This window comes from Vanellus vanellus, assembly GCF_965231255.1.
Source record: "Vanellus vanellus genome assembly, chromosome: 2".
NCBI classification, from domain to species: Eukaryota; Metazoa; Chordata; class Aves; order Charadriiformes; family Charadriidae; genus Vanellus; species Vanellus vanellus.
Genome location: NC_138906.1, coordinates 88,116,259 through 88,404,616, shown reverse-complemented (window position 1 = coordinate 88,404,616; position 288,358 = coordinate 88,116,259). Strand labels below are relative to the sequence as shown.

At 41.2% G+C, this 288,358-nt stretch overlaps 1 protein-coding gene across 1 annotated transcript; it reads left to right on the top strand.

Moving 5' to 3' along the window:
- Positions 1-81,856: 81,856 nt before the first annotated feature.
- On the top strand, positions 81,857-277,800 carry FBXL7 (F-box and leucine rich repeat protein 7; the record flags this gene model as incomplete). Its single annotated transcript, XM_082479834.1, has 4 exons — positions 81,857-81,893; positions 130,721-130,810; positions 270,011-270,622; positions 277,064-277,800. 4 exons carry the CDS (start codon positions 81,857-81,859, stop codon positions 277,798-277,800), a joined length of 1,476 nt encoding a protein of 491 aa, XP_082335960.1.
- Positions 277,801-288,358: the final 10,558 nt, after the last annotated feature.

Here is a 288,358-nt window from a genome sequence, read left to right as displayed (position 1 = left end):
GAAGAAAAAAATGATCTTGATCCTTGAGCCAGTGCTGAGACATGCTAAGCCTTTTGCATGTGCACTCTTCTCCTAAAGTTCACCTTTAGAGCACTCTTCTTCAAGGCTTCGGTTCATTGGGAACTTCTGTGAAAGGCTACGTAAGAAGCGCAAGCTCTGTGTGATGGCCAACAGGCTTTGGAAATACACTTGTCATGCTGATGGATAAAGGAATGCTTGTTTTTGCTGTTTTGAATACACGTTTGCTGTCCTTTAAACATAATTTTTCTAATGATAGACCTTTGAGTGGCATAAGTTAAGTTACAATTTTTGTCCTCCAAAGTGTGTCAGTCGTGACAGACACACCTTGTGTTTAATTCTTGAAGCTGCAAAATAACTTCATCATCAAAACATGCGATGAAATGTCTGTTACCAAAACTGGAGACCTTATATAGATTACCATCTTCCTGAGAGGCAGTAGCAGAAGATGCCTATTCCATTTTAGGTCCCTGCTTTTTCACTGTAAACCTGTGGGTGAGGAAATTGGTTTGAGTGTGAAGTTTTGAGGAAGGATGTTCTTTCTTAAGCATCCTGTTTCTTTAATCTTTTAAGTCTAAGAAAATAATTATTTATCTGTTCAGTGTGTCTAGTTAAACTGTTCAGATTCTGTTCAGATGCAATGTCCATTCTAATGTCTTAACTTTGTTGGCAAAATGCTTCTAAAATACCAGTAAATGTCCATGTTTCTTTTGTTTAGTCCTTGCTAGGGAGCATGTTTACTATGAGCTATGAATCTGGGAAAGATGCAATAAGTAAGTAATTGTGAGCAAGTAGTGCACAGACTTAGTTGATGAATCATTTTGTCCTCCTAAGGCAGTTGGTGTACATTGGCATAGCTCTGACTTCAGCGGAGCTATGGATGTTGATTTATATTATCTGAAGTTCTCATGTCCAGGTTGGTGCTCCATTAATTATAAAGGGACCTAGGAGACAAATCTAGTTGACTGCTTCACATGACTAACTGAACACTTGTTTTTGGGTTTGCCTCATCAATTCTTTTATTCTTGGAATTTAAAACTGTAGCAAAAGTTACATAAAACAACCCAATACATTTCCACACTGCTTTAAAGTGAAGGATGACCTTAAAGCGGGAAGAGTTATAACATTCTAAGCCTTTACAAACCCTCAGCATTTCTTCCTCAGAAGGCACAAAATTCAGTGCAAATCTATGCTCTTCTTTACTTTTTCTGTCTTCTCTTTAATAAAAGCTGCATCCATTGGCTCCTATTTCTCAGATACATGTGTGTGGGGTTTTTTTAGGAACAATAGACAATGGACTGTCTTTTTTTCTTTCCCTACATCAATTTAATTACATATGTTTTCCAGACAGTACCCCTGCTAATTCAGCAAGGCACATGTGCATGTTGCAAAAGCTCTTGTAAAAGAAGAATGATTGAGATTTCACATTTCTGCAGAAGGCAAACACAATAAAATCCCTGCAATTGGCCCATGTTTGCTGTTCTAAAACTATAAATGTTTTATGGAAACACTGGGATTTATATGTACATTCATCCTTTAAGGAGAAGAATAGGTCTTAATCCACCGGGGACTTGGCTTACTAGAGATGTGAATCCTCTGGCCTTTCCGCTCCTGCTGCGTATAGCTTTCTGGAATATGGGACAACACTCACACCAGAGCTCCACTGAACTCCAAGGCAGATGGGCAACTGATGGGTGCTGGCTTTGTCACTAAGTAGACTTCTTAAAAATACCAAACAGTAATGGAGTTACTGCAGTATGTTTCTGATTAAAAAAATGTCCATTTTGCATTCCTCATCCCAAAACCACATTCAGTAATGCCAAAAGAAGCAATGAAATTATCTTCCTTACATAGCAAAAACATAAGAAAACCTACTAGTGTTGAGAGGTTAACGTCCAAACTTTGATACATAACCACTATTACCAGTCACCTCATTACTGAAAGATTGACCGAGCTTTGAAGGTCAAAGGATCCACTGGTAAGAGTGAAATCCGTGCCATCATTTAATTGGCCTAATCAGTTTGTGCCTTCTGGCTTGGAAACAGGGCAGTGGTTTGCTTTTTGGGGAGGTTTCTCTCTTTTTTGTTTTTTTTTTTTTTGTTTTTTTTTTTTTTTTCTGAAAAGGTCTTGAAACATCTATTAAATAAAGGCAAACAGCTGACAGCCCTTTTCTTCCACAAAGCATGGAAAAATGTAGCCATCTGCCTTTCAGTGAATTGTAAGGAAAGGAGGGGAAAGCTATGCTAAATATCTGAGGAATGATGAAGTAAGGCAAGCTGTGCACTCTGATGTTCTATATCAGCTGCATAACTCATCCATCACTATTACAGTTTGCAGCTGGGGATATTGCAGGGCTCTGACATGAACTGCAGTGGGAGATGAAAACATCCTGGTGAGCTGTCTGGCTAGTGTAGTTACGAGGCCTCTGCTGTTACTTTATGTTGCAAATGCTTCTCTGTTGCTGTAAGAAAACTCGTATAGTTTTAAACAGAAGGCTTGAGTGACTTCTGACACTTGGAAAGCTCTAGACTGATGACCTACCATTCCAATTTTGATTAGGTTTGGGTTTTAAAACTTCTCGGGAGTGGCCCATACACTTCTCTGCGTTTTCCTAACCATGTTCTTCAGCCCACACACAGAGGAGAATGTGTAAGCAGAATCTGAATTTCAGAAGAAAGGGATGATGCATTATTACCCCCACCCCTCAAAATGGTCACCAGTAATTCAAATATTCCAGCATTTTCACTCCTTCCTTGCTCTTCCCCTGTACCTGCTGCTTTGATTGTTTTTCTTCCTGCCTTCTTTTCTTCCACAAACCCTACCTCTTTGCTTGGTCTCCTGCCCTGCCTGAACATTTAACTTTCAGTTTTGAACTCCAGCCTCTTGTGGTTTTTGTCCTGGCGGTTGTCCCTACCATCAGCCTTCTGGATACTGTCAGAAGAAGAGTCCAGGTGCTGTTAGCTCCGGGGTCTAGGAAGTGGTGTGACCATAATAGAGGTAAGTGAGCCCTGTCCCTCCTGGGAAAAGTAGAATGACTGAGGTGTGGCAACCTCCTTCCAAGCCACTAGCGTGCAGCAGCTTCCTTGCAATGCAATAGCAGTGTTTAGAATACATGATGTATAGTTGTAGTAGAGAGAGATAGCCTAAACGGAAAGAGTTCTTGGAAACCTTTCAAGCTAAGTTTTGAATTTCAGGGCTTTAGAAAAGTTTATAAATTCCTTCCCTAAAATTCAGAGATTTAACATTTTAGTTACAGTTTGTATAGTGTATATTAAGTTTTGGTAGCTGTGTTGTACTGAGAAATCTGCTGTGCTGCTTTTTCAGGGAATCTTTCTATCCCTACGCTACTGTAAACAATTGCTGTCTGTACCAGATTCCTCTGTTGGGTTTTCTCATGACTTTCGAAGGATTCTGAGTAGGCTTCAGTGCAGTAACTTTATGATCTGTGGGAGAAGCTATTAATGCTGTTTCCAGCATAATAGGATCCTACTTTAATTGTAGGACTGACACACCTTTAACACTCCTTTTTTCTTAACCTTTTGAATACTAGAAAAGATAGTTGACAGACCTTTTGTCAGTTTGGATATAAGCATTTATTGGGATGGTCTCACTGTACTGGCTAGTGGAAAAGGAAGAGAATTTTCTTTCTGTCTTCAACATAAGGTACGTGCTGTACTAAATTACCTGTATGTGTACTGAGTGGTTTGTTATCTTTCAACCAAGCCTCCTGTTCAGTCTAGCACTTGTGTTACCAAGAGTATCCACTTTCCCTTTTCCCAAGACTTGCAGCTTAACCACAGAACAGGCTGTTTTCCAAGCCTGTCAGTTCTTGAATTTTTTGTAGCTTCTAGTGATAAATTATCTTTCCCATAAAGACAGAGGGGGAAGGAGGTCAGGGTAATTACTTGGGTCCCATGGTTAGTATCCTTAGAGCAGGCTATTCTGAAGGGATATGCTTAGAAACCTCACAGGATGTCAGGTGGTAAACTTGACTACGAACCACATTTTCTCTTTGCATGACACTACTTACCCTTCACCAGGAAAGGCCATTTCATTTTAGACATTTTATTTTTCTATCTGTTCTGTCGATGTAAGAACAATGTTCCTTTTTTAGAAAGCTTTTAGTTTTATTTTTCTTGGCTTAGATTTGAGGTTAGGTTTACAAAAACAATAAGCTGCTCAGTTTTTACGATAGTTATAAATATAGAATTGACTATTCATAAATCTAAATAAGACTGTAAAATACAACCTGATTGTAAAATAAAGAATGGAAGGGATTTTTTAGTTTAAGCATATGGTCTTCGTTTTATGTGTGCTTACATCCCCTACTCCATAAAGAAGCTCAGCTGAACCATTGTAAATGATTCAGGTCAACAATTCCACCCTTTTGCATGAGATACCCTCAGTGTGACACACTGTGAAAAGCTACCTACTTGGCAGTTACTGGGCAGTGGTATGCTCATGAGGATTTTGATTCAATGACTGTTAACAGAAGGCATTATTAATACTTTTCAAAGTTTGCTGGTAGTTGGTTAACGCATGACAGCAGGTTATGATGCCTACATCCTGATGCAGCCACAATATGGAACGTTAGAGAACTCCTCACTGCTCTGTGGTGACACCCTATTGTGTGATTCCAAGGGTAGGGGCTGTGTCAGCAATACCAAACGTTTGTGTGTTCACTGTTAATGTTCTGAATATTGAGTCTGGTAACATAATTCATTGGTAATGAAGTTTAAAGTTAGGGTTTCATAATTCCCCCCTGGGCCGGAGATGGGGGTTCTGTTGCATTCTACTGAACCTAAAACACTGATTTCTCTAGCAAAAATGTGAAATACTGGACTTTATTTCCTCCAACAGAATTTGACTTGTGTCATCTTATATGTAGTGGCTTGTCACCTCTCAAATGCCAGATTTAATGCATTGCAATGTTTTCTAATTATTTTAGAGTATGTCATATCATGCAGATTGGTAGCCAGTCTAGACTTAAAGTTGCAAATTGCTTTTATTGATTATAAAGTTCCATTTTGTTGCTTTGTGCTCCTGTGCTGAAACACTAGTATGCTTTTAAAAATAGTCTGAACTGCGCCCTGATTATCCCAGTAGCTGCATAAAGCAGCTTCAGAGCCAGGGTGAGAAGAATCTTTCAAGCCTGCAGCAGGTCTCAGTAAATCTACCTACCTACAAAAGAAACCTGAGATTGTGAGCTGCATACCTGGTTGTATCTGTGTTTTGAGAAGATATTACCCCAACAGTGTAAAGGTCAGATCAATCAAGTTTCCATTTGTCATCTTTTTACTGTTTCTGTTTTGTTCCTGTTAAAGCTCTCTTGTGATTCTGTAACAACCCATCCTTGGCAGAGGCCAGCGTGGTGAGTTTGCGCTTCTTGGTGGATAGGCTGTGTTTCGTTCCCATCTTAACACAGAGGGATATACACAACAATGGTCTTATCCAAGAGCAGTGACAGCTTTTGTCTCAAGCTTTAAAACCACCTACATCCCAAAAGAAGATAGGGTGTGGACCGGGTGCAACCTCCTTTGGGTAAGCATAAGACAGTGAGGATGTTCACCCTCTCCAGAGAGGCCTAAGTTATACCTCTTGCCAGCTATAGCCTCAACCTATACCCCAGCACTGAGTTTTTGGATTTGGACCTGTTGGAGCAGGTCCAGGGGAGGCCCATGAAGATGACCCGAGGCTGGAGCACCTCTCCTATGAGGACAGGCTGAAAGAGTTGGGGCTGTTCAGCCTGGAGAAGAGAAGGCTCCAGAGAGACCTTACAGCGGCCTTCCAGTACCTAAAGGGGTCCTACAGGAGAGCCGGGGAAGGAATTTTTACTAGGGAATGTAGTGATAGGACAAGGGGGAATGGCTTTAAACTGGAAGAGGGGAGATTTAGATTAGATATTAGGAAGAAACTTTTCACCTTGAGGGTAGTAAGACACTGGAACTGGTTGCCCAGAGAAGTCATGGATGCCTCATCCCTGGAGGTGTTCAAGGCCAGGCTGGGTGGGGCTTTGAGCAACCTGGTCTAGTGGAAGGTGTCCCTGCCCGTGGCAGGGGGGTTGGAACTAGATGATCTTCAAGGTCCTTTCTAACCTAAACCATTCTATGATTCTACGATTCAGGGTCCCTCTCGCTTGCAGTCACCCTGATTCTGAGTGTCATGTGTTTTCTAACATATGGTGGCACAGTCACAAGAGGATATATGAAGTTTTAGCTGTGGCCCAGTGGTCTGAGCCTTCTTTTTGCGAAAATGGGTGTTGAATTTCCCTATTTTGAAGGAACTGAGCTCAAGTTCTCCATCAGTTGGTGAGGTGCCCTATGCCCCCCCCCATCATTTTTATGAAGTGTCTGCCTTTGGGACCATATTGCAAGGGAAGGGAGTTAACCTGTTGCTGCAGGTCTTGGACACAGAAAGGGTTTTGGGCATGTGAACATACATGGCATACATGAGCACATGGCTTGGGGTTACAAGAGATTTTGCATGTAAAGCAGCCAATTACAAATGTGAAGCAGGCTGAGCAATCCCCTGAACTTCCCTTGCCACGTGCTTTTTGCTGTGAATTTCTTTCCAAGGCACGTGAGGCGTGACTGTTTTTCTGCTCTGGGATTCAGCTGCTTCAAAGGCATGATGATACTTAGTATAGCTGATGCTAAGTCCCTCATCTTTCTCTATTTTATATCTTTGAACTGACAATACTGGCACACTTTTCCAATGCATAGCTTTCCTCATGTCCAGAAAATGTGTTTTTCTCTTTCACAGAAATGTGTTGTCCTTCTAGGAGATATTCTGCATATATTCCCAATCATGCCATGAGAGACTAAAGCAAATATCTCTCAGCTGGAAACTCACTAAACTTGGGCGGTTTCTTTTTGTCTGGAAAGCACCTGCTATTTTATGTACATATCATAAAAATGATTTTACTAACCATTAATTTACTGCTGCTATAAAACATTTAAACTTAATCCCTTTCACATAGATGTGTAGCACCAGCCCTTAGTTACAGGTAAACAGCAGGTAATACCTACAGTAATTATAAATTGTCTCTAAGCCATGAAACTGATTCTTTTCCCTTCCCCTGCAAAGTTTCCTCCTGCTCTGCAATGCCCACCCACACATTCATATACGCATTTGGGGAAATCAGCTGTAGGATCAGGGATAGTCTCCGTTTTGTTTTATATGCACATATACACACACACAGAATAATGAATATCTTGGTGAATAAATACTTAACAGTTAAAAATGTGGTTGAAATCACGTAGCTTTCTCTTTCATATGAGTATGTATCATCCCCATCAGAATGGGCAAAATTTTCAGGTGAATTTGGAATTTATAGCAACTGAATTATTTTAAACAGAAATACTGTTGTATGGTAATGAAAAAAGATGCCACAAATTTTCAATGATCTAAAAAGGTTGTGGTGTTGGACGCAAATGGCTGAAGGTGAAGATGGTGAGAATCCCTGACCCGTCCCCAAAACTGGATCTCATCAGTACTGCTGAAACAATTTGGCAGCAGCCTCCTGCTTTCAGGTCACTTTCCAGCCTTTTGACAGCTGTGTGTTCTCTTCATCCAAACCCATAAAAAAGACCTATAATTCATTGGCAAGCTTGTTAAATTATTTACATGTGTAACTTGGAGTATTTGAAAGGTAATATTATAGACATGCTATTAGCCTACGCGATAACATAATCCACAATGCTCAGTATTTTCCACTGTAAAATTTTTCTCTCTGTTTTCTGTAATTTTTTGCTAAGCTTTAACAGTTTGAACTGAAATTTTCCATTTTGGGTATCTGTCTCAAGTGGACCTGGGGGTAGGGAAATGAGCTAAAACTTCTTTGATGAAGACTAAACAATGTCCAAGAACAAAGGAAATGGTATCTTCTCCTTTCTTAAAGTTTAGCAGCCTTGTCCTTTGAAGAAATGACTTGATATTTAATAGGAAGTTAACTTTGTACTAAGTATTCTGCTCATCTAGGGAGGGTAAAAAATCCCTACTTGGTTTAGATAGAAGAACTTTAAAAATATTATGAAAATCGCAACTGGATCGCAACTGTTTTTTGCATATGCGTATACATATACTGCAGAAATGTGGGCACATATTGTTTCAAAGAGAAAAATTCCAAAGAGAAAGTAGAATACCTTTTTAGTTTAAAGCCATGTTAATGCTGTTTAAATTTGTCTCTAAAATTACTAACCATGTTAAACTTAGAACAAAATTCAACTGCAGGTTTATTTTCTTGTGGAAATAACATACGAACAAATTGTATAACTGTTGGTAGGGTCTGAATTTTAATCAATTGCCAAATGATCCAAGGACAGATGCTTCTAGTAATGATGAAATGCGTGCTCCATTAATTAAAATACACACTTGTGCCCTCAGTAGACAAGCAGTGTTCAAAGTATTCCCACTGCCTTACATTGTCGTGCATGCATGCTGACCATTAATGTTTATTAGCAATCTGTGTTATAAGCAGGGTTCTGCTTTGGCTATAAGAGATCACAGAATCACAGAATTATCAGAGTTGGAAGGGACCTCTAGAGATCATCTAGTCCAACTCCCCTGCTAAAGCAGGATTGCCCAGAGCACATTACTCAGGACTGCATCCAGGCGGGTCTTGAAAATCTCCAGAGAAGGGGACTCCACAACCCCCCTGGGCAGCCTGTGCCAGTGCTCTGTCACCTGAACCGTAAAGACGTTTTTCCGTGTATTTGAACGGAACTTCCTGTGTTCTAACTTGTGCCCATTACCCCCCGTCCTGTCACTTGGAACCATTGAAAAGAGCCTGGCTCCATCCTCCTTCAACCCACCCTTTAGATACTTGTACGCCATAATACTTGTACGCCCCTCAGCCTTCTCTTCTCCAGGCTAAAGAGTCCCAGCTCTCTCAGCCTTTCCTCATAAGGCAGATGCTCCAAGCCCTTAATCATCTTAGTTGCCCTTCGCTGGACTCGCTCCAGCAGTTTCCTGTCCCTCTTGAACTGGGGAACCCAAAACTGGACACAGTATTCCAGTTGTGGCCTCACCAGTGCAGAGTAGAGGGGGAGAATGACCTCCCTCGACCTACTGGCCACACTCTTCCCTATGCAGCCCAGGATTCCATTGGCCTTTTTGGCAACAAGGGCACATTGCTGGGCCATGGATAATTTACTGTCTACCACAACCCCCAGATCCTTCTCCTCCGAGCTACTTCCCAGCAGGTCCGCCCCTAACCTATACTGGTGCCTAGCATTCTTCCTTCCCAGGTGGAGGACCTTGCACTTGCTTTTGTTGAACCTCATTAGGTTCTTCTCTGCCCAGCTCTCCAGCCTGTCCAGGTCACGCTGGATGGCAGCACGGCCCTCTGGGGTGTCAGCCACCCCACCCAGTTTGGTATCCTCAGCAAACTTGCTGAGGATACACTCTGTCCCCTCATCCAGGTTATTAATGAATATATTAAACAAAATTGGACCGAGTATTGACCCCTGAGGGACACCACTGGTTACAGGCCTCCAACTAGACTCTGTGCCGCTGATCACAACCCTCTGAGTTCTGTCCCACAGCCAACTCTCAATCCACCTCACTGTCACCTCATCTAGCCCATACTTCCTCAGCTTCCTAATGAGGATGTCATGGGAGACAGTGTCAAAAGCCTTGCTGAAGTCAAGGTAGATGACATCCACGACTCTCCCCTCATCCAGCCAACCAGTTATAACATCATAGAAAGCTATCAGATTGGTCAAGCATGATTTACCCTTGGTAAATCCATGTTGACCACTTCCAATAACTTCCTGTTCCTCAACGTGTTTGGAGATGACATCCAGATCTGGGCTGCTATTCCTGGAATTTCTCTGCTGCTTGAAATTTATTCTAAGCCTCAATTTAATGTTTTTAGGGGTGAAAATTAATTTTAGTGTAACATCCAAACTGATAACAGTACCCAAGAATGTGTCTGCTTTTAGAGCTGCAGTTTTGACAATGTTTGTGCTGGAAGCAAGCTTCTATTACTCTGGTTTATGTGTGACTGATCTTTGTTTTTCTTTTGTGGCTGGAACATAAAGTTCATGAATTGGTAAGGTTTGGGAACACCTGAGTCTTTTCAAATTTTGAGAGAGAAACATTTTTAGATCAAAAAGCTTTTTTATTTCTACTGCTAATAACTCATCTAGACATTTTAGTTTTATCTTGTAGTTTCAGGTTAAATTAATAAAGCTTTCTTAATGTTGCTTTGATCTCTTGGGGGAGTTATTTTTAGCAAGTAAAAGAAATTGTAAAATGTTATTATCATCTTAGATGCAACAGTGCATGTTGTCTTAATGAATATTTATTTTCTTTAGTATTTTGGGTGTCTTGTAACATTGCTCAACATTCAGTGTTTCAGTAATACAGTATAACATCAGACACAGCTGGAACAGGACTGATAAAAGCTCTAATGTATTGATTTTCTTGTTTACCTACCTAAGTATGCCTACCAAATATAGAAAACCTTTTATTTATATTTTTGTACAAACTTGAAAATAGGAGTTCTCAACAGGCAGCCAAAGATTCCTGGTAACACATGATAAAGCACAGAATGTACCAGTGGGGATCTAAGTCTAGGATGGGGAGAAGCTGTATGTCTCACTATATCAACCTTTCCTGTAGTGGAAAAACTTACAATTTGTGGTCCTAGTTCTGTCATCAGAGTGGAGAGAACTCTTCAAAATGTTTAAATGTTTCTCCACTTTGTAAATCAGACTTTTCAACCAAAACTTAGACAGCATATTAAGCTTTATGTACCTTGTCTCCCACCTGGGCATATTTGAAACACCCGTGTGTCTGATAAGGTTTCAGATAACATGTCAAGGTTATACAATTTCTACACAAAGAAGAGTTAAAGGATAGAAGAAGGAACTATGCTGCAACTTGGAAACTAAGCAGATAGTAAAATGTTTCCGTTACAAGTATTTTGCCATGTCAAAATATTTTACAGGATAATTGCACTCCAGACAAGTAATTTGAATCTGGCTTTGTTTGAGAAGAATAAGAAATAACAATACCAAAAATCTCAAATGAACCTTTCCTGTTGTGCCTGCAGCTACTGGTTCTTTTACCTGCTCATGGCTCTGGAATAACGCATGAATGGAGTATAAAACCCCATATAGAATAAGAGACAGGGTTTGCATTATTTAGTTTCAAAATATTTCTTTAATTGTATTTTTTCTTAACCCAGTTCCAACTGCATATTGTTTTTTTTATACAAACTGCTCTTCCAAAACCTGTTTTCTGTTTATCTTTACCTCCCTGCTCTCCCCCTCTCACTTGCTTCTTCCTCTTGCTTCACCTTTGGTTTTTATAGCCCCTTGCTTAAGTCTTCATCATATCTTTCTTTCTCTAATGCAGAATGTGCTCATATAGTCTCTTCAATAAGAACCAAAAATTGAACGGTTATGAAGTGTAATCTATAGGATCTGTTTTTTTTTTTCTAAGTGAAGGAGTTACACATATAAATCTGTAATTTATATGAATACCTGCTGTCATGCAACTGTGAGTACCTTACAGAGAGCACCAGTTTTCCAGCCGGGTTGTCCTTTACAACTCTTATTTGGATGACTCCTGATATGCACAGTAAGATACTGCTCTGGTGCTTTTCTTGGCCTAAGTAAATACAGTTGTATGAAATACAAAGCAGTAGTCCTTTTCAGGGCCTGTGATGAGTGAGGAAGCATGAATTTTACTGCTTACTTAAATTTTGAAGCCTTGTCAGTAAGTCCCTGGTCTGCTTTGATTTGTATGATAAAATGGAAGGATACTAAGCATGCTTCCTGGTTTATTGTTTGAACAGCCAGTGCTTTTTTGTAAAGACATGGCAAAAATAGCTTGTCTAATGCTATCCTCTCAATACAAAAAAAATGAATGGCACCTTTGTCTGTTCTGCAGCTCCTGCTCAGAGTTAAGTTTCTGTTGTAATTTCCTGGTTCCTGAATTCAGTTTTAGGTGGAGCTCTCAATATTTATCTTTGAAGGTACCAGGACGTGGTGTATCCAAAACTAATGAAGAGCTGCCATCAACAGCAGTACTGCAGATACCTTGGGAGACAGGTGTTACAGGTCAGTGTGAAATGTGGGGTGTTTCAAAGGTAACAGAACATCGCCAATTAACTGGGTAAGAACATGGAATTTTGCATTAGGTTAATGCATGCTGGGCCTTGCTGGGGTTGGCTGGAAAAGGGAGATTTGGGAAAACGCATCTGCAAGATTCTGGCAAGAGCCACATGGCATTGGTTAATGGGAGCATGCCGAACCTTACCTTAGGCAGTGATGATCAGTGAAAAGGACGTGTATTCGGTATGTGGGCGCTCACAGCTGGCAACAGGACGTGCGTAGCATACAAATGTTTTTTCAAAACTAGATGCAAAACGTAGAGAGCGATTAGAGCAGCACATTAAAAAAAGAGGCTTATCTTGTTCTTGGTCTGAGCTTCACTCAGTGGTCCCTCAAGACTGTTAGGGCTTTATCTCAGTACCTCTTTTCAGCAGGAGAGATCAGGTCTTTGAACAAAGCTGGTGTTTGATCTCCAGTGTCATTGCTGGAGGCCAATGCCCTCATTGCAATGTCCTTGATATTATGCCTATTGGTTTTTCTGCTATTAGACTGACATCCCTTCATCTCCCCCCAGTTTGTTGGAATGTTCCTGATCTATGCTAATTTTTGCTTTGCTGCTGCTGCCACTAATGTCTCTTTGGTCTAGTTCCATGACAGCTAACCAGCTGTAACCACGTAGTCATGCACCCTGTAATCACAAAAGGGATGTTTTAGTCTCCACAGCAGCTGGCTGGAATTGGGGTGTCTCTATTTCTTAGCTAGCAAGACATTTTTTTCTCTTCCATTTTATTGTTGAGGATATTGTTGATTCTGTGATTCTGTGATCTGAGATTCCCACACTGTACTATAATCCTGTCATGAAATACTGCAACTGAGTAGTTTCTGGTTCAAGATGCTCGTAGACCTTCACTGCGCTGAAAGTTCACAAAAGATTAGGTTGAGTTATAAAACTGTACATCACAGACATGAGTCTGCATTAGACTTAGTTTAGCCTCATCCCATCCTCACCTTTTGCTTCTGATTTTCTAACACTCCAGGAAGAATGACGTGATAAGAGCTTAAAGTTCACTAGGTTGTCAATGCCTAGCTTCCCCTTACTTAGCTGAGGCTTTTCTTTTTTAAATGATGTAGTTTTAATTTACTTCGACAGATCTCTTTCAAAACTTCTTACAAACCTCATAAACAGTGATGAGAGATGAATATTGTTTGGTGTCTTCTGGGAATACAGTTGGTGTCTGAATTAGGCAGGATTGAGAAAAGTTTCAAGTAGGAGACTATTACCTGCTTTGAATACAGTCTTCTGCCACTGCTCTGTAATACATAATGCAATATTAAAAAGTCAAATACTAGACACGCACTAAAGAACAAAGAATTAGCTGAGGATATAGTAAATACTTGACTTTGACAGGTTTCATGCTTTTGTTAAGTATTTGATTTTTTATTTTCTGAGGTCAGTTATGACTGAACTGCACCTACTATATTTAGATCAAGTGTTAATTCCTTGTGTGTAGCAAAACACACAGTCAATACACAGTGTGTACTAACACAGACCTGTCCCACACTGTCTTAAGGGAGGAAAGGACAGGTGTTTCTGAAAACAGCAGATAAGGATTAAGAACCTAGTACATGCTTCTTTAGGGAAAATACCCTTCAATTTGCTATTACTTATGTTTAATATATATGTTGGCTTTTTCACTTTCTTTAACATAAGTAATGAGTGACAGGATCTGTCTTCTTTGCTTAGTGTTCACTTTCTAGTCACTTGAGCAGCACTTGAGGCAGGCTGATAGACCACGATAGTCACTTTTGGCTGATAAACTCAATTAGAATGATGTTTACAAAACAAACAAAAAAACCCCCAAATTCTCAAATCCTAAATATTCATAGGGATGTTTGGAAAAGTAAAAATTTGGGAAAGAGGAGGTAGGTCTAAATGAATTTGAAAGTGTCCAAGGAATCATATGCTTAATAGCATTTGTTTATAAACTCTCTTCTTTCGGTTTTCCTACAGTAACAACATGTTTTTATACAAGGAAATAAATTGCTGGGAGTGGGGCAGGAAGAGATGATACCCTAGTAAAAGCATCCATAAAATTCAGTTCCTGTTGTTTGGAGGGAGTGAATCAGTGAAACATCTTAGTGTATACTATGCAATTTGCTGTCTGTGATGACTGAACTTTCACATTAAAAAAAAAAAAGAGAACTATTTTTTCGTAGTATCCATTCATGTTATTCCGAGAAGTAGTAAACCTCGTGGCTGGACAGGTTTATCTGGTTGGCTGAAGCTGAGAGAAGACTGATGGTCACCTCTGATGAGCCTGTCCAGGGTGCAATTGGAGGGATTAGCAGCATGCCAGCCGAAGCTTCTGAGGAAGGAAACACTTAACATATCCAAGATGGGATTTTATTACAATTCTATAGCACTGTTGAATGGCATCTTGCATGCCATGACACAGCTGTAAAAAGTACAACATGGCGCCAGTACTGCTGCAGGAAAGGGCAGCTACTGGCTTCTGGCAGGGATCACTGACTTTGGCTGTGCTCCACACAGCCCTTCATCCATCTGAATTGACCGGCTTGTGGAAGGGGATTTAAAGTACACGTTTCCCAATTGTATGTCCTCTGAGAACCCATGCGAAGGAGAAAGTTATTCAGAGGCACTCAAATAGTGGCAAGATCATTATAATTTTCTTTATTCTGCGTTCTGCAGTTCCCCACGGACATCAAAGACAGGCGCAAGAATCAGCGCAAGGGTTCAGTGGGTTGTCAACAAATGAGTTTTGGTTCTTGTCTTAAATGATGCTGATCTCGGTATATTAAAAAAGAAACCAACCCTGCTGCTTCCTTCCAATAAAAGGAAGAATGTAGGGGGCATGCACATTCTGTGCAGTTCTTCTGCTAATTAGCGGTTTGAAGGAGCCGTACATGAAAAGCTCCCCACTGAGCCTACTGAATTTTCTGTAACAGCCTTATTATCTGGTATTAGTGTTAAATGTCCATTTTCTCTCATGTCCCCATACTGGCAGATGAAAACTTACTGTTTGGGCTTCTTATGTTGTTGGCTTGATTGTATGCAGTGCTAAGGGAAGACAAAAATCCTTTTAAAATGAGCTCAGAGCAAGAAAAATCTGTTCCAGTTGGAAAAGTTCTTGTGACTATTTTGGAGTGTGTTGTTGTGGCTTTAGCAATAGTTAATAAAACTACCGTGTAATATTTTAGCTGCCTATGGGACTCTTCAAAAAGCAAAACCTATGATGTCATTTCTCCCATGTTTCCTGCTGTTTTGGGGAAGAGAGGAAGGAGGTAGGGGGTGGAATTATGAGAACAGCCTCCGAGATACACTTTTGTTAGGGTTACAGCTTAAGAATACTTGAGAGTTTTTTCGCTTTGATAAATAAGCCTATTACTTTGTCAGCAACTTTTCACATGCTTTATGTTCCCTGTATATTTACATAGCTTTTGATGTTTATATGCATGGGGGCTGGCTGCTTGAAATATTTAAATTGTTATGAAGCAGATAAGTTTCTTGAGTTGTGATTTGCTAATTGAATTGTATGGCCAGAATATTTAGTGTGAGATAATGTAAAGAGTCATTGCAAGACACGTATAACAATATGGTAGAAAGCCTGAAAAAGCTGATACGTGCCCTTGTTTACTTCCTTTGGATTCTTGTGGCATTTTTGGTATAAGCATTTTGGTGTAACAAACTACAGTTTGGTGTACAAATTACAGTTGATAAATCTACTGCAGCAAGCTAACACTGATATCCTGCTGTGCTACTGTGTTGTTGCTAAATTTATAATATAAAAATTCAATATTCAGACACTACTTTTAAAGGAGAACCTGAGGAAAAGATAACTTGTGCTTATTCTGAGCGCTTGTTTTGTTTTGCTAGTACTTGCAAGAGAGATGAGGGGTTTCCTACTATGGGAAAGTCAGGAGCATTTTGCACTGTTGAGCACCTACTACCTTTATGCCCAAATATAATTACAGATTTTTGATTTACACTTAGGAGTTGCCAACCTGGTTTGTTTGGGTACCACTGGCCATGAGAGCCCGGCCTCATTTATTCTCTTAGCAGACACTATGATTCATCCTAACATTTTAATTGATTCAGGGTGTGAGTATGAGGCAGTACTTCATCACACCCTGAATCAGTTCAAATCTGTTTCTTAGCTCATCTATTGACAACCTGTGTCTTGTCAACACCCATTGGCTGATGGCTTGTGACTACCTTTGTGGCCTATGAAGCCAATGTTTCACACAGGCAACTCAGAGTGATATGCCAGTGTTTCACAGGCCTTTTCAGTTACATCTGCTGCTAAGTATATTTTATGGGGGAAATCTTGAGCTCTGTCGGGCTTGAAAAATAACTTTAATTTCACTTCTAATCACTAGGAAGATTTAAATCCATTTTCAGAAGGGTCTTCTCATGGGGGACTTCAACCACCCTGATATTTGCTGGGAAGGCAACACAGCCAGGCACACACAGTCCAGGAGGTTTCTGCAGAGCATTGATGATAAATTTTTGACACAGGTGGTGGAGGAGACAATGAGGAGAGGTATGCTGCTGGACCTTGTGCTGACAAACAAAGAAGGACTAGTCGGGGATGTGAAGGCTGGGGGCAGCCTTGGCTGCAGGGACCATGAGACGGTGGAGTTCAGGATCCTGTGTGGCAGAAGCAGGGCAATAAGTAGGATTACAATTCTGGACTTCAGGACAGCTAACTTTGGCCTCTTCAATGACCTACTCGGAGGAATCCCATGGGTTAGGGCTCTAGAAGGTAGGGTGCATGTCAAGAGGATGGGGTCAGACCCTTTTCAGTCGTGCCCAGCGACAGGACAAGGGGCAACAGCCAGAAACTGGAACACAGGAAATTCCATCTCAACATGAGGAAAAACTTCTTTACTTTGAGAGTGACAGAGCCCTGGCACAGGCTGCCCAGAGAGGGTGTGGAGTCTCCTTCTCTGGAGATATTCAAAACCCACCTGGATGCATTCCTGTCCAACCTGCTCTAGGTGAATGTGCTTTGGGCAGGGGAGTTGGACTAGATGATCTCCAGAGGTCCTTCAAACCCTTATCATTCTGTGATTCTGTGATTCCAATTCTGAAATATTTTGTCCCTGTGTCCTATGTGATGCCTATATTGCCATAAATTGGCAGTGTGTGCCCTCTGTTTCTGTTGCAGTGTGCACATTGCCTCTAGGTAAAGGAGTTGGGGCTATTCTTGACAATTTTCACTATTTACAGAAGCTGTTCAGTGTTACCACAGCATAAATGTACATATTGTCAAGAATTAGAACAAGAAAATTTCCTTGTGAATAACCACATTCTTGGGAAATGCTTTCTCTCTGTATGTTTGCAATATGCCCTTTTACTTCTTCTCTTCAATCTCTAAAACCTCTGGGAATGGGCTACTGAGCAAAATGATGGGATATAAGGACTACCCTAAAGGGTATTTGTACATTAAAAAGTCCCATTTTTAAGTTTTGGTGCAAAAGTAAGCTCATGCAATGAATTTAAGAACATAGTATTTTGTACAATAGTTCAGGTCTTGGAAAACAACTTCCATTTTTGGTGACGCAGTTATGAGTTCTGAAAGCAACCACGTATTGTCCTCTGGGCCTGAGATGAGTTTGCACTGCTGGTGTTTGAGAAGAAAAAATTCCCTAGATAACTCCATCAGTGAGTTTCAAGTTAGTCCCTTAACTTAGTTAATTACTTCTCAAAGCTGAACCACACTTAGTCCTATCATCAAAGCATAATGTATTTGGCTTCATAAAGTCAGGAAAGCCAACTTGAATCTTACAACTAAGATACTGAAATTACTTGCCGTCTGCATTTTATTTTAAAAATGACGTTTCTTTTCAATGTGAACTTTCCGTTTCCTTTAACAGTGGAAACAACAGCATCTCATAAAGGTTAATACTTGTCAGTCTGTAAATGAAATCAGACTCCATTATTATATTGTCTATACCTCTGAAAGGGGAAATAATTCATGGTGATTGGTTCTCTCATACGTTACCATTACTGTGAATACAGTCCATAAATAGTCTCCATATGGCATCAGATATTTTCACCAATGTCCTGCAATCTGTAAATCATTTTTCCAGGTGATGTCTATTTTAAAATGATATATAATTTTACTTATTACATCCACAGTATAAGTACTTCTTTAAATGAACATTTTAAAAGTAAATGGACTATAACCAATTTTACAGGTCCTTTTTTATGGCATGTGTGTTCCCATTTGGACACTACATAATAGTTTCTCAGACTGAAGAACGCCTTGACATTGTAAAATAAATAGAGATACAGAGTTATGATACAAAATGTTGGGACACTAACCCAAAACAGTAGGCTTAAAGTTAAGGGAGAAATGAGCTTGTAGATGCAAAGAGGTTTTTCTTCAGCTGTGACTAATATGAGTTCCTTTGGGCAGAGATGTCTTAGGCTCAAAATGAACACAGTGCTCCCCAGTCGTCTTCACTATAGAATTTTGCACCCAAGCAAAGCTAACCTTCAGAACTCCCTTTTTCTCAAGTTTTTAAAAAATTATTATTTTCTGATGTTTGCCTCAATGAAAGTTGTATTTTTTTCACCTTTAAAAATCACACAAGGCTGTTCAATGTGAAAAGCTTGCTCCCTTATCCTTGAAGCTTGCCAGGCTTCCCCATAATCTGTTGTAATTTAATACCATCAAAATGCAGATTTTAAGAGGCTCTTTCTCTTTTTAACTATTTAACTATTTCTGTTCATCCTACCTGAATTCGAAATCAATTAAGATAAATTCCTGAGAGTGTTTTCAGAAATTCTCATGTCGGAAGATGGAGGCTAATCTGTATACAAAAAGCTAATGCACGCTGTGAGCTGCTGTTCGCTCACTTATCTCCCTTCTGCCTTCTCCCCCTCACAGCAGCCTCTCCAGTGCTCCTGGCAAGCTGGAGACAAGTGGCTTAAGATGCTGGATTTCTTGAGCATGCTTAATTTTTCTTCCTTGTCTGGTGAATTGCTTCACGTGTAGGATATTTGCTTGTACAAATAATTTTGCAAGATCATTCAGAGAAAGGAAAAAAAATAATCAGTTAAACTGATGCAGTGAGGTTGGTCAGAGCAATAGCTCTGAAGACAAACAGTGGAAAAGGATTGCCTTTTCCAGGTTATCCTCAATGCTGAAAGAGGGCTGTACTGCTGTTGCCAAGCTTTTGACATCTTTCAGAATTGTAATGATAACTCTAAACCCCTACTGGTATCCTTTTGGGGAAAAGCTGACAATGAAATGTAAGCTACCAACCCAAAATAATGGTATATTTTGAACCTGGGAGTCGAGTTAAATTAATGTCATGAGGAAAAGACAAAAATGATAATCTTTTCTGTTGATCATTTTTTCAGTTGAGGCATTTGTTGCTTAATTACATTTGACTTGTATGCATAAATAACTTCGCAAGGTTAATATATTATTTTCTAATAAGTATCTGGACACTTTCCCATTTAAAACTAGTCTGTGCTCTCATGATGCCCCGTTCCTCCCCCTTCTCCCTCTTCACCTTCAACTCCCCCCTGCTGTGCAAAGTGCCCTGGGCTGCTGTTGAGAGGGCAGAGGAATTGGTCCATCCACAGGCATCAAGATTAAGCAAATAGCTTCCAGATTTTATGCCCTGCAAAGCTGGTGGTGCTCAGCTGACAAATACAAAGCTTCCAGTTCAGCATGTCAGCCCAGATGCAGAAGACGTGGCCATTTTATTGTGAATTTTAACAGCAGTGATGGAGGATTCCTTATTTAAAGATGACCCATTTTAAAGGCTGAGGCACTTGAGTCGTCTTAATCTAGAGAAAAGATAACTAAGGGGGGATCTTATTAATGCCTATAAATACTTGAAGGGAGGGTGCCAGGTAGATGGGAACAGTCTTTTTTCAGTGGTGCCCAGTGATAGGACAAGAGGTAACGAGCACAAACTTGAATGTAGGGAATTCCATCTGAACATGAGGAAAAACTGCTTTACTTTGAGGGTGGTGGAGCACTGGCACAGGCTGCCCAGAGAGGTTGTGGAGTTTCCCACTCTGGAGACATTCAAAACCCGCCTGGACGCCGTCCTGTGCAACCTGCTGTAGGTGACCCTGCTCTGTCAGGGGTGTTGGACTAGATGATCTCCAGAGGTCCCTTCCAACCCTGACCATTCTGTGATTCTGCGGTTCTGTGACCAGTCTTTGCCATAAAATCACAGAATAGTTGAGGTTGAGAGGGACTGACCAGATCAACTGGCCCACCACCCCTGCTCAGAGCAGTCCCAACGAGGCCTCTCAGGACTGTGTCCAGTCCAGATTGGAGTATCTCCAAGGATGGAGACTCCTACAGCAAAGCGACCTCATACAAACAAGTGTGCTGGGTTTATGGTGAGGTTTTGGTGTGTGGAGGGGGAGCAGCAGCAGCATGGTGGGCTGCCGGGCAGTCCCTGTGTGTGGGGGCCGGGGCCGCCCCGTGCCGGACACAGCCGGTTCCCGCCGGCTCCAACGGCCCCACCGCAGGGCACAGCTGAGCCCCTCAGCCACAGGTGGGTGCCACAGGGAAAGCCTGTGTCAGAGAGGGCAAAACGCTGCCCGGCAGCCAGGGCTGAGGGAAACCGGGGGAGAAACAGCCCTGTGAGACCCGAGAGGAGAGCAGGAGGAGGACAGGAGGTGCCCCAGGCACCCTCAGCAGGGATGCCCCGGTGGCCCCAGCAGAGATTTCCACTCCCCACCATGTGTTACAATCTAAATTTGGTAGAATATAGTGAAATGATTAATTTTTTTTCAGGTGTATATAAAGCCTAGGTTTTCCTTAGACATGAACGCTACAGATCCGTATATTGTCTCTTCAGTAGATGCGCTGTTAAGAAAACTGAGTATTTGCCCTAAATCACAGAATCATAGAACTATAGAATGGTTTAGGTTGGAAGGGACCTTGAAGACCATCTAGTTCCACCCCCCCTGCCATGGGCAGGGACACCTTCCACTAGACCAGGTTGCTCAAAGCCCCATCCAGCCTGGCCTTGAACACCTTCAGGGATGAGACATCTATGACTTCTCTGGGCAACCTGTTCCTGTGCCTCACCACCCTCAAAGTGAAAAATTTCTTCCTAATAACTAGTCTAAATCTACCTTCTTCCAGTTTGAAGCCATTCCCCCTCATCCTATCAATAAACAGCCAAGGAGTAAACTATGTTCCTTGAAAGGCTGGGGACAGGATTTCCCAGTCTTAGTTTGTAGCCGGCATTCCTGTGCCGAAACGCAGAGGTACCAGCTTCAGCGATTTTTGTGCTGCATCAGGCCAACCACACCTTTTCTCGCTCTCTTTTTAAATAATGGCTGTTTACATCTATATCATGCTGTCTAACTTTTTGCCTCTTCTGAGAAATAATTTGAAGGCTGAAAACAATGGTAACAGGTAACCCGCAGAGGAGAGAGGGCTTTCCGTTTAAAAACAGAGAACATGAATGCCAATTTTGACCCTGAGGTAGGTTTCTGGCAAAGAAAGTTAGCTCACAGGCTGTTTTGCTTTCTTTTGTGGGAGTACCTGGACATCTTAATCCTGTCCTTCATACTGTCAAACAATATCTGGAAGAAGCCTAATAAACATGGAAATACTTCAAACATTTTATTTTTTGAAATAACAGTGTTAAGTTTAGAAAAGTTTTGGAGCCAACTCTGGAGCAGGCACTATTGTGAAGAAATCATCAGTATAAGTTGTGTTCTGCAAGACGAAGAGAGACATAAACATAACTTCTTTTTTTTCAATATGTGCTGTATCTGTGTCGTTCTCACGTCACCTTTAACTATTGGAGGTTTGAGAAAGAAGATAGCTGATTACTGCCGAAGTTCTGTGAGGAAAGTTGCCAGTTTCACAGGACTGCATTTCTATGATTTATGTTGGCATTTTACACTGTCTTCGTGACAACTATGCTTTCCTCACCAGCCCATCTTCTGAACCTTGAGCAACTGGAAGCCCCATGCAAACTGAGATGAGGCTGCCCAGCTGTGCAGGCGTGACTGTGTCCTGTGGTGTGGGAGCAGCTCCCCTTCTCCAGCCGGTCGTGGTATGGAGCCTCAGTGGAGAGAAGCACGTCCTGGCTGGCTCCGGAGCAATGGGCCTTCTTTTCTCCTGCTCCCAGGCTCACAGATGTAATTGGCTGGTGGCCTGATCAGCTGCATCCAGCCCGTGTCTTCGAGGAGCTGAAGAGAATGTATGCACCATATTTTTTGTGATGAAATATAGCAGGTGAAGAATGACTAATTGTATTTTTACACTGTCAGTTACTGTGATAAGAAAGTATTTTTGTGAACCTTTCAAGCATGCTCTCATCTGTGCAGGTGTGGGGTTTTAGTTTCTTCTTCTGATTTGGGGTATTTGCCTGCAGCACAAGGAATTCTATGTGGCTTTTGCATCAGGTGGTTGGGGGTCCTAGTCACCTCAGTCCTGGCACAATATGAACCTGCTTGAATGAACAAACCCCTCCTAGCTTGACATCAGCTTAGTATAGTTCCTGCAGGTGCAGCCAGCTCTCTCTGTGCACCAGTGCAGGATTTATGACCAGAAGTCTGTTTAAAGCCTCACAGGACTTCTACCCTGCATTGTGAACTGCAATTGCCACACCTGCTTCCCACCACTACAGACTTAGTGAACTTGGAGGTAGAGCTGAGAGAAAATGGTTAGTTTCACAAATATAAATCTGCATGCAATACTGAATGCAATAAAAGCTTTCAAACCAAGATGTATTTCCAACCTCCTTTGCTTGGAGTGAAGTGGATGTGTGAAGCACTTGGCACAGGGTTGGTATTTTTATCAGTGATGTCTCACACAACTTGATAGCCTCACTCAGGCAGTCAGTTAGGGGAGATCTAGTACTAGAGGCTGATTTCACTCCACGCACACTTGTGCCACTGACTTGAAGTCAGAAAACGTGCTTCCCACTCATGAGCTAAAATGCATGTCCGGCGTCGTTTGTCGCTCAAGAGAAGGAACCTTTGCAGCCTTCCAGTTGGTTGTGTCCAAGTCCAATCCAGCTGCTACAGTCAAACAGGATCAGTATCTGGGTAAAGTAAAGGTAAGTGTGTTTCACAGTGAAAGTCAAAGAAAATGAAATAAAATGTTACTCACCACTATTGGTTTTTTCCTCTCTTAGTAAAAGATATATTCTTTACTTTCCCCTAGGAAATTTCTTTGTAGGTTGCTTCTTCTCATCTTTAGTTTTGTGATCTTGGTTACACGAGAGCTGCAATTTTATGCTTGTGTCACTATCACTAATTTTTGCTGACAGTTATGTTTATTCAAATGTAATAGTGTGTGGTTGCAAACAACGCAATATCTTTCCAGTACCTGCTCTCAATCTTGTGAAATCTAGGGACACGCATATGTAAGCTGTTCTGCCTTTAATTCAGATGTCTCACTTCTACTGTTTTAGGGACAAGGCACCGATCCTGCTGCTCTGACAGCAGTATTTTGCAACTACATAACCTGACTTTGTGGTTCTGCTGAATCCTTTGTATCAGGCAGGTTGAACTTGTTTTGCCTTTTCTTTCACTCCATTATAATATTGATGCTTTTGCCTGTGCTTCCACCTTCTCGCCTCTTTCTTCCTGCCCATTCATTTTGGTCCTGTTGTTCCATTGTTCAGACTTGTGTATTGTCCTTCTCCATAGCCCTAACTCCGATGACAGAACTCCCTCCAGTTCCCTTTAAACTCCTGACCATGAACCTCACATATGTAAAATGGATTGTCTCATCCTTTTTAGAAAAAATAAAGGCATATTTCTTTTTTTATTAAAATAACAAAAAAGGCAGAAAAACCTCCTGTTCTCAGATGAGACTGCTTCTTTCTGTTGCTGTTTCCATTACTTCCATTGCTCTCCCACCACAAAGATACTGCTGTTTCTACTTTCTTCTTCCCCCCTTTTTCCTGTGCAGGATGCCAAGCACACAGGAAGGAAGGAGATGGAGAAATAGTAATAGTAATAACTAGGATCAGAACAGAATAAATTTCTCAGTACTGCTGATACCTCCCTTTCAGTATGCTTGAGTGAGTGGGGCAAATGCTTTGCAGAAGTGATCAAAAAAAATTCAGAGAGACTTATATACAGACAGATCTGAGTTAACAAAATGTTCTATCATGTCTCAACTTAAACCTGTAATACGTTACACTAAAGTTACAGGAACCGTTCATATGCATAAAGCTTGGGTAAAGTTTACTTGCTGAACAAGGGTCCAAGTTCTCTTCCCTATTGTATTCTTTTTGAAGTAAAACAATACTCTTTGTAAATGATAAAATGAAAGAACCCAAGAAAGAAACATAGCAGGAACAATGAGTACTTTATATCTTCCCCCCCTTCTTCCTACCCTTAGATTTGGCAGGATCCTTCAGGAATGGAAAACATACCTTAACATTAACCAGCATACACAGAGAGATTTCTCAAAATTTCTGCTGTTAGTAATCTTAGAGCCAAACTTTAAAAGGGCCTTAAACTCATGCATACATACAATGTTTGCGTTCACCTTCCTGATGTTTGTCTTTAAGTGTTTTAATGAGCTCACAGTTCAGACAAGATGCTGCTAGGAAAAAAAAATGGTTGTACATATAAATGACTTGGATAACTATGCAGTTGTGAAGATTATTCTTTCTTATGTGCCTTTGCTCATGTGAAACTGAAGAACTTCAGAAATGTGGCCTTGAAGGGTATTTTTAAAGCAGCTATTCAACTTGGATCCAGTTTTCTATGCATAATTATATACATACATGGCCTGCTAGTTATCTGACAAAGGTTTTATTGCCAGGGGACACGTTCCATTATTCATAATGCACACTAGTGCAAGTCCTGTTGCTGCAGTGCCAGAGAGCCCTTGTCATGGATGAGGAGTTTGTTGTGTTAGGCTCTGCACAAATGGAGGACAAGTAGATGTTCCCTGCTCCGGAGAGCAAGCCACCACAACCTATTTGGATGCCTGATAGGATTTTGTTTTTTCTTTTTTCTTTTTTTTTTCCCCTCATCTGCACCTCAGACTTGGGAGGTTTTTCTTAAGCATCAGCTAAGTATAATGCTTTCGGTTTACATTGATGACAATACAGTGTTTAAGAGGGTTTTTTATATTGTAAACCAAAGCCTTGATCTTAGTAATAAAAGTCTTTCATAATATTTTAATCTCTGACCTCAAGAAAACTTGCAGGAAAATTCCATGAATGCAAAATGGTTAAGTAGTATTGTTCTGTCTGTTAGTATGTGCAATAGTGGTGAATGAAGCATGGAGCGAGTTTCTTTTCCTTTTGTGATTCGATTGTTGGAGCTTAAACTTGGTGTGTTCATCAGACTTAAAACTGTCACAGGTGAGCATATGGATAGCTAAAAGCTGTCAGTGATCGTATCTACTATACAATAAAAATGAAGAGCAAAGAGGCACTAATGACAATCTATAGCGTACAAGTATCTAAAGGGTGGGTAGAAGGAGGATGGAGCCAGGCTCTTTTCAATGGTTCCAAGTAACAGGACGAGGGGCAATGGGCACAAGTTAGAACACAGGAAGTTCCGTTCAAATACACGGAAAAACTTCTTTACGGTGAGGGTGACAGAGCACTGGCACAGGCTGCCCAGGGAGGTTGTGGAGTCCCCTTCCCTGGAGATTTTCAAGACCCGCCTGGATGCAGTCCTGAGTAATGTGCTCTGGGCAATCCTGCTTTAGCAGGAGAGTTGGACTAGATGATCTCCAGAGGTCCCTTCCAACTCTGATAATTCTGTGATTCTGTGATTCTGTGATATAGAGTACTCAAGTTAAGGAAAGAAAGAAGGTGCATATAGGGACAGTAACTTATTGCTCAATAGCAGTGAGGTTGGTGACTTCACAACCGCTACGGGCAATCTGTTCCACTCCTTCACTGGTGTCATATGCACTTTGCAGTTTTCTTGTTTTGGTTTACGCTCATTGCTTCCCATCTTCCCACTGTGCACCACTGTGAAGTGCCTGACTCCATCTTCCCCATGACCTCCTTGTACATATTGGAGAACTGCTACTAGGTCCCTCCGATGCCTTCTGTTCTCCAGGCTGAAAAAAAACCTGGTCCCTCAGCCCTCCTTGCAGGACAATCTTCCAGCCCCAAACATGGAACTTGCTTCAGTTGATCGATGTCCATCCTATATCCGGGGCCCAAAACCAAACACAGCTTTCTAAACGAAATCTCACAAGTGCTGAGCAGAGGGAAACAATCCCTCCCCTTGATGTCCTGGCTGTGCCTCTGTGAATATGTCCCAGGAAGCTGTTGGCCGTCCCTGCAGCCGGGGCACACTGCTGGCTCCTGCCCAGCTTGTGCCTGCCGAGGCCCCCAGATCCCCTCCCGCAGAGCTGCTCCCAGACAGGCAGGCTCCAGCTTGTGTCCTTGCACCTATGCTTCCTGCCCACGGGCAGCACTTGATATCTGTCCTTGTTTTAGTAACTTAACAGATAGATAAATCAAATTTACATAGTCTCTCAGTGCAATTTGCATGCAATTGCTGTATCCTTCCTGTAATGTTTGCTAGTCACACCATCGTGACTGTATGTGTATTAAAAAGCTATATATGAAACTACAGAGATTTTACAGCGTCATCCAAGCTATGTTGTGCTACTTATTTAACAGTGATCAAACCTTAAAATCCAGATCCCAAAGCTAAAAAATACTAAGTAGAAGTCAGGAACGCGAGGTAGTGAGGTGACATTGGATGTTGAAATGCAGATTCAGATTTGCAGCTGACAGTACCCAAGGTCCAGACAAATGCAAGCGATATATCTGGAAATGCAAAAGGTGGTGGGATTGCGTTCTTGGCCCAGGTTCCCTTTTTGCTGATGCGTTTTCAGCTGTTTGATTGAAGAGGATGTCTTGTGAACACCATATATCAGTATGCATCAGTTTATTACTGTAGCCTAAGGTGTGTCAAGCCACAGAAAAGCAATGAGCAAAGATGGTGAAGTTCCATAGAACCTGCTGTAGACACGAATCTAGCTTTATCTCCTTCAAAACCTCTTCTAGGACTTTTTGTTTTTTTTTTCTTTAATCAGTCTCCAGATCCTATTAAACAGGAACAAAAAGAGGAAGAGGAAGTACACGGTATCTGCTTTCTACAAAGCAGACTGTATTTATTTTTTTAAGCGAGACAGAATCTCAATGTCTTCAGTCTTTCTTAAAAGCAGATTTAAGCAAATCATCCAGGCAGCCAGCCAGGCAGAGTGTGCATTTTTAGGCACTGACTCAAAGACAGTGTCAAGACATATTAAGCTGGGTGCCTAGAAATAATATATATGTGATTAAAAAAAGAATACTCAGAGATCATCTTGCCACAGTTGTGGCTGATTATTTGATACAGGACAAAGAGAAATTGCATTGTAAGCCATAAAAGGGCGACGAAAAATGCTTTGAAATATTAAGTTAATACAGTATCTAGGGCTGAATACCATCTGATTGCTATTTCTCAGACACTACGCTATTGTGCATCACCTGAATCTAGTCTACAAGGAAGCTGATTCAAACCACCACCTTCCCAGAAGAAGTATGGTTTCTTAATTATTTACTTGCTTAAATGATTGTATGTCTCAGTAGGAGATGGCTTTATGTGCTACCATGATGGAACAACTATGTTGATTCCCCCTTTATTTTAATATGTGTGTGGAGCAGTACAAATTAAGCATCTCACCCACAGAATATCATCTATGTGACGAAAACCATGATTTTGTTCTTAAACTTGAGCGCTGAGGTGGAAGCAGTGTTTTCCTCAGCTTTGAGAAAAGCAACAATCCTAGGTAAAGTTTAACAGTTTTCATGGCAAGATGAAGTAAGTTTCCTTTTCCTTTTTAGTCAGCACTTTGTCACTAATAATAATACTTATACCAGCTGAATATACCTTTTATCTAACATACTTTGCAAGGCATACTAGGATTCACAGAGGTTGGTCTCGGTAGATGGTGCTGTTGTGTCTTAAACTACTTCTAGGACGAGATGCGAACACTGCGCTGGGCTGTAGAGGCACAGTAAAGGTTCTGCCTCCGGGGCGATTACAGATAACCTTGAAGACGTTGGTCTTTAAGGCTGTCTATACGTTTAAGACTTTTTTTTTTTTAAATTAAAAATGGGCAGGAACGATTTGGTGAGTTTTATGTGGCTGTAAAACCGGTACCAAAAGAAAAAAAGGCTATGAAGTAGGTCATACGGTTTAAGGGTGAAACGGACTCTGTGCAGGATGAATCAACCACACTACCAAGTTAGGAAAGAAAACTTTAGATGTCTACTGAATTATTAGTGCTTATGGCCTTTAATTGCCTGTAAAAGGATACAACCGTGCCTTATCTGATGTTGCGCTTTTCCTCAGTCTATTTGAATGACAACCCTTGCACAGGTTGCATTAAAAAGGAAGTTGCACAGAAGTGTTCTGCTAGTAAGCACATGAAAAGAGCACTCTGCTGCACTGGAGTACTCCATTGTTACTTCAGTACCTGACATGCAGAAATCAAAACAGCAGATTTTCTTTCAGGCCTTACCAAAAAGAAGCCTGAAGTCATGTGTATCTACAAACATATGGTGCTCAGGGATATGGTTCAGTGGTGGACTTGGCAGTGCTAGGTTAACGATTGGACTCAAATGATCTTAAAGGTCTTTTCCAACCTAAATGATTCTATGATTCTGTGTGATTTTTTTTCCCCCTTAGCCTTTCTTAGAAGCGTTGCCTTACTAGGTTCTCTGGATTTCAGTAGTGCAACAGACCAGTGGTGCAGTCTGAAAGCAGCTCTGGTCACTTCTGTTATGTTCCCCAAAGCTATTTTTGGCTTTTGCATAGTAGATAGCAATTCCTGGATCCCAGTTCTGCTGAGCCAGCTGGGCTGTTACAGCCTGTTTACAGTTGGGAACTGTGCTGCTGAGAGACTGAAGACAGTAAGAAATACAGGCTCTCTCGGGGTAGTGGGAGGTAAGGCAGCCCTAAGACAGTGGAAAATTAGGGCAGCATTAACTTACAGTCCAGGTCTGGGCCAGTCTTAGCCATCTAAGTAGCCTACATGACAGATAAACTGAAGGGATTTGATCTGTTTAATGAGCAGTGTCATCTTTTTCAAACAAATAGATGTAATTAGAGTAGCAGACTGCTGCCCCACAGCATGCTCCCAGATGGCAGCACAATCTTTAGGCCAGAATTTCCTTCTGTTTTTTGTAGGCAATCCCTGGAGCAAAAGAAGCCGAGTTACTGTGGTGACTTAATGCAGAACGGGTGGAGGTCACAAACACAAAATCATCTCTCTTGTCGAGTCCCTCCTGGACACATCTTTTTCATCCTGAGGAGCTGATAAAGTCTAGCTAAGCCGAGCTTTCTTAGATATTTGGTTTATTCCTCAAGAGCATAGAATAGTTATTTTTATATCACATCTGCCTGGCTACCGCCCTCTGTCATGAAATCCTCTTTGTGATGTGCTATTAAGCACGTTGAATCTCTTAAACATTTTTTAAGGCTGGAGAAGATGGTTGTGATTCAGGGGGAACACTTCACTGAAAACTGTGGACCTAGCTGGTACCCTCAAACTGTAAGCAGAATTTCCTGTTGTGATGCATAAAAATTTGCAGTGGAGAAGTGATGACATGAAATGATGTTTTGCTCTTATTACATATTTAACATATCATTGACTCTTATAAAACCACAAACAAATGTATAGATTGTGGCAGGAGAAGTATGTGGACATGCAGACATGGTATTAATCTGAACACTTTATTTCTTTAGTAGCTTACATTTTTATGGCGAAAAGCTGCTTTACAACCCATTTAGATGAAGATTAACTTGTTTAATGTTTAGCTTCATTCCCAGTAGAGCAGTGACTGAAATCTATTTAGTCTGAGAGAAATGCAAGAGCATTGTAAGTGTTTTGACTTAATTTGAGTATTGCTAATGATAAGGGACAGAGACTCTTGAAAATGAGTCCAAACAGTCAGCTGTTTACATAATACTTGACTCACTTGGTTGGACTGCCATCTCGTTATCTTTGCATGCGCAAGACTATTCCAGCTTTCTCAAAAGTGGTCTTAGGAGGCTGGATCCTAGCCTCTAAGCTCTATAAAAGACTTATTTAAGTGCTTAATTAAGTGGCTGCTGAAACGAGACTAGCCACAAACATTACAGAATTTATAAATAGCTGAGTCTGGGTGTAGCAAATCTCAAAGCCTCAAAGTAGACTGTGGGCTGTATTACATCCACAAGTCTTATAGGAAGCCTGGTGACATAAAGCACAGTTTGAAAGCAAACCAAGTTTGCAGAGTCTTAGAGCTCATTTTTCTGGTCAATATATTGCCCTCCGTAAGACTCAATGCATCTCCCAAATATCTATGACTGATCACCTCAGATAGGGAACCAGACTGCTCCACCTTTAAAGAATTATTCTTTGTGGCCAAGAGTGGCTTTCTAGAGGGATGCTTTGCTCCTTGGGCCCTTCTGTGCTGTTCAAGCTCATGCCTATGCTTGTTGATTGCTCTGGTTGCCCCCCTCAGCCACAGACATAAGTTGAGTAGGACAGATGAAATCACTTGAACAAAAGTAACTTTCATTTTTGTTGGCTGAATGTAGGATGGACTACTTCATTCATTTAAATCTCTGCAATTCTAGAGTATTTCTGCAGAGTGCTGTTTTTTTTTTCATAGAAACTGCTAAGTCTCATGTTGGGACCTACTCTTAAGGACCAACCCCTTAAAATGTCTGGTGAAGGCAATCTCATCCACAGCAGTTACTCTGCCTGGAGGTTGTGACCTCCAAGAGGAAATCAGGAAGAAGCAGGTATCTGCCTGCAGGAGGTTATGCCGCTGTTAGAAGCCACCAGCTCCTAGAATAGCAGTGACAATCTGAGCTCCGCTCTGAGACTTCCCACAGGATGCTTCTGTCTAATAACCCAACCCAGTTGAACTATTTCTGAGGACTCCCAATGACTGTATGACAGTTCTTGTTTCCTACATAAGGAGAAAAAACCCCAAGGCTGGAATACTTTACGAATTTCTGCTGAGTCAGTTGATAACCTAGGAAGTGTTTCCTTGGGATGTCACGTTTGTTTGTCAGTTGTGTTCAGCATCTCTGAGCTGTTGCTACCATGATGGCTGTGGTGAGAAGGTGAACGTCAGTGTTCCCTCCATTAGTGTCCTTCGTGATCACTGTGGACAACACTGGAATGAGCAACCGGACCTGTGCTTTGAGTCACCTAGCAAGATTTGTGGTATATATGATTATTTAAATGCCTAAGGAATTCTCACATAAGTCAAGCAGCAGCACTGAGGTATTTTAAACTTAATTTACTTCTAAACCATTTCAGGGAATCTGGCACCCTGTCTTCTTTTTGTTTTATTGCTCGGGAGTGTTAGAGAGCACATATGTTTGGTGTCCCACACAAATGAATGGAGCCCCATAAACAGTTGAAGGCAATCCTCATTTGTGCTTCTACAATGTATTCATACAAAGATGATCAGTGTCATCTCATTCAATGAAAAGCCACAGATTTTCACCCCTGATCAAAACATTCTTTTGTCCCTGTACTGGTGTTCCTCTTGGGTCCCAGATCTGCAGTTTGGTACTTGCAACTGCTCCTTTCTGCCTCTTTTCCCAAAGAAGAGATGAGTAAAAGGAGGGAAAAGAGAGGAAAAGGTATGGTTGTACGCAAGAGGTGACTGTAATAATGCAGGCTGAGAATCTTCAATTGCATGAGACACACATATTCATGCAGTTCCCTCAGGAATCACAGACGTTTATAAACCTAAATAACTGTTCACTTCCTCTTTATCCTGTTCATTTTTCAAGGCTAATCTGCTGTGCTGTCCATTTGTAAGAGGAGCAGCCTGGCCACTACTTTATTTTGGTAGCCAATCTTCCAAAAGAAGTATTTTGAACTCAAAAAACCCCATAGAAAGTGGGGGGAAGAAAGGCTAGGTGTCTTTCTTGAGCAAGTTGAATCTTTTGGGGCAGTGGATAAAGTCATCGTTTAACTTCTGTCTTCTTTATGTGCTTACCACAGGGAGGCAGCTGTTGAGCCCGCTTTGGCCCTGCCATCCCTATGGCGTAGGCTGGCACGCTCAGGTGAGATCTCCGTTAGTCCCCAGCAGGTGATTTATTCTGGTGGCTGATCCATGACAGGCTGCTGGGCAGGCGAGATGATTTAAATCCTGCATCGAAGGGAAGGTATAATTCAGGCCATATGTCAGGGCTGCGTGTGTAGAATTGTTTGGGTGAGGTACCACGGTGGAAGTGGAGAAATAAGCACTGAGTCAGCAGCAGAGATGATTGAAATTTATCCAAAACATATTGCCAAAGATTTTGGTAGCACCTCCAATATTGCTAATGACGAGGCTGGGAGGCTTGGAGTCCCGATGATTGGCAGCTGCACCTTCAGAAAGGGGCACAGGGAAACTTTCTCATCTGTCAGGATCTCATTATTTGCAATGGAGCCTGACAGCTCTAAGGTTACATGTGTATAAATCAGTCAGGCAGAAGAGGAAGCGGACAGTAATTTTATTTTGCAGTGGCACAGGGGGAGAATTGTCATCCTGGAGTCTGAGCAGCATGACCACTGCCGCTGCCGTGTGCTCAGCAAGCATATGCCATTCCCGAGTCCCTTCTGTCCCTGCTCCCACTCCCTGCTGCCAGCACTGGAGTCTTCATCCTCAGAGCTGCCCTTCTCCTCCTTCCTCCGATTCCTGAGAGAGGCCGAGGCAGCCAGCAGCGCTTACCTGTCCCCTTTCTGAGCTGCGCGGAGTTGAGACCATGGCCTCATTAATTTCCTACGCCATCAGGTCATTGCTTCCTCTCCTCCCAGTCCCAGGAAAGGCTGAGGGGGGAGGAATCCCACTGGCCTCTAAAGTGGGGGTCTTGATGCAAGAACAAGAAAACTTTTTTAGGAAAAATGAATCTCAGAAAACTAGCCCTGGCAGTGCTGGGAGTTAGAGCTGGGGTTACCAGGATCCCGTGACAGGCTTTCCTGCCAACGTCTTCACTTGGGTGTCAGCTGGACCTGAAAGCAGACTCAGTTTGTTTTGTATTTGTTCAATCAGACCTGGAAGAAATAATCCAGATATGTATCAACTTCTAAATGTTTTTTTTTCTCATTCTCAGCTTGTGAGTGATGTGGATTCAGGTTTCTTGTTCGGGTTCAGATACTGTAGTGAGTTACATGCCATAAACTGTGGAGAGTTTCTGAGATGACTGATTCAGTTTACTTATCTGGTAATGTATGGTACTTCTGCAGGGTCTTTAACCTAGGTTTCAAAGCGTCAGGTTCTAGCTACGCAGAGAGGATCCATAATACCTTCTCAGAAATTTAGGCAGGATCTGAGATTCTCTTTTAAGGGATTAAAGTGATGCAGGGAAGCAGAAGAGATGGCAAAGGAAAACTATTTTGGTATCTACTATTACCAAGCTGGGAATAGCTTCTCCAAAGAGATACTAAACCTGCACTCATTTAGAAAGTTTTTAAATGAAGCACTGCAGATGTTGGGGGGAGGAGAAATAGTCTTGATTTCTTAGCCTTTCTGTAGTACAGACTTGTTGATTCCCCCTGCAGGTTGGCCTAAGGTGAGGCACAGAGCAGTGTGTCAGTTCACCTGAAATCGTAAATCCACTTAGGAAGTTTAAGGTTGTGATCTGTGGACAGGGCACATGACTCTCCCATGTGGGTAAATAAAAAAAAAGCTAGAAAAATTAGGTGCTATCTTCAGCAATAATGCTGTAAAACATAACCTCTAGCACACACTGTGGATAGGCCTCTTAAGAAGAAAACAACTCCTCTGCTTGAGCATCTGAGAAGCTCTGGAGGTGCAGAAAGTATTCTAATTTTGCATAAATTTACCCAGGAAGAGAGAGCTTGCCATTGTTAGGTACTCCCTCTCTCTCTCCCCTTATCTCCCTCCTTTTCCCTTCCTCCTCCTCCTCCTTCCCCGACTCCCTCTTAGCAGTAATAAATCTAGGTACCTTACTCATTGGGATGGTGGTCTGTTTTTTCCTGCTTAGAAGCCAAAAGCACCTAACACTTGTCTTTGCCAGCCCTGGGGTTCGTAAAGTGCCAGAGAAAATACGGAGTTTAGTACCTTCTCTCCTTTTTTAATGCACAGAGTGAGAACTTTTGTGTCTGTGCACACCCATGTAGCCCCATCCTATTGCTTCAGTTGACAACTACTGTCTCCTCGGGACATCAGGGACTTAGCGAATGGAGCCGCGACCAACAGACCTGGCATCACCTGCCCCCCACCCTCGTCTCTTCCCTGACATTTCTGTGCTTGCAGTGCTTTTCCTTCCAAATGAGAAACCATGGATCTGTTCAGCATCACCTCCTTTATTACCCTTTACAAAAGAGGTTGAGAAGATTTCATTACAAGCAGGAGGGAGGGGCACTGGGGGAAGGAATGGTGAAGAGGTCTAGGCAGGAGAAGTGGAGCAGGGATGGCAGGAGCTCAGGCCCTATGTGTTGGTTTGGGCTGGGGTTGGGATGGTGACTCTTCAGCTGCTGACATGGGGCTGTTCTGGCTAGTTCCCCCAAGCAGGTACCGCGCTCTTTGATGCCCACACTGAGGGCAGTCATGCAAGAATCACACGCAATGTGAATGTATCGCTTTTCTGGGAGAAACAGCCAAGTGCTCAGTTCTTCCCAGTCCTTAGTATGGCTTTGAGTCCTTCCACCCCATCACCCAAATTTTTTCTATCCTTCTTGGTACTGTGTTGTGACAGGGCTTCCTCAGCACTTGGCTTGACTGGGCATTACTTCCTTTTCTCAGCACCAGACAATGTCCACATTCTTCTCTCACCATTTCTAGTGCCCAGCCTCCTGCCGCCTGAAGTCACGCACATTATGTATCTCACCTTCTGTCCTGTTTTCTCTTGTAGCTGTGGTCAAAGACCCAGATCTGTTCATACCCCTCTCTCCTCTGCTGTGAGGGGCATTTTCCATCTTTTCTCAGGTTCTTGGGCAGAGCAGTCAAGAGCACTGCTGTGGAGGACCTGAATGACTGCAGAAAATGTCATTTACGTCAGCTTATTCTCACTGGGGAAACCTGCAAGTTGTAAAATATATATATAAGCCTGTTGGCTGAGGCCTAAAGTTAAAGTTAACCCATTGCATTGCACTTTGCCACTTTGCCCAAATACCAGAAGGCAGAGAAACCTAAAAAAAGGGAGCATTCTGGCTCCATCTCAGGGAGTGAGGGGGAGACAAGGGGGACAAATGGCAACCCTAAAATATATTGGGGTTGCATACATTACTAAGTTTGAGAGGGTTTTTTGCTGAAAAGGGAGGAGAGAAAAGCTGTAGCAGTATGCAGAAGTCCAGGTCAATTAACCCTAACTGTGCCTGAGATGAGCCTGTCCCCTGGCATGCAGGAGTTGCTTCCAGTGTTGGAGTGCGGACAGAGAAGAGAAGAGAAGAGAAGAGAAGAGAAGAGAAGAGAAGAGAAGAGAAGAGAACGGAACAGAACATGAGATGTCTTTCTGTAAGTGTTTGGCAAGCTCTGGCACAGGAAAAGCTTCTTACGAGTTTCCACGGAGCTGAGAAACAAAAGCAGCTGCTGAAGAATCACCTTAAGGGAGATTCCTGACGGACCGTACTTAGCCCTCTGTGTTATCTGCACTTTCTAAAGAACTGAAATAACAAACTATATGCAGAGCAGCAGGGAGGTTATCACCGTTGTTGGAAAGAGGGGTGGATTGCGTGACTGGCAGAGGGAGGAACAGTTCATGGCAGATAGCAGGACCCGCTACAGGAAAATATCATGGCTACTGGTGCTCTGAACTGACACTGGACTTTGCTGCTTATCCGGGATGGCAACTAGGTGGCTTTAGCAATTTTCTTCAACAGCAAAAAAAAAAAAAAAAAAAAAAAGGAAATTGTCATTACATTTACACTTCAGGCATATTCCCCCTTCCCCAGAGGAGGATCAAGCCAGTATTATTTTAAAAACTGCATCAAATGTAAACTGTATCCTTTTTGCAGCCAGTTGCATTCTGGCAGGAGGGTCACACACACGTGTAACTTTGCAATAGTGTGCAAAGGTTTCACATGTTAAAACTCTCTCGCTGCATCAGTGAAAGGGAGACGCTTTCACTGCACATTAAGTCCATAATGAGAGGTGTCTGTGTGCAGGGAGGGGGCCATATTTGAGGGAATTACAAAATATTTCTTGAGTTAAGTATGTTTATGAAACATTTCAGTCAGGACCAGTTATACACCAGTGATTCCTAACCACATTCGGCCCTTTTCATAGGGCTGTGTGCTGCTTTCTTCTGCCTCCCATCTTGACAGCAAACCCCAGAATATTGTGGCTGCCTCTGCCTTCTTCCACTGCTGTCAGTTTGAGAAAGTGCCAGTGGAAAGACTTAGATAACCAGCCAAGCAAAGCATATTAGTTTGGTCTCTCATCTCTAATGTTGGCATTCAAGCCAGAGAGGTTATTTTAATTGGGACCCAGTATTTGAGATAAAATTATTTTTTCCTGGAAAGTGATTGTGTTAAATTTGAGATTAACACTAAGATTGATTAAATTTAATCTGGACCCAAATTTAACTTTCTGTCACTCAACGGTGGCTTCCACAACACAGAAGAAAAAAATTAAAGCAGCCAATGTTGCGGCCAGGTAGAGGGGAGCAAGCACACCGATACGATGTATGTTAGCGTCAGTCTCCGCTAAGCTCTGTTTATTGTTAACACTCGGGTTACATATATAGTCATTCATATCTTGTACACGCGATCACGCATTGTTTGATTGGCTGTCTCGCTTTGTGCATGCGGCGAGCACGCAGGGTTATTTCACCCATGATTGGTTAACATTAGCATATTGTTTAATCTTGCTCAAGCGTTATTTTTCTTGCGGACACCTGTTCTTGTTTTACTCTTTCTGCCAACTTTCCTGTTATCTAGTCTCAAGGTTAAGGCGTCCTTCACAATTTGCTATACACACGGTCTATTTTCCAAGAACTAGCTCCCACATCTCCCCCTCTTTTTTCAATTAGGGCATCTGATATTTGTTCCAGACGTTGCATCAGACATCGAATCAAACAGGGTCCAAACATACAAATGATTAACAAAATCAATAGGGGTCCAGTAAACATCATGATAAGACTTTTGATCCATCCCTCAAGTCCCAGTGATTGCAACCATCCATCTATTCCTAGTCCAGATTGAATCTTCAAATTTCCGGTCAGTCTGTGTAGTTCTTCTAACTGGGCATGAATAGAGTGTGAATGATCAGAAAGATTCATACAACACATTCCTTCAAATTCATCACAACCATGTCCTTGAGCGAGTAAGAGAAAATCAATAGCAGCTCTATTCTGCAGCGTAGCGTGACGAATAGAATCAACGTCTAATAAAAGACCAGAAAGTGCCAGTGAAGTGGCATTTGTTTGCTTGGCTAACCAACACCCTAGTTTGTTTAGTATAGCATGAGCTCTTGCAGCCACTGCGCCGGGGACAAAAAGGGATGCTGCTATGATTTTCTCAGGGGACCAAAACTGTACATTATCTCTACAGCCGCTATTAAATGCATGCACAAATCTTTTACTTCGGTGATAGTGACGACTCATGTTCAAGATCATCGAGGTATTAGGGGTGAGTAATGAGAGTCGTCCTAAGGTACATGGACCTCCTTTTAACCTGGATGGTATACCAGACCAAGCTCGGTCCCCACAGATCAACAAGTATCCTGCCGGCAGTATGAGAGGGTTGTTTGTAGATACTGAAATGTTTGGTGATGTATAATTGCACCAGAAGGTGCTATTTCGATATATAGGTAAACTGGAGTTTACTACAGTGATGTGGTTCATTGGCCCTGATTGTTTACTAGAATGATTAAACATTACGCATGCATCAACTTTCACAGAGCCTAACAATTCCAATTCTTGAGGTTCTTGGGGTGCTAGGGGCAGGCGTGGGACCCAACTATCCCAGTTATCTACTGCGCTCTTTGGCTCGGTGGAATTACAAACTGGTAGCTTAGGGCATGGCCAATTATCTGCCGGCAGACCCACCAGGCATGTAGAAAATGGGTTTCCAGGCGAGGATAGTGACAGACAAATCGCATCCTGTTTGGTCAGGTTCGCCATGGTTACCCAAATGTTAGTCTTAGGCTGTGGTGGAATCCATAAGGCATCTTCCTGCTGGATTCCCCAAAGGGTAATCAATAGCATAATCAAAACTTTCATTTTCTTTTCTTATTTAACACCACAATAATTCTATGAAGCAATTAGGATTATTACAAGCACACTTAGTATATAGTGATTATTGCAAGCACACCTAGTACTAAAGGGTAATCAATAGCATAATCAAAACTTTCATTTTCTTTTCTTATTTAACACCACAATAATTCTATGAAGCAATTAGGATTATTACAAGCACACTTAGTATATAGTGATTATTGCAAGCGCACCTAGTACTAAAGGGTAATCAATAGCATAATCAAAACTTTCATTTTCTTATTTAACACCACAATAATTCTATGAAGCAATTAGGATTATTACAAGCACACTTAGTATATAGTGATTATTGCAAGCGCACCTAGTACTAGTTTTATCAAAACGAAACCAAAACTCCCTAAGGATTTCGCCTCAACAAAACCAGCACCAAGCGTCTATGTTATCTAATTTACAGGTGGGTCGGTTAATGCCTTCTTATCTTCCTCAGCGATGGTTCTCTGCGCTGCCGTTCCTCACTCTGCGTTATTTCTTCTGCGTAAGTTCATAGAGAATGAAAAACAGTCTACTTATCCATCGTGGCTAGGTCGGGTCGCACCCATTTCGCAGGTACCCAATGGGGTTGCTCGTCACCTGTAGAGACACAAGTATATCCCCGTCCCCACGTAAGTAGAGTGTATTGATCTTTTTCCCACTTTCCGGCCTTAGGGTCCCATACCTGGACTGGCACCTTACTTAGCGTTATAGACTGTTTTGAAAAATGAATGTTAATTGGTAATTCTAGATCTTTTTCATTGAGTGCTACTGGATTTTTCCAATTTATTACATAACAAGCCTTTGCTACGATCTCATGTGTGTTGAGGGGCATCTCCCCCTCTTTTTTCAAAGAATTAATTAGTCTTTTAATGTCTTGGTGCCGTCTTTCTATAATAGCTTGGCCAGTGTTATTGTGTGGGATTCCGGTGATATGTTGAATGGACCATCGCGTCAAAAAGTCGTTGCAGTTTTTACTGGTGTAGCTCGGCCCATTATCAGTTTTTATAGTTTGTGGAACCCCTAAGACTGCAAATGCTTGCAGCCAATGTTGTCGCACGCATCGGAATGCAGACGAAGAGAGTGCCGTTGCCCAAACAGCGTGGCTCTGTGTGTCCACAGAAACATGTAGGTATCTCAACCGTCCAAACGACGGATACTCCGTGATGTCCGTTTGCCATACAGCTCGTGAGTCGAGTCCTCTTGGGTTAACTCCTTGCTGCTGCAGGGGGGGAAGTCGAGCACAGTCTGGACAGGCAGCTACAATGCTTCGAGCTTGTGTTCGTGAGATACCATATTCTCTCCGTAAGCCTCGCGCTGATTGATGGAAAAATTCATGGGCCTTTTTAGCTGCGTCAAAACCCTGCAAAGAGAGTGCTCCGGAAACAGCTTTGTCAATGACAGCATTGCCTTCCACAAATATACCTGGAATATTTGTATGACTTTTCATATGGGTACACCAAACTAGGTGAATTCTAGATGCTAACAAACTAAACAGCTGTATTGTTAATTCTGCTATATAAGGGGTGGTTATTTTCCCTATCTTAGCGTTTTCTATCCTATTTAGTAAACTTACAGCATACTGTGAATCAGATACGACATTAATGTGCTCTGAGCCCTGGTAGCTTAATGTCATAACTAAGGCTTTCAGTTCTAATACTTGGACAGAAGGGCCTCTTTCTGCCCATGTTTTGGTTTTCCACTCTCCATGTTCCTTCCAAGCAAACCCATATTTTCCTGAGCGACCGCTTGCATCAGTAAAGATTGTTTTTGCTCCGGGGATAGGCTTTTGGCTAACAACGGGACCTCTTTCTATTACTGAGGTGGTTTTAAATAAAGGATGAGATGGGTGGTGGACAGATAGCTCCACTCCGTGGGTAGCGATTGCAAAAGCAACCGAACTTTCGGCCCATGAGTGGATCAGATCAGTCGTCTTCCAGGGTAATATAAAACAGATTGGCTCTGTCCCAAATACTAACCTGACTCTTTCCCTGGCTCGCAATAGTAAGCTTCCAATGTACTCGGGCAATGGCGTGATTGATGCTCCTGGGAGATGAGCAAGGAATACCCATTCTAAAATGGTAATTTTTTTGTTGTCTTGTTGCATAATTATAGTGGATCAGTTCTGTTCTGTTCCATAGACTGCAACCTTTATAGGGGAAGAAGGGTCATAGCGGTATACCTGTTGATTGCCAATTTTTTGTTCAATCTTTATCAATGCTTCAGTAACTTCTGTAGTTAATTTCCTTGGTTCTGTTGGGTCAGAGGAACCTTGTAACAACTTAAATAAGGGTTCCAGGTCTTCATTGGTAATTCCGCACCATGTGCGGACCCACTGTATGTCTCCCACTAGTTTTTGTAGGTCATTAACTGTTCTAACTTCTGTGTGAAGTCTCAGCTTTCCTGGCCTAATGCGTGTTTCTGTGATAGTCATTCCTAAATATAACCAAGGGCTATTTTTCTGTATCTTCTCATGAGCTATCTGTAGGCCATATTCAGCTAGACATTTCAGTAAATGACTCTTCAGAGGATATCCTCTGAAATTTCCTGTTCTCTGGCTAACAGGATATCATCCATATAGTGATATACTATTACGTCACAATACTTGGACTTCCACTTGGTTATGGCTAGATTTACATACCATTGGCATATTGTAGGGCTGTTGCACATACCTTGTGGAAGTACGGTCCATTCATACCTGAGTGTAGGGCGACAGGTGTTTTTCTGTGGCACACTAAAAGCAAAGCGTTCAGTATCTAAGGGATGCAGGGGAATAGAGAAAAAACAATCTTTCAAGTCTACAATCAGTAAGTGCCAATGTTTTGGTAATGCGACTGGAGAAGGCAGGCCTGGTTGTAACGCCCCCATAGGTTTCATTATTGCGTTTACCGCTCTGAGGTCATGCAAGAGCCTCCATTTTCCTGATTTCTTTTTTATAACAAAAATAGGGGTATTCCACTCACTGAATGATGGCTTAATATGTCCTAATTTCAATTGGTTCTCGACTAATTGCTGCAGAGGCTCTAACTTGTCTTCAGTCAGCGGCCACTGAGATACCCACACCGGTACATCTGATTCCCATTGCAGTTTTACCGTGGGCAGCCTCTGTCCCTCAATGGCCGCTATCAGAAACCCGAAGTTTGCAACGTAATCCCCCATTGGGACATCACATCACGACCTAAAATCCACAGGGGTGTGTGCATGACATAGGGCTTTACCCAGGCTTGCCTCCTTTCTTGTTTATCTTCAGTACAACAAAAAAGGGTACTTTGCATTGTAATTGATGCTCCTCCTATACCACTAACCACGGTAGCAGACTTGGTCAGGGGCCAATGCTCTGGCCATGCTGAAGCAGGGACAATTGTAACATCGGATCCTGTGTCTAACATCATTTTGATTTCTGTTCTTGTCATTGGTTCACCCTCAAGGGTTATTCTCACCTGTCGCTGAGGTCTTTCTACCCCAATTTTGGTGGTAAAGAGGACCAAAGGTCCTGCAGTTTGTCCTGAACTACCAAAGGCGTCCGCCCCTCGAATTGCCTGTTTTGCGACGGGCACTCTTGATTTAAACGGGACAAGCTGCGCTATTCTGCTTCCTTGGGTAATGGTTGCAGGAGGAGCAAATACTTTAACCATTATCTTAATTATTCCCGTATAATTGGCATCAATAAGACCTGGTAACACAAAAATTCCCGCTCTACTCGCTGACGAACGTCCTAAAAGCAAGGCACTTAACCCCATCCCCAATGGTCCTGTTGCCGTGGAGTCTATTAGGGTTACCTCTCCTGTAGTAATAGTTACGGTTCTTGCCACGGCCAAATCGACTCCTGCGCTCCCGGCGGTGGCTGCAGCAAGCTCGTTGAGGCAACCGTGGCGTGTCTTCTGTTTGTCGGGTATTTCTGAGCCGCGCCCGACCCGCGGCTGTTCTGGTTTCCCGGCAACGGAGTACCATCCTTTTTAAACCGCGAGCGACACTCAGCGGCCCGATGGCCGAATTTTTCACAGCGATTGCATATTCCCGAGAACACAGAAGAAGACGAATTGTTAGAGGGGCGTATTGGGCAAAAACGTTTCAGATGATCCATTTTCCCACATCGAAAGCACACTCCTGGTCCACGGTCTCCCCTTCCCAACCCCGCTTGCTTTAGTGCAGCGGCTAAGGCGGTGGCATGGATGCTCGCCTTTTGCTTCTCCTCTTCCCAGGGAGCTCGAGAACAAATTTCTACCATTTGTATGAGGGAGGACCCTGGATGCAGCGTAGCGAGCAAACGTTTACAAGTGCCATTCGCATTCTGAGCTGCTATTTCCTTTACCCGCGTTGTTTTTAGCTCAAAATCCATATCAGGGGCCTGATCAACGGCCTCTCTTATTCTATCAACAAAGGTAAGAAATGGTTCATTTTCCCCTTGCTTTATATGTATATATGGAGGGCTGGGCTTCCCCATCTGCGGCAACATGGAAAAAGCTTCAAGGGCGGCAGCCTTACTTTGAGCTAACACCCTCGGGGCTAGTGCTGCTTGCCTTTGGGGATCTCTATATGGGCCAGATCCCATCAGTTGTTGTAGAGTAGCAAATCGTAGCGGGTCCCCATCCGGTAAGTTAACATTATCTAATTGTTTTTCTTCTAATTTTTCTTGCCATTTTGCAAGAAATAATGTAAAGGCGGTCGGTCCTAACAAAGTCTCCATAAGCACTCTGATGTCTGCTGGAACTACATCCTGATACTTCAGGAAGGCAGTCATTTGTCTCCGCACAACTGAGTTATTTGCTCCATAAGCCATAATATTCTGCTGGAGATTGGAGACCAACTGCCAATCTAACGGTCTCCACTCAGGGCCATTTGCCGTAGTTATCACGGGGGCAGACACAAAGGGCTCAAGGGTGAACTCCCCGGATAAATTAGCCTGTGTTATAATACCCCTCCAACGTTTACTCATATCAAAATTAGAATCTCTTGGGATATATCCCTTATCTTGTTCCTCCCGGGATATCTTCTCCTCTAACTCTCGTTTCTCTTCCTCAGTCAGGCCGTTTGCTGCTCCAAAAATCCTTTTGAGCTCTTTATGACCTTCTGCTATCGACATTCTGCCTGCTTTAATTGCTCGTTTTATTCCTTCCCGACCCCCCCATACCTGCTGATCTCTTTTATCAACTTGTTTCTCTATATTTTCCAGGCCCCCTTTTATAGCCTCCATTGCCCGCTTATACAGTTCCTCCCTCCTTCCCTCATGTCCTTTTTTGTCTAACTTCCGTATTTCTTGCAAAAGCTTAGTCAAGAGATCTTTCTGTTCTCCTAACTGTTCCGCCAGATCCCAGTCATCTTTGGGTAACGGTACTAGTGGTGGTTCTATTGGCACCTCGGGCAACTGAAGTTCCATTGGTGTCGGCTCTTCCGGAGGTGCAGAAGCCCCCTCGGTATTAGGATACGGTGGCACCTTTTCCTTAGGGTTCCAGGGCGGAATTAGATCGTCGAACTCGCCCTTTTTGGTTACAGGGGCGGCAATATTGTGAAAGGGTTTCACTGGGGGAGCAGGGTCAGAGAGAGGCCCCCAATCTGTAGGATTATCCGCCTCCTCCTTCTCTGCCTGCTCCCTCCCTTTACTCAGTGCGTCTCGTAAAGCAGCTGCAACCTCGGCGTCAGCATGTACTTGTTCTATCATGAGACGCACTTGCCGATAAGTCTGCGCTAACTGCTTACTCCCTTTTTGTCCACTTTGTACACTTTGCCATAATTCCTCACCTATGTGCCTCCACTGGTCTTGATCGAGTAACTGTCCAGTGGCTTGTAATAGTCCCCGTCGCCGGCACCAAAACAAGAAGTCTGTAAGCTCCTGCCGGGGTATTTGGTGCCCTGTTTTCTTTGCTACGCTTAACAACCCGTCTATCGTAGCTTTTTCTATCGCTGATACAGCGGATCCCATCCCGAACCAGACCGCAGTCTGCCTGACTCACCGGTCAGCCGTGGCCACGTTTCTCTTCTTTTTTCCTGCCTCTCGAGCAGCCGGGATCTCTACCTTCTCTTGTCCGCTTAGCCGTCCTGGTCTCTCTCAGTTGCAGCACAGCTTCTGTTTCACGTCTTCTGTATCTCGTCTTCTGCGCGTCGGGGTCACCAGAATGTTGCGGCCAGGTAGAGGGGAGCAAGCACACCGATACAATGTATGTTAGCGTCAATCTCCGCTAAGCTCCATTTATTGTTAACACTCGGGTTACATATATAGTCATTCATATCTTGTACACGCTATCACGCATTGTTTGATTGGCTGTCTCGCTTTGTGCATGCGGCGAGCACGCAGGGTTATTTCACCCATGATTGGTTGACATTAGCATATTGTTTAATCTTGCTCAAGCGTTATTTTTCTTGCGGACACCTGTTCTTGTTTTACTCTTTCTGCCAACTTTCCTGTTATCTAGTCTCAAGGTTAAGGCGTCCTTCACAATTTGCTATACACACGGTCTATTTTCCAAGAACTAGCTCCCACAAGCCAGAGCACGGGATATGTCTATCTCAGCTGTTCATTTTTAGGGTATTACAGGAGGCCAGTGTGTTTGGACAGTGAAAAGAGAGAAACAGCCTGGTTTTAGAAGTGCTAAGTTTCCCAGAGAATTCCTGGTACACTTAAATTTTGGACGCTAAAGCTTCCTGAACATCAGACCCATAGAGTATAGAGTATGTCTACATTTCTTGCAGTATCAAATGAAAAAATCTAGAGTTCCTATACTCTTGCTGTTTTTTTTTCCTATTACTTCATTGTAGATGATTAAAACCTACTGACAGTATCTCCTCTCCCCCCTTTTTTATTAATTCATGATGAATTCTGTTTTCTGGCTGACATCAGTACCCTGTCATGGTTCAAAACTCTTCCAGTGCTTGGTTGGCTTGTTGCTTGCTTGATGAAAAAAGTGTTTATATCAGGATTTTTGGAAAGCAACAAAATGTGATGTTATGGAGTGGGGGGAGTTGTTTTGTTTTGTTTCTACAGAACCTGAACTCTGAGGTATTTATGTTGTCTAATATGTGACTTATTAGGAAAAAATAGTACGATTTTTTCAGGTCTGCTTTTTCTATTCATTCTTTTGTTATACCTTTGACAGTGTAGTAATCTCACTAGGATGAGTTATTCTGTGCACACTCTGGGGTCAGATGTCTGGCAGACATGCCAGAGGGTACAGTATCTTTGAGAAAACTCTCAGATATTCCCATGTTCCATTTTTGTTTCCCCACTTGAGTTTCATGCACATCTCACAGTCACCTGCTGCTGTATGCAAGTCCTCTCTAATTATTAAGTTTGACCTTAAAGATGCCTCTTCTTAAAGTCTCTGTAACTCAAATAGAGTCAGAGTTTGGTCCCATAAGCATCCCACATAAGGAGTGAGTTCTCACCCCAGTGCACAAAGTTTGAGAATTCAAGCCTTTTGTAAAAAAATCTTTCTACTGGAAAAAGAATGACCTCTCTATTTTGTGAACACCATGAAAGCATTAAAAAACTAAGAACTCAGCTACCTACAAAACCGGAGACCATTCTAAATCTCACCTTTGCTTACAATCGCATATGTTTTTTTAAAGATATCAAATGTCAAATGGTAATGGTTTTGCATGCAGAGCAAGGGTATATGGTTATTGTCAGAGACAGGTGCAGTTTTAAGATGTGAAATGATAATTTTCACTTACATACTGCTCCCAATCCCAAAGACGAGATTATTCTCTACCAAAAAAAAATTGAAGAAACAGCTGATTGGCAGTTCCATCTGTTAAAAGATGTTCCCTCTACAGTTTGTTTATACTAAAAAAATGGCTATCATTAACTTACACTAATCATGTGCAGTCTAAGAAAATTTCCAGAAAGCCAACAAAAACTGTGGTTATGACGATCCATGACTTGCTGCACTGATTTACATTTTGGTCTGTTGCACATAGTGCCTAACAAGGGATCACTTGGAGAAATTATGTTCTGAATAACACTGTTAGTAAATCAGGATCTTTTGCTTCATGTGTCGTATAAGAGTTTGGTTCCTAAAATGAAAAAACAACAAGATAATGCAGAGTCCTGCCTAGTTTGTAACACCATTCTCCTTTCTGAGTGTGTTTTCAAAATGCCTGAGCATCCCAACTCCCTATGAATTTGATATTGTTCAGCAGCTAACTAAAAGCAACTTGCTCAGTGGATAGCCAACTTCATTTAGAACGCATTACCTGCAGTCAAATTATCTGCCACATGTTGAGATTGGTAGTTGGCTGTATGGGCAACCAGAAAATTTGACTTTTGGGTCTTTGGAGTATTCTCTTTCTGAGGTGTTCCTGTAAACAGCTACTTTCATCTTTGGGTTTTCAAACTGAGGTTCACATGTACTTCATTGAACATCTATCTTTCTTTTTCTTTCTTTGCTTAACAGAACGCTATTCCTGTTTTACCGTGTCCAGCTGGCACATCCTCAGCATGCTGATTTCATTTAAAAAATCACTACCCATTGTAGAAGCCAGATGTAGCTGGATAGCAGTGTTTTGCTCATTGTATCACTCTGCTGGCTGAACTAGTCAAAGGGCCATTCCTGCAAACAGTGCAGTGAGTACTTCTAGAGTAATGAAAGATGTTATGAAGTGCTGCATCTGTGATGTGCCTGAGAGGGGGATTGTGCTTTGACAGAGTGTCTGCCATCCCATGGCTCTAGGATTTGAGATGGTTCTTCAAACATACTGTCACTGGGGTTCACTTAAACTGTCGCAAATTCCAAGCCATTAGCAAATCCAACAGGCTTGCAAGCAGCCCCCCTGCCCAGCCTCAGACTTGCAGGTACAAATTTGTACCTAAGGAGCAGCGTTTCTTCCTTCAAGGCTATGGACAGCTTCCTTTCAAAAAGCATGAAGCGGCCATCAATATTTGTGAAGATCCCCATAAACTCATTTTATAGTTTCAAACTGCAATGCTAGCAACTCAGACCTGATAGCAAAAATACAGTGAGAAAAGAACCACTTGCATTAGATACACCACTGTGATTTACGAACATTGTTCGTGTTGTCCTAGGAAATGAAAGCTAGAAGGGAAGGATGATTGTCACCAGATTACAGGAAACCTGACTCCGAGGTTGTTCCATTTATCCCTTGCCTACTTTGCCTTTCGCAAGTAGTCTTTCTGGCTGTTCTTCATACCGTTGCTTTATTGGGAAAGAAATGAGATTATATAGACAGCTGGATGCACATAATCTAAACGAGAATAAGAATAGTTGGAAAGAAAACAACTGGTAAGTATAAAGGTAAAACAGTCTCAGGTAAGACTTCCACAGGAGAAACTTTGCTTTGTGTATAAAATGACAGTCATTCATTATCTCCCATTCAGAAAGAGCCTGTCACCGAAACAGCAGAGAGGAAATAATGGCTACAAGCAAAAGCATGAAATCATGAAAAGGCTTGAATTTTGTTCTTGGCTTTTCTGAGCTGCTTTGGACAAGTCACCCCCTCACTTTTTCAATCCCTTCTCTGCATTTTGGTCATATGTAAGCATTCAAGATTGCTGCCTGTCTTGGTTAAACTTGTCCTTTCCATTTTGAAGATGGTCATGTCTCTTCCCTGTCTAAACAGCCTCATGCATTTGATCTTTCCTCATAGGTCCTATTTTTTAACTGTTTGATCATCCTTATTGCCTTTCTCTGGACTCCATAAAGATCTGTAACTGCAGTGACTCTAACTGGGCACCTTGCTCCGGCTCAGGCCGTCTCCCTCTGAAGATGACAGAACACTTTCTAAGGATGCCGAAGTGCACCAACTAGGAAAAAAGGAGAGACCGTATGAAGGTACTTTAAGACCTGACTATTTTCAATACCTCCTATGAAAGTCTTGGTGACCAGATGCTAATGTTAAATCATCAGTTGTAAGCATCACTATCACCTCGTTCAAACCTTATTCTGATAGCTACAAGCACCTTTCATGAGCTTCCTTTTGCCTTGCTGTTATCTTGATGTGATGTTCTCTATGTGCCTTTTTTTGGAAACACACACAAAAACTAAATTTATAAAACTCTTTAGGCTATATTAGGATCTAATGAGATTGTATTACTTTATCATGTACAGAAACAGTCCAGAGATGGACTACTTCATCTTGTAGTGTCCTCCCATGTGACAGGAGTCTCCTGGAACTGTAAGGGAACAGATACCAGTGGAAATGCTAATCAACTGCAGTGCCCGTAGCAGTGCTTGGCTGCTTAAGATGCCCCATGCACTCTGTTTCCCTCAACACTATGAGTTTCACCATTCATTCTAAAATTTATTGATGACTCTCTTTTACCAGGTTATCCTTTCTCTTGTATCCTCTGTACCGTGTTAAGCAGGTCAGGCGTTACAGGGTGTTCGCTTGAGTTTCGTCTTTGAGATGCTACATATAGTTTTACCCCCACCAAAAAAAGAAAAAGTGATCTGAAATTTTCTGTCTTGGTGCTTTGTGCTGCTGCATTGTTTCAGGATTAGCCAAAACTTTAATCGTATGTAAAAATAGAACTTAGAATAGAATAGAATAATAGAATAGAAGAATAAACAAGTTGTGAAGAATAAACACTGTAGTACATTAAAATTATGGTGAGGTTGGTTCTGTGGGGTTTTTTGGTTTTGTTTTGGGGTTTTGTTGTGGTTTTTATTTTTCAGGTGGGTTCTACCATCTCTGGAAAAGCGTGCACCAGGCTTGAGACTTGGAGAAAATTGTTTGCTTGCTCTTGGTGGAGGCTGGAGTTGTTCTGCACTGACTTTTTGGACTGGGTGAAGCTGGGAAGCTGGGTGGCAAATGGTAACCTTTTCCTCTGGTCTTGGTGAGCATCCAAGCAGTGTTGCCTTGAATGCTGCCAGTGAGGAGAGATGAGGACTGGTGCTGGAGAATGGAGGAGGTCTGGGTCAGCAAGCAGATGGGGAGCCAGGCCTGTGGAGGGGGTCCGTTAGAAACATGGGCTACAGCTGGTCTGTGGGGGCAGGATGGGAGCTGGTGAAGAAAAGGATAGGGGCTGGAGAATGGGGAGCTCTGAGAAGGGAGAAGGAACTGAAGAAGGTTTCATGGCTGCAGTAGGGACATAGCATGAGAAAAGAGAGTATAGTGTCGAGGTGTTCTTTCCTGCTCTCCTTCCTCCCTTTCCCATTTTCTTGAATTGATACCTGAAAACTGAATTCAGCATCAGCTGGTGTGAGGTCTGGGTAAGTGGCATCCCTGCCTTTCCCTAAACTGTTTGGGTGGATGTCCATAACTACATCTGTACCCTAGTGGGACAAATACGAAGGTTCCACTCAGCGTAAGCATCTTTATAAGCAATAACAAAACTTTTCATTGCTTTAGCAGGTTTAACACTTATAAAGTATTTGAGTGCAGAGTATGATACATCTCGTATCATACTCTATTTTCACACTGTGAGTACTTATTTTTTTCACTTGGGATACTTTTTATATCTATCATTTGAATAAGATCTTCTAGTCTTCAGTTTCTACTGAGAGAGTCCAGAATTTCACAGTGTAAATAGGCGTCACTAACTTAATGTTTGCATTTCAAGGTTTAGCTTTACCGCAAAACACTGTATATTCTTCTTTTGGGAATCTACATTCTTGTTCATACATACAATATGTAGCCTCTCTTCCTTAAAAATAATTCTTAACCAGTTGTGATCATGAGATAAACCCTAACACTTGAATCACCTGACTTTGAAGATGACTGGTAGCGCATTTTATACTTGAGTACCTAGGTGGGAAACTGGACCATTTGGAATAATGAAGAAGTTAAACAATGGCGCAACTGAAAAATCGTCATCTGTTATTCGGATGGATTATCATCTGTTGGGTGAATGATAAGTGAATGGAAGGCAAGGAAGATGGCAAAGGTCAAAATAAGTGATTTATCCTAGTGTTCTTAGTTTTACTACCTTTTACATAAGAGTGCTATACGTATTCATGTATTGATGAGATGGAAGAACTTCCTTCATCAGTGATTAATACAGTCCAATACATCCACAGCTAGACAGGGACAATACTAGGGATGCCAATTCTGCTGCCTGGGGGGAGTGGGAATGTGATTTCGGAGAGAGCAGGGCAGGAGGACACCAGCATGTAGCTACCTTGGCAGAAAATCGATACGTTTCTGAGCACAAAGTCACTTGTACTTTTAATATTGAGGCCACCAAATACAGTGGGAAGTTAGCTGCTTTTGATGCAGCAGTCAAAGGGTCAAATTCTTTCCCCTGCTGCTTGAGCGTAGCTCTGTGGCAGTCTGCTGGGCTGCGCCAGTGAAACTGAAGAGGAGGATTTGGCTCGCAGCCTGGTTTTAATCTGCACGTATGGTATCAATTTTGGAAGCATTTTCTGGTTGTCCTCACAGTTATAAAAGGGTAGAAAAATATATTTATTCTCTTCCCCAGTTAAAAAACAGACTTTTGTTAACTCATTTGTGTTAATTCTCTACCTGAAATGTGCAAAACTTGGCTTCATCTTCAGTTTTGCCATAGGATTGGCCTTTCTATTAATAAGTACCTCTGCTGTCTATCCTAAAGGAAAGACTGCTCTGGAAAAACCAGCTTGCCCCAGCAGATCCCAGTTCTGTCCTGCCTGCGTAGCTGGTACTGAGTCTACTGGGACACTAACCTACAGGTCCCCATTCTGACCACAGGCACTGGAGCCTCCTGCCCGTCAGCCACTTTCCTCCTTTTTCTTAGCATGTTCATCCAGTTGTTTTCTGGGGGATGAGGGTTGTCATGGAGCATGGGATGTTGGCAGCAATTGCATACACTTCCAACCAGCTGTTGAAGAAGGAGTATGTCCTCATGCTCACTGAAATCTTCCGCTTATGTGATGAGCAGAGTAGCCATCAGCCATTGATAAGTGTCTGGTCCCATTAAGGAGCTCTAGCCCTCTCAGAGTTCCATCTCGAGCACTGTCATACCTTTCCTAATTCTTGGTTTACTCTAAGGTTTTCCTGAGGTGGTCTCGGGACACATTCCTTGCTTTTGGCCCCTTCTGCAATGTTTTATGTCAACCCTTTCTTTGGGGTAGAAACCTCCTTTCTCAGAACCTCCTGGTTCTGAGAAAGACCAGCAGGTCCTGGCTCTCCCCAGGGCACAGGACTGCGGGGAAGCTGCCTGTAGCAAGGATCTCCATTTGCCTGTGTAATAGCAGATAGCATTCATATTTTCTTGAGAATCTGAGGAAATTTACATATGAGAGGCAATTAAGCCCTTCCAGTATTTTTTTTCTTTTTTTTTGCGGCTTTCTCATTTAATTTCTAATTTTAATTCCCTCCCAATTGCTTCTTCCTTTGTCTGTCTTTCTGCCCTCTTTTTGCACTCTCCTCTTTTTTTTACTCCTTATATCTACCTTGACACTCAGCACCCAAGATCAAAATTCCCATGTGGCTGTACAGACCTATTACTTCTTGACTCTTTCAATAGGCCTAAAAATCTTCTTTAGCGTAAAATAGTTCAATAAATAGCATAAAATAACCATTTAAGAAGCAACTGAACAACAGTGGCAGGCTGTGTGTGATAAACTTAGCTTTACTTATGCTACTAGGAAATAAAATGACTGGAAAACATAGTAGGTGAGAAAATTCTGAAGTAGCAGATGAGCCAAGGTTGTTGAGCGCAGAGTCATAAGGGCAGCCAGTAGATAACATTTGCCACCTTGAATTTCTGCTGACAGCTGTCCATGTGTGCTGATGCTATTATTGTGGGATAACAAATTATTGGAAGTTCTCATTATTTCCAGCAAACTGGCACTGTAATTGCTTCCAGCAATTTCCTTAGACTCCTTGACCATAATATCAGTAGTTCATAATGATTAAAATAGGAAGCAAAGCGGGAAGTTCTTGATGCTTTCTAGACCACAGTGCTACTCTGGTGCTTTATATGGAATATGTATCAGTTGTGTTGTGCTGGTTTAGATTTTTCTCTTATGAAAGACAGATCACTAACTACTGAACTAACTGAAATTACCTTCTAACATACTTAGCGTGAAAACAAGCTTTAACACCTGCAGACCACTATGGCTGTGTCTGTATTTCAAGAACTGGGAATACCTGAAACAGGTTCTCTTTTAATAAGAGGAAAATTTTTGACTATTCAAAATGATCAGGTGATTATGATCATCATGGCCTTATCTTCATTCGGCTGTTTTGCATGTTGAAAATGAGAGATGTCCTATTTTGGAAATACACTCCCAATATTCACAGACTATGACACTAACTTAGGTTCTTTATTTTTAGCTGCAACACTCAGGTACCTGGTAGAATACAGGTTTCTTTATCCATCAAACTTATTCTGTTTATCTACTACCAATGACTGACAGTTCCAGTTCACTTAAGTCTTTGGCTTTGTGCAGTAGTTTGGTCACGACTGTAAGTATGGAGCTATTTCCGTAGTTTTCTTGTTTAAATTCGGATAGTGGTAGCAACAGTGAGAGATCTTAGCTACTCAGGCTGTTGAACACGAGCATGCCAGATGCCTTGTGTGTCTGGATTTTATCATTGCGGTGTGAGACAAGCTCTGGCCATTGGGTGCATCACCAAGTTAGATCTGCATGACCCAACTGACAATACTTTCTCAGTAACACTGGGAGGGTAGGTTTATGGTACGTCCAGAACCTCGGGCTGTGTTGTGCTGCACAAGACACTGACAGTCTTTAAACACTGATTTGCAAAGTCTCTGCATAACTCTTCCACTGATAGTGGGCTAAACAAGGCTATTGAGAAGTTTTCCTGAGGTCTAAGGATTTTTATGCAAGGGAAACTATGACAGCATACTTAAAATTTTATCCTGCAAAAGACTGAGTTACAGGGCCAATCAAAATGTAAAGAAACCCATAGAAAATAAACTTAGGTGATGCCTTTACACATTCAAGATTACATTAATCAGGCAAAAATTATTTGAATGGATTTGTCCAATGAAAATGACATTTCTGTACACAGTATGATTTGACCTCTTTTTCTCTTGCACCATCAAATAGATTACAAGAAAGCCCACAACTGTGCTAAACAAACACGGTTGTTTAAGCGTACCAAGCTTTTGTTCCAGCAGTGGAATTCATTAAAACAGCATGTTTTGTATATTGCCAGCAGGTCATCAGTGCTTGCTTGAATCAGGTTCCTGACCTTTATTTTCTCTCGCCAAGTCTGCTAGATTGCCTCATTTTAGGGGCTGTTAAAATATTTAGCAGTAGTAATATATCTAACATTTCATAAATATCTAGCATTGTTTTTCTCATAGCTGACAATACTATACCTTCACAGAAATGCTCATTGGTCTTCTTTGGTAATTATCAACTGCTCTATTTTATATACCATCAGTTGCTTAATTGTAAATATCTGCTGAACAGTATGAAAGGAAAATATTTTTCCCTTGCTTAAAGAAAATTTAAATACATTTCAAAACCTCTTTGGGATTTGAGGGAAGCTTTTTTCCTTTGGTGGGATGGTTGGGGGGGTCATCTCAAGTAGCTATTCAACTGTGTATGTTCCCGGTGCATTACGTGGACTTGTAAGTCTCTAGTCTGATGTTCTGGATGCTTTTGTAGGTGTAACTGAGGTGGCATTCTTCTACAGTGTTACCCCACCAACATCTCCAGTAAAATGTGCCCATACACTCTACTCAAGTTGGAAAATGCTAATCAATCTGCAGAGGACCAGCTCAGCATGACCCTAACCTCTATGCTTAAGCACTGTATTTCACCCCCTGTTTTGGTTTTGGCACCTCAGTCTGTACAAGCCAAAGTGTCAGGCCAACTCCTATGTTAGTGTCACTATCCAGGATCGAGAAATTATACCTTCTTCACCTGCCTCCCTAATTTTGTAGATGTTCTCAACAGACCTAACCCACAAGAGTCTACAAATGCAACAGTGGTTGCCGTTCTGTGCTGAGCCAGAGAGGGAAGTGAGATAGTGACTACAACATTTCTTCTCTCAGGAAGTGAAAAACTGTGATTCAACTCTTCTTGCCCCTAGGGGGTCCAAAACCTACGTTTCCTAAGTAATCTGCCAACTGTTTTGGCAGTCAGGTGTGCTGTAGAGTGACACTTCTGAAGTCTTAAGTCAACACTGAAGAACGCAAAATAATGTGAGCTGCTGTGTGAGAGGCAGGCATGGCTGTCTGTGGATGAGATGGACATTCACCTGGGTGAGAGGAGTTGAGTGTTTGACTTCCTACTCCTGGAACCACTTGGTATTTTGTTTAGTGTGCCACCTCTGCCATTCTTCTCCTGCTAGGCATCTTCCTCAGGAGAGACCTGTGGTCAGTTCACTGGAAGAGGCAGCCATCTGCTTCTAATGCCAAGCTATCTGCTTGAGCAGGAGAGAGCAGCCAATTTGACCTCCTACTCCCCCTCTTCATTTGTTCCTTTTATGAGTACTTCTTTTATCAGGTAGTTTTAAGTGACCTCAACTCAATGTCTGATTTCAGGCAGCTTCTGACTTAGAAGCTGACTAGTTTGGGTTCCTTTGTCAAAACTTTAACTCTTGCAGTGCACTGTAAAAAAAGCCTTAACCTGCGAGTTAGATTTTGGATCCCTCCTTGGAAACCAGGCACCCACAAGTTAGGGACTGTTATGGTCAACTCTGTCATTTACATCATTTTGGGTTTCACCTTTCATGCCTATGCCTAACTTGTGGATAGTCTTGAATGCTGGGCTGTCCTACGGAAGCAAGAGCCTGTGCTGAAAGCAAATGCACTCATTCCAGGACATAAATTTAACAACCTGCCTTTCCCACCACCAGTACTCTGAAAGATTTGAGGCCCTGGAAGCATAAAAGGATGTCTTCTATTATGAATATGTGCTAACTCCATGGAAGTCAGACAACTTACAACAAAAAGATTTGCTCCTTGAGCTTACTGTTAATAATAATAATAATGGACTTAATCATATATTCTCAATTGATCGCCACAGACTGCAGAGAGATGAAACAAATGTGACCAAAGCTTTTGCCTGTTTGTGCATTGTTGACCAAACAAAAATCTTGCATGCAAATCCATCCCCCAAATATGGGTCATTTAACCTGAACTTTTTAATGAGTCCTGTCTCTTGTCGCTCAGACTTTTTTTTTTTTTTTGTGGCTTTTCCACAGTAGACGACTACATAAATGTTCTTTATATCCCGGATGCACCAAAACAGGTTTGCTGCAATAAATAATTTTACTCAAATGAGCAACAGGGGTGTGAAGAAGAAAATACGGAGAATTTTATATGAATAAGTGAAGAAGGAGGTGCTTTCTTCTTACTTTTCACCAATACCATTCTCATAATTTCAGTAGGTTTAAGGCAGGTTTATTTCTTTCAGTGATTAAAAAAATGACACGTACAAATTTTGTCACGGTTATTGAAATAAGTGAGAGCATATGTATGTGTAACAAGATCTGATAGATAATTTGCAGTGTGCATGGTATGTGGCATGTGTGTTTGGAATTCACCTAGGAAGAAAGAGCTGCTCAAATGAAAAAATTGTTCATGGGGAAAAATAGTAACTTGTTTTTTAAACATACATTACACTTTACTGATCTCATTGTGCTTGGATGAAAATTTCTTCAAGCTGGAAAACTTGGTACAGCAGTTGACTTACCTCAGACCTATCATCCTGATAACAAAGAAGGGTTTTTTCTGTTTCCAAGTTGCAAACATTTTGCAATTGATTACAGTCAGTGAGGAGGCTACAAGAACCTCATCAACAGAAAGGTCTTTCAGCTATTCTTCCCTTTCCTGTTCATAGGGAAAGGTGATCCTGTCAGCATGGTAATGAAAGAGAGACAAACTTCATGCAAAGGAATTTTGCACAGGAAGAGTGAATATATGCGAGGGCCCAACGGTGAAATGCCAAGATTTGTATCAGTGTGCTAACTCCACTGTTATTACGGTAAGCATGCTTTTACAGCATCTAGATCCATAGCATTGTAAATACACACCAGACTCCCCTGAACGAAAGTGTGGTATTGATTTTGTTGTGCTCTGCTGCACTGTTAGGGTCCTTAACGACATGCTGTTATTTCAAACAGCATGACAAAAACTTACTAAAAGAATCTATTTTTCCTCAGTAATTAGAGGCCAAACAAAAGTTAGATGATCCCAAACAGTCTCTGATGAGAATTTCTCTTAATACTTCTTTTGATCTCTAATGCTCCACAGCTCCTGCTCTGAAGTAAAACATCTAGGTAAAAATAAACTATGAAAAAATGAATAGGATTTTTTCTCGTATAGACAAATTTTAAACATTTTTTTCTCATCATTAAAAAGGACTTTGCCACTGACCATACTGAGTTAGGGTTTCATAGTAACACTTAGTGGCCTCTGGAACACTGGGTCAAGGTAAAAACCCAATTTTGGGTTTCAAAAAATTAAGGTAAAGTACCACAGCAATGATGTGGCTTCATATTTCTTTTCTCCATTCTCTTCCATCCTGCCCATTTGAGCTGGCAACAAAAGGAATATAAAGTCTGCCTGCACCGGGTGATGCAAAGATGAAGTTGAACACCTTGGACCTGTCCTGAGGTTGTTATAAAGTTGTTACGTGTCCACTATCCCTTTCTTCAGGGAGACCTTTCCGTCCAGCTCCTATGTGCATCAAAGAAGAGAGCTGCGTGTTGCTTCTTGAGATCATCTGCTTTACAATGCCAGTAGTATTGCATGAGGTTATTTTTCTGCGGAGATTGTGAGTGGTGAAATGAGTTTGGGAGTTTAATATTAGGTAAGGGAATACAGGATGTTAATAGCAACATGTGCCTAAAAATGAAGCTATACAATTTAGACGATCTGCCTTTTCAGGCATTTGTTATAGCGCAGTGAATGTAGCTCATTTCAATGTGATTTCAAAAGCAGATAAGCAGGTATGTGCATTACAGGAACTACTCAATGAAGATGGTTTGAGTTTTGAGACCATTCACCTCAGCAATGCTTCAAGAGAGCAGAATACCACTTAGTAATTTAAACTTTGCCTTGATAAGGATCTATGACATTGGTGTTTCTTAGAGACATTTTTTTTTCTTTTCATGGAAGAGAAACACAATACAGCTAGAAGTCTCAGATTTATCCATTACTGAAATCATGCTGTGTCCTTGAGACCTGTGATAGTATCATAGAATCATAGATTGGTTTGGGTTGGAAAGGACCTTTAAAGGCTATCTAGAACAATCCCCCGAGAATCAGCAAGGGCATCTTCAACTAGACCAGATTGCCGAAGGTCCCATCCAACCTGACTTTGAACGTTCCCAGGGTGATACAAGTTGTGATACACTTCAGCAGTGCTTCTTCACTCTCCTGTGCCTTCTGCTGTGTGCATCTGTAAGCCCATGAGAGGAGTCAGGCATAGTCTACAGCTTGTAGACTTAAATTTCATAATGATTAGAGTAACTTTACTTTGAATGAAGATTATGACTGGTGCCTTCCCTTTTCCCATGTCCTTTTGTTATTTTCGCTTTGCCCAGTAACACTTTCCAAGGAAATCTTTTGCCTTTCTTTGCATCAATCATTATGTAAAACGTTATTCTTCCCTCCCTGAGTATATGTATGAGTATATGTGTATGATTATCCGATGTTAATCATATACAAACCATTTCACACAGCCATATTGTAAAGCAACAAACTAGTATGCATGTCAGGAAGTGACAGACAGTATAAGCATTCAGTTACTTGCCTATACAAGGGTAATGAATTAAGTTAGATGTGATTAGTTGTACTAGTTACCTCATTAAAAGTAAATGAGGGAGAATCTGGTGTTTCAGCATTAAAGATCTACAGAAATACAGTTTTAATAAAAACAATTGCAACTGCAAGTAACTTTCAAATAAAAAAAAAATGATGAAAGGTATGCAGAATTATTTGTATGCAGAATTATTTGGTTAAATTTCTTTACCAACTAAGTAATCCATCCTGCAGGTCTTTGAAAGGAAATTAAGGGAACAACTTCACAAATGTTTTCGGAGTGCAGTAACTACATTTCAGTTCTGGGCTCAAGATGTTTGTGGATTCTCCATAAGGAACTGCCCACACTGACCCTTCAGAACGGCAAACGTGGGACCTGTGGCCAACTGACCCAAGGAGAGTTGCGTGCTCTGCTCTGCTGGCGTTGCTACAGTCCTCTGGTGTAGCACGTCTGTGCACATGCTCTTGCTCTGCAGATTGAAATGTGCCATGAAAAAGACTCTATCAGTCTGCTAAGACTTGTGTTCCTCATATGTTCTCGCTGATGAGCCATAAATATCCTCCCAGCTAGTTGTACGGTATAAGTACTATCGTTATGGTGGTCAGGTTTCTGTTAAAAGTACCGTGTAAAAGAGCCGAGAAATGTGAAACAGATGAAAAAGTTGTAAAACAAAGATGAGATATAATGGCTGATCTCATGATAACTTCAGAAATTGTCAGTGCCATAAAGTGATGTTAGACTATGGCTTTAGGAGAAAACATAAATGCAAAACAGGTTTTCTATTTTTCTCTATTCAGCTAATGAGAATTTGACCAGGGTATAAGCATTTCTTCTTATACTGACCTGCTATTTTCACTCATTTTGGAAAGCAATTGAGACTTGGTTATTTTGTGTATTGGCTTTTGTAACCCAACACGTATAACTAATTCAGCAACTTGCTGGATCGTTGCATCCCTTATGGCAACGTAGACCCTGCCACTCACTGAAGCAGGCCCCTGCTCTGTCTTGTCTTGATCTGGGTTTCCTGCTTTGGCCACATCTCCTCTCTGCCCGTGGGTCAACATTTTCTGTGCGGCGTTCCCTCCGGCGCACTGGCTGACAGTGTAATTTTGTACTGCAGCTCATCCGAGATCAGCCAGGCTCTCCCTCCTCCTAAGGGTAGGGCCAATGGTTGCTCTACCTAGGAGGGTGAGAGGAACAGAGGGCGGCTTCAGCCTCCTTTTCTTCCCTTGTGTAGCCACAGGGCAGAAAGAGGACTCTAAATCATTCAGGGGATTATGGGGGAGCTGTATGTCTCAAATATTTCCCTGTGCATGCAAGAAGAGAAAAGGCAGCTAAAATGTGTGATGGCAAACCCCTTAATTCACCATGTTAATGCCATTTATTCCTAGCATTGTAATTTTCTAAATTTTCCTTTATCATTTTACCTTCTTCCTATCCCTCCCCCTGCTAGCTGCGAACCTTACCGGCAACCGACTTCAGAAGTTTGACTTTGTCATATTATGGAGCGTGTGCTGCAGCTGAAAATGCAGCTTCTCCCAAAATATCATTGCCTCAGGTCCTGTGGCAAAGTGACTGCAGCCTCATTAGGTCAAATGATCCATTCAGGGTATCTGGGTGCTATTTTCAGTTCTGAATGTGCCAAGACCAGTTGTCACAAAATACTCTGCAGTGGGGACTTTGATTTGCTTAGAAGTGGCACAGGAGTATCCAAACCAACAAGAGGGGTTGCCATGAGGGCCATTTTAAAATGGGTGGACCACTAATCAAAAGATAATTTAAACGATTAGCAAAATACGGTTTTGAAAGCGTATCACTTTCAGTAGTGCTTTTTCCCAGCTATTTTCTTGTACTATAAGGCGTAACGAGAAATAAATATCCTAAAACACAGGCCCATCTGCAGCCTCAAAAAAAGCAACTAATGTGAAAGAACAGTAACCCCAGCTCTGGGGTTTTTTTTGTGTTGTTTAAAGCCCTACATAAATCAAGAGGAGGCCCACAAAGGGAAGACTGTTTGGTTTCAGGGACTGGTCTTGATTTTCTGCTTAGGATAATCAAGATCAGGAATCCATCTCTAATTAAAGGCAAACAGAAAATATGCAGGATTTTCACATACATTCTTTTCATACTCATAGTTTAACATGTTATGTATACAGTATTCTTTTCCTTTAATTCAACTTTCTCAAATTATCTGCAGACAGCTTCAGCTGCAGGGAAAGGTGGGAGTATATAGGATAACTAGCATTTAACTGTTTCACTCCTACTACAGAAAGACCTGTATCTTTATCAGAGGTATTCAGTAGAAATGTGGTTTCTATTTTCAACAGAAAACCTCAGTGACTCGGTGTGATTTTGTTGTGTGGGGGTTTTCGGGGGGGGGGGGGTGTTGGTTTTGTTCTTGTTTTTTGAATGAGTAGATCCTAGTGAAGATGCTGATCTGGCTTCTTTGAAGAAAGACATGCTTTTAGTTTTAATAAACATAATGCTTTTTCCTTGTCTGCTTCTGTTGTAGTTCTGATTCTTTTTGCAGTGATTTTCCATGGAAATGTCATTCAAGTGAATAAAATTTAAGCAGGATGTGGGTTTTGTCACTTTGATGGTGATGTAGTTTCCCAGATGTAAGTTTTTCATTAAGAAATTAATATTGGCAGATTGGGTATTACAGTAAACTAAACAAGCTTGAGTATGCGGTAGGACCACAGCATTTTGCATGGTGATGTTCAAGTTCCCCTCTCGTCCCGCACAGTGAAGTCTGGGGTTGATTTACATAAATTCTTAGATTTCTAACAGCAGCACCCCGTAAGTTGAACTATTCCTCATGCTTTTGGCTCCCTTTCTGAGACATATTGCTGACACTTCCATCACTGAGTCAGTGTAGCCCAATGAATCAATGTCTGATGTCTAGTTTTTAATAGAGGGAAAGGTTTCTGATGATATATGTGGTTGCATTTAATTCTGTGGCAATAAGATGGATGAAGATTAAAGTTTGGCTGAGGTAGTTCTACCCTGAGATCCTCTTCACCTAACGCTTGGAGAACACTTACTCATACAACTTGACTTTGCCCATTAAATGTGCTTTCCATAATTAAAGAAGCTCTGTGTGTTGAACTGGATGGCGAGAGGCAGCACAGTCTTCTGCTAGGCCAGTTGTCCACAGTGGTTTAAACCGTAAGCTCTTAGGAGAGGAAATACTGAGGTAATTCCCAATCAAGCAAAAGATTCAGCATCTCCAGCAAAACACTTTTCTCAGGGACAAAAAAAAAAAAAAAAAAAGGCATTAAGAGCCAATTTTCTTGAATAAAAGAGTGAATGCCCTTCTTCCCTGATGTAGGAATAGTAATAGCTGTGCAAGGAACACTGGAAGATTTTTTTGTAATGACTATTTATTTCTGTGGGCTGTTGGTCCGGTAGTTAGAGGCTTCCTGTAAATCATTTATCTTAAAGTGGGTATTTTTGGGGTATGTATTTTTAACAAGTTTATTGAAAATAATAAAAGCAAACATGCACTGCTCACTTGGTTAGTCACCAGTGCATCCTTGGGTTTGCCTTTTTCCTTCTCTTCTGGTCTATGGACTCCACCATTTACTCCTTTGAAAGAAAGTGAATGGTAAGAGAAGGCTGAAAACAGAGAGCTGGCACCTATCGAATTGCATCTCCTCCACAAGATCAAGTAGCTTTTGCTTTCTGAGTGTTCTCAGTCCTGCTCTCACCTATTCTGACTCAGATTTGCTGAGTTCCTGTGACTCACCATGGTGGGCTTTCTCTGCTGCACCGACAGCCTCTGGGTCTTCCCTGTAGCCAGGGCCTCGCTGCAACTCCTTCTCTCGTTTTGCTACACCAGTCTGCTTTCTTCTGGGCACGATGGACTCCCTGCAGGCTGAGGTTAGCGGCACCAAATCATGAACAAGGATGACTTCAGCTGAAGTCCGATGCTGTTCCTGCTCTGTTGCCTGTCTAACCCCACTGTATGGATGGTTTACCATTTTGTAAAACAGTTCCTGCATCGCCACAGGTCAGAGCAGAGGAATATTTTAGTGGTATGAGAATGACCTCATGAGTAACTCAGGGTGGTGAGTGTCAGCAACTTCATTTGCAGGGCTAGCCTAAGCTGTGCTTGCTTGCAGGCCAAAAACTTCATGGCTATTCAGGCCAATGAGGGTGACTAAATGTGACACTAGCTTTAGTTAGAACAAATTAGAATTTTATTTGGCTTTTTTAGAGGTCCATATTATAGCTCGTTTTTTTTTACTACAGTACTCATCAATAAGAAATTAAATTGGCAAGTGGGTAGAATTGAGCCTCTTGGGGATTTTTACTTCTTAAAATCAACTCTAAGCAAGTTTCTGATTTATGTATTTGGAAAAAAAAAAGCGCCTTCTAACAATGAACATGTTACTTTTTTTCTTATAAGGAATCCTATTAATGTCTCACTCTTTTTACCATAGTAGAAAAGTTTAATCCAAAAATATGTAAAAATCCTTTTTTTAATGTAACTTTAAGATTGGCAGTGAACAGCCACAGTAATTTTAAAATAGTTATTTTGTATTTTGGTAAATATTGTTGTAGCTTTTCTCTTCTAGATTAAGAATATTTTTACTTTTTCATTTTCCTGTTTTCAAAGAGTATAGAATATTGTGAACAGTTCAATTTTTTTTTCTTTTTATGTATTATGAGAAATATTATCTTTATTTTTAAAGAATTATTTTAAAAACAGGCCTCATTTTTACATCTCTGTTTTCAGATATCCTTATTTGTATTTTCTCTTCCATCTCTTCTTTCTTCTCTTTTCCTTTGTCTTTTCCTTTGTCTTGTCTTTTCCTTTGTCTTGTCTTTTTTCTTTTCTGTAGTTTTTGACTCCAAGAGTGTTTTCTCAGTTTCTTAAAAGCGTTTCCCCCATGCTTGTTTCTACCATCCAGAGAATTGACAAATTTCCTAGAAACATTGTCATCCCAGTGCCTTCGTTGTGCTAATTGCTGGATTTGGGAATTTAAGCTTCAAGCATGCTAATCTAAAGTCACTTAAGGTGAGTTAAGTCTCATGACTTAACTTTCTTTCCATTCTCGAGTCTCCTTCTACTCCATATTGCTTGATGCGTCCGATCTGCTTCCGTAACTGGGATCACTTGAGTAGCTAAACCCTTCAAGAAATCTAAGACTGCTGAGTGTTTCCAAAGAAGAAAGAAGTAGTTCCGTAAGAACTGTATACTCTTGAGTTCATGCAAACTGGTTTTTTGACAACATGTAGGGATAAGCATTGTCCTGTACGAGGGACCCCCGCTGTGCCTGACCTGCACTTTTACTGAAGTCCAAGAAGGAGAGAAAAGCTTGTGGAATTTACAAACCCTGTGGAGTTTCAGTCTGTTGATAAAGCAAAGAAGAAATAAAAGCGAACTCTGTGCAATTTTGAGTCATCTGCTAACTGACTATAAATCTACAACAGTCTATTTATCACTTCCAGCAAGGCTACAGCAATTCAAACAGGCAAGAGAGCGCAGCTGCCTGTGCCTGTACGCGTTGCCTATAGACAGGTCAAAAGCTGAACATAAATCAGCAATATTGAGCTGCTGCATAAAAGGCAGAGCCCGCAAGTCCGAGGCAGAAACGGAGCGTTTGGCTGCATGTGAAGTAGCCCCCAGCGCTGCGCAGGATGGTCAGGTTTTGGTAAGGTTTTAACACGGATATTGTGCCTAGTTCTGGGTGCTGCGCTGAGAGACGCTTACAGACTAAGGACTGAAAATCCAAGACTACTTGTGAGGATGATCGGGGCTCTTAGCAACATTTCTCTCAAGGAAGGACATAACAAAGTGGGTTTTTTTCATCTCGGAGACGGGAAGACTGAGCGGGAGGAGTGATAACTGTGCTCACATATGTGAGCACTTCATGTCCACGGCGGATGGAGCAAAATCTGATGAGGTGCAGCAAGGAAGATTCAAGTTTGATATTAGGAAAAAGTTTCTCATGGCTAGCATATTGAAGTACTGGAGAAGTTGTCTTCATCACCAAAAGTCTTTGCAACTGGATTAGATAAGCACGGGCCAGGAACAGCTTACGTAATCCCTGTCTTTCCCAGGTGACTTTCTGAGAATCTTACCAGTCTTGAGATTTCTGTTGGAAGATGACTTAAGTTTCTCCTTTCCTGTACCTGAATAATATAGCATGGGTTTTTTTTTTCAAACCTTGCAGTGACACAGCCCAAAAGCAATGGTGTCTACTTAAGCAGCCAGTCCTACTGTAATGTGTTAACTGTGCCAGTTTTTTTTTTCTGTGAGAACTTCTGAATTTTACAATAATTTTATAAATGTCTTATCTAAAGGTATAGAATTACCAAGGTTTTAGCAACATCTTCACAAAGGCTTGGAGCAGGGACAGCCATCCTGAATAAGAAGAAACTTGTCCCTAGGTGTAGGTGTAGCTTTTCAGGGCATGGCAGTCCTGAGATAGTTTGTGATGCCAGTCACTCCACCTCCACCAACCCATCTGAAATAATGAGGCATTCAGAGAGAGCCCTTGACAGTTAAGCTTGATCTTTTATATTCCCTTGCACTTTTCTAACTCTTTGAATTCGACTTGTTCTTTTATTTTTCAAGGCAAAAGAGCACACATACTTCAAATTAATAATGATGCAATAATAAAGCTGAGTTGCGGTGCTCTGACAAACGTGGGGTGCAAGCGTGCAGGGTTAGGAGTCCTGGGGTATTTGGAGAGCACTGTTTTACTGAACTGCAGGGGCCTCACTGTAGGCTGATAACTCAGGGTGCCAGGTCAGTGGTGAGATATCTTCTTTAAGTGTTAGCCAGAATTTGTTGGCAGGCAGCAGGGATGTGGATAGAGGACTTGAAGGTCAGATGTTGTTCCAAGTTTGTCACAAGTATGCACTAGGGAACAGCGATGTGGGGGTGGACAGGGCTGAGACGCTAGATTTGAGCAGGAGACTGGTGCCTGACACCACCATCATTGCAGACAGGAGCATGGATAAAAGGACACAAAACTACAATACTGCTTTTCTTCAGACTTCTGAAATAATGAAGTAACCGTAGGGCTGCCCATAATATATCAGTGCTAACCCAGCTCCATCCAGTACAGAAAACATGATCGCGTGCTTCAATAGTTTTGAGGCTTTTGAGGCGTGTCTGCTGAACGTCATGCAGATTTCTGACGGTGCAGTTGCAAGCAGGACAGAATGTAACTGCCTGAGCAAAAGGACATAAATACACTAAATGCTCTACAAAATCAGACCAGTGGGCTGTCTCATCCAGTACGCTTTCTCTTCAGCAGCACGAATAACTGCAGTTGCTGTTCAGTGAGAGCAAGCAAGCTTAGTTATTTCCTCAGGTGCGTTCCCCTTGCATTGCCCCAGGTCCACCGCTGTTGGATGAGGGATGTTGCAGGGTGCATTCCCTCCCAGTCCCTTTCTGTTCATGGACCTGTTGTCCATAAATTTGTGCGATCCTTTCTGAATCCGCAAATGCTGTCTGTCTCTGTGATCTCCTGTGGCAGCAAGTTCCACAAAAATGACATAAAGTATAGTTTAATTTTTCATTAAAGGGGCCCCTGAAACTGCCTTTCTGATTCTTTTTTTTCAAGAAAGTTTTGGTTCCCACACCTTGATCACTTCAAAATAATAGCTTTGAAATGTGTGGAGCTGAGGTTGGAGTGTTCTTTCTGCCCCTCCAATTGCACATATTTGTAGACTTTCTGCTGGCTACTGGTGGGACTGCATGGAGACGAAAGCATCCTCCATAGCCTTTTGTCCACTTTCTTCCATGTGATGTATCCTTAAGATGGTGTCCGTATTTCACTAACTAGTAACAAAACCAGTCAAGATTTAGACTAAGACTGATGCACTCCCACCTTGAACTCTTTAGATGCTTGCGGTTTAGTACTCAAGCAAGAGATGTGGCCCGTGTCGCTATAGATATCTCAGGTCAGGATGACATCCTTCTGCAGGAAGATGTGTTGTAGAGGCAGCTATATGATAGGAAAGAAACTGTGAAGAGTACTCCTCCCAGTATATTTAAACTTTTCAATGGGGAAGTGTTTGATCCAGTTCTCACAATGTGAGTTGAGGATTACCCTCCATGCAGGCATACCTTTGGTCTCTCTCCTACGAGGGAAGTCAGTCCTATGGAAACCCCGCTCCTGCCACTGCCCTGAGTGTGCTCAGTCTGTGGCAGGAGAAGCTGCTGGTGGAGCAGCGCGCTGGAGCTTCCTGTGGCTCTCCCGGGTCCTCCTTGCAGAAGGATTTGAGCACACTGAGGTTTCTGCTGATAAAGGCCAGTATAGCCCAAGGCTTCCCGAGTTTTACAGGCAGCTCTTAAATGTTCACAGGATAACTTTACATAACAAAATGTTAAGTCAATCTTTCTTCCCCTGTAGTGCCTACTGACACAGAAATGCCCTCTGCAGCCCATCAGCCACGCTGAATTTTGTGGCGTAGGAGTAAAAGAGAAGGAAAAAGCCTTTGACCTTGTTAATTGGGGAACTTGAATTTTCTGTGGCTGAAAATATTATGTCATCTTCATATCATTTTTACTGTACTTTTCTGACTCTAACCATACTGTAATCTGTAGACAGAGGTGCATTTTCAAAGGTCAGATCTGGGGCTTCTAAACAATTACTTTATTGAATTTGAGAGTGATGATGGTAGCTCACTGGGTATAACTGCAGCCAGAAAATGAGGTTAAATCCAGAAGGAAACAGAAAAAAAATCAACATTTGTATATTTTCTGTAATAGCTTCTATTTGACTAATCTGAACAGGTTTGTACTTGGGATCGGGAGGGAAGGCTATTTTTCTTTTCCCCAATTATTGACAGCTCTTTGCCTATTTTCAAGAAGCAGTCAAAAAAAGAAAAGTATTAGAAATGTTGATTTTTTACAAAAAGTATCCCTGATCTTTTGCTATGGTTTTATCCTTTCTCCCTACAGGCAAAAAGCTCTCAGAAACCTGAAGGGTAACAGAAGCTGAGACGGAACATCTTAACTTGATTCCTTCAGGTGCAATACCATATATTTGGAGAAAAAAATTTAAAGTATTTTTTACAGTTTTGAAAGTTGGGTTGTTTTCTTTTTTAAGTATTCAGAGGAACACACATACCTTTAAGCAGATACATAAGAATTCTAAAAGGAGTGGTTTTGTGTGCGTTTGTCACATGCGTGCAGGCATACACTAAACCACGTTTCATTTAACCTTCTCGTCGATAATTGCTGAAGGCCGAAAGCGTAAAATCTTTATTTGCTGCACCTCCGAAAGCAACCTCCTTCTTACATATGCCTTTGGCAGGAGAGAGCGCAGTTAGTGAAACAGAGCACTGCTGGGTTGAAAATGCTGCCGATAGAGATGACAACAGCACTTTCCCTCAGTGGAAATGCTTTGTAGCTTGAGTCATGCCTTGCGCCTTCAGACATGCTCAGTACAGCTGCCCCCGTCCCCCACCTCCTTCTCACAGCCTTTCTAAAATGCCTTTCCCTCAACAGGGAGGGATCCTATGTTAAGGGTAAACACATAACTCCACCTATTTCCCTTTTTGTTTTACTCCGTTTCAGCTTTTCAATATTGTTTAAGCATGAGATAAAACGTATTGCAGAAATGGCAATTCATCCAACACTTCTTTAAAAGTTCAGGTATTCAGAAGCAAACGTAATGCTTTCTTTTGCCCATATTCCCACTGGACAAGTCCACACAGGATGCAGTAAGTTATAGTTGTTGGCATATTGAATTATTTTAATAAGATCATTCCAGAGGATTCCTTCTCCACACTTCTCAAATTCTTCAATCTTATCAGGAGCGTCAGAGAAAAGAAGGAAGTGTGTGATACCAGTTGCATTGCTTATTTATGGACTCACTGTTGTTTTTTTTTTTTAATTTATTTTTATTTTTACTTGCTCTCTTCTAGTTCCTTGCTGAAATAGCAGAAACATCTGTCTCCCTTCATTGAGGAGAATCATTTATGAGTCCCAGATTTACCAACAGTATCAGTTACATCCAGCAAACCTCACTCTTGGTCTTATTAATTACTTTCCATCTGCTTTTCCCTCAGGCATCTTGGTTAGCAGAAAAATGCTGACAATCAACAGTAATGGCTTCTTAAGTTAGTTATTTATTAAGTCAAGCCTTTTGCATATACAGTTTCAATAAATATGTGTTTTGGGGGGTTTTAGAAGGTGTCATCTTTGAATTGGACCTGGTTGAAAAAAAAAAATGCAACAATTCCAGAAGCTGGGGACAGTATGGGAGCGGGGAGTAGTTTGCTTTTTTATTATTTTTTATTTTATTTTAAACTGACTGATGGTTTTAGCCTCTGCTTTGAACTTTAAGCTCAAAGAAGCCCCATTTGGATTCAGTAGTTTTATGCTCAATTCATGGAAAAAGCAGAGCTCCAGAAGTTGTTGTTGGAAGCAGTTACTGTGGGCAGAAGGGGATGGTCCTATTAGGGTTTGGGGGTTTTGCTCTTTTTTTTTTTTTTTTTTGTTTAAGTGAACATTTATATTCTTCTTTTCCCATGACTTTTCCCTCTTTTGGCTAGGTTGCTCCCTTGGTCTCCTACTGGGAAAGCAGCATTGAACTTGCAGTGCTGAAAAGATGATTAATGATAGGCAAAACTGTATACAACATGCAGTTTATTTGGGGGGGGAGGAGCGCGCAGTGAAATGCTGCATTGGAGAATTCTAGGCAAATGGTGTGTGAAATTGTTGACAAATTGCCCTCATTAAGCTCACTAAATGAATGCTTTCATGAGAACATTGGCTTGATATCACCATGTATAATGTAACTTCTACTTGAAATTGCATGTGCTGCTATTCTTATCTTTTAAACCCTTGTAACAGCTTTAACGTCCTGATAAAGCCAACCATTGTAGCTGTCTTCGCTGTTTAGTACATGGGATGTGAAGGAAAATTGCTGAGGGTGACTTCCATGAGTGGTTATGAATTATTCATTAATTTATTCATTATAATGAACCATTCTGAGCCTGGTCATCAGAGTTCATAAATGCCAAGAAACGGATTTAGAAATGCCTTAAGTTCCTCACAGTCTTTGACTCGATCCCTTGTCAATGAAAGGGGCAGTAAAAGGACAACAGTCACAGAAACCTCTGTTTCAGAAAACGCAGCTCTGGATACTGTGTAGCCTTGTTGATGGTAGAAAACTTTCAGGAAAAGTACGTCTTAAAGGTGATGGTGGTTGATGATCCAGCACATTCACTGGCATTCGAGTAAGGTCAACGTGCACTGCGCACTTGCCCTACCAAGCTGAATTCTGGCCATCAGCCTAAATATGCCCCACTGGGCAAACAAAGAAGTGTGAGGCTATCACAAGGAGAACTGCATAGACCACTGACACCTTCAAAGATGAAGGTCAGGCTGTGGCCTAGCGTCCAGGCTTGTGCCACACACAGTGTGTGTTTGTTACCAGGATTTACTATAGTAAGAGGGAAAGCATCTATGCAAAAAGCTACCAGTGTGAACTATTTACATTTGATTAAGGAGTTGTTTTAGATGCTGCAAAGGAATAGGACACGGCAGTCAGCCATATTGAAAGATGATCTATACAATGAAAAATTGAAAAATCCCCGTCCTAAACCAAATGTATACCATGCAGAAAATGATATGAGTACACATATAAGGCTGCTTTTGGGTTGAAGACTGCTGGTAATTTTGAACAGGAATCATAGTACAGGAAGAAAAATGTGGCATGAGTACATTGTCAACTGTTGATCCACTTGGGGTAAAATCAGATGTGGCTGATCCTTCTTAGAGCTTTTACTGCAAGGAGAGCCTGGCTGGAAAAAGCTGTCATACAGGAAGAAGAGGAAAAGCACACCATGTAAACAAGAGAATGGGAGACTGTTTTTTCCTCATCTTTCTTCTCTATCACACCATGTGACTTCTCAACTCATACTCTCACATGGCTCTGGTAGCCCTCCCCCCCGCCCCCCTTTCCTTTCATTACAGGTAGGAAAGCATGGGTACAGGAACGTCTGGAAACTTTGGGAGAGATTTCTCATTTGTAATTTGGCTTTTCAGTATGAGAAAGATTGGGGATGATTGAATTATTGATTTCTTCACTAGAAAACTGCATAAGCAGCTGCAGGCAGGGGAGGGTTTGTGTGGGTGCTCTGTGGTTGGCCTCAGACAAAGCCTGGGGTGTACCTTAGGGTACCTTTGTGGGCTATTAAGCTCCCTTTGCTGAATTTAAAGTAAAGTCCCTTGAGGAGCCAGCTATGATCCTCTTCAACAGTAACACTGATGTGTGAGTACACCTATGGTAGGTGACTGGCACAAGCACTTGGTAACATAGATATCTGTCTACATTTTAGTTCAAATAAATACAATGAAGCCAATTAGATCTCTCAAGCTGTTCTAAGGCAGGTTATTTGGTTTATTTTCTTACTTGGAGATGACTCTGAACACATCTTCCCCACTACCACAAACTATGCGCTCCAGTTTCCCACATTTAGGGAAATCTCAGGTGTTTCATCACCTTGGTAAACTGTTTCCCTGAATGTGGTGACTCCCCTGCTGTAAAAATCTAGATATTCTGTGACTGTGATGAGCTCAGGCTAAAGCTTAGATGGGAGGTACCTCTGGGATTTGAACTTGACTTCTCCTGTTTACTAGGCAAAAACTTGAACCACCTAAGCTATTCTTGCAAACAGCCATGTAAACTACATCCTCAGTGGTCACCCTGCCGTCCAGAATCATCTGGAATGACATCTCTATTGGTCAGTAGTGTCATTGACTATAGAGTGCATTGGCTTGGAAGTGAGTTTTTGAGTCCTTTAGAGAGGCAGCATATGAATTGTTATCAACTCTGAGCACCCTGGTACCTCATAAATGGAATACATCAACTGTGTATCTCACATCAACCATATTTAAAGCTGGTCATATAAAGTAATTTTTCTAAGACTGTTTAAGTCCAAGCTTCCTGTCTTTTAGCAGTCATATTAGAAAAAAGTAACTTAAAAGAACTGTTGATATGTCCTCCTCAGCAAATCTGCTAGTGATTGTAGCCTAATGCAACATCTGAGAAATTTTAGAATTAGCAGGTTACAAAATCAAGGAGTTATAATACTGACTACACTAACCCACTATGTTTAATCTGGCAGTTAAGACTTGTTGGGAAAGAGGGCATGAAGGAAGAAACAGGAATTGTGAAGAACACGGAGAAAATAATAATATCCTGCTTGGGCAGGACCAGTATCTCTATTGAACGTGTGAGACGGATACTCCACAATCAGTACAAGCAGCCTGTCTTCATAAGCAGCCTCTCCTGGGAGGTGTCCCTTGAAAACACCAAGGGTTGTGGTGCCAACTGTCTAGGTGTTCATGAATATGGCTAACAATCAGGCTAGTAGGAGTGGGTTTTTTTGTAGGCACACCCTGTTAACCTTTGTTGACAGAGACAGTTTGAGACTGGAAGGGATGTAAGGAAAATCCACGACTTCCACAAGGAGGTGCTCCCAAAGATGTGGCAGTCCTGCAACTGACCTTGTAACATCTTCTTGCAGCTTCATGGAACAACAGACTGAGCTGGCCAGGCTGTCTGGTATATCTCTGAGCCTTGACTGACCGATGGCTCAGTCTCAAGTGCTCCCTATTGGAGTAGACCATATTTAGCTGCTAATGTCTTGATGGTCCACCGGTTTTGGTGAGAATAACTACTTAAAGGGCCTCATAAGCTTGCATTTTTGGACTTGCTCTTGTGATGTATATCTTAAGTATCTTGTAGTATTATGACCTGAAGGAGAAAGCTGAAATTCGCAATTTCCCCTAGAAACTGCTTTATATTAAGACTCTGGCTCATGTTCCTTCAACAAAGGGCTATGGGAATTTAATATCCCACTGTCCTTCACCATGTCCTTCACACATGTAATGTCCATCCATTGCCCATGAACCTGGTGAAGCAGAAGGTTATTTTTTTTTGCCTGGATGCCTATCATTCCAGTGTGCTAACAGAAATCTGCATTTATTGACGGTTTAAGTGAATACCTGGCACCTTGACCACATGTGGCTGAGGAAGTAGCATTCAGGTTTTAAGCTATTTTGGCTACAAAGCAGTGACTTCTGACATAGGAGAACACACAACTCAGGACGGTAAAAACTAAGCACTGACAGCAAAATCTGCCAGAAGAAATCTGTTGAAGGCTTTTAAACTGTTCATGGCAGTTTCTATGGTGGTTGGAAGATGCCAGCTTTGAAAGCAAAGAGTCTTAATTTAAGATATTAACTTTGATATTCATTTAAGCAGTAAAATATTAGATTTTGAAATACAAAGAGAAGGCAGTGGGGTGGAAAAAACATCTAAAAAGAAAATATCCAGAACCTTAGTAATAGACAATATTTCAACATGGGATCTAAAGTTTCATGTCCCCCACTTCTCTGCTGATTGCTATCACCATCTGCTTGATCTATTTGATCTTCCATCCAAGGGAAAGGGGTGGGTTTGGTACTTGATCCCAGCTCCTGTAATCTGCCAGTTGATACGAAGGCCGCTTCTTCATTTCTTTCCCTCAGATCCTGAAGAAAGGATCTGCCCTTGTCTGTTGCACTCTTTGCACTGTCATCACACGTCTCTTTAAGCCAAGTTTTGTGGAAATGAAATGGGCAGACTCCTCCTGGAGCCATCAGTGAGGGGCTCGTTGTGTGGTGAAGGGCAGTCTCACAAAACAGGAGTATCAACGAAAATCAAATTGAAAAGCAATGCTTCAGCTGTTGGCTCACTTTGTAATAAGATCCCTATAATATTTCTCTTAACTATGAAGGACATGTGCAAGTGATTTAATATGTATGAGCGAAAATATTTAGAATAATAGATATGAATGTTAGAAATTAAGCAATGACACTTTGTGTCCCAGAAGCAAATGACTGACTTAATTAAGACAGAAATTAGCCTCTCAGATGATGGCTCATAAAATTTCTGGAAATATCAAATGCATGCTAATTGTGCTGGCTTTACATGTGGACACTGTCCTTATGGCAAATTTCCAAATTAGTCATGGACATATGGGACAAGGCAAGCTGCCTGCGGGGGGACGAAAACTGGAGGAGGCTGAGGGCCTTTTCACTGAACCTGATGCACTGTGCTCTCGAGTCACTCTGCTGGAACATTTGCCATGGGCAGAGAAAACGTGCTCTGTTATTACATGAAGAACCTCCCAGCAGAGCACACAAACAAGACTGTCCTATTGTGCAAGGGGAAGTATACGTGGTCTTCGTGGGCTGATGCTTGAACTGTTCCTTTGCATTGGGACAGTTGTCGTCAGTGTCCTCTGTGGGTTCATGCCTGGTGTTCACCCCTTAGCTTTGTTTCAACGGGAAAATGCTGGTGTGTACATAGACATGCGCTTCTCCTGCACTGTAGCACAGTAGTCCACCTTACAGTATTGAAAGAGCTTCTTGTTCGTGCTTCTTCAAGCACCCATTTTTCTCAGAGTACCACACTGCTGTTTACAAACCAAGTTCTGGTTCTTGGTTAAGAGTGCAGGACAGGGTGGTGGACTGGCATTAGTGTTACTGACAGCAGGGGCACCATTTGTTGGCTTTACTTTTGGGAGAAGGCACACAGCTTGCTCTCAGTGGGTGCAGGCTGCCTCAAAGGAAACCTAGTCCAGCTCCACCTGTGAGCTGGGTGACCCAGTGACTGGGCAAGATATGATTCTGCCAGGCCTGTGAGGAGATCTAGGGGCATCAGAGACCTTTTTTTTTCCCCACAGTAAGCCTCGTGCAGAGCTAGCTGTGAATTCTTCACTGAAAACTGGGGCAAGTCAAGCCAGGATCTGAAGGAAGTCCAGGCTGGCTGCGCAGGGAGTGACACCACCAAGGGAAAACGAGGCATTTTGGCTGCAGGCTGGACAACTCAGGTGTGATGTCTTAGAAAGCTCTGAAATACAAGAAAACTTTCTGATAGAAACTTGGTGAAACTCCTCTTCATGTGGCTAAATTGTGCTGCCTCTCCTTATGAAAGGAAGAAAGAACTGAGAGGGAGCCCGTCAGGGCTGAACAATTCAAGAGCCACTGCCTGCAAATTTTCTTAGGATGTTTTGCATTAACATCAGTCTGAGGCAGAAGAATGGAACTGGCAGCGGCGAGAGACCAGAAGAAAGCAGTTGGTTCAGGAACCACCGACGAGGGAAGTTAGAGGAGATTAGTGCTGAGGAAAAAAATTCTGTGGAAATGTGAGAGGTTACTGGTTGCCGCCTTGGGAGGGAATACAGTAGAGGAAGGAAGCAGGAAGGGAAGACCAGAAGGGTGGAAGGGAGCTTTGTTGAGTGAGGTATCTGGGATAAATCGGGCCTGAGAAGCTGAGACTACAGCTAGCCAGATGAGAAGAAAGGATGTGAAATGAGGCGTTAGTGTGCATGTGGTGTGACACTGTTTGTATGGGTAGTGGACCAAGGTCAAAGGAGAAGAAACAGTGCTTATACAGATGCAATGGTCAGAAGAAGCTCCGTCTAATGCAGTGTCCTTGGTCCAGCACCCCATGATCCAGCAGCACCTGCTGTTACTTTGGAGAAGATACACATCGCTGAAAAAACGCTTTATTTTTCCCCAGTGTTCATTCCTGCAGGCTGTTTCTAGACAGGGTTTTCCAGAGTTTGTCCACAACCCTGTTCAGGGAGTGTCCACAGTGCAAGTGTCTGTTATGTGCAACCCAGGCACAAATCTCACCCTGCTCTGTTTTTCACAGAAAGGAATCCTGGCCACACCAACTGCATGGTGTGCTGCAGCCAGGGTCCGGAGAAGAAGGACAGCATAGACACAACCACGATGCTTGGAAAACCTTCCGTTGCCATCAGTGCTTCTCTTAGTCCAACTAACAGCGGTGTGTTTAGCAGAGCTTAGGCTTCCAACCTTGCAAATGATCGCTGTAGATGTCAATGAGATGAGGCAATGGATCTTCTTAAGTTCATTCTTTGCTTAGTTCTTGGAGAACGCAGCAGCCAACCCTGTGTTTTAAATCCAATGAAAAAACCCTACATTACAATCGCAAGGTCAGACATAAGCTATGAAATGCCAGAATTAATTTTGCTTCTACAGTCCTACTATGTCTCCATTGTGCTTATGCATTATAATGCCATAATTTACATAATCGCAAACGGCTTCTGGGAACGAAGTGGTTTTGCAGCCCTGGCTGCGGGCCCCAGCCCTGTTTGTTGTGGAAGGTGTATTGTGGACAAGGCAGGGGAATTCAGGATGGTGGTTCTGGAGTTGCACACAGTCTTCATTCCTGTGTTTTCTAACACTTGAGACTTAAGAGCTTGACTTTGCAAACTCACTGTTCCTTTCAACAGATTTTACATGTAATGTAAAACATGTTTCAGCACAGTCTGAACTTTATTTAATGCTTTTGTTGTTGGAAGAAGGGAAAAATCAGGTCCGAGTGAGGATTTTCTCCTGTAAAAATGAAAAAAATCTGCAAAAATATCTTAAAATCTCAGGTTGCTTAAAACCTTTTTATTTAGGATTTCAATTAGTTGAACCTCAAAAAGAAGTTTAAAATAAAACTGGATCTTTATTTGATAGAACTGCCTGTACTTCATCTGTTCCCTGGTCCCATCAGCACCTATCATAAGACAAACTCGATAAAGTCCAAAGTGTCCTAGTACTTGAGCATCACCTTGATTTAATGCATTTTAATGAGACCCATTGAAGTCATTGTGGGACCAGAGCCTTTGCTTGGCTGGAGCAGCCTGACCTCATGTGAGGGGATGCTATGAGAGTTCTCAGCCAGCAGAACAGACTCTACTAAAAGCTACCCCTTAAAATACAATCAGAGCTATCCTTAGACCCTGCAGCTTTTACCCATGTAGATCAAGTCACTCATAATTATACTAAGGCTACTAACGATAAAATGGCACATACTCACAGGGCATATGGTGATGAGGCCGTAACTTTAATCTATAATGATGAATATAATCCAGATTTTATTTTTCCTTTTGGAGGTAGGTAGTATTAATGGTTCATTTTGTAGTTAATAAAACAATATGCTTTTTACAATTGCTTTAAGTTGCCAGCAACATATTAGTCAAATTTCTTTTGGATTCTTTTTCACTTTAGAATGCCCAAAAGCAGTCAACACAGATATTATCATGGAGCTTTCGCGAAATATATGCAGCCATATGAACGTGGTGATGTAAAAGTAGAATTAATTAGAAAAATATTACTTGGCTCCTGCTGTCTTTAAAAGGATACTTATTTTTTTCATCATTTTGTTTAAATACAAAGTGTGAAAACAAATGCTTAAAATGTCTCAAGTATGAAAAATCAAAGCTTCCTACACCAAATAGGAAACTAGTCTCGGGTTTGTTGCTGGAATTTGAAAGCCTGGGATACACATGGCTTTTAAACTGAAGTTCGACATAAATCTACTTGGAAGTAACTGGAAGTTTTTGATTTTTTGTTTATTGTTATTTCAAAGAGGAAAGCTTAGACTAGAATTGAAGAGGAAAACCCACCAAAAACCACTGTGGCAAAAATTCCAGAGCCAAAATATTTGGTCTTGGGATTGCTGCGATGATGCTTTATGGAAATAGTTCAGTTGCTTTCAATTTTTTTTTTTTTTTTTTTCATTATCCAAAACCCTTTGTTTGGCTACTTCTTCCAAAATTGCTGTGGTTTTATTCATGGAATAGAAAAATGGTGCATCATGAGACATGTAATGCACCACAGAGGGAGGCCCATAATGAACAGAGATGTAATACAAACACTCCCAGGAACGATTGTAGCAACACATCCAAATAGAAACATTTTGGCCCGTAGCTTTCTTGTTCTTCCTCAGCCCTAATAATTTCTCAGTTCCTCTCACTGGAACAGGATACAAGTCGTAAGAAAAATGCATTGATGTCTCCTCATGAAGAAGGAAAGTGGCAGTACAGGAAGGCACGTCTCATGTAACAGTGAACCTTTCCCAGTCTTGCAAAACCAGTAGTTGATAGTATTCCATCTCCTCCCCTCTTAGGTGGGCTCATACTGCTTACATTAACAGGCAATAAACCCAAAAGTTGGTTTTGTCCTTACAGAAAGCACTTTATCTCCTTTGGATCATCGAAATTATGGCAGAACTGATGTGCTTTCAGATTCTTGGGACGGTTTTGAAGGCTAGGGTATCTTATATTGTAAGAGTTTCACAAAGGAATTATATGATGTGGTTCAGGCAGCTTAACTCAATCACAGCCAAGAGACTTCTCCCAGTCCTTTGTATTTATGTATAAATATACCATGGTTGTCGTTCAAGCTGAATAGTCTCAACGTATAAGGTACCGACCAACTGGAAGACAAAGAGAAGAAAAAAAAGAAAAAGACTACGACATAACTTTGCCAAGAGTAAGTGAAACATCTCTGAAACTGTTAAAATATCTTCTTAGGTCTCGTCCACTGGCACCATAATGGTACTAAGTCCAACCATATGGCTAGGCATAACACCTCCCAGACTCCCACAGCGCATCCCACAATGAACCAAGCATTTGGTAAATACTGAAAGGCTGTAAGATGACTCAGTCCTAGTTGAGACTTGTAGGTCCTCTTTGAACTAATGTTTCCCAACTTCTCTGTTTGTCTTGATGCTTTTGGACTTATGAAGATCCAAGGCTGACTCTCCTAAATGCTTTGCACAAAATGGTTACCCATTGTCAGTAGAATCATCTGTGATGAATACATTTCTGCTGAGAGTTTTATGTCTTTGTACGAAAATGAGTTTTGTACTTTATTGCTTCTCCATGTGCCTTCCATCTCATTCTCTTCTAGAAAGAGTATAACAGGATGAGCAGCAGAAATATTCAGTGCTTCATCTGAAAGCTGAATTCAGATCTCCTAGACCAAGATGTTCTTTTCTCTCTAGGCTCTCGGTTTTTTTTTTTGGGGGGTTTTTTGGGGTTGTGGTTTTTCTTTTTGTGGGTAGTTTTTTTTTTTTTTCTGGTTTGGTGGTTTTTTTTTTTTTTTCCCTTTCCTTTTGGTTCTGGTCATGTCAGAATATTCCTGGGATTTATGCCATAAACTTGACAGAGTGGTAACTTGTTTGTCTAATGTCTTTATTCTTTACAGGGCTCTCTCGCCAGCTGAACTTCCTGTCTCACAAAGCACCAGTCTATGCTGTTCTTAATGAGCAAAAATACTCCTTGGCAAATGGATTAATTTTAGTTGTGGTGCATCAAATTTCGAGTTTGGAGGGAAACTGCTATACTCCTTCTCACGGAGGGTCTGTTCTTTCTGAATCCCGTAAAATATTTATGTACAGCTATGCACTTGAATCTATGGGAGGTTATGTTTCCAATCGGTCTAAGAAATTTCTCTCTTATATGCAAGAAAGGTTGCTGCAAGAAATACACAGCCTTCTAGGAGTTAGAAGTGGGATTGTCGGCCTTCCCGGCCCTATGACCCCCCCAGGAAAACTTTCAGGTTGTTGACCGCCGCGGGGTGCACAGCACACGACGTGACGTGAGGAGCTGAGAAGTTGCCCAGGCAGCGGTTTGCAGTGGCTACTCCCGTCACTGTATTTCAGGCTCAGACGAAGCGCAGCTGGGCTGCACATGGAGCAGGGACACGTGTGAGTTTCAACCTGCCTGTGCTGTCCCACAGCTGGGGACTAGCATCATCCCGCGGTAGCGCTGGGGGGAGGACGGTATGACTGGGCACGCTAGCCACCGCTGCCCATCGCCGAGTCAGAGGTCAGGGCTTCAGCGACAGAGGTCGGCTGCTGCGCCATAGGAAGCCTGTCATGGTTTGGGCGAATTGGTTCTGTTTTACCTCAAACCCAGACAGAGCCCTAGGTTTTTTTCTTTAGCGTCCTACTCTCCCTAGGTGAGCTCCTAGGAAGTGTTTGGGGTGGGTTTCTCAAACCCTGCAAGCCATAGGGCAGGAAAAAAAGTACTTGGTTCTATGTCTTCATTGGCAGTCTGTGGGCCCGTATGGGAGGCAAACATTAACCTCGCACCATAATCTTTTACCATTTTTCAGAAGGAAGATTGCTTCTCCCCCACCCCCTGAACAGGTAGCTCGCAAAAAGAAAACAGAGGATGTTAAAAGCAGACGCTTGTGTCAAAGCCTGCCCACCTTGGCACAGTACAAAGTTTGTTTCATATCAGTGGTTAGAAATTCGCCTTTGATTACAGAAAACTGTATTTCTACACCAATTCACATTTTCTTTCAAAAAACCTAGGATGGTCATTTGATGAGTCTGACCCCAGAAGGCAATATTTTCTCAGACCAGCGCTGAAGGGTGTGTATGGTCATCTTGAATGAGGACCAAAACTTTTTCACAAGGAGAAGCATAAATGACCAGTATCTGATGGAACTAGAGCCTAATAAATGTTGCCTGGTGACTTGTCAGTAATTTGTGCTGCTGGTACTCATTTCAGCTTCAGATATTTAGCCCACCTCTTAATGAAAATGCACATTTTTTCTTTTTAAGTTAACCTCCTGTCCCCAAAACTTCAGGTTTTAGAAACTTTCCCTCTAGTGCTGCCAGTCCCAATGCTTTTGCCTCTGCAGTTTCATATGCCATTTGCATATGTTGACAAAGATGTAATTTGCTCAGAATTATCTGTGCATGCAGTAATTGGTGTGTTTTGTGATATATTTAGGAAGACAGACTTTTCCGTGCATAAGATCATAGTGTGGTGCAGGGAAAATTGCTCAACTCATGGTTTAAATCAAATCAGGATTAAAGCAGTTTTTGTCTTTTTAATAAGGACATGTAATGACCTGGCAATCAGTGAGCTGTGTGCTGAGGATCAGTATCAACAAAACGACACATAAACCACAATAGTAGATACTTGCAAAATGTTAGTGAACAGCTACGAACTTCTAAAGGTCCTTCTATAACTAATCCTAACGAGTCCTAGTCTCGCACACGCACAGCTGTGAGCACACTGCTCCCCAGGCAGCATGGGTTACAAGCACACCCCCCTCTTGTCGGGGTCTGGGTCCCCCTCTTTGCACACACCTCCTGCAGGTACCTGCGTAACCCACATTTTAGGTGTATTTATGCGTACCTGTGCTGCTCCTTACGACTGGCTAAGGCACGTGCCACAAGTACCCCCACACACCTGGGGTGTGGGTCCCCGCTGGTCGCACCCCAAACTGCCACCAGGCAGAGAGCCGGTGCCATCAGGCTGAGGCAGAAGCGAGATGCTGGAGGGGTGACTTTTGGCAGTGTCAAACCAGGTTGGACTGCTGCTCTGTGCCTGCTCCAAGGTGTCTCCACCTACCACAAACTTTCATCCTTCTTTTTTACTTCTTTTCAATCTGACTCTTTTCCAAAAATTCTTTGGTAACCCCTGATTGCCACTAAATCTGTGTAGTAGTTGTCTCAAGCAAACTTCATTGTTGTTATTTTTGTTGTTTTAGTGTTAGCCCTTTGGGGGCAAGCATCCTCTCAGGGCTGGTGGTTTCGGGTATTAACGTGTCCACACACACCGTTTACCCTGACATGCATTCGAGAGCACCTCTTGTCATCCAACCCCTTTTGTGGGACAGTGGCATTGCAGATTCCCCCTGTGGTGGTGAAAACCGTGATTCCCAAATCTGTTGTTAGGGTGGGCTGCCCTGGGGAAAGGCCCTAATCCCATCAGTGCTGTCCCTTACGCCATTGAGCATACTCCACCATTTCAGATATGCAATGTCCTGTTAGATGATGTCGCTAATGGCAGGTGAGTTTGCAATGACAGCCCTAACATTTGCGCTGAATGGGTGTATATTGCTTCTGATTACCTGGCAACCCTCGTGGTCCTGAGGGTTAAAGAGTCTGTCTTTTGGGGTGAAAGAAGCAGCTGCTTTTTAAGAAAGCTGAATTAAAGAGAAACATCTCATCTTCAAGCCCCAGACCTATAGGACACCTGAAGTTTGGGGATGTTAAGCAGTTGGTTTTTTTTTCTTCGATGTGGTGGCAAAGGCCAGGAGCGATTCACTGGAGTGTCTATGGGAACCCTGTTCGCAAAGGAAAAAACAGCTCGAACTCGGGAGAAGCCGGGAAGGGCCGGCGAACAGCCCGCCTGTGCGCCTTCCTTGTACACGCCGTGACTTTCTGACAACTTCGGAGAGCTGCAGAGGGTCGGAGGACGCCACGACGGTGCCCGACCGGCAGCGTGTAAGGATGGGCAGGACAGCCGGACAGACGCCTTCCAGTCCCGCCCCGGACGGGTCCCTGCGAGCTGTGCCGCGCAGCCCCCTCCGCCCTCAGGGTGGGCTGCGGGGCAGCCCGGGGAGGGCCCGCCAGACCCTGCTGTGTCTTTAAAGGCCGGGGCCGGCTCTGGGCTCCATCCTCCGTCCGTCCCTCCCTCCATCCTTCCCTCCCTCCCTCCCTCCCTCCCTCCCGCCTCCCCCCGGCCCGGCGGTGTCGGGCGCCGGGAGGAGGCGCCTGCCGCTAACAAAAGTCTGCGGCGGCGGCTCTCCCCTTCCTCCCTCCCCGGGCAACAAGTGGTTGGAGGTGGCTTCCCGGGGGAGGCGGGCAGCGGCGGGGTTGCGAGGAGGAGGAGGAGGAGAAGAAGGAAGGCGGAGCGGAGCTGAAGCATCGGAGGAGCCCCAGAGCCGGCCGTGGGGTGGTGGAGCCTGCGCCCGGCGGCCGTCCGTCCCGCCCGTGGATTATAACTGGAGCCGCCTCCCCTGCCCTGACACCCCGGCTGGAAAACGGGGCGGGGAAGGCGCCCCGATATATCGCATTTTTTATTCTTTCCCTCTTTTTTTTTTTAAGTTTTTTCTTTTTTTTGGACAGGGGAGAGGGAAAGGGAGGGTTTCGGCCACCCGAGAAGAAGCGGAGGAAATCGCAGGGCTTCTTTGGGCACGTCGCGGTGAAAACTCCCTGGGTTCCTCCCCCCTCACCTTCCTCCTCTTCCACCACCACCAGCACACTCCGGTTCCGCTCCATCACCCGCGGCCGCTCGGCGCCCCGCGGTAGAGATGCTGCGCGGCGGCGTGGGGAGGCGGCGGCGAGCATGAAGCCGGCAGGATGGGCGCGAACAATGGCAAGCAGTACGGCAGCGAGGGTGAGTTTTGCGGGGGGGTGGAGGGGGGAGGAGGGGTGCTGGGGTAGCAGAGGGGTCGCCCAGACCCGGGGGAGGGCGAGGGTTGCCCGGGCGAGAGGTCCCCCCGCCGCGGCGCCTCTCGCCCGGGCAGCCCCCCCTCCCCCCCCTTCCCCCGGGTCTGGGCGACCCCCGCTGGGAACCAGGACACGACCCGCTCCGCTGAGACCCTTAAAACACTCTTTATTATTATTATTATTTAATAGGTGGGAGGTAACCACTGTCTCAGTTCACGAGCGGTGTGGCTTAAAATGTGGATGCAGCTCAAGGGGTTACGGCAGCGTAACTTTGCTAAAAAAAAAAAAACTCTTAGAGCGCTCTTTGTAATCCTTTTCTACTTGTCTTTATATCCCAGGATCCTTATATTATGCAGTATGGTATATGACTGCTTCCTGTCTGAACAGAAAAAAAAAAAAATTAACCCCAGGAAAGAAGGGGGGGTGGGAGAGTTAATGTTCTCCAGCTGTTATCCATAGATTGTACTCCTGCAATTTCGCTTCAGTGAAACTTTAGTGGGTTTGGTTTTAGATACGCAGGGCCTGATTCAGTCTTGTGGAAACCTATTAGTCTCGCTGGAGTTGCATCAGGGATGAATTTCAGCTGCTTTGCTGCTGGTGTGAAGGGCTACTGGAACAGTCAGCTGGTGTCGGGCAAACCAATGGCGAGTACAGAAAGTTTGTCTTCCTGCCAGCTAAGTTTTAAGCTTTCTTTAACTTTTAGCTGTCTTGTGTACGTGTTGCCCTCATAGTATTTAGGCTACTATATAGGATGTATGTCTTCCCCTCATAGTATGGGGGCAACTATAAAGGACCTTTACGTCCCCCTCCCCCCCTCCTTTTTTTTTGTTGTTGAGAATTTGTGGGTGGAGCGAGGGAGATGGTCCTATGGTCTGCTCGATTCTTTGGGAGTCCAGAAAGCAACTGCCAAAGAATACACCTCTCTCACATCCAAAATATGCATGAAGATTGTGAAAAGGAAAGGGGGAAAAACACCACTTCTCGAACAGATTCTGTAGGTCCTTTCATTTATTGCCAAATGAGCTCTGCTTTCGGAAGAGTTGAAGAAGTCAAAAGCTTTATGCTGAAGATATTCTCACTGCTGTGGGGTTTTGCTCACTTGATACCATCATTAGAATAACTTCTGCATAAATTGGATGTGCCTGCAAGCTGTGATCAAAGCCTCTTTGGATTCCTCCTAAAAGGGGAAATCCTAGTTTGTCCCCAGAGTTGAAAGGGTCAGTGATTATAGTTCTGGTCACTTGCAAAATTCATGTTGCCGAGGGGTGTTTAACATGATGATAGGAAAGCACGGCTGCATCCATCAGCTTTCCTGTGAGCTCAGGGGAATGCTTGCTTCAATTAACATACAATTTTGGTGGAAAAATGTGGTGGACACAGACTTCTGCAGCCCTCAGTGAAGTGGAGGAGAGCTTTACAGTTCCAGAACTACCTGATGGGAGCTGTGAGGAAGAGGAGGACCAGTGCAACTAAGATATTCATAATTAATTCACCTCTTACCTCCATTCAGAGGGAAGGCTGGATCCTGGGAATGCAGACTACGTGTGGCAAAATTATTCTCTGCAGTACAGACCATTACCTGGGTTGAGAAATAGAAAGAACACTGCTTTAAAAATAAAGAAAAAAAATACCCTAACTCCATGGGCAAAACTTTAATTTTTCAATTTAGGTAACGTGCATCATTAGTGTGTTTTTTAGATCTGGGTTTCCTGGCAGCTTCTGTGCACCATCAATTACTGTGAAACTTAGAGAAGCTTGTTTGCCACTTTCTTTCTGTATGATGCAGAGAACAAATCTAAATCTGACAAAGGGAGGCCTTTTTTTCATAAGTTGCTCATGCTTTTGGTGCCTTTGACAACCGAACTGTTTAATTGCCATAAAAAGTTGCTTTTTACCAGGATTGTGATTGCGATCCTGGGTAGAGGGAGAGCACTCCAAGGAAACATCCAATTGCCCTGGGCTCTAAGAGCAGCCCGGATATCTGGGTTGAAGTTCATAGAGTGGCATCTGTGGTTAGATTTGTGGTACATCATTTTCAGCATAGTGGGCTTTGTAGGCTAAAGTACTGCAGTATGCTGTTTTAGGGATGGAGAAAAGTACCTCTGTTTAGCTGAACTTCTTGAAGGCTGTTTTCATATATGCTGCTTGCTAATATCTTAGGTGAGATTTCAGAAAGATGACTGCAAGTGGCTTTTAAAATGGCTGTTGTTTTTCATGCAGCCTTCCCATCCGCTGTGAAACTGGAACATCAAGAGTTTGCCCTAATTGCTTCTCATCTCAAAGGGCAAGGCTAACTCTGGCTCAAGATACCACTTGTAAAACACTAGATAACCTTTATTACTCGGAAATCACAGTTTGCATAGATTGTTACATTGTTACACTTATCAGTATTAAACAATTTTTCAAATTCACATATACACTGTGTGTGCAATAATCTCAGGCAGCTGTCCTAAATGTTTGTGATTAATCACATAAACTACACTCTACTGCCCTTTTTATTTATTTTTTTACTTGTCCAAGTCTTTATTGAATAGAATTTTATTGGAAGCGACAATTGCATGTTAAGATAGACAGAAGAGTTGGAGGTTTGGGGAGTCTAAATTTGTTTGTTTACAGCATCTGGTGAATAATTCCCGGCACCTTTGAGTCTATCTGTTTTCCATAAATTTAATTTTCTAAGACAGACTAAAATCTGCTCTGAATGAAGCTTAAATGTGACTAAAACCTCTTCTCTGAAAAATCATGTCATGCTGATGGGATATGAACTCAATACCAATTAAAAAACCAAAAAAAAAAACCCCAAAACACCACCACCACCTCCCAAAATTCTAACATGCCAATTTTTGTCTACAGGAGTTTACCTTTTTTAAAACTTAATTATTAAATACAAGTTTATTTTCCCAGTTTTCATCTGGTCTTTTATAATGTTTCTGTAGAGGGAGATAATTCCCCAAAGCTTCTTTATCTGGAAAAATATGGAGCTTGAAACTGCAGGCTTGCCATGGTGTGCGGTAGATCCTGACTGAAGTGTTAAAGCTTGAGGTTAGTCTTTCTGAATGTGCTCCAGCAGTTATGTTTGAATAGCATGACTGAAGGTGATAGATCACTGGAGCAAGAAATCCATTTGATCATGGAGCAGTTCCTGCAAGCCTTGCACCTATGCAGTGGAAATGTATCATCAGTTACCTTAGCAAAAGTGCATGTTGTTGTCCTTCACTTTCTTGTCTTAGGGATAAATCATTCACCTTTCTGTCGTGGGTTTAGTTCTTTGCTTGATGGCTTACCTCCTGCCTGATAGCAGAAGGAGCAGCCTGTTGTAGAAGCTATCAAAAAATCAAAGATTTTTATTCAAGGATCTTTGTTAAAATGTATTGCCTAAGAGAATTGCAGCTGACCAAATAAGACGTGACTCATCACCGCAGATGAGGAGCCTGAATTGATGCATATCGCCCTTTAGCTATTGCTGTGCTGGTTAGACACCTAGGCGGTTGCTGTTCCTAACTTGCTGCGCACCGCTTCTGTAACAGTCCTGTGCAGAATAACCTCAGGTGCGCTGGGCAGGGGCTGGCTATAGAGCCTGCTGTTGGACTGGAGAGCAGCTGACATCTCCCTGCTTACCCTGGGAAAAGGTGACTGACCGCTGTCCCTCTTACCACCTGAGACAATTTTGCGTCCACGAGGGGAGGACTTGACAATTGCAGCCTTCTGTTTTATCAGGAAATTGGCTTTGTGATGTGAACCGGCAGGGCAATCTGTGTTCTTACGTACGAAAGGAAGCTGTGGCGTTGAGGCGGAACGGCTGCTTTGCAAAATAACCATAACTTTTCTTCCCGAGTGACTTCATTAAATTATGAGACCTGAGAACCAGTCAAATTGGAGCAGCTAAATAATGGTACGACGTTTTGCAATTCCAATGTTCAGACCTTAGGAAGGCATGTCTTTTTAATGAGTCAACTGTCCAGATTGCCTCGGTTGCTGATAAAACTTCCTTTCAGTATCTCTTGCCCCTTCTCTTTCCAGAAACTGATCTAGAGAGGGTTGGGGACAGGGTGCAGCAGCTCTGCTTGATCAGCTAAAACGTATCACGAAAGGCCTGCTATGACACAGGAGCCTGGTGCTGTGGAGAGCAGAGGATGGCAAAGGGGAAATAGATGAAATGGCAGCTTAGGCAAGGAAATTCACATAATTGCAGAATCACAAGCCTTGCTGACAAGCTGATGGGTTGTTTTGTTTTAAATCTAAATATTTAATTTGGGAATATTCAAACGGAAACTCTTTGGTAATAATTTTAACTCAGTTCTGGTTTTGAAAACATACTTTCCCCAAGCTTTTATTTGTGGCATTTTCTATTCACAAAGCACTTGGAGGGAGAATGCCTGCCTGTGTAGATCCCTGTGTCCTGCTAGTGTCAGTGCCAGTGCAGAAACCTGCTTATGTCACAGGGTATGGTTGCCACAAAGCACAGGCAACATGGTTCATGAAGGTGACTTTAACTATGACGATGGGTGAGCAGCCAAAGCTTTCTAGGGATTGCCGGCATGTAACGCTGTGGTGAAATAGGTCAGTCTGTCTTCATTTTAGAGTAGGCTACTCTCTTAAATCCCTCCCTTCAGCAGGGGGAGATGCTTTACAGACTTCATACTTGTGTCCTCTTTCTTGAAGGCGCTGTTGGACACAGTAACTCCTTGCAAATACTGCCTTTGATTAGATGTCTGCTAATTCAGTGATGGCAAATGTTCTGATGCATCAGATGTTGTGTGTGGAAATCTTTTAAACCCCAAAGTTCTGTTATTCAGGACCTATAGACTTTTGCATATGTTAGGATTTGTTTTCCCACAAATTACTGGTGGATTAACTTCACGTGCAGTGTTTACATCGGGTCTGAAGACCAGTATAACGTGGTGATCTTGTACTAGAAAAACAGTATTAGTGATGGGTAAGCTATTTTGTTTAAGAGTCGTATCAGAATAGTTTATCGATGGTGTGTACTGTCTGTTAGAATCTGTGGAGCCTCACAGGATATTTTAATGAGTGTAATGGAATGGAAAAGACAGTAAATTAGGTTTTATTGAATTACAAAATTATTATATCCCCCTCCCTCCCTTGGAGGTACCTTCTCTGTGCACTATGTCTTCAGCAGCCAGGGCAGTTTTTGATTTTGGTATTATTCTTTTTTTCCCCTCACCCTATGAAATTCCCAGAATCAAGTGAAAAGTCTCACTAAGTTAGGTGCTAAAAGGCTCCTAGGCTGTGCAGTTTATTCTCACTTTGTTTTGATGCCTGAGTTGCATTTATGCATTACTATCTGACGTGTTAAACATGAAGTTTAGCACATAGCTTTTACCAGTGTCTTGCTTATGGTTCTGATCCTTTCCCAGGTGATCTGTTGAGATGATGTACCTTGCTGTTCTTGGAGAAGTGTTTTTGTCCTGTTTTGGCTGGTCCCCTCTCATACACCTCCCCAGTGCGTAATAGCTGCAATTGGACCTTAACAGCCTCCATAGGACTACCATAAATATTATGGTGCTGCTCAATGGCACTTTTTGTGTTGCACTTACTTATGCAATCGTGTTCTTCATCCTGGTGCTCGGGCAGGGTTGGTTCTTGCTTTTTACCTGTAGCTGGGTTTCACTCTGCTGCATTCAGGGAGTTGAGACCCGCCTCTTAACAGCCAGATTTGGACAGGAAAGATAGCAACATTCAAAATGTCAATCCTTCAAGCAATGTTGATTTTTAAAAGTGGATTTGCACTGACAATGGCCAACTGCTGCTAACCAAAAGTAACTTTCATAAACGCTGCTTTATGATATTCTTTTTTTTTTTTTTAATGTAAATTTCAGCTGAGTGATGCAAGAGGATTTTGTGTGTGTGTTTATTCCGTTTGTCTCCGAAAAGTAAATTTACTCTAAGCTCAGTGCTTATGTTGCTCGTTGTTCAGATCACATGGCAGGGGCAGGAGGAGGGTCAGCTGCTGCATTTAACTGAGCTGCTGTGCTGCTTTCGGTTTCTCACAATACAGTATTTTCTTTCTTAAAAAAACAAACAAACAAACAAAAAAAAACCAAACAAACAAAAAACCAAACCTGTCTGTGTGTGTAAGCAGGGATGTGTGTTTATATACCCACACAAAGGAACAGATCTGTGAGGGATTAGATTTACAAAGTTGCCAATGTTATCTGTAGCTTTCTAGAAAGTAATTTAGTGGCTCATGCATGTTATTCCATGAAGTGTTACTCGTTTCATAAAATGCTTCTGGGGCAGGTAGGGTCTTTTTTATTATTATATTATTAATAGATATAAGCTAATTAACTGTACTCTAGGGAGTTATCTTTGGCTTGGATGGTTGCTTCAGCAAAGTGCAAAAGTAACAGGATGATCTTTCTTTTGTACCTCTTTTTTTTTTTTTTTTTTTTTTTTTTTTTAAATCAACTTTTAAAAAGGGTGCCAGTCAGAGACCTGAATAAACTTTGGTGCTGGTGATGCAGGACATGGAAAGCTTCCAGCAGAGCCCTCCTAGCTAAGGTAGTAGGAGTCTAGGACTTGCACATCCTAGTCTGTCTTTTGCCCATTCCTCGCAGGCAGGAAAGGAAATGAGGTTGCTTTGGTAACTTTCCTAACCTGAAACTGTATTTTTGTTTTCTTGAAAGAAAATTCTGTTACTAAACTTCCAAGCTGAAGTTGATACTGTATTGATATCTGTGGAGAAACATCTACGCGTATGCAAAATTGGCTACATGATTTTAAGTCTAAATTGCTACCCCAAAAATCTCCTCAGAGAAATTTGTTCTCTGGCATTTTCAGTCCTTTGGCTACTTCTGGATTCCTCACTTCTGCAAACAATTCCTAACTAGGAATTGGTTTGCGTCTTTGTGGGTCTTGTTTGTGTTAGGAAAGTGATTGGCAGAAGGCAGTGGATGACATTTGAAGGCTGAAATGCACAAGTGGTTTATTTCTGCTCTTTGTTTTGTAGTCAGCTATGCCTGTATTCTTTAGCACAGGACATGTGCTTTGCTAAATCAGGGCAACTATTTCATTAAGGAGTAAAAACCTTCGAAACTCAAAACATGGGTGATGGGCTGTTGGTAGAATCTGGTTTTTGTTCATAAAGGAAAGAAATATGTAACCTTTTCTGGGAATATGGATGAACAAGTTGTGACTGGATAGACATGCCGCTGGGCTCTGGTACTCAAGAAGTGTTTATGTGAGTACTAGTAGTGGTGTAGCTGACCTTGGGGTGGGGGAAAGCTATTAAATCTGTCTGATCATATCCCTCACTTAATTCCAAGCCTACCTGCGTGCCTTCTAGCATAGACATCCCATTAAGGACAGTCTTATGTGAGACCTCCTCGGAGGATTTGAAACATAGAAGAGGTGCTATCATCTTGATGTTATGCTGTAGGTCATTAAAGAAGTCTTCATTATCCAAGATCACACCTCTTACATGCTTGCCACTGTGGTGTCTGTATCTGTAGATGTCTCCACACAGAACAAGAATTCAGCAGGGACCACGGCCATTCTTCTCAAGAAATCGGTAAGGCCTGCATATTGACCAAAGTATGTGTCTTTACTCCAAGAAGCTCCAAAGCAAAAAGAAACAGGATTAATCTGTGCTGATCAGAGAAACGCTCTCATGTGTATTCTATAGGGAGGTGTGAAGAAGTGCTGTTGTGATTGTGTTATGTAGACTGAACTGTAGGAAAGCCTGGAATAGACACAGTTTCAAGTACTGCCTTAAAGGAAAGGCTTGAGTTGGCTGTATTCGAACAGTTATTTAAGGAAAAGGCTCCAACTGTCTGCCAGTATCCAAACTCAACAAAAGTCATTTCTTGGCAAAGTAGGTCTCTTCACCCTACACGCTTTTGTGACCTCTGCTTAAACAAGTAAATGGGGAAAAAAATTACTGTGTGATTTTTCTTTCTTTCTTTTTTTCCTAGATGCATTTCCCCCAGCCCACCAACTTGAAACCCTTGTTGTAAGACTACCTGTTCATGCAAATTGATGTTTTACACACGTCTGTATTTATTTGAACTGGGTAATTACTGTAGGCATCCGCATGGCATTGGGAATATTTTTCTTTCCTGTGCTCAACAGCACTGTTTGCTGAAAATGCAACCCCAGGTTTCATTTATATGCATGGGCTTTTAAAGAGCAGAATCTATAGTGACATATCACAGAATGGTAGGGGTTGGAAGGGACTTCTGGAGATCTAGTCCAATGCCTCACCCAAAACAGGTTCACCTAGAGCAAGTTGTGCAAGAATGCATCCAGGCGGGTTTTGAGTATCTCCAGAGGAGGAGACTCCACAACCTCTCTGGGCAGCCTGTTCCAGAGCTCTGTCACCCTCAAAGTAAACAAGTTTTTCCTCATATTGATATGGAATTTTATGTGTTCCAGTTTGAGCCTGTGCCCCTTGTCCTGTCCCTGGGCATGACTGAAAAGAGTCTGGCCCCATCCTCTTGACACCCACCCTTTAGATATTTATAAGCATTGTTGAGATCCCCTCTCAGTCTTCTCTTCTCCAGGCTAAACAGACCAGGTCTCTCAGCCTTTTGTCATAAGAGAGGTCCTCCATTCCCTTGCTCATCTTTGTAACGCTCTGCTGGACTCTCTCTGGTAGTTCTCTGTCTTTCTTGAACTGGGGACCCCACAACTGGACACAGTACTCCAGATGTGGCCTCACCAGGGCAGAGTAGAGGTGGAGGATGACCTCCCTTGACCTGCTGGCCATGCTTTTTTTTTTTTATTTTTTTATTTTTTTTAATGCACCCCAGGATACTATCAGCCCTCTTACCCACAAGTGCACATTGCTGGCTCATGGTCAACTTGTGCACTAGGACTCCCAGGTCCCTCTCTGCAGAGTTGCTTTCCATCAGGTCAACCCCTAACCTGTACCGGTGCACGGGGTTATTCCTCCTTAAGTGCAGGACCCTATACTTGCCCTTGTTGAACTTCATTAGGTTCCTCTCCACCCAACTCTCCATCTTGTCCAGGTCTCACTGAAGTGCGGCACAGCCTTCTGGTGTGCCAGCTACCCCTCCCAGTTTTGTGTCATCAGCAAATTTGCTGATGGTACACTCTGTCCCATCATCCAGGTCGTTGATGAATATGTTGAACATGACTGGGCCCAGTATTGACCCCTGAGGAACACTGATAGTTACAGGTGTCCAACTAGACACTGCACCACTGATCCCAACCCTCTGAGCTCTGCCAGTTCTCTGAGTCAGTTCTCAATCCACCTCACTGTCCACTCATATAACCCACACTTCCTAAGCTTACCTATGAGGATGTTATGGGAGACTGTGTCAAAAGCCTTGCTGAAGTCAAGGTAGACAATGTCCACTGCTTTCATTCACCCAGCCAGTCATTCCATCACAGAAGGCTATCAGACTGGTCACACGTGATTTCCCCTTGGTGAATCCATGTTGACCACTCCCAATAACCTTCTTTTCCTCTACCCTCCTTGAGGGTGCTGATTTTGCCTAAAATGATCTCTAACCTAATCATCTTCAATCAAGGGAAAATCTTCCTTTCTCCAGACTTTTTCTCTTACCTCCATCGTCTGGGGTTCCTGAGGGCCGTCCTTAGCAGTAAAGACTGAAGCAAAGAAGGCGTTCAGTAACTCCGCCTTCTCTGCATCCTCTGTCACCAGGGCTTCCGCCCCATTCAGCAGCGGGAATATCTGTTATTGCTGTGACTTTAGCAGATCTTTGCTCAGTGTGAAGGGTCTGTTCTAACACATCTGTTTTCAGAACTGAGAGATGAAAATGCATAGCATACAGCAACTTGCATTCAGAAATAGGTGACGTAGTGACTCTCCTGAGCTGAAGAGTCATGTAGTTGGACATATGTTGCCATCATGCCCTTGCTGTAGTAGTGTGCATTATAGTCCAGTATTTAACCTGGAGCTCTGTATTCCATGCAGGCTGTGCTAGTGAACCCTTCCAAAGACCCCTCTTGGAGTAGAGAGAAACAGGAAGCTCTCTTTCATGCCCGTGTTTTGAATCAGGAAATTCCTGTCTACAATACATAAATTTGTCATATCAACATCTTAAATCATGTGACGCTTTCTTTCTTGAGGATTTGTGTACAAATGTGTATAATAGCTGCAGGAATACTATACTGAAGTCTTTTCAAACAGCATACTAACTTAGAGGAATGTGGTTTAATACTTTATTTCAGTGAATCTATTAAAAAAAAAAAAAATCTTCCTCAATTTCCTTTTTTGTTCCTGTAAAAGCACTAATGAAATTTGCAGATGATAATATAAAAGGAGCAGTTATGAGGTCAGACAAGAAAAAGGAGAAGCCAGAAGCACTAGCATAATATCAATGATAGCTAACCAGGAAGAACCCCTTTTGATTGAGTCGCACAGGCTTGTTTGACGGTGAAAGGAGAATTTGCATCGAGTCTAGTTGTCACATTGCATGTGTAGTCTTCTCGATTTGTGGGGATCTCAGGCTTTTATTGCCTGTATGACTTGCATGCGTTGTGGAGAAGTAGGCCGTCTATTTAAGGCTCTGATATCACTTTGTTGCCAGATTGCACACGATCCTCTGTCTGTGTAAGTGTGACTGCGTGGGATAGAGAAACTTGCAGTCTTTTTTCCTTAAATTGTTTAATAATTACTTGGAGAACAGGTAGTTCATTTAAATCCTATCCTTGAGAGATAGTAAAGCCATTGTGGGAACTGATGAATAGAAAGTGCATGTATCTGAGAGTTTTGTATGGTGCTCATGAGCTCTTATCGTGAAATGTCATTGTTTTGTCACTGGGGCAATTATGGTAGTACTTAATCTAGCTCACTACAGGAGTGCAAGACAACAGGCAACAGCTGGTTACCAACAGAAATACTGAACAGATCATCTTTTCTGTAGTAACTAGTAAAACATATTTCTATTCTCTGTATTCTATTTGCCTTTTCTCTGACAGTTTATAAGGAAGTTGCTTGTGACATCAACATAATTTTTTTTTTTTTTAAACTAAGATGATGGAAAAAATAAGCTATTGCTGAAATATGTGGTGAAAATTGTTGATATTATACTACTACGACTCATGCTTTTAGAATTTTTGGAACTTCAGGATTTACTAAAAGAGGTATAAATAAAAGCCTCAGAACAGAAGGACTTCAATTCCAGTTAGCCATGATAGCAATAAGTTGAAACTAACAATATGCTCTTGTATGTCAAGAAGATCTAGTAGCTGACCTTCCTCCTTGAGTTCATGTTTGATTGTACTCTTTTGTGGCCAACAAGCTTGAAGGTCCTCATCTGTTTTTATCAGCATTTGAGAATATAGGTGCTCTTACTGAAGAGCCTTTTGCTGAGGAATTCCTCTCTTGTTCTGGAATACTAGACTGCCAGTGGAGAACGGTGCAGGCAGTAAACTATGACATTTTCCAATTAACTCCTGGCCATATCTTGATGTCTACTTTAGAGCCTGAAGTATACAAACACAGGTTGGAAGTGACATCTCTGGAGATCTCTAATACAACCCACTGCTCAAAACAGAGTCAACTAGAGCAAGTTGCCCAGAACTGTGTGCAGTCAGGTTTTGGAGTGTCTCCAAAGATGAAGACATTACAACATCCCTGCAAAACCTGTTCCAGTGCTCAGTTACCTGTAGATCAAAAAAACCCCCAAAACCCCCAAAACAAGCCATGAAGAAAAAAACATCACCAATTCTGTCGTCCCCCCCCCCCCCCATCCCCATCCCCCCCCCCCAACCCCAAACCAACCAAGCTTTGTTATGTTTGAATGTAAGAGCTTACATTTCAATTTGTGCCCATTCCTTCTGGTCTGTTCACTGGCTGTCACTGAGAAGAGTCTGGCTCTGTCTTCTTTACTCCATTGTCTCTCCTCTCCCTATTTTTTTTACACATTGCTAAGGTTGCCCCTGAGCTCTCTCTTCTCTAGGGTAAACTGTCCTAGCTCTCTGACTCTCTCCTCGTGTGTTAAATACTGCAATCCCTTAATTATATTTGTGGGTCTTTGCTGGAGATTCTCCAGTATGTCCATGTCTCTCTTTTACTGAGGGTCCCAGAACTGGACCCAGCATGCCAGATGTAACCTTACCAGTGCTGAGAAAAAGGGGAGGGTCCTCTCTCTCTATCTGCTACCAATGCTTCCTGCCAGTGATGCGGGCTGGGATACAGTTGGCAGCCTTTGTTGCAAGGACACATTGCTGGCTCATGTTCCATTTGATGTCCACCAGAACCCCCATATACTTTTCTGCCAAGCTGCTTTTCAGCAGGTTATACCGCTGCAGGTGCAAGACTCTGTATTTCCTTTTGTTGAACTATCTTCCTGAGGCTCTTGTTGGCCTATTTGTCATCCTGTTGAGGTCCATCTGAATGGCAGCAAGCGTTTGGTGTATCAGCCACTCCTCCCAGTTCTGTATGATCTGTGAACATGTTGAGGGTGCACTCTGTCCCATTGTGTAGGTCACTGCTACTGACAGGGCTCCAGCTGCATTTCATGCTGCTGAACACAATAATTTGAGCGGGGCAAGCTAGTCGGTTTTCAGTTTGTATCACTGTCCATTTTGCCGGTCTGTACTTTGTCAGTTTGGCTATGAAGGTGCTATGGGAAACAGAGTTGGAAAGTCCTACTGAAGTCAGGATAAACCACATCTGCTGTACTCCCCTCATCCACTGAGCAAGTCATTTCATTATTGATGTCTGTGTTATGGTTTGAGAATCCCACAACAATTTATTGTCCTTTAGACAATTATTCTATCACTGGATGACCCCTCCCCGCCTGGGAAGGGGAATCAGGGTTAAAAAAAAAAAGAAACCTGAAAACTGACATAGAAACAGATTTAATAGAATAAAACTAAATAATTAACATTAATAGTATGAAAGAATGAATATTCATCCCAATACCAATATAAAATATACAAGGATTATACTCAGCCAATTCTATCAGTAGGAAGCTGTGCACTCCCAGCAGGGGACAGCAAACATCGGACACCACGAGTGCTACAGCTTTGGGAGGAAGGGAAGGGCTCAGGGGTCCAGCACTGGGGCAAGAAGTTCTCAGGATGGCAGCCATCAAGGGAGAGAGACAATGCCTCAGCAAACTTTCTAATTTATATTGAATGTGACGTTCATGGAATGAAATAATCCTGTTGGCCAGCTTGGGTCAAGTGCTCAGGTCTCGCTCCTCCTCATCCCTGCGTGTGGCAAGCTCAAAAACACTGAGACCTTGAAACGAACGCACCATAGCTGGCTACAAAGTAAATATTTTCACCAATTTAGACACTAGAACCTTCTAAAAGTGCAGTTTCCCCAAGCATTAGAAGAGAAATTAGTCCTGTGTTGCTCAAACCAGGTCTGTCAGATTGGTCAGGCATGATTTCCACTTATAAATCCACACTAATGACTCCTAATCACCTTCTTGGCTTGGAAATGTTTTCCAGGAAGCTCTGTCACTTTTCCTGGATTGAGGTGAGGCTGACCAGCCTGTGGCTCCCTAGGTTGTCTTCCCTGGCCTTCTTGGAGATGGATGTGATTTTTGCTTTCGTCTAGTCCTCAAGAACCTCTCCTGATTGCCATAACTTTTCTAAGATGATTGGGAGTGACCTTGCCATGGCTTTGGCTAGATCACTCAGCCCTCAGAAGTGCATCCCATCAGGTCTCATGGATTTGTGTCTGTCCATTTTTTTTTTAAATGTTCCCTAACTTGATCCTGCTGTACTTCTACTGGTTACTTATGTTTACAAAGGTACTACCAGGCTTTCAGAAGCAATAGAGTTCAACTGTAGCAAGCTCTGGCAAGCATTAAGGGTGTCTTACAGTAGTTGAGTATCTCTAAACAGTACTCTGTAAACTTGCGTCTACAGCTGGTTTGCAGTTTTTAAGCTGTAATTTATTTTTACCTTATATTATTAAGGTTAAAAACAAGTCTTCATTTCCACTGTATAAAGAAACTCACTCTTTCTCAATGACTATGCTTTCTCTTGGCAGAGAACAGATAAAATAGAAGAATCCTCTTAAGAGTTGTGGTGGTAGAATCTGGCTCTGGTTTTTTCTGTTGCTGTTTCTGGCAGCATAAATGGTCTGTGCTTTTATGAAAAGCTTCTTCAGTGGAGTTTTGCTTGTTTCAGAAGGAACAGCTAGCTCAGGATCACTTTTTTTTTTTCTCTCAGGAAGTGAAGATTGTTGCTTTAATTAATTATTATATTTCTGTTAATCATAGTAGGAAATAATTTCTGCAGTTTACAAGTTGATGTAGCTGCGACTGGTAAAAATACTTGACAGTCATCCATATTCTGCTGGTGTAAAGATTTCCTTCCTTCTATATATTCTAGAATTGGATCAAAAAGGACTTAAATCCCCCATTTAAATTATGGTGCAAGGGGTAGGTTAATATTCAAGTTTAGAAGAAACAGCTTATTTTTCACGAGTGAAATAATGAAATATAATTGTCTTAATATAATTGTCTTAATTTTTCTTCTGAAAACCAAAAAAACCCCAATTATTACCAGATGGCACAGTCAATTTTTAAAGCTCTAAAGTGCTAGTAGATCCCTCTCAGTTTAGAATCTCCTATTTAAAATTAAAGCCATGTAGAACACAAGGTGTTTTGGGTATTGCTACATCTTATGCTACTTGGCAATGGAATTAATATTTTGGGTTTAGTACCAAAAAGCTACCTTTAGGTTAATTCACCTGTTAACATTATCTATTCCTTGAACATTTCTTCTGTGTGGGAGACGGGTAACTTTCTAGAAAGATGGAAGGTTAAATGCCCTGTGACATACTCAGGTCTATGAAAGACACCAGGATCAGAACTATACCTACAGTGCCTGGATTAAAACGTTCAAACATAAAAGATTTTAGGGGTGACTTTTTAAAAACAGTTTTTCTTTCCATTTGTATGCATAGACTATACAGCATAGTCGAGTATGAGGTTTTCTTTGGCACTCATCAAGCATGAACAGAATATTTTGCTTATGTCTTCATTTCTCTTGGGAAATTATTGCTCTTTATTCCCCTGTGGGTGTACCTTTTGTTGCACTGCCTGGTTGTCTTTATGGAGAAACATGAATGCTTTTTGTGGGTATATATTTCTCTTGCCAGGAACTGCTGGAACAAAGGTGAATGTGAGACTTCCTCTCCCTCGAACAATTACTAATTTTTCCTGCTTTGACTTTGGTTTCAAGAGGCTTTATGCAAAAGTGCTTTTCTCATATCTGAGAAATTACCCGACTGTAAATGGACTTACAGTTTATCAAGAGGTAGCATGGGAATTGTGAATTAGGGGAAGGGTCAGTTTCTGTTTGGTTGCCCAGGAATTTATTGACTGAAGTATTGTGTTTTGACTTAGGCCTTTGGTAATGTCATTTGCTTCTCACCATGAAAGTACATAGTATGTCAAGCTGTATTTCTGCCTCCGAGAGATGAACCGGAATGACTGTCCAGCATCTTAAAAATGGTACGTTTCTCTCGTTGTGGGTCAGGTAACGATGCAGAATTGAACCACCTTATCTCTTACCAGTTTTGAGCACAGGAAAAGTGTCGGCAGCAGAAGTTGGACACAAGTGAATGTTGCAGACCTGTTCCTTTCTGGGTTTCGTGCTTTCATTTTGCCAGGCCTCATTTTCTATAGAAAATAAATTCATGCCCTTCTGTGAATCAGATCTCCTCCTGCCCTTCCCCTGGCTGTGTCTTTCACTGAAGTGTAGGGTTTCTTCATTAAGTCCCTACATGAGCAAAAACATTCCTAGAAAGTGAAGTTTGGCTTCCACGGGATTAGAATCTAAACCTGAACAAGTCTAGTCAGACACAGGAGCCTTTCACACAGCAGAGTGGGCTGTTAGTGGTTGTGTGGTTTGTCTGTTTGTACCTTTTAAGCACCAATTAATCCTACCCATGTTTTCCTCAATTTTCTTCCTAATTGAGGTATTGGCACTTGGCTGAAAGGAATGTGGTAGGCAGGACACAGAGCCTGGTCATTTTGTGAACTGAGCCATACTGATAACTGCCCTGTTTCTAACGCTAGCCATCCATGGGTTTGAGGAAACGCAAGACAAATCGTGAAGGGTTCTGAAAATTTAGGAGGTATTTTCGAGCCAAGGCCGGGTCTCTAACTATGCACTTGAGAGAAGAAGAATCCTCACACAGTCTTGCTTTAACCCTGTAGATGCTGGCTTATGGGTAGCAAGTGGAGCGTGGATGAAATCCCTGTATAATCAGTAGAACTCATTCTTCTAAGTTTTCTTTGTTAGTTGAACAAGCCCTGTATTTACCAAGAGCTGAAAGCGGTGGTATTTGGCTATTGGGCAGCCCTGTGAGGAGAGCCCTCAAGTCTGCTTGCTCATACCCAAAAGCAACTCTTTTATGCAAGATGAGTCCTTTACCTCACGTGGTAAAGTCTTCCAGTAGGTAGTGTTCTCCAGAAATAATGGAAGGAGTCTAGTACAAAAACTCTCTGTAACAAATAGGCTAGACCAAGCTCGCCTATGTGTATGCAGTCACCTAGCCCTGTAGTCCTACATGGCCGATGAGGAAGCCTGTTCTATGTACCCAGGTAGGGAAAGGGGTGGTGCCTCTGGAGTTCCTCAGTCTTTCACACAAATCCTTGACTCGTAGGCAGCATGACTGCACTTAAACAAGTGTGCTGTGTTTTATTTTCGGTTGTACATGATGACAAATCTGCTTTTCATCTTTGTGTATGTAATTTGTAGCAGCGTTGGAGGTGCAGGATGAGCAACGTGAGAGCTAAAGGACAAATGCAAAGAATTCTCAGGGTTTTCAGTGATTTCTGATGTGCTTTGTTTTAGCACATTCTCTAGAAACTGTATAACAATACAATGCTGCCCTGTGATACCTTTGTACTCAGCTTTTTCCAACTGTCCATTAAGCCCTCTGCAGTTCCTTCCGTCTCTCTAGAGCTTTGCTTCTCTACAGGAGGAAAAAGTATGCATAGTTTCTTCTTCAGAGTTCTTGCACATGCCACAGTTCACCTGGTTGGGAGTTGATGTGTTTGAAGTTCAGTGGTGTCCAATGAAAAAATCTTTTTTTTATGAGGGCAGACTGCTCATCCATCCTTATAGGTGTGGATGCATGTTGCCAATGCAGATTATTGCTATTTAAATCAAGTAGGGTTGTAGAAGAGTTGGGGACTCCTCTTTAGTTGGTAGTAGAAGATGTCAGAACTAAGACTAACAAAACATTCAATGTAATCTCAACTACTTATTCTTGAGTCTTACATCTGAAAGCACAAAGAGGTGGAGTTGCAGTGGAAAGGTGTGTGTACGTAGATTAAGAGAAAAATCTTTCCTAGACCATACGAGATGTTTAGCAGGTACCCAGTAGAAACTTCTCTTGAATTAATAAAAAAATCCTTTGAATGAATGCCTTATAGACAGCAGGTCAACCTGTTTCACCGGTGAATCATCTAGTGAACTAAGATGTTCCTGGTTTTAACTATGTATGTGTTTGGATGACAGAAAATGGTGGAAGATTAGCAAACCACGTGAAGTGTTCTCTGCTAGTCTCCTCTACAGTATCAAAATTGAGTTTGCTTCAATTCTGAGAAAGGGACCTTGTCTCATGGTATGGCTGAACCTATTGCCTCTGGAACAAGAGCTACTGATTTTTCAAAATGTTTTTGTTTGTTTGTTTTTTGAATCTTCCTCATGATGGAGTCATCAAAAGTAAAAAACAAACAACAACAAAAAAAAACCCCAAACAACTGCCACCTTCCCCCCCCCCCCCCAAAAAAAAACAAACCCAAAAACAACCAAACCCACCCAACCAACCAAAAAGGACTTAAAATGCTAATTCTTGCATTTAGGTTTTGAGTTTGCCTACCAAATAACTGAAGTCCTGTGTTAGTGATACCAGGACTGCAACCCAAGTAATATGTCTGGGACTTCTGCAAAGCTGTATAAGGAGAATAGGAATACCTGAACAATAAAATTCTTTAGGAAACTGGCTTTACAATTTTAAATTCTATAAGGTCAATGTATATAATGGAGGTGTGTATGCGCACTATGCAGTGTTGTTGGTATTCTGGCCTTTTAGGTCAACAGTGTAGTATATTTTAAAAAAAATGCATTCACAGCTTGCTTCAAGTCCCTATTTCTTCTTATTATATGTGTTAAGTTAACAGAACTTCTAAAATTTTAAGCTCTAGAATTCCAGTAAGAATCATCAAAGTAGCTTTCAATTTGGATCCAGTAGAATAGCTTTGAAAGGTTAAGGCTGAGAATATGATTTTCAGTGTTCTGTGATCATTGTTGACTTTTGTGATCTAAAATGGATGGCTTATTTCTCAAATACTTCATTTGAGTAATGGAACTGTATTGTTATTACTTTTTTTTTTTTAATTAAAATGCAATATTCTGATGGGGACAGTGAAATGTACTAAATTGTGCCTTAAGAAAAAACGCAAACAACCCAGTACAAGTGATGCCAGAATGAAAAGTGTTAAAGAGACTGGAAACCATACTCAATGTACTTCCCTTGAGACTGTCTAGCCCCCATCAGTTGCACGGGAAAGTCATTAAATCCTGGCTATCTTTTCAAATGCATCGACTGAGTCCTGATAATTCTAGTTGCTAGCAGACCAGAAACCAACTAATTGCATTTTTCATAAACAGTTTACCATAATGTTTTCGTAGCTTCAGCCGAGAAGGAAAGGAAAAGATATGCCCTCTGACTTTTTTATGTGAGACTAAGAAATAAAGAAACTGTGGCAAAATCTGTGCTCTTCAACAGATGCATGTATCTTCAGCTCTGGTGGGTTTTATGTAGGTGGTGCTCTTTTCAAAAGTGTTGTCTGCTTTTTTAAACAAATTTATATCCACAGACACCCTTCCCCAGTATTAAAAGCTTTAGCACTATCTTTATTAAAAGCAGAATGTAATTTGTATTTCAATGTATTCAATATATACAAATAATGCTACTACTAATGTTTTGTGTTAATATAGATCCATGTAATGCATTGAACTGACCCAGTGAAATGTGACAGCCCTAGTCTTTTTTTGTACGGCTATACCCTTTGGAAAGTTGGGGAATTAAAATTCATTTCAGTGTTCCTAGTTTGCTGCTCTTCTGGTAGAGATGAGATGAGGCACCAGATGCAATAAACTGGGTATTCCCCTGGGACTCTTTGGTGTTCTGGGATAGAGGAGACATGGCCGCTGCATCTGAGCACTGCCAGAGTAACTCCTATAAAGTGGAGTTGTGCAATCATAACTTTCGTGAACTTAAGCAAATTTGTTGCTCTCTTCCATTTGCTAAAGGACTGACTTTTATCTCTCTTTCCCAATAGCTAAAAAGAATTAGAGTAGCTTAATACTATCTTTCCTGTTTGGTCATAGTCCAAGACACCTCAAGGATCTGGCACGTCAGGCAGTCCTTCACTGCTTTCTAACTAAGTTGGGAAGAGTATCATTGGTTTGATTTTTCTTGAAGATTGGCTTTTTATAGTAGACGTAAGAACATTTCTCTAAAGAGACTGCATCAGTTGTGAGTGGTAAACGGAGAACTCTTCCTATCTTCTGTTTTGTAGTTGCTTTGCCATTTACGTGAAGATTTATTCTGAAGTGTAATGGATTTATGATTAGATAACACCATTTATGTAAGTGACACAAAGGCTTTCAAAAGTACTTTTAAAAAAAGCTTGCCCCTTCAATTTCTTCCTGTGCCATCTTGCAGTGTGAACTGCTACAGAGCTCTGCAACGGTGTTGGAATAGCTAAGATTAGGTAAGAAAGTTGTTCTTGTTTTTCCAGGTAGAGCTTTGAATGATTGTATGACTTTGAAAACAGAACAGGTGAGAAATCCATCCAGAAGTTGCCAGAGGAATTTAAGCTTGTGATTTTGGGTCAAATTTGGTATTGTTCCATCAAGAGCTGTTTCTCAAATTGTCTCTCTGCAGCTGAAAGCAAACACCAATCTAAGATATGTCTGTATTCACTTTATTTTATTCTGAGAGACAAACATCACTGGTTGTCTCTGATTTTCTGATCCTTGGACTTCCCGTTAATCCAATTGCCTGCTGCCCTCTTGTAAAGGGGGGCAATGTCTGTCTTCAAAGTCAATAAAACCTTAGGTATGCTCCCATGTGGAGATGGTTGGCTGGCTGCAACTGCGGCTTGACTTTTTGCAGCTCAGGTGGTTTTTTTTTTTTTTCCTGTACTGGTGTAGTTCAGACTGTCCAGAAGTGTTTAACATCCTGAAGAATTTTTCCTTCTATCTCCTGATCCCTTTTGAGCAAATTGGGAAGCGGCTAAGAAGCTATTCTTTCCTTGCTTAATGGCACAGTTGTCTCCTCAGAGGAGGATTTCTCATCTGTTGTGTAGTTTGAGGAGGAGTGTGGGAGAGTGGGCACTGCAAGTGCTTGTGTTGTTTTGAAAATGCTTCTTGGGATCCAGACAAAAAGTCATGTCTGGAATATTTCTGTTTATTGTCTGCGAGAGGCACAGGAAATAAGAAAGGCCAACTAAATTATAGCAGCCAGCAAATTGCTCTGAAGCAAAGGAAAATTTAGGAGCGACAGAACTGGGCCTTGCTGCCCACTGGGTCTCTGTTGCACATTTCTCATAAATCTAGTGAAAGAACTGGATCAAGGCTCCTTCATTCCAGAAAAGCAGAGGGGGAAATGAAGCCAGAGGTTCAGCGCCAGATTATCAAGTAGAAAAGGGAGAAACCTCTCCTTGTCTCTCCCAAAATCTAACTCTGTAGGTGCGTTCTCAAGTAGGTACCAGAGCTGCAGGCAAGTTTGTAGGCAGGATTTTTTTCCCCGCTTTCACTTGGTGGCATAAATGGTCTTGATTTCCTCTTGCTAGTTAGAGTTGCAAATGGTAGTGGAGGATGTTAAGGACAGATATTCTGTCTAAGTGTGAGGAAATTGATGTAAAATACTGGATGATCCTGTACTGCCCCAACTAATTGGGAATCTCCAGTCTGGCAAAACTTCATCTATGTTCCTGTAAAGATAAATGACCTGCCAGGTTTGCAAGTCCCCTTGCCTCAAGGCAAAGTTGTTCCCATTTTCTGCCTTCTGTTTTCTTGCAGCCTAAACTGTCCAATCTTTAGGTTAAACAGATGCATGAAAAAAAAAAAATTAAATCTGGGCATTTGGCCATAGTAAACAGACAAGAGTTGCTGCTTCTTTGAATGTTTAATGACAATAAAATAAATTGTTGCAAAGTACTTTATGCCTCATTTGTAGCAAAGTACCACTTTTATCTTAAAATGTTGTTTGCACATGTGTGATGTAAAAATGCTGTTTAGACTTGAACACCTTTATTTTTGGTTGATGCTAACCTCAAATGGTGATTGATTGCTTGAGATTCATTGGCGTGCTTTCTGCTAACCCAAACCGTGTACTTGAGCTGTGAGAGCGTGCTGCCTTGGGACTGCTTCCCTTCCCCCATAACATGTGGGTACCTGAGTATTTGTCCTTCAGAGCGGTACTTTTTTGTACAGGTTTCCATCGGGAGAGACTCTGCGTGTCGTGCTGTTATTTCTGTCATGGGTTTAATATTAATTCTTTGCTCTTATCCTAGGAGATGTTGTGTATTGACTGTGCAGGTGATGCTCATCTCTCAAGGTTGAGAGCTCAGGGTTTGTGTAGTGACTGTGTGTGTGTCCAACGATTCATGATTTAAATTAAAATCTTAATGGCAATTATTAACAGCGGCAGACGTAGAAATTGGAAGAAAAGGGCTGTATGGGCAAGATTGCTCTCTCTAAAGACATTCCTGGAAGTACCTTTGCACAGAGCCTGAAATATATGTGCTGGCTGAAACAAGAGATCCCTGTAGCCTGGTGTTCTATCCTCCACAGTAACCTTTAGTGAATCCCGAAAAAAAGAATAGTTTAATGGAATCACATGAAGAGTTATTTAACAGAACCTGTAAGATGTATTATTTTTTTAGGGGTATGAGTGATACCTGAAGCAGGAAAGAGAGATATATGGCTGTGCCTTTCTTGTTGTCTTCGCTGCTCCTTATTTGAAATACCACAATTCTACTGACTACAGTAGTCAGTAGAAGTGAAAAGCTGCAGTCATATTTTTCTGTTTAAAGATTAAATCCTGCAAATCATGATCATGCATCACTACAGTTATCTGAAAATGTTTGTTCCTGACACCTTGTGGTCGAGCCCCAGAGTAGCAGCAATGTGAGAAATTTCATTAGAGAGGCTGAGTCTGTTTTTTCCTTCCTGTATGCTGCTTTTCTAGCTCTACTCCAAAAGTGCAGTCTTGTGTGACAATGTATTAACCTAGTTGTGTAAACTATTCCTCTCAAGATGAGAAAATTAATTGAAGCTCCATGAATTTGCATTCAGCGATGAACGACCCTTTTAGGGTTCTGGAAATTCAGTTTTGTCACATGTATAGTACATCCCTGACTATTGGATTTATGGACCATAAGAAATAAAGCTGCCTTTTTCCAAGCTTTTTATTTTTCCTGCACAAGCATTTTTATTGTTCATCTGTTTTCAATAGTTCTCAATAAGGGATGGGTTTTATAAAACGTTTTTACAGTAAAAGCTTTGAACCGTATCGTTGCTTGGGTTCATCTTACCGTGAAATAGCTTTTTCTCCAGTGCTTTGCTCGTGTCACATGGGACTGCTGTAGCTCCAAGCCCTGGCTTGGATTTGATGGGTCTGACTGGGACAACTTTCACTGATAGCAACTCTCTGCAAGTCTAAGCCTATGTTTGCACGCAGAAGGCCTGCTTGTTCTTCTGAAAATCTCTACCTCAGAACAATAATACTACCTTTAAAACCGAGGGTGAATGTATAGTCAGAGCTAATCTACCAGCTAGGTGTAAGCCCTCTTAATTTTAGTTTGGCTTATGCTGGGAGAAAGGTTTTTTCAAATGCAGGCAATGATGGTTTCCTCAAATCAGGTAAAGTACCGTTGGAGAATCCATTTATTGCTCGTATAATTGATTAAACTGAGATCCTCATCCATGTAGAAGCTTTGCATGGCAAGAAATACTGTTGCTAATGAACATTGCTTCTTCAGCAAAAGTTTCTAAAGTTATCTGGCCTATGAATTTCAAATAACTTGTGCAGAATTCCTTTATGGACTTGAAACCATTCCAGGGGTTTAAGAAGAATAGTATTGCGGGGTCTATGTTTCTGCCTTGGTAAGGATAGAAGACAGGCAAATGGACACATTTACTATCTGTGATTATTGGCCGAATCCTGCAAAAAGCAGATTTTGTAGCTTGATAACAGCTTTGACTCAAAACTGCGTAACTTGCATGTCTCTCTGTTTGTAATTATCTAATCCTGCTTAGGCTTGCTTTTCCTGAATACTGTTTTATGTATGGTGAGCATTTCCTGCAATACGGGAGTAATACAGGACGGAGGTTCTTTCCCATCACAAGGTGGGATGCTCCATGTCTAAAGAAATGTCTGGTACTAATGGCTTATTTTTTTCTGATGTTCTGTAGGTCATACTGCTCTTTAGACCTGATGAGGACCGTTGCTCTCTCATGGGCTATACTCTTAAAAGAAAAACGCGAAGTACTCTAAATATCTTAGGTATTTTACTAAAAGCATCTGCTGCTCTTCTCCAAGGGGGATTCTTGTTACTGTTATCGTTTATTCATGTTTTGTGTCTACTGGCAGTAATAGCTCCTGGTAGCTGGATGTCAGATACCCGCAGGCATGTCAACATGGCTCTGCTTCCTGCCTTGGGGAATCTGTGTTAATGCTCTGGATTAAACAGAGTAACTGGGACCTGGAAACACTGACTGTTCTGCATGCCCTGGCCCTCCCCATCTCAAATCAGCAAACAGCTGTAATAGGTAGTTCCAACTGGGGGAAACTCACGTCAAGGAAACTTGTTCTGTGGAAGTGTAAGCAGAGCGGAAACTTATGCCTGAGGAGTTTTTTTGATCTACATGTATTGGTTGAAATTTAGGTATACTGTTGATCGAATTTTAGATATACTGTTGATCATGTAATTCTGGAAATACAGAAGCAATCCAACTACTTCTTAGTTAAATGTCAGGTCTTTATTAAAAGCTAAAGTATCTGCATGATTTACCAGTCATTGATTGATTAAATAAAATAAAAAAAAGTACTAATAAGAACCACTATGGGAATTGTCAAGGTAAGTTCCAAAAACATAGTAGATGTGGTTCTCGCTTCATACACAAATCAAAAAAAGTGAAGAAACGTATGGAAAATGACAGCGTAAGTAGGTATAGCAGTGTGCTCCCAGTGTGACTGCGTCTTCAGAAATTTTTCCAAGCAGGCATCCAGACTTCCTGCCATGAGGAAATCAAGCTAAATATTTTGCTTTTTTTTAAACAGCAAATCGTGTAAATTATTTTTGGGTTTTTTCGCTTACTTATACCTTCTGTTAAAGGGTCCGTGTCTTGAGGGCCGCTTTTATAATGAGTTTTCTGTTTCTGTTCATATTCTTGTCCAAATCGCCTGTAGCAGGCGCAGGACCCAGAAGCTTAAGCAGTCTGTCTAGGCTGTTTAAGACCTCTACTACTTGAGCTAACAGCAGTCCGTGCTAAGACCTGATAATAAGTTGTTGCTGTTCCCAACAATTTGCTTATCCAGTTGCACGATTGACCAACACGCCAGATATTTACTAATAATCGTGGTTGCCCCTCTTTTTTAATATGCTTTTACCTGAAGGTCAGGATGGTAGGATAAGTAACTGCGTGGACCTCAGGTCTTAAAATATGACAGAGAGCTCTAGCTTATTAGTACATTTTTTCTGCTAGGCAGTCAGAATAGTTGCAGGGAACATTTAGCAGTCATTGCAACAGATTTCACTTCTACACAGGTGTCCTTGGATAGTTTTTAATGTGGTTGGTTTTGCAGAGCTGCTAAAGGATGTGTAGACTGTGAAGTGTTTGTAATACTAATTCTCACAATAATTGGATTATAATAACCCAGTTAGGGTTTAGAAAGGTCTGGTTAAAAGTTGCTATCCTTTAATGAAACCATTGGAACCTTTGACACGAAAGAAAAATAAGCATACGGGTTCTTTATGTTAAAAATAAAACTTGACAATGGAGTGCAAAGAGCCATTGTGACTGCTTCTGAGTGAGTTTGGAAACCGGGTGGGGAATGCCTGACATCAAGCATATACTGTAACCCATTATGAAGTCAGATCGTAGTTAGAACTTTCAATGCTTCTTTAAGAATTCCGGCTCAGATGTAAGTAGTAGTTGAAAGAATATAGTCATTTTGTAAGGTACCCAACCAATGTACATCATTTTACCGGTACATATGCAGTTACATAATTTTTTGATGAAAAGAGATTGAGAGGAGAACTTTCTGAGATGAGATCTGACACGTCTACCTGGCTGGCCCTAAGCGGCATAAGGTTTTTGTATAAGCAAATGTGTTTCTCTGTTTTAATTCAGCTCTGTTCTGTCTTGCCTGTCTGCCACAGTACTTGTCTCTACTCCAGACATAGCAAGTTAATAGTGGTCTTTGGTGGAAACACATTCCAGAAGCCTCATCTAAAATGTGGGTGTACAGAAACAGGTGTTTGCTCAAGATCATCAGGACTCCCATTGCCTCTTCCTTAGGTAGAATGGAAATTACTAGCCTAGTCATAGCCACGACCCAGGAAATACAGGTAGTATTGGTTTCAAATAGATGGAGAAAAATAATCTGCTGTTATCAATCTTGACAGTAGAAATTGTGTTCACAATGCGTACCAGCTTTCAAGGCATCTTTAATCGTGCTTTGAAATTACTGCAGTCATATGAATTTTGACAGTCTTTAGGTAGTTGGATTTTTGTGGAGAATTTTAGCCTCCATCTTTTAAAAATGTCTGTCTCTTCAGAGTTAAAATGACTATACCTACAAGAATTTAAAATCTGATATGTCATATGGGATTAAATTTGAAATTTAGTGTTTGCTACTGTGTCCTATAGAAATCCAATCTCGGCATAAGAACAACTTATAATACCATACTGCAGCTATTGTATACAGCAGAGAAATCTTTAAAAAGTTCCCAATTCCCATAAATTTTCGTTTGAACATGCAATGTGCTTGTAAAGACAGTCCAACTTCACATCTTCCCTGTAAGCTACTTTGTCTGGAAACTGCTCAATTTAATGGGTTCTCATGGCCAAACAAAGTTTTTCATACATTTGGAGCACTACAGCGTTTGTTTACCAAGATCAGGTATTCTAGAAAACATGGATTAGACTTAAAGCAAGTAGCTTGACTTTCATAATGTTTCAATTATTTCAGCTGCAGGTATTATTGCTGTTATTGGTTTGTTTGTGGGGGGTTTTGTTTGTTTTTGTGGGGGCTTACCTTTCAATTTTTACATGTCTGAATATGAATCTTAGTTGACTAACTTAGGAGTTAAAGTTTATTTTATGACCATAATTCAGCCTTATGAATCTTCACTTTTCCTTGTGTTCTTGGTAGCAAATGTTACATTTTTTAGTTTGGGGTTTTTTGTTTTGCTTTTTAAATTGGATTGAAATGTTTGGTAAAGGGAGAGGAGACCTTTGAATGAATCTGTCACATACTCGATGTCTTACTCATCATTTCCTCTCCAAATGCCATCAAAGGAAGTTTAATGATTGACAGTTCAGCTAGGAAGCTGTAAGGTTTTCGTAATGCTTGTGGTAATGGTTTTCATTATGTTGAACATGTTGCTGCTGGGTTATATTTTCAAACTTTTCTTTTTGTCAAGCTGAATTTTAGTGTAAAATGATATCAAAACCAAACCTACATCACTTTTAGTTCCTTAATGAAAGGAAGCTCTGCCTTAGTTGTTTGTTTAATGCTTACTTCAGAAAGAGAGTGTATCTTCCAAAGCACAGTGTCTTTTCTACTAGCCAGTACCTACAGGGTCACCACAGCTCTTTGCTGCCTCGTCTCCTTCTCCCTACCACCAGTAATCTTTGCAAACCTGTCTCCTGGGACGAGGCATTAGCCTCTGAGCGTGCAAGTGCTACTGCCATTGTAGTCCCAATTTTCTCACATAGTGAGGCCAGCCTGGGCACCTCCTGCTTGTCACAGGCCTTTCAAGGGCTTAAGGAAATAAAATTCACACGCACGTTGTCTGTGTAACCCTTCAGCCCTCTTTCAGAATCCCTTTCCTGTCTGAGGTTGTAATCCTCTGTTGTAGAGGCCATAAGATCTCTTTACTATAGGGTAACAACTGCAAAGAAAACAAAACTGTACAACAACAATTTTCTGGTAGCGCCTCCCATTAGGGAGTGGATGGTGGTGATTTGTGTAGAGAAAGGAGAAATTAAATATTCAATGTGAAATAATGGATTCAGGTAGTTGGGCAGGTTTTTCATCTTCTCCAATTCTGTGCATTTTTAAAAGTGAGAGATCAGGCACAAGAGTTAAATGTGAACTCAGACAAGAGATGCGATCTTGGCAAATATGGGTTGTTTCTAGTTGAAATGTAAGATGATTGATTGCATCTACTGCATTAGCCTTCCCTCTGTGGACTTAATTAATCCTCTGATACAGCTTCCTGTTGGGGGAAAAAAATGGGGTTTGAAATGAGACTTGTCTTTGAGTGAACAAAAGCGTGGCTAATGTGAAGAGTATAATAAATTGTTTTCAAGAGGGAGTTATCACAATGGAGATGTTTCCGATGCTGTTCCCTTGGACACCTGTCTTTAACATTTTTATTGTTGACTTTGAACTACATGAGCTTCTGCAATTTGTGAATAATGTTGGGAAATCATGATGATCTCCGCTATACCATACTACAGTAAAAGAACTTTGTGGAGTGGAAAAGTAGATGTGGCATGAACGCAGTGGTGCAAAATGCTGAGTAGTGCAGGGAAACCATTACAGTAAAATTTCTAGTGGGTGTCTCATCGATTGGAGGCAGCTAAGAGGAGGACCAAGACTGTATTGTTCGAGTCTAAACTGAGCATGGATTGTCAGCATGGCATGGCATATAGCTGAAGGCAGGGGAAAGGCTGCTGTACATCAGAGAAAGTATTTTCGATAAGAAAATGCTAGAACCTGTGTAGAAGATCCTATTTAGAGGGCCAGAATGGCAATGTTGATTTAAACCAGAACATCTGTAGGAAATTGCTGTTAGAGTGTTTGGAGAAAGTGGGAACTCTACCTTCCATGTAGACTTCCTTTAAGACTGTTTTATTCAGGACTGTGAAACTAGAAACGGGTCTTGTCTCCCAGAGGTAGAACAGATGTTCTGGGCAGATGTGCTTACTCTGTGTGTGCTTCTGGAGAGTCATCCTTGGTTCCTCTGCAAATATTCAGAGGGATATAAATCAGTCATGGGAAAAAAAAAAGGCTGAAACTAGAAGTTGTAATGCTAGACCACAGGACTGAAGTTTTAAAATTATCTTCCAGACCTGGCAGCGGGGGTAGGTATTCTATATTAAATCAAGAGGTCTTTAAGCTGTTTACAATGGTGCTGGCCTTTCTCTGTAACATGGGCAAAAAGTCACTTTCTAGGTAAAAATGCCTAAAAAAATTCTGACTCTCATGCTTGCTACTCTGTTATCTCCCTGTTGGGCCTTGCATTTGTAGGTGTCTAGGGGAATGTGGTGATGTGGCTGCTCTGTGGACCTTTTCTCACAGGAGAAGGCAATTTGGAGGGACCCAGACCATCTTTTTCCTAATACTGGCTGTACAGCTTTCACTTGTCTGAAGTCAGTCAACTAATGGTTTCAGTGTTCTTGGAAAATGTTTGTGACTTTCGTACTCCTGGGTATAGAGTACCCCCTTTAGAATGATAGAATCATAGAATGGTTTAAGTTGGAAGGGACCTTGAAGATCATGAGTTCCAACCCCCCTGCCATGGGCAGGGACACCCTCCACTAGACCAGATTGCTCAGAGCCTCATCCAGTCTGGCCTTGAACACCTTCAGGGATGGAGCTTCCACAACTACTCTGGGCAACCTGTTCCAGTGCCTTGCCACCCTCAGAGTGAAAAAAATTCTTCCTAATATCTATTTTAAATCTACCCTCTTCTAGTTTGAAGCCATTGCCCCTCGTCCTATCACTACATGCCCTTGTAAAAAGTCCTTCCCCAGCTTTCCTGTAGGCCCCCTTTTGGCACCGGAAAGCATATAAGGTTTCCCCAGAGCCTTCTCTTCTCCAGACTGAGCAACCCCAACTCTTTCAGCCTGTCCTCACAGGAGAGGTGCTCCAGCCCTCTGATCATCTTTGTGGCCCTCCTCTGAACCAGCTCCAACAGGTCCATGTCTTTCCTGTGCTGAGGACTCCAGAGCTGCACATTGCACTCCAGGTGGAGTCTCACCAGAGCAGAGTAAAGGGCCTGATTTTGGCACCCAATGATCTGAAATGTTGCATTCCTGGTAGAACAGCACTGCTCACAAAGTCAGTACTGGGCCATAGGGAAAAAGCTATTATGAGGCACATCATCAGGCCTCTGTGTCTCTTGGTCTGCCCTACTGTGGGCTTTGCTTCAAAAAACGACTGTTTAATTAGATGTCAGGAGTGTTGCCAAATTCTAGCGTGATGTAACTAAAACATTCTCCATAGGCAAACTCTGACCAAGCAGTCAGTGTTGATGAGAAACCTGATGCACCCTGGGGATCGTGCTCTCCGGAGTGTGTTCTTTCCAGTTTGAACAGAGACCGAAAGGGGATGAACAGATGGGGAGCAAACAAGCTCGTGTGCAGTCCTGTAAAGTCAACTGAATCTTTTGCTCCTGCCTGTGCAGGAGAAGTAGTAAGTAGCCGTTTGCAAGCACACAGGTCAGTCATCTGTCAGTTACTGATACTTTTGTGGCTTTTAACAATGCTGTCATGAAAGTCAGTCTAGTTCAGTGCTCTGTATCAGTGCAGAATTGTTAGATGAAGAGAGTGACATGACCACCTACGTTATCCCCTGATTTTTACAACTTTTTTAAAGGAATAAATCATTGTGGAAGATAGCGTGTATCGTGACCCTGCATTCCTTTGCAGGGATCCTGTTATATGTCACTTGGCAGTTTGTTTTACCCACTGTGGTGGGTACTTGATCAGCTTGCAGAGAGGTTCTTATTCTCTGCTGCTCTTTTCGGTGAAAATTAGAAGATTAAGTGCTTTCTCTTGCCAGCAAAAGGAGAAAAAGCTTTCCCTGGGCTCTTCCAGAATTTAAACATTCATTGGGTTGGTTGGTTCCTGCTGCTGGACTGCAGCAATAGAATAAAATTCCAGTCTTCCAGAGCTTGTTGTCTTGTGTGTTGAATGAGTCAGATATAGAAAGACACATTTAAGCAAACAAACAGTATTTAATACCAGTTGGCTTGATAGATATTCACCTATCTACTGGCAGACTCGACAACATTAGATGAGAGACACAAAAGGGTGAGATAGCTTTAAAGAGCTTTCGGTAGCTTGGAGAGCACCTTAGGAAAGTGCCCGTGGATGTCACTAGGGAGCAGCTGGAATTCAAGGCTGTGAAGAAAGAGCCATTTGCTTGGTTTGTTTCAGTGGAGCAACAGGCAGGATGGGTACAGCAAACCATGAATGAGTCTGAATCAACCAGTGGTACCTCCTTTGTGTGAGGTAGCGCCTGGGGATAGTTTTCATTGTGTTGATTTTTAAAATGAACAGTGCAAGCAACGTGAGTTCTTGCTGTAAGGTGTTTTTTCTCAGTGGTGCTTGTTTTGGAAAGGGAGACGGCCAAAATGCTTAAGGAAGGTTAGTCTCCACTATTGTAAGCCAGTAGAGTGGGGTTATGAAAACTGAAGCTGAGATTTATCCCTCTGAAATCGGGATATTTTACATAGTGAAAGGTCACCCTGGTGACAGATGGAGTTTTACATAATGGATTCCTCAAAAAAAGGTTTCTTTTCAAACAGTTATTTACTAATAGTTGTTACGTGCCTTTAAGGTAAGAGAAAATTACAAGGGTGTGATAGTAGTCCTTTCTGAGAGAGGTGTGCTTTTCTTCAGAGTCAGATATGGTAACTGTGCCAAAAAGGCGTCTGCTGTCTGCTATTGTCAGCCAGAGCTTGGAGATGGATTGACCTTTCTGTCTGACCCAGTCTAGTGGACGTATGCTCAGTATCCATCTCTTCATTTGTGTGCCAAAACCACTTTGGCAAAGGATCTTCAATGGCTGTGTATGTTTTAAAATGCTTTAGATATTAGATTAAAGATGTAGTCAGTCATTTGTGAGTAGACTTATTTACCAGAGATGTTTGTCGTTAATAAAGCTTGTCTCTACAGCTTCGGGTTTTATGAAGTGTTGCTTTCTGAAGCTGGATTTTACTCCTGTGGCTCAAATTAGACTGTTTTTCACTTTAACAAAAAGTGTGCAGTATAACAAAGGAAAAGAACAAGGAGCTTCGCACCTTAAGAAGTAACCAGTGAGAAAGCTTGCTGTGAGGCGTTCAGTGTCATCTGAAATAAGAATAATGAATTTCAAAGAAGTAATAGTGGTGCAGTTGTGGCATTGTATTATGTCCATTTCAGAAGTGATCTTAAAAATGGAAATGCTATTACATTTCTTCTTGATTGTATGCATATGCGTCTGTGCATTTATGTGCAGAAATAAAGTCCCTCGTTGAGTTTTCAAGTCAGCATGGGTATATTCAAATAGCATTTATTTTTTGGTTTAACTATGAATTACTAGATGTGCCATGCTGATATCTTGTGTGCTGTAGCTAGTAAAACGGTTGCAGAGGGAACCTTTCTAGAAAAGAAACAGTAGTGTTACTGTCTAAAACTCTTCTCTGTTATTTTCCTATGGTGACTTCCTTTCTGGTAGATTTTTATTTATTTCAGAGGTGTAGTATGATCATTCCAGTAGTACAAACATCCGTTCTACACTGTTGGACGCAGAGGTGGTGTGGGTTTTTTTTTTTTTATTAGAAGATATTGTTTATATCGCCTCACCTCTGCTACCCAACTTGTTACATGCATTCCTACTTGTTTTCTGACATAGGCATCGTATAAGTGTCTCTTGTATTCTTCACGTCCCCTTCCTTCCTCTACAGATGGTCACTGCTTATGTTTTGAGCAAGTCTAATAAAACTTGTCATCACCTTTAGTCAAAAGAAGCAGCAGCCAATGAAAAAACAGGTATGGATGATTTTAAGTATTCTTGCCTTCTCTCAGGTCCTCTGGTATCACTTTTAAGATGAAGATGCAATTATTTGGTTTAAAACGCTGCTGGAGCTGGCTTGAGCTAACGTAGCAGATTTTTGCACCGAGGCACATACTGTGTGAGAATGTGATCTGCTGCATTTGGATTTGCAAATATTGCTTACAGCCGGTGCGGGTGAGGCAATAGCTGAAAAGAGGGTAATAGTAACAGGAGCGGCTGCTGCTGTACTGGGACCTGGTCCGGGTACTCAGTGTGCTCCCTGGACAGACTTAGCGGGCGTGATTGTTCCAGGCTGGTGTAGGACCGTTGATGGTCTTCCTGCTGCTGTAGGGCTTGTACCTATGTTTAGAAAAATGTTAGCCTTAGATTTCCTTTAATGAAGGTAAGGAGTACCTGAGGAAATATTGGGGTAATGTTTAAGTTTGAAACTGCTGCTTCAGCATGTTGTATAGTTTTGGAGAAATCAGCTTTAGTAAATGGGTGCTTGTGTTTCAGTACTAATATATGTCCCATTGGTAATTAGTCCCTGATACATGGAATTATTTTTAGCATTTCAATTCAATTATATTTTGCACTACGTAGTAATGAACTAGTAGAAGAGTATCTTGAAACCTTCTGAAGGCTCTTTCTGTGTTAGAGCAGTGGTTTTCACTGAACGTAGCACTGAATAGCATGGTGGAGAATGAGATAAATCAGCAAAACTTTTAACTGGGTTGGACAAGCAGTATTGCTCCTTGTTGTCACAGTACAGATGGTTTCTGAAGACTAAATTTTAAGAGGAGTAAGTCATGTCCTTGGCATGGCACACAGCATTTCTCAAACTGTAATTTTATAGTGGCATTTAGTTAAAACATATGTTAGGAAAAAAAAAATCATATGAACAGTTAGCAGCTCTCCTAAGTGTAGTCAGCAAAGGATAAGCTGTCCCTTTAAAAGGATATTGTGGAAATGAACACTGGAGCAAGCTTCCTGCACCTGTGTCTCTTTGACATCAGCTATGTTTTGATCTGATATGCAGCCATGCGCATACTAAGACCAGAGAAATGCAGGTGTTTCCCTCTGGCTCGTGTAAACGATATGCTTCCCTGGAAATTAAAAGCGGCTTGTACAACTACAAAAGTAGATGCTTGCTAGCCAAGGAAGTGCTTAGGTACGAAAGGTGCCAAATGGCACTAGACAAGATTTTTCAAAAAGGAGGGAGTGGGAGGGAAGTGCACAACTGTCATCAATTCCCAGGACGTAACTTATCTGCTCTGTGCTCTACTTTTTGCATACAAATGTCCAGACTTGCTCTGTCTGCTAGCAAAACCTTACTAACATGACTGCAAATTTTATTAAACTTAGTTGCTAGAAATCATCAGACAGGTTGGAGCAAATGCAGGAAGATGCAAAATACATCCCAAATGGCTAAATTGTCAGACCTCTCTACTCCTCACTTGAAAGTTGCATTGAGAGTGTTTCTTGTCAGACTGATTGTGGTCAAGGAGTTGGAGTAGTTAATACTCACAGAGGTGAGTGAGCGGTGACGACTGCTTTCAGCAAATTGAAGCTAATCAGAGAGATGGAAAGAACTTGAAAAAGTTGAGTTGTATTTTGTTCAATGACAAAAGTATTCACTCGTGCTTGGATATTCCGGCCTAACAGATCTGCCATAAAGGCTGCTGTTCTGGAGCCTGTTTAATTTCATTCGGTTCTTCAGGTCACATCTTTCAACGTCACAAGAAATAAGGTGCTAACCCTTGAATAGAGCCAGCTGGGCCATCTCCCTCCATTGCACTACATAGGTAGTGCAGTCAGTTTCCGAATGATGCAAAACCCATTAAAATGAATAATTGAGTGGAAGTTTATGCAAAGAGAGAACCAGAAGGAGCTTGCAGATAGTGATTTTGGACCTTAGCCTGTTGACCACAGAGTCTGGTCTGTGTTTTCCATTAGCCTCAGACCAGTTGATGGCCCCATTTGGATTTCTAGTTTCATTCCCATGTTACCAACCCTTTGATTCTTGACAGCATTCTTTTGAGATAATGAACTGTTTTTTCTGTAATTGTTGCTGTTACATTGCCACAGGCAATTGTACCACTTTATATGCCCTCTCTGAACTTTTAACAACTCCCTCAGTTTTTACAAAGCTTAACAATGTTTTTTGTTGAACCGTTTTAGAGAATATTTTTTTCATATTTCTTCGGTGTGGCTTTTGTTAGTTTTTACCAGCACTGCTTAATTAAAACGTGTGTTAAAGTGGGATCAAGAAGCAGGGATCATTTACGGAGGTTATGCTAAGCGTTTCGGGGTGCTTGCTTGACATTGCAGTAAGTGTGGTGAAGATCTGGTGTCAAATGACAGGATATCGATGCAAGCATCGTGTCCTTCTCTGTGCCCCCTTCCGTACAGGTGACAAGTTGAGTCAGAGGAAGAAACTTAGCATTAATAAATGAACATTGCAAGAACCAGCGTGGCACAGAGCAGGGCAGTAGGGAACTGAAGACTGGCCCTGCTGTGGTGTTGCTGGGGCAGGGACTGATGGCCCTGGGGGGTTGAAATGGGGTCCTGGGCTGTAGGCAGGCGTCCTGGTTTGAGGTAAAACACATTTGGCTTACACTGTGATAACAGGTGAGGGGAAGCCCAAGGGGAGAGGGGTGAGCACAGATAGACTGGGCTAACAGTGCCTTCCAGGCCCTAACAGTAGTAACTTTGTCCTGGTATGCTTTTTGGTTCCCAGAAACCATCCAGACAAGAACATCCTGAACTAGAGATTGTTTGGATTGTGGTGTGTCATGGTCGCAAACACGCCCACTCTGTATAAATCTGGCTAACCCCTTTGGCTTCCAGTGTCCTGGAGATTCTATACCTTTGCCAAAGGCTCTTGTGACTTTACAGACCTAGACTACTTCTTATTATCTTTTCTGGTTTTGTCTTAAATGCGAGAAGTCTAGGCTGGTTGAAGTTGAACTGTGGGAGCTGCTCTGGCTGGGCTAAACTAAGGTGAAACAGTTGCTGCCCTTACCCTTCTTCCAGCTGCTTGTCTTGGCTCTGGCTGTTAGTGGCTGCCCAATTGTTTCTGCTCACTATACTTCTGCTGCAGATGTACCTAGATTCAATGTTGTTGGTTTGTTGTTTTTTTTTTCCCTAATGAAATGCTCATACTGAATACTACAAGTATGATTTATCACACCTAAGAACAGAATTATCACTTGTCTGTACTGCAGGTAAGAAAGAGGACTGAAGCGCGTCTTTTCACAAAGATTGGATAAAACAATTTTGAAAGCAGCGTCATTCTGAAATTCTTACAAAATTACTCAGTTCAATCTGAGCTTCACAGATATACTTTAGAAGGGATTTTTTTAATCCTTAAACTATAACCAAACAATCTTTAGGCCAGTGGCACACATACTACTGAACGGTGAGAATGAAGAAAATTTCAAAACTAATTACTGATTAATCAATGGGGTAGATATTAGCTATCTTCATTTTTGCCTTAATTTGTCCTTCCCTGACTGAATACCTGTATGGGTTACAAATAACAGTGTCCCAGTGAAGGTTGTAGGGCAGCCTAAAAAGTGTCCTTTGTCTTTTTGTTGATAGTCCATTGGGATACCTTGGAGTATGCTATGCTTAAAATAGATGAAGGCATTCTAATGTCTTGTGGTTGATGCATTTATACTTACCTCTTCTGAGAATTTCCATGCCATGTTTCCATGCTCTCTGAAAGGAAAGCTTATGTGGAAGACAGCTGAAATAAACATAATGCTGCAGAAGAAACAAAAATGCTGAATTGGCACTGAAAACCACATTATTTTATGGACAATTACTATCCCGCTCGTATTCCAGGGATAGATGAACCTCTCTGTTGTTTTGGATAAGCATCTATTTCCAGCATTCAGGCAGTGACTGCAGCAGCAAATTGTAGTGTGCAGTCTCTGTACAGGGTTAAGACCAGAAGATGATTAAGTTATGCAACTGAAACTACGGAGTTTTCAATATGAATAATGGAATTATTTCTATTATAATAAAATTACATGTTAAAACTGTGTTAAAAAAATCAGGCTGGTACTGGGGTTTGAGGTGTTTTTGTTTGTTTTTGGTTCTTTTTTTTGTTGTTTGCTAACATCCTCAGACATTCTGTGGTTAGAGCTTCTTTAGATTTCTTCCTCCTTTTTCTCTGAATTCTGTTAAGTTCAAAGTTGATTGTTAAATGTACAGTGTGAAGCCTTAGTTTGATTCAGTTTTCTCTTGTAACCACAGCTTCTTTCATACTCTTATTTGTTTTTAATTTGGTTGTGTGTGCTGATGAGTTTGGCTTTTGAACCTGCTAGCACGTGGCTCATAACTTTGCCAAACTTGATAGTCGATAGAAAAAAAAATACAGGCATGTTTCTCAAGTGTGCAGATTTTCTCCTTTTAATTGCCTTTAAGGTACCACTTTGTATCACTGTATGCCTCTTCCACAAATCTCTTTCATTCAATTTTTGTAATCCCAGAATTTTTCAGTCTCCTTTTACTTGCATCCTTGAGTCAGCCACTTCCCTTTCCCTCTCTCTCCCTCCCTGTATCCATCAGTGAAGAAAAGCTGGAAGTGACTGTGCTTATCTAAAAGAGTAAAGTGATCCTTGTCTGTTTTTTCTTAGCCGTCAGATTCCTTTGTTCTTTACTTTAAGAAGTCGTCTTAGGCTTTCAGATATGTATTGTCACGTGAAAGATTTTTGCATCGCTCTTCACAGCGTACATAGATACCAGAGTACTTCGTTTCTACGCTGTCTTGATGAGGGTATTTCACTTCCTCACCTCCTTACTGTTGATGCTGACTTAACCAGCTGTCAACATTCAAACTGAAAATTTGGCAGCTATTGTGAGGTTGGTTACTGTGGGGTTACTATGTACTATGCTAAAAGAGCTGCTCCCCCAGCACTGCTGCAGCAGCCACCTCCAGCTGTGGGTTCCTTCTGTTCCCATTGTACCTGACTTAGTAGTCATGCAGTTACAGGAAGAATCTGTTTAGTTTGCTGATCCATCTCAGGACTAAGATAGAGGAAAAAAGAATTAATTTTTTAATCAGACTGAGAAATCTATGTTATACCTAGTTGTGCCAATTTAATATCAGGCCAGGAAAGTAGAGCAACTTTAGTAGAAACTTCCGTGGGAATATTTTCAGCACGAGATCCAAACTTTGTTAGATTTCAGATAATAGTATCAAAAGTAGGCTGTGGGGATACTGATACAATGGGAGAAGTTTTTGGAGAACTATTACCTGACTTAAGCACATGCAGAAGTTCCTATTTGGGTGGAAAGACGTCTATAAAAATCTAGGCTTCAGTCGTCTTGACAGGTGTCATACCAATTGCCTTCACGCTCTGTGCTGCTGCTGTGCTTGTTTTGGTAAGTTGGAGAATATGCCTTCACAAGTCAACCTTTCCCAAGTGGTGCTCTGCAAACTAGTCTTTGCTAAGAGCCAAGTCCACAAGGGAGGCTAAGAGCAGGGACCAGTGAAAGCTTAACCAGCCAGGGAAAGGCCTGGCTAAGTTAATGAATAGTAGTGTGCAGTAATATTTTAGTAGAAGAGATAAAAGTCAGCTATTGAAAATGGTTTGAGAGCTAGGAAGTAGATTGGGACCCAGACTTGCTTTGGATCCTCCTCAAGGATGAGCAAGTGGAGTTGTGCAGCCAGACTGACTGGGTAACTGTGCTTTTAGACTTCCTTTTGGATGGAGAGGCGAGGCATGACTGGGCACTAAACACTGTATCCAAGAAAAGGTTCTGCATGCCCTCTAGTTGCATCTTTTAAGTGATGACTTAAAACTCCATCTGTGAGATTGATGATGTCTTATCAGCTGTAGGCCTTGGTGTCAGAACATTCACAGCTACTTCTGACTGTGAACATAGTGCGTCTGTTCATGCAGCAGTAACAGGCACTTTGCGTTTTAGTGTATGCCTGGGATGCAGTTCTAATAAATGGATGGAAATGATCATTGACAATATCACAACTTCTGTGCTTTAAGTGAAATGAGCATTAAAATTGATAGTGCGAGTTTAATATTAAACCTTTTGTGTTCAAATGCTGGGACTAGTTGTTTGTGAAAATATAAATACAAATTTTAACTTAATAGTATTATCGTGGAAGACAAACATGTATTTTGTGGTTTTGATTTTGGACATCTGAACAGTATGTTGCTATTTAATAAAACTCAGACCCATACCAAATGCCTGATGCGTTTCAGTGCAGTGGTAGGTTCTGCATTCACTTCAGAATTCATACTGGAGTTTATCCACTCAGGCTACCTCCACCCACTGGCACGTCTTGTGTGGTGATGTGCAAATGAAGTCTCTACCAATCTGGTATTGAATGGAATAGCCATCTCCTTTTCTGAATATAAAGGATTAGAATTTTGTTTAAATTTCAGTGAAGTTTGGGGAAAAACAAATTTGAAGCAGCTATCAGTGGAGAACTTGGCAATGAAGTGACATTCTCAAAGACAGTATAAAGCCAAAAAAAAGGATTCTGTTTTTTTCTGACTCAATTGTGTTTATTAATTTCCTGTGTTGGTTTAATAATTATTTTCGGCTGTTGGATTAAAATAGTAGATTTAAGGTTAGGTAGTATATACTAAGGAAGCGTTGTTTCTAACTAAATTTTAGAACAGCATATTTTGAGTAAATGCCCTTCTTAAAACATTGGTGATTGGAAGACAATGTGTAATGGAAAGCCCAATAGTTAATGAATATAACAGTTTCTAAGAAAATTCTGCAACTGGTAGGAAGCCCAAAGTTTTATTTCCCTGTTTATGCAGCGAAGTAGAAGGCTACCGAGTAGGAACCACTTTTGGAGTACAGGTTAAACCATTTCAGTAAAAGTGGTATTTTAAGGCTCGGTTGTAAAACGTGCTAGTCCTGTTAAGTAATAAAAAGAGGCTGTCACAGATTTCTCATCTTGTTTTCTCACTTTGAGTTCGAGAAAGAAACATACTTGCGTTCTTTCCTTCTCAGGCAGCATTACGTAAATAATATTTACCTCCTAGACCAAATTGTTCACGGGCTTTTACCAGTGTTTGAAATGTAGAGCTTAACGCTTGGAGTGGGTGCAAAGTTTGGCTGCAAATTAGTGTGGCCTTCTGGCACGTGGCCTGCTTGGTAGGCTTCAGAGAGGCCTTGTACCAGAGTAGGTTATGACACATTCTTACTTCTTTATAAACTCAGCAGTGGTATGTGCTGTTCATCGCTCTGTACTGTGAAGCAGAGATGCACTATCTTCAAAAATGATGGTGACTTTAGTAGTCCCATTTTGCAGCTCTTGGTTAACAAGCCTCATCAGTGAGTGTTGGAATTCTCTGGAAAAGGGATCAATATCTTCAACTGTTACATGGGGGAGGCAAAAGGTACATGAGTGAGACAGGTTACTTGTAAGTTTTTCGAGTATTTCGCCGTATAGTGGATAAACCATTGCATCATGCTAGCTCCAGAACTATTTACATCATATTTACGTCAGAATGAAACCAATCCTTATTGCCTTTGGCATTACAGCTTGGCTTGGCAAGTGGTTGGTTGAGTCTTGTTGTGACACTGATGGGGGGAAAAAAAGGTGACAAAAAGAGGCTGTGTCTCAGGGCATTTGTCCACAGGGACCCACCTCACTGCCAGCACCTGGGCACCCTCACCCTGTACAAATTCCTAAGAGACATTAAAAATGAGTAAGGTGACCGACTCCCTAGAAGAGACACTTTAGTATGCCAGTTATGTTCTGTAGACATTTGCAGGAAAGTTTGTTAAGCATGCGGTGACACTTGGAAAGGGGAGGGAGGCAGTAACTGGAAGAACAATAACGAAGGCCAAACTGGTCTATGTGGCCTGAGTTGAAATTCAGCTTCGAACCTTCAGAAGTGCTGCAGCACTAAGTATACTATTTCATAGCTAAGTTATGCCAAATTTCACTGGCAAATTAAGCGATCCTGGAAGTTGGAGTTACTATTTAAAAATAAAAAATAATGTAAAATTTCTTGTAGAGAATGCGTTCTGAAAATTTTTAAGAAATATTGTCCTGAAGTGTCAGTGCTACCACATATCTAGAAACTCTTCAATCTTCACTATGTTTCCTGTGAAACACTCAGTTTATTTCCTTTCCTCAGGGTTGGAGTTTGTGCAGATAACTGTTAGTTTTATCACATCCTGACAAATGTTGGGTGGAATGAAACTTGTAGCCTGTGTGTGTCATGTTGGCATGTGTTTTAATTTGACTCAGAAAAAAAAAAAAAGTCACTTGACAACCCTCCTCACAAGATTCTAGGGCAAAAGTACAATGTGGATTTGTAAATTAGCATATAACCTATTGTCGTGGTTTAGGCCAAATCGGCTACTGGGGACCTGGGGGACCCCAGATGGGACCGACAGATGCTCCCCTCTTCAAAGAGAGAGGCAGGGGAGGAAAAAGAGACTTATGAGTTTAGAAGGAACTAAACTACTTTAATGAAATATTAATAATAAAATAAAAAGAAATAATGAAATATATACAAAACCGTATCAAGCTCCTGAGATGACAATCATGACACTGGCTGGCACTGGGGCAGTCCCAGGCTGGACTCAGTGATGGACAGGAACTGGATTCAGGATCGGGATCACAGGCAGACAAACAGACTCCTCCTCATACATCAGCCATTGAAGGAAGAGCCCGTGACCCTTTGATCTCTCAGTTTTATACTGAGCATGAGGCAGATGGGATGGAATACCCTGTTGGTCAGTTTTGCGTCACCTGTCCTGTCCGCTCCTCCCTGCAGGTGGGACCCCACTATGCTTTTCCACTTCCGACCCTCCAACGGGGCAAATAGCCAAGTTGGTTGCCCTTGGCTGTTATAGCAGTAAGTATAAGCAAGAGCCTCTCTGCATACCGTGCCTGGGCATCAGCTATAAACAATTGGTCTTATCACTCTGAGAGTGTGAACATTGTCTGCACAATATGCAGTTAGTTTCAGTAGTTAGGCCTAGCTAAGAAGCGAGGTTACTGAACAAAATTGGTTCTGTGTTACCTCAAACCAGGACACCCATCCTGAAAGCAGTTCAATGAGAGACAGCACTTGTAGGTAGGTAACTAAAATGTTAAATCAGTGGTAGTTGCACAGCAGTTAAGAGATAATAAATGGAAAGCATTTTTATGACATATAATTTCCATTGGTAGAAATGTGGAGTCCAGGGAGAATGATAGTCCAAAGCATGTAGTCCAACTTTGCTTTTACTTTAGGTAAATGAATTGATGTATTGCATCTTTAAAGGATGCCAGATATCCTCAAAGGCTAAGTATCGCAGCGGGCTGCTGATTTCCATGGGGATACTTAGAAACATACTAGGAGCCTGCGGTCTCCGGGGGTGCAGATTGTAAAGAGATACATTTGAGGTTTTGAAGACTTGGACCAGCATAATGTGTGTCGTGGAAACAGTAGAAGGAAAAGAGATTTTTCTTTCCTCTTGCATGATGTCTGATGCTTTGAGGTTTGGATTGTTTTTTTTTTTCTGGATCTCTTCTTGATGTAGTTGGCATATATTTGATTAAAAAAAACTTGTCTGAAGATTTAAAAAAGAAAGTAATGATCATCTGGTAGAAAAGCCGTATGTTTATGCCCTTTCACCTTGAGAAGTTGAATTTAACTAGCGTCATTTGTAGAAGAATTGATGGCTGAAGTAAAGAAATTTTTTCACTTCTTTACATCAAAGTCATGGCAATACAATGCTTTTGGACAATTAAAAAGATTTATGTCTCTTATTATTCTGGACTTTACTGCTTTTTGCTCCTTTTTCCTGAATTGTTATGTTATGGTTCTCTGTTTTGGCATTTTGTCTAATGTTTCACTTCAGTATGGCAAACAGTGGATATGGCCTTACTGTCCATTTCACTCCTGAGGTAACTGTCACTGCCTGCTAAAGGCAGGTGTCATTGAATTAAAACTTGATGTCAAGAGTAATACTGCTGTTATTTTCTGGGGTGACATATAAGAATTCAGCCTGTTTGTGCAGGAGCTTAGAAGGGCATGTAAAATACAGCAGAAAAATGCCTATACATCAGAATCCAAGAGCAAATGTGCTGAAAAAAAAAAAAAAAAAAAACAAACCAAAACAAAATAATAAAAAAAAAACAAACAAACAAAAAAAAAAAACAAACCAAACCCTAGTAAAACTATTCCAAAGCAGAGTGAAAGGCACTCACTGCCAGGACACACCTTCATCTGTCACATAGGTCACTGTGTATTGTATCGTGTATCTTAGGACTTGCATCACGTAATTCAAGCAGTCTCTGCTTATGCAGGCTGGGTGTGCACTAACAATAAGGAAAATAACAAAGTGCACCTGAAGAGGTGACAGTCATACAGTCAGAAACAATGTCCGTAACAGGGCAGCTTTGCATGCGTGCTTCTGAAAATGGTTTTTCAGCCTTGGACAGTTATAGACTGTACTTTCCTGGGTAAGTTTAAATTGCATTGCTTCTGTCCTGACTGACTTGTGAAGGCTTTCGCACTTTTCAGCAGCGAGTGTGACTGGCAGAATCCAAAGTTTGCTTTTTACGAGTTCATGCTGTTTCCTTTCCAGTGTTTATCAAATGCTTCCATTTGGCTAAGATGACTTGCGTGTGTTTACTCTCACTGCTGTCCTGTAACTTTTTAACAGCCTGAAATACACTGATATAGGTGTTTGGACAAACACTGCTCTAATCAGTATGCTTTTGAAATAAAGATTGTAACTAGCTATACTAGCAGCTGGGAAAAGCTATTGCTTTTTTTCAGCAATATTGAAACATGGAGTAAGACCACCCAGTTCCACGCACAACCTTCTAATACTGTTTCACTGGATAGTCTGTAGCATCTCTTTATTAAAATAGGTATTTATTCTGTTCTGATAGCAAGCTGAAGATGCAAACAGTTTTATAAAACAGACGAATCTGTTTTAGTCAGTATCTGCGATAAAAAGAAAATGGAACACATTATTTTAATAATCGTGACTCAAAAAGAGACCAGGTAGATTTAATATGGCTGTAGGGCTGTTGAGTACAAAGACATCTATGACTAAAAGAACTCCTTGGGATACAAAGAGCTGGAGGCAGAGACTGTGTTCAGGGGAAGTATCTGTTACATGCTTGCCTTATTCTAATTTTCTTTCCAGCAGGATCAAAATAAAACATGTAGGAAATAGCTTACTAGGTTAGATGGCTGGAATGTTGTTCCTATGACTATTGTAAGGCTTTGGCACTAGTATATGGAAAAAAATATCCATGCTCTTGCTTCTTCAGAAGCAGGTCAGAGACATGATTTGAATTGCAACTGTGTAGCTGTGTGATTCTTTGCAGGCGTGGTGAAGTCCATACCACCTTCACTCCTGGTGTGAATTATGTTGTAGTGTAGGAAAATTTCTTTCTTCCACTGTATATACCTACTACCATAGTGCAGTTCGTTTTCTTTTGAATTGCAACTTCTGGCTTCGAAATAAAAAACTGTTGAATGTATGGAGGAAACCCCAGACAATAGCAAGTCATGCTAGGGAAACATTTGGCAGGCCTGTAATTTGTTTAAGCAGAGGATCAAATGCAGTCATTACTTCTGTAGTCTTTGCAATATTGCTCTTTCTTTGATCCTTCTTCTTGTCATTGTGTAAGAATCCCTGTGAGGTTCTATTTAATTGCTATGACTTTCTCAGCGTACTTTTTAAATTGGAGAGACGAACTGATCTCTGAAGACCAGTGTTATGCTACACATCAAGCTTTCCTATGGCATTAGGGAAATCGTCAGTCTTTGCCTAATATGCCATGTAAACCCACATAATGCTCTGAAAAGAAGCTCTGCAGAAGAACCCTGCCTCAGGTAAGTGTGAGACACCTGTGGATTCGTGCTACTTGCTGAATGTTTGCCAGCACCAGCCCCATATAGTAAATCATAATTTGCCTCTCTTTTGCCTTGCAACACGCTTCTTTAAAGTAGTATGTGGGCACCAAATCTACAGCACGGCAAAAGGCTTCTCTGTCAAGTCAGGTGTTTCCTGGCTTGAGGACTAGGTGGTGTCTCCTCTAACGTGGAACTTCTGCTTAAAACATTTTTATTGAAATGTTTCCTCTTGTTTCAGACCCTTCTTGGTGTGTTTTTCAGAGAATGAACCCTGGATGATAGGCCTGCTTTCTTTCATGTCTTTTTAGTTTTGGGTGTTTAACTTAATGTATGTTAAGGATCGTAGAAGGTGGCTGCTACTTTTGCTGTTATTCATTACTAGTGCAGCAGTGTGCAGATCTTTCTTAAAGAGCTTGATTAAGATAAGCTGTCTAAGAGAAAAAAGGCAACATCTTTGGGAGCTATTTTTGCAGCTATTTTTGGTATGTATTTGTTGCATATATAAGTCTGTAGTAAGTTGTGTAGTAAGATCTAGTACTTTACTATTTAGTTCCTTCTGTTAAAGGTAAAAATGAAGGTATGGTAAAAAGTGGTGTAGTCAGTTGGAAAGGCATTTGTGTAATGAATTTTCATAGAAGCGCTGAAATCGCAGGATGATTAAGACAGCTTACTGGTCTGCAAAACACTGTCCTCACAGAGGTACCTGAATTATAAAATTGCAGAGTTGTTGAAGTGGGAAGGGACCTCTGGATCCTCTGGTCCAACCTCAGTGCTCAAAGCAGGGTCTACTAAAGCAGGCTGCTCATGGGAGTGTCTCCAAGGAGGGAGACTCCACAGCCTTTCTGGGCAACCTGTTCCAGTGAGTTGACTATCATCACAGTAAAATAGTAAATAAGTAAATATATTTTAGGTTTAAATATAATTTCTTATATTTTGATTTGTGCCCATTACCTCTTGTCTTGTTGCTGGGCACCACTGGAAAGAGCGTCTCCCTTTTCTTCTTTCTCTTCTTCCTCTTCTTCCCTTCCTTCAGGTATTTATATACATTGGTAAGATCTCTCCAAGCCTTTTCTTCTTCAGGCTGAACAGTCCCCTAACTTCCTGAGGTTCCTGTCAGTCCATTTTTCTCAGCTTAATGAGGTCCCTGTGAATGGCAGCAACCTCTTGGTGAATCAACCATTCCTCCATGTTTTGTATTATCTAGGAACTTGCTGAGGCTGCACTCTCTCCCATTACCAAACCCAAGTTGTTTGGAGAATGCTTATATACTCTTATGTCTTAGCTCTTGCATGCGTACATGAGCCAAATCTCACCTATTAGAAGTGAATGGCTTTGTTTTGCACTAAAGGAAGAGATGTAGAGTCTGCTAGCCTATTTAAAACACATTGAAAATTTACTGGAAAGTATCTCCTGCTTCTCCCCACCTGAATGGAGAGTTCCAGAGTGGACAGTGAGGAAGAAGGCTTGTTTTGGGGCTGTACACAATAAGAGAAGACTTTAACTCATGAAATGAGTCGAGTGCACCCTCAGCAAGTTTGCTGATGATACCAAGCTGTTTGGCGAGGTAGACACGCTGGAGGGGAGGGATGCCATCCAGAGGGACCTGGATAGGCTGGAGAGGTGGGCCCAAGCCAACCTCATGCAGTTCAACAAGGCCAAGTGCAAGGTCCTACATCTGGGTCGGGGCAATCCCAAGCACAAATACAGGCTCGGTGGGTAATGGCTGGAAAGCAGCCCTGAGGAGAAGGACCTGGGGGTGCTGATTGACGAGAAGCGCAACATGAGCTCAACATGAGCCAGCAATGTACGATCGCATCCCAGAAGGCCAACTGTATCCTGAGCTGCATCAGAAGTGTGGCCAGCAGGTCAAAGGAGGGGATTCTGCCCCTCTACTCCACTCTTGTGAGACCCCACCTGGAGTACTGCATCCAGCTCTGGAGTCCCACACATAAGGACATGGACCTGCTGGAGCATGTCCAGAGGAGAGCCACAAGGATGATCCAAGGGCTGGAGCACCTTTCCTATGAGGAGAGGCTGAAAGAGTTGGAGCTGTTCAGCCTGAAGAAGAGAAGGCTCCGGGGAGACCTTATAGCGGCCTTCCAGTACCTAAAGGGGGCCTACAGGAGAGCTGGGGAAGGACTTTTTACTAGGGCATGTAGTGATAGGACGAGGGCAATGGCTTTAAACTGGAAGAGGGCAGGTTTAGATTAAACATTAGGAAGAAATTTTTCACTTTGAGGGTGGTAAGGCACTGGACCAGGTTGCCCAGAGAGGTTGTTGAGGCCCCATCCCTGGAGGTGTTCAAGGCCAGGCTGGACGTGGCCTTGGGCAACCTGGTCTAGTGGGAGGTGTCCCTGCCTGTGGCAGGGGAGTTGGAACTCAATGATCTTCAAGGTCCTTTCCAACCTAAACCATTCTACGATTCTATGATAAATATTAAAAGTATAATTGCAGGAAGAATTGTTATAAAACCAAAGCAGTAACCCCTATGGATTCTTTCTTCTTAATTTCTAGTTTCAATTGCTCAGAAGGAGTTAAGATGTTTTAAAGTTTGAGTAGATTTAAATGGTGAATATCTAGACTTATATCTGGCATTTCACAGTTTGTATAGAAATGTACAATTGTAAATAACATGTTGCTATTGGTTGTACTGGAAATCAGCACCCTACAGCAAATAAAATATTTCTTTGGCGCTCTTGGAGGCTTGCTTGTATGTGATGTAAATAGAAATATTATTGATGTTAATGGGGGAGGTATGTAGCCACAGAAAGCATTCACTTTGTGAAAATAACCTATGCCACAGATGACCAGCTAGCAGCTCTGCTGTTGTTTGGTATCACTGACTTCCTTTTCCCCAAAAAAGATTATTTTATTTTTTAGAGGAAATCCTGTTTATTTGCTTTGAGGAAATATTTTTTTTCCAGTTGGTCTTTTTTTGGTTTGGTTGTTTTTTTCTTTCTATTAATCTGTTATGGAGTGCTGATACTCCTTGGAAGTTTGTTTTCTGCCTCTGCAGTTGCAGTGCTTGGTACATGAGGCGTTGCTGGTAGTGGCGATACCATCTAAATACCTTTCTTGTAATTAACGATTTGATTATCAGCTATTGCAGGTGTTCCAAGTTGTCTGGACTCTTCTGGGAAAGAGTATTTTACATTTATCCTTCTCTTTTCTCATCTGCCTTTCTTCTACCACAATGCTAGTTGCCTTAGCTGGAGAGCTATTTTGGGACAGCCATTTCTATAAAGACCACAGTCCATTACTCCAGCTCATGTCACAGCTTGAGAGCAATTGAAGTGATACTCCAGAGGTGCTGCTTCTTGGGTTTGCTTAACTTTTTAAAGGAATGTAAAAAACAGTTAGTGAATCACTGAAAATATACTTTTGTTCTCTTCACCCCACCCAACTACTAGCCTTAGCCATCTATTTTTTTTTATTTCCTTCTGGCCTTTTTAATATCCTTTCACTCCACAATCATCTCTCAAATCTAAGCATGTTAACTTAAGCAACTTTACGTGGAGAATTATTCTCTAGGGCTGTCTGACGGATTAAGTGGCAGTACCTTAGTTGTGAAGCAACCTACGTTTGCACATTCTCCAGTCATTTCCCATTAAAACTTAAATCCTTGTTCTGTTGTGGCACCTTTAAAAATCAGACCTCCTCCTTACATCTAACTGTTATGAAAACCAGGCATACTGTAACCCAGACCCCCAAGGAATGCTTGATTGAAATAACAGATCAGAAAAGTCTCTTACTAACATTCCTGTGATTATAGGTTTACTCAAGTGACAGAAACATGGTGTCAGCTAGCTTTCTGCATACTGCCTAATTTTGCTCCAAAAACTAACATAGCTCTTAAAGGCTTCACCGATGCAGTGTTTGTGGGGATAGATAACTTCTTAAAATGTAACAGTATTCATTACCTTTCCTGTCTCCAGAATTATCTCACTTATTGCTGATTGGGTGGTTGATCTGGTTCCTGCTGCAGAGCACAGTGTATTTATTCCCTGTTAGTAGTTACTGAGATTGAGTAGAGTGAGTGAAGGGAAAGCGAAATAACTCCTTCTTAGATCCTCATAGGTAAACAACTTTGTTTTAGCCCCCTCTTCTCTTCTGCGGTATCTATTCGAGTCGATTTTTTCTTTGTTTTTGGTTTTCTTCTGTTGGTAATTTGTACCTGCTTTAACATCCCAAAAATGGGTCTGGTGGCACTAATGTAGTAACTGCAGAAAAAAAATCTTAAGAAAGAAACTAAGAGAAGAAACATGCATTGGTTCTGATTTAAAGTTAAAAAATGAAAGGTGAAGAACAAGTGTAGAAGTTAGTTTTAAAATGGTGTATTTCATCAAGCAGTGAGCATGGTGTAGGAGGAAACAGCAGATAAATCACTTTCATTTTTAAGTGATTAAGTGACTTGAATGCATGATGTGAACACATAAAAAGAGAACTCTAAACTCATTTAACACATTCTAAATTTAGCCCTTCATGCTGATGAGGGTCAGTATCTGTTTGTCCTGATCTGTGTTAGGTCTGTGTTAGAGGTATTTGAATGAGAAAACTAATCATGAAAGTTCTCCTAATGTTGTTAATCACAAACTTTTCATTTAGGATGGGGCTTAGCAAATACGTAATGAGAGCCCCTGTGACACAGGAGGCTGATTGCAGCCTTAGTACAAGTGAAGGTGCACGTGCTATAAGTTATAATGCAGTTAACTCCTACCCCAATGTGTTTAAAAAAAAAAAAAAAAAAAAAAAAATTAACATCAACTGCTTTAAACTTAGTTTAAAGCTTCTTGGAGTTGTTCCAGGTCCTGGTATGGAAGGTCCTTCTACTTCACTGTTGATACTTATGTTTGCTCTCTCTCTCCCTCCCACCCTCTCTACCTCTTTCTCCCTTTGCAGGCAAAGGCAGCTCAAGCATCTCATCCGACGTGAGTTCAAGTACAGATCACACGCCCACCAAAGCCCAGAAGAATGCAGCTACCAGTGAAGGTAGGCAGCTGGTACTCATTACCCAGGTCAGGCCCCCCGATATAATCCTAGCTATTTTCAGAAAAGGAACCCCTCCTCCTCATTCCTTCTGTATACAGTACCGTGGGTGTACTAGAAATAAAAAAAACAGTTTGACTCCCTGTATGCAGTTTCCACTCCTACCTGCTGTAGTTTCTGACTTAAGCTTGTGACAAAGGATTTGAGATTCTTCTGCAGAACAGAAATGTAGAGGGTTTTGAGTAATTTTGCATGTTGGTTTTTCAGCAAAGGCTTTTATACTTAAGATTTGATGCGATCAAATTTTGAGCTTGTTTTTGAAGAATATATTAATGGAAGCTTTTTGGTATATGTTCTAGATTAGTTCTCAGCCTCTTATTTTCATACTACAAATACCATGAAAATGTGAGTTGTTTGTGCCAAGTTTTCAAAATTGTAGCTATGGACACAAAGAGCTGACAAGACTTAATTAGATCAATGCATCTCACCTGCAGTTACTGGAGTATGGGATCATCTGGGACAAGATTTTTAATGTTAGGGGAAGGAGATGTTTTATGTGTCAGTATTAATACAATGTTGCACAAAGTGGCCTACGAACAGAGAAATGCTGATCCTTTCCTGCTGCCTCCTAATATATGAGTAGGTGTGTTCTGTTAAATGAAAGTATATTGGCCCTATATTTTACAAGGGTGTCTTTGAGGGCTGAGAGCAAATCATTAAACCTGTATGTAGTTTAATGATGTAAGCTGAAAGCATTTTTTTTTTTTTAGATGATAAAATTATGTGCCTTAACTAGCATTTCTGCTCAGCTCTGTCATAATAATTTGGTTGTAATCAGTAATTATCAAATAATAATTCCGATTTCTTAAACTTCTGTCATCAAAAATTAGGTTTCAAGCTCTGATTGCTCACAGTCTGGCTTTATTTCTTATGGTTAAAAGAAATTATAGACTTTGAATAGTTCTAGTTTGGCAAGTCTGACTGTAGGATCTGTAGAGTAAAAGCAGTTCATGTAAGTAATAAATGAGTATATAAATCATGAGAGTTTATTGTTAGGCATGCATAGTCCTGTATCAAGAATGAAGATCTGCACTTGTGACTCATGAGATATACTGGTTTAGAATCTCTGCTTTTTAGTCTGGGCAATAATTTTAACAATAAATGAATACATGGTAAATAAAGTTAAGTTGAATAGTAGACTTCATGTTTCTCTAAGCCTTAGATTCAAAAGTTTTGAAGTACCTGAAGGAGGTGAATTGCCAAGACAGAAAATACATTTAGGAAATGTATAAAAGCTTTTTAACTATTCTGTATGACAGCTGGGGCCGGGGAGAGGGAAATAAACCACAAAGGAAAAGTGGAAACTGTGAAGTCAGTACTTAGCAATTGCTTGAAATTTCTGTTTTACTTCGGTCAGTAAAGCAGGTTTTTTTTTTTCCACTGATTTTCAAATCAGATAATGCAAAATAATCTTTTACTAATGTCTAAGATTCATGTTCTTAATCTAGCCCGTTGTATAGCCAGTGCATGCCAATGTTGACCCTGAAATCTTCACCACTGGTTTGTAGCTGATTAATTCATTAGTGAGGGAGGCTTAAATGCAGGCCAGCAGATGCTGTATTAAAGATATGTTTTTATGAGTTCTTGTGCAGATTCAGAAAGAGCAATAGAGTTGTATATTCTATACTTGGAGGCATTTTCATATGTGAGCCTAATTTTTCTGTCCCCCTATAAGACTGTAATTTGACAAACACTTTGACAGCGGCAAAAGTAGTTTCTTCCTCAGCCTGTGCTACTACTACTTTCCTACCAAGTTTTTCTGCTGAAGAGTTACTAATGTGGATCAGTTTAATATAAATTGCCTTAATGTGGATTGCTGTGTAATCTGACAGATATTTTCAATGTCATAACAAGTGAGGCAAAAGGGTTCCAGGAAGGAAAGTGAGAGCAGAGACATGGAAGAGGTGGTGGGGAAAAACAGGGATTGCTGAAACAAGTGCTGTTACTAGAAGGCGTGTTTATCAATGGGTGCCTGTCTGGATATTTTTACTAATGCTGCTTCTTCTTCCCATGTACAGTAGACTTGTGCAGTAGGAGGATTCAGCTGAACAGAAAGACTCATACCTTTACTCATGAGTAAAGTTCTGTACTTGCAAGACTGAATGCTGTTCAATTACTGTTCAATTACTGTAGTGTCTAGGGACCAGCTAAGAATAGGAGCCTGATTTTGTTAGATGCTGTACAAGCAGTGGCAGTTATGTCTTTTCATTGGGGTGTTTACATAACATTTTATAACTGTTAGTTAAATTTACCTTTATAGCACTCCATGCTCTAGTATTTGCTTGCCATAATACGGTAGAACTTGCCCACCCCAAAGACTGGTAAGTGTATCTTGCTCTTCGCCATGAGACTATTATTGTTGTTGTTATTATTATTATTCTACAGGGACAGAAAGCTCCAATTCTGCCCTTTGCTTTAGCCCTGTATTGTAAATTCATAGCACTGTATGCTGTCCTATGAATGAGCCATGTGTTGTGTGGTGAGATGTATGCATCCTAGGTATGGAGTTGGAAGGACTATGGAAGACTGCAGGTGAACTTTTCTTCACGTTCATTGATGTGAACTAATCATAATTGAACAAGTTGCAGACAGCTTCTTTGCATCCCTTGAATTTCTATTGGCAGCTGAATTCCTGAGTGCCCAGCTCTGTGAAGAGTGTATAATTTGTGTTTGAGGCTGAAGGCCTTTCACGGCTCCTGCTTTCCACCTTTGCAAACAGACCTAATTCTTTCCAGTTCTGCACAGCATGTCTTCTCTTCTGTTTCTGTAAGACAGTTGACACAACACTTGTTTAAGCTGAATCAATGAAATGCCTTGAAACAACCAGAAAGGAAATCTGTGAGGCTGATTCTTTCAAAATCTGTGGTGCTCTACAGCAGAGATGAGTCATTTAAAGTACTTCTTAGGCAGGTATGGATTCCAAAGGATGGCAAAAAGGTGTCAAGGAGGACTTTCACTTGAAAGTGCAAACCATCTCAGGAAGTATCTGACAGCAGCTGTTATCTCGCAGTCAGTTTGAACAAACAAATGAACCACACTCTTCATCTTGTCTACTGCAACCATTATATTTGTCAAGTTTCAGTGCCGTGATGGTTCTCTATAGGATGGGTGCAAGAAGTGGGTAACAAACTGCTTGAAATGGCTTCTGTGGTGTTCCAGTCCAGATATGCTGTTAAGGCAACATCAATTAAATCTCTTGATGGGAATGGAAGATGTACTTATGGCCAAAATGCGGTACCCTCTCTCACATTGTAAATTATGAGCATCTGCAGAGCTGTGGAAGGAGATTTTATGTTTCAAAGCGACAAAATGATTGTCATGCTAGTAAATGTGCCTGGGTGAACTGCACATCCTCTACTAGTGAAGAACAGACAGTATGAGTTAGTATCCTTAAGCAAAACAGCTTCACTCAGTGATGCATTGGAGATCTAGCTACTGCCCTGTTTCTGTCGTGTAGAGGAATGCAGACATTAGCTGGCAGACCACACATCTTCCTGAGTTCAATCTTGAGATACCAGTGATGCACACGAGAGGGATGCGAAGATGAGGCTGCGCTGGTGCAGCAACTGAAGTCCAGTTTGCAGTTAGGTCACTGGCATTGTTGCCACCTGCCCTTCACTGAAGTACAGCAAGTGAAAGGCACAAAAAAATATAAATGTCTGTCTCTAAATCACAGAGTATGCTGTAGGGACTCTTTGGCTACAGCTTGGCTCAGAAGGAAGCGTGGTAGGCTGTGGGTGTGCATGCACACTGATGCCTTCACACTGTCTCCTCTTCTGAGGATATAGTTTTCTTTAACTTTAAATATACACTGCCTTTTACGTCTTTTCCAGTCTCAGACATTGTCTGCAATTCTTTACCCCATCAATCAATTACAGTTAGAAACTTGAGAACGCATGAGTTTTTGCTACCCCCCATTGCTCTTCTGGCAAGTGAAAGACTAAATGGATTTTTGTGGGCCATTTAAATGCAATTTGCTAGACACAGTCTCAGCTGGAATATTATTGCTTAAAACTTGATTTAGAAGATTAGACCAAATGTTTTTGCATGTGCTTACCTTGATTGGGGAGCTTTCTTATAACACTTACCTGCAGAGGGTGGAACGTTATGTCCAGGCTGGATGCTCCGTATTAACTTGACTGTTTTTCAAATAAAAAATCAATACTGTTTTCACTTCACGTGTATGGCAGTTAAATGGAAATTCAGAGGCAGCTTTAAATTGAGAGCTCATGTATGAGCTCCATGTATGAGTTCTAATTTATTTCTCAGTTTCTATAAAATCCAGTTGAAGGATTAGGCCTGAAGCAAAACACTGTTTTAGCAGAGGGGCTCAGTGCTGAAATACCTCTGAATATATCCTGTTAAATGTTTATATTTTGATTTTTGCAGAAATGCAGTAAAGTCAGCTGCTGTATTCTGCAGAAGTTAAAATTGTATCTGCTTTTAGTCATGTTGACTTTTAGGGACCTTCAAAAAGTAAAAAGTTAACTTTTTTGTTTGTTTGTTTTGTCTTTCTGCAGTACTATGATAATTCTAGAGTCTAGCTTCCTCATATGATGTTTGTGTACCTTAAATATGCTTTAAAAAGGCTATGTTTGGAAAACTAATGAATTAAGAGAACACAGCTTTTCACCCATTAGTGCTGTGGTATGTGTTTAGTGTGGAGATCAAATGCATTTGTTTTGGCAGTACTTGTTTGTATGCAGCTCAACAGAAGAGGTATTTCTTCTGAAGTTTAGGCGTTTACTGGAAAAGTCCCGTATTCTTATAGTTGTATTCTTCTTTCTCTTTTATTTGGGTTTTTTAGTGGTTCTGGTGGACTTGGTAGGTTAACAGTTGGACTTGATCTTGAGGGTCTTTTCCAACCGAAATGATTCTATGATTCTGGGAGAAGCAGGTCCCATAGCCTGGCTGAATAATTACATTCATTACGAACCATTCCCTGAATTAAATCATGTTTGGGGGCAACTGTGTGAAACTGTAGCATTTTGCAAATATGTACGCTTTAATTACTCATGTGAGTGTTACTTTATACCCTGTGCAAGATGATACCTGGCTAAGGCTGATCAGGCTCTGTTGCTGTGATCCTCAGCATCCTTTTATGGTGGGTCCCTGCCACTGAATCTTCTTGAAGCGGATGGTATATTAGTGAGTGCTGGTCTATGCTGTGGAATTTCTGCTCTCTGTCATCCCCAGGCCCGTGATATGAGGCCGTGAATAAGGAACTAACCTTCCCTTAATACTGGTTTTCATTCTGCTGAAGTCCTTGGGAGGAAGAAAACAAACAAACAAACAAAAAAAACCTTAGCCAAAACAACAGCAAAAAACCCCAAAGCACAAAACACCAAAACCAAAAAACAAGCCAGCACAACAACAAAAAAAAACCACCCAAAACCACCAAACAAACCAACCCACCCAAAACTGGACACCCCCCACGCCTCCCAAACAACACCCTCCAAAACTCCCCCAAAACCAAACACACTCCCCCCAAAAAAAACAAAACAAAACCAACACCAAAAAACGCAGGAAAGCTGAAAAAAAATGGAACTAAGGGTTCCAGCTGGTGGGAAATTTTATGAATTTAGGAGCCTCTCAGTAGTACCTGTACTTCTACTATTTGGAATATAGAAGTATTCACTCAAGTTTTCTTTAATTATACAAATACCAGCTACTCAAGTAGCTGAAACTGAATTTATACCCAGTTTTACATGAAAAAAGCATAGTTGGATAAGCTGTTCTAAGAGAAGTTAGCCTCTATTTGTGTAATAATATCAGAAGTCCTTCATGCATTTGCTGTAGTCTTCTAATAATCTCTTAAGTAAATAACATTCAAGTGATTTTCAAAACCACTGGAATTTGACTACTACTGCATCACTTTATTCTACAAATTGTAAGTGAATTAATGTGTAATTAATATCTAATCGTGGAAAGTAGGAATAGAGAGTGTTCAGCCTCTTTCTTACTTTGACACTTAAGATATTAAAGTCATTTTAGAGTGAATAATGGAACAAGCAGCTACTTCTGAAATATTTTTTTATGAACTGTAGAAAGACAGCTTGATCAATATGTAAAATCTCTCAAAGCAGTCATTTTGCACTCATTTTCTGTGTCTAAGAGTGATAGATGCTTTTGTGCCTCGCTTTGATACTCAGAGGTATAGCAAATTAGTGAGATCTTAGCTCTCTATATAGAAAAACTTATTTTCCAGAAAAATTTGAGCTCTGTATCAGAAAATGTTTATCACTGCTCTACACAGGAATATATTAAGTGCCATATCTTGAACACAGAAAGATATATTTGGGTTGTGTGCCTTTCATTTCACTTCACAAGTGAGGGAACAAAGTACACACCACAGGATATTTTCAGGGAGGATGTCATGCTATTGATTTCTCTTGACTTTGTGATCACATTCTCTCAAAAGGCTGGATGTCTTTTGGATCTTTAAGTAATTCTTAAGTTATCCACTGAATTTAAGATAAGGAGTCCTTACATTGTGCCGAATGATGGACACTATGAAAAATTTGGAAAGGTGGAATGGTTCCTTTGCTACTGAATGCTTTTGGCATTTAAAATGGTTCCTGACAGAGAATCAGTTCAGACTGAGATTCAGGTGAGTGCAGTCCTCGTCTTACTTCAGAGGGAGATAAAACTCTCAGAGAACCAGTTTACAAATAGGTGACCATAATAAGGCAGGTAACTGCGTTGAATATATTGGAGTTTTTGAGTGGTTCGTGTATTCTCTCAGGGCATTGAGATAATTAAGTGTTGTGGTAAAAGACAGTTGCTAAAGAGACGCTGTTTTCCACCCAGTTTTTCTTGACGATCCTTTTGGCAGAGAGACCTCTTCTGAACCCTTCCTATGTCTGACACCGGTTAAGAAATCTTTTCCCACGTTAGTTCTTTGATATTTTTCCTTTCATTTTCTTCATAACATTAGAAGCTTACTAACCCAGTATCAGAAATGAAGACTTATATATGTTCTTTCCGGATGCATGCAAGCATGTGCATAATTCCTAACCCTTTTGATGGCAGTTCTCTCCCTGTTTATCTCTGTCTTCGTGTCTTTGCAGCATCTCTTGCTGGGAATTTGGACTCTGGGTTCTACTGTTGAAGTACTGTCTAAGCAGGCTTTCTGTGCACCAAACCATGTCTGAATTTGATATGAATGCCTGAATTTGCCCCTGCTTACTTGGAACTCGGCTGAGATTCAGTTGGCTTTGAGAGAACTGTGGCTGTTTTGAGTTGGTAGTGAAACTGGAGAGCAGGTAGGTTTCCGAGGGTTTTGTGTTACTTCTCTAGCAGTGGAGTTTTCTAGAAAAGTGAAACGTTGCATTACTGAATGTGCCAAAGCAGAGTCATCTGAAGCCAAAAAATTGGGGAAGAATAAGAGGGGGGTAGGAGGCGTGACAGTCAATAAATCCAAAACTATAAACACTTTGGCAGAATAAACAGAGCTCACTATTTAAATTCCTTTAACCAGCATATCTGAATGCATACGCAAATATGATCACCTCAAGCAGGATGTGGAGGTACAAAGTAGTACAGACGTTGTTCTTAGGCGCTATTTTTTTCCTGTTTAACCACATCTCGTTATGCTTTTGCTATCTAATAGGCAGCGTTCCTGCAAAGCAGTTCTGCTAATTATAACAATACCATTGCAATCAGCATTTAAAGCAGAGTTCAAATGCAAGGCAAAAGTACTTGGGACATTGGCAAGGTTAAAGCTGCAAATTGAAACCTTACGTTATTCTGGCTAATTTGTACAGAAATGCTATAGCCAAATGTTTAAAACTTGCCCAAACAATACTAGGAACAAATTGGAAAGGTACATAAAACTGCAGTCTTACTTGATCTGCTGCCTGAAATGTGAGACCTACCAGAGCAAATTCACTTACAGTATAGCTAAAGAGAAATGATCCCAATTTAAAAACCTGGCATTAACTTTTCCAAAGTAAGGTCTGATGCTTGGGAGGAGTGATTACGGTTTATTCAATTACCTGTAAATCTGATTTTAAGGAATCCAAGATCCCAAATGTAATTCTTTCTGTAAAATGCTGCACCAAACTACTTAAATACTGTTATCACAGGGAGGTTCTGACACAAGGCTGTTCTTTGTCTGTTATTGCCCATGTGAGCTATTTAAAGTAGTTTCCTTCTCTGAAAAGTGAAGTGTCATCTTGAAGTATCTGATGATTGCCCAATATTTGCTAGTCTAAAAACCATCTTTCTTGAATGCTAGACTGCCTCCTAAGACTGCTTGAAGAATATATACAACCTGATAATGTGCATTTAAATATGTCGGGCTTATCCATTTTCCAGAATTTATGAACTGACACTAGCAAGTTCCTCCAGATTAATTCAAGTACTTGATCGAAATAATGAAATAAAATCGGAACAGCAAGTTTTTGCCTTTAACTTGGCAATCCCTGTTAAGATGCTGTAGTTTTAAATTTATTGCACAAAATATCCTGCCTTACTTTCCTGTATCTTATCTTTTTATGTCATCTTGTCAAATTACTGTATAATTTTTAAGGCTGATAACTGCCAACAGTGCCAGAACTAGCAGCATTCTTGAAAAATATCCATTTAGAGTTGCTGACTTATTCTGTTCTTCTCTTCTGGCTATTGTACCATAGTGCCTGCTACTGAGTTTTTCTCAAGTTACTGAAGTTTGGCATCTCCTTGTTTCTGCCAGCATTCCTCAGATTTCTCTTGAGAAGTATGTACTGAGATTGGCTAATGAAAATGGCAGCTCAAGAATGGCTAATGGTAATTCTTACGTTCTTGTTAATTCTGACTGCTGAATCATCAGTGCTTTTAGGCAGTTCCAGTATATTAGGCTGGAAGTATAAGCAGCAGTTATGAGCATGGGTATAATCTGGTGATTAGCCGTCTACATATTCCTTTAGCTTTAATTAACAACACTTCAATGTATAACTTGAGGTATGGTGTTGTGCCTGCTGCATGTTCAGCGGCTGTCCGTTGTGAGATTTCCTTTCATATTTAAGGCTAGTTTTCATCTTGAACTGTGATGGATCCGGAGTTTGTATTTTTGAACCTCAAAGTACAAATACTGTTTTAATGGCTTAAAGAAAAGATGCTGTTTTTTTTTTTGTGTGTGTGGGGGTTTTGGTTGGTTGTTTGTTTTTTTTTTTTTTTTTTTTTTTTTTCCTGATACAGGAAAACAAGAGACCATAGCAGCCTATCAGCTATACCGAGCTAGCAGATTTCTGCTTGCATACTATGGCCTCTTGTGTGTGCATAGGCTTGCTAGAAGGTAGGCAGGATTTCTTTAGAGATGCATGGTAAATGCTTGTTTGTAAGATTTGGTAGTGAATTCAGATCAGCTAGTTTGAGCTACCCTCCAACAAAGTGAAGTACGGAGACTTTTCATAAGCATGTAACCTAACTGTGATGTGTTTATGCTGCTTTACAGAAGTGAATGTGTGAGTGGGAAGACGCTTGATGGCTTTACTGGATGACCGTAACCTGTCATGCTGCTTGCAATGACTTGGATATATCATAAATCTCCATTGTAAATTATTATCAGACTCATGATAGAGAAAATTTATTTTGTACCGGTAGCTAATCTAATCTATACTGCTTTTGTTTTTCCCTAACGTGAAGTCCATTTCCATCTTGTGTATCCAAAGGAGTGAAATTTTACAGCACTATCAGGTATTATTTGTTTGTGGGAAGTCTTTTACTTGTTCAATATATGTAAATAGTGCTAGGTGGGAATCTCTCAAAGACAAACATTAGTGTTAAGAGGTCTTAAAGATGTGGGCAGTAGAAACAAATTCTTTGTTCCAGCTGTGATATTTGTGATTTGCTTATCATGTAGACACATACAAATGTAGATTTTATTTTTTTTTAAAAAAACATCCCCATCACATTTGAGCAAGATAAACATTTGTAAGCCTTGCCAGGTTAGGTCTTTAGCTCCCATTCGAGCAATAAAAACTTTGTGCGGCACCTGAAACCTCAAAAACTCTGTACTGTGCAGAGCAGTTGTTTACTTCGCACAAAGAAGGACTTTTATGTTAGTTTTCCTTCTAGAACCAGAAACAAATGTGGTCTAAATGATAAAATCATAATTGGACTGTCTTCAGTAGTGTTTAGCTTGGGAGATTATGTTTACTGGGTCTTTCTTTATTGTAGCCTGAGATAAATCATGACCTTGAACTCTGCTTTCTGAAATCATCATGCTCTTTAAGGCTTTTGCTTTTCTTTCAGTTTTGAAACAAGATTTTAGTAGCTTTATGTCATTTGAGACAAAATTACAGTCCAATCTGAGTTTTAGCTGTGAGTGTATTTTCTCTTTGCCGTTCCAGTAGAGTTAACTTTCTCAAATTTCTCTTAATGCCCTTGTACCTCAGACTCAGTTGTACTACATATTTTCTGTCCAGCCCTGCATTTGTATTTGGAAGGCTTTTGCAATGTTAAGCATGTGAAGCTGATGTGCCTTGTTTTAATGGGAGATTATTCTGGATCTGGCTAAAATTCACAATATTCTGAATCTGCTTTGGCTACTTCCAGTAAAAAGAACTGATGTCAGTACATGTCAATTGGTGCTGTTAATTTGTCAGACTAGTTGGGAACATTTGTTTTTCTTTCTGCTGATGTAGTATTGGATGAATGATGAATCTGCTTGTATCCTTCGATATTAGTAAGATCACTTTTGTCAGTGTCTAATTAAGGAAGACAGACTCCCATAGCATTTAATGAAATCTGAATATTTTGCTGGACTGTGCTAAGAATGTCACCCCCAATGAAATTGTATCTGAATCAAAATAATGATACTACTATTCAGTCACTGGATTCAGATTTCACAAATCACATTAAACAGCTCTTTGGGATGAAGAAGTCTTGGTCTCTTCTTAGCTTGATGTGTTAAGGCTTTGATATATTTTTAATTTTGTAAAGGATTTTTGTTTAGATTGTGCATTTGTAGATGGCCAAAAAAAGAAAGGAACCCAAAACACACAGGAAATACTCCACCCCACATAGTATTTTCTTTGTTACTGTGATGATACCAGTCTTTTTTTAAAATACTGCTTATAAGGAGAAGACTGAGAGGCATCAAAAGCAAATGTGAGATTCCATCATGAGAAACTATTTGTCATGATTAGCCATAGATGTCCATTTTAAATTAGACAGCAGATGAATGTTGATGTGAACTCAAAAAAACAAGTCTCAGAACTGATGTCATTTATCTCATGTCCTTATTTCTGTTACTGGTTATTCCAGTTTTGATTTGGACATATGTCGAAAGGGGAAGCACAAGGGTATCCTCTTGAATTTAGTAACAAATTAATGGCCAAATTACTAGTACAAATATTATCCTTAATTCATACTTTGTCTCAGAACTTTAAGCGGTTCCATTGCTTAAATTTTGCATCTGCTAATTACATAGAAATTGGAACACATAATGTTAAAGTAACTCCTTATTTATCCCTGTCTAAGAGAGAAAGATCTTTTCTCATGTATCTTGGAAATAAGATAAGCACAGGACAATATGCCATGAGCTTGTTACTGTTTAACATTTGTGGGTTCTAAATTAGAGCAACCATATTTAAATTTGTAATATTCTGTACTATTCAGGAGGGGAGAATAACGAAACTATAACTAAACAGTAACTAAAATATTGACCTGACTGGGGGTGGGGTGGGGGAGGGAAGGCATGTAGTTGGGAACTGAAAGCAGTAAAACTAGGTGAAAGAAACTGGAAAACCAGATCATATTAGCTGCAAAGTCATAAAAAGTGAGAATGTGGTTAAAAATTATGAGTGACCAAACCTTTTTATCCTACTGCCTATTGCTCAATATGATATATTATGCTTATAAACTTAGCAGGCTCAGACAATACTGAAAGGATAAAGTGTTTCCTTTGGGCCCCTTCATAGAAATAGTGTCTTTTTGTCTGAATGGTTGGCCAATTCAGGTCAGAGAAATAAGCATTTTGTAGTGGATGGTTTAGTTAACAGCAAATGTAATCGTCATGAATCTCTGGAATTTGGTGGCTGCTGGGAAAACTGATATATTGTGTTACTTTGGTAACCAGATAGGCTTCCTAAATCCAAAAGATAACTCATAAACTCTGTATGAAACTTACTGATATTTATCTTGGGAGTGGTTCTAAAAAATAGTTCACTTATCAGTCCCAAAATGTTGCTTATTGTCCTGGATTAAATTATGCTTTTACTTTTGTTGAAATCCAACAGTAAGTGTCCCTTACTACTTTCAAGTCCTAATAGAGGCAATATTTTTTTCAAAGTCTTGAAAGAGTTCAGTCAACATTTGAGGAGGTCATGAAACCTCGCAACTATATCCCATCAAGAAGTTTCATTAAAAACTGATATATTTGACTGCTTGAGCTGTTCTTGGAAGAACTCATTTGCACTGGAACAGAGGGCTTGCAGACTTAAAAATGCACCCATTTTCTTAAGAAGTTGTTACTGGACTGAATTAACTCATCAAAAAGTTATTCCTTTGTTAAAGGGATACATCAAAAGAGTATCTCTAGAGCTAGTAATAAACCATTATACAAAGGAAAGAAAATAGCTGAAACTTGAGTGAAAATCTGAGGCAGGTGTGTCAGCTCCTTTTAACCTCAGGACCAGGTCGTTTGGTATGAAATGGACTGTTGGGACTGGTCTCCATTTATGTCCTCACACGTATCTCTATAGCAAGAAAACTGTGTGTATTTCGGGTGCTAAGGTGCTATTTGTGTGCTGGGTTTTTTATTTATTTGTGTTTGCACTCATTTGCTTGTGTCCAGAAAACGAAATTCATGATTTGGATTAGCTTCAACTCTTCTTGTTTGTGCACTTATTGGAATTTTCAAGAAACTTGGCATGGGAGGAGGCTCAACTGAAAAAATGTCGCCAGTCCTCACCTCATTACACACTGTATTGTGGTAGTTTGCGGTTTGTGTATTTACTCATTAGAAAAGCTAGAAAGGTTTTGTTGCCTTGGTTGCTTCTTGAAAATTAAACAAGTAACATCAATTTTATTCTGACTTTGAGTATGTTTTAATATTAATGTGGTTTAAATACCAACTGAGAGAATTTGTTTCTCCTTGGACAGTGACCTTTTCAATTCTGACCCAGTTTTGTGGGCAGTCTTGTCGTGGTCTGTGAATGACTTGCTCAGCTCAGAATTAGATCTCCTACTGGGCTTGGTAGTTTTTAGGCTCCTGTGCTGTTGTATTGACAAACTGGCTTAACTTCCTCATATATATATATCATGTCTGTGTTAATTTGATCCAAATGAGGACAGTCCTGCCTGCAATTTGACAGGGCATCCTATGCAGGACTCTGAAAGGGTGAAATGACGCCTTTGCTCACTAAGTCAGATGCATTTAGGATGATTCAGCTTAAGGCAGATGCACAGATTAGCTGAAGCTTTTGAAGCTTCAGGTAACCTGATCAGAGCCATTGCCATTTAACATCTGGGAGTAGTACAAAAATCAGCATTTTCTCTTTTTCCTCGAGGAAAGAATTGTAGTCTGCCAGAACAAGGCCAGGGGAAACCAGGTGTTTAACTGTGCTGCACCATCTTGTAAATGCTGTTGTTTTACACATCCAAAGTATGATAGCCTTCAGATATAAGTATTCAAACCACAAATCACTCGATGACAAAGGTTTAAAAGGAAAAATAGTTATATATAGGGGTTGAAATACATGGTCTTATCCTCAGTGTTTGAACATTGCATGATGTATCTTGGGCCTGGGTGAAATATTGTGTAGGATACCTAAACACTGATTTGTAATGGTTTTTGTTCCTTCCTCTGTGGTTTTTTTTTTTTTAATTACTATTTTTATTTTTTTTAAGGGTGAACTTTTGACTGTGGAGTTGAATCTGATAACACCTCTTCTTTTGTGTCTAACTTTTGAACTTGAATGGAACAGTCATACTTGGTTCTGCTATTGAGCTTGTGACTGATGAGTTTGAATGGACTAGGATTTTTGGTTTTTTGCCACAAGTTAGTGTGGTTCCATATCATGGAAGTACCAAACTGAACTTTATTTTGGCGAGGGAAGGGACTACTCAGACTAAAGGCATTGTATTTAGACTGGGAAAAGGAAGCAGTGATGACAAGAGATAGCAAAGGTAGTAAACCTTAAGTTGAAAATAAAGCCTCTGTGCTGTATAATACTAAAAAGTTAGATGTATTTTCAGGTTTCATATGTAGGGGTAACGCACTGCTAAGCAGTGATAATAGATGTTAAGGCAGACTTAGGCCATTGCATTCCATCCCTCGTGTCCCTTTACAGAAAGCTTCTGGTGGAAGCAACAGCATAATCTTGATAAACTAATATAGAGGTCTAATAAAAGAACCCTGCTAATTCTAGGTGGATGGAAATCTGGAAATGCTAGAAGACTGGTACACTATTGAAACAGTAAGAGCCTGAGATGTCGGATAATTTTGAGTTTTCACTCACTGAAGAATCCTTATGAGCCAGATAATCCTGGAAACAAGGTCTGTGTCAGGGCAGTTGGATTGTTTTGCTCCAGGCAATAATGCCTTCATGCATTGGTTGGAGCTTGTGACTGTAGGTATGTACCACTGAACTCAGCTGAGCAAATGCATTTTAGCTATGAAAAATGCCATGAATGAGCTACAAAGTAAGTCCTTGTGTTTACCTGGCATGCAGTAGAAGCTGCTGTCCATTGTGCATAGAACATTACTGGTTTGGTATTATAATCACAGAATCATGATACAATGATTACATAGAATAGAATATTAGATACATAGAATAGCATATTATGCACGCTTTTAACTTCTTCATGAAGGGCAACTGATGGAATAAAAGTTGAGACTGAAATTTGTAATGTTTAACTGAAGTTTATATTGGAAATTGCACAGTTCAGAGTTTAATTCCTACTTCTCTCATTGGAAAATCTTATACTTAATATTTTCTGTAATCTAGCATGATGCTCAAACGTGCAGATCAGCCTAGCAACATCCTCTTATTTTTGTTTGCTTTCCTGTGTCAACGGTACCTCTTTGCATGGCCTTGGTTTTACCATTGCTCTGGCAAGCTTTGGAAGATACCAGTAACCAATACACTAAGAACCTGCTGGATGATGGAAAGGCCATGGGTTTAAAGACCTGTATGCCTGTCACCTCCTCCTCTGTCATGATCAAGGCTTGTTTTGCTGGGCACTGTGTTCCCTTGATCACATGCATGATATCGGACCCCATCCCTCAAGTCCAGCTCCTGGAAATGTCTTGCCATTCCTTATTCCTACACTAGTCTCCCACTTTGTGAATGTGAGATGAAGCTGTCCTCACTGCCAGCTTGTTGTTTTCCTCAATATGCAGGCCAGGCTGAAATGATATATATCATATTATATAGGCTGCTTGCTGCCAAATTTTAGTCATACATATATTGCTCAAGCTGCAAACCTCCAAAGCAAACACAGAGAGGAAATCAAAATTAAATTAATCCTCTCCAAGGATGTATAAAGTATGGCTGCACTGAGGTTTACAAGTTGAGGGTGAGAGGGACCATTGGTTGTGTGGGAGTCAAAAGCTGCTGGTATGCACAACCCCTTTCTAGTGTATTGCTGGTCTGGGCTGGAGTTGCTTAGCGTGAAGACCTTAAGGTTTTTTAATGATATCTAGACAAATGACTTTGCAAAACCATGGTTAACTATAGAAGCATAGGGCATTCTTGGCAGTTTGCATTCACAGGATTGAAGGCAAACGAGTCACCGATTTCTCTGGAACCCTCAGGGATGTGCATTTGCTTCATGGAATGTGGTCAAAGTATCTTAGCTGAGCCTGAACAAAGCTCTGGAGTCTTCACTTTTGGACATAGGTTGAAGGTTAGGTTGGAGACCTACTTTCTGTCCTTCTTGGTTGAGAGGACTGGTTTAGGGTCAGTGACTAGTTCTGCTGAACTGCTGCTTTCCTTCTTAATGCAGGGTTTGGGCTGGCCAGCAGGAGAAATCAGTGCCTCTTGAAGGCCTTGATGCCAGTTCTCTCTCAGCTGGCATGAGGGGTGGAGGCAAGTAGTGGCTGATGGCTTTCTTGAAACACCTAATGGCTATACCTGGCCTATTTTCATGTGGAAAACATGGATGAAAGAAGTGAGTACTGCCTGCAGGAGATCAAAATTAAATGGGATTGCATGGCACTACTTTGTGCAATTGAAAAGTAGACTTGAATGCTATTTTATCCAGAATTTTTTCTTCTTTTTTTTTTCTTTTTTTCCTGGAGTTATAGGCTTTGTATTTTGATAATCTCGCATGAAATAAAATTATATCCTGTACTGTATAGTTATTTGGAAAAAAAAATGCCTTAACAAGCAATGGCAGTCATAAAGGAATTAATCTACACAGGCAGAAAAGTAGGCTTGATTGCTGAATCATGACTATTCTTCACCAAATATTGTACACAGGAAGGAGGTAATAAAAACCTTGCCTGTTTTTTCTATAAGCTTAAAAGGGCTTTGGGATTGTAAACCTAATACGATCAGTGGTCACCATGATCTACCTGCTGCTTGCTCTGAAGTTTATTAAATTATTAAAAACAGTTAAACTGTTGTCTTGGATAATTTAAATGTCCATTTAATTTGTTTTGAGAGGTAAATCTGTAACTGAGTAGCTCAATTTTGAGTTGTTCTGGGGGAAAATATTTGAAAACAAACACCTTAAGTAGATGAGTTCGGGGGTTGAAAATGTGTCCTGTTTATCATGCTGATATAGAGGAAAGCATCTGCTTGCAGTCTTGCAATATTATCTGTTACTGAGACTTTACTGCTACTCCCTGTTTTTCAAGATGAGACTTGCAGAGAATAGTAAAGCTTTTCCAGAAGAGCTCCTGTGGTGGGAAGTTACCCATGTGTTGTCCTGCTGCAAATTGTCTGTCCCATCTTTTGTAAGCTTAATCTTTGTGCAAGTCCTGTACGATTAATTTCTACTGGTAAGCGAACAATTTTCCGTGGCTTCCCTGCTAAATATGTCAATTTAGGTTACCGGTGAAACTTGGATGTCATTAATCAAGCATATAGTATAGACGTAGAAGGGAGAGTGTAAGAATTATTGATGACTGTACAAGGACCGACCGCTTGCCAGAATGGTTAACAGAGTTGAAGTAATGTACTGTGATTGTCAACTTGTTCATCTGCAGACCTCAAAATTTTTCCACGGAGTACAGAGTCCAATCACGAACTTAAGCTTGCTGACACTAGGCTTGCGCTTTTTTTTGTATTATTGACAGTAAAGTTCTGGACCCCAGGTTGAAAATTGTGATGTAATGAGATGTCTGCTGAAAAAGGAGCTGTCTGGGGAGAATCAAGGAACTTGCATGTCTCAGAACCCATCCCTTGAAGCTGCCATTTATCATTTCAGTCCATTTCCTCACACACAATTGAAGCAGGGCATCTATCTGCCATTGAAGATTTGAAGATCTGCCATTTACAAGATGTAAAAATATGTTTTTTTTTCTTGTTTGTTTAAATGGTGAATGTTAAGTTATGATCTTAATGACTCATTTAACTATACTTTGTTTTGTCCTATTTGTAAAAAACTTGGTTCTAACTGGAACAGACAGGTATTAAATATCCATCATTTTGATGCTCGATGGCTCTGAATCAAATTAAGGCTCTGACTTAAAAAAGCAAAAGCTTGGAGCACAAGACTGACTTAAAGCATGTGCTCTACTTGATAGTTAGCTGTGTAGCAGAGCAGAAAATACAGTAGGAAAGGTGGCATATACCTTGCAGTTGTATTAAAAAATGCTCAACAGATTTGGCAAAGTTGCTTTGGGAATTGCATGATGATAAGAATACGGTTTCTTTCTTAGAGGTCTGTAAACTCCACCATTAAAATTATTGCAAGATATGTTCACTAACAGAGAAAATTTTTAAGATGAAAAATGTGATGCCAGTGGGCAATGCTTTCTGATTGCTTTTGTATTCTTGCTCTTGCCATGTTGTAGATATAAGTGTCTGCCAAACTAGACTGGTTTATGGAAGTCAAATGCAGGCCCTGGTAAAAACGAATTGTGTGATTTTAGGTAGTTTATTTTTCATAATCTGTTAACTTAATTAAAATTGTTCATAACTTGATTATGTTTTATTGAAATGCCTGAGGATGAAACAGAACCTGAATTTCATCAGTTAAATTCTAAAATAGAATATGGGGTTTGCTTTGATTTTTCAAGTTCAATGAATGACAGTGATTAGCCAATTAATATTTAATTTTTTTCTTTTTTCTTTAAGCCCTTACAAAAGTTCTTCTGCAATTGGAAAGCCCTTCTTATATAAATAGATACTCAAGTGTGCATATCTGATAATTGTTTCCTCATACTATCTAAAGCAAACATAGATATTGTAAAAAGGAAGCTTCCCTTGCAAGACTGTATAAAATGAAGTGTAGCTTTTTAATCACTGAAGTTTTTACGTGAAACACAGAGTTATCTTATATTCCCATTAGTGGATGTATGCTGGATATATGTTATATATTTATTTATAGTATATATGTAGTTATAGCCATTTGATTCATATAGAAATAAAAATGTACGTGACTGGAAGCTCTTCAGTCTTACAAGAAATGCTAGGACCTATTTCTTTTAAATAGTTGTAGTAAATCCCTTAAACTATGGAAAGTAAGCATATTCCCCTTTTCTAGGTTAACTGAAAATGATTCAGAGATACTATTTTTGTATGATGACTTTTTTCACAAAAATAGTTTTTCATAGTTAGCTAATATTGTCTTATGTCAAGTAGCATGGCTTGAAAAGTAGTCTTTTGAGTCTTCAGATTTCTAATGTGTGGGTTTTTTTCCCCGTGTACCTTCCACTTTTGTCCTGCATACCTAAAACTATAGTGAAAAAATTTAAACAGTATTGAATTGCATTACTTTTTCCTCTTTTTCTCCCTGTCTTATTTTAGAGGCCAACTTAATGCTCCATCTAGGTAGACTTGATAAATGGAATAGTTCCAAGTCTTGTATGTGAAAACAAGGCAAGGATAGACTAGAGGGTTGAAAGTCTGCCAAAACAAACTTGACTGGAACAGCTTAGTTCGTCCGGTGCTGCACTTTCTAACACCATGGGGCTTTTTAAAGGTATTTCCGTTCTCAGATATATGTGGTCCATCGGGTGTCACAAGAGGCAAGCGCCTTTGTATTGAATGAAGTCCCTGTCCTGCAGCACTTAGGTGGGATTTCAGTCATCTTGGTAAGGAAGAAGGGACTGAGCTAGGCCCAGCCATACTGTTTGATATCATAGAAGATTGCAGTATTTAAAGTCAAAACTGCTATTATGTATCTAGGTGGCAACAGGTACTACAGGGTCTTAAGAAGAAGAAAAGCTGATGTAAATGAAGTTCTTTCACAATTCTTTCACACTGGCATTTCAAATGCCTTCTTTCAGCTTGCAAAGCACTGAAGTAGAATACATAAGCTTCTCTCTAGATTGAATTTGAAGTACTTAACATTTTAAGCTGTGTTTAAGAACCATCTTGGTAGTTGATTTGAGGGTTTATTTCATTAGAAGGGTCATGATTAGAGTACGTTTAAGGGAAAACAAGAATGAACAGAAGTCTAGGAAACCTGACCTGAAAGGGAGATCACTGAAAGATCTGTATTTCCTTAGTCTAGGACGAGGTTGGGAAGGGAAGAGGAAATAAGTGTGTCTTTGAATACAGAAAAATTTACTACGAAGGAGAAAGGATTAAGATCTTATCTGTGCTTACTATGGATGAGAGAATTAGATTTTAATATTAGATCAAAGTTTCCTCTGTGTGTTGAACTAGGCTATTGTAAGTGCTGGTATCCCTGCTGAGACGTGAAGGAAAGAAAGTTTGGCCTAGGTATTTGTAGGACTTGTACTTGTATCTAACACTGTTGTGAAATAGAAGAACTAAAGATGGAAAGGGACTATTGGTGACCTTTAGCAGACTCTACCCCTTATCTGCTGTTGGGTTGGACTTGTTCATAAATGAGCATTTTTCTTATGATAGTGCTCATTTTAACCTGTAAATTGGAAATGGATTGTCGATTATAAATTAAGAGTGTATATTCATACTATGGACAGACTCTGCCTGCCTATGCGGAAGGTAACAGCCTTCCAGTTTTACTACAAAATTCTGGATTTTCCCTTTAGAGAATACTATCCAAAAGAAAACGGGGATTTGAATTACCTCACAGGCTGGAAAAGCATCACTGACAATGTAACTGCCAAGTTAGTTGTTTTGGAAATGGCTGATAGGTTTTGTAAAGGGTCTCCTGGAAGCCTTCAGTACTTTTGATCTACCTGTTCTGTCGTTGGATCAACTTTTATAGGCATTAATACTGTAGTAAAATCTAGCAGAAGGGCACATGGGGTGGGGGTGGGGGGGAATTATTTGGCTTTTCTTTTCCTAGAAACATGCGAGATAGAACATAGAGGTTCTCCTGTACATGAGAAGGAGTGAAGTATATGAAAATGTGTTTAGGGAGTTCACATGACGCATTGTAAATGAATAAATTATTTTGCTAGAGCAAGTACACATAAATAAAAGCATTATTTGGTATACTCCTGAAGGTCAGGACATACTCTGTTATAGTCTCCACTTCAGGTAATAAAATGTGCTTAGTTGGTGCACCAAATCTTATAGGCTCTGACTGACATAGAGTATGTCTTGGGACATTAACCTCACTGTAAATTTTGATAGAGTTAGAATTTACTTACAAATATAATGCTGAATGCTATAATTTCTTTCTCTATTATTGAGTCCTTCTTCAAACCTTAGGATGAGAGGATAATTGATGTAGAAAGGGACAACAGGAGGTTGCCTGTAGTTTCCTGTTCAATTCTCCTGGCCACTTTTTGGTGATGATTGCTATCTTGTAGTAGCTTTTTTCAAAACATCTCAGTTTTTTCTTAGTGAACTGATAAGACTGTAGGCTTAGAGTATTGTCCAGATATAGAATCTCCCTCCCACTCCCTTCTCTTGCTCAGAGATAACCTGTATATGTGCAGGTTCACACTGATGCTACATGCAAGTGACAGTGAGCATGATTACCAAATTTGTTTCCTGAAGGTAAAAGCATCAGCATTGCAGAGTATGAATAGTAAATATAAAAGACCCCTGAAGGCAAACAGAACAAACTTACTTTGAGGAGAAAAATAGATAATAAAAAACATAAGGAGACGTCCTTCAATTTTTCAGTCTAGAGGAATGTTTAAGAATTTTAGTAAGATTACTGCTTGAAAAAGTATACCTCTATTGTTTAATTTTGAAACAGCTTGGCCTGCTAGAAGCCAAGAAGAGGTTTGCTATGAATAAGTAAAATAATAGATGAAATTAAACTTTATTCTCTTATAGAAAATACTAAGTGTTTTTGAAACATTTCAGGTACAAAATTATATGGTATTGCTCAAAAAATCCATTTTTAAATATGGGATGACCTTATGACAAAATATAATTCATTTTAACAATAATTTTCAAACTTTTAAGAGGAACAGGTAAGTTTCTTAAAATTTAAAGCAGCATTCTTTAATGTTTATGTTGAAGCTCTTCAACCATTAAGATAACCTGCGCAACACTTATGTGAAAGATAACAGAAGTTAAATTACATCACTTCTTGGTGTGTGTCTGTGGTCTATGCTCTTAATCTTTAACTTTTTTAGCCTTTTTTGTTGCAGGAGATTAACTATTTCTGTGAAAGTTAATTGGAAAAAATATTTTGTAATCATACTATGATGTTTACTGGAGTCTTATTGTTTATTTCTCTAGGTGTGGAATACAAAGTCCTTGGTTTGAATTGGGGTAGTGTTTCACACCCCAAGCCTCCAAACCTTAGAAATTAGGAACAGACACTGGATGAAGAAGTGTTTGTGTTTTATAGCCATCTGTGAAAAGGAAGCTGGATAGGTATCTGAAGGGGGAAGGAAGATAAGAATGAAAGTCTGAATGGTAAGGGTCCTTGCCTGGTCAGGAAGAGTGGAACAGGGTAGAAAACCTCCAAAGTAGATGGTGAGGGAACTACTTAACTTCTTCTGTTTATAAATGCCCATGAAACCAATTGGTCTCCTCTCATTCCAGTCTGCTGCCCTCTGCCATGGTATATGACAACTGCTATTTTTTAATTCTCTGCTTGCTTGGTAGCAGAGGTTTGTGTAGTGGATCAGAAGGTGATCAACAGTTGTTGAAACAAGCAGGTTTCGATGCAAAAACGTAATGTGAAATTATATTTTAGGTTAGATTTTTTTAAATAAACTTAGAAGTGGTACGCAACCTAAGTTCAAACTGTAGTCACGACTCTGAACTCAAGCTCTCTATGATTAGGAAATTCTGTAAAACATTAACTTACCATTGTCAGGCTTATGAATTCTAACAATCTGCATTTCATAGCTTTTCTGCCTCAATTGATGTTAAGACCAGAGGGTGCTTATTCAAGAAGCTAATGTTTATTTAATCAAACTGTGGTACCAGTATTTCAAGTGTAGTCCTCACAGCATATTTTGGATAGAGTGGTACTTGCCTATCTTTCTGATGCATCAGGAAAGCTTTTGAGTGGGTTGCATGTAGGCACTCTTCAGTTGCCTGAAAGTTCTTGGGGGTGCAGTGATGACCTAACTACTAAGTTGTTTCAGCGTTGTTGAGTGTCCTACATTTTAACTTGAACTTTTAACTTACACGCAAGAATAGGTGAAAGCATATTCCGTGTTTGCAGAATGGTGGCCCACAGCTTCAGGGACTTCGTTAGGGCATATCTAGATTCCTGGTATTGGAATACTGAGCATCACAACAGTGAATTCCTAATGTGGATTTTGCTGTGAGTAAACTAGCCCATTAATAATGTCATCACACAGTTCTCTTTGGGCATTGTGCCTACTGCATGTCACATGTGGACGTGTGGAAAAAAGAGTGAAAAACTAGTATTGTCTTGTAAATGACTACTGTACAGTGTAGTCCCACACAGTAGAAAAGGAGAAAAACTAATAGAGCGTTGATGTTTATTTCCCAGCTCTGGAGTGCTTGACTTTACAACCTTACTAGTAAAGTGTATGATTGCAGTATTGCTCGGTCCAGTTGCACAGGCAAATAAATGGAAGAATTAACTCAAACTTCTGGCATCTGGATTCAGCTCCCACCTTTGCTTCAGACTAATTCATGTTGCCTGATTTCTGCAACTCTTCCCAGATTTCATGTGGTTATAGGAATCAGATTTTTGGACTAACTCTTAACGTACTTTTAAAAATATCTATATCTTCTAGGTTTCTTAAATGCCACATTTAAATATTTTTTGGGTACCTGAACCTCTGTGTCTACTGTAAATTATATGAGTTCCTGTGACTATCAGGTGCTAGTGTGTGTGAAAGCATTCTTATGCTGCTGTGAATGAACAGGAAACAAAGTGTATTTGTAAGCTTCACAGCCATCTTCCTTCCAGTTAGCTATGGTTTCCTTAAACATAGGATCCCATTTGCTGTGACCTCTCTAGGTAAGAGAAAGGGAATGGGTTTGTAGTTTGCCTTACTACTGAACTCAAGCCAAATAGTGACTAATGAACACAGCAGATGTTTCTACTTTTGAAGGCTTTTTTTGGAAAGAACTTTATTAATCAATTTATCCTTCCTCCCAGGAGATAACAGGACAGCAGAGTAGCTGAGATCTGACAATTCATTACATAAGAGAAGAAAATATTAATGTTGACCCTTGCTATGTTGACAGTAGGATTTGAATCTAACCTTCTGCTCTTTTTGCTCAGAAGAACACATCCAAGTAGAGTCGTCTTCAAATCTTTTGGCTACCGTGCTACGTTGTGATGTCAGCCACTTTTTTAGCAATTTGGAATATAATAAGCCAGTTTTTGTGTGCAAATCCAGTGCAGCTCCATTGACTTAATGGCGTTACTGCAGATATTTATTCATTTTACTATGAGATTGTAATCTGACCTCTGTTTTTGATGAACAAACAACCCATGTTTGATTTCATTTGCCATTGGGATAGGAGAGCTGTGGAGCTGAAAGGTTATAGCAAGTTCCTTCCCCCCCTTTGTTGAGGAGCCCTCAAAGGCATTCGTCTGTAGTTTATTATGTTAAGCTTGAGAAAGGATGGCTGTATTAATGTTTCTTACCAGAAAGGGCAAGGAACTTTTTGCAGGCATCCTCTTTTCAAAAATTCTTTTTGTGCTTCAGTGGATGTTCTCCTACCTTCTCTTCCTGGCAGGAAAGTAAAGGTAGCAGCTGTGAGGACCTCTGTGTCAGTTAGCCAGTGAACAAGTGATGGCTGTAGTTGCTTTAATCATTTTTAGTAGTAGCGTAAGTTATGTGAGAAGATAATGAAAAAGAGAATACAAGCATGGAGACATCTTCATAGTCTTTGTTCTTTGCAGCTCTTCCCCAGGGACTACCTCTCTGGGTGAAAGCAAGGTCCTCTCCTTGGTACCTTGTCCTGTTGGGCCCATGGGAGTGAGTGGCAACTTCCGCGGACAGAGCAGGGATTTGCACAGCTCCTTTCCCTCCCTTTCTCATTATGTGCAACTATTCCCCTTATTCCAACACTTACTCCCGCTCTTACTCCAGACACTTTAGTTCCCTCATCCTGCACCCAAGAGTTCAGGATGCAAAGATATTTTGAGCACCTCATTCATGCAGGTGGTCTGTGTGTCAAGAACTTATGACCTTGAAAATTGGTTTCCTTTGATCACCCTCTGTTCCATTGTTCAGGAAATATGCGTAACTACAAGGGGTGAAGTCAAGAATGATGTAATTGTCATGGAGCCATTAATCAGTATGGTTAGTGTGCTTTTCCAGGTGGAAAATAGTAACAACAGTTAGTTATGCTCACATCTGCATAGAACATGTACAATAAATTACGCACAGAATAAAATATCTTCTAAGTGAGCAGCATTATTTAGGGCATGCTTCCAGAAATCAGAAAAACCAAACCCACTTGATAAGCAGGTAGTTGGATCGTTTCTACTGATTGCTTGCAGATTTCTGCTGAGGCAAAAGATTGGAGCAATGTGGGTTCACAAACCAGTTTGTTGTCTTGAGCCACCCAGTTAATGTGAGAATAGTCTCCTTAGCCTTTTTCTGCGCATGTGTACATCACGATCTCTCTAGTTTGCTCACTTCACCTATAAGATTTAGGAGATGTTAAGCTCAGAAGTCAGTAGCTTTTCAGTGCTGATTTCTCAGTTTCAGCAAATCCCATGCTGAGATGAACGCAGGACTTAAACGCGAGACTGAGCTATGCCTAAACTTCTTCTGAAAGAACATAAAATTATAAACAATAGGCTGACATTTGTAAAGGGTCATTTTAGACCAAAAAGAGGCTGTTATTGATGTTCAGAGAAATCAGATTTAGTCCATGCAATCTATCCATACCTTTGTGAAGCAGTGTAGATCTCAAGTCAGTTGGAGAAAAGACCTGAACACTTCCTTTCTAAGCAGCAAGGATTGCTTTGCTTTTGTAACTGGACGCGCATTGTCCTGTAGTAACATTCCTGTAATGTGATTTGTGGGCCTGCTGACTGCTCCCATGCATAATGTGGGCTAGAGTCCTTTCTACCTGAAAATTTAGAAGTTTCCAGTGTACATCGTTGTTCCTCCGTGCAACACAGAAGCTTCTTGTAGAGCTGTGTTCATATGTGGCCTGCACAGGTTTGTGGAAGGGCAGAGGCGGTCCTTTCAGTCTTCTGTTTCTGTGGCAGGATGCTCCATCTCTGAGCTGGAGAGGAGAAGAACAGAACCAGACCTGGCAAAAACTGAATCTGGTGTTTCAGTCTGTGGTCATTGTAAATAGAGGGTATTTCAGTTTAATACCCTGGGTGCCAGGAGGGTGCATGCAATTGGACAGCATATCTAAAAGTGGGATTCCCCCCCACCATTTTTAAGCTTGCTTTGTTCTAGAACATGGCTGGCTGCTTGTAGGTGGATTAATAATAAGACTGAACTGTGTTGCTTTTCTCTTCTTGCTCATACATTGGACTTAGTGTTTATATTGGAGTGTTAAACTGTGATTCCGAGCACCTCCAGTCTGATCTGGCTCATATTTTATGAGCTAGTATACGTATGTGCCACATAGTGATAACTTAGTGTAAAGAGCTTTTGAGCTGCTGCTGTTCTTGTGTGGCTTTGGTTTGTTTCATGTGACTTAAGGTGGGAAGAAGGCTCTTGAGCTAAATACTGTAGTAATATTTCACTTGCCTTCTTGTTAGATGTTTTCATGAAGTTGTAAGTGTACTGGACAACAAGAAGAAGCTTAAAGATGAGTTGTGAAGTTGTTTAGCTGAACATGGAATATCTTTATTGGAGCAAGACAGAGAAGGAAAGAATAGTGGAAAAAAGGCAGCAACTGAAGGGGGGAAAAAGCTGGATGGGTTTTACAACCATAAATGGTAAAAGTAACCTTGCTCCGCTGCCAGCAAGCAGAACGATGGAATAAGGTTTTGATTTACAGGAACAGCTCAGCAAGGGCCTTGTAGAGTGCTTCATGCCTGCTATAAAAATGTGATTAGCTATAAAATGGGAGAGATTTAACAAGAGAGTTTAAGCAACGGCAACAGCGCCGTTTCACGCAGAATGTGGATGCCTGCTTTTAGCGTTCTGGGAACACAAGCTAGTTTGGAAAACATGAAGTTTTCCAAGAAAGAATGTGTATTATTTTGACTTATTACTTGAACAAGTTAAATTTTGGTTCTTTGCCCATTCATCATGTGGTCTTTAAAATTAAGCAACATTTATCCTTGTAAGTATTTCTTCAGATAATTGTCTCCCAGGAGCTAGGCTTACGGTAAACTGCCTAAGAACATACAGGTAGGTGTGAGATGCTTTCCCTTAATTCCAGTATTCTGTCTTGTTGTTATATAGCCTGCATGGTCTCTCTCCCTGTATATTACAGCCTTATTCAAGAAGGCAAATTTGTCAGCTTTAAGCTCATGTGGTCAGTTGACCAGTAAAACTTCACGGTTGTGGACAGCAAAAGCCTTTCTCCACTTCGCTGTTCCCCAGCCTCCAGCCTGGAGTCATGGCAGCTCAAAGCTTAAGTTTTCTTAACGGAGAGCTCGTGAGCAAATGACTTATCACCACATGTGCCAAGTAATGTTTGGGGAGTGGAGAAGAGGAAACAGTAGCATTTTTGGATGCCCAGTGTAATTTCCAGTGAGGACTCCACTGGAGGGGAGAGGAAGAGAGAAAATGGGAATCTCTTTCTGAAAAGCGAAGCATCAAGTTGACTGTGAAGAATTAGCTGTCCCTGTTAAAATCTGAGGCCAATGTTTCCTTTAAAAGACTCACTCTTAGTCAAAGACAGAAAAAGGGGAGACTCTGTGGCATACCATTGTATGACTTAAGTGGAAACTGGATGCTGAGATTATCTATCACTCTTAATTAAGCCAAGTTAGGCCTTCTTAATTTGTTTTAATTGCGTCTCAATAATATTACTGCTATTTCAGATAGTTCAGAAACAACTGGTTTAAGAATAAAGTCATCCCTGAAAATGTGCAAGAAGCAAGATTAAATTATTAATGCCAACTATTTTCTGTACATTAAATCGGGAAGCAACTCAAAGATTGTGTAATAGAATGTATAGTTGCCTATAAACTTGTGGATATCCTCAGATATTATTTTTGTTTCTTTTCAAATCAAATGGAAGCTTGTTTAACCTCTAATGAAAAACTAAAGATCTTTTTATCTTAGTTGTTTGTATGGCTTGTCTGAAGACTGCTGATGTAAATGTCATGTCTTTACAGAAACTTAAAAGACGTGATTTGAAGTTTCATTTTTGTGTTTGGAGGTATCAAATTACACAGCTGAACTGTTGGATTTAATCTGCCATGCATAAATTCAAAATAGCAATATGCTTTTTAATTGTGTGTAAATATACATTTAAACATAGGGTTTGTGCAACTGTTGATATGGTTCTGCCCATATTTCAATTATAAACTCTTCATTTCAAGGTTTTGAAGCTCTGCACAGTGGTAAAACTGTGTTCCAAACTTTTGGGAGGACATTATCCTCAACAGATGAGGGATAAAAGCCCAGTACTAGAAGTATTTACTTTTTCTTTTTTGCACACGCAAAAAAATTAATGCAGAGATCCCTAATGTGATATTACACTGTTTACTAATTTCACTCGAAGGACATTTGTTTAATAAAACCAAAATGGTTTAAAACTTACTTTTCAATATATTTTCACTATAGGATCAATAAGCAAAACTTTGAAACTACTAAGTAATAAATGTCCTTAATTGAAAAGAGTAACTGAGAGGATCTGTACAGGGAAATTTTTGATATTTTTTTTTGTAGTATTGTAATTAATATACAATCACTTTGGGAGAAAGGATTGCTAATATCTCTGTGTCTCTCTCTCAAGAAAAAAAAAAATTATTCTCCACTGCGGATACTGTGTTATTCACTGGTATCATCATATACTGAGAAACTATTGCACTGTAACAATTTTATGGCTCTCTAAGTATGCTTACATCAGAGTTGTTATACAGATGCAGAATGTAGAGTTAAATTTGGAATACCTTTTATTTAGCAAAAACGTAAATGTATCTTTCCTCCCTGTGTTATGTACTCTTTAAATACTGAAGGCTTAAAAATTTTAAATTAAGCCCAACGATGCGAAATTGGTTGCTGAGTAATTATTTCTTAAATATGAAAAAGCCTTTTTTTGCATAGGCTCTGAATACAATTCTGTTTTAAACCAGGAAAAAAGTTGTATTTGAATACAATGCATTCCCCCTCAAAGGAGGAAAGTATTTGATCAGTTCAAATTTCAAGGTCAGTGATGTTTCATGGTAGTTCAGAAGCAGAAGGAGGTTAAAAACGTGGATAGTTCTGCAAACTCTGAAGACTTAACTTACTGATGACTGAGGTGAAATGACTGTCTTTTCCAAATGATCTGCTAGTTACTCACTGAGGAAAGTGATTCTTGGAAACCGAAAAAGAAAGCAAACCAGCATCAGTACATCCAAAACTGAAGGTACATCCCAAGTAGATCCAGGATCCCATGGCTCTATATGATGAGAGATGCTGTCAGCATCTGTGTATGCACTGTTGCTGTAAGTTAACTGAAATCTCGGTGTATGCCCCGTACCCTGTATGGTGGAGGCTACTCACAAATCTTAAATGAGGATGCATCTACTTCAAAGAACATACTGGCTGAGTCACATATCTGGGGAGAAGAATGCATGGCTGTGTCTGGTTTTGTTGGTGTGTTGTTTTTTTTTTTCCCACTGATCATTAAGTTGTGGTGGGAAAAATATATTTTTCATTTTGCCTTTAAATGGAGAAGTACCTTGAAAAGGATAGTCATACCGTCACTCTGTGTTACGCTAAGTGACTCCTTGCCATTTTATGGGTGTCTCGTATGCAGCCATGAGTTTGATCTGCCATGTTCTTGTTCTGGTATCTCATTTCCTAGCTGGAATGTGAAAATTTCTTCCCCAAGGTTAAGAAGCGTATCTAGTTACTTAGCAGTGATTTCTTCCTTTCCTCTGTCAAGTTACAGACCTTAAGTGGCATCAGGTCAGAGTTCAGGGTAGTGAGGTAATTGCTAAAAAAAAATCGGCCTTATCCAAATTTGGAGATGCAAAAAAGAAAAAGTAATTCCTGCACTGTGATTAAAATCTATTTGGTATTCATGGTGTATGGTCTAAAGATGACTTGTCTCTGTAGAGTAAAAAGATTTTGTACCTTCTCAGTTGTATCTATAGGTAAATGGTTGATCTTCACTTACATGAAATGGAAATGCATTCATTAATATCAAAGCTGAATCTTGCAGTGTGGACAATTAGACAAGGTTATAAGCCATGTCAGCACTTTAACACTGACACAGAGTTTTCTTTTCCATAAATGCATGGTTCAATCTCAGTCATCATCAATGCAGAAGAAATGTTGCAATGACGGTAATTACCCGCTCAACGTTAAGACAGATAGTGACTTACAGAAAAGAAGGTGCTCCAGCATGTTCCAATTAGCTGACTATTGTCTTATTAAGTCTGGAGCATGACTTACCCTATTCCCCAATGATAGTGGTAAACTGAACTTGTCTTACTCTTTGCACCTTTGCAGATGTTTTGTCAAATGTTTTGGGGCTGTTTTTCAGTTGTAAACTGATGTCGTAAATATATCATTGTGACTAATCCTTGCCAATGTGAGTATCGGTACACAGAATCACAGGTTCAAAAAGTTCTGAATTGTTCTGCTGCGGTGAGGCTTTAGATAATACTGACTTCCCTTTAGACTATGTTCATTACTTATGTAGACAAAAATAATTAGATGCTTCTTGCATATGCAAAAATGTCTGCTTGGCATAGTAGCATTAATCTCTATTTTTTATGCTTATATTAAGTAACCTGCCAAATAGAAATGTGAATTAATGTAAAAGACAAAAGTAATATTTGTAAATTTTTGTTATAAAGGCTTAAATGTAACAGATTTATTTGGACACTGGAAAATACCATTGCCACACCAAGACAACACAGATAGCCTTCTGCTCTTTTTTTAATGGATTTGCCTCATTTATTCATATATTTAGCACTGTAGATTAAGGTTTTTGCTCTAAATGTAGCATACCACTTCACAGTGCAACATCCTAAAATATTTAAAATTCTTTGTGAGCAATACCGCATGCTTGACATTTCATATAAATTAGTGAAGTGCACTGAAAGCATGGGTAGAACTAACTCATCACTTCTCATTTTTCTTAGGGGTTAAGAGAGCATCTCCTCCTGCGCTAAAAAGGGGAGAGAGATTGATGCTTCCCTTGCTCCCTTTCCTTATCAGACAAAGATGACTTCTCACCAGTGGAACCTCGAATAACTGCAACACGTTATTTGAACAGACAAGCCTATTGACTGAAGCAGGACTTTATTATTCATCAGTGTAATAAAACCTGACCGGAGATGTTTAGCTGTGTTGCTCCAATTTCATCATTTTCCCAATGTTGGCTAGTATGTCTTGCCTCCTAACTATGGAGTTCCCATGTATTCATATTTTGGTGCATTAGGACCTGAAGAAATCATCTGAAGATGGTTTGGTGTTTGAGAAAGAGCAGGGGGGTGTGTACACATTTTTGTGTGTGGTCTTTTTAAAGAATCGGGCCCTCTACGCATTTTCCAGTCTGAAGGCGGTCCTGCTGGTAGTAGCAGGTAAGGATTAAGTATTAGTGGGTCAGTGCCTCATTTACCAGTAAAGAACTTGCGCTTCTTGAGAACATGTTCTTTACTTTCCTACATGGGCTCATGAGCAAATGGAAAAGGTTCTGGTAGGAACTTATTTGCAGGTACCAGGACTCTGGGCTCAGTGTAAAGTACAGAATTGGTGTCACAGATTTAATGAAACCTGGTCAGTGATATAAGGGTCAACCGTTGTGTCAGAATATCCCATTTTATGGTTACGTCTCAGGGTGGGGCATAGTCCATCAGCATTCTTGTCTACTGAAAGGTGTTTCTTTGCTGGTGTGTACCACTATAATTTTGCCACAAAATGTAGGGCTAGGTACTCACCGGCAAATCTGTTTGCCTATTTAATGTGCAGAGAAAGAAAAGGAGTGATGATCACCTTCAGGACTCGGGAATATGAAGCTGAAGAGAATGGAGCTGCTTCTGCTAAGCTCCAAAACCATATAGAGAATTTGCTATAGGACAGTGTGGAGAGGACTTGCCTGTAATTTTCTCAAAGTCCAGCTTTTATCCTAACCCGGTTAAGATGTGTCTTCTGGCTAGTAACCTGCTTGTAAATACATTGGAATTAATTCCACTGGAACCTGCACAGAGTACGTAGGGTGGGGAAGACCATTACTAACTGTGTAAAAACTACTGAGAGGTTCCACATGTTGAATTTCCTTCCCCTTGTCGTTCACATCACCACCACAATGTTCTCTCTGGCAAGCTCACCCCTGCTTTCAGGTATTTAGGCTTGGCGTTGAGAAATAGAATGTAACATTCTTTTCTGTCTTCATGTCCTTGTCTGTATTTTTCCCTCCCCTAAATCTCATGTGCTTACTGTACTTAGTTCTGCCCTTTTGGATCCTAAAAACTCCAAACTTTCTTTATGCTTGTCTACATTCCATTTTATACCCATAGAAATTAATTTAATTTCCTGTGCATACCTACCTCCCCCCCCCCCCATTTTTTCTTTCTTTCCCCAATCTGCAACTTTGTGCTGTTTCTCGTTATCCTTTGCTGTGAGGTTTTGAGAAAATTTACAAAGAAAAGGGGGCTTAATCCCTGTAACTATTACTCTCCACCACCTAAACCCCTCTGTCCCCCAAAAAACAAGCCTTCTTCAACAGACACTTAAACATGTGATCATGTGATTCAACGGCAAAGATTGCGTTCTAGCTTTTAAAGTTTAGTTGCTGCTGGAGCTTGAGCAGAGGGAGTCTTTCCTCTGTGGTATTCCTGCTTCTTGCTTCTCTTTCTTCCTTTTTTTTTTTTTTTTTTTTTCTTTTTGACGCAGGAATTTTTGAAGCTACGTAGAACCAGATTTCTCGGCAAAAGGACAAGCATAGTGTTACCTCAGCACCATGGTTCTACTTGGTTTCTTTTGGAGGTAGCAGTTCTGTGGGATTGTATGGGGTACCTCTGGGTAAAACTGTTTTCTCAATAGTGCACGTTCTACAGTATAACTTGATTTTTGGTTTTCTCTTAGTTTTTCCTGGTAGAGTTAGGCATTCTCCCCATAAACACGTGCCACTTTCATGACTGCAATGAAAAATTGAATATTTGTAGCTGTTCTGCCTCCAGCAGTGATGTATCCTTGTGCCAACTGTGAAGAGAATTCACATCCAGTTTGAATATATTCCTTTTCTTTGGGACCATTTGTCACGGGTATGATTTTGAAATGGGTGTACTTCAGAATGGAAGGTCACCAAGCTTTTCTTAGTAATAGGGATATTGAGAAGAAGTGGTTGTGGTTAAACTTTTGAAATACTCTCTTTTGTCTGTAGAACTGAATCCATGAGCCCAGTTAGTGGCCTGGAAGTGTGAGTCGGCGTCTTAAAGAATCCACTTTGTGAGATCTCATTCTTGGGTAAAGCCAAGAAACAAGACTTTCTCAGGAATAGCAACTCTTGAGTTGTCTACTCTGGTTACACACGCTGCTCTTCCGACAGTTTCCTCTGTGAAGGCTGCATTTGTAGGAAAGGAATTCTGATCTGATAAGGAATGTATTGTAGTTATTAGCCCAGAAACATTACTCTTCCTACTGTTAACCTAAAATAATATATACTCTTGTACAGTAGCCATTTCACAGCCACCAGGAGAAAGGGATAAAAACACTAACAGACTTTATCCAGGCATAAAAATTATGCTGAGAGGAAAAAATAGTGTGCTGCACTTTCTGTTGCTGCCTCTTTCTTAGTCGTGGTCAATTCTGCTACTTTTATTACCTCTAGGACATAGAGACAAGGAGTTAGTCCACTAACTTGCCATGATGTTTTCTGATTGGGGCATCCTTTAACTTTTTCTTGCAATTTCTCCTAGAAAGCAAGGACTAACAGCCCATTCTCGTTTTCTAGCTGGCTGCAGCTGGAAAGTTGTGCCTGGAATGTCTTTTTTGAAAATGGGATTGTGCTCTTCCCTGACATCTAGAGGAAAAGCAATATTTTATGATTATGTAGACTGTTACCTGCATTCAGTTTGCTATTATAGAATAGTTTGGGGTGGAATATCATTCTGTTCAATTTACAAAAATCTAGTTTAAATCCTACTAGCAGTTGAAAAAGCAGTCATTGCATTGTGGTGAAATGCGAGGCAGAGAAGGCGGCTGTAGTTAACGTAAACTCCTGATTATTTTCTGGAGAGCTGCATGTATTCTGCTTTCCCATGGTATTAAATGATCTATATTTTATGACCTTCTATGCTGAACCAAACATGTTTCCATCCTTCAGGCCTTTCCCTCTGATACTTGTTGTCCAATTTATTCAAGCTTTTCAGTATTAGAGTAGCGCAGGAATCCATTGCAATTGCTCTGATATGAATGGAGTTCAAACTATTTACATCTGTGTAGGCACAGGATTTTTCAGCAGAGATTTGGCTTATTCTAGTTAATCTTTGACTGGAAGATTACTGCTTGGTGGTTGCTTAAGAACAACTTTGGGACCAGCAGAGGAAAAGACACTCTATAAAACTAGCACTACTCTCTTCAGTTAGCAGAATTCAGCCATTAAGAACATTTAGGGGAAAGGTGGTTCTTGCAGAAACTAGCTTCTGATTTTAACTTTTATTAAGAACAGTAGGATTGTCACTGTTACTCAATAGATAAGACCTTGAAAGATGTTCATGTTCCTCTCCCAAGTTCTAGGAGAAAAGTACTTTTCCTGTTCTAGGCATAGAAGAGCACACTTGTGATGCCAAACTTGAGCTGTGTTAACGATGCTTTTTGGACAAACCAGAAATGCGTTGAAGAGCTACTTTCCTGTAAATGTGTCCTTACATACACTTTAATTTCACCCTCTTTGCAGATGGTTGGTTGGGGGGGAGGGGAACAAACAAAAACCAAGCAAAATAACAATTGAGCATCTTGGTGATAATCAGAAGTTTCTCATTTGGAAATGTTTTTGCATTTAGAAATTATTGCTTTCAGCTGTGAAAATAACAGGCTTTGCCTGCAAAGAAAAAGAGGAGGGAGGGAAGATGCATTTAAGTATGTAAAATAAATATAAACTCTGTTTTGTAAATACAGAAAAATAATGACTCTAGTTTTAAGATCGCACAGGGATTCCATAAATATTTCTTGCATTTGTGGATGAGTTATTTCATTAGGTCAGGTCAGAGAAGCCCTGCTTGAAAATGGAGCAAATGTTAATGCTGAAGCGGTGTTGACACTCTTTTTGAAGCAACCTCTTAAAAAAGAAAATACCTTAGGGGCTGTATGTAAACAGAAGCCTCAAATAAAGTTCTTTTATTGGTTGCACTGACATAATCTAGCAACGATAATTATCCCAGGGCTGGCTAACTGCAGAGTCCTCAGAGAGATTTGCTGTATTTGAGTGAGAATCACCAGTCTACCAGAAGATGTGATGTTTCAAAACACCAATCAGGTTCATTTCATATTTCCCACTTTGCCTAAGAAGCCTGACATTTATTCATGGTACCTTCTTTCTGTGACAAGAACAACTGCTGTTCAGGCTATTTTCCAAGTACAAATACTTTACAGAAACATATTGTGACTCAACAAAGTGCAACTGGGTAATTGGAGTGGAAGCCTCTAGCAAGCGTGCAGTATCGGATAGCTGGGCAATAAAACTTCTTGCTGGCATGCTGCTTTCTCCGACTGTTCAAGCGTTACTGGAGGAGAAACACAAAGCTTTATGTAAAGGGGCTACATGTGCCACCCAGTGAGCGTTTCGGGCCTCTGTTTGTTTTGTTTGGGTTTTTTTTCCTGTTTTCTTTAAGAGCAAAGGTCAGAGCAGCATTTGCCTGGTTTCTTCAAATTCCCTCACCCCCAACAGAAGTGGGTCCAATTCCATGTCAGACCTCCACTGAGTACCCTGCTCCGAGAGCAGTGTTACCAGCTGGTCCCTCCCACTGTGGTGTGGAAATCCACTGTCCTGTGTGGGACGATGGGCTTTGAGTGAGATGGTCCAGTGTTACATCAATTTTGTGATCATTTCAGGCAACAAGGATGGAAATGTTTTGATGTAGGGGCTGTTTTGAAATGGAGCAGGTAGGTATTATGCCATGTGCCAGTTGCTGGGTGGTGGTGTTGGTAGTGGCTTTGCTTTAAAGAAAGATAGCGTGTTCTTCAAAAATAGTTTAAGTCTCATGCCAAAGTACGGCTTAGAGAAAGTATTGTGTGAAAGATGCTTTAATCAGGCATGTGCTCCTAGGTTTTTTTATTCTACTGGTCAAAGGAAGAATTTTTGGCAGAAATGTATATTATAGGTAGCCAACGACAGAAGTACAGAAGTTGCAGAAGTACTACTTGGAGCACTATGTTTGCTTACTTGACCTGGCCTGAAGGTGATGTACAAGAAAAACCAAATGCAGTTTCACATTCAGATAGGTTTAGTTTGCAGAGTTGACTGTTTGAATAGCTTAACCTTTGTGTGTGGTAAAAGAATGGAGAATTACTTAGCACAGTTTTTCTCTCCAGAAACATGAATAAAACGTTAGCTGAAAATGGTTCTTTGAACAGCAGCATTTCAAAAGCATATTACTGCAAGTAATGTCCTCCACATCCTGTAGGAGAAAAAATGGTGAGTAGCTTTAGTGTGTTCTCCCTGAAGCACCTAGCACAAAAGAAGGTTATTCCCATTTGGCCTGGGTTCAGCCTCAGCAGGCAATGGTGGTTGGCTGGAGTTTCTCTTTCAAGATGGAATGAAAGATACTGCTCCCAATGGTTCTGCTGTGCTCAAAGACTTGTAGTGACTATTAACATATTTAGGTTGCCTAGGAATAAACTTTCTATTTACACCATTATTTTTAAAGGCTATACACCTATGGTTGCCAAAGCTTTATCAGGCCAACATTGCCACAAAGTAAGAGGGGGGGGAAATGAAGACGTGAGCACAAACTGCCAAATACTAATCTAAAAGTTTCTTTTAACTTTTGATGAATTCTATGGCACTGGCTGGTATTACTAGAAAAATATCTTTTGATCATTATCCTGTTTGTCTTTTTCCACTGTTTTCCATGCTCTGGCTCATGAGACACAATCAGTTGCTTTCTGTTTTCCTCTGATCTCTTATGGACTAGTTTGTTTTGGAAGGTGAGCAGCTGCAATAATTAAGCAATTACATTGTCAGCTTGAGTTGTGCTTCCTATTCAGATTGGATTCAGATCCGTGAGTGTGAGTAAGGAGGAAACATGCATGCCAGGAAAAGTAAAAATTTTGAGCAGCTCTGATGTGGAACAATAAGCTAGTCTGCTCTTGCATCTTTCCGAGAGGAGACGAAGAGATTTGACAGAACGGTAGGTTTTTGGGAGTCAAGTGCTTTGTGGTCTGGAAACCATCATTTCTCTTCCAAATCTCTCTCCAGATAATATTCTTAATGAAAATGACGATACTCTCTTGTGGTGGAATATCAACTAAAACCTGCAGTTTGCCTCTGGGGTTTTAGCTCAGTTTGGAGTCTGAAATTTGAGACTCTCTTTTAATTCTTTGAAGAATCTCATTTATTCTTTAGTGGGGTTTTTTAATGGACATTGCTCATGCAAAGTGGGGATATTTCTTTCTGATTAAGGAGTTTTGTTTTAAGATATCTTTTGAAATACTGGAGTAATGTGTCATTATTTGGGTGCAGACTTAATTATAGTTGACAGCTGTAGTTCCTGAGCCACTGGAAACTGGCATGTTTCACGAGAAACTGTGGCAAAGTGTAAGAGGAGTGCTCATATGCATCAGATTGAACGCAACTGTTAATGAGTGTAGGGTGAAAAACCAAAGTATTCCAACGATACAAAATTACTCTGCAAAAACATCTTACATGACAAATTTCATTTGTGAGCACTTGTCTATATGCTGGGTTTCAAAACAGGCCTTGTATATGAAGACTCCCAACTCAGGCTCGGGGCTTCACGTGTGAGTTTTGAAGTCATGTCTTAGCTGTACAACTACAAAATTGTTTTGGTTAAAATGAACAGTATTGTTGTAATAGATGAAGTACTGTACATAAAAATGTTTGATATGTGGCTTGTCTTGGAACCTATCTTTATCCTTTATGGTGTGAAGTTAGCATTATGTGTTTTCTAAAAACACAGCCTCAACTTTTAAGTGTAGAAGAAATGCTGTTTGGGTTATTATCATTGATGCTTTTCTTCTATGGTGTGTAGCACAATGGATGTTTCTTCTGATATATGACAGCAAATATCAATGTAGTATCAGCTTGATAAGAAATGAAATCTGCATGTGTTTTAAGCAGAAGAAATCATTGAAAGACTTGCGTATTAATAAGCTAAACTCTTATTTTGGATAAAGCTTAAAACAATTTAAATGCAATGCTGTCTTTAAACAAGTTTTCTGCAAAACATGACACGTTATGTCAAAAAATGTTGCTTGTTTGATTTCTAGCTATTTGTGTGACACAAGTTTTGTTCTGGGGGTGTTCAAAATATCGGTCCATGGATTTGGAGGGAGGTCTATCAACACAATTGGTGCAAAAGGCAGTATCTTAAGGTTATCCTTCGCTGTCAATGTGGAAGTTTAGGAAAAGGAAACATTCTGAAATTATTGGGATTATTTTGGCAGGATTTAGCTGTTGTGAAAACATGAAAGAAAAATTTAGTGACTGGCTGTTGTTTTTTTCTCTGAGATCATCCAGAAGTTGTGAACTCATTTCTCACCCTCCGCTTGCAGAGGATTGTTCAATGTTTTATAGAAATTGCTGTACAAGGCACTAACCCCACAAAGACCTGTCATGTACGGTTCAATCCTACTTGGAATGAAGTGTGCTTGTAAAACCTTTGGTTTTGGTCAGTGTTGCTTCTAACAAAAACTTTTTTTGTCTTAATGTGGACACCTATGTGACTAAATATGCATCAGCCAGATAATGCTCTCAGACCATATATAGTCTGCCTTAGAAAATGTACTTTAGTGAAAGTAGTATAGAACCTATCTAAACATAATCCTCTGGCTTCAGGAGTCATGGTTCTTCATGTTGAGAGTGCATACCTGCTCAAAAATTGGCAGATAACTTCCTTTTTTCCAATAGCACAGCTGATCACCAATACATTAAGTTATTTGGTTCGGTTCTGTTTGTATAATCTCAGTTTAACTCTGGGCTTCCAAGGCACTGCTTTGAAGTGAGAGCAAAAGTTGACCCTTACCCTCAGGGTGAAGGCACTCACTCTGCAGGAATTAAGATGTATCTAAACATTGGCTATGAATTTCATAACTATGTGTGATAAATATTAGATGGGAATTATGAGTGATAAATACAGTAGTGGGGAAGAAAAGTACTGTTAGGCAGAGAGATTTATTCTTTCTACTACATGACATTTTTGTTTCTTATGAAAGCGAATTACATGACTCAGTAATGAGCTGTGATTTATATAACTTATTCTCAGAGGCATTACAGTCAATGGGTGGCCACAAGAGGAGAAGTCTGTGTGTGTTACTTTGTTAATCCAGGAATTTCCCAACGAAATGTTGGTTTAGTGGTCTCTTACAGCCATTTGATACCAAAAAGAATGCACAATACATTTCGGTTTTGGACACTAACAAGTGTTAGCCTTTTTTTAGCATACTGGACCTGATATTCCAAGTCAAGCACTGCTTTCTGTGTACAGTGATATTAGTCTGTGTTCATCAGTTGATGCAATTATTTTTGTGTGTTTTGAAGTGGCTGAGCAGTGCATTGCTATCATATTTCTTTATATGTAAGCTATGTAGTGACTGATGAGCATGATTTCACTCGCACATGCCTTTCATTTAATGGAGTTATCTGCATTTATACAAAGTGGATATAACGTAATGATGTAGGATACTTGTTTCTAATCACTTTGTGGAGGTACCAAAATAATGGGGAAAAAATAGCATGTAATGTTTTTTTGGGAGGCTGGGGGGGTTATTTGGGTTGGAGGGCTGGTGGGTTTTTCTGAGACTTGAATAGTGACTGAACTTGAAATACTTTAAAGTTAGAGGATTGATGTTACTGGTTAATTTTTGAAGAGCTACTAAGAGACTTCAAAAAGAACCACATTAACAAGAAACTGAGGAGTAGAACAAGTACATCTGTTTAGTGATGTGAATGGCATGAATATCATGGGAATTGTCGGGGAAAAAAAAGTGGTGTAATTCACGTTTAAGTGCTATGCTGCATTGCTGTATGATTAGATGAGTGATACATATGTGAGAAGCAAAAGCTCTGCCATTTAAACACAAACCACACATTTTGCTTAGGGGAGTGGGGAAATCATAGGGGGATTCATACATTCAAGCAAATTGAATGGATATGTTAACACTGTAGCTTTCTCCATGTCTAGGAGTGCTAAAATGGCACCAATCTATACTTTTGTATTTGTATATCCAGATGATACTGTACACTGTGTGGTCATTCCAATTGTGTAAAATTTAAGAGAGATCATTAACCCTTTTGGAATATTGGTGGATCAGTGGATTTTTATAATGATAGCTCAAATCAGTCTATCACATCTTCAAGTGATAAAGCGTATGTGCAAGCTTGTGCACTACTTATTAATAAAACACGCATCTTTATTTTCTCTTACTCTACATACATGAATCTTAAGTGTAAGGAAACAGATAATAGAAATTATAGCAATTTAAAAAAGCTGATTTAAATGTAACTGTTGCAACTGCAGCATGTCTTTAACAAACTAAAAGGTAGTGACTCTGGTGCAAGCTAACACCTGAATTTAAAACAACAGTTAGATATTTTGGATGCATTTGTGAATAACTATCTATAGCCAACAGTATAAAAAATCAGGAGGAAAAAAGAATTATGATTCTAGCAGGTTTTTTTTCTTTCTCTCCCTATAGAACCTGTGATGTACATGCAAACATTTAAGTGATCCTCTTTCAAACTTCTCAGTTGTGACAGTCAGTTAACACAACAGTACCATGGAATCCCCTTTCAGTGTTATTTTGAACATGGTAATATTTCTGGTTGTATTTATTGAGAAATATTACTGAGAGTAGCCTTTCTGGTTCATGGAGACTGGTCTCTCACACATTTGGAGAGCGATAATTGGGCTTCTTAAGAGCCTTCTGTAAATGTCTTGCCTCTGTATTGGGAAGAATGGATGGGTTTTTCAGCGTTGATACTGATGCACCTAACACATTCTCATTCAGTCTCTCGCAGGTTGAGCACGCATGTTGTTTCCAAGTTCTTCCTGACTCTAGGAAGAGGGGATTTTGCAGGGCTGCCTTAAGGCGGGAGATATTTTACATAAATTGGGAGAAATGTGAGGGAAGACAGAGGTTATTACCTGCACTCCTGGTATTATCCGATTGATGTGGGATTTCAGGGAGACTGGATGCTTGAGGACTGCAGGACTAAGCATGACTAAAAGTTGGAATCTCCAAACAAGTCTTAAAGTGGCCCCTGGGGGGATACTGTAAAACCAGATGCCCAGTTAGTGACAGCACACACACTGGCAAGTTGCCTTATATAGATAATCTAGACCTCAGTTTTGGGGTGAAAGAGTAACTGGTCAAAACTCGCTTGCCATGTGAAAATGAGTCACCGATAGGAATGCTGAGTGGGCACTGTAAGATCACGACATTAATGAAACATCTAATGGGCGATCTGGAAGTGGTTGAGTTGGAACAGTTTAAGAATTCTAGGAACTGAGCCTTAAAAGAAAATAAAACTGTAAATCATCTGAGGAGAAAAGCATTCAAAATGAGCATAAACAAAGTAGATCATAATTCTCAGTGAGTGTATCTGCTGCATACACACTATTAAAACCCAATACTTAATGTTGATTTAGAACAGGCTTGTTGCAGTATAATCAGATTTTTATGACCTAACGAATATTGTTATGATCAATGGTTTCCTTACGCTGAAATATTTCTCTGCAGTATTGGCTACTCAGCCAGAAGTGCAGGTGACTGTAGTCCAATGTCCAGACCCTTTCTTTTTCCTCGGTAAAAGAAGCAGCAAAAAGTAAATGAACTCTTACAGTGCCAGTATATTTCCATTTGAATACATTTAAATTGGTCAGCTGTTAGCCTTGACGTTGAGTTTCAAAGTGTTTGGTTTGCTTATCTACGCCAAAAGTTAAGCCCTTGACATATGTTTGTAAACTCAAGCATCCAAGCATCACTTAAAATTTTTTGCCCCTGTTAGTTGAATGTTATAAAAACATCTTTACAAGAATTAAGCTTGCAATTAATCTGTTTAAAGATTTGATGATGACAATAATTCACCTGAGGGCTTGTTTCATTACAGAATTTGGCTACTGAATGACTTGAGATTGCTTTGAAAACTCTAACTTAATTGTGCCGGTCCTGTGTGGAATTAACTCATGTTTTAAAAAGCACCTACTGTTCTCAACTATGGAATGTGGTTCTTTCCAACCCCCAGTACACCCGTTTTTATTTATCCTAGAAAAACTTTTTGATGAGTTTTAAGTCATCAAAAGCTGTCCCTATCTGGTACATCTAGGCAGAGTATCCTAGAAATACGGCAGGCTGGGGGACAGCATCTGTTGTTCGCTTTCTGTGGCCAGTCCAGCCCAAACCGTGGCAGGAAGAAAGGATCCCGCTCATCTCTTTGAGCCCTGTGGCCTTTAAGGAGTGTGTTTGATTTCTGTGTGAGGTGCTCTGATTCTGTTCTGTTGTGTGTAATTTTAAATATGCTTCAGGTGAGGCCAGTCTACTTCTGTAGCTGGTAAATGCTGCTCTTTGTTACAACTACAGTGCCATAAAAATCTCCTCACGGTCCATATTGATGTTGCCATGTGAGATGGGGGGTGAAGCTGTGGGGCAGGATGGATGAAGTCAAATTAAATTCCACGCGCCCGTCTCACCCAAAGGGTTTGATAGATGAGTTTTGTCCCTGGTAAACCTCAGCTTTTTGACTTGTCCTCTGCTTTAGGAGGTTTCAGGACGTTTCTCTCCAAGTATGTTGCTGCTAGTTAAAATTCAGCGCTGTGTTCCTCATTGCAGAGCTGTTGAATACAACGAGGGAAAGGGGGAAGAAGAAAGGGCTGCATTTGTTTAATTGGCAATGGCTTTTCCTGGCACACTAGCATGCTCTTGATGATGCTATTTATGGATGCCCATTGCCAGAAATAACATTCATGTCAAATTATACTTCATGGTTGACAAAAAATTATCTCTCCAGCATGTTACCATATTTAAGCCATTTGTTCACCCTGCTGTTATTGTTGTTTCAAACCCCTTTGGTGAGTCTTTTCAAATCTTCTGCTTGTTCTGTATTTTCTTTCACTCTTTAGAAAAAAAAAAAAATTGTAGATCTATAATTTAATATTGGAAAGTTGGTTCTGGCAAACATAAAATAAAAAGTCTTACAGTAATTTTGCAGCTGTTTGTTTTCTGTATCCAAACTGCTTTCTCTTTCTCAGACATCAGTAACTCTGTAACTCTCCCACTAGTCAGCTACTGTTCCTTTTTATTATATATGAACAATTTTTCTGACGAGTAGCATCCTTTTTTCATGGAAAGAGGGGAAGAGTTCTTCGTTGTCTAAAACAAATGCAGATTTTGAGTCTTAAGTGCAGATTTTTATCTGAATTTCCAAGTTTCTTGTCTGGTGGCAGTATTCAGCTGGCATCTGTGTCAAGTAGTGTGTTCTTCTTTGCTGTTTGAATGGCCAGTATCTAGTCCCAAGATGTTATGAATTAAACATAATTATCAGATTTCCATTCAAATCTTTTAGTTGACATTTGATGGGAACTCCATGTTTTTTTCTAAAAATGCTCATCTGTTACAGAGAAGATGGATTACTATGGAATTTTGGTTTTACAGGGAATTAAGATCCCTATGTGCATTTCCAGACATCTTCCAGGGGATATCTATTGCAAATATGCAAGTTTGTAAGGAAAACTCGTATTCTAGGAGTCAACACTACCAACTGCAAACAGCTGTCTTGTTTTTTCTGTGTCTGCAGCTGCCCATCTTAGGTAACCAGATGATTTTGTATTCTCACCTGTTGTTTGTGCATTTAAGTTCTGGCTGCCATGCTAACTCCAGCCGTCTCTTTCCCTCAGGGTTTGACCATATGTGGTCATCAAATCATAGTGGTCAGCTGCTGAGACCGATTAAGTCATTTAGCTGCTCAGGTCTGAAATAAATTAAGCAGCATGAAGTAAGGCCAATCTCCCCTACACAGTTGTCAGACTTATTTCTCTTTCCAGAAGAAAGACATGTTATTTGCTTACATAGTACATCAAATGGCAAATATGCTTGGGTTTTTGTGCTTGCCTTGGAACGGCTGCGGTCTTGGAAGGTCTGGAAGAACAGTGGGAGCCAAGTGAATTACCCAGAACTCCATGGGACTCATTTTTGCAATTCATCTAGGAGCTGGAAATCAGATCTGCAAGGCAAGAGAAACTTTCATTGCAAGGCAAGACTCTTGAGGAACAATGCTCTGCCATGGCAATAAAGCTACCCGTAGCATTTTTTACTTAAAGCATGAATTTTTTTCCTAACAGTTTCGGTTTGGTTCGGTTTGTGGTTTGTTGGTTTCTTTCTGTGTGGTGGGAGGTTTTTTTGGTTGGTTGGTTGGCTTGTGGTTTGGGGTTTTTATTTTGAGTAATGGGAGGCATAGGTAGTCCTACTTCATTAGGATACACAGATATAGGTACTCCGTGGCAGATTACCCCTATCTAGCCAAAAACATATTAACAGAAAAACATTTGTATCCTGAGGCAGACTTTGCCTGTTTGTTTGAAACCGAACAGCTGTCTGGAAATGTGCAACTCATTGAAATCCGAAGTGAGGGAAAGATTCTTTTTGCTTCACTGCATGCCAGATTCTTTGTATTTATTTCTCTTTTCCTTTTTAATTTTTTTTTCCTGGTAGGTAAAATGGGGAGCTGCTTCTAAACTTTACGCTTTCGTTTATTCAGTGTCTGTGTGGGTTTTTACTAAGGACTATATCACGTTTTCCAGAAAAATGCCATTCTCTATAGTGTGATAGTATATGTTATCTTTTTCTCCTTTCTACAGAGGAAAAAATAGCATATTAATACATTGAAACACCAGCAATAATTCCATCCAGTGATATACCACTATGAACTGAAGGGTAGGTCAAATGGTCATAAGAACATAGAATTATATGCCATAAAGATACCTCGTGTGTCACGGGAAATTTGGTCAAGAATGTACCAAGATATGCACGTCTTTCCCAATTGGTTTTGTGTTAGGAAAAAAACCCGAAGATAAATAAAGTAAGTAAACTTAAATCATTTGTAGAGTAGTTAACATCTCAGTAGCATGTAACATTTACCCATTATGATGATGTAACTTGCAGGAATAAAATCATAGAATCATAGATAAAATAATAAAATAGTATGGTTGGAGATATGGTGGAGTTGAAATAGAGGGCTGTATTTAACTCCCTTTCAAACTTGCTGTTAGTATTTCCTACTGCCCTCTCATTTGTGGCAGCAATATTTTAAATAAGCAGCATGCTGTTACTGATACCCACGCCTTCTTGGTGGCAAACGCTTAAAGACTAGCATCGTTTGCTATCCAACTTCATTTAACATCCAAGTGGAACAATGGCAGCTCCACAAATCTGATGATAAAATATTATAGGAAAGCAGACTGGGTTGTAAGTGGATAAATGAAGGACTTAAATTTGCTAAACAATTTGCAGATGCTAGAAGCACAGGGGATTAAAATGAGAACAGCAAACTTAAGACTAACAAGTATGTACACTCTGGGCCAAGTTCGCAGAGGCCTCTACTTGGCATCTTACGTGCTATTTGGTTACTTCCACTCACAATTGACTTGTTGAAGCAAAATTGGAGCCACAAAAAACAAAACGTGAAGTCCTCCTACCATAATGTGCAGAGGCAAACAGCGCCTGTACCCATAAATCAGGTGTTTAACTATCTGCAGTAACTTGAATCTGCAAATGATTGAAAGCTTCCCTCTCCCTCCCATGTGATGGAAGTAATGCTTTTTGCATGGTTTTATGCATAAAGTAGGCAGCTCTGAAATAAAGGCACCTTGTCACTTTAAAGAATAGTTAAATGTTATTTCAGAACTGCAGCCATACAGTATTAAGCTCAAATGCAGTTGTGGCAAAAAAAAAAAAAAAAGACCAACAGGTTTTGTCATTCACATCTGCACTGAAAAGTGCAATTCAAGTCCTTTTGCAGACTAAAAATCTGGAAACTGGCTTTTAGAATCCTGATTCCAAAAGTACTGTTGGGGTTCTAGGAACCACCAGTGGGGATATGCCGACTGTAATGCTGAGCAGTGTCAGCTGTTTGAATTTCTATGAGTTCATATTGTCAGGTATGGTAAGTAGAAGCCTTCTCAAACACTGAGATATACTAATTCCTTGAGCCAAGGGACAAAGTGCATTTATATTAGCAGTATCTTGAGACTTGCAATAAAACTGAATTACTAATGTGAGGTTTTCTGGCTGCAGATATCACAGTCTTACTAAAATGTTTTCATTTGTTCAGACATCTTTCTGGGAGATCAGTGACAGCTGGAATATTCCAAAAGTGAGTCATTTATCTATATAGCTTCCAAACCGTAGTGGTTGCTCAAAGATTGCAAATGGTGGAAGTGGAAAATCTGTGGATTTAGGAATCTTTTGGAAGTCCTTGTTCTGGATCTTCTTCCCTCCCCCATTTCCAGTAAAAATAAAACATTGTTCTCTTCCCAAAAGGCAACACTTTCAGTGTAAAAGTAAAATATGATATTCCAGATTTATTTTCTGTTTTAAGATAGCACAATATATCAACAAATCTAAAGCAAAGGTCTGTTGCTAAAGGTTGTAAGAATTAAAGCAGCATATAGTAGTGGATTAGCATGATACCTGGAAGTAAATGCTACAGCCTGATTTAGTCTCTTCCAGACTCAGTTGATGAACCTCCTACATGTTCCTAATTAACTTCTAAAATGTAGACTTGTCCTTAGTGATTTTGTGCTTCGTCATGTGTGCTGTAAGCACCTCTAATAACACTTGTAGTATGAAGTTTGTTACAGAGAGTATTTGGTGGGACCAAGACCTCGATATTCATTAGTTGGCAGAATGAAGTACTAAATTAACTCTTTTTATATTGGGCACTAGTATGAATGATTTAATGCCATGAGACACTCCTGAGTTTTAGTTCTAGATCGTTCTGGGAAATTTAGGTGGTGTTTTCTTTGTTGGGTTGGATATAGGCTGTCCATGCTGGGAAAAGCCACTTTGCAAAAGTTTGTGTACATATAGCTAATGTAGGTCTGTGCTAGCAAATCTGTCGCATCTTTGAGTATATCATCCTATAGTGATATTTTCCTATAAAAATTAAATAGTATTTTCCAAATTTATAAAATAATTCAGGTTAGAAGACAACTTCAGTGGACAAGTTCTACTTCCTGCTCAGAGCAGTGTCCCCAGGTCTTTATCCAGTTGGGTTTTGTAAACTTCCAAGGACAGTGGCTGCACAAGTTCTGAGCATCCTGTTCCACTGCTTGACTTTTCTCTAGGTAAAAATACTTTCCCTTTTATAGTGTCTGAACCCCCTGTTTCAACTTATGCTTGTTTCCTCTTGTCCTCACACCATGCACTGCTGTGAAGACCCTTCTTGATAACCTCCTTGTAGGAATGGGAAACTGCTGTTAGCTCTCTCTCCCTGCCACTTTCCCCAGCTGTCTCTTCTCCAGGCTGAAGCCCAAGTCCCTCAGCCTATCCTCACAAGGTAAGTGCTCCAGTACCCTGATCACCTTGGGGGCCTTCTGCTAGACTTGTTCTAGTTTTTCAATATCTGTCTGCTATCAGGGAGTCCAAAACTTGGAAGTATTGGAGACATGGTCTCACGAATGCTGTATAGAAGGTTCTTAACTGGGCAGTCTCCAGACTGTACCATTGCGTGGTTTTAATCCTACTTAGTGCAGGGCTTTGCATTTGTCCTTGATGAATGTCATGAGGTTCCTGTTGGTCTATTCCTCCAGTCTGTCTAGGTCCTGAAGGATGGCAGCTCCGCACGCCAAGTGTGTTGATAGTTCTCCCCAGTTTGGTGTAATCTGCAAACTTGGTGAGCCTGCGCTCTGTCACCTCCTCCATGTCATGGATGAAGATGTTAAACATGACAGGACCCAGGACCGATCCCTCTGGTGCTCGTTACTAGCCTGGGTAGAGTACAACCAAGTAATTGCTACCCTCTGGGACTGATCATCCAGCCATTTTTTTGCCCACCTGTTTGCCCAGCCATCCAGACCTTGATGTACCAATTTGGTTACAAGAATATTAAAAACGGTAGCATTAAGAGACTTAAAACAGCCAGGGTCACTGAATCACTGAAGGCAGTTGTGCAGGTCAGATATGATTTCCTCTTGGTAAAGCTGTGCTGACTGTTCCAAATCACTTTGTTGCATGTGCCCCGAAATGGGTTCCAAGAGGGGACCCACTTGAACTCTGAAATTTCTGTCACTTCTCAAATGGGAGAAGTAACTTGAATAGGATTTGTACGGGCACAGTTCAAGAAGTTGTTAATTGCAGGACGATTATTCTGCTGCAGTTCTCATATGCATCAACAGAGCTGAAAACGCCATGAATTTTCTTTCTTCCCATAGCTAACACAGATTAACAGCACAGTAGGACTGAATACTGAACAGGCAAATTGTTTTGACACAAAGCATCGCTCCAATACCAGACCTTAGGCTGACCGAAGCATTCAATGCAGTGTCACATTAGAAGATGCTTTGTGTGGGGCAAGAAATGATCTTTTGATGAACTTTCCAAACAAGTCTTGAATTGGCTGGTGGTTTCCTAACTGCTAAGTAGGTGTTAAATATCTGGCAGAGATGTTCTTGGTGCCTTTCTGGAGGCATGAAGAATTTTCTCAGCAGTCACTCCGTTGCTATTACTTATAGTCAGTGCTTGGCCTTGTCAGCTTTATTCACCCCTTCTAGGTCTAGCCCCACACCCTGCTTGCACGGGGGCTGCTTTCCTGCAAAGGCATCCAGTCTCGTTGCAGCTTCTGCCAAGACCTCTTTCAATGATCCCCTGTGGCTTTGATCCAGCAGCACTAGACAAGGGGCAGCATTCACCCTCCTGTTGGTGTCCTTGCATTTTAAATGCAGCACAAGGTCCTGGAAACAATAGTTGTTGGGTTGGTTTTGTTTTGTTTTGTTTTTAATAATTATTATTATATTATTATTATTATTATTATTATTTTTGGCTGTTCAGAAGCTCCTCCCTCGCAGTCCTTCTCCCCAAGTTGCCTGTGCATCAACTGTGTGCCCTCGTGGGGGTGTCATCCCCATTCAGCTGTGGCACCTGGCAGCCTTCCAAGCAAGGCTGTCCCACAAAGCTGGTGCCCCCAAAGCCCACACCAGCTTTCCTGCTTCTTCCCCATCTGCTCTGTTGATCGGGACTCCAGGGATGATGCCAGTTTTTACCGTGGTGCTTGTGTGCCCAAAGTGGGACTTAATATTTCCAGCAGAGATGAGTGATTTACTTAATTTGACTCCTCTGTAAGGCCTGTAATGTCTGTTGTTGTTATTTGTTTGTTTGTTTGTTTGTTTTTTAAGCATACAAGCAAGAGAGAGACTTTTTTTTTTAATGCTTTTGATTGCTCTTGGCTGGGTATATGCAACTGCCTAGACACCGCAATTTTAACAATTTTTGCTGTGGTTTATACAAATTGACGTATCCTAGCAAGGAATGTAAGCCACAGAAAACTGAAGATGAAACCAAGAAGGGACTATTAAACTGGTAGCAGCGAACAACTTAGTTGCAGTTTAGAATACTATTTAATTTATGGAGGCTTCACTTACATTGTTTCATTTTTCACTTCATGCCCAGCAGCTGAAAAGCAGCCCTTTACATACCTGCTGCAAATCTCTAGACCCAGATCTTCCTGCCCCTAAACTTGCATCGTAACTACCTATGCCTTGTAGCATTTTTGCAGCAATAGAAAAAGTGGTACATTCCTGAAGATTTATCTCCATTTCAGCTTTTCTTCTAAATTCTGTATTCAGTTGACTAATTTAAGTCTGTATTTAATTGACTGAGACAGTCAAGTTTATTTACTGTGTGGGGTGAGGTCTTCTCCCTGTTCAGTTTATATTCTCATTTTAATACATCTAGTAAACTTTTATAAAAGTAGGCTTCTGCCTTAACTTTTTACAAAGGGATGAGGGATAGTACAGTTTTAGAAAAATTTGAGGGTTTATACAGTCTGGGAATATAGATAATAGAGTGAGATAGAGGTCAAAATTTACTGTAAAGATAGTTTACAGTATAAGGCTACTCCAAACAGGAAAAATTTTTCATTTGATTGTCAGAATTTTCATTTGTTTCGTGTCAGTTGAAACTTTATTTCTATTTTGACTTGTAATACTGTGTTCCTAATACTTGATGCAAGAGAAAGCATTCATTTTACAATGAAAAAAAATTGACACTTATTTCTGAAAATCTTCAACTATTGTGCTAACTTCTTCCTAATATTGGGAAAATGATTGGCCATTATACCAGTCTTCTGGAAGACACTCATTTCAAGAGAAGCACATCTCGCCAAAGTATTTCCACTGAAGCTTTTCCAGCCATTTTTCTGTAAAACTGAGTTAACATTGACACTTTAACAAAATGTGCCCTGAGCATGTCTCAGAATTGGGACCAATGTCATTAGGGATGGAGGAAATGCTTTTCAGTGTCTTTTCACTTGTAATTTGGGATTTTGGCAACCTTGATTTACCCAATCAATTTTTGGAGATGGATTAACTGTATGTGTAAGAGGAAAAGTTATGTAGAACAATGCTTCAAGGCTTTTGTTCTTTAGCACTAACACTCATTATTTCTTCTGCTGTATTTTTTTTTTCTTTGCATGTAATGATGAAATAACAGAAGGTTAAAAAAGGTTTGCAAATCGTTACAGTGTGTGAATGCCATATTGACTATTGTAATAAAGGTGGGCAAGGACTGTACTGGCTTTTTCTGGAGGAGAACAAAGAATTTGAAGGGATGTCTTGGCACACAGGGGCCAACTGCTCTGCTGTTGGAGCAACCATCCCATGCAATCCCTTTCATTAACTTGTTGAGCCCTTCTTGAAAGCACTTTGTCCCCTCCCCTCCATTTCTGTGGGAGATTATTTCAAAGCTTTAGTTCTCTGAGGATCCAGAATATTTCTTTCATTCAAAGCCTAAAATTGTTCAGGGCCAAAACGCTTATTTCTTCTGAAGCAACATCCTTTAGTTAAAACAGTTCTTCTTTTACTGTTGTATCTTAGTTATCAGGCTTCTCCTAAATGGTCTTCATCTGCAATTCTTTCTGGATAGCACCTCTACTACTTACATCTGATTTTCTTTTTTTCCTTCCTTTTTTTTCTTTTTATTTTTACTATAGCTGAAGAACTTCTTACTAGATATTTTAGTCTTTCAAGTTGGAATTAAACTTGATTTTTTGGTAGTTCCTGCCTCATCCTTGTGCTTTTTGACTGTGACCAGTGCTTCCTTTGGTGTTTTCCTATTCTCTAACAGTACCCTCCTGTATTGCAAGCAGATGCCTAGATGTCATCTTTCAAAGAAATCAGTGGTCCTTTCCTATAGACTTCCTTCCCTCCAGGGTACTCCTCACATGACATAACTTCCTGAGTTCAAGCACCTATGAATCTCAGCCAGCCCTCCTCCTGCTCTGTTAGCTGTCTTTAAGTAATTCTCTTATTGTGTTGTTGTTTGTGCCTTTTCAAACTAAACATTCTCCTTTCAGGTCAACCCTCAGCATGTCACTTTCTGGGGTGGTTGTAGGAGCTTGCTGGTTCTAGCTTAGACGGAGTATCACTTTCCCGGGGACCTATACTGTTGGAGAGTTTTGGGAGAGTCCTACTATAGACTGGGCATAAATTTGAGGACATCAGATGTTTCAGACAACACACTTCGAGCTCAACAAATGCTTATTTTCAATGATATTAAGCTAATCAGAAAAAAAAATTGACTGACTGGAGTTGTGAATTTCATTCTGGATTTATTGCATTCCCAGCTGCAAGTTCTGAGTCTTCAGCATTGGAGTTCAAGCCTTGCCTTGCCCTTTCAGGTGTCGCAAGAAACTCGTGACAGAATGATCTTTATCACAAGTATAAAGACATGGCAGGTTTTAACTACTTTGGACTCACCTGGGTCTGCTGCCTGTCTTTGAAGAGCAGTGTTTAACTTTGATGAAAATTCATCGCAAAATGCCTTTCTTTTCAGTTTTATATTTGCCAAACTAAGAATGTTTTTTCCTGCTAGTTTTCATGGATATTGTGGTGTCAGGCTTACAATTTCACCACTCTAACTCTTAACCATTAAGGTATTGCTAAAACCATTAGGGTAATCCTGTTAAAGATACCTTTTTGAAAAGCCACATTTTGAGCTTGGACTGGATGATGTCCAGAGGTCCCTTCCAACCTCAATCATCCCCCAATTCTGTGATCTGAGTGTAAGTAAATAATATCAGTTTTCTTTTTCTGCCTGTATCTGTTGGTTGTTAGAATGAGTACTCAAATGCATTGCTTTTATTTGATAATTCAGATGACGAAGTGGCATCTCTTGCATTTCTTTACAAATTATTCCTATAATCAAATTACCTATACTCTTCTAATTTTACAAGGTAAGCAATGATTTTCTGGTATACTGTTTGTGGATTTGTATCTTTCCAGTCTTATCCATTCTGTAAAAGCTACTCTCATGTAAATGTAGTTTTCTTAGTGTCCTCTGAAATTAAAGCCGAAGACAAGAGACATGCTTCAGAGGACCAGGTTGTTCAAACTGCTAAACTCAGTGATTGTATGATTTGGGGGTGGGGGGATAGGGGATGATATATTTGTCCTTTTTTTTTGTCCTTTTTTTTTTGACAGAAGGCAGCATTTTAGCAAAAATCAAGCAATAACTGAAGTTGCAAGTGACCGGCAGATCACACAGTCCTCCATACTGCTCGAAGCAGGTTCAGCTAGATCAGCTTACTGCAAAGATGAAGATTTCACAACCAGTCCAATGTCTGACCACCCTCATGGTGGAAAAAAAATATTTCTTTTTCTATTTGAAATTTCATGTTTTGCTACTTGTACACATCACATCTCTTCCTGTCCCTGTGTACCTTTGAATGGAGTCCATCTGCATCTGCCACCTGTGTCAACAGCCTCTTGTAGGTCCTGTGCTCCATCTGCCTGATCACCTGGTGGGTAGTCCTGGGTGCTCATTGCAAGTTGGTCATGTCCTTGTTGTGGAGAGCCCTGAAGTAGACTGAGCCCTCCCAGTGGGCTCTGACAAGAGCTAGGCAGAGGGGAAAAGCAGTTTTCCCCACTGTGCCAACTCTATTATGGCATGATCTGTGGGTAACCACCTTTGCTGCAAGGTTGCATCTCTGACTGGTGTTGAACTGTCTGTACATTGGGCTGCCCAGGTCTTCTGCAAAACTCCTGCCCTGGAAATGTATGATATTGTCTCTGGGGCAGGATCTGGTGTTTGCACTTGTTGGGATTTGTGTTGGTTCTTTTTTTTTTTTTTTTTTTTTTTTTTTTTTTTTTTTTTTTCAACCTGTTAAGATCCTTCTACCTTCAGCATGTTCACTACTCACCCTGAATCGGTACTGTCCAGGGACTAACTGAAAGTGCACTCACTCCCATCGTCCAAGTCCTTAATGAAGATGTTGAATGGTATTAATCTCAGTATCAACCCTTAAGAGTTTTAATCTTAAATTATTTAGCTGATTTAAGATGAGGAATTGATATGCTCCATGTAAGTACAGCTGAGTCAGAGTCACAGAATGGTAGAGGTTGGAAGGGTCCTCTAGAGATCATCTAATCCAATGCCCAGCCCAAAGCAGGTTCATCTACAGCAAGCTGTACAGGAACGCATCCAGGTGGGTTTTGAATACCTCCAGAGAAGGAGACTCCACAACCTCTCTGGGCAGCCTGTTCCAGTGCTCTGTCACCCTCAAAGTAAAGAAGTTTTTCCTCATGTTCAGATGGAATTTCCTATGTTCCACTTTGTTCCCATTTGCCCTTTTTCCTGTCACTGGGCACCGCTGAAAAGTGTCTGGCCCCATCCTTTTGACACCCACCTTTCAGACATTTATAAGCATTAATGAGATCTCCTCTCAGTCTTCTCCAGGCTAAACAGACAACCTTTCCTCATAAGAGAGTCACTCCATTCCCTTGACCATCTTCATAGCCCTCTGTTGGACCCTTGCCAGCAGTTCCCTGTCCTTCTTGAACTGGGGAGCCCAGAACTGGACACAGTACTCCAGATGTGGCCTCACCAGGGCAGAGGAGAGGGGGAGGAGACCTCCCTCAGCCTGCTGGCCACTCTCATTTTAATGCATCCCAGGATACCATCAGCCTTCTTGGCCACAGGGGCACACTGCTGGCTTATGGTCAACTTGTTGTCCACCAGGACTCCCAGGTCCTTCTCCACAGACCATCCAGGCTGTTGATGAATATGTATACAAGATGAAACATGTATACAAGATGTTGTTGATGAAACAGTATACAAGACTGGGCCCAGTACTGACCCCTGGAGAAAAACACTAGTTACCGGTCTCCAACTAGACTCTGTGCTGCTGATCCCTACCCTCTGAGCTCTGTCATTCAGCCAGTTCTCAGTCCACCTCACTGTCCACTCATCTAACCCACACTTCCTAAGCTTACCTATGAGGATGTTATGGATACTGTGTCAAAAGCCTCACTGAAGTCGAAGCAGACAACGTCCACTGCTCTCCCCTCATCCATTCAGCCAGTCATGCCATCATAGCAGGTTATCAGATTGGTCAAGCATGATTTCCCCTTGGTGAATCCATGTTGACCACTCCCGACAATCTTCTCTTCCTCTACATGTTTAAAGATGACATCCAGGATGAGCTGTTCCATCACCTTTCCAGGAGTCGAGGTGAGGCTGACTGGCCTGTAGTTTCCTGTCTCCTCTTTCTTGCCTTTTTTGAAGACTGGCGTGACGTTAGCTTTCCTCCAGTCCTCAGGCACCTCTCCTGTTCTCCTTGACCTTTCAAAGATGATGGAAAGTAGTTTCACACTAAGATCTGCCAGCTCCCTCAACACTTGTGGGTGCATCCCATCAGGGCCCATGGATTTGTGGGTGTCAAGTTTGCCTAAATGATCTCTAACCCGATCCTCCTTGGCCAAGGGAGAGTCGTCTTTTCTGCAGGCTCTCTCTCTTACCTCCAGGGTCTGGGGTTCCTGAGGACTGGCAGAGAGAACTCCTTCCTCCATCACCAGGGCACCTACCTCATTCAACAGGTGGCCACACTTTCCCTAGTCTTCCTTTTACTACTGATGTACTTCAAGAGGCCCTTCTATTGTCCTTGACACCCCTTGCCAGGTTTAATTCTAAGTGGTCCTTGGCCTTCCTCATTGCATCTTTGCATACTCTGACAATGTTCCTATACTCCTCCCAAAGTGGCCAGTCCCTTTTTCCACATTCCATAATTCCATAACTGATTTCTTACTCCTAGGGATGTACCAATCTTGGGCTTGGAGGAAGTGGTGCCTGAATATTAACCAGTCCTCTTGTAGGCCCCTTCCTACTAGAGCCTTAGCCCATGGGATTCCTCCAAGTAGGTCTTTGAAGAGGCCAAAGTTTTCTCTCCTGAAGTCCAGAATTGTAATCCTACTTATTGCCCTGCTTCTTCCACACAGGATCCTGAACTCTACCATCTCATGGTCACTGTAGCCAAGGCTACCCCCAACCTTCACATCCCCGACTAGTCCTTCTTTGTTTGTCAGCACAAGGTCCAGCAGCATACCTCTCCTTGTTGGCTCCTCCACCGCCTGTGTCAAAAAGTCTTCATCAGTGCCCTGCAGAAACCTCCTGGACTGTGTGTGCCTGGCTGTGTTGCCTTCCCGGCAAATATCAGGGTGGTTGAAGTCCCCCATGAGAATCAGGGCCTGTCATCGTGAGGCTATTTCCAGCTGTCTGTGAAGCATAAGATGAGTATAAGTTGAGTGATTAAACTGTATGATGCCATCAGTAAGAGCCAGCTGGTTGCCAAAACATTATCACATTTTTAGTGACACTGCAAAAGTAAGTGTTTATAAGGAGTGAATAAGAGATGTTTCCTGCCTGTGTAAGGTTTAGAGGAATCCCTTAAACTGTGGCAGGTACTGGTTTATATTTGCTGTTCCATCAGATGAACTGTGACGTTTTCTTGTAGCTTACTGGGAAAGTACGAAATTGGATTTGAGAGGGCGCCACACGCTTGAGGTTGTTCTTCACTCTTTGCTGCCTTCTGGGGAAATGAAGGAAACTGTTCATCCCCACCCTGCCCAGCCATTTTTCTTTCTCTTGGAAAGAACACAGACACACATGCAGTCCTTTCAAATGTTACGCAACAGCTTGTTGCCTAAGATACCAGGCAGAGTTGTTTAAAGTTGCTTAGAGGGTTGAAATGGCACTGTTCTGCACAAAAAAACCCACCCAAAATTGCAAGCTTTTAAGATGCAATTATTTTAAGCCAGTAAGCTACTCTTGTTCTCTGTAAAATTCTCTAATCGAAAATCCCTCCGCCCATTTCCATGAATTATTTATACAACCTTCAAGCTTGATATTTAGCTTTGGACAGAAATGAAACTGCGACTGTTCTTGCAAGTTTGCTCTAGAGATGCTGGTGGTTTAGCCCTCTCCAGGCTTAGACTTCAGTGCCAATTTCACCTATATGAACAATCCCTCCTGTAAAAATCGTAGTGAAACTTAGGCAATTTTGTTGTGATTTGTGGTAAACTAGTTGAGTTCAGTGAACATTTGTGGCCTGTCCAAGGCTGTGGTGCATTGGCTCCAGGTGATTTCTTTTTTTTTTTTTCCTCCTCTATTTTAAATCAAAATAGTATTGGATGCCTCTAAGCAACCCCATGCTGAGTAAATTTTGTGGTTTCACCAGCACCACCGGTTGTGCCTTCAGGAGCCCAAGGAGGAGTAACCATGCAACCGTTTACCCTTTCTTGTGCGCAAGTTTTGCCAATGACAAGGTAAATGTATCTGAAACTGAGAGTTAATTTTTAAAAGACAACTCTTCCTCAGCCTGCTTTTGTAGAGGGTTTTTTGGTTTGTTCTCTGTTCTCACCACTGTGGTGAACAAATGCCAATCTGTCTTTTTAGCTTAGTAGAAGACTAGGATAAGGGTATGGGATGCTTAAACTCTTGTAGGTTTTACCTGAAAAGAAGGAACAAAAATGGTAGCAATGGAAGGATATAATGAAAAGCAAAGAAATCAACAGGGGTCCTGCAGATGCAGGTACCTAATCACGGCTTTTTTTTTTTCTCCCAACAATACCTTGGATTTTTGACATTCTGCTGTAAGACTATCAAAAGCTAATGAAAGTTAATCTGTATACTGTTGTGGAGGGCGAAGGTTTCTTTTATCCAGAGGGAAATACTAAATGTTGAATAGAACGCTAGGCAGATTTTTCTTGCGTGTATTCAAAATTGTTTAGGCGCGTGGCTCGACAGTAATTTGAGGAGTGTAAGGTATGTGGTTGGTAGGTAGCCATATCTCAATGGGGATATGCCTGCGCTCATACTGACAGAAACGGTTCTGTGCAAGCAGCTCTCAGTCTGCTTTCATATGTCCACAGTACTTCCAGACAGTATACACCTATGGGACAATTGCAGTGAGATTTGTTTTCATACCACCTCAGCCACAACTTCATGTGATAAAAAAAAACCTTACCTAAAGTTTAGGTTGAATAATTACATTGGTTGGTGTGAGAGAAATGCAGTGGTAGGTACCTGAAACGAAATTTGAGTCGGCAATACATGGCGTTTCGTTCTCTTCGTGTGCATTGCCTCAGCAGTAGCTGTGGTTTATTCGAAAGCCTGAATTGGCTGCATTACGTCACTGCTGCGAATGACAGTTGCATAGGGCTTGGAATGTGTGGAGTATGTCAGCCATGCATTTTAGAAACAAATAAACAGAATATGTAGCACTCTTCCAGTAAACTTTAATTCTGTTGTATGAATGTAATACATCTCAATGCCACCAGAGTTGGAAGCAAACGGCTTCTAGCACTTAGAAAGGCACAGACGCTTAGCACGGCGTGGCCCTTCATGGCGGTCTAAAAGCAGCCCTCATGATTTGGTAGACCCAGTGAAACAGAAACAACCTTCAATAAACTGTAAAGTTTAGTGCTTAAAATCTGCATGTATTGATTTAATTTCCCCATTAATTTGTTTATGAAATATTTGCTAAAAACATCTCATTTGCCCGTTGCAACTTGTTGAAGAATATTAACTATATAGTAAACAATAAACCAGAATTAATGACTTGTCTGGGAAGACTGTGAAGATGTGCCAAGTAGTCTCAAATCCTACTTCAGAGTTTGCATTGTCTGAAGAGCTGCTTATTCTTGGCTCAATAAGCAGCTACCTGGATGAACTGAACTTTTTCCTTTCTGGTGCTTGCTCCCATTCATGTTTTCAGAGGAAGCGAGAAGATGTGCAGAAATGTCACAAGAAAATGTAAAAGCGCACAACTGCAGATCATGCAAGCAGGGAAATAGGGTCAGTTTGTATGGGATTACATATCTCTCCTCCAAAATGTTGGAACTGAAAACTGTCCTACTTTGTTCAGTGTTTTGGGCAGGTGGAGGGAATGGAGGGAATAAGATGTTATGGGAGGTAGCGTATTGCATTGCTGTTGGAAGGAACATGATTCTTCAATTTCCTCTCCTTTGTTGCAGTGCGCTGCTGAGTAATGCAGCATTAATTTCTTAAGTAGGTAATTTCCTTTTCTCTCCTTCTTAAAATAATTGTAGCAGAATGTGCACCAAAAATGTTTCTGCTTTCTGTCGAAGGTTGAGATGGAAAATGGCAATGACATACCATAGCTGTCCATCACAGTGGCAGCAAGAATTACTCCTGTTGTGCGTAAATGGGACTTGGGTTATATGGGAACTGGTTTCTACATCAGAAATAGCTTGAATTTTCTGGAATATGTGTGCAAACGTTCTTTTTTCTAGACAGTGAATCCAGTTGACTTTGTAGTAAATCAGCAACCTACTCCAGGTTGTATCTAGGTATGATTTTGGCCCACTGCCTGAGTGAGAGCTCTGGAACACTTCAATTTATGTGTGTACTGAGCAGTATGAGTTCCTGTCATTTCTCTCATCTCTGTGAAGTTGCACAAAACTTCATGAAATTCCGTTGCCTTGTTCAGAAGCAAGCTTACAGGCTGCTAAATGTGATTTCAGGTAAGGAATCAGTCTAGATCAATCTACTCTTCTGCAAGTATCATGCATTTTTTATACCTCTTTAAAGGAAATGGATTTTTTTTCTTAATTCTATTAAAATTCCGGGTGGTTTTCCTCATGTTGATGAGAACTAGGAAACTCATCCTTGAGACAATTTTTTTTTCTACTGATTTTCCCAAGCATGGAGAGAGAATATTCCCAGACTTAAAGGAATACTATAATAGTGTTTAAAAATGAATAATTAGGTGTCTTATTTGGGGGGTTGTTTTCAGCTTTTTTCTTACCAAATAGCTTGCAGTACAACGACAAGAACTCCAGATGTAAAGAACTTGAGTTCCCAGTACATTGCGGAAATTAGGACAAGTGATCAAGAAACTGATGAAAATAAGAGCTCTTTGTAGCACTGTCTTAAAAGATGAACTCTTGTCTGGTCTGGTCACACATAATGTATTTACTTGGCAAATAAAAGAAAACTCTCCTAATTTTGAAAGTGACCTCTGCCTTGAAATTTGGTGAATCCTTTTCTGAACATGAGGGGTGATCATGCAGGCCTCTGTAGAAGTTAATTTAAATTATTTTTGTTCCCCCAAACCACTTTCTGCATTTCCTCATCAAAAGGCCATATGAGTAAGCCTTTCCCAAATCAAGAATGGCTGAATGGCTGAGGTAGCAGATTACAGTGTTACAAACATCTTTTTTTGTGCATGGTTTTGTGCTCATATGTACTCTAAAGAGTGATTTTAAAAAAATTTTTTTTTTGGTCTTCCCTGTGCTCCCAGGGCAGCAGAAGAACAAAGGCTGAGAGTAAAGGATTTGCTGCCGAGTTGGTGTAAGCATTTGTGACATTCCTTTCATGTGAATTTTCTGCTAACCAGATGTATTTAGAAGATCTTGCTTTCTGCTGCCTGGACAATTGTTACAGTCTTTTGCCTATCTTAGGCAGACAGGAATAACTGTCACTTCAGGGAGACGAACAAGTGTTCACCTGAGCAGGAGGTCCATCAAAAAGCTACCAAATACCTGCATCGCTATATTTCTGAGTGTAGTTGAGAAACTTTGTCAGGGTGGGAGGAGGTATCAGTTGCAGCTTAGAGGAAAATTTGTCCCGACGGCATTGTAATTCTGGGGTGGCTTATCAACTCTGATCATGTGTCAGATTTCACTGTCCTGTCCCCTTTAACAGAATTATTTGGGAAAGGTGGGGTAGGAGGAAGGTGAATAAGCTCCTGATGCCAAGACAACAGTTGGCAGCTGGCCACCGTATTTAATGTTTTATTTCCTTCATGACCTATTGTTGTCTGCCTTGACCTGGGTTTGAGCTTTTAGGCCCTGGCAACAGTGAAATCAGATTAGGTTAACTACTATATTGTTTAAAAATCACTAGACTGATAAGTACAGCAGTCTTCAGTGTAGCTTTCTAACAAGATTTTCAACCAAAAACCAACCTGACAGATGGTCTTGAAGAAAAATACTTCAATGTTTCACCTCCTCACTGCTACAATAGTATAAAACTTTCAACGGATTTCAGATTTATACTTCAAGGTTAAAAATCACTGATTTGTCTTAAGCCCACTTGTTAATGTCAAGGGTTTAATAAATTCTGTCTTTATCCTGTTGATTGCTGGAAACTAATATGTTCCTTTTTAAAAAGGTATGGTGTAGAGATTATTCATCTTACCATAACTTACTGTCTTGCATGTAATATAAGTGTAATTCTTTTTCATTAACCCTGAAGAAATATATTGACAAATTCTGCTCTGTTACTCCAGTTCATTTACAGGGTTCTATTGCCTCAGCACAGCTGGGAGCAGAACCTGGGTAGCAGCAGCTGCTGGCAGTGCTTAAAGGCATAAATTCCCCGGATTTCCAGCAACATTTCTTTTAACAGTACATTTTGGAAAATTTAGTCGAGAATTTGGCGGCAAGAAATTAGTAAACTTAGTTATAAGAGACAAGTGTGTACTAATGAGAACTGCATTTTAGAGCTTGGGAGAAATTTTTACCAAGTGTTATTGTCTTCAACATCACTAAAAGCAGAGAGGAATGCTTGAAGACTAAATTAAAAAATAAGCAAACAAAAGCCATTACCAGGTTGTGTGACCAGGGCTTGAAAACATTAAAGGCCTGTTGTTAGAGGCCTGATGCTGCTGTTAACGACTGCAGTCTTAGAGTAAGCTCAGGCTGGCAAAGCTGTTGAGCGCTCCTAGCCTCACCCTAAAAAATTCAGCAAAAGAGACATCTTGAGTAATGAAGCATTAAGTCCTCTTCCCTTCCCCCACCCCCTGTTTTTTAATTTTGCTTTATGCTTCAGAACTGATTTTTTTCCCATGTTGTCTCTCTTCCTGCTATGGGTTATGTGGTAAGGGAATGTTGTAATTTAATTTAATTAAGTCTTGAAGGCACTTTCTTTTCAGCTGAGGCTGCTGTGACATTCCTTCACTAGTAGGCAGTGCCTTTTAATTGCTTCACAATAGACTCAGGATCTGAAGTGATGGAAATTCTGTTGCTGATTCCCTCATTCATCATGGGCTAAAGCGATGGGCTGGGTGCTAAGGCCCGATGACCTGACATTGTTGGGATGTAATTTTCTTCTCATGAATATATTTAATTTTTTTTCGGTATCAGTGACTTGACATCCCTAAACTAAGTCTAACTTCTGTCCAGTAGTAACTCCTTAATGGATTGAACAAAGTGAATGTTTCCCCCTGCAAGACTCCAGGCATTGTACAAAGCACACATGCTCCGTCTTGTCCTTCCTTGTTGGGGTATCGGTAGCTTGTGTTTTCTCAAGTAGCGTTGAGCTGTAGCCTCTTGATGGCTGTGGCTAGAACATAGACAACCAGTTCTCTGCTGGAGCTTGAATGTAGTAAGCTTTCCTGACAATTTGCAAAAACCACTTAGATGTACAAAACAAATACCGATCAAGGAGGTAATCAACGCAACCTTACTGAGGAATGGTGTGCAGTCTGGTTGCATAGGCATTCTCCACTCTTCCACTTTAAATGCTACACCATGCCAGGAAATTTCCCTTCTGTGATGATGCTAATTGCACTGGCTGTCAAAGTAAATGCTTGCAGAGAGAGGAAACGCAAGAGAATCTTATCTTGTATTATAGAGAATATGATTGGACACAGACTATATAAGGCCACCGGTGTAGGTACTTGGGGCCTGCAAAGATTTCATGTGAAAAACAGCACGACACTCACTGTTTCAGTGAAAGGCTATCCCTGCAGAATTACGGCTAGTTACACGGTAACTTGGCAGCATCAGTACAGTCCTGGTTTGCCCAGTGCTGTTAAACTGTTAAAGGCTGTACAGTTTCTCATTGTTGGTAAGAATTTTTTCCTATTGTATTATTATTCCTCATCCTTTTTGTTTTCTCATGGTGCACCTCTTGTTTTTATAGTTCTTTAATGGAGAGGTACTGTGTCTTCTAGTCTGTTTCCATAGAAACACCCAATTAGAAGAGTAATTTGAAGAGATTGTGACACAGCTGCCAAAACTTCTAAAGAGAAAGGAGGAGGGGGAGAGAAAAGGGGAGAAGATTTGGGCTGGCAAAATGCAAACAACATTGCCTGTCTTCTGCCAGCTATTTCCTAACATTTGTCTGTAAACTCATATCTGACTGTACATCTTGCACCCATTTGGTTTAAGCTACATCTGTAATGCATTTTAAAAGTATAATTGAGTCTGGTGCTCAGCATATGTGATGTTAATGCTTGGAATGTGAGAATTTTTTGTTGTTGCATTGCTTCTTTCATATGTTTTTTATCAGGCAGTGGCCAAGGCATTGAGACCAAAAGCGGAGGGGAAAAGAATTGAGGAATCTCCCTCTTGCCAATGCCTCATGTATATACACATGCTTAAAAAGATATTTTTAGATATTTTTCTGTCCTTGCTTTGGCACAGAACAGGATAACCTGGGCACCTGTGATTCAATGGATCTCATACCATTTATAAAAGAAAAAAACCCAAACATTTTTCTGGTAGTCAAATGATTAGGTGATCTGCCTGATATCTTTTGGTCAGCTGGAGGCAGTCAGGAGTTGAATCCTACTAGAAAAGGAGAATGGAAAGCAAAATGAACGAAGCAAAAATAGAGTATTTGGTGTATCTTTTGCCATAGGTTCAAAATCACTTGTTTGCATATATAAAAATGTACCTCTCCCCCAAGGATCATCTCTGTATTTAAAAGTGCAACTTTGCTACTGCCTTTCACATAGGAAAAAGGATGAAAATTTAAATACGGGATGTTAGACTCTGCTCATACGTGTAGAGATCTGTACTTTACTGTGATTACAGCTTGCACACACCACTTTAATTTCTGTTTTCTCATACAGTGATGGGGCTCCTTCAGTGTTTTCTTGACACTAAGTCACCAGACACCCTTGCTTTCCTTCCCACTACAGGTCTGCCTTCCAAGACTCACAACAAAAAAAACCCAAACCAACTAAACAAACCCAAACCAATCAAACAAAACGTCCCCCCAACCCCAAAGAAAAAACAAAACAAAACAAACAAACAAACAAAACCAGATAAAGCCCACCCTCAACACCCCACTTCTATCAGAGATGTTTTGGCACAAGATTGTGTTAGAAAACCAGCCTTCTTTAGGGAAGGCAACTGCTGAAGTGAGCTAACATTCAAGGTTGGTTCCTACTCAGATCTTTAGCAAAATAACCAGGGTTACCTTGCCTTTTGGCTGGCAGACTTCCAGCCTCCTCTGGAGGCAGCAGAGGCTTCAGGTGTATTCCCATCTGCTGTGCCTCTGCTGCCCTTAGAATCATAGAATCATAGAATCAGTGAGGTTGGAAGGGACCTTTAAGATCATCAAGTCCAACCATTAACCTACCCTGATAAAAACACCACCACTTCTAAACCATGTCCCTAAGCACCTCATCTACCCTTTTCTTAGACACCTCCAGGGATGGTGAATCCACCACCTCTCTGGGCAGCTTATTCCAATGTTTAATAACCCTTTCAGTGAAAAAATGCTTCCTAATATCCAATCTAAACCTGCCCTGACATAACTTGAACCCGTTTCCTCTTGTCCTATCACTTGTTGCCAGGGAGAAGAGGTCAGCTCCCATCTCTCTAAAACCTCCTTTCAGGTAGTTGTAGAGGGTGATAAGGTCTCCCCTCAGCCTCCTCTTCTCCAGGCTAAACAACCCCAGATCCCTCAGTCGTTCCCCCTTGTGCAGCTGAACAATTAGATCAGCGCTGTCTAGTGGCTTTCCTTCCTCTGCTGGTTGTGTTTAACAAGCTGCGTAGAGCTTGATTGTCAAAAGTTTGCACAGTGATTGATATATCACCGTTTCTGTGGAAACGGGTTTGGGAGTACCTGACATGGGGATCCCAGCCCAAATAACCAGCATAGATGCCACTGACTGATTCCACAAGTCTTGCTGGCAAACTTTAACAAAGCATTGTATGGTCAGGTTGAAAGTGTCCGGTTTGCATTCCCTCTGTGCTGTCTGGGTACTTGCTCGGTGATAGAGGGGTTGCACTTGAAGTATGCAGGTTGAAATCAGTTAAAGACAGCACCCTTAAATGCGTGAGGAGAAGAGTAAGAGCTTCATGACCAGTATGTTGCCTCAACCAAGCTGAGTGTTCTTAAATGCTTCCCGCATTCTACTTCTAAACCTTCATGACAATGAGGTGATACGGACAGTATTTTTCAAACCTTAAAAACTTTAAAAAGTTGTTTCTGACTGCTCAGGGAATTCCTGAGGCTCGTGAGGGAGGAAGGCCTTGGGGAAGGAGAAAATGGTTGTATGGCTCTATAACTCACTGTTGTTGAGTTAGTGCATGTTAAAGATAAATTACTTACAATTTGTGTTGTTCAGCTGGTGGGTAATCGGGATGGCTCCTGGGATAAAATAGAGTGGGGAGAAGAATTCAGAAGCCTCAGTGGAAAAGTGACCTTGCCCTGTGTTTGTGTCCATACAGTAAAATGGGCACTAGGATATCTAACAGCATCACCTGCTCACGGCATCATGAGGCATACTTACAGCTTAGCAGAGCAACTGCTTCAGTGCCTTCTTAGACATGTAATCACTCACTTTGCCACACTATTGAAGTGCTGTGTTCGTGAATATTTTAGATCTGACAGATACCTCGTAATTGATAAAGCTGTGGTGTTCGGGGCCTTCAAGAAATGCTGTGGGGGTTACTAAAATTTCCAGCCATTTTGATTATGGAAAGTAGAGGCAATATAGTTTAACATTTGAAATTCAGTTAATTGAAATGGGGCCAGACTCTTTTTCAGTGGCGCCCAGTGACAGGACAAGTGGCAACGGGCACAAGGTGGAACACAGGAAATTCTATCTCAACATGAGGAAAAACTTCTTTACTTTGAGGTTGCCAGAACGCTGGAACAGGCTGCCCAGAGAGGTTGTGGAGTCTCCTTCTCTGGAGATAGTCAAAACCCACCTGGATGCGTTCCTGTACAGCTTGCTCTAGGTGAATGTGCTTTGGGCAGGGGGGTTGGACTAGATGATCTCCAGAGGTCCCTTCCAACCCCTGCCATTCCGTGATTCTGTGAAATGGAAATCTTGTAGGAATCTCCTGTGACTACCTGTTGCCAACAAAGTACATGTTCCATTGAACCTCAGGGAAAGCAAGGACACTCTACGAGCTTATGCCATGTAGTATTGCAAGAAAGCAAGTGCTTTGTGTTGCTGAATGAAGATTAGATTAGATTAGAAAACCGTCATTCAGGTTGAGTAACAGGTGGTTGGTGATTAAGGTGTTGCTGCTTTTTTGCTGTAGAAATGACAGGAGATCAATCTTTTTCTGTTTAGGTTGTCATGCAAATTTTCCATAGAACAGAGATACTCAACATTATCTTGGTGGAATGAACAGTCTTAAAAAATGAGGCAAACAACTACCCCCCAAAAAACAAACCCAAACCCCCCTAAAACAAAGAAATTATAAAAAACATTCATTCAATAACATCTGCATGAAACATGGAGTGAACTGACAAACTTAAAATCTTCTCTTAAAGGAGACTGACAGTATCATGTTTAACACCACATGTTTATATAAATGTGGATATGTATGCATATAGGCCCTTATTAGCCAGCAACTCTGATTAATATTGAGCGCTTGAGTGAAGTGTTGACTAGTGTGTGTAGTTAATTAGATGTAAGCATCTAATGGACCACTGTCAACAGTTGCTTCCTATTAAATGGTTATCTCTATTACAGAAACATGTTGCTGCAGTTTTCTTTCAATGCTGGAGTCAGAATATATGTATTAAAACTCTATTGGTTGAGTAAATTTCAGGCATAAAGCACACCTGAAATTGCTAAATGCTACCTGTTTTGAGGGAAGTTGATGGTATAAAGTTTGGTTTAGTGGCTTCCAGTAATAACTATAGCTAACACCACTTGTGTTTTTGGCAAATGGTCATGATTTTCCTAATGCGTCAGTCTAGACTGGATGTGGAGAGACCAAAGTGCTACCAGCCTGAGCAAGTAACTTTGCGTTTTGCAAAGTTTCTTTTTAATATCCCTACATTTAGCATGGACAATCAATGTAGCTTGGCATTAGAAAAGCTTTTTAAAGGACTTACTTTGTTATACTTAGTTTTTTTTGTGGTGCTCTTTAAGTATTTGTAAGTGTACAAGAAAAATACAGTTTCCAGTCTTGATGACACCCCTGTAGCAAAGCAGGAGCTGTGAAATATTTTCTTGTAGTTCAACCAGCCAAAACTTGCACAAATACGTCTTCTGCAGAAACAATCAATTAAATCATTAAAAAGTACCTGTCGTGACCAGAACTTTCTATAAATGCTACTGTTATGTTTGTGTGATGTATCTTCTTGATAGCAAGTACTCATTTTTCTGCTTGTAGATCTTTAAGTCTTTGCATACGTATGGCTTAAGCGATATCGCCTGAGCTGCGTGTTTCCTGCTCCTTCCTTTTTATCAGCAAGGGTTGTGCAAGTGTCAGTCTTCCAAGTTTTCTCTTTCCCTTCCTGGTATTCTGATTAACTACAGCTCTGCTGGTTGTTGGCTTGTTGTTTTTGGGGGTTTTTTTACAGCGTTTATTACTGATGTTTTCATAATGGAAAGTTTATGGTCTAAAATTAATTGTTAGATGATTTTATTTGGTAGCAATGATTTTCTGCAAACTTCCCATGCAATTTTGGGAGGCCCCAAAAAAACTTTATTCTGCTGTATTCTTTAACTCTTTCTCTGCTTGTGTGACTGCAGCATTCTTTATATTATTTCATAACAAAGAAACCATAAGTGTTCTTTGTTATGAAATTAGTTTGGGTTTTTTCTTTATAATAACATTGTATTTAAACAAAAAGGCTGTTTTATATAATACCCCGTAGTAACAATTTTTTTAATTCTCACTTCTAAGGACAAGTGAGGAAAGAAGCAGGAGCCAGACTCTGAGTTCTAACTCTGAACTCGTTTTTAGCATCTGGTTTTAGGATTTGATCCCAGTGGAATTTCAAGGTTGCCTATCGAATACACCTTGTGCTGGTTTTCTTCTATTCCCATTGGCATGACTGAAAATACCCTTAAGCCTTCTCTGAATCCTAAGTGGTACTAGGAAAAAAATTATGAACGAGACTTGTAGGACAGGAATCTTAAACTTGTTGCAGCCATTTTTATGCTATGTACACATCAAATTTATCTCTAGATTGATCTTATCTAGCACGTGCCCGCTGTTTGCTTACTGTGGAAAAATTAAGAAATAGCGAAATGTGTTCTAAAGTAATTGGCATATAGAGTCCTACACACCAGCAATAAACCAGAATTATAATAGTGAAAAGCATGAAGTTTAAAACAGCCTAGAATGGCTTTTTGAAGGGAATTTTGTAGATTGTCAGTTATTGAAGTCTTTGTCCTCAAAGCGTTTTTTGCAGGTGCTGGAAAAGACATTGAGTTTATCCGATGAGTGACGGTTGTTATTTAAAAAAGTCACGTGTTAGAAAAGCAGGCGCCACTAAACAAGAAGACTTGACAGTTCCATCTGTAATGTTTTTGCTGGCAAAGTAAGTCAGATATTGTTCCAAGGTCTGTACAACGCATGCTGCAAACCTCTAACACTGGAAGGAACTTGAGAGTTTAATGTGTTCTGGCTTCACGTTACATAAACAGGGGTCCCCATGGTCCTATATTGATTGGGCTTGTGTTCCACCACTGTTTTTGTGGGTATATGCTAGCCCATAAAATCACATTTTTGTTTATGCCTGCCAACTCTCTTCTATTGCTTTGTCTATTAGGCTGCAGTGGTAAGTACTACAGCTGGTGTGCTGAGGGATCCAATGCAGAATAGTCAGACCGCTAAATTTCAGGCTGACGAGCCTGGGAGAAACCTTTGCAATTTGATAGTACAATTAAATGTATGTCATGAATCGTCAGAATTACTTTATGCTATTTGGAGGATAACTCTGTATCCCCTGGTATCGGCACAGGCTAACATCACAAGCACTACAAACATTTTTCAGCACATCTCTCGCAGCTATAGCCTAATAAAATGACTACTGTTTGTAACCCGGGGTAGTCAGATGGGGAGAAGAACCTGAAGTGAAAGATCACATGTTTAGTATACTCCAGTTATTTCATCTGTTCCCTCTCTTAGCCTTCAAATTTTGTTTTCTGCTCAAGCTTTTCGTCACCCTTACATGTGAGAATGGAACATGAAGTTTTAGTGAAATTGGGAAGACTTCCTAGCTTTCTTGATTGGTTGACATTTGACCGTGCAGTAGGATTTAGGAAGTCGTCAAAGTTCTAGGAATTTATTTTTTTTTTATTTAGCAGGCAGCAATTAAATTGACTTAATAATCCTTGTACAAAGAAGACTGCATCTTCCATTGGCAGCTTATACAGTTACGTGGTGTGTTTAAACTTCATTAAAATACTGACTTAAACTAAGGATCTCTGACACCTGTGTGGGGAAGAACTCTGCAAACTGGCATCCTTACACTCAGGATTCGGTGTATGTGGCCTTCTGCTGCTTCCTGTTCACGTATATCTCTACATCTACATCTCTCTGATGGGGACAGACTTTTTAGTACGGACTGTAGCAATAGGACAAGGGAGATAATGGTTTTAAACTAAAAGAGGGTAGATTTAGACTAGGTAGAAGGAAGAAATTTTTTACAATAAGGGTGGTGAAACACTGGCACAGGTTGCCCAGAGAGGTGGTAGATGCCCCATCGCTGGAAACATTCAAGGCAAGGCTGGATGGGGCTCTGAGCAACCTGATCTACTTGAGGATGTCCCTGCTTATTGCAGGGGGGTCGAACTAGGGGACATTTAAAGGTCCCTTCCAACCCAAAATATTCTACGATCTCTATAAGAGCAGCATAAACCTTTGCTTAGTTTTGCACTGGCTTGCAATGCCTCTTTGACACATATACTTCATTGTGTTTTCTTCCCCGTTTCCCTTTTGAACACTTCAGTTGCAGATCTTCCTCTGATGTGCTGTGCCTTAGCTGTGTCTGCTGCAGTTTCCACTACCTTGTATCCACCTGCATGGTTAGTTTGATGGTGAGGACCATGCTACACTTCTATAGTAGGGTTTAAATTTAGTAGGGAGTGACAGGGTGAGAGAAAAGAGCATCTTTTTATTAAACTTTCTTGACTGTCACTAGTGTCCATGTGGGCAAGGTACTGATAACTAGTTTTACTGCCAAGGGGTGAATGACAGTTTGCTCAGGTAACGAAGTCATCCTCTTGCCTTCAGCTGTTGTGATATATTAGTTGTTATGGCTAGCATGCTTACTTCTCTGTGTATTTCCCTGTGCTGGTCTCATTAGGACTTTATCCCAAAATAATCCATTCTCTGCCTTCTCTTTGTGAATGGAAAAAATGCACTGGTCAGCAAATATGATTTTTTCCTATGTGCAGCTTCTGTCCTTATGATCTCTTCTCTTTCATCTGTTTTCACAATGCTCCCATGCGCTGTGTCATGCGGTGGTAATGATTACTGGACAGAATTGGACAAAATTCAGCATGCTGTTCTACCACAAGTTAAGCAATGATTCACCAGGGCCTTTTGTGTGGAAGCTATGAACAGCGCATCTTAGCACTGTGTAAGGTACTATCACATGAGGTCAAATCTTTCTTAAATGTCTATTGTCTTTTAAGGAAAGGGGATTTTATTGACTTCGCTGTGGAGTTAGTGCAACCATACGAGAGCAAGACGATGCCTGTGTAAAACTGAACCAAGAAAATGTTATTTTATATATATATATATATGTTATAGTGTTATTTTATATATATATACACCACACAGTAAGAGGCAACTGCTGAGTCTTTGGGCCTGCTGGCAAAACAGTTGCCTTTGCAAACTGTAGAAACATAAATACTGGAATAATTTAAAATTAAACTAGAGGGAGAGTTTCCAGCATATTTGTGCACTCTGGACTTCTAGTAGGATGATCTTCCAATAAAAAGCCTTTAATTCAGTGACTGTCATGAGTTTTATCACAGCAGAGTTGAGAGGCCAAGAACTAGCATGCGTTTGGTCATAAATCCTTTGAATTTATTATAATTGCTTTTACGTTGCATGTAGCATTCAGGTGTACTTACTTGTAACTGAATTTCATAAAATTAAAGTCTGTGTAAATTTGGACTGCAATATCAATTCATTCAGAGTGGGCAGAGAGAGGAAGCTATGTAGATGTTTCCTAGGTCATCTGCCAGGTCTAGTATTTGTACGATGCTGTTTGCTCCCCGGTTACTTTTTGTGCCAAGGATTGCATTACAGAAGTCATCGCCCCGAGGAAAAAGGCACTTTAATAGTGTTTGAGAATAAGGATATTCCAGTTTTCTGAGTTCATTTTTTTGTGAGGTAAATAAGATCCCACTAAAGATTGCTCTGGTTAATAAATAATTTCCTGTGCCACTGCAGGGAAGGCACTGCCTAAGGAACAACTAACCATTGCCAGGTTAGCTTCCAGTTGTCAAAGGCAATGCTTTCACTCGCCCATTTCTTGCTGTGGCACTTACTGTCACAGGATGAGAAAGTGGCAAATGTTGTGGGGTCCCTATTGTGGTGCTATGTAATACAAATGAGAGTATCCCCCCAGACAGTTTTTAATTCATACGGGAAAGGTAAAGCTGAGGCAGGGAAACTAAAATATCCACAGTTAAACCTCCATTGCATATAGTTTTCTTAACTATTTGCACAGCTTCTGTAAAGATCCTGTCTGCTGGTTGTCAATGTCCTTGTAGCAACTCCTGTTTCCTGCTTTTATTTGCCACATCTTGGATAGGTTTGCATGCGATAGCACGAGGATGCTGAACAAGATATGCCTCCATGTGAAACACACAGTCTAAAAACCTGAGGCGTGCTCAGTCTTTGGCGGGGTTTAAGTGTTTTATTTCTACTTTTCGTTTCCATAACTTTGGCAGATCAAAGCTTTCTTTAATCTCTGTTGACATACTGTAAAATAATTTTTAATTTATAATTTTACTGTAATATAACTTTACACTATTTAAAGAGCTATGTCATTTTTGGACATTTCACCTGAAATTCTCTTTGGACCGATCATTTTGCATGTAGTCTTAACATGCTTTCTTTTGTGTTTCACATGCATCCTACAGCTGACATCTAAGGTGTGGTAGCTAATGTCTACCATAATGCTGTGAAGTTCTAATCTGTATGTTGCTTAGAAAATAACTGGATGTTAAATTTGAAAATCAAAGAATTTTACAATGTCTTTCATAATCGTATTGGTATATAAATATATAATCATAATATCTATTACTGTAACACATTAAAATATCTTGTTATGTAGTATTATATAACTTGAAATTGTTCTATGAAAATATTTTTCTTTTACAATCTGTGGGGTTTTTTCTGCTGTTGTTTCAGGTAGTATTGCCAGGCAGGTTAAGTCTATATTTAGTTGAGTAAAGGCGTAGCAGGACAATTTCTATCATTTTATCATGATCTGAAGCAAATTGAAGGGCTCCTCCCAATATGGACTGTATTTTTTTACCTCAGTGCTTGAAGGGGGATTTTTGTCTTAAGAACAGAGGTGTGTTACGACTGCTTTAAATATGCTACCGGTACATGCTTTATGTATCAGATGAGTATCATATTTTATAGGAGGTATGATTTAATAGCTGAACATTAACCATACAAGAGGTAATGTTCGCACCAGTGTCTTGCAGGGCAGGAGTGCTACAGTGGAAAGAAATGAGACATTAAAAACATACTAGCCTGTTTCTCTTCTTTCTTTATTTATTTTTAAGGGAAGGGGAGACACCCCACCCCACCTTCACCCCCCCCAAATGCAATGAATACAGTGTGGACTTCAAAGAAGGACAGTCAGAGTGAAGTTGAGTGATATTTATCTTAGAACTGTCCTGAATTTAGGATAAATCTTCTTCTCCCCAGCATGTGAGTCAGAGGCTACTTTGGAACACAAGCACCTGAGCTGTTAAAGGAGCTGTTAAAGCAGCGCGAGTCGAAGCACGTCTCTTGTTTTCGTAGTATATTTGGCTTTCTTGCTGACCATTTAATCTGTGTGATTTGCTGAACGGAATATGTGGTGTTTAGCACGATTGGTCACCATGCGCAAAACAGATCATGCCTAAAACGAGTGTCTCTTCATCTAGAAGTAACAGATGCACTTTTCAGCAAACGCTTATGATCGTGGTGAAGAGTTTCACCACTAAGCTTGGTGTGTGCGTAGTTCAGTTTTGCAAAGTGAAGGAGTGGGGCATCTAGCAGCACTTTGCAGCCCTGCTGCTACATGTGGTCAGTTTGTTGTAGCATAGTGGCAGTACCAAACAGTTTTCTAAGGTGGGCATCACCTGGGTCTCCCTTCCTCTTTTTCAAAATGGGATAATTTGCTCTTATGAACAAATACCACACAAATTTCCTGCTTGCTTGTGGGACTCGCCCACTGAAAACACAAGCACAGCATATTATCCTTATATCTGCTGGTATGGCCGAGCGAAACAGCTAACTGAAACCCTTTGATGCTCCAGAGAACAGGCACAGCTGTAAACCAGCTGAAAATCTGCACAGCGACTACTGCTGCTGCACACCCAGAAGGCTCTAGCTATATTGTAACTAGCCAAAAACACTTCTAGAATGGTCTTTCCGTTTCTGGAATGATACTTATGCCCTGGCTTGTAGAGCAGTTCTGTTACGCGGGTGTCCTCCCCAGGGACTGCGTGATCTGGAGCTTGGCCCTTGTAGGCTGGACCTCCCTCGGAGATGCTGAGCAGGGTAGGATCTGGGTTTTGGAGCTTAGGGAGTAAACTGCTCAGTGTCTCAGACCCTCCTTCGTGTTCAAGGACATGAAGTTACGATTATTATTACAGATAAATGTTCCAGCTCTAGGTCAGCATTCTCGTTTTTCCTAAGAATATTTCTGGGCAGAATAATTAATCATTTAAGCAGTCAAAACTGACAGCAGTTATTTGATGGAGGAAATCGCACAAGGAAAGAAAAATTGGCAAGAGATTGTGGGAATACTGAAGTGGCCTTCTGCATTGTTGGAAGTGACAATTTTGTTCATTGTTTCCCTTGGACCGTCCTTTATCTTCTCGCTGGTCAGCTGGAGAGCTTTGTGCCTGCTGTGTTTCGGAAAGGTTGGGACACAGGGCCGCGCGATGATCACACAATTGTGCACAGAGCTTCGGCTCCTGTATTCTTGCCATAGAACAAAAAGGCTATTGTTTACAGCCTAATAATAAAGCAGGAAAAAAATCACAAAGGTCTTTCCTCTAGATAGAAGGCTGGCTTAGTAACAGGCGGGAGAGAGCTAGCAAGGGGTTTATCTGCTGGAAATGGCTTCTCCATTTTCGTTTCATCTTGGTTTACTGATGGCTGGACAAGATACTTGATAACACAACTGCAAAATCAGGTAGGGTAGATCTGACTGTGAGCTGATGATACGAGTATTCTAGCACTGGAAACTGTTTTTTTTTCAGGCTGTGTTACAGTTCAGTTTTTAGAATCATTAAATCCTAGTGGAGAAGCAACCATGCCTTTGTGTATGTGCATTCCCCTGGCTGATTGAGGGGGTTTTAGACCCTTGTTACTTCTATAAGAAAATACTTAAGGACTTGTCAAAGTAGAATAACTAGTACACATCATCCCTTTCTGGGAAGCAGGTCTTCCTGAAGTAAACTACGATATGTAGCCTCTTCTAGGAAAATCCACTCCTGAAAGGTATTGATGGAACAAAATACCTCAAATGTCAAATCTAATATTTATGGGTCAGCACAATCCTGAAAAGACTGGCTCGATACCCCCCCCCCTTTTTTTTTTTTTTTTTTCATTTAATATCAGACTTATCATACTCTCCCTCACTACCATCTCAGTTCAAAGGGGCTATGTGGCAGGTTTGAGTAGTGCTACACGTGGAGAGATGTAATTTGTGATATGGTAACTTCTAGGGTCACCTCCAGGTGGCGGAATTGCGACTTCACTATTGATCCACACGTTGGAGGAAGGAGATACAAAAACTATCTTCCCGTATCTGGCCTCCTGCCATGGCCAGTTTGGACTCTTACTACATCTTATTCCGCTGTCGGTAGCATCATCTGGTGTTGACCCAGAGGTTGTATTAGCAAAATGTAAATCTATGTTACTGTTAATATATATAGATACACACACACACATATATATAACATGTTATAAATAATGAAATAATTATTCTATAATTTCTTGTACAAACACCTGTATGTTTGTATGTAGACACTTCCCTTTCTAGATGAGATCACTCGTGGCTTTAATCAACTGCCCAACGGGTAATACAATCTTCAGAAGTGCCTATATTTAACAGCTGTTAACAGTCTGCCTTCTGCCACAGACTTAATTTTATTAAATGGCTTGCACTAATATGGTAAGAGGTGACTTGTTCCTAGAGATGTACGATATTGAAAGTGTAAGAAAAATACTACTTCATGGGCAGTAATAACAACTTTATGGGGAGTCTGCAGTCACCAGTGATTTCTTAGTGAAACTGAACTTCACTACTTCTAGTGTGAGAAAAATTTGGAATATTTAATTATCAGATAGAAAATATTGCTTGATAGGTTTAGGAAATAAGGGTGACTGTTTTTATTTTGCTTTTCTTTCAAATGCTGCCAAATATACTAAATATTGCAAATGTTCTTGCATTGCCAAGTAAGCTAGAGACATGTTAGGATTTTTCCCTTGTTGCTTTCTCTAACAGAAAAATAGAAAATAATTATTTTGATGCTAGGTAAATGAACATTGTATCCACAAGGCTCAGAAATGCTACTTAAATGGAGCCAATGTCATAATGGCACAGTAATGAAGAAATTTTAATTTCTAGAGGAAAACCTGGAAAATGGGTGTGCCCCTTTATACATAATGATGGTGGTGATAATACTTCATTAGAAGCACTTTACTAAGACCATCAGTAACTTGGTCTATTGTATGTAACAAAGTTTTACAAGTATCACAAGCAGTTCCTGCCAATGCAAAGGGAGAAAGTCTTTGGCTACTTAAACAGTACCTACAGACTGGTTTTGGCAGCACTGTTCTATAGGATGTGCAACTGATGAAAGCTATGCCTTGAAGTAGAGTAATATTATTTGAAATACCTGCTGCACTAAAAATCTGTTAGCTTTTTTTAATGTGAAATCTTTCAGAAAAATTTTTCCAGTGTTCCAATTCCCCCAACTTCTTTTTTCTCTCTTTCCCCCGTATCAATTTAGGTAAATCTTTTCCTAGGTTTTGCAGAAGAGTGGTTTTGGACTCCCTCATCTCTACATGCTGCCTTACCTGAATATTCCTGCCAAATGCGGTAGAGCTGGGGGTTTTTTTAGGTAATTGGTGGCATACTGCAGAAGAAGGAAATGAAGTAGCCAAGACAGGGAGAAAGTTTATGCTGAAATACAAACACTGTAAACAGAAAAGTTGGACCCATTCTACGAAGTAGTGTGAAAACCACTTGCAAAAGGAATTTGAGGTTGAGATTCACAAATCTACCCCTGAGACAATAAAATGAGAAAAGGAAAGTTCTTCTGAAATAAAAAAGTGTATCAGAATGAAGAGTAGGGTTTTTCTTCTGGAAGGAACCAAGATTGCTTCTCAGCTTGTGGAGTCCCCTTCTCTGGAGATTTTCAAGACCCGCCTGGATGCAGTCCTGAGTAATGTGCTCTGGGCAATTCTGCTTTAGCAGGGGAGTTGGACTAGATGATCTCTAGAGGTCCCTTCCAACTCTGAAAATTACGTGATTCCGTGATAAGCATGAGGCCAAGTTGTCTGATATCTTCATATGGCTGATGTTGCTTTGATAGACTGCTGGAGAGGCTTATGCAAACGAATAGTGAGCTCTGGTGTCACTTCTACCCTTACCTGTAGTGTGACTGGTCCATGCCGTCGGCCCTGCTGACTCTTCGGGAGAGGCAGAGTTGGTTTCTGGACAGAATTTCTCGCAGTTCCCCTATGGACCGAGGATGTCAACAGCACAGCCTTCCCTTTGTACTGCTCCATTACTGTACGGTGACGTTGGGTGAGCTTTCAGTAATGCTGAATTCCCATTTGAAACAGAGAAATAAGTGCTGCGTATGGACAGTAAAACACTGGAATGTCTGCTTGTTCACTTCCTCCCCATGAGAAATTATATCTTCCTATTTTTCTTGTGGTTTTCACAGCTATTGAACATAACAGACTGGCAAAGGGACGGCAGCACAAATGGCACATGATTTATTGTCCAAAGAATCATAGAACCGTTTGGGTTGGAAAGGACCTTAAAGATCATTGAGTTCCAACCCCCCTGCCTTAGGCAGGGACACCTCCCACTAGACCAGGTTGCTTAAAGTCCCATCCAACCTGGTCTTGAACACTTCCAGGGATGGGGCTTCCACAACTTCTCTGGGCAACCTGTTCCAGTGTCTCACCACCCTCAGAGTAAAGAATTTCTTATTTACATCTAATCTAAATCTACTCTCTTTCAGTTTAAAATCATTACCCTTCATTCTCTTACTATATTCCCTGATAAAGGGTCTCTCCCCATCTTTCCTGTAGGCCACCTTTAAGTACTGGAGGGCTTCCATAAGGTTTCTACGGAGCTTTCTGTTCTCTAGGCTGAACAACGCCAATTCTCTCAGCCTGTCCTCATAGGGGAGGTGCTCCAGCTGCCTGATCAGTTCTGTGTCTGTCCTCTGGACCTGATTGAGCAGGTCCATGTCTTTCTTATGCTGGGGGCCCCAGAGTGGAACACAGGACTCCAGCCGGGGTCTCACCAGAGTGGAGTAGAGGGACAGAATCACTTCCCTCGACCTGCTGGCCCCACTTTTTTTGATGCAGCCCAGGATGCGATTGGCTTTCTGGGCTGCGAGCACACATTGCTGGCTCACATTCAGTTTTTCATCCGCCAATACTCCCAAGTCCTTCTTCACATGGCTGCATTCAATCCATTCATTGCCCAGCCTGTATCCATGTTTGGGATTGCCCTGGCCCACGTGCAAGACCTTGTACTTGGCTTTGTTGAACTTCATGAGGTTTGCAAATGCCCACCTGTCTAGCCTGTCAAGGTCCCTCTGGATGGCATCCCCTCCCTCTAGAGAATCAACCACACCATTCAGCTTGGCTTCATTCACAAACTTGCTAAGGATGCACTCAATCCCAATGTCCATGTCCCTGACAAAGATGTTAAATAATACTGGTCCCAATATGGACCCCTTAGGGACACCGCTTGTCACTGGTCTCCACCTGGACATCAAGCCGTTAACTGCAACTCTTTCAGTGCAACCATCCAGCCAATTCCTTGTCCACCCATCAAATCCCCGTCTCTCCATTTTAGAGACAAGGTGGTTGTGTGGGAGAGTATCAGATGCTTTTAAAGAAGCAGATGTACCATGGCGTGGTGCAGAATGTACCTAACTCAGTGATTCTTGACTGTTAAGAAACGCTGTTAAAAGTGCCATTTTAAAAAATGGTGGTAATGTAGAGAATTTAAGTTGTTCTTCATGCATGGAGTTACGAAATTTCTTCAAACTTAAGTGGTGGAAATCATAAGAAGCAAGATGCTACTTTTGGTGCCTGATGGGTATGTTCCACTGCCTTTTGAAAGAAGGAAAGGTAAGAACTGAGCTAACTTTCCTTTCTCACAGCCAGGTTACTGAGAGAAAGTATTTTGATCAAAATGTGGTCTACCTCAGTGTAGTGGATTGAATAATTTGGCTGTCATCCTAATGCTGTTACAGGGGTAGAAATGAAAGTATGATGGGCTATCTGGAGAAGAAATGGCTGAAGAATGCATCAGGTTTAGCAAGAAAAGAGTGTAGATAATGCTAATAATTTCACTTTGGAATTTAATTAAATGCTAGTAGTATGTCCCAAATATTAATTAAATTACTTGTTTCACTCATTCCTTTTACTTTGTATGATATAGCTTGACTAGACAAAGTGGAGTAGTTAATACAGTGTGGTGAAAGATCAGGATGAAATCATCCATATTTTTCTAAATTAAGTTGCCAGGAGTTGGTTTAGACTATAGGAGTGTTTCAGGGAGGGCTGATGATTTTTCCATGTTTGTGCAGTTCCTTGCACACTGCTGTCATCAATCAAACATCATGTCAATGTAGGTGATGCACTTAATTTGACGTGGCATCCAACTCCTACTGATACGATGTGTGGAAGTGAATGCTTTCGACTTGGAATTAGAGTTGTACCATCGCAGTAAGCACTGCACTAATGTGGCCTGTTGGCTTTTGAAAAACAGCTGTGGTGGTTTTGCATAGAAATATGTTTCATGAAGGAAAACGTAAAGAGGTTTGGGCCTTGTCTCACTGATGCTTAAGCAGGTTTTTTATTTCCTTCTTTGAACGTGCTGGTTATTAACATGGCTCAGAGATTGAGCTGGCCATTCTAATTTAACGGATTATCATGTTTATGTTTTTTGCAGTAGCTTTTGGAATTTTTCAAATGTGAAGTTTTAATCTGGTCCTCAAACATCTTTGGGGTGGGCTGGATGGACTCTGCAGTGGGAACGTGAGGCCGGTCATGCAGCACGTGCATGTCCTCCTCAGCTGGGTGGCAGCAAAGGGAGTGCACACAGCAGCACATCCCTCAGCAGCAGCACATAAGTGGCTGCTGTTTTGGCAAAATTGTGAGAAGTGACTGTGTGAGGCTTGACAGGGCTGTCATAGGCACAGGTTAATACAACTCCAATGCAGACAAGCGTTTCCATTTCAGTGAGCTATCTAGGTGACTGGAAGGGATGCACAGAGAGAAGAGAATGGCCCACAGGACATGCAGTCCAAAAAACCAACCTATTTAGTCTTAGAGCAGTAAAGTGACTATCAAATAACAGTCACTCCTTTCCTGCTATTCATTTTCAAGTTTTCAAAGTTTTTTCTTTTAATTTTTGATTTTTGATCCTTTACTGATCCAGCCACTGTTAAGTTTCATGTTAAGCATTGTAAACTTTTGCGCGTCAGCAGAGATTAGCTCATCTACTGAAACACGGATGTGACGGGCAGTTGCATTTTGTTTGGGGAAAAGAAAAAAGTTGTTATAACACAAGCAACAACTTTCTAATAATTCATAAACAATGCCTCCTACAGGTGACCTTCACGGGAGGGGGGTTGGTGTTGGGTTTTTTTTTTGGTTTAGTTTTTGTGTTTTTTGACAACTGAGCGGTGTAATTGGAAAGAATAGTTGCTTGGATTATTTTACACTGCTTTACAGCAAAGATTTTACTTCCAACTCTGTTAGAACTGACAAAGGCAAGATGCTATTATTTCGCCCGGCCTTGTTCTTTCAATTTGGATGTGGACTAATGAACCCTGTCTGTAGTGGTGCTGAACTGGCCTTTGGATTCCTTTAATATTGGTTTTCAGGAGACGGCTTGCAGTTTGGAACTGAACAGACTGCACGTGGCTGCTGATCTTCTAAACGAAATGACAGTTTGCCCATATTGTGCTTTTATGCCAGTGGGGTTTTAACAGGGTTTTAAGATGGTTTAGCTGACTAAAGAAGGCACCTGTCTTTCTGCTTTGTGTGTCTTAATGGAAAACTTCATCTGTTTTCACTTGAACTTTGATAGTCATGGACAGGTATGGGGTGGCATTTTCTTCTCCTTAGGCTAAGAGTAACTCCAGCCATTTTTACCTTTCATTGCCTTTGAGTCTTTTTAACCCATCCTGTAAATGTTTTAACCCATTCCACGTGGAAACAAAAAGACCATACTTAAACTAAGAGTTCGCGGCTTATAAAATGATAATCAAAGCAAGCCAATGCACTTGAAGGGCTGCTAGATTTGAAACTTCCTTTTTAACATGCTTTGTGTATTGCTGTGGAAATCTCTTCTTCAGTTTTGGGTTGGTTAATATTACGTTGTGAGAAACCATTGCGTTTTCTTTCTACTGTTCATGCAGTAACTGTTTTGATAAATGATTTTGTGATTAAAGTCTCTGAAGTTGAATATTAATGACCGAAACCTTGTGGGTTTTCTGTATGCATATAACAAGCATATATATCAGTATATAGTTTTCAATAGCTAGCCAGGCAGTTGTTCCACAGTGAGAAAGTGAAGCAAGCAGTTGAACAAAAACCCTGCCGTCATTTGGCAACGCTGTCATGAGCAAAACCTGTAGTTATGTTAGAGACCACTAATGTTTGGTATGTTGTTGGCAAACTGCTCATTTTATTTGTGATGGCAGATCCCCAAGTGTCTGCATGCTGTAGCACACAGCAGTAGATGTAGCCAGAATTCACATATACACACTTCTGCCTTAAAGTACTTTCTCTCTTTTCATAGTGGGGCAGTTTAGGATAGGAACTCTCTGGTTCATGCTTCTTTTTGTCCTGTCGTACTCCCTTCCTAGCTCAGTTTATAATTCCCTGGCCTTTTGTGTGCAGACAACAGACATTGAAATCTCTGCGTTGCTTTGGTCTTAATCAAGTACTGCTGTTTTTATTTTGGGGCCAGGTTTGTTATTTTAAAATGTTTTCCCAGCATCTCTATTTTTTGGAAGGTTTTAAGAGCCATTAGTGACCTGTGATAGAAGTGGCTCTGTAAAATGCTGACCGCAATTTTATTTTCTTTTTTCTTTTTTTTTTTTCTAAAGTCATTGGAGTCTTGAAGGTCATGCAACAGCACTGAAAAGTTTGCAAGTATTAAATCCAAAATCCTGTAATTATCTTTGTCCTTAGATAGTACAAAATACAATCTGGTTTAAAAAAACCAAACAAACAAAAAAGAAGCTTTTTCAATTTGTAGTTTTATTTTGTAATCTATAAACACCGAAGACCCAAATTCTACTGAATTTACTGGTAGTACTGGGTAGTTTTCTCTCTCCTTTCACTTGAAAGGAACTGCATACAGGGGAATTAATACAAACATCAGTCTGGTCTCCAATCCTAACCTGACATTTGGCCTAGGAACAGAAAATCCCCCTTTCTCCAAAATGTTTTTATGGGATCTGGGCCTCAGTCAAGGTCTGAGAAATTAGGTGACTAGTTCAGTTTCTACCTTAACCATACAAGCTTGTGCGTTTTCACATCTTGGTGACCTGTAAGTCAAACAAAACTAGGCCTTTCTGGCTGCTTCTTTTGTGTTGTAATGCAGGTCAGAACGCAACAAAATTGTGGGAGTGGCAAGCCTGTGAAGATAAACGCTGCCAAGTTCCTCACAGGCTTGATTTGAGCTACATATGTACACTGGTGATTGAGATAAGTACAAGCTGTCCTGGGATGCTCATAGGAGAGGAAGAAGTTGCTCTTTTGAGCATGTAACACTTCGTAGTTGCAAGATTCTTTTTCCATGACTTTTTGCATTAAAAATTCTGGTCTAGAAGACAGGGGAAGACAAAGGTAACCAGAAACCTGAATTATAGGAGGGGAGCAAATTAATCTAATTTTTCAATAACCATATGTTAGAGGTTACAGAAACCAGTTGCATGTAAAAATCCTTCCTTAGGCACTGCTTTAAAGTTGTATTTAATCCATTTCCTTGACAGTTTATGGAAACTTGGGGTGCAGCTTTGCATGGCACTGATTTAATTGCATAGCTGTGCTCAAACTGAGATTTTGCCTTTGCTTTGATCCATAAAGTCAAATCATCCTAATCCAGCAAAGTAATGTAAATTGCCTATCCCTCATCCGTGGCATACCCAAAGTGTCTACGTTCATATTTTCAATCTAGAGTATCACAATATGTTGTGTAAAGCATCATCCTCCTACAAATTCTTTGCCAGCCTTCACAGGCGTCTGCTGAAGCACCTTACACCATTTCATAACCATACAGTTTCATTGTCACTTTCCCAGTTATTCTTCCCCATCTCACTTCATTGTGTCTTGGCTAAAATAAGAGGATAAATTCTCTAGACCAGAGCTTGTGTTTATCTACTTCACTAAGAAGAGGTGCCATAAAATAACATAAATACCTGAATCAGGAGGGTAGGTATGGATGGGTAGCTTACGGAACAAAGGAGACTTTAGGTAAAGGAGTGGTTTTGATCGCTTGCTTTGTTTTAGATGGATCAGTTAAGAGCTCTTCTGAAAAAAGTGTGTGATCTTAATAAGGTATATCTTGATTTCTCTAGTTAGCTAGTCTTTTTTTGTTCACGAGGATGAAACTGCTGCAGATGATAATTTGTGTCTTTAGAAAGAGTTGGTCCTCTGAAAAGATGTGAAAATTGCTTAGCCGAACTTCCAGCACGTCAAGGACTGTTGCAGGCCTGCTGGCACTGGAGAGGGAAACCCTGACAAATGAGCAGCCAAGATCTATAGCTTTAACTTGGGTAGCAGAAACTGGTGCTCAGCTAGATTAGCAATGCTTTACATAGCCTTATCTTTCATCAGCCCAGGAGAGCGTTGTTGCCATTTTAACAGATACTTTTAGGACATCGTTTTGTTATTTAACACAAGCTTGGCAGAGCATCAGACAAAATGGTTCTTCTGTTCTCCTTGAGCTATTGTTCTTTCCCTCTAATCTTCCCCAAAGTCCGTTACAGGATCCCACTTCTCTTCTGCAACTTCTGTCAATGGTTTCTCAAAAAAAATCCCAACGACCCAAACCAAAATGAAACCAAACCACCCTGACCCCTAGCCTGCCACATCTCATAATCATGTGGGTGTGGTGCTCTGTTCCAGTGTTGTGTTCCCTGAGACGGAGTCACCTCTGACTCTGCATGTAGTTTAGTCGTTTTCTTTATTTCGTGACTATTTGATCTTAGATAGCAATAGCAGTGTGTATTTTATGTGGCTATCATTTGCACCAGTGTGTACACTTATGTAGAAAAGCTATGTGTAGTTTGTCGCTGCAACATCTTTCCGCTAGTGGTGCTGGATGGGATGTGCCCTTTCCATTCCTAGACCCTCACAGGGTCTTTTCTCCACCTCTCGTGGCTGGAGACAACACCTTGTCTTCCTTGGCATTCAGTAGCGCTGCAGCCACTTATCTCATTGTGTGAGTGAATGGAAAGAGATGCAAGATGACCCTTAGAGGCGAGAAAACATTAATTAACAGCACTGAGCAGTTTTCAGATGAGGAATAACTTTGTTTGCACCATGGAAACAGCATTCCTCACTAATTCTATTATATATGCAAACTTGTTAAGCTCTTTAAAAGGCTCGAGCCTGTGAGGTGCCTGATGCTGTGAATTGCTATGGAAGTCATGGGGAGTTACAGCAGGTGTTGCTTCCTTGCAGGAGGCATTCAGAATCCTAGGAGATGAAGGAAGGAGTGCTGCTATACTTATTAAGTCAGTTAACAATGTTCATGTGACTGTTGCATGTTAAATGCATATTTTAAGCAAAGGAGGAGATGGATTAATCTCTCCTCAATTAGAAATCTGGTATGTGAGGGAGGGAGGGAGGAAAAGGGTTCTTCTGGTGAGTAGCAGCAAGTTATGCTGTGAGCATAACTCACTGTGCTGTGAGCATAACTGGCTATGAAGCCTGGCAGTTAAATCTCCCAGATCATAAAAGTGACAGTGTGAGGCCACAGAAGTAGTTGGGAGACTCCTTACAGATCCTGGATTTTCCTGTGAGTGCAGAAATAGTATGTATCTCTTTCTGAGCTTTACAAAGAGCTTGCTAATTTCTGTTAGGTAGGTGTACAGTAAATGAGTTTATGGGCTTAGTATATTTTAAGTGGCAGCTGCCAACAGCTAGAATGGAAATAAATGAAGAAATAAAACCTGTTTGTGGTGAAGGATATCAACTTTATGTAGTGTTAGGTGAGTGTGGGAATGTTTGCCTTTAAGATAGCCACCATTGAGAAGAGAAAGTAGGACTAGATCAAAGACTGATCCTTTCACGTTTAGCTCCTTTCTCAGCATTTTGAGAACTGCTGGTGAGGTCTGCAGGTTTTGTTCAGCCTTCTCTCAGGCTTCACACAGTGCATAATGCATCTGCTCCTAAGTCTGAAGGTCCACAGTGTGCTGAAAACTTGATTTCTCTCGGAAGTTTGGGCTGCTGTTCAGGCTGTGCCCAGGTCGTTCTATAGTGCTGCAAAGGTGTGGGGCTTTTTTTTATTTTTAATGTGTTGGGGGGTTGTTTTTTGTTTGTTTGTTTTTTTCCCTAAGTTCTGAATAAGAAAACTTCTCTGTCAATCAGTACTTTCAGAGAATTCGGGTGATTGGCACAGATCAGCTGTTTACAGCAGGCAGTGGGCTAAGCTGCTTGTAAATAGTGCTTCCATTGCCCTCTCCACGTCTGCCATGGCACAGACTGACAGAGCTAATGAATTCAAAGGCTTCTGTATAATCCAGTTTTACACTGCTTGAATCCATGCCCTTTAAAAACATTGTGTATTTTACTTCCCCTCTTCCTGTTTTCCAAGGATTTTTTTTAAACTGTGCGCATCCGTGTATGCATATTTAAAATAAAAACTACATGCAGACACTTTGTAAATGTTTAATTGCCTGTGCTATCAAAATTCCTCAGTAAGACTTGTCAGTAATATACTGTGGAACTGGAGATGGGAGAGAGCAGATGGTTCACACTGAAATGCCTCTTGCCTTCTGGATGAGCTTAACAATACAGGATTTGGATGCAAAGTTATGGTACTTGATCCTAGGGCTTAACTCAAAGGCATGGCTGCAGATGAAGCCAAGCATCTCAATTCAGAGAGAGCGTGTCTGTGTGTTGCTGAACCAGCATCTTGTTTTTCCATTCCCTTTAATAATTTGAAATTTAATAAGGGAAGACAAAGCACTTAAGTAACCTAATATTTTCAGAGATGGATGTCAAAAGCACTATTCTGTCTATTGATGCTGAGAATGTTTCTGATAAGACTTTTTTTCTTTGGAAAATGCTGTGTTGTTGGAATCAAAACTTTTTAATAGGAATACATGTGTCTGGGGAAGCAGAGGTACCATCTGTTTTTGAAACGGCCAGAAGTTCAGTTACTATGGGTAATTGTCTGAGACACGGGAGATGTGGATCCAAATCTGATCTCTCCTTGAGTAAGGCAAATCCCAGTTTTCAGGAAAACTTCTTTGAAGAAACATGTTTTTATCCTAGTGTGAAGTAGAAAAATATTCTGTTGACTAAAGAGTTTGTTGTGACTACTCAGTATCCTGGGCAGCAAGAGCACCTTGCAGGAAAACAGACATCACTAAATGCCTCAGCAGAGGCACGTTGCGCATGTTGGTCAGTCAGTGGTTTTTCAGCAAGGCTGCAGACGTGCAGCTGCAGCAGAGCCAAGCTACCACGCTCTATGGTGCCTGGGAGGTGCAGCGCTGCACAGTCAAACTTAGCCACGATCTGTGTCAGTGCTGCCATGAGCTGTAGAGATACCTATACTCATTTCACAGATCAAAGGAGTGGTCGCTGACTGCTCAAAGGTGACTGGGACTCTCCAGGGAAAGCTGTCTTCCTTGCAGCTTCATAGCCAGCCGAACCATGAAGACAAATACTTTTCGTGTGCTCCTGCTACTGGAGGCGTGGGTCTATGAAGTCTTTCTTTGCAGTTTGAAGCAGCCTTTGCTAATAACGCAGGTTCTAAAACTACTGTTGTTTGTACGTGGTAGAAGTGTATTTCTATAGAAACATCCACTACAGGTAATAATCAAAGTTAATAGGTTGTCATCCCTTCAAGAAGCTCTCAAGCAGGATAAATATATTAGGGGCTGGATTAGACAATTTAATTTAAAGCTGAAGTGGAATGGATTTGCATTCTAACCAGGTAATTCATAAGCTCCCCCTACCCCCTGCAGGCATGGTCTGCCAATTTTTGAAGATTAAATACTTAAGCATTATTAAATAAACTTCTCCGTAAGAACCTTTCATACTTGATATCAAATACAGGTTTCCCAAGCAATGTTCAACAGCAAATGGAACTGAGTGGTAGCAGGTGTTTTTTGGAACTGAGAGCAGAAGTTCTGCACGTGCAGCATCCTGCTTGTGGAGAAAAAGCAAGCTTCAGTTGTGGTCTGGACAGTCAGGATCCCTGTCATACGTACTACACTGCACTGATTTTGCAGGATGACTTTGAAGCTGTCCATCTTTCAGGGGTAATCTTGACAGACTGTCCTGGAGCTTCACTTCTGACAAAGCAAATCTAAGCAGCTCTCTGTGTAAATTATTCCCTGAGCTGCGGCATCACTGAGAGTACGTGGTACTTCCTGGTTAACATACGGCAACACAAAGTCCCGATCTTGTGCCGCGTGGACTCATAGTTCAAGGAAACAAGCCTCTCCTAGGATAGACACTGAGAGGTGTTTTCATAAAGAATGTTTTTAGTGAACTTTTTTTTTTTAAATTATTTTTCACACTATTAAATGCATTTCAGAAGCGAGATTGTTGGTTACAATATGAATCAGCAAGAGATCAGCTGCGCGGAGTTCAACAAGCAGCCAGTTACCAGTGGTGTCCCTTGAGGATCGATACTGGGACCAACACTGTTTAATATCCAAGTTAATAACCTAGATGATGCTATAGAGTGTGTTCTCAGTGAGTTCGTGGGCAATAGCAAACTAAGCGGAGTGATTGATATGTTTGAGGGCTGGGGAAACCTCAGTTGGCTGGAAAAATGGCCTGAGCAGGACCTCACAGCATTTAGCAAAGACAAATGCATCTGGGAAGGAATAACCCCAAGCAACAGTACACGCTGGAGCCCAACTGACAAAAAAGCAGCTTTGCAGACAAATGCCGAAGGGGACCTGGTAGACACCAAGTTGAACATGAAACAACAGTGTGCCCTTGCACTAAAGAAACCCAACAGCATCTTGTGCTGCATTAGCAAAAGTGTGGCCAACCGTTGTTGTTTAACACCAGCCAGCAACTAGGACCACGCAGCCGCTTGCTCATAACCTGGGATGGGATCAGAATCAGAAGACCAGAAGTGAGGAAAAACTCATGGGTTGAGATAAAGACAGTTTAATAAGTAAAGTAAAAGTAGCGTATGCAGCAAAGCAAAACAAGCAATTTATTCACTGCTTCCAGTCGGCAGGCAGGTGTTCAGCCATCTCCAGGGAAGCAGGGTTCCATCATGCATAATGGTTACTTAGGAAGACAAAATGCCATCGCTCCGAATGTCCCCCCTTTTCTTCTTCCCCCAGTTTTATATACTGAGCATAATGTCACAGGGCATAAAATATCCCTTTGGTCAGTTGGGGTCAGCTGTCCTAGCTGTGTCTCCTCCCAAAGTTTTCTGCACCCCCAGCCTGCTTGCAGGGCGGTGTGAGGAGCAGAAAAGGCCTTGACTGCCTAGCAACAACCAAAACCATCAGTGCCTTATGACCACTCTCATCCCAAATCCAAAACATAGCCCCACACCAGCTGCTAGCAAGAAAGTTAACTCCATCCCAGCTGAAACCGTGACACTAACAATCTGAGGGAAGTAGTTCTTTCTGCTCATTTGGCATTGGTGAAGCCCCACACCTGCTATACTGGGTTTGGTTTGAGCTCCCCAGTCCAGAAAAGAGATTGGCCTAATAGAGTCAGTCAAGTGAAGGCGCCATCAAAGATGGTCAATGGTTGGAGTGCTTACCTGTAAGGTAAGGCTGAGGGAACAGGGCTTATTTCACTTGCAGAACAGTTTTGGGGACATCTTATTGCTGCCTATAACTACTTTATGGAAGAGTAAAGATGAGATGGACCCAGACTCTTTTGGCCGTGCTAAGTAAGGTGGGATAGCCTCCATTTGTGCTGTCACACTGGCTGTCAGATGAGCATTCTTGGCTCTGATGTTGTTTCCTCAGCAGCAGAAGTTAAATCCTACTGTCCATTTTTCATCACTATTTCCAATACTTGTGTAGTACTGACTAACCCAAAAGTACTTTGAGCTATAGCAAGGGGTATATTCAGTGACATAGTCATAAAAATAGCTATTTTCAACATCTTCCAATATTGTCATACTATTCAAATGGGATTTTGCAGATTCAATTGATAGTCTAGATAGTTCCTAGGAAACTCTTAACTTTTTGAACTTGAGTGAAAACAACCTATTACACTTGCGTATTTGTGGCATGAAAGGATAGCTTTAGTGTAAAATCTTGATTAGAAATGGAAGTCCTCTGAAAACACTGAAATAAGTTATAATTGATCAGTCCTTATTCAGGTTAGGTTAGATTTAATGGATAGAAGAAAGTAATTAGGCTATTTGCATACAGCTTGCATTCTTGCAGCTAAGCATGCTGACGCCAGCAGATTTGCTGAGATGTGAAGTGATACCATTTTGTTAATGAAGGGGGAACAGAAGGCCTTATCCAGCAATACACTGAGTTGTAGAGACTGTTCAGGAAAAATCTGATATCCTTCATTACTTCTCAGAAGGGATTTGGCACCTCATTGCTTGTGCTGTTCAATGAGCTCAGTGGCCATGAAATTTGAGTCTCTGGTAGCGATAGTATGACCTAAATACTTGTCTATCAGGCTCTACAAAATTAGAAGATATAGAGAGAAAGGTTCTGGCTAAAATTTTATTCAAAAACTAGCCTTGTCTCTGCTGTCGTTCAGCTCCGTAAACTTTCTTGTGAAATATCTGTCATAGCTATTGACTTTTTTGTGCGTGTGTTAATTGGGATTCATTCTGGAGTTTTGGCAAAGAGTTCCTGTCACTGAGAGCTTATGCCCTTTGATTCTGATTCAGTATTCATTGTAGTAATTATCTGGGTGGGTGAGGTTTTGGGGGTATGCGTGTTTTTGTCTGGTTTGGGTTTTGGAGGGTTGGAGTGGGGTTCTTCCAGGTTTTATTACAGCACTTTCCTTTTAGCTCCTGTCCCAACAGTGTGCTACTGTTGTATAGTTATGCAAGAAAAAAAGAGAATGAAGGAGATTTGGGGGAAGAAACAACACCTAGACAAATATTTGGAGGACCTTCAAGCGAAATAGCTTTTACCCAACCCTTGGTAAAACTGCAGAATTGTAAAGAAGAATCAAATGGTAAAGAAGCAGTAGGAGTAGGGGTGGAAACAGTGTTAATAGAAGACTCACCATTGAGTTCCCAAGAAGGGTAATCTTGCTACCTGAGGCTCCCCAAGCAACACACAACTATCAACTACTTTTTCAGTCACAGTGATACCATTGAGTATTATTAAATCTGCCAAGTAAATTGACTGCATGTACTCAGTTAAACAGTAATTGCTTTGCGTAGGAACAAAACTCGGCAGGAAACTTGGAGTCAGGTCTGGACTTCCTCTTCCAGACGAGGAAGATGAGTGTGAACAATCGCGTGGGTCATTTCTGATGTATTGGAAATGGTTTAATTTAAAACCTGTTTACATTTGACCTATTAGGCTGAAGACATTCTTTCTTCATTAGTCTTGGCTTGAGAAGATAAGCTTCTCTGTTTAGAGATTAAATGAACTGGAACAAATGAGACCAAATTGCTTTTTCCAAATGTTTATACACTGTAACAGTACATGCTGTCATCTAGAGAACATCACCTGTAATTTTCTTTAGTTGGAGTTTGCTTTCTCTTAAGGGTTTGTTAGCATCTTGAAAGTGACGGGTTTGTTCCTGTTTTGAATGTGTTATTTGAAGTGCCAGGGCTCTAAGCAACGTTTTTCAACTGCATTCTGCTTCCAATAGTCATATAAGACCCTTTCCAATTTTAATCTTTTTTTTTCCCTTCATCCTCACAAGTTTATTCCGATCTCTGAAAAGGCTCGTGAACGCTCTGGCAATTTTTAATTTTTTTTTTTATTGATTGATTTTTCTGTCTTAACACTCTTCTCCTTTCGTGTCTGTTCTGTTATCCATCTTCTTTGTAGCATATCTGTTGCTTCACAACTGGAAGGCCTCTTCTGGTATCGGTCCTCCCAAACTCCCTGGAGTTCCCATCATAGAAGTTCTGGGGGGTGAAAAGGGGGCAATTTTCTGGTTTAACTTGTGCTCCTAAGATTTTCCTTGTAGCTAGGGAAAAGAAGGAATCATTCTGAAGCACGTGTGGTGGAAATTTCATGATCGCTGTGCCCGTGGAAGGTCCTTCCAAAATTTCTGCTGTTGCTCTTTTTAAAGTTAATCAGTCAGGCAGGAAGCAGGTGCTGTAGGAGTGTTAATGAAACATGGAGCCTTTTGTCTTTAGATTACAGGCTCATGTTCACCCTCTGGGTGTAACAGAAGTTGTGATGACTAGTGTCATGTGTGTTGCCTACCATATTTGCTGGCCATGCTCTCTCCTGTCTAATTTCTGGTAGAAAGATGGCCAGTGCGGAGAAAGATTGAGGAATATTTTGCTTGCTTGGCAAATTGGCATGAAAACTGTGGGAATAGAGATCTAATATTTATTGGCTGACTCAACAATGAACTTATAGCAGAAATACCACTGAGGAATTTCAGGTTAAACTGTTGTAAGCTACACTCTGATTCCTTGCTAAGTCAGATTGCCCGAGGTCGTGGTTGCTTGTCAGAGGCTTCTTGACTGGTTTCTTCTTAAAAGTTCTTGGGTAATCGTTAATATACACGGCATAGGAAGCTGACTCAGGAGAGCTCTCCTGTATTTTCCTCTTCAGTAAGAAATTGTGTCACTCCTTCTGCTAATTGGAAACCTAATTGTCCTTTTGTTCACATTAATCCTTAGCATCTTCCTCTAGATAATGTAAGACTAGAATGAGCATGTAACTAGAGCAGGTAACAAAGAAGTAAAACACTAGGTTTGAACATGTATTTTCGATCATGAATTGTCTGAAGTTTAACATGTGTTAATTAGCTTCTTCATGTAATGCTAATTCTTTCTAAGCTTGCATATTTGAAGTGCTGAAATCACCTGTAAGTGACTGGACACCTTGGATTCCATTTAGGGACTAACACTTCCAAAATTAATCCCTCTTCCTGTGTGTATGTTTTCTAGGTAACTTTTAAGCCTTCACAGATGCATTGCACAATGCACCGGTCACATTTTGGCCAGGAGTTGTTTTCATCAGAGATAACTACAATTGGTGCATTTTGCTGAATTTAATTCTTTTCCCTTGCTGATGGTCATTAAGGTTGTATACGTCAGTGGCCTGTAGTGGGCCATAACATAAATTAAGAGGACATGACTCGGCTGCCGAACTGCACGAGCAGCGTGAAGGAATAGGAAGAGCTTTGAGCTTTTGGTTGAGTAGCCTCTACTGACTTGGGGAAAACATAGCTTGCTCCTGGCTGTCCCTTTGGTTTTCAAAGTGTTGCAAAAGCCTTGCCAAGGTTGTTTAGCTTGTTGTGTCCCAGGCCAGCATTGTGCGACTGGCGTTCTCTCGCCACCGTTACCCAAGTTCAGTTATTGTAGTAAAGAAACTTTATCCATAAAATCGTAAAGCCAGTTGCAAACTCCCTAAAGTTCAGATTTCTTGACTGGGCTTTTGCTTCAGGTCTGCTAATTTGTTAGGGTCTACTTTTGTTTTAGGAAAAAGATTCCCAAAACATACGGAAACACATTGCACTAGGAAATAATGGCATGAGTAAGACTTTTCCACTCACAAATGAGCATGTTGGCTACTCTTGTCATGCACATGGGTTTAAATACAAAACAGTTTTAAGTTGCACTAATTCTCTATATATGAAGTATAATGAAACTTAAGTGAAAACAAAGCCCTGCTGCTGTTTGTTTTGTTGGGATATTGGCAAAGTTCGAAGCATGCTTTTTCTTCCTCCTTTCATAACTATTTCAATAAAGTGCAGACAAAATTAACTAAGAGTTACTCTGTCCCTGTTTGTAAGTGAAAACAGGCATCTCTGAATGCTCTGTCTATTGTTAAGGTATGCACAGTATTAGCATAATGTAGAATATTTTGTTCCTACTTTTTGCAACCTCGTTTTGGGGGAATTGAACATGGAAGAGTGGTTTTAGGTTATTCTTTAGGATATATAAATTTTGCTTTAGAAAGAAAGTGCTAAAAGGCTCTGAAGGTAGCATATGCGTGGTCTGATGTCTGAAGAACTCCAAAGTAAGACTGTTTTATCAGCATCATCCACCCTTTCTTCTTTTTCCTCCTTCTGCCCTACTGCGTCCTTAGCTGAAATCGCTGCTCTGACCAAAGGGCAAAAATCAGTCCACACTACGTACTGACAGAACCTGAGAGCCTTTCAAGCAAACTATGAAAAAATGTCAGGTGTTGAAAATACTCGCTTCATTATTGAGAGTGTGGCATGGTGTCTTCCCAATAATTTTCATTTGCCTTCGTACACTCAATGTCTAGTTACTCTGAGCCCTCTGAGCCGGGACTTTCTGTTTTAACAGTGTGTTAAAAGTGCTGCTTTGCATTACCAGTACCTCAGGTTAGTTTCTTTCAGCTTCTTCCAGAGCTGTGGATTGGCAGTTGAGGTATGTTGTTGCTTAAACTTTTTGAGGATGAAGCTCTCTGTTAAATGAGAAGCCATTACCTTGAGCCTTTGTATGCTTTCATATGTAACTCAAGGTGGTGAGTCTTCTCATGAGCTTGAAGATCCTGTCTTTTAAACTGTAGACTCTTGTTTCACTACTTCTGATGTCCTTTGAATTTCCAGCATTATTTTTGTCTGACTTTTCTCTTTGCATTTTATTACTCATCACCCTGATGTCTGTCACCTTATACTTTTGATTCTTTTGAAGCTGTAAGCAACTTTTTCCACAAATGTTTTATTTTCATTATTGTAGTGACTAAGAGGGTATAAAAACAAGGTACATTCACTGCAACTGCAGGAGCCTAGTCTTAAACCAGATGCTGTGCTGGAATGGTGCAGTGGAGAATCAGGCCCAAAATAATGATTGATTTTAATTTATTGTAAACATGGGATTTTTTTTCAAGCAGCAATTTTTTTGGATGAAAAGTACCCAGAATGTCTGAATTGACTCTAACATTACAGCCATCCAAAACATTCATAATAAAATCCAAACCAGCTCAAACGTACTTGGTTTTTAGTGTTTCATTATAAACCCTTAACTCAGCCAAGGTTAGCAACCCTCTGAAAACCTGGCCAGAACCGTGAGGGAATCTAAGAATGAGAGAATCTAGGTCAGTTTATTCTTTGTGGATGGAAACATGTAAAACTTGACAGTTTTACATGATTTCAGCTTTTTAGCCAGGCAAAAATTCAAAGTTGAATTAAGCTCCAAATGAGCAGTACAGCTAAAACGAGTGGCCTGCTTCCTACGTTGTGCCGACGTGGTCTTCCCCCTTGCCTGAGTTGATTCAAGTTCTGGTGCCTTGCGTTGGGTCCATGAAGAGGAAGATGGTGCTCACCACTAATCTTCAATGGGGCACAAAAGTATCTGTAACAGTCTTCGTTTGGCCTTTGGGGGCATTATTTCAGAGCACAGGGCAAACAGGAGAGACAACTAGGGGCAGATCTTCCAGGAGAGGACGATGCATTGACCCTCCCACTGGCAATGCTGTCCGTCGCAGTATGTGTCCTCCAGCATCACAGGACCTGGGAGGGGAACACTTCTTGGAGCCATAATGCTGACTGTATAAGCAGACTGCACTGGCCAGGCACATGAGAAAAAGGATTTTGTGTCTCCAGCACAGAGTGCTCGTTTGTCCCCTGCCTCGGCATGTTTCTGGTGGGTCTGAGGAAGAGGGGAAGAATGTGCCCAGTATGTACGCTTAGCTGTGATCTGGGGAAAAGGCGGTTCCTAGCTGAGGTAGTGGAACATTTGATGTCATCAAGCCTAAGATTCGGTAGTGGTTCTTGTAGTCTTCATCTTTAAGTGTTAGGAATGCATTAATGGGTAGGTAAGTTCATTCCCAGAAGGACCAAACTCCGGTGATACTGGGCCCCTTTAGTGCTGACAGCCTGTTGCTGGTTCAAAGGTTAATCAAGGCTGAAACAAGCCCAGTGTGGAAATATAGGTGGAAAGGGCACTGCCCACATCTTGCCACATACCTGTTTGGTCTTCTCACGTGTGAATAGGATGTCACAGAATTTCTGAATGCAACGGATGCTCCTATGCGTGTACCCAGTGGTTCTCTTCACTGGCCTCCTAGACACATTGTGGGATATGTTGTGTGGCCTTCTGTGCAGAGAGATGATCTTTTGTGGCAACTGCTTAGTAACAACTGATAAATCTTTACTTTTTAATAACTTCTATTGTAGCTGCACTGTAGCTGGGAGAGCTTAGGAAGTTTCACAACAACAAAAATCATTATTATGAAAGCAGTCTTTCAGTGGGATCTGGACTTAAAACCGTCCCATATAATAAATCACCAGGCTAGTAGACAATTCAAAGTACCAATTATGTCCGGAATTATTTTGGGTTCTGTGACATTATTAGTGCTAAAATTGCTCTATTGCCTCAGCCAGCAGAAACTCTCAACAGTCTTTTTTGTTTGTTTTGTGTGTGTGAGGAGGTGTTTGGTTTCTTTCTTTGTTTGGGGTTTTTTGGTACATTTGAAGCAAACTCATCTTCAGTGCTTGTGTCAGTAGTAATCGTTTGCAAACTCATAGAACAAAATCAACACGTGGATAGAAATGCTGAACGTGAAAATGAAATGTGATTGCAAGACATCCCGGGAAAGTCGTTTGTTTTACCAGATGAATATAAATATTCTTTGTAATGAGAATGGTGGTTTTACCCTTCTCACAAATGTAGTGGGGGAGAGAGCACTAGAAAAGCAAAGTGTAAGAAATGAATAGTCATTGAAACTGACGTTGGTATTTCTGGTCTGGTTCTCAGTATTTTAGGAGCTCCTATGTAACTGTAGAAATGGACAGAACAAAAATTTGTTTCTGTAGGCAAGTTATGAAGAGAAGAATATACTAAATCTGCTCTGCTTGAGTACTATTTCCAACTCAAAGCTGCTATCCACAGAATTCAATTCTGCTTAGTGAGGGTTAAAATCATTGTAACAAGGCCATTTAGAACTGATTAGGGTTCACGCATAAGGCAAAAATACAACAAAAAGAGGCGGTAAAGAGGCTAAATAGCCAAGTACTCCTGTCCTGACCTTACCTTCAGAAAGAGGAACAGAGCTGATTTTCATTCAGACCCTTCAATTCATTTTATTTTCATTTCTTCTAAAAGATTGCTCTTTTATAGAAACGTATGCCAGACCTATAGCTTGTAGTCAGCCTCCAAGTTGCTCAGGCTGTGAAGGTGTGGACAAAGAGCGGGCTGTAAAGTCTTCTGAGGTGTCCCAGCCTGTCTCTTACAGAGACCCAAAAAGCAGAATTCCCTCTTGTGCCAGAGAAGCCAGGTAAATGTATGACCCCCTGTTTGGGGACCGCCTGCTGGCCTGGTCGTGCCCTGTCAAGCACGTACAGCTTTTAGGCTGCAGGGGACTGAGCGAAAGTGATTACGTCTGTGCCAGGTACACAGTGTTGCACAGCACAGGTGACTGGCTTCTGCGCGCACAAGTCTTGAAAGTCACCGGACGAGGCCGTGTGGTCTGAAAGTTGGGTAGTTCAGCTTGAACATCAGACTGGAAGTGCCACTGCTGAAGGCTGCAAGTGTGGGACGGTGCCCTGAAGTGAACGAAACTTTGCTGTAAGTTCTTTCTGCGCTGTCTGGATCACTATGTTATGCTTTACAAACATGGTTTTCACCTTCAAATTCTCCTAAGAAGAAATGATTATAAATTCACATATGAAGAAACTGAAGCTTTCCGTTTACACTTTAGTTAGCGATCCCAATTTTCCTGAAATGCATATAAAAAAAAAATCTCAGTGGGAGCTGAGAATGTGCTTTGTTTAAACTGCTGTGTTTCACTCCATGTCTCGTTTTTGATGGGGGAGGGGGTATTGTTGGCATTCGAGTACTACTGGCTCCCTCTGGTGTCTAACGTAAGAAAAAAAAAAAAAGGAAATAAAAATCTATGAGTGTTTGTTAGTTGTAATACTGGGTAATTTTACTGTACAGGTTTTAATGCCTATAGGGATTTTTCTGTATCTGAAACCTTTCTAAATGCTTTCCCTGGTCGTCCCGCAAGTGTTTAACATGGAAGGGGGAGGCAGACTATAATAAAAGGCTGCAATTAAGTGGTAATTATTTCAGGTACAGATGGCAATTTGTGTTTAGGCAGGTTTCAGTGGAGGGAAATAGTCTTCTGGGGAATGCTGTCTCTTTGCAAGCAAATAGTCCTTATCCCTGCTCAATCATCTAAACATTTCTGCATTTCAGTGTTTTCACATTTATCATATATAAATATGTATGTGTTTGTGTGTGTAGAGTTACATGAGGTTGCTGCTTACATTTCTGATCGTGTTTTTAGTACATCACCAAAATTTTCACTTCCACAATTACTCAGCTGATGAAGTTCCAGCTGCAATAGAAAGTATAGTTGTGTGGTCAGCGACTAGAAGATTTCCTTCAGATTTTTCTAATGAAATAGCACCGTCACCCATGGTTCAGTGGCCAATATCTACTTTCTTTTGTTTTCTTGCTAACTTTTTTTACTATCCAAATATTAGCATTTGAAGTGTTACATAATGCAGAGTTGTGGAATAGAGCCTGGGGTTACCACTCTATGTATGAGGCTAGCAACAACTTTTTTTTACTATAGCCCCCATTTTCATTCACTTCAGTTGACACTAAATTGGGAAAGGTCTCTGAGATTACTGTGCATTTATGATGTCTCTTCGCCTTCTTTGATTTTTTTTTTTCCTTTTTTTCTCTCTAGCAACTTATCACAAATATTTTTATTGCTAATGTAGATTCTGTAATTTAGGTTATTCTGCCATCTGATCTCTGTTGTTAAAGGCTTAATTTTTGCAAGTGTCTCTTAGTGGCCTGGCATGTTTTGTATTCTATCACAGCAACATGGGAATCTTTGCTCTTGCTAGCACATGTTCCCCAGGCTGTTCCAAGGCACTTCTTTCACATGTCATTAAACTACATCATCAGATATTTAATGACTAGATTACGCTGCCTTTGTTCTTGAAATGAAGGATTAAAACCACTTTGTTCATCTGGTTTTAGAAACTGTTGTCCCCACAATTAAAAAGCTTGTGTGCTTAAAGAAAGTTACTAAATAAAAAGTTACATTGGTTGTAACTGACTGATTTCAGAAACTATTGATTCTCCGGGGTCTGTAGGAGACAACTGCTTAATGGTTTTAAAGGATTTTGGATGTGCATTTATTTGCAAAAGGCCCAGTTGTTTAACCTCTAGAACCCGTAGTCAGACATATTTCAGCTTCTGATAATGCACAGATGTACCGTCTAAGTGTGAGTAGACGCACTGAGATGAGTAGCAGTACTTACTGCTGCTTCTTAATGAGCCGTGAGGACTCACTGTCCTGGCAGGGAGCAAACCATGTGTTCCTCTAAAGCGCTGCTCATACTGATAGACCCGTTCCCTGTCGGAGAACACTGCTCCCTTTGAAATCAAGGTGCGGCGCGAGATGCTGATGCTCCCCCACCTCTCGCTTTGAAGCGAATGAAAAGAAGTTTCGAACAACACTGGAAAATGCACTTTCAACCATATTTGCCACCCACAAAATAGTTTTGGTTCTGAAATATCTTTATGGCTTTTGTTTTTCTATGCTTTAATACATCAAAATCAGAATTGAACCTATAAAAAGCATCTTCAGACACCTTTTTTTAGAAACTATTTTTACATTTTCTTAAAATATGAAACAAAGCTAAAGTTTAAACTCTTCAAAATTTGTCTTTGTTTTACCACATATTTTTCAGAGAAATTGAATTTCTGTATTTTACAGTATTTTAAAAGTCACTGGGATTAAAAATTAGCACCATTATATCTTCAAAGGATAGGTGTTTATGCTTGGCTTCTAAGGACAATCTAGACATATACATATATACGAAGTAAATTCTGACTCATGACCCAGGATTTTGACAGCGTAACGCTAGATAAGCCATCTAAATGCCAAGCCACGTTACAAAGTGGGTTTTGTCAGATCTGGGATTAGAATGAATATTTCTGGCTTTTTGCTGATTATACCATCAAAGTAAATTCTGAAGCCTTTGACCTTGGTTAATAATTTTCTTATGTCAGTAAGTTCTTAATGTAGCAGGCTGTTGGGCAATAATAGGGAAACATCTATTGTGCTTTCCATATTTTTGGTTTTCATGGCACAATGTTTTTTTTTCTCACATGGCTCAACAATATCACATACTGTCTCACACTTTGGCATGCGTAAATGCTGTGCTAAAGGAACAGTCTAGGTTTTAACAGCAAGTATATTTTTATATATATATAGCTGCAACGCATATGTCAATTTCATGAATCAGGCTGTGTTGTTTTTTCTTTTGTCTTACTCCTTTGTAAACCTCTTACATCATTCTGAAAGTGGTCAATTAAAGAACCGCTCTCCCTTTTGCAAAGAAGCTTGTGCTGTACAGATTTGTTTGATACAGAACACAGCTTTTGGAGATATTGGACATATAATCAGCAATGATACATTTCCCCCAGCTCTTGCCTGAGCAGAAAGTTACCAGATTATTTCATAGACTTTTTTTTTTTTTTTTTTTTTTTAGTTTGTATTCTTCAAACTGCCTGTTGGATTCTGAATAGGTGAAGTAATTTCCACATACAGATGGTTCGTGCCTTCATACACGGGCCTGCTTTTCCCTTCTGGATTCCTGCAAGTAAATTAACAAATGAAGCTGTAAGCCAGTAACTAGCCGGCACTGCGCTCAGCCTCTCTGGTCTCTTCCAGTCTTCTCCTGCTTTGCTGTGTTGGTGGTGTCGGGCTGTGCTCCACGTTGTGCTGGCGGGGTGTGGCTTCGCAGGGCTCCTTCTGGCTTTGCACGATGCCAGTGGAGTCTTCTTTTAGCTTTTATAACTGTGTGTCTCCAAAGATAGCCAGGCCTCGACAAGCGATGGTCTCCTTTCGTGTACTTAAGCACAGAAGCTCCCCAGGTTGGAAAGGGGTGCCAAGGTACTTTGCCCAAGCATCAGGGCAAATGCAGACAGCAGCTATATCTGGGCGGTCTCATCAGCGTGGTTCCTGCCCTGGGTGGGCACCGAGCCTTGGGGGGAGGTGGCAGGAGTGTGCAGCCCATCTGAGAATGTGCATGCAGCGAAGCAGAGCCTTTGTCATCTTCGCTTGTCTTCTCTGTGCTCCTTTCTATATAAATGGATTTTAATATTTTCGTTGGGTTAGCTTGATGTCTTCAGTACCATTATTGATAAATTTGTTGCTGTAAAGGAAGTCCACTGATTAGATGTCATGGAGCTTTGCAGAGCTCAGTCAGGGGTAACATCCTCCTTCCACTCTGTGAACACAGACAGCTCTCCAGCATGTCGGTGACCTCTCTGATTTTTGCCAGTATGTTCTGTTAAGATCTAACGAGAGACTGATGAGGTACTGTATGACAACAGTTTCATTTCAGGGATTGTTGACCATAGAGGTGGGAGTTTCTGCATTCATTCTGAGACCTATTTTCCCATTGAGCTCGAAACAGGTTTCAGTTCTTGATAGTGCCTCTGAGCCATCCCTTATACCTGTGAGTATGATGCTCAGCCATTTCCCTTCCAGCGAGGATGTATTGGAAGCAGGGAGCACTTTTGGTATGCCAAGGGGCTGAGGGAGGCCGGGGCTGAGGGAGGCCAGCGCTGTGGCTGTGGCAGCAGGCTCCCTCTCAGGAGCCACTGGGTCGCGGTCGGCCAGTCCTTAGGCACGGCCTTTAGCAGCAGCGTTGTTGCCCTCCCCACCAGAGGCCATGGTGAGGCGGCTCATGTGCCGCGCACATGTTGTGGCATCTCAGGCCGTGGAGGAGGGAGGCCTGTTGAAGGAGATCAAACCAGAAGAGCAGATTCCTTTTCTGTGGGTTAGTCAGCAGATGGTGATGTTGCATGGCACTGGGTGAGCAGCCAAAGCTCTTCAGATACTCCGGAGTAGCAACTTTGCAATCACAGAGGGGAAGGCAGCACTTTGCAAGAACAGATGAGAGGATGCACACCGGCTGCGGACCATCTGTGTTGGGCTCCTGGGACTGAAGGCTCCAGATATTACTGAACTGTAATGTAAATTAAATGGTACTTGTTCCTTTTTTGGAAAAGTTAGCAAATTAAAGATTTAATGATATGGGAGATACCCTCCTTGTATACTAGCTCTTGCATCAGGTAGTTCAATAATAAGGGAAATCATTGCTTTTTTTTTCCTATCCGTCATTCCTCTTTTATTCTTTGTAGTTACTCAGAGATATTGCTTAAGTGGTTGCAAAGATGGTGGCAGAATAATTTTTCTTTAAAAGTTGAAACCAAACTCCAGCATAATGGTAATTATTTCCAGACCTAACTGGTGGTGATTCTACAAGAAGAATAATCTCTTTGAAGATGTTGCAAAATATCTTTCAAGTTTCTATGAATTTAGTCATTTCTCACACCAGAAGGGACTGTCATGAGTGCATTTTACCTCTTGCATAGACAGGAGCCACAGACCTTTCCTTCCTGATATGACAGTATGTCTTTTTTAGAACACTAAAAATCAGAAATCAGATAAAAAAAATGGGTGGATGCAATCCATCTCGTAACTTATTCCAGAGCTTCATTGGACTTGATGTTTAAAAAAAAAAAAAAAAAGAAAATTTTATTTCCAATAAGAATGTCTACTGCAATTTCCAAATGTTATACACTGTTAGATGTTTTGTACCCAAAGCTGAGTGGTCCTCTATCAAGTCTGCTTTTTACTACTGGCACTTACAAACTGTTATCCTGGACCTTCTCTGTAAGGTAAATATCTTGAGCTGCTTGAATTTCCTAGTCCGATGGAATATGTTTTAGTCATTCTTGTGGCTCTTATTGATCTCTCTCCAATTTTCCATACTGTTTGTGTTGCGGACGGCAGAACAGTGTGGTATGCTAGTAGAGGTTATGGGAGTGCCAATAGAGACAATGTTATCTTCCTACTTGGTATTTCCTTATCCGCGTACCAAACCACAACTGTGTTGTGGTTACTCATGGAAGATGATCATGTTGGATTATATGCTTTTTCCACAGAACAGGGGGATAAAAATTTAGTACCTTTGCAATTGCCTTCTGGTTGAAGAGCAGATCCCCTGAACTGGATTCTGTAAAAGATGGTTATCGTGTACGTATTGTGTAAGGACTGGTATTTGTAGGGCTTCCTTACCAGCTTGTATTCCATGGGCATCCCAAGAAGGGTATTAGGATATATGAGAGGCAATGTAGCTTGAATCCTACTGAGGACCACTTGCAACAGCTGCTATGTTGGTGGATGACAGAGACTGGGAACTTTCAGAATTAAAATCGGTATTTTTTCTGCACCGAAGAGATGGACTCTGAGATGAGCTGTGGAGGTTCTCTGTGGAGATGGGGGGGCAGCAAAATGTAGAGAGTTTAAAAGCAAACAAACAAACAAACAAAACAAAAAAATAACCCAACCCCCCACAACAACAACAACAAAGAAAATTGATTGCATTCTGTCTTGCACATCAGAAGGTATGCTGGTACGTGTGATGCTTCCATTTCCCATCTGAGCATCTGAAGGCAACTTCAGGCAGCACTTCATTTCCCATATGCCTTTTAGAAATGTTGCTGGTTTTGATTGATTGGAACAGACAGTGTCTTAGCACTCACTTGTATCTGTACTGCAAGGACTTCAGAACAGAGGTAAACCTGACAGCAGAGCAGAGATGCCTGAGCTGGATCAGTGGCAGCACCACAGCAATATCTCTCTTGGGCCCAGAGGGACCTGCAGCATCTGAGAAATGGGTTGCATTAGCTTTGCCAGGTGAGAACTGCCTCATTTGCTGCCACACTACAATCCACTCTCTTCTGGGGTGCGTGGGTACTACCTCAGTGCAGAGGCATTTAAAAATGTAGACATTCTGAGCTTAGTTGTTAACGGGTGACATAGACACTTGGAGCACAACGGAACAAGGAAATAGATGAATGAGAGAGAGAGAGAATTGGCAGGATACATCAATTTTTCTTTCTTTAAACCACCAAATGGTTTTTTTAAAAGGTTAAATGAAACCATATAATACTTTTTTAAAAAACAAAAATACAAAAATATTTATTGCATTTTTTGGATAAGCTGCATCTCACTAAGGGGTTTAAAATCTTCCTTACCGCAGACTTATTTGACAGTTCAGTCACTGTTTGGCCATGGTCTGATCAGCATGGTTAGCCAAGAGCATCACCAGCCAGGAGGACATTGTTGATATTTGATGCCTTAATAAGCAGTCTGGGGGCTATGAAAGAAAATATAAACAATAGAGAAGTTTTTAGTGTAAATACAAGCACAGAAAGTAACCCACATTCCTTAAAGACCTTGTGCAGGATGAATCATTAATGTGGCTTAAGTAAATCACATAGTGTTGAGGAGGCCCTGCCTGGCAACATTAAGTAGTTATGGATGGAAAACAATTAGAAATGACTGTTAGGAAATGAAGGTAAGGGTTCTGCTGGCTTGGAGGGCAACACTGGGGCTGTGTCATCCTGGTGCAGCTTTGGCAGCGCCCCACTTTGCCGTGGGCAGTGTGCTTCAAGTTTCACAGACGGGATTTGCGAGGAGAGGTAATTTATTTTTTGGAACAAATAATATAATATTAATGGGGGGGGGAGCGGGGGCGGGGAATACAAGTTTTTGGACGCACAAGCTGTTCTGTAGATCCAAAATAGCTGCAGCAGTCTTCACAGCTCGTTAACAGTTTAACAACTGTTTGGAGTGTAGATAGACTGTGTTGGTCCAGCCACCTGACAGCAGAAGTGATGGGTGACTATAAAGCAGGAGGAGAAGTGGACAAATGCTAGGCTCTTGTGGAAAACAGCATGACCTGAAACTTATACTGCCTGTGGATTATGAAGAGGCTGTCTGGGAGGAGGTGGGGAGGGTTGGAAATACCTGAAGACCAGTATTCCCACTGAGTCTGTAATTTTGCTTATTTTATGTTTTGGTGTCCAGTAGAACCTATATGAATTTTTGTTTCCAGACCCTCTTCCGAAGGGATCTTACACACTTCTTTAAAGGATCCAGACTGAGCAAACACAGGGTTGTTGGTTTTTTCCTCTGGTAATTTGATATTTCTGGCCTTTATCAACTATGAGTTCATTCAGGCATCTAATAGCTGTGGTTTCTTACCCACACAGTTTCCCTGAGGGCATTTTGTCCACCAGATGATGTGTATTGCTTATTGGGAGACACAAGCCTCTGCTCCCATCATGTTGCTGATAGTGTTTTTACTGCCATGGTTGTGGAAATGTGTTGGCAAAACCTGTTAGCCCAAGCATGGTTTTAGTTCCTTTTGGCACATATAATTTAAAATCATTAATACATTTCTGAGATTGTATGAATTTAGCAAACTGAAGGCTTGTTTAAAAGTGTAATTAGAGATGGGGAAAGATTTCTAGAGAAACCTTTCTTTGAGGCTAATATAGGTTGTGGTTCCAGTTCAACTTAGCTGAAGCAAACTGGTGGTACATCACCATTTGGCCAGTCAGGGATGAAATGTTCAATCTGGTTCTTCTCGGCCGTTGCCTCCTTCGAGTTACCCAGAAGCCCATGCAGGAACTGTACCTGCACTTTGGTGATCAAAATACTTAAACTCTATCCTTATTCTCTCATGTTACATTCGTGTGAATATGACCAGAACCTTGTCCCTGTGTTATATTATTATTTTTATAAAGTGAGCTCCAAACATTTGTCTTACAAAGTCTTCCAGCTGTCCTTGTTGTTTAAGTCTTCGTTTTCTTAAGACATAAACAGATGTCTTGTGAACTAACTTGACTGATATAATGGTGTTGTCCCGTGAAGCTGAAAAACAAATTCAGTGATCCCACCCCTATGCTATAGACAGAATATTATTATTATATTACAAACTGGATTATTAAATTATGTTATCTAGAAAATTACATTTTCTCCTATATTCTCTTCAGTTCTCTGTAGGCGAGTTATGGAAGGGCTTTATTCAGGCACTGCTAACTGAGGAGCTCCCTGCTCATAGCTTTTACCCATCTAGCTGTTGATTGCCATTTTGGCCAGTGACTACGGAAGCGTGAATGTAAAATGTACGAGAAGAAGAAGTCAGTGGTGTGAGGGTCATGTGGCACCTCTGTGTAATGCTACACAAATGGCTGCACCCTGACATCACGCGGGAAAAACAGTGACGATTACTTGAGCATTTCCTTTCACCACCGAACTACTGCAGAGATTACACTTCAGGTATTTCTCTGCCAGAAGGAAATAAATATGCATCAACTTTTTAAAAAGTTTTTGGGTTTAAGTTTTTGGGAAGGTGAGACGTGAAATGAATGTTGATGAATCAGGTAGACATCTTCTGTCTAACTAGAACAAGTGTGACTGAGGCACAGACCACAGCCCTCAAATTAAGCCAAGTAGGCCATAAAAAAAAAAGCAAGTGCTATGTAGTCCCTTTTCTTTTCTTCCTTCTTCTGGGGAACAGGAAGGTAATTATCACTATTTGTGATAAATAGGCAAGCTAGGACCTTTGTTTTATGAAGTACCATTTCAGATATCCCCTAACGATGATCAGGTCTGTGACTTAGCTCCCGTTCTTTATAAGAGTTAGTATGGCCCAGGTGGGTTGTGCCTCGCACTGTACTCTAGGGAGAAGAGTAATAGGGCAGTTGAATGACAGGGTTGTAACCCCCAGACATGCACAGGAGTAGTTCACTTCTTTGATGGAGCTGAGGGTGGCACATCCACTTTTTGCCACCTCCTTTTTGACCTGGTCATGCTGTACATCAAGTTAGTTGGTTGTATTGACCAAAAGAAATTTTGCAAGGAGAACGGATGCAACAGAGCCTTCTTCACAGCACCGAACAAGAAAGCATACCTGCTTACAACAGGTGCTGCTTTATTCTATAACGACTTTAAGAAAGGCTGGTGAGATGCCCAGTCACTAGTAGGATAAAATGTGATTTGATGTCTTAAAGCTTCCTCAGAGCTGGAAGAATCTGTGATGAGATGTAGTTTAATACATCCTGTGCCTTAGGTGCTGGGAGCCTTACTGTCTAGTTTCCTGGGACTCCCAACTCTTTGCCCCATTTTCTCATTACATTGACCAACGTGTTTGGCAATCCTTGATCTTGGGGTAATTTTTGTACTGAATATATGGCTGGTTTCAGTTACAGCATTAAATAAACGTGTCTATGTTATCTGCTTATGTATCCAATCCAAAAAGTTCATACAATGGACCCATTTATAGGGCAATAAAGGTTATTTGGAAATAATGTGAAGCTTCATTCTGGAACCCGTCCAGCAGTGTAGAACGTGTGCTTGCTAAATAAGACTGGGTTTAAACCTTTTGTGCTTAGCTTTTTATGGACATTTTCTCTTTTAATTCTACTGAAACAACTGGTATTTTATATACAATGTTTCAAGAAATAGAATTAAAAAATTATGAATCTAATTTCAATTCTGTTGTAAACCATGTCATTTTCTTTACGGTCACGTTCATCATGGGAGGGCATTTTGTACTAAAATGAGAAGGAGGCGTGAGGGGAGAAGACTATTAAGATTTTTTAAAAAAAGACAACAGCAGAAATGGTTGCTTCTAACAGTCATCTAAACTTACTAAACAATTGAATTCATCTGTGAGTAACAAGGATAGTGCCTGGAGTCATTATAAGGCAACAGCAAGAGTACTTAAGCAAATCTCAAAAATTCTCTCTCAAAAATGTTGATAGTTTGCAGTGGTTCTATACTATTCATTTAAAAGACATTTGCTTGGGAACAAAAGTATATTATTTCATATATCTTACAAGCCTGCAGAGGCTGAGAGTGGTTCAGAACCTACACCTTCATCTCTTTCCCAATGTCTGGATATTCTGTTTTTGAAAGCAAAGGTTAAGCACTGGAAATCCTTTGCCAGATGTCTATAAGTACCTTCATGTTACAGTTTCATTGTCACGAAGTTAACTTTCCATAGGTCTCTTCATTTCATTGATTTGTGGGTCTGGTCTTGTATCCTTTTTCATTCTTGCTGCCTATATCCCCGTTGCAACATGCCTCACTAGTGCTGGAGGCACAGTGGCTGTCATACCTTGCTTGAGCTCATGACAGCAGTTATATAGATCATCTCTCTCTGCGGCAAACCTTTGGGTTTCTTTGTGGCCCCTGGTAGAAAACTCCCCAGTATGTGAGATGATGGGGAGCATTACGTCTACTGACGCTTCAAAGGGCTGCTTTTGGCCTCTTAAAACTGGCCTCATTTTGGCTGCAGCACAGCACATCCCACCTGGGGTTCACTGATCCATTTCTTCTGGCACGTGAGAGAAGAGACTGTGGTGCTGCCTTCCCGAAGGGTGAGCTAGAGCCAAACTTCTGAGGGGTAGGACTCAGCTGTGTGAGCCACGCGGGGCTGTGACACAATAGGATGCCCTTACAACTTGAGCATTTTGGCAATCCGGTGAGTGATCCACGTGGAGCCGCAACAACATAGTTGACAGGGTGGAACCTCCTGCTTCTGGCTTGGAACGGAAGAAAAGACATCTTGTAGCCCTGTCCTCTGGCGTGACAGGTTTGCAGTATCCAGAAGAGCAGCAACAAGCTGTTAATCAAGTGCAGCTGCTGTTTTGGTCCTTGAACTAAGAAAGTGTTCTGCGAATAGTGAGAAATCCCCTGGAACGTTTCACCTTGTCTGTCCCTCAGAGCTTGCATTAAATTCTGCAGAGTTGCATTCTGTAAGAATAATTGCTTTCTGTTCCTTAATGCTCCTGACTTTTGAGACCCTTTCTGTCCCCGTGTGTGCCAAAGTAATGTCGTTGTAGTTCCATCAGCTTGGCGTACAGTTTCTCTACTCTGAGTAATCTGAATAGAATGCAAAAACCTGGGAGACTGTTAAATTATTGGAAGCACTAGAAACGTACATCCAAGTCATCCAGAACCTCAGGTAATGGAGTGGAGGAATTTCTCAAGAACTGGTCATGTTTTTCTTTCCAGAGAGCATGAAAGGGTTGGTTTGTGCCCATGGATGATGTAGTATACTTCAGAGATAAGTCCATCAATACATTACTTTGTGTGCAAGTTTTGTCTGCTTTTACTACTACAGTAGCTTTTAGAGAAGGAAGATGCAGTTGGTTTGCATTTTTCCCCTTTAGAGGTACAATATTCATGATAAGCAATTTAAAAATTTTCAATAGCTGCTATAGATGGCTGAAATGCACACGAAAGGATAATTTTATGACATTAGAAACATGTTCGTAGTTTAATAAATAAATTAAATTTCCATAGGATAGGTACTCAATTCAGGGCAGCCTCTTGGGTGCAACTACACCAACGTTGGTCTGTAGGACTCTCTTTCAACATTATCAGAACCGGTGGTGAGACAAAAGTGCAGAAGATTCAGTAATAACAAAGTTATGTTCCCAGGAAGTTTCTTGCCCTTCATTATTTCATGACAATCCATAGGACTGCAAAGATGAACCTTGCATATGACAGCTTTTACTTCCCTTCAAATATTTTTGTATTTTGGCAAAATCTTAACCGTGCAGAATCCAAGCACCTCTTTTCTTGTGCTGTATGTGCAGTGCCTATGTTCAGTCTGGATTGTGCAAGGGTAGGGGTGTTCTTATTGCTGGTACAGCAAAGTTGATTTCAAACTGCACTTCAGGACCACACATTGCTGTTTTTCTTGACATTCTTCAGCCACACAAAATTGAGGTTGAAAGTCCAGATTATTTTCTCTCATGTTCTGGTGGAAATGCTACAATGGTAGAGCAGATTATGCTTGCATCTTGCCTCTTCGTTCTCTTTCCTATGCCCCACTGCAGAAGCTCAAGCAACTGTCTGTGGCAAGCCTGGGTGTATCCACTCAAAGTGAGCGTTCAGAACTGGTGGCTACCAAAAACCCGAGTGCTTGCACTAAGTGTGGAAAGCTTGGCACAACGCAGAGTTTCCAAATAAATAAGCACGAGCTCTTCCATATGTTCTTGGGAAAGAGATGTAAATAGCATCCCTGAAAAAGTTAATGATGCGCTAACCTAGCATATAAAATTTGTGGAGTTGCCTTTAAATATGCTAAAGACATTATGGCCTGAGAAAGAAATTAGTGTCTGGCAAATTATAGGTTTGCATGTAAAGAACAATAGTGTCTTAAAACAGAAAGTAGATTTAGGGAAAAATCCAGGCTGTGCACGTTTGTCTGCTGCAAATGCTGTGATGAGGGCAGAGTGAAAATGCCCAAGAGCATTTCTGGAAACTTCAAATGGAAAGATTAGGAGTAAGTGCAGAGGATGATAGTGTGTAGTAGTACAGTTTGGAGCGTTGTGGAGACTTAAACTGAACAAACAAATATAGAGACCTATGATCAACTTGTATCACAATTATTTTCTTGTTATCGTTAGACAGAATTTGGGCCAAATTATAACCTTGGAGTAGTGGGACTCTGAAATTGCTGCTAACCCAAGTTTCAGAATGACTTTCTGGACAAATTCGAGTCTTTCACCTCTTACGTTAGTATCTCCGCTTCTCAGATATGGAATCTTCCAGTAACCAAAGAGGAATGCTTTTCTTGGTCAAGAAAAATTTTCCTGGAACTGAGGAGAGTGAAGGCATCAGTCCAGTTTCCAACAGAATCTGACACATTCATTGGCATTTTTTATCTTATTTACGGCATGAAATATTCCAAGAAGCAATTGGACAACCTGATTAAAAACTGAAAATGAAACACCTGATTTTGGTGCTAGGATCTGATTAAGAATTATTGGTCTTATAATAAAGTTTACTGTTTGAGAGATGCTATTAAAGGTAAAATTGAATTTTCACCGTAAAGTTTATATGATCATGTTTATTAATGTTGCTTTCCCTAGAGTCACTTACATCTTGTTTATGTAAAATACATAAAAAGTTAAATACCGGTCTGGCTGGGTAAAGGCAGTTATATGTTAGGGTCCTTTCCTTTCCTCATTACATTTTTATGAAGATCAAAAGTTTCTGTATTGGAGTGAAGGCCTACATTCAGGAAAACTTTGTAGTCACATCAAATCAGAGTGAAAGTGGAATAGTTTTGCCACTCTTCAATACAAGCAATGCTTTCAGAATGCTCTGCAGTATAAAAGCAAACTTCAGAAATTTGGAAGATGTTGCAAGTTTAAATATTGAGATCCGGATTAAAACATGTTTTACCATTGGCATTGAGTGGGTCTTGTGCAAATATATAAAATAAAAAACCCACTTATTAAATATTTCTAATTCTGGTTTATCACGTAAAGATTGAGTCTGAGTTCTTTGAAAATAAATCACATAAACCAACACAATAATGTCTAAATTTTGAGCTGTTGATAAGTTTGTGAGCTTCTCCTTCTAAGTCCCTGATTTTTGTATTTTAAAAAGAAACAAATTCAGTGTTAAATTCTTTGCTCTCCTCAGCCTTAAACTCTTGATTCTTTTCTATTTACAATTTTTAATATGATATGACTACATCTTTTTTTTTTTTTTTTTTCTTGTCCTATAGACAGGATCAAATGCACCTTCTTTGACATTGCATTGCGCTTTCCCTCCAGCTGCACGGGAGAGGCTGGCGTGCAACGAATGCTGAACTTCAGTGGGCAAAGCGGAACTTTGGATGCTGAAAACTAAAACTCGAAGCGTGTCTCTCTAAAGACTTATTTTAATAACAAGTGTGCTGACTAAAGCTGCTGTACAGCACCACCTCTTCCTGCTAAGTGGCGCACGGGAGAGTCAAACTCCAAGAGCTTGCATGGCATTGTGTGCAGTGATTTGGTTAGATGCGGCTATTTGACTCTCAATCCAGCACTTTAGACAGTACACCTTTTGGCTTTGTTTCCTTTCTCTTTGTTTCCTTTCTCTTTGTTTCTGACAAGGAAAAGGTTTTCCAGGCTGAGGATGTTTTAAGAAGGGGTTGGGTTTTTTTTTTTGTTTTATTTTTTCATTGTTTTCTTTTTTTATTTGCTTTTAAAACTGGTTCATAATTTGACTCAACCTGTTCCAGGGTTTGTGGAGCTGTTAACAATGTTTACTGCATAAACTGGAACAGCGTCTGCTTTTTTCTTTAGTAATTTTGTTTCTCCAATCAGTTCTGTCCTGTTTCCTTCCTGAATGTGTAAAGGTGATGGAGGCTATAAAAAACCTACTAGAGTGTAAAGAAGTGGGAATATAAAACAGCAATACAAACCTCCTTTGGAACTTTGTTACCTGAGGGGCTTCTAAGATGGAGATTAACAAGTTTCCCTTAAGCTGCAAATTGGTTACTCTCTGTGTACTGGATCTGGGTTAAGAGAAGAATTAAAATTGTAAATGCTGCAAAGAGGACAGGAATTTGCATGAGCAAGGAGAAATTACTGAGGGAGCACATGAGAGAAGTTTGATAACCTACCTGCTGCACAAGCAAGAAGACAGTGCCTGGGTGATATGGGGCTGCTTTTTCATGCTGGAAAGTCAACTGGGTGGAGAGCAACCACTCTGTGGGCTTTAGGGAACACAGAGCAGTAGGTAACACACATACAGCTTTTTATCCCTTGTTTTGGGTGACTTATGCTATTTGAAGACATGAATTTGAGGGTTTTTTTTTTGTTGAGGAGGCCACTGGCTGCTAACTATACTCCAAGGCCATTTGGGTCTGCTGAGGATCATGGAGGCTGTCCTGCGGTGTATAAACTAAGCGTTGGGCTAGAAAGTCAGATGGCAGGATCCTGTCCCCTGAAAAGGCACGCTTCTGATGGAAGAGGTGCACTTGAAAAGAATCAGAGACATGTCAGTGGTGAGGCTAGTGCAGTATTTAATATCTGTAGCTCTTTTAAGAGATTAGGCAGTGTTATGCTCTATTCCACAATCCGTTCACATTAGGGAACTGAAGGTACGATAAGCCTATGCACATATGTATTCTGTAGCAGAGGTCTTAGTTGGTGCTATGAAAAATTAGGAATGTTGTGAAAAACACTGCAGAAGATTATGGCAATGCACACGAATTTCTTAAGGTGAGATCTTTCAAAATGTGTGCTGGTCATGAAGAAGAGGGGATGGAAATCAAACGATGGGTCTCAGCTGAGTTTTATTAGTAAACATACCATTAGAGTAGTCTCCTGCATAAACATTGAAGCTGGATGGTGAAGTGGACACTAAACAATATGACAGCAGTCTTTCAGAAAGAAATGCCAGAAGTAGCATGAAGCCCAGAAGATTAAGCTAGTCAAATGAAGCAGGCTGGGATAAACACACTAAATAGGAAACTATTTTTAAATAAACGTGTAGAATAAAGCTGACCATTGCCTTAAACTGCAGGGGTGAGGCTGAAGGCAAGCAGTGACTCTGAGGTGAGAAGGAACTTATCAGTATTGATTTTTTTTATTTTTCTCTAATTAAGTCATGTCAGGTAAACTTGTAAAGTTCTTCTCTGAAGTATGCTATATGCCTTTGTGCTTGTACTTTTGGTCTGTTGGCAGCGATCTCAGCTGTCGCGTGTGGGACTGCATGAGTTGTAGTAACCCTTGTCAAGCCAGCAGGGTTAACCTCCAGGCTGGGGCTGGCTAGGTTCTGCCTGCTCCACTAGCTGGATGCCTTCGGTGGCTGGCCGCCACAGCTCCTAAAGACACGGTGGTGAGGCTTTTCTTCTGAAGGTTTTCATGAGAAAAGATGAGGACTCAAGAAATGATGAATAAAATTTTGATGCTCAACATAACTCTCCCGACAGCAGTATAAGTTGTCTCTCGATTTACAGCTGGGTTTTGTGTCTTGGTAATACTGCAGTTGCCAGCCCAATCATGGTGCTTTGCCTCACTGATAACATATCATATAAATCATTGAAGGGAGTAGTTTTTTTCATGTCATAGCAATGTGCCTCCTTATCAAAGAAACCATATTTCTAGTTATTCAGACTGAGCACCGAACATATTTATAATTCCTTTTCTGATGCTAAGTCATGAATTTCTTTGTTCCTGCCTAGTTGACTTCCCTATTTTTTTAATGCTTTTAGTGTTCCCTACAGGTATTTAGCATACTTTAAAAGCTGTAATAAAGTTGTTGGGTGATACCTGTTCCTTTTCAAATAGCCTAAAGGCAACCTAGCTCTTAGCTTATTCATTTATTTATTTACTTGGCTCTTCATTGTTCCTGCAGTACAACAGACCATTTCAGAAACAGCAATAGTGTTGAAAAAAATGTGTAAAATGCATGAAAACTGAACTCTAGTGAATTCTGTGCATTCTGTGATTTGTTTTGCTGCTTTTTCATTAAGTTGCTTTCTTACCTTCTTTGTCTAACCAAACCCTTCAATAACACCTTGGTGGAGTTTCCTTGTTTTATCAATTACCGACCCGCTGTGTTCTCAGCACTGCTGTTAAAATAGCGTTTTTGATAGAGTCACTCATTATTGCAAAAGTGACCTTTCCGCACTGGTAAAATTAGGGCAGTCTCGAAGGTCAGCACGAACAATTCACCGAAGCGGCTTCACTTCAAGTTGACTTCTCCCTTCCTGGGATTAAACCACGGGACAAGCGTGCGCTCCCCCGGCTCTCGGCACACATCTGGCCCCGCTCCAAAGCTGTGCTCACAGCTGTAAGGTGGCAAAAGCCGCTTGCCGCTGCACTTGGGCACTGCTTAGGGCTGCTTGGTGTTGTAACTACATGCGACTAAGAGGACGCCGTGACATAAGTACGCTCCAGGAAGATGAATCACTCTTTGGCTGGGCAGCGTTTGGCGTGTGCAACGCAGATAACTACAAGCTACGGTGCTGCCTGGGAGCCCTGCTGTGGTATTCAGGGCCCTGGGGGGGTGTCTAATTACTGCAGAAGTTCAGGGATGTGCATGAGTGGAGAGATGCTGAAGGGGGGGAAATATATTCTGAGAAAACGCCACTGCACAGTTACTCTGTAAAGTGTGCAGAAACACCATGACTGTGGCTTAGGCTGCCTGATAACTCTATCTACAGTCCTGGAGCGGGTTTGGTAACTTGACTAGAGAATCATTCTTCCTTTCCATGCCAGTGTCCTTTTCCCTTTCCTCAGATGGCAACAGCAGCTTTTGCTTCTTCATTCACTGGGAATGAATTGCTTTTTCCACATCAGGCATTCCCAGGTTGGGGCTTCTGTATGTGAGTCGCTTGTGTGAGCCTGTTCCTCAGCTTCTGCTGCCTCTCGTGCCCTGAAGAGGGGAGCTGTTTCTTCTGTATCACATTTTTTTCTCTGAAAATAACAAGCAATAACTTTTAGATCCTGTTACTATTAAACCTTGTCTTTCCTTGCCATATACCGACTACAGTTCTATTTACTCATCTTGAGATCTGGATAGATGGGAAAATATTCTCCTTTCTTCCCCGACTAGATTTAAGAAAAGTAGTGTCAAATACCAACCATTTTCTGGATGGTTTTGTCTTGCAGGACCTTGTGGGGAAATAACATTCCCCTTGTTTCCACCAGAGTTCTTGTGTAACACTGCAGGTGGTCAGACGTGGATCACAACTCTCCTGTATGATTTTTACAGATGGTCTTTGGCTGAAATTTAAAAAAACTGATGAGAAAACTCTGTCAACTTTGCAGAACTCAAAATTCATTTGGAGTAATGCTAGCTTGAGCCATAGGCCAGTACATAGGTGCTGGGAAGGTTATTTCCAAAGATTAGTTCAACAAGACATGGTGCTTAGGGACGGGTCTAGTAGTGGTTTTGGCACTGTTAGACTGATGGTTAGACTTGATGATCTGAAAGGTCCCTTCTGACCTAGATGATTCTGTGATTGTCTTTCCGGTTCTCTGAACTTCAGGAAGGCCCTAACGCAGTTTTGGTACTAGCAAGCAAAGGAGCTTGCTTACGCAGTACACACACATGTCTTCTGAGTTAGATCACTGGTTCCTGTGCATGTTACCTAGGTCTACCTTACCTTTGTGCTGCTGTCAGAAAATGCCCATCTCCTGCTGTGTTTTTTCTTTCCCTTACCTTCAGGCATGTTTATTAGGAAGCCTAATATTTACCCGCTTAAGCAATTGACTGCACATTAATTTTTTTTGGTCCTTAAGTGCCAGATTGCCTGTTTATAACTTAACCTTTTCTTGACCCAGTTCACAGCTTACTTTCTTGACTTATGGCCCTCACCAGTTTTTCACCACCATTTGGCTCCAGCTGTTCTTATAAAAAGAGACATTTAATTGCACCTTCCAGTCAGCCTTAGGGCTTGAGAACACTCATCAGTTTTAATCATGTTTGTAATACTCTATAGAAGAGACAGCAGCTCTTAACACTTTGCAGTATAATGTGTTTTCAGTCCTATATTTATTGGAAGTGCTTATATGGCATTCTTACAGGATTTTAAAAACCACGTGGGAGAGGAAGGAGTGAGATTTAAAACAGAAATGGAGCTGAGCAAGAAGTATAAGCATTATGAATAGGATAGGAGGAGAGGTGCTGGGTCTTGTTCTGCAAATGCTGCCATCATTCAGCTAGAGATCGTTAACCATCTCGCATCCATTTGTTTTGAGCCGGTCAATGGTTAGTTTGACTTGTCTCTCTGTTCTCTAGTGCAAGAGAAGTGGGGTATAGCCTTTTAGTGCCACTTGTGACTGCACAGATCTTCATCATATTCTTTTTCAATTGTCTCTTTGTCCGACTGAAGAATGTTTAGTTGTTTCTCATGGAGGAGTTGTTCCTTATTTTTGCTTGTCCTCAACGTCCTCCTCTGGATCGCTTCTGCTTATACTAAATTGACTTGAGAGGAGAGGGCCAGGACTGCATGCAGTACTTGAGTTGTATTTTTGCTCTGTGACGATAATTGCTTTTTCCTGTTCTTTATTCCTTTGTGAGAGTTTTGCATTTGCTTTTTGTTTGGATTTTGGCTTTTTTGTTTGTATGTTTGTTTGAGATTATATTTGGTTGGAACTACGGTGTGTAACTGTCTATTGCAATCCCAAAATCTTACTCCTCAATAGTAATGGTCAGCTCAAACTCATTCACTTTGCATGAAAAATCGTATATTTATGTGTGCAAGCCTGAAAGTTTATCCAAATTAGTTTCATTCAGATCTATATTAAATTATTTGACAATGTAATGTCCGATAACAGAGTGTGATTAAGACTTTTCTGCAGCCTCATCTTTGTCTTTGGGAACAGTTGAATGTATCAACAACCATATTCATTGTTTTCCTATTAGCCAGATTTTCCAGATTACTTACGAGCATATTGAACTACCCAGATCCTTCCTTTAATGACAAGAAGCAACTGATAACTCTTACTTTGTTTGCTGTTCTCATAAATAAATAAAAACCTCATCTTTGAGGTCTTCCCACTTCTCCTTTTGGCTGCCCAGTGTCTTTCAGGACCTTCCAGGTAGACGTTAATTGAACATCTTCTGGAAACTCAAGTGGTCTATACCAACCAGATCTTCCTCTGTCTTTTTAGTACCTTTTTTTCGGTTGAAGCTGCAGCCTGCAGAGGTTTTGTTTGCCAGCTTACGAGTAACCCTAGATTTTCCATTTCCATTTCTGCTTCTGTATTCAGAGCTCTCTGAGCGCTCGATGCTGAGCTGTGTGATAGGGGTGAGAGGCTTTCTGACTCAAAGGCCAATTTATACAGCTCGGTAATCGGACAGTTTCTCTTATTTGTCTGTAGATGGTGGAACTTGGGTAAATCCCCCTCTCCAGTGGGATAGCTTAAAACCTGCAGCAGGAGATGCTGGTATCCGCGCTCTGCAGTCCAGCAGGATTGCTTAAAGCAGTATCAGCGGGAATGGTTCCAGGGTAGTCTCTGCAGCACAAAAGACCTACTGTGAGCCAGATCTGTGTCCAAGATGTATTCACATTATGCAAGTATTTCCTGTTCAAGATGACTATTAATCAAACCAGACAACTCTTTTACAGCAAAAGCTTTCTATAAAATTCATATTTAGGACATGGCGTAAAGTTACTCCAGAAAAACATTTGTTGATTGTTAAAAAAAAAAAAAAAAAGAATTGGGGAGTAAAAAGACTGCTTCTGGAAAGTAGAATGGCATTTAGCTCTTGTATGATCTCATCTTTATGCTTTTCATGATTAATACTTCATATTTTTACCAAAAGATGACTGTATTCAGTTAACCTTGAAAGCAGGTGCTACGAGAAGGGGTACTTGTGATTTTGTTTCAGAGGTGCCTTGTTGAGACTGTAATGCATCCTGAATCATGAAAGATAAGTTCCTTTTATAACTTGACAAGTCTCATGAAGTCCCATTACAAGATCTCTGCTAATCATATTTGGACATAGAAACTGTATTAGGGAGTCACTTTGGCTTATGAAGAGCAGTATGCACTTTCAGCCTGCAAGTGACTTGTTCTTTCCTCTTTCTGCACTGAAATATTGAATTCCAGTGAATAAAAGTCACCTGGGTGACTCCTACGTGGAGAGCAAAACAACCAGTGAACTTTACTCAAAGGCATGAGTTTTCCCTGTCATATAATTAAGAACTCCCTAATTCAGAAAATGCATTTCACTTCTGGAGTATCTTCTCACCAGGCTTGGTTGAACAAAACAACTACCACTTTCCTGGGACGCTTTTCCCATGCTGCATTTCTGCTCTGTGCTCCAGCGGCTGAGGGTTGTGCGGTGTGTCTGCCCACCAAGCGGCTTTCCTTGCATCTGTCAGCACCGTGTTCCCTTCTGTTGGCACAGTTTGCAGCACTTGTTTTAAAAATCTTTCCCTCTCCCCCCCCCCCCCCCAAGATGAAGCAACGCTACTCTAGATCTGTTCCATCCTCCTCTCTCAGAAAGACCTCTATGGAATTTCACACTTGAAAGTATGATGGAGGGTTTCCCCTACCCAGGACATCTCATATTAAAGCACAGTTCCAACCGTTACTGACAGTGAGGAGGTGTGTGGCTGAGGAATGGGGGAGTTACATCACCTTTCTGTTTCCTTTTCCTACTGCTGCTGTGGCTTTCCAGGCAACTAAGCTTTCTTTTTCATTAAGTAGATGATTTCAAAGGCTCAGAGTGGGTGGTGTTGCCTTGTGTAGCGGAGGGCGCGTGATGCAAATTCTGGAGAGGAAGGAAGAGCAGCGGTCCTCAGGGTAAATAGCCTGTTGGCTGCGGGCCACAGGGCTGTTCGGGTCTTAAAGTCTCGTTGGAGTTGCAGGAATGACAGAGCTGACATGTAGGATCATTTTTCTGAAACCGTTAAAGGAAATCCATCCATGCTCAGTACTTGACAGCTTGCTGGGAAGCACAGTCAGCCAGCCAAGTGCGCGCGCTTGCAGACCTTGAATGTGTTTTGTGCTGGCAGTATTAATTCTGCATAAAGCAGTGTTACAAAGATATATTTTATTCTTTGGAAGTTATCGTTTAATCTGTTCCCTAGGGATAGCATGGTCTTTTTAAACCCCCAGCAGTGTCTATTTACTTTCCATCTCATCTGAACAGACTACAGAGCACCAGTCAAACGTTCAGACCCTACCTTGCCCTAGTGCGCTGTGACGTACGTATTAATTGATGTGTACTACGATTTTAAAATTTTTTTAAAGCAAAACCAGCCCAACTTTATAATGAATTTTATAGAGGTATAAAAGCAAAAACTTTATCTATTCCTCCAAACAATTCCCTTGCCCGGCTTTCATTTGAACTGGAGCAAGGCTTGATCTCTTCCTCCCCCTCCTCCCCCCCATCCAATGGTTATAGCAGAGATTTCCTCTCATTAAGTGAACTTCAGATGGAGCCCACCCTCAAATAAAAATCCAAACATTTTGCTTTGGTTTGGGCAAAGGAGGCAGGGAGGCATTTGAAAGGCAGGAGAAAGACAAATAGCCTTTCTAAACAAACAAAGTATAATTGCTCTCATAAATGTGGGTCCTCATAATTTAAGAGCAATAGTTTATATACTTGGTAAGCCTTATAAACAGAGAGGGGAGACAAGGGCCAGAGTTGTGTCCAATAAAAGGTCCAACTCAACAAGGCCCTTGATTGTTAAGTTGTGTATTTTGTGAACCTCCGCCAAGTTTACTTGCTCGCAGCGCTGTGCTGTGTGTGCTGATAGCGGCACAAAGGAGCAAGCTCTGGGAGATTCTCTGCACGGAGTCGTGGGAGTGAGAGAAGTTAGAGACCCAAACAAACCGTCCTGTGGATGGCAAAGCTCTGTTCTGGTGTACAACACGGTGTTTTGGGGTTTGCAGGTGGAAGGCTCGTATACAAAGCTTAAAGCTAGTATGTGTTTATAGTACAGTATATAGAAAACTAAAACGTGTCATGCATTGGCCAGATGGTGGTAGAAACCAGTGGTAAAAGCTTTAACTTCACCCTCACTACAGACCTCTGACAGTAGGTCACTCCGTGTTTTAAGGGAGGCTGATTAATTTACCTGTTTTGATTTCTCTTTTTTTTTTTAAAGTGACATCAAGTCTTTCTTCATTAGATTTCAAAACAGTTAATGAGTGAATGTTAAACAGTCTTCTTGCACAGACTTTGTTGTGATTATTGATTTACTAGCAGAGTCCTTATTAGCATGTCTCAGCTTGGATACGTCCTGTCATACAGGTGAACAAAACTTGAACCGAAAACTGAAACTATGTCATATAATGAACCTTAGGGTTGCCAGGTTTTTCAGAATTGCTTGCAAGACGCTGGTGATTCCAAACCTCGTAGTACACCGGTGTGTCCAGAGAGTTGTATTTCAAGTCTGCTAGCAACTCTAACCTGAGGTATTTGAGACGTTTGTGTGGTATTATGCATTAGCTTCTTTCCCAAGCACCTGCAATCTGCTTGCCTTTGCTTTTTCCTTTTTTTTTTTTTTTTTTTTTAATTATTTAAACTAGAACACTTTCTATCTGCATATTCAGATTTTGTCTGCTGCAACTACTGGCTGTGATGCTGGACAAGTTACGCCTGGCTCTGGCTGCATGGTTTTTACTGCTAGTGCTGGGAAACAACAGATTGCGTTTCAGTAGTCGTATCCGAATGCTAAGAGTACTAGAGGGACCTCAGGACAGAGAAAGATGCATGGCAGGGTGAGCACAACTATTAGATGCGCTGCTTACCGTGGTTTCCAGTATGTCATATTCTACATCATCTTAATGGGTTATCTAACACAGTCAGGTGTGTGGCACCATGTGGTGATGCCAACCTATGGCATTTCTGTGAGGAAAGAAATCTTTCTGTGGCTCGGTGAACCTCACTTGCCTTTAATGCTCCCGTACCAAAATGTGCAATTAAAAGGAAAAACACCTTTGCTGTGACCAGGCTGTGTTTGCCGTCTGAAAGCTGCTTCTCAGGCTGCTAAATGATTACTGTTGACTAATTAGATGTGATAGAAGTAAGCTGCCAAGGCTGTGGTGGGGAATGCAGGGGGCAGTTAATACTATGGTATGCTCGCAGATGGTTGATGTAATTCAGGTGCCTGTCAGCTGCTTTGAGAGCACGGGTACGTCAAAGTGCCCTGTGGCTCCTTCATTCCTACCTGTGTTACCACGGCCCTGCTGAGTGCCACGGATGGCTGCATGCTGAAGCTGGAGAGTGCCAGTGCTGATGGGCATCATGAAGCCAAGTGGCCAAGATGTCCTGTTTGGCTGTTGAAAGAAGACAGGCAACTTATTTTCTCCAAGTGGTGAATCTGTCAGATGCAACAGCATCGGGATGGTTGATTAAGCTTCTCAACCACCCTGACTTGTAAAATTTGCCTAGATGTCAAAGCATGTTCCGGGGAAAGTCTTAAGAATCTATTTGATGCAGTGTTTCTTTTGGATACAGCCTTTTGAAAGAAGCAGAATATGAACTTACATCGAGGTTGCCAAGGCATCCAACAGCATCTGAATTCCTTGTAGGTTAGTTACAATGGCTTATTTTAAAATATACAATTAAGTATAAACAGAATTTCCTAATCCAGTTTATATTGGTTAAAACATAAGAATAAACGTCTGGCTTCATCCTCTGGCTCCACTCGTTATTATCTGTACAACATTTTTGACATCATATTATGCAGTGGAGTTGTGGGTTTTAACAGGGAGCACGCAAACGGGAAATGAGTGAAACGGCAGCACTTTTACACCATCATACTGAAGCCAGCTCAGTGCACGTGGTATCCTCTGAAACCACTGTGCTTCCCATAATTTGGGAATGTGTCCTGTTTCTGCAGCACATAACCAACGCTGCAGCTGCCCCCGGCTCTCGGCCGCGCTCCACATTTCCTACAGTTGGGAGTTCTGGTCCTGCATCAGTGCATCTCCAGGCTGCATCGCCCCGCTGGCTGCGCTGGAGCTCACCTGAGAACCAGATACAACCCAAAATCATTCTCAGGGTTTACCGTGTCTGTGCTTGTGCCACTCTGCTGAAAGAGGAAACATGTTTAATAAGGGAGAATACAGTTAAAACATGGGTAGGAGCCTGGAAAAGACCATAGAGTAGTTGTGCCTCTCATAGCTTAGCACAACTCTAAGTGGCATTTCCCCCAGGGAAGTGAGAAGGGCCATTGCCTGGCTGAGTTATAAGAATGCACTGGACACACACTGAAAGCTTTTTTCCTTGTGCTGTACGTTTATAGTTACAATATTTCAATAGCTTGGAATCTCTTAAAGTTTTATAGCTCATATCTATCTGTTTTCTGAGCAGCGCTATCAGAAAGTGCCTCTGTTTTTAACATAGCAGATGAAACCTGTGTAAGTGCCCCTTATTGTAAAGGTACATCAAATACTTGTCAGAAAAACATTCTGTGGCTTAACTAATGATTTTTTAATTAATTTTAGCCTAATAAGCTAAATTTAACTCAGTTTAAGAATAGTCATTACCAGCATGCCTCTGGTTCTTTTTTTTTTTATCTATATATAACTCTGCAAAGAAACACATCTATTGTAGCATGTCAATTCCTGCTCTTAAATATTTTAAGGCAAAATATAAGAAAAGACAGAAAGTTAATAGGGTAAAATTGTTTTAATTGTTTGACTGGAATAGTCTCATAAGGAATTTTACACCTTTCCCCTGAAAAATGTTTTAAATGATTTATCTAATTGTCTTCAATTTGGTTTCCTAATGATATTAGGTGTATATTATTAAGTTTTCCCTGGCACACACTTTTACAAATGAAAGGTAAGCTTTTCATTCAGTCATAGCACTTCTGCGGTTTCCAGTATTTTCCATATTTCATAAGAAAATTCAGAACCTGTGTTTCATTTCTGTCCATCTGTAATTATAGTAATCTGTCTATAGGTATAGCCAAATATAGCTATATGTGGAAATAATACACACATATGTATGGAGAGATGATTAGATTATACCAAGGTTGTGATTCCCTGCTGGAGAACCAGAGTCTGAAGCAGCTGCAGTCCTTGCCAAGGCAGAACATGATCCCTCAGTGCAGGTGTTCAGCATCTCCCTGTTGCTCCACTATGCAGCGCTACCGGTGCTCCACAAATCCACGGTGGGATCTAGGTTGCTTTTGGAGTTTGTCCACAGCTTTTCTAAGCAATGGCTTGTTGCAGCTGATTAAACAACACTCTTTAATCCCTAGCTTTATTTTGAAACTCTTGTCAACACCTGCTACAAGTCAGTTTTCTCATCCTTAAGAATATAACAGAAACAAACAGCAGTGAGTGATGAATCACAGCCATGTGCTGCAGTGGAGTACTGTTCAGTCCACATAATTTAAATGAAAATTAGGATCAAAGCAGTTTAGTAATTACATGAATTTAATCAGTAGTCAATGAACTGCACATTTGGGATCAGTACCAGTAATGTCACAGATAAATCACAACACTGAATAAAAGTTAATAAACACCTACAGACAAACAGCTTTATCCCCAAAAGTTCTAGTCTCTCTTCCATGGGTACACACGCGCACTCTACCAGCATGTGTGGGTTACAATCCCCCTCTGCCCCATCTGGGGGTGCATCCATGTCCTGCAGGAGATGTGGGTGCTCTCATCTCGTGGGGCCCCGCGCTGCTCCTTGCAGCTGGTGAGGCGTCACCCACGAGCTCATATGCACCCCATGAGGTGTGGGTCTCTGCCTGCAGCAGCCTGCCTGAAAGCAGGCAGCTCGTGGCATCCGACTGGGAGGCTGTCCTATCTGGCTGATGATCTTCCTCTTTAAGGTGGCTGATTGGAGGGTGAAGACTTTCTTCCCTTTTAAACATGATCGGTTTGGGGAAGCACCCTTTGGTTTTATGTATTTTTTCACACATGCACAGCACAAACGGTTCAGTCACATTCCTGTCTTAAAAGGTGGTTTTACCCAGACCATTTGCCAACAATGGGCTGTGCGATCATCATGTGTTCCTAGATTTCATTCTGCTATCAACAGTAATCTCATGCTGCATGGGCAGGGCGTAGAAGCACACCCTCCATCCATACCTATGTGTACAGCAAAGCTGTTAAATGCAGTTAGTGTGATGAGATTGCTTTGTGTTCTTGACATTTTGGAGTTTTTCTTAAAAAAAAAAAAAAAAAAAAGAATCGTAAAACACCTGAAATTCCCTTCAAGGATCAAATAGCTGTTCACAGAAAGTGCTGGTGAGGTTGCTGCAATGTACTGCAGGCAGATGAGGCTTTGTTGTGTTACAAGGACTTAAAATATTTGCCAAAGGAGCGGGCTCTGCCAGCTGTAGTCTCAGCTAAAATAACTTATTCTGCCCGAATTGTTCCCCAGATACAGCTACACTTGCATGAAACTCATTATTCTCAGTAAAGAAGACTCAGAAGCACCACTGGTGAGCACTGTAGATATAAAAAGTAATGAAGAGAAGTGACTGATTGGCTGGGGTGTGCAGGAACCATGGCTCAGTCCCAAGGCCGGCATCCCACCTTTGTTTGAGAGGAAGGAAAAACTGATGTCCATGCCTAATGATCAGCCCTCGTGGGTGGAGGCACTGCATGCCTCTCTGAAGCCTTTTCTTGTCATGTCATTTTCCAAAGGTTTCTGGCTGTTTTATAACTAACAGGACACTTGGGAAGATAGGCTTCTCTCCTTCCAGAGGTTATGAAATAGAGGTTTCTAAATCAACAGAGGCCATGCAACATAAAAGCCTTGTGAGTCAAATACTTCAGCAAGGTATGTGTTTGTTATCTCGTTTCGGTAAACTCGAAGCCTTGTAAGGTGTTTTCCTTAAAATGGTAAGATGGTCAAAAACAGGTTTTGTTTAATAAGGGGTAACACTCCATGTGAACTCTGCAGTCTGTCTATCAACCTTGTGCCCTGCTAACGCAGACTCTGGGAACAGACACCCTTCTGTAAGGTATGAGCTACTTTCATGCTAGGCTTTTATGCAGTTGAATCACAGCCTGATGCTGTAGTGGCAGAATTCAAACACTGCAAAAGCCGCATGCGAAGAAGCTTGGTGGAGAGACAGATCATTGATAACTTGTTTTCCAACTCCGGGTCAATGTACAGACATCCTGTTTCAGCAGTAAGTGAACAAAAGACCCGTTTCATGTGGTACGGGGATGCTCCTAGGAAGAATTTAACTCCTGAGATTCAAATGGAAGGATTTCAGTGTTCTAGTACTAGAGAGACCTCTGTAAGACACAAGCTGCCACGGGCACTCCTGTCATTAAAAATGTCCTGCTTCAGAAGGAGCAATGCTTTTGTCACCTCTGTTTCCTTTCATGTCCCAATGTCAAAACAGTCATTCCAAACTGAACAAGAGGGATGCCTTGTGATGCAGACACCTATTCTCACAAACTGAAAGGTGATCAGGAATTGGCAACAGATTTCACTGTCTTCCAAACTGGTTAACATATTAAATGATGAAAGTTTCAACATTTTGTACTAGTTCTTGAACCGCCCTCAGCGCTACAAAAGTTTTTTCCTGAATTGTGTGTAATACCAGTATTATCACTGCCTTGCACATGGCTCACGTATTCTGCAAATGGAATTAAAATGAAGAAACAAGTAAATGTCGCTATAACTGCACTAGTATAGTAGCTTAGGGGCCAAGTGTTTGCAATCTCATCTCACTTCTTAATTCAGCATTTCTCATACTGACACTTTTGCAGTGTCGTGTTACTATACATGCTACATGCTATAAATAGTCATGAATCCAGCATGAGTGGAGTGTAGCTCAGAAGGGAATACTTTTCAGGCAATCGCTAATGTTAGGAAAGTCCCTGTGCCACAAATAGAACAGAGAGAGTGAACCAACCCAGCAGTGTTTCAAATTTAGCATGGGGTGAGGGGAGTTGTGATCCTGCGAGATGCTGACTGTTCTGAGCTTACAATAGCCGCTAGTACTCTACACATCCCAGGAAGTACTCGGCATCCAGATACTGCCGCATCAGCCTCTTTGCTTGCAAATCCACTGAGCTGGAAAATGTGAGGTCACTGTGGGTCTCTAAAACATTTCCTAATATAAATTCTTTTTACCTCCTCATTAGAAGTTTTAAAAAGTGACTTTGTGATTTCTCTTTATTGGCTGTGCTCCATGTTTCCAAATTATACTGAAAAATGCTAGAAATACATTTTTACAAATTTCTTTTTTGTGTTGGTCTTTTGCTTGAAGTCTTGAGCAGTTAAGGAGGAGAAGATGAAGTCATCACTACAATTTGTCCACCTGAAATTTCAGTACCTAGTGGAACTGTAGCACAGTGTTAAATGCCTTTTCTAGAACCCAAGGCTCATTATGTATACCTTAATTTACATCACCCAACCTCTAAACTCAACCTTGTCATCGCTTTGCTGCTTAAATATAATGGTAGTACACCAGTTGGACGCTGCTCTGCTCTCTCTGCAGCTTAATAGTGCATAGCTTTCACCTGCGCTTTGTGTCAATCAGTCTAACTTCTGAAGTTGGCCTTGCAAGGAAAAGTGCCAGTTGAACTGAAGGTAGTCTGCGTGTGAATTCACTTGGACTTCAGTGCCAGTTTAGTAGTTCAAGTAGTCCTTCTCCACAAGTTTAACATAGTACATCCCACCAAACAGTCTGTAGCCACAACTCTACAGAGAAGGAGAACATGTTACTTTTACTATTTTCTGCATCAAATACAAGACTAGCAACGGAGTATGCTGCTCAGGAGGCCCAGAACTGAGGGCAGCAAATGCTGTCTTTCACACTCAAGTTATAAGTTAAAAGGATTTTCAGTATATTCATTGTATCAGAGGCAAAATAGAGAGCATCTTGAGGAATTTTTGCTGAAGCACAGTGGTCTTATCAGCCCACATGAGCAGGCTTTAATATGCTTCTGTGGATCATGTACATTGCAGTGAACCTCATTCTCTATTCTCCCAAAATGGAGAATGGTGTGCATATTATGAATCAGGCATACAAAATCTGTAAAAGTGTGTACTGAAACAACCTCGAAAAAGTTGTAGCGAGGGCGTTGTTTCTCAGCACAAACTGCGTATCTGTGCCAACCTGATGGAAGGGTGGCACAGCTTTGCTGATGAAAATAAGTATCAATTACTATTATTCTGTCCTTCATTTTTCATGCACCCTGACAAATTCTTTCAGTAAGAGTTTTACTTCTCTGTTTTAGAAAGGCACAGATGGCAGACAAATGTGGCTGGCTGATGATAAAGGGTGCAAAAGTTCTCGGGTCATCTTGTCTAAACGGCAGCTTAATGCAGAATTGTCTTCATAGGTTAATTCCTCTATTGTTGTGGAGGAGTTTGGTTTGTTTGGTTTTGTTTCTTTTTAAATCTCACTGCTTCCTCGAAAGCTCTAGGTGTCAGTCCCCACTCACCCTCTCAGCAGCCTATGCCTTGACCTAATTGTGTACTGTATGATAATTTTTAACCCTCAACTACAATGTTTTCTCATAGCCTCAAACTTTGCTACTGCTCCTTCTTACATACCTTCTCAAGTACAGTAACCTTTCCATCTGTCCACCTCTTGTTTTCTATCTACATACATTGGAGGTAATGGTACATTATTAGCATATCCTTTTTGATTTTCAGCTACACAGGTCAAGATTACTTAACCTCTTCACTCAGCGTTTGTGAATTAACACATTTACTATGGCATTTTCATGAGGGTTTGATTTGCTTTAATTAAGCATAGTTTGTTCTTCTATGCAAGGCTTCAAAGAGAAGAGGCTGGATGGGTTCAGTTGAACTGGTAATCACAGAATAGGTGAGTTTAGCAGGGACCTAACCTCCAGCTCAAAGCAGAGCCCAGTACAACACGTTGCCCAGGACACTGTCTTCCAAGAAAGAGGCTCCACACCTCTCTGGGAAACCTGCTCACGTGCTTGACCAATCTTAGAATGAAAAATTTTGTTTAAAAGGGGATTTCCTGTATTTCAAATCGAACCTGCCGTCTCTTGTCTATTCACTGGATGATACCACTGAGAAAAGCCTGGCTCTGTCTTCTTTACAGCCTCCCCTCAGGTATTTATACACGTTGATAAGATTCCCCCGAGTCTTCTCGTCTCCGGGGTAACCAACCCCAGCTGTCTCAGCCTGTCCTCATATGTCAGCTGCTCCAAGCCCTCGATCATCTCTGTGGCATTTCTCTACAGTATGTCAATGTCTCTCGTACTGGGGAGCCCAGAACTGAACACAGCACTGTAGGTGTGGCCTCACCAGTGCTGAGCAGAGCGGAAGCATCACCTCCTTCAACCTACTGACAACATTCCTCCTCATACAGCTTAGAATGCTCTTGGCCTTCTTTACAGTGAGGACACATTGCTCGCTTATGTTCAACTTGGTGTCCATGAGGACCTTTTCTGCCAAGCTGCTTTCCGGCTCATCAGCCCCCAGGCTGTGCCGGTATATTGGGTTATTCCTCTCCAGGTACAGGACTTTTCATTTTGCTTTGCTGAACTTTGTGATGTTTTCTCCAGCCTGTGAAGGTCCCTCTGGATGGCAGCATGACCCTCTGACATATCAGCCACTCCTCCCAGTTCTGTGTCATCTGCAAACTTGCTCAGGCTGCACTCTGTCCCATTATCCAGGTCATTAATGAAGAGGTTAAACGGTGTTAGCTTTTGGTCCACCTCACTGTCCGTTTATCTAGTCTGTACTTCACCAGTTTGTTGATAAGGAAGTTACGGGAGACAATGCCTATGCAATAGCTTACCAGGACTTTTTTACCCACAGGTCACTAACTCTATGTTCAGGTAAACTTGATATTATCTGCCATTTGTGATGAGGGTAGTGCAGGAAGTTTTAAGGTAGACTAGTTTTTCAGTGAATTCTGTCAAAAAGTGCCCATCCTTTCTACAGGTACCAAGAAGCAGTGCTGAGCTTCAGGGAATTCTCTAAACTGGGGACAAACACTGCAGAACAAGTATGCCTTAGGCAGTTCTTACTAATGGCCGTGTTACCATCTGACAATATTTGCCTGTTTGAGCTTTAACATTTAATGATGAGGGTGATCATTTATCATCTCAGTCACAAAGGATGTTTTTGAACAGGACAATCGGGCACCGGTTGAGATGGAGCTTGAGTTGGTGTAATGAAAAAACAGGCTCTGCCAGACCCCATGATAGGAGATCAGAATTGAAGATTTTTGGAACCATAGTGCAAAGGTTCATACAGTGCCTGTTTAAAAGTGGGACTTAAACTGCATGTGCTCTTTCTAGGAGATGTATTAGGGTTATTTCATAGAATCACAGGATGTTTGAGGTTTGTGGGGACCTCTGGAAGGTCATCCGGTCCAACCTCCTGCTCAAGCAGGGCCACCTAGAGCCAGTTTACATGGACTATGTCCAGACAGCTTTTGAATATCTCCAAGGAGAGACACTCCACAACCTCTCTGGCACACCTGTGCCAGTGCTCGGTCTCCCTCACAGTAAGAAGTGTTCCCTGATCATGTTCAGAGGGATCCTCCTGTGTTTCAGTTTGTACCCATTGCCCCCGGTCCTATCACTGGGCACCACTGAAAAGAGCCTGGCTCGGTCTCCTGTACACCCTCCCATCAGGTATTTTTATATATCAATGAGATCACCCTGTCAGCTTCACTTTTTTCTGAGGCTATGCAAAGAAAAGGGCCTTTCTCTTTTGTCAAGGTGCCAAATATTTCTTGATTCCAAATACTGCTGTTGCTGCTCTCCTGTTTTTAAGTCTCCTCCCAAAGAAATCGCCATAAGCTGGTGATACTAAATCTGTGGATAAATATGAAATTGCACATAGAGCTAGAACTCAGTGATGGTGTTTAATGTAAATAGCTTAGGTTAATATGAAAAATAAGAGCCTGAAGGATTTAGATAATGCCAGAGTTCTTGCTTTGAATAATAACTCTTACACTGATCGTGTAGATATAAACATCACATTTTCTTTTTCTGCATATTGATTTTGATTTAATGACATCAAAATGACATAAAAAGAATCGGTGAATAATTTTGTTCATCTCATTTCAGTAAATTGAAATCACAATGACTTGAAAAGGAATAATTACAGTCAGTTGATATTTTATGCACAATGAGGCAATTATTTATCATGGCTTTCAATAGACTGGGAAGTTATTGAAGTTACCATAAATACAGAGCACTGAATTCTTGATTTACTTGCACGTATGTACATCTGATACTCCTCAAATATCAGAGTACCATATGCTATTGCGTATAAATAGCAATCTGTAATTTATACACCACAAGTCACAGACATAGCAAGTGGGACCTCAGACGGCAGGTCTGGATTTTAGAAGATGGCTAATGCACTGCTTTTGCAGTTGTAAGTACCATCTGTTTTGACACAGTCTGGGACTCCTTCACACTGGTGGTCAGGAATCCACGTAACTTAGTGCACTTGGGCTTGAGCCAGTTACATTTTCTAGCAGAAGAAAGCTGCCAGTGGCTATGTCTCTTTCCCAGCTTAATTCCCGAGTTTCCCATAAACAAAATTTTAATCCTTGTGGTTCTGAATAAGCAGTGTGTGCTTGCTCAGGGCATCATTGTATGAATATTGCGTGTGTTTATAACAGAAGAGGGGACTGCTGACTGTCACTCCAGGGCTTTTATAACGTGAAGCGTTTATTATGAAAAATTCTCAGTTTATGTACCTGTGTTAGAGAGGTGTTGGATAAGTTAGATTGTGCTGGTGTCCTGCGTTTCTGCTTTGGAGACCTACGTTTCTTTTCTTTCATCCCCTCCGCAGGTCTTCCTCTCACCCAGGTCCCAAAGACGATTTGTTGGGGAGCTGGCTTTGGCCAGCCCTTTGCTGAATTTATTCCTTTGTCTATAAGTGTAGTGGTAGCATTGTGGATTTGTAAGAAACGTAAAAGTGTGGATTAAGTGAAGTTTTCTACCATTCCTACAAAAAGCCCTGGAGAGCAGCTTTACTTTATCAGTTTGGCTACGTGTCAAAAAGGAGGAGGGATGCAACCCTAGAAATGAGGTAGTTGCCTGCAAAACAAGGGAATGCTTGCCAGGATGCTAGCAGGTGCTTTAAAGGAATCTCTTTCCTGGAAAAGAAAATAAACGTTGGAAACTGAAGTGTAAATGGATCTGAGCTGAATGGGAGCAGGTGTTGCACATCGGCCTTCGGTTACGCTTTGCATAATTCTGATTTTCTATAATCGGTGGCCATCCTACAGATCCAGGCAGGGCTCTTGATGGAGTCTCTCCTTGTCTGCAAAAGCATTAGTCTGGGAATAAACACTTCTGCTGATTTGGAAAGCCTGGAAAACTCTTACGGCCTCGGGGTAATTCTCCTACAGGACTGAAAAGAGCTTACCTCGCTCAGCCTGGAGCCAGCAATGGTAAAGAATTGAGCAGTTTTTACAGAAGAGGGTTCTGTTCTCTTTTCTTTTGGTAGTGTTTTTTGTTGTTGGTTTATTATCACTCCCTTACTGATAAGTTGGCTGGCAGAGGGCTTTGTCATCTGCTTTGGTGTACGACTCCTCAGCTGGGACACCAGGTGGGCACTTGCAGGTGTCTCACAGGACAATCCAGAAGGAGCTGGGCTGAACCAAGCTGAGCTGGGACTGACTTGACTTTGTCATTTGGTTTTGGGTGGTTTTTTTTTTTTAATCTAGAGGCCTTTTCATGTGCTGTGTACAACTCTGTCCCATAATTTGGAGGGTTGTCTCTTCCCAGATTATCAGCAAAGCCTATGTTTACAAAGCTTGAATTTATTTTAGGAAGGATATTTGGACTCTTTTGTTGAGTTAAGGAGTGTTTAGCATCTGAACTTGTGTTAGGAGAGGAGCACAACTTTGTGGCTTTAAATTTCTTGCTACTGTTCCCTCTTCTGTTTCGCCTATTGCTTACCATTTAGTTCTCCAATTTTGAAGGTCACATCCTGAATCTCCTGTTAATTTGAAAGCCAGTCATTTCTGAGAGTTGTGTGCTTTTAAAATGCCAGTATTTTATTATGAAAAACAATGTTCTTTTACACAAATAATTCGCTTTTGGTGAATATGCCGGAAACAGTCATTCTTGGGGGAATTAGTGTCTGCTGTAGAGTTTGCTACCAACTGGATGCAAGTCATATTGATTACACAACAAAGTGATTATATTGACAGCTTTCCCCAGAGGCAAGCATTCCTCAGCTTTGTATATTATTTTCCATTTAGAGCAATGCACATCTACCAGAACTACATTTCAGGGTTCTGCAGATCCTCTCTGTTTTGATCCGTGTGGTCAACTGGGGATTTTGAAAATGTTTCTCTCCCATAAATTTATGTCCAGCAACTTGTCTTGAAGTTCTATAATAATATAACCTGATACATCTTTTACTGCAAATTCTTCCATTTTTGATGGGTGAAGTAGTGGAACAGCTACACCTGACTGGAGCAGCTGACTGGATTTCTGCGTTTTCAAGTTGGGAGCCATTCAGCATTTGTTCCAGTTTTCTATACAAATTGCAAAGATACATTTTCATCAACACAAGCTTCATGTCAGCATATCGTTCAAAGACAGGGTAGGATCTGTTTGCCTCAGCTCAGTGTCACTGGAAGCGACTGGTTCTGGCTACGTACGTATAACTTTAGAGCCAGTACTCATCTTACCTATATTTATGTAAAGTGGGTTTTACATGAAAAATGAAGATCAATACATAAAAAAGTGGAACATGGAAATGTAAATGTTGCTTAGTCTGGCAGGAAAGTGATTTACATGACAAAATTTTGACCTTGGAGTAAGTCAGAGAAACTCAAAGAAAAGGCAAAACACAGTTGTAAGCCTGTTTCACAGAACAAAGTCGTTCTCTGGATGAATTGAGAAGGTGTTTCGTATTCACCAGGATGGGGTTCCTGAGTTAATTAAGACTTTCTAACAGCTTGTCAGGTGGAGAGAGAGAGAGAGAGAGGATGGCAGGCTTTTTAGTATGACTTTGAAGTTAAGCAAACTTGCAATCTTTTTTTTCTCTTATTTGTCTTAAACCTTTATATATAAGCATCTTGTAAATGCTTATTTTCATTTTAACCACACTTGTTTTGCACATTTGAAAGCAATGCATTGAACAGCAAAGGACTGGATCCCCATAGGTGCGGTAATCCCGAAAATGGGGGACAGTGAAATGCAACGTGTCTGGTCCACTGAAAATCCAGTCCTGAGATCCCAGCAGGGCACGGGATGCCTCTCCTCTACATGGTACGGGTTAGGTTGGGAGGTGGTAACTCAGGGTTTGGAGGAGGTGAACAGGGAGTTCTTCACTGGCCAGTGGGTTCATCTACACTAGAATTTTTGTTGAGGTCTGAAGCTCACTTTTGAAATGACTCTCCCCTCATTGCCTGCTTACTATGCCTTAGTTACCACCGCAAGGTGTGTAAGCCCAATTGCCTTCAGGTGAAAGCAAAGCAAAAAATATGTTCTTGCAGGAAACCTAAAGCACCAGAGACAACCCATAGTGAGCATTCAGGTTTGAGGATGAAATTAGATGTTGTCCAAAAGCTAACACCCATTTCCCAGGCCTGTGGATGTCAGGTTCTCAGCAATAACAGTCTTGCTCCAGAGATCTCCTCTTTCTGGGCTGCTAATGCAGACATGAACTAGCTCAGCTGGAGGAGCTCCCTGGCATACCACAAGGAGTTGGGAGAGCATCTGTCCTGAAGGGGTTTAAGAAGAGCTTGTAATTAAGTATGTACGGAATTCATTTTGGGGTTAGGTATTTACTGAATGTGGTAAAAATGCACCATCCCATCTATCTCTATGATGTACTTTCCCAGCAATGATGCCCTGGCAAACCCCTTTCTCAGAACTGATGTGCTAGTATCATCAGTGGTACTGAAAGCAGAATTAAGACGCTCTGACTTCACAAATTACTAAGTTGATTGCTTTTTTCTTTTTTTCCCTTCAGTCTTTGTATTTTTAGCTCTGTTCAAAAATATGGGGATAAAATTAATTCCGGCCAAGTGGCAGGGGACAAAGTCAGTAGGGGGAAAATTAGTTCCAGCTTTTGACAAATCCATTGTAAGGAAGAATTATTTGCTTAATAAAACTATAGCGATTACTTCACTTGCAGTGCCGTTTGACTTTAAGCATCTAGTGTCACTATGCCAGGAATGCAATATCAGGTCTCCAAATGTATGTGGCGGAGTTTATAGACTAAAGAAAACTGGAGTTCAACATCACAGGGAAGTTACACCAGTATAATCCAAGGTGTAAAATGTCACACAGAAACTACTGTGGAATGGCTTTAAATTTAAGTTAACCCTCTTCCACGTGGTCTTGTAACAAAGTCTTGTACAATAGGTACAGTTTCTTATTACATTCTATGGGAGTTTTTTAAAAACTACAAAAGGTTATTTTAAGTTCTGTGGAACCGTTCCCTCCAGGAGCATGTGGGTGCGATTACTTCATGAGCTCTGAGGCTGCTCATTCTTAGACTGAGAAAGTGAGCTTTGTTGCAGATCTTTGCTCTCAAAAAGAAAGTTGAACAACCTATGAGATCTTACAGGATAAGAACTGTCTTCATCTTTGCAGAAGTGTTTTTGTTCTTTTGACCTTTGTCTTCTTAAGTTTTCAGTCTAATTTTCTGTGTTGGTAAGAAGAAACTGTCTGGTGAGAAGGAAGCAGTAGCTGTAACCTATCTTAGGTTTATTTAGACTTTTGCATGTCTGTGTTGGAAACAAGCTGGTGAAATACAGACTAAATGAAATCATCATAAGGTGGCCACTGAAGGGTATAGTATATTGCATAGTTATCACTGGGTATTTGTCGACTGTGATGATGTTTCAAGAAGGACCCTTTAGGTATCTGCCCTGCTATACCCTACAGTATTCGTTACTAGGTTGCTAAATTTTTCCACCTCTCTGCCAAAGCCATCTGTTTGAATTGAATTGAGACATAAAAGTACTAATATACAGAGGAATGGGCTAAAATTTATGACACTGGACCTGCAGTATATTCAGAAAACTGAAAATGAGGGCAATTTGAGAAGGTTGGTAGTACTCAAAATGCTCTTGAAAAAACAGAAGATTAAGGAGAGAGAAAACATACTACTCTCTAAGGAGACAGGTGTGGGGAAGATGAATAGATTATATAAACATGGATGAAGAAAATAAATGGCCAGGCAGCTGTATGGCACATGGGAATCTGGCAATATGTCGAATCACATACTGAATGCATCATCCTTCTGAGACTGTTGAAATCTGGAAGGCTGACAATATGGTTTCCATGAAATATAGCCTTGAAGGACTCTACTTTAGCTGCTGCTGGTGAGGTGCGGGGCTCGGTTTGGAACATTGTGCTTTAAGGGAAATATATGCAAATTGGAGGAAATCTAAAGGAGAAACTAAGATATTAGAAAGAAACTAAGGAGAAACCGGATATTAGTAATGTGACTAGGAAGAAAGGGTTGAAGTTTGAGCAAATGTATGTGAGAAATCTTTGCAGGAAGATTGGAGACCCTCTCATTCTTCAAAGATTGGAGACCTCTCGTTCTTCACAATCACTGGGAGAGGGGCAAGAAACAGCTTCTTGTATGAGTTGGGTAAGAGGAAAAATTTAGAAACTTGATATGGTGACAACACTGGAACAGGCACCTCAGGGAGCTGAGTAATAGCTGTCCCTGGAAATTAAGAACAGGGCAGACATGCACATCGGAGATGGTTTAAGTGTACATAGTGTACTTGGAGAGAGACGAGAGAGCTCATCCAACTCCATTTCTCATTCTGTACGTTCTTGGTTGTAAAAGGCTACAAAATCACGTAGGTATCTCCGCCGAGCAACTCTTTCCTTCTTACAGACTTGACCGCTGCAGCCCCACACAAATTTGCATGGTGAGTTTTGTTCCAGCTGCCTCTTCGTTATCGCGGGCTCTCTGATTCCTCCCAGCCTCCTGGAGCTGGGGGGAACCTAGGCCAGTAGGGTAATAGCTTGAGAGAAATGCCTGAGGATGTTTGTGATGTGGAAGATGCTTTTTTTGTAGGTATCACTTTCTCTGGGACCTTCTCTGTGCCCAGGGCCTTCAAAAGCAAATGGCCCTGTTGTAGCCTGCTGTCCTAGATAACTCCTTTTCCTAATCTCTTCTAAGGGCACACAGCCATATTGGACATCTGTCTGTCAAATTCACAAGTCTCTTCTTGACCATTAAGCTCCTGCTTTCCACAGTCTCTGTAAAAGGAGTGCTTCCTTGGCACGTGCAAAGCTGATGGTATCGTGGTAAAAATGTGAAGTCTATACCCACATTGCACTCAGCAAAATATGTAATATCTATGCAAAACTGTTATTGATGAAGGGGTGATAAGTAAGTGATGTTTCTGTATTATGTGTAAATGCTTCTTGCATGCATTATTTTGCATCTGGCGTTTTGACAAAAATGCCAATTGCTTTTTATTTGTCTCAGCTATACTGACTTTTCAGAGCTTGAACATAGTTTGGTTTAATTTTTGCCTTAGCTTTGCTAAAAACCTCAGTGGTGACAGCAGATCAACGTGAAGGATCCTGTTTAGTTGTCAGATAAGAATCTGAAGTTTGATTGATATTTACCAAAATTTTAATTTTAATTTTGTTAACTTGAAGAGCTTGGTATGGGATTCACTTTAAAAAAGGTGCACCCGCGATACCATAGTGCCAGGTGCGGTTGAATGGAGTCACGCTTCAAGCATGGAAAATGGTTCAATCTTAAAAAGTTGGGATCTGGACATCAAGTGTCCCGTGTTAAAGTTCATAGCTGGACTAATGAAAATACAAAGTTTTCTCTCTCTGCTTCTGAAATCGGAGATGGCATATCGGTGTCAATGCCAGAAGGAACAGAGACTAGATCTTGATTTAAATCATATATACTTAAAGGCTCTTTTTCCCCAGATGTATGTATTAGTTGGGAAACAAACTCGGGGAGGGGGGGTGTCCTTTGAAATAAAACAGATTCCTAATGGAATAAGAAAACTCCCTCCAGTGCATTTTCTCCCTCTGTGTCAGCTTTTATAGTTCTGTTTCTGGCACACATCTTTTGAGATTTCTTTAAAGATTGTTAAGAAATATTCTCTTACATCAACAAACAATTTGCAGAGCCCAAGCAAAGCTTTAATAAAAAGCATCTTGCACAGAAGATCGGTAACTGGGGAGGGAGAGGGGCAAAAGAGGTTGTAGGGAGGGAAGCACAGGACTGCTTTGTAACTTGTTTTTTTACTTTCTAAGATCTCCAAAATGTAAAGCTGCATTTCAGGCTTGTAAACAATTGTTTTTTTCCGGGAACAGAAAGGCTTGTATAGGGCATGTGTGCGGAAAGATGTGTACTGAGAACTGCAACCAGTAACTTCATTTGCACTTGCAGGGTTGCATTTATTAATGTCACACTGTCATTAAGTTGCCCTGTCTCAGACTGACTCAGACTATTATGTAGCACTCAGTAAATAACGAAGAACAAAATTTGAAAGAAGCCCTTAAGAGGTTCAGATAGTGCTGTAGGAAGCCCCTCCCAGCAATACTTGAAAAATCTGGAAAATGTACAGTAGACCAAGTGTTTTGCTGAAGCTTTAAATGCTAGCAAAAAGCTTTCCAAGTTTTTACTGGCAAAAAGCTCCTGGACTCACCTGCTATTTTTTTTCTTTCCCCCTTCGGGGTGTACAACGAACAGTAAGCAGGAATACCTCTGTGCAGAGTTCAGCTGAGCTACCAGCAAAATTCCTGTCTGAGAGCATATTGCATTATGGGCTTAGCAGACCAGCAATGCTCGCTCAACTCTCTTGTTTAAACATAACGACAACACTATAGTCTTTTCCCAAAATACGTTGGGGCAGGGAGACGGGGTGCATGTGTGTGTGCCTGTCTGGAAGTCCATGCCCTGAAGGTGGAGGGACAAAGTTTCACATGACGCACCTTCGGGATGGAAGGTAAAGGAAATACAGGATGCACATCTGGAACTGCTATACTAATGAGAGAATTAAGAGAGCGCAAAGCAAGCACGGAGCGTACCCATAAAGCAGAAGGTCAAACCTTTTTTAGCTCTAGGTCTAAGTTAAAAAACACATTTTGGTAATTCATTACGCACACAGAATGTCTAAGGTATTGATTATTCACAGTGTGCCCAGGAGTGATGAAGGAATGCCACTTTTGATCCAAAAGGAGTGGAGATTAGCTATATTAGCTTGGTGCTTTGGTCGCCGGGGGAGTGGGGGGGAGAATCATGGAATATTAAACACTTTTTTATACTTAAGTAGGAATGGAGAGTAGGGAAGGGTGTAACCGTGAAGAGATTTTTAGGTGTTTTCAACAATAACTGACTAAAAATCTATGTTCTCAAAATATGCTGGGAGACTGTCTTACAGAAGGTAAGCATTCCCACAGTGCTAAAAATTGTTTATAGCAGATGTTAAAAAATGAAACTTTTTGCTTTTGATTTCAGTTAGATCTATTCTGTGGTCTAGAAACAAGTGTTTGTTCTGTGGGTTTTATTTACTTCATTTTGTTTGCCCTTTTTGTGCTGGTTTGTGTAAAAAACAAACAATCAACAACCAAAGCAAATGAAAAAGTAGAAGGAAAGGAGAGAAATTCATAGTGCCAAAGACGTGTAGTAGTGGAAGATACATCCAACACTTGAAAAAAATGTGTGTTCTCTTATATTAGAAGCATGTTCTCGAAATCTCAGGAAAAGAGCAAAAAGTAAAGGCTCCAAGTCTGCCACATCTTCTGCACATGTTTAACTTCAGGCATTGTCATTGGTTTTGGTGGTAATGTGAGGGAGGTCAAACATATGGTAAGTCCTTGCAAAAATTAATCTAGGAGACTGTTGCCTAAGTGGTCTGTGGAGTCAGTGCTTGTCTGCGGGAGCCTGGCTGCCGCTGGGGTGTTGGTTTGTTTCTCTCCAGCTGTAAATCTCATTTTTAAAATACTGGAGTATACCAGACGTTTTCCAAATAACACTTCTCGATGCAATTATTTGTGATAGCTGCCAGGGGGGTATTAGGAGGTCTCAAAGGGGAGCAGAGTGTCTGCAATACCCACTCTGCGTTAAGATATGGTTCTTGCCCCAAAATACACAAATCCCTGGGTTATGTCCACGCAGCCATAGCGTAGATTTAGAAGCCTCGAAGAAAATCTTTTTCCTTTTTACTGAGTTTCTGTCTAAGTAAAACAAGATAGCGAAGAGGAAGAGGGAAGGAGCTGGGTGGTGTAGGTTTTTCCTCCACAGTGTGAGATGATGATTTTAATCTCTCTTCAGCTGAACTAGATGATCTTGGGCAAGCTGCTGGACTTTGTGTCTTGGGTTCTTCAGCTACATAGTTGTGCCTCTCTCCCTTGCAGACACGCCGTGAAAACGCAGGCCTGTGGTTGCTGCTGTTGGAGCTAGTGAGATCAGGACATGTCTCTGCTGGGCTAAGTTAAAGCTTGATGGGGAAATTCACATGTAATACACTGATTAAGTTCATCTAAAATGTACTTAATTTAAAAACTCTGCCTAAACGCAGATTCGGGCAGGTCTGTTGAATGCATTTCTGACTGTATCCTGCTTAGTTTGTATCTCTGCTGTCGCAGTCACAGAGTTGTAGAGTTAGTGTTATTTAAGGAGATGGCGTTGCACGCTTCCCCAAAGTGTCTGAACAATGAAGCGATAGCAGATGTGACGTGGAGGAAAGGTTGGTGCTCTAAAACCACCGTTCTTACTCCATTGGTGATATTTGTTATTCTACTGGGTACTAAATTGCGGTTTCTGTATTCATCTTTTGATGATGCTTTCCTTTATACAGGATTTCCGTTGAGATCAGTACTGAGAGGTCAGGGATGAAAGGACTGTGCTCAGCAGTAGCATTCGTCTCTCATACATTGGTTGCATCATCTGTAGCATACTGCTGAAATATCTCAAGGTCTCCAAACGTATTGCTCATGGCATTTGCTCATGCTATCAAAATTATGTCCTAGCTGTCTTCCAGTCTTTTACTTGCTTTGCTTGGAGAGCTGGGAACAGGAGTGGAAATGACTCATAGGCAGCAATGTCAGCACAGAGGGAAAACAGTTGAAATAATCTTACAGCAAAGGCAACCTTTCTTAGTAGCAGAGGCCCTTTATTTTTGTGCCTGCTTTTTGCCAGTAAAGTGAAATAAAAAAGGTAAAGAAGTAGCAAATTGGGTTGGGTTTGGGTTTGGGGTTTTTTTTTGGGGGGGGTGGGTGGGTTGACTGCTTCTAGTGTGACAATTAGCACTAGCAAAAAAAATTGTGTAAACCTTGTGCAACAGCTCTGTAACCAGTTTCCAGGCATGCTGTTTCTTCACCACTTACTTTTCTGGGCCTGTTTTTTCAAATCAAACTGAAATTCACTTTAGTCCATTGGAAAGGAGTGCTTTCTGCATGCGCATGAAGAGGGACAGCCACCCCCCCTTCAAGAACTAGTCTCTGGGCTCTTGGTTAAACTGTTGAGTCCCAGTTTCCATGAATGAAAAATGAATTTCTTCAATGACATGGTGAAAATAAGTGTATGGGGTTGTGCTTTTCCCATCTGCCCAGGTCTGGTGAACGAAGCAGCATCTGCCTTGTGAGCTTTTCTTTGGCCTCCCACTGAACAGCTGAAGGAGTTGAGAGGCGAAGGACCACAGAACTCCCCCAAAAACTCACAGCTGCATAGGTTATTGGCAGTTACTTTCTGTCAAAAAAGCCTCTGACTCAATTGTGCTCATTTCTTGCCATATTCAGTCGAGAGTATAAAGAATTAAACTCCTTGGATGGACTTCCACTGCAGTCTCCTCTTCATTACAGGGCTCGGACCCACAGCCCCTCCTTTGGTAGCATAGCTTTGACAGCACACCTAGGACTGCATCTCTGTCACGTATCCAACACTAAGGTGACACTGTTTCCAGAGTATAACCTAAGATAGGTTTTAAAATGTGAGTTTCCTCACTGTCACTGGTAAAAATTACTGCTTACCCCCCCAAACCCTGAAGCCCATCATGCTCCATTAACAAACAGGCTAGCATGGTGCTGTGTTGCACCAAGAGCTCTGCATCCACCCACTGCTTACTGAAATTGTGCATTTTGTTTTCCAGACTCCGACCTGAGCATGCGAACGCTCAGCACGCCCAGTCCAGCATTAATATTTCCACCTAATTCCCCCGGTTTCCAAAATGGCAGAGGGTCGTCGACGTCTTCGTCCTCAGTCACTGGGGAAACTGTTGCTATGGTCCACTCGCCGCCTCCGACTCGTCTCACTCATCCTCTCATCCGGCTGGCATCCAAGCACCAGAAGGAACAGGCCAACATAGACCGGCTTCCTGACCACTCCATGATCCAGATATTCTCCTTCCTGCCCACCAACCAGCTGTGCCGCTGTGCCCGCGTGTGCCGCCGCTGGTATAACCTTGCCTGGGACCCCCGCCTTTGGAGGACTATTCGCCTGACGGGCGAGACAATCAATGTAGACAGGGCTCTTAAAGTGCTGACCCGGAGGCTTTGTCAGGATACACCCAACGTATGTCTCATGTTGGAGACGGTAATTGTTAGTGGCTGCAGGCGGCTCACAGACAGAGGACTCTACACCATTGCCCAGTGCTGTCCAGAACTGAGGAGGCTGGAGGTGTCTGGCTGTTACAACATCTCCAATGAGGCGGTCTTTGATGTCGTGTCACTGTGCCCAAACCTGGAACACCTGGATGTGTCAGGTAACAAGAAATATTTAAATATGGGTGCCTCTGAGTCTGAAAGCCTCCTGCTTGTCAAACCGCTGGCCCCTGTCGTGGTTGAACCCCAGCTGGTGACTAAGCACCACACAGCTGCTCGCTCACTCCCCCACAGCAGGGCAGAGAATCAGAAGAGTAAAAATGAGAAAACTCATGGGTTGAGGTAAAGGTAGTTTAATAAGTAAAGCAAAAGCCACACACACAAGCAAAGCAAAATAAGGAATTCATTCACTACTTCCCATCCCAGGCAGCTGTTCAGCCATCTCCAGGAAAGCGGGGCTCCATCACACATAATCGTTATTTGAGAAGACAAATGCCATAACTCTGAACATCCCCCCTTCCTGCTTCTTCCTCCAGCTTTTTTATTGCTGAGCATGATGTCCTATGGTATGTAATATCCCTTTGGTCAGTTGGGGTCAGCTGTCCAAGCTGTGTCCCCTCCCAACTTCTTTTGCAACCCCAATCTACTCGCCGATGGGGCAGTGTGAGAAGCAGAAAAGGCCTTGACACTGTGTAAGCACTGCCCAGCAATAATGAAAATAGCTCTGTATTATCAACACTGCTTTCAACACAAGTACAAAACACAGCCCCATACTAGCTACTATGAAGAAAATTAACTCTGGCCCAGCCAAAACCAGCACATTCTCCACCCCTTATCCCATACCATTTACCTCATGCTCAAGTTCCATGTTATCCAATACATCCTCATTAACCATCACCCCCTTTCCCATCTGTTGATATAATACACTGATATCATTCCCTTAGTCTATAGACCAGCCCTTTAAAATGTCCAAAAAATGTCCATAAAATGTCCATTGAGTTAATTTAGTCCATGACTTTGGGCTCCATCTGTTATGGCTGTCACTCAAGACAGGTGAGGTGGTGTGTCACGTGGAGTTATTGGCCACAAAAGCCAGCTCAGGTTGGGTCACTGCTGTTCTTCCACTGCTTCTTGTAAGGCTTGTCCTCCATTGGTTCAGGTAGTTCCTGCTGTAGTAATTCCTATAACATTCAACTCAAATCCAGCATTACAACAATTTAAAGGTATTTCCATTACAATCTCCACCCCTGGTCCCTTTGGACCAGGCCATAGGGTCTAACACCGCAAAGAACTCCTCCCTCTGTCCCTGCTCCAGCTTGGACTTATCCACAGACTGCAGTCCCTTAGGGGTGTACCTGCTGCAAGCAGAGCCTTATCTATGAGCCACAGTCTCATCAGGGGTATACCTGCCATGGCATAGACTTATCCATAGCCACAGTTGCTTTGAGGTGCATCTGTTCCAGCATGGCCTTATCCATAGGTCACAATGCCTACAGAGGTATACCTGCTCCAGCGGGGCCTTAGCCACAGGCACAGTCCCTTCAGAAGTAAAGCTCCTCTGACATGGCCTTACCCGGCTACAGTCCCTCCTGGGGTGGACTTGATTTCCCTTTCTGTGCTGTCTTTTGAAGTAGGAATGCCAATCTCCTAACACGATACTGGTGAGACAGGCACCACCAGAATCTCAGTGCCCCAAATGGTAGCACCTCTTGAGCGGCCAGGCCTCCTCCGGTAGAGAGAAGCTAGCAGAGATGGCCCGTTCAAATAGCACAAGGACTATTTAGAAATTTTTGCATAAAGCACCCTTACAAGGGCCCACATTGCAGCCAATGTTATATCATATAGTGAAGGCCACTTACTAGTGCAAAATTTGTTTTATCTTTTATATAGATATATATAATTTATGAGTAGATGATATATATATATAAAAAAAATGTATGTACCTGTAATCTTATGAGTGACTTGAACAGGAGCTCAGAATCAATGCTAGGCTTTTGTCTGGCTATAAATATGAACTGTCATCCCTAGCTATACTTCAAGGTCCCCTTGTTTCCACTGCTATTTTAACCAGGCTTAGCTAGCTTGGACTTTATTTTTTTTTTTTTAATAGTGTATATATTTTAATAGTGTATATATATGGTGGCTTTCTGCTTTTCATTTCACCCAGTTACACTGTATCACTGCAGCTGTTTAGATCAGCAAAATTGTTTTAGACAAATTTTCTCATACCTGCTCTGGGGAAACAAGATGTTTTTTCCCGAGATCAGCCGCACAGCATTTCCTCTCTGCAAACAGGTTGGCACTTCGTTAAAAGGATGCAGCCAAGTAAAGCACTGACATAAATTTGATGGTCAATACTTATTTTGTGATCTCACCTTGTTATTAGTATAATGTTGATATTAATCAGCTGGACCAGGTGTGCCATTGCAGAGGTGCTGATGGCTACGCAACAAGCAGGACAATGTGGGGATTGGAAGCATTCTGTTGAGTCACTGGTACCTGGACAAACTGATTTTTCCAGGGCTGCCTATCTGCTGTACACTGATTTGCTTTTTTTTTCCTGCCTTTTATTTTTTTTAACTGTTTTATCCTATCTTTCACCTTGTACTTCCTCGTATGGCAGAATGTCATGAATGGCATCAAAACAAATAGTAACAAAACAGTTATTCACTTTTTGTGATCACTGTCTGAAACCGTCAGCTGATAAGGATTCTCCACAGGACTCCATGGGAGTCCTGTCCCATGGAGTCTATTGGCAATGACCTTGCGCATGAATTCCTTATTGCCAGTGCATACTGCCTTTAGCTCTGGATTGCTAACCACGCATTCAGGTTGAATCATCTCCAACACCAGGAGAAATCATCTCCAACACCAGGAGAAAATATAAGTGCCTGTGTGATTTAGTCCTAGAGCTACATACTATCACTTTGAAGGCTGGCTGTATCCCAGGTGTATTTATGCTTTCCTTACTACCTCCTCTAGGGTGGTATGAAGAGTTGAGTGGCTCAAGTATCCTGAGCCTGGAGAGACAGGAGAAGTAGAATTACTGAGCTGAGGGTCAACTGCCTTGGCACACCAGTTTGGCACCAGGAAAAGGTAGTTCCAGCAAGTATTCTGTGAAGAGAGGAAACAGATTTAGGGCAAAAGTATAATGGGTTCAGTGGACACCACCTCAAGGACTGGAGCAAGAGAAAGCCTTGGCTGAGCAAATGGTGATGCTGTTGGGCAGATTCAAATTGTTTCTTAAAGCATCACCTTGTTCCATCTCTGTGGATGTTTCCTATAGAGGTGAATTTTCTTGCTCTCATGCTTTCTCTCTTTTCTCCAGTTTCTCAGTCAGAAGGGGTGATTCCTGGGCTTACAAACTAAACAGGAAAAGCAGTCCATACATCTGTAGCTGTAAGTCTTCCTCTTCAAAGGGCGGGGGCACATATTTTTAGCCGTCTGCATTGTGGTACAAAGGCAAGTGCTGAAAGCCCTTGCTGAGCCCTGGCTCAGACTTACGTACTTACGCAGCTCGCTCTCTTACTGCCCTTTGGGTACTAAGTGTTTAAAGAAAAGGTAAGATGGGGGGGGCAGAAAGAAAAAAAAAAAAAAGACACAACTTTTTTTCATATCTGAGTGTCTTATGAAAAGAATTCCAGGAATAAGATTTCAAACAGCAATTTTGGTTGCTGTGCAAGCTCTCCCTGGACTTGTCTGCAATGAGGCTGCACTCTAGGTCCTTGGACAAATACTGGGCTGAATTGAGAAGGTCTCACACGAGAAGATCTTTTCTGTAATCAAGTCCAAGAAGTAGTTAGAAGGACAAGGCTTGCACCTACACACTCAAGCAATCCACAGGACTGAAGTGGTTCGCTGGTTTGGTTTTATAATGAGCAAGAAAATTTGGGTATATGTGCTGGAGGAAAAAGCTATACTTGTAGCTAGTTAATTAAAACCCAGTTCACAGTTGTACATCTAGTTGAATCCCTCTCCCTCTTGCATGGTTACTTGGCAGCAATAATATAGCAAAATCTTTAATGTCTAAAACAGACATTCATATTAACTTTCAGAGTTTTCCACAATGTAAGTTCTGTCACTCTCAGCATCCACTTTGTGGGCAGATCTTAGATATCTCTAGAAGTTGGTTGAGCTTGACTGCAAGTTATTATCTAACATGCTAGCCAACTTTTTTTTTTTTTTTTTAATCTGTTTGGAAGTTTCTCCTCCCTTTTAAAAATCAGTTATACTTACTTTATGGAAAATCCTGCTACAAGAGCTTTGTTTTTACATTTTTTATTATTTAGGACAGAAAAATTGTTACAGGCCCAGGAACCTGTCATTTTGCCTAAAAATCAGGCAGTTCTATATCAACATGGACTCTTTTTCTGGTGAAACCATTTTGAATACCCTTCCCATTAAATATTTTAAATTGTAGCCAAAGTAACGAGACTAGAGGATTCTTGTCAAAACAGCAATCACACACTGATGTACGACTCCAACCCTGCTGTGAGACTTCTGACCCATTCACTTTCTAATTGTGGTCATTAAAGCATTCTCCCTTTGTGGATCCTCATCAGACAGAACATTTTCCTCAGCCTCATCGACTCTTCATTCTCACTTAGCCAGATTTTAAAAATGAATTCTGGTCAGCATGTAAAACATCCAGACCGATTCCTTAATCCTTAATCCAGCAACTTCCCCAGGCAAATGCAATAGAGCGAGCTACGTCGGGTCCATCAGAACCCTGCATAGGTGTCAGCTGCTTCTGTGGAAACCCAGCTCAAGGATGGGGACTTCTATGGTGCATTTTGTTTCACCTACTCCAAAGAACATATTAGAGGTGAAATTTTTACACCGTTAGTACTGTACTGCTTCCCTTTAGAAAAATCACTTTGCATTATTGAGTGTGTATGTAGTATTTACTTGAAGGCAAACATATTTCCAAAGATTGCACCATAACATAGCTGGATCTGCAACACAGTCTGAAGAGGAAATAGCAGCATTCAGTTTTAGGAAGACATTGTTCATTGAACAAAGTGCTTTGCTTCAAGGTCCCAGAGCTTCTGCATAACCTGTGGACAATTTGCCCGTGTCATTGTGTGAGGCCTGAGGTAAAATTTGCATCCGTTTGAATAAATTTGAAGCCTAAATTAAAAATCCAGCTGCAGATTCAAATGATGAATGTAGAAATCTAATTTCAGGTGGCAAACTGTTCCAAGTCCATATCCCGTGCTTCTTACAGCATTCGCTTAAACCCACCGGAATATCTCAAGGGTTTTTGTTTTTCCTTTTTGTTTTTAAGAACTGAAGCATAATCATACCTTTCACTAAGCCTCTGAATGAGAACCTGTTGTTTCAAGTGGTACGAGTTTGTCGTTCAAGTTTTTGAGGTGGTCTCCGTACATTGTCATGTTCTTTACTTCCAGATTACAGGATTCGTGCAGCATTTCTGATGCACAGACCTGTAAGGTCATTATCCTAATTTTTCTGGCTTTTCATGGGTCACTTCATCTCCCCAGGCCAGTGTTTCAGCAATACAGAATAGCTCCTTTTATCCCTACCTGAGAAGCCCTCTTTAGGCATAAGAATTTGTCTGAGTAGACATTTACGGCTAAAACTGCTGGGCCTTGGTCACTAACAGGTAGACCCTCCCTTCTTCCTTGCGGCTGTTTCTAGCTATGTTAACGCAATGTGCCCAGCTGAACTTGGCACAGACAAGAATTTCCCTTCAGGAGCCCGAGACTGCCAGTTTGCAGTGCAGCAGAAACAGCACTTTCCAAAAAAAGCTTTCATTCATCACCATGCACAGAGTGGAGGTTAAAAACCGGGAAAGTGTGTGAGCGTATTTTTCCCTTTAAACTAGCTCTTTATCTTTCCTTGCAAGGTCTGGTGTTTCTCCTCTAGCCTAGTTACCTCCATTCATGGCCAGGCTTTCGCATTCGAAACAGTCCTTTTCTGCGTCTGTCCATGTCCTCTCATGCCCTTACCAGTCTGTTGGCTCCTGCTGACTCTCCCCATTCTCCTTAGGTTACCCGAATCTCCACCCTTCTGCAAGCACATAATCTTGCCATAGTTTTGCATCCTTCCCACATTGCAGGCTTGGGGCTGGATTCACATCTGTTCCTTAAATGCTTTTAGGAGGATGGGTGGGGTTTGTCTTTTTTGTAATGGAGTCAGATGGTGAAAGAGCCTCTGATGTTGGTTTACAAAACTCAGCCGGTCAGCAATGAGACTGCCTCTGATGAAAAAGCTGTGTTGGTTGGCGTGTAGTACCATTTTCTCAAATTGTCACTGGGTTTATGTTGCAGTAACAGATCATAAACTGTCCCTAGATAAAGCTCGGACCATCGTTTTACGTTTGGGATATGGAGAAAATTGTTCCGTTGCTGGTGCTCAAAATCCCAAAGCAACCTTGCTGAGTCTAGTGGAGTTTATTATTTCCTCTGGTGTAGGGACACATCACAGCAAATCCAGGCTAGTTAGTCAGGAGGATTCTGCTCTTGCAACGTGAAGACGTCTTCATCACACCCATCACACAATTTCATGCCCACCTTTCTGGTCTTGCTGTGTGATTTGTTTGTACTGCTTGCTTAAATGTGCTGTGTTTTTCCACTTAGGTTGCTCCAAAGTAACATGCATCAGTTTGACTCGCGAAGCCTCCATCAAGCTCTCTCCCTTACACGGGAAACAAATCTCCATTCGCTACTTGGACATGACAGACTGCTTCGTCCTGGAGGACGAAGGACTGCACACCATCGCCGCTCACTGCACTCAGCTGACCCACCTGTACCTGCGCCGCTGTGTCCGCATCACCGACGAGGGTCTCCGCTACCTGATGATTTACTGCACGTCCATCAAGGAACTGAGCGTGAGCGACTGTCGGTTTGTCAGTGACTTCGGCATGCGGGAGATAGCCAAGCTGGAGTCGCGCCTCCGATACCTTAGCATTGCTCACTGCGGCCGGATCACAGACGTGGGCATCCGTTACATTGCCAAATACTGCAGCAAGCTGCGCTACCTCAACGCGCGGGGCTGCGAGGGCATCACGGACCACGGTGTGGAGTACCTCGCCAAAAATTGCACAAAACTCAAATCCCTAGATATTGGCAAGTGCCCTCTGGTCTCAGACACCGGCCTGGAGTTTCTAGCCCTCAACTGCTTCAACCTGAAGCGCCTGAGCCTGAAATCGTGTGAGAGCATCACTGGGCAGGGCCTGCAGATTGTCGCTGCCAACTGTTTCGACCTGCAGATGTTGAATGTGCAGGACTGCGATGTCTCTGTGGATGCTCTGCGATTTGTTAAACGACATTGCAAGCGCTGTATTATAGAGCACACCAACCCTGCCTTCTTCTGAAAGGACACCCCCACCTGTCGTTACAATGCAGTATTAAAAACACTGACGTATAAACACACGCTCCCATATTCAGTAATGCTGTCTTTTCTATAGCTCACGGGAGTCAGCTTTTCTTGTATGTTGTGGGTGAGGGGGGGTTCTAGAGGACTATTTTGTTTGCTTTTTGTATGATCACTTTTTAAGGTGCGGTGGGTCTCCATGGAGAGGCTGCCTTAATGCAAAAGCAATGAGTGCTCAGCATCCCCAGTGGGATGCCATTTCCATAACAGCCGTGATCTTGTCCCAGGCTACAGTAGCTACCTCCAAAGGAAATAGCACATAATCTCTCCTTTGGAAATGCTACTAAGCTGTGTCAAATACATCTGAATTCCAGCTGTGCTCATGAAGCTGACTATGCAATATGTGTCTGTGTTCCCCAACTTCTTCCAACACGGCTGATAAAGCATCCCCCTGTCTCCAAGTAGTTTCTCTTTGGTAGTCATCCATTGTAATCCCTCAGGAAATACTGGGTAGTATTCTTAAATGTACTTGACTGACGCAGAACAAGACCTGCTGGCCATTGCCGAGCACTCTGCTGAGTGAATCTGGAGATTGTGCCCATGCATGGATTCTCCTGGAAAGCCCACCTCCAGGTCACTCGGGCATCGTCACTACTCGCCTTCATTTCTAAATCTGCCCTCTCCTGCATGTGTAGTACCACTCTCTGGTAGCAGATAGGGCCTTCTGGGTCTGATATTCATCCGAGTGAAGGAAAACAGATGAGATATTGGTGGCCTGGCAAAGGGAAAAGCCAACAAATCAGCCCAAAAAGCTGCTTTAGTTCTGCACCAAGCTGACATAGCACTGTAGTACACTGGGGACTCTCTGAGGCGTTGTGGAGCAGCTTGCACGGGGCAGTCCCAGTTGCTGTGCTACACTGCTGTCACCAGAAATTCTGTCTTTGTTCCTTCACTGTATCTCTTCAGCAGCTGTGGCACCACTGCAGTTGACACCCCCTGAGCAAACCCGGCACGTGCGTTGAGGTAAATTCAGTATGTGCCTTAATACACATAGAAACCCAACCCTTTTCTGTGGCCTTCCAGTTCAAAGGACAGATGGCTGACCTTGAGACTTCAAAGACGTTAGCCTGATGTTAGATGACACCCCTGGGGACGGAGGGGCTTAGATTGTTATTCACATTAGATTTAGATTTTGTGAAACCTTGTCTGTGTGTCTTCCCTTAGGCTGGAGAAACAGCTGCTGTTCGACAAGGAATTAAAATGTCAGCGTTGTCCTGTGGCATTGGGCTCCCCTTGTACTCTCATGGTCACTCTTGGTCATGCAAGAGCCAGAGTGGTTTGGTGGTTCCCCCATCTCATTGTCTCCTTCCCTAGAGCGTGTGGTCGTTTCATGGTTACTCTCTTCACGATTTTCTGGCAGCCGTTTCTCTGCATTTTCACATGTAATGCTCAGATCTGAAAGCCAGACACGTTAGGGGTGATGACATTTTCAGGCAGGCCCCCTGCGCCTGACTTGACAGGTGAATTCATACGTTCAGCTCAAACACTATAAATGTCTGTGTAGAGAACATAAGAAGGGAAACACCGTGTCTGGTTTTCATAAGCAGTAGTTCCATCATTTCCAGACAACACTAATAAAAACATTGATATGAAGTGAAAATCCATATGCTCCAGAAAAATACATAACTGCTGAGAAAATACTTGTAGCAATGCTCTCTCAAATTATAAAAAAAACAATAGTTTGGGCATGTCCCTGCAGAGGGAACTTGTCCTACTGCTGCAAAAAGTCCTGTAACTTATGTCTGTTCCTCCAGTTTTGAGTTTCTTAACGTACAGGATGTCATCAGCTCTGAAATATAAATCAGATTTTACTAAAGCAAAGAGGGCCACGGAAAATGAATTTGTCATTGCTACTATTACCTGTCAGTGACTAACAGGGGGTGATACCATCCTTTGGCCAGTTAATATCACTTTGGTTTTCCTTTCTGTAATTTTAAAATTAGAGATTCTTCTCCAGCAAGTAGACAGTATATTTTATCCAAGCCAGCTATTCTCTCTGTTTATCCTTTATCTCAAAATGGCCTCAAGGATAGTTAAATGTTAAGCCCATTCCTGAGGATGGTGGGATTTTGAGCCATTTGCACTCATGAAATATAAGGCCTCATTAGTAACATTTAACTGTTTATTAAAAAAAAAAAAAAGCTACTTTTCTGGCTGTGCTAAATTGAGTGAATAGTGCTACATGGTTTTTAAGGTTTCTAATGTTTAAATTGGCCTGTACTGTACAAATCTCACTATAAAGCCTTAATTTGCTACCGAGAAATAAAGCAGTATATTGGTAACTGATTCATTGTCATCTGCACTAATTGATTAACTTCTTGTGAAAAATAAAAGATTAAATACCTGTAAAGCTTTCCTTTAAAGGTAGGTAGGTGAGTGAGCACATCAGCACACCAGGTAGGTGGATGACTATATTAAAAAAGGAAAAGAAAATATTTGTTATAGATTATGACCTTGCCTATCTGTATCTTTAAAATTTGATTTTACTCATGTGGTTCTTCTTGACTCTCGAACATAATCAGTAACTGGAAGTATAAGTAAAAGAAAAAAAAACAGTATATAAAAAGCACATGTATAAAAAGTTCAGGAGGGCCTCTGCATTGGTTTAAAGGCAAGTTAACATATTTGATGTGAAAAGTAAAATGGAATGACTGAAAGGGCAGAGCGCTTACTAGTGCAGCATTTCCTTCTAATACTCTAAAAAAAACCTACTCTGGGGGGTACTAGTGGAAAAGGAATAAAGGTAATTTTTCTGAGGCAAACATTTTTAAGTATATAGTCTTACGTGATCTGAGTCGGCACTCTGAGACTGCTACTTATTTAAAGAAAATTTGAATTTAACTTATTGATACACCTCGCCTGTTTTGACTTTTAACCTTTTTCCTGTGTCTACTTGCAAAATGGCACGACCAGAAAAGAAACTGAAACAGCGCATGTGGAGCTGAGTTTGCTGGAAAGGTTGCAGCTTGTGAGAGATGTGTCTTCGTTGCAGTTTGGGGTTGGCAAAGGCTATAAATTTCCCCAGTGAAAACACTGTTGCTTCTTGAACCACAAAATTCGGGCTCAGGCACTGAGGCTTCTTCTGCTCTGCAATAGCGTGTGGTGATCTCATCAAAGAAAGCAGCGATGAATCACATCAGGCAGGCCGGCATGTTGTTTATGCTTCGGAATAACTTGTGTCCTGTAGAGAGAGGTCTCTCAGAAAAGGCGCGTCTAAACTATAATGTGCTGTGATTATAGCCAAATCTCTGTATCTAGGTATTTCCCTTGGCTTTTGTAAAAAGCAGAACTGTATTTCCCCCGTTAGCATAATGAGATTGATGTGGAGTGCAACACTTTTTGCCTTTTTGAGCTGTACTCATCTGGCTTCCTACGAAATGTGAAACAGCTTCTGTTGGATGTCTTGGACTCAGAACCGTGGTCCAGACTGTAACCTTCAGTAGTGGCTTACGTGGTTTCTGAAAACTTCTAGCCTTTGAACTGGAAAATTAAAAAGCTGGTAAAAGACCTAATTTTAGCACTAGGCTTGAAGCCGGTCCAAACTCTCATTAAAAAGAGGTACAGTGACCATTTGGACTGCAGACTGGCTGCCCCACAGCTGCCAGTGTTAGTTTAAAGGGGGAAAATTCTCTGACAGAGTTGGTGCATGGCTCCTCTCCCCCCCAGCGTTCCCCGGGAAAGTAACCTGCCCTCGGATTTTTATAATTCTGTCAGTTTAGCTATTCGTGCTGAAACTTCCCATGCTGGGCTTTGAAAATGTTAGTTGAAATGGTTCATCTGGTTCTGTAAATAAAGCTAGGAGGAAATGTCATTTTGCTCATGTTAAACTCCTGGTGACCTTTCCTTTGAAAACGGTTCATTGCTCTGCCTCTCCTCTGAGGCCTTCAAAGTGAAAGGGTGAGCCTTGCCAGGAGGTCAGCTTTGGGACAAGGATGCATCTTACAGATCTCCCAGTTTAAATTCACCCAAATTTAGCTACATTATGTGTCTTTGAATGTCTCCAACTCCATGACGAGGGAGAAAAGGGGCACGCTCAGATCTTTTGGAGCTTGTAGTTTGGCGAGGCTGAGATTTGGCAAAGCTAAGAGGCGTTTATCACTCTGGTAGTGTGAAGGAGGAAATGAGCTGAATTATATGGAAGCTGCCTGGAAAGTCAGGGCAGGGTTGAAAGATGGGGGTTTGAAAACTGGGACAAGAAGAAGGGTGAAGGAAATTTCCTGGGCAAGGAAAGCTGAAAAGAAAAGAGAATGAATGATTTACAGCAAAAAATCTGGGGTTGGAGTTAGGAGAGGTGGGTTTGTATAGCTTGTTGAACAGGGGAGTCAGGCCAGAGAAAATGTAAGTACTGAAGAATGAAGTTTGGGGCAGGGACAAAAACATGAAGAAAATGGCCTGAACATGATGTAAATAGAGTACAACCCCCCAAGGGAGGCTCCGGGAAAGGCTGACAAACTGTTTCCGTAAGGACATCTCAAATCTGAAACAGCCTTTCAAAAATGAAAGAGTAATTTTGCATTTAATGTATCCAATATCTAACCTCTTTTATATTTTGTGAAGCCAGAAAAGCTTTACAGGCAGATCCTTTGCCTTTACCAGCAAATGTATGCTGAGGCCTCAGACACTGTCAACCTCAGTGTCTTGCTCCTGTCTTTCCACCTTGGCGCGAGGTAGTCTACCGAGGAGAAGGCAGCAAGGCAGGTTTGTGACATGTATTCTTCCTTTGGCATTGCGTTTCAGCCACAGCAGCCCTTCAGCTTTGCTGAGGTGCAAGCATCAGCGTGGAGCCAAATTCATGCCCTTTTGATGGCTGTGAAAGGGCATAATAATAATAGGTTCAAATTACTGCCAGGCAGCAGACATCAAAATTCAAACTTAGCTTAACAAAAAATACGTTTAACTCAACAGCATTACTGCATGCTATTACACAGATTAAATCAGTTTTCTCCATAAAATAGCTGAGGGACGTTTATTTTCATGCACCCCTGCTGTACAGCTGTATGCTTCAGAGCAGGTTTTTCCTCTGGTTTTGTCTTCTGTGAAAACTGGACAGAAATGTCAGGTCATTTTTCCCTTGTCCTCTGGATGATCACAGAGCCGCTTCTGAGATTTAAACTAATGGAAACCTTTTCAAGTAGGCTCTGCTAATACAAATTTAAAAAAAATATTATGAGTGCAACAATCCAGTTGGCCATAGACATGTCAAATTAAGCCATTATAAATATAAAAGTTACTAAACAGGCACCAGAGGGAGAACCAGAGGGATCAGAAGGAGGGATCTTTTTAAAAAATAAAAAACCCCAAGCTTTTATAAATGACCTTGATACTTTTAATGCAGAACAGAAATCTTAACCATTTCTTCTAGCCCTAAAGATACTGTGTTCTTTGGGTTAGAATAGATTAGTTTTCCTTTGTTTTTTAAAGAAACATTGCGTGCTGTAGCCTCAAGCTCACATAAATGGTGGACATGGAAAAAGTCATCTTAAAAAGATGAGAGAGAATGCAGAGAGGGATTTGGGCCAAAAGGAATGAATATTTTTAACAGTTTCATGTTGCATTGTCTCTTTGATGGCTCCTTAAATATTTTTTTTAAATCAAGTAAATGGCCATTCTTGAGAAGTTTCCATTACTTCTTGAATACACTCCATTCATATAATTGCCTCAACAGATAGACATCAGAGCTTTAGAAAAACTGAATTTCTAGCTATAAAAAATAAGTGTAGCTAATTTATTGTTTATAGTTTGCCTTATCAAGTGTTTTCACTCTTTATCAATTGACATATAAAGGATATATCCTCAGCCTTTATCGGGACAACTGAAAAAATATTTCTATACATTTACTAGTAAGAGATTATATTTTTCTGATACCCGAATTTTGCTCTATTTGTCTCTTCCTGGTCTCTTGTGTGCTGTGAAAATACTTTGAAGAGCAGGTCTTACGTCTGGACTTGAATTACACTTTGTGTCATCAGCAAACTTGCTGATGGTACACTCTATCCCTTCATCCAGGTCATTGATAAATATATTGAACAGGATTGGACCCAGTACTGTCAGTAGTTTTGCAGTGATTTATTCCTTAACCACATGAAGCATCTTCTGTTTTATTTGGCATCAATTACAGAAGCAAACACTGCCTTCAGCATCTGCTTTGGTGAAGGTAGCAGAGCTGTGACTTTTCCTCCATACTGTCCTTTTCTTTTCTCTTCTGCCCTCAGAGAGTTACCCAAGCTCCTGTGGGAGTCTGAGGTCTTCTGCCTGTGTAGTCATGGATAACACACATGATGAACAGCTCGGTATTAACGGGATGAGTAAGGCCATTTACTTGGCAGGCTGTCCTGGTGATGATGAACTGAGGATATTGACTGCAAGTCAGTGACCACGCAGTGGCCAAATCTTGCTCACGTTTCTCAGTGGAGGTGGGAAGTCCATGCATGAATTAGTAAATATGATGCTTTCCAATGCTTGTTCTTATAGTGATATGTAGAACTATAAGATGAATTGGCTGGGGGGAGATCCACATAGATCATTAATATCCTCTTTCTTGAAGTAGCATAGTAGGAAATTGGGTATACGCCTATCATGAGCCACAATGGCTTTCACTGATCGTCAGTATAAGCTGAGCGGCTGGTGAGTTTCCATAACATAGCAGGTCAGCACTTGGTGACACTGCTAGGGCAGCGCTGGGCTGGGTTTTTTCTCCCTGGTGTTGTGTTCTTGTACCTGCACAGCAGAGAAATGACCCAAACTTTCTCTGTGTCTATCCCCCAGGTGACTCATAAGTTTTGGTGTTTTGCTTTTTAATCTCCCACAAACTCCTGTCCTGCCCCCTCTCTCTCACTGTCTGATACACTGGGCAGCCATCCCGAGGGCCTTCAGCAGGATCTGGCCAGGAGGCATCATCTCTGCCGCCGCCACCTCCCTACTCGGGCTGAGAGCTTCTCTCGTTGCTGAAACTTGGAGCCTCACCGGTGTTCCCTCTGAAGTGTGGCTGCCTCTCCCTTTCCCTTTCCTTGAGATACGCTCACCACAAAAAGCCCCCTTTTGCCCTGGCGGGGGAGTACGGGTGCTGCTGTGGTGGGACCCACTGTGTTTTCCAGAGCCCAGGAGGAAAGAAAAGCTCAGGCAAGCGAGGAAGAGCCTGGATGGCAATGGCAGAGCTGCACAGGTGGGGAAGGAAGGAGAGGGGAGGGACTTCATCTGTCAGGACAGAGAGGAACATCCTGGAAATACAGCTGCCTGAAATGGCCTGGGATGCACTGGGAAACGTGCAAAGGGTTTTGCCATGGCACCTTCTTGCTGAGGTGGCATCACAGCATTTGCATGGTTGTGTGTGCAGGGAGAGCTGAAGTCTTGAAGTGAGGAGCCCACCATCAACATGTCACCAATGACAGGGGAGAAGAAATGCCATCCTTCCCTGTGGCTCTGGGTCTGAGAGGGAGGGAAGCTGTGGCCAGTTGGGAGGGAGCTCTGGGTTGCCCTGGGGCATGCCAGGCCTCATGGCAGGTGTTCGGCAGCTTGGGTCACTTTATTTTAAATGCCACTTGTGAGACACTGGAGTTGCAAATGGGTGGAAAGTCTGCTTGGTGTGGTGTGGCCAGGTGAGGTGTCCAGACTGCAGGGGCTGTGGGAGCCCTGTCGTAAGCCAAGGAGAGAGAGGGGAGAAAAGGGCTCGGGGCACCTTCCAGAAATGTGCGTTTTGCAGCAGGGCCTCTCCTGGCTGCCGGACGGGACTGACCTTCTCCAGAGAGTCTACGCTGTGCGGGGACTGCTCAGAAGCAGCAAAGGGAGCCACAACCAGGCAGAGGTGACCGTGTCCTGAGAAGCTGAGGAGAGGTTGTTGAAGATGCAACACAGGCACACGTTAAGAGACTCCAGGCTCCCCGGCTTATTTTTGTAAAAAGAGAAGGAGGGGGGTTGTTGGTTTGGGGTCTTCTTTAAAGTCACGATCTTTTAGAGTTGCTTGGTATTTGCCACGTGTTAGGGGAAATCTCATTCAGAAACACGGAGACCGGTTTATCTTCAGATCGGAGGGGTGTCTGATTTCTGAGGGTTGGTTTACTTTTGAACTTTGGAGTTCATAAACCTCTGGCACGTTGAATTTGAGAGCATGATGAAGCAACCTTACCTTCCCCTGCCAAAAAAATTAGAAAAAGCAAGGGAAAATTGCATCAAAATGCCCAATAAAGAGAGTAAAAAAAGCTGAACTGCAAATGGTAATTGTAATCTCTTGCTTAAAAGATAATTTCTCCCACAGGAGTCAAATATGGTCTTGTGAAGCTGAAGGGTAAATTGAAAGCTATCATAAAGATTACATATATTGAGCACATGGATAAATGCAGCAGCTGGGAAGAATCAACACAGCTTTTCTACAAGAAATCCTCTCATGAGTTCAACAAATACTTGGGGGGACATGTCAGTGTGGGGTGCTGAGGACACTAGAACAGGTTTGAGGACAGGTTCTGTGTCTGGCATCACAGTGTGGGCTAGGATGCTTCACTGGGAAAAGAGATAACTAAGGTGGGATACGATGAGTATGACAAAGGAGACTGAATCACGGATGGTGTAAGGTATGAAGGGACTGAATATTTACCATGATTACTAGGTAAAATGTATTTTTAAAAAAGTTAGAGGGCATCAAGTGAAGCCAGAAGGTAATGGATCCACAGCAAATTAAAGTAGTTCTTTGTTTGCCATGTGTTAAAGCCTTGGACTCTTGCCACAGGATGTTGTGGATCCTAAATGTTCACATCGGTTAAAAAGAGACCGGACAAGTTTGTGGAGGAGAAGTCTGTGTGCAGCTATTAAATACAACAGACAACCTCTGGCTCGGGAAACGCCTGAGGCACGAAGTGTTGGAGGCTGGCAGGCTATGCTGGGAAAACACGCTTGCTCTATTCTCGTGCTTCTCCCTAGGCATCTGGTTTTTGGCTACTGTCAGACAGGCTGTTCAGCTACACGGACCTTTTGTCAGCAGCTGTTTTCATATTTTGATATTTGTCTCAGCCTATCCCTGATACAGAGCACACACACACTTCTTGCTTGCGATGCCGTTAGTCAGAGCTGCTCAAGGTTCTCCAAATTAAATGGGTTTTGGCACCCTTTTTTCAAAAATCCTCATGCTCCAGAGTGCAAAACCCCATCTTGTCGGGAGCTAACATCCTCATCTATTGACTTTCATGGGAGTAGACACTTGAAATTTTGCTGGAGGCTTAGTACCCTGCATATTTAGACCCGATTGCCGCAGGCCTGCAGCAAAAAACGCCTCTGTATTCGGAAGAAGGACCAGAGGAAGCAGAGCGTTTTGTGCTCTCTCAAACTCCTGCAAGTCGGGAAGCTGGTCACGGAGACACACTGCTTTTTCAGGTCTCTCTCACCCCTCTCATCTACAGGGAGAATTTGGGAAATCAAGAAACCTCTTATTTCTTTAAGACAGCTGTGCTGCATCTTTGTAATCAAGACCAGAATTTGCCTGTAGCCTGTGCTCAGCCAAAGAAGTTTAAGCATCTCTGCTCCCCTTTATTCATTTTTAAAAGGGCATTTTTAAAAGGGCCTGCCAGTTGTTCTGCTAATTTCAGACACAAGAGGCTGTATAAGGGCAGTTCATGGCTCAGTCGGGTATTCAGCAGTATTCAAACAACTGGCTCTGATGCTTGACATCAAAATTTCATCTCCTTTAGGCACCTTGAAGCCAGAGCACGACCAGTGAACACACACTTGGTATAAACCACACAGCCACATGGGGGTGTGATTCCCAGGCTGGTCTGGAGGAGGCAGAAATGTTGTCCGAATCGGCAATGCAAAGTCCCTTCTCTGCTTCTGCAAACCCTTGGCCTACTTCTGGCCCTGCGCCCACACAAATACCCAAACACAGTGAGGAATATAAACTCGCGAGGGTCTCAGCTTTCATAATATGACTAAGTTGTTTTGATTTAAGAGTGCTTGTCTTGCCAAGATTGGAAAAAATGAGTCCGTTCTCTTCACGGCTGGATGTCAAAGTACACCCAGGTTTTCAGACAAATGCCCCAAATGCTCTCACTTAAATGAATGACGGGACGAAGACGTGAGTGTTGGAGAACTTAACTCTTTCTTGAATATTGTTTTTAGGGAAACTTGGAGAAAAATAGGAAAAGCAAGACCATTGTCAAACTAAGCTAAAAATAGAGTGAAGAAGATGGGGAATCATGTCTTTTTTTTAACATTCCCTTCTGAGGCCAGCAGACAAGTTTGGTTGTTCGGGGTGCTGTTCCGTAGGGCACAGAGCATTTGCCTGGAAGCAAAGAGAGAGGAGGGAACTATGGCACTGTGAGAGGGACAAGTCCTTGCTCCACGCATGTCTGAAGTCACCTACTTTAAACCAGAAAAAGGAGGGGGGGGGGTGGGGGGGGTGGTGGTGTAGGGAAAGGTGCATCCAGAATTACTGTGCTGACCTTAGAGTACTGAGACACTATTTGAAATGCTCCTGGACTTCGCTTAATTTTCTCCACAGAATTTGCCTACAGTGC